At 43.3% G+C, this 238,599-nt stretch overlaps 3 protein-coding genes across 19 annotated transcripts; 1 reads left to right on the top strand and 2 right to left on the bottom strand.

Moving 5' to 3' along the window:
- The first annotated feature begins 30,329 nt into the window (after window positions 1–30,329).
- Window positions 30,330–60,382, top strand: MIER3 (MIER family member 3). 7 transcript variants are annotated; one of them, XM_053301029.1, is made up of 14 exons: window positions 30,332–30,680; window positions 31,535–31,612; window positions 32,994–33,063; window positions 34,819–34,964; window positions 36,278–36,412; window positions 37,172–37,292; window positions 39,303–39,388; window positions 39,899–39,971; window positions 43,980–44,131; window positions 45,289–45,370; window positions 46,940–47,031; window positions 55,976–56,103; window positions 56,262–56,407; window positions 56,534–60,382. In XM_053301029.1, the coding sequence occupies exons 4-14, from the start codon at window positions 34,866–34,868 to the stop codon at window positions 56,989–56,991; spliced, it is 1,572 nt and encodes a 523-aa protein (XP_053157004.1). In that variant the 5' UTR covers window positions 30,332–30,680; window positions 31,535–31,612; window positions 32,994–33,063; window positions 34,819–34,865; the 3' UTR covers window positions 56,992–60,382. The 7 variants fall into 7 exon arrangements, with proteins under 7 accessions (XP_053157002.1, XP_053157004.1, XP_053157006.1 ...); XM_053301027.1 differs by lacking the exon at window positions 32,994–33,063 and having other exon boundaries at window positions 30,330–30,680; window positions 31,535–31,559; XM_053301031.1 differs by lacking the exon at window positions 32,994–33,063 and having other exon boundaries at window positions 30,646–30,680.
- Window positions 60,383–63,710: 3,328 nt separating this feature from the next.
- Window positions 63,711–79,487, bottom strand: SETD9 (SET domain containing 9). 8 transcript variants are annotated; one of them, XM_053303513.1, is made up of 7 exons: window positions 79,146–79,487; window positions 73,368–73,732; window positions 72,565–72,688; window positions 70,041–70,156; window positions 68,924–69,029; window positions 68,454–68,605; window positions 63,711–66,282 (listed from the first exon to the last, which is right to left on the bottom strand). In XM_053303513.1, the coding sequence occupies exons 1-6, from the start codon at window positions 79,229–79,231 to the stop codon at window positions 68,494–68,496; spliced, it is 909 nt and encodes a 302-aa protein (XP_053159488.1). In that variant the 5' UTR covers window positions 79,232–79,487; the 3' UTR covers window positions 63,711–66,282; window positions 68,454–68,493. The 8 variants fall into 8 exon arrangements, with proteins under 8 accessions (XP_053159488.1, XP_053159489.1, XP_053159491.1 ...); XM_053303514.1 differs by having other exon boundaries at window positions 63,711–66,267; XM_053303516.1 differs by having other exon boundaries at window positions 68,535–68,581; window positions 79,146–79,486.
- Window positions 79,488–88,008: 8,521 nt separating this feature from the next.
- On the bottom strand, window positions 88,009–186,309 carry MAP3K1 (mitogen-activated protein kinase kinase kinase 1). 4 transcript variants are annotated; one of them, XM_053299308.1, is made up of 20 exons: window positions 185,685–186,309; window positions 133,254–133,404; window positions 128,187–128,393; window positions 127,135–127,335; window positions 126,623–126,739; window positions 125,486–125,634; window positions 121,535–121,656; window positions 121,047–121,128; window positions 120,738–120,915; window positions 119,934–120,224; window positions 117,829–117,950; window positions 113,327–113,418; window positions 112,608–112,797; window positions 111,135–112,395; window positions 107,029–107,181; window positions 105,640–105,802; window positions 100,903–101,034; window positions 95,771–95,913; window positions 93,638–93,769; window positions 88,009–90,680 (listed from the first exon to the last, which is right to left on the bottom strand). In XM_053299308.1, exons 1-20 carry the CDS (start codon window positions 186,236–186,238, stop codon window positions 90,531–90,533), a joined length of 4,590 nt encoding a protein of 1,529 aa, XP_053155283.1. In that variant the 5' UTR covers window positions 186,239–186,309; the 3' UTR covers window positions 88,009–90,530. The 4 variants fall into 4 exon arrangements, with proteins under 4 accessions (XP_053155283.1, XP_053155285.1, XP_053155284.1 ...); XM_053299310.1 differs by lacking the exon at window positions 185,685–186,309 and adding an exon at window positions 178,239–178,275; XM_053299309.1 differs by lacking the exon at window positions 185,685–186,309 and adding an exon at window positions 161,352–161,423.
- Between the last annotated feature and the right edge of the window lie 52,290 nt (window positions 186,310–238,599).

Raw genomic sequence — 238,599 nt, 5'->3', positions numbered from 1 at the left:
AATGTGCCACGCTGATTTGCTCTGAATTAGACGCGCTGCCTTCAAACCGGATGCAACCTTCCCAGTGCATTATCGGACAAAGCTCCAGAAGCAGGAAAAAGCTACAAACAAGAATAAAAAGGAGAAACAATGAAGAAACACTGCATTGTGGTGACCAATTGTGTGCTCCAATTTATTTTCAAATGTAAATGTACCTCGAGATAAAAACGGAAAGGAGATGCTACTAGACTACAGGTACTGCGGATAGGAAGGGGTGCAGAGAAGGGAGGAGTCAACACTGCCTTAATACCTAGCTACTAGTCTTAACAGCCAATGGCAGCCGGTGCCTTCCTGTTTAGGCCAAATTCTACAGAACCTCCTCCAGTCAAGCATAATAACTAAATAGAGATGTCATTCACATAACCAAAATCTGTTCAGCCTCGGTTTGAGATTCATACAATCAAAAACTGTTCAACTCTTTTCTTGGAAGTAAGGTGAGAGGAAAGCCTGGGTTGAAGTGACTGTGTGGAAACAAGGTAGGAGGAAAACCTGAGAAGCATTTCCTCCTATCTTATATTTTTGTATCGCTTTTTAAAATATCACTTGTATTTTTATATCACTTCTACTCTGAACTTACCTTGCTTCCACACAACTGAAAATTAGGACCACACAGCTTCCAAACCTGGGTAGAACACAGTTTTTGATTGTGTGAATGACCTCAGGAGCTTCCTGTTTTGAGGAAGCAAACTTCTGATGCTGACACACCATGAGGCATGGCCCATTGTTATGTTTTGTGGCAAACCCTGGAGAACTATGTAATGTCTGTATTTGTTGTAATCAATCTCACTGTACTTTGGGCTAAAGGTTTTCTGCAAAATTCCCCACATTTTTTATTTTGGTTAGGGCACATGCTCTAAGACTCAGTTTTGTACCCTGATGGTGTAAAACTTTGTGACCATAACTTCCACATGGTTTGCTCAGTTTGGGCCCAGAGGTTCAGAGGTGATTCTCTTTATTTAGCAGGGGGAGAGTAACTGGCCCTATCCACCCCCAGCACAGTACTTCCAGTGACTGTTGCTGGTGTGTGTGTGTGATGTTTCTTTTTAGAATGTGAGCCCTTTGGGGACAGGGAGCCATCTTATTTTATTTGTTGTTATTTCTCTTTGTAAACCGCCCTGAGCCATTTTTGGAAGGGCGGTATAGAAATCAAATAAATAAATAAATAACTGGAAAAGATCTACACTGTGTTGAAATAATTTGTAGGAACATCATGAAATGCTGCAAGTATCACGTGTATGGAATAAAGCTTATTTTTGAGTTTTTCCTTATTGGAAAAATAGATCCTAGAGTCCTGAGGCTTGGTCTTTCAGCTGCATAATATATGTGAAACTTGTCTCCATTTAATCTGCTACTGGAACCCATATAACAATTGGACAAAGCACTCTTGGGGTATAGTTGCTAGGGCACATCATCACATTCACACACAGACACCCTTTTCTGCAAGTGGTAACATTCACAGTACTTAGCTAGAAAATAGGTAGCTGCTTCTTACTGAGTCAGAGTCCATCTAGTTCAGTATTGTCTACTGTGACTGGAAGTGACTCTCCAAGGATTCAGCAGGGGTCTTTCCCAGTCCTGCCTAGAATTGCCAGGGAGTGACCCTGGAATGTCCTGCATGCAAGCAGATGCTCTACCACTAAGCTATAGTCCCATCTTCCAGGGGAATATCTTATATCAGAAAGTGCACACATGTAGTCACCCATCTAGATACAAACTAGGACCAACCCTGCTTAGCAAATGGGACAGTTCATGCTTGCTATTTCAAGACTGGCTTTCCACCCTATAAATGTTTTTGAAAATGAAAATGTCCATTTTCACACCATGTAAAGTAGCTGGAGGACCAATGTATGAACATTTCAGAATAATTTTTTTTAAATGACAACACATTTTCATTGTCATATTCATAGGAAAATCAAGTTTCCTTATTTGCCAATTTTTTAAAAAAGAACATATACAAAATTAATGAAAATAAAATTAATATGCTCAATTATCTAACAGAGATGATATCAATAATTTTAATGTGGACAAATTCAATATCCTATACAGAAAGACACCCCCTCCATATAAAGGTTTCTGACCAAGTCAACAAATAAGGCTAACCCTGCTTGCACTGAACAGATGTACCCTAACTCCTACAAGACTTACTCCACCACTGTCATCCAAAGGGTCATGGACAAGGAGGTGTTTCATTCAGAAAGGCATATCCAGAATTCTGCTAACCTTGTAAAAAGGATGAGGGTCCGCCTCACATTGTAGTAAGAGATGTAATATGACATGCTACAATAGCAAAACCTTAAGGCTCTTCCCTATCATGCCATGCCCACAAAAATACAGAAGTTCTAATTAGGGATGTGCACCAGCCTAATTGGCATTCTAGTCCTAGAATGCCAAACAGGTTCAGAACCCCATGTTTGAACATGGGGGCAAGGACACCCTTAGGGATGGGGGAGGGCGTACTCCCCCCCTGATTGCATTTCCCCCGCCAGTGCTCCCATGAAAATCAAACCAGAGGGGCAGCAGCAGTGTTGCCGCCCCATCCCCTCTTCAGTCCGGAAGTGACCGGAAGTAGTGTGTGCACGCACGAGTGTAACATGCACGCGCATGCTACTTCCGGTCACTTCCGGATCAAAGAGGGAATGGGGCGGCAGGGAGATACACTGCCGCCCCACCGGTCTGGTTTTCAAGGGAGTGCTGGTGGGAGGAACACGACTGGGGGGGGGGGGGTAAGTGCACCCTCCCCCGCCTTCAAACTGGCCCTCGCTGGTTCCATGCACACCCCTAGCCATCCCTGAGCCATTTTTGGAAGGGCGGTATAGAAATTGAATAAATAATAATAATAATAATATAATATAAGGCTTCCATGTTAACTGTTTCCAACCATTAGGGCTGCACACGAATGGTTTGTGGCAAACCTTTCCACCACAAACCAGGGCAGTTTGAGAGGGTATGATTACAAGTCTACACAAGTGGAAAGCGCTTGACAGCACAAGAATTCAAGAAGATGATGCCATCCTAAATTATGCCGACTATTTAGTTCATTATTAGTCCCTTTGATGATATTTTTATTATTATTATTATTATTTTACATTTTATATCCCGCTCTTCCTCCAAGGAGCCCAGAGCAGCGCACTACATACTTAGGTTTCTCCTCACAACAACCCTGTGAAGTAGGTTAGGCTGAGAGAGAAGTGACTGGCCCAGAGTCACCCAGCTAGTATCATGCCTAATATATCAGGCCTAAAATCTGCATGCCTAAATTTTGCATGCCTAAAATCTGGTGGTGGTTCATGAAAGTGAAATCATTTGCTGCCAGCTCAAAAGCAAAGTGAAATTGCACTGATAAACTTCATGAAGAAAAGACTGCATTCAGGACATTTTTTTCACCCATTAAAAGGCAAAATCGTTTTCATTGTTGCTGTTGTCAGTTCTGTTGACTTGCTTCGGGAATTGTTATATTGCTTTAACTTTTATAGATTAAATTGTTATTTGTATGTCGTCAGTAACCTTAAGCAGCTATTGGCTGGAAAGATGGGATAAAATATGTACACATATATCAAGCAGCATATAACCATGATAGATAGATAATAAATAATGTTTAAAATAAATAAACACAGCACATGAATGGACAGAGCTGGATGGGATGATGTATTGTCTAAAGACATTTAGTTCAGTCACTATGTAGCCATCTATGTCAATATCTATTTATGTGCCTGTTAAATAGGGGTCAACAGTGTTTAATTTATGCCAGAGTTCAGCCTTGGAACATAGGGAAGAAGAACAGATGCTTGCCTATGAGCAGGTAAAGAGTACATTCCTTCAGCAATGAGTCACTACAGAGAGTCCCCATACTTCTGGGATTAGGGAGAAGGGCTTCCAGGCATACCTGGCATCCTTTTCCATATTTGTTTTTCCTAGAAAGCACGGGGTAAGCTTTTTGAAACTGAAAGACAGCATAGTAGGATGAATGTCCCACGTGCCTTGCACGGAATGTTGCCATAGCAACATAGAGTGGTGCACAACACTCAATGTACTTTCGCAGCTACTTGCATGTACAATATCAGAATGAAAGTCCAAGGACATCTGTCAGCTTTTATTCAGAATTAGTTTTTAATAAGAATGTAAGGTAATTTTAAAAAATAGGAAAAGTAATCCTTCCTTTTTTCCTCTCCAGTTTTTTTAGTTTGTGCCCTTTCTGTCGCCCTTTGAGTTTGTGGCAAATGATAATTCCTCCATCATAATGCCAAATCCCACAGATGCTTTTGTAACATCTTTTTTTCCACCCGATTTTCCCAAAACTGAACAATACACCTGTCTTAGAACTCAATCATAGTCAAATAAAAAGGCAACAACATTCCTTCTTGGCCATGAGAGCAGCATGCCAACAATATTAGTCATGCTGTGGCCAAATATGGTCCATTGTTCAATCATGCCAAGAGAAATCATTGAATACAAAAGCATGGATTAAGGATACAGATTTGAAAATATCATTGTGACTTGCTGAAAAAAGATCTACACAACTGTTTTTAAGTCCATGATCACAGCTTAATTATGCATCCAGTGAAGGACTCTAAATGAGGACAGCCTTGTTTATTCAAACAATTAAATGTATGGCCAGGGTCCCACAGCCATATGATAATATTTGGGTAGGCCCCAGAGCTTCATACTAGATCAGACCCAGGGGCGTAGCAAGGTTGGAGTGGGCCCAGAGACAAGATTTTAAAATGCCCCCCCTGCCCCCCAGACTGAAGCTCAGCTCATGAAGTATCATCCTAAATTATTTTTAAACAGGTTTTGTAAATTGTGGATGATGCAAGTCATTTAATGGTACTAGAGAAAGACATGCTGTTCTGGTAGCTCCAGGTCTTAACACTCACATCAATTTTGGAGGATGAATACAACTGAAGGAAGCCCAGGCGGGTGCGCAGCTGAGGGGGTCAGTCATGTGACTTGCCTCTGGGGCCCCCCCAAGGCAGTGGGCCCCCAGACAACTGCCTCCCCTTGCCCTATTATAGTTACGCCCCTGATCAGCCCCTGGCCTGTGCTCCCCTAAAAGCTTCTCAGGAAACCATCTGAGGTTCCCTGGGTTCTCTCTGGAACTGCTCACTCGTAGCATATTACACCTATTTTTAAAGAGCTGCACTGGCTGCCATTTGTTTCCGGATCCAATTCAAGGTGCTGGTTATCTATATATTTATTTCTCTAAGATGTACCCGTGGCTAATCCCATGTGTGGCAGCTCTTGCGAGAGTTCACAAGCAGATGCCAGATAGCCACAGGTGTGGAGAGAGAAAATGGTGGCCTCTGCTGGGCCGGTGGGGAGGGAAAGCACCCACTGCCAGGTGGAGAGGGAAAGCGCCTGCCACTGGGCTGGCCAGCGGGCAGGGAGAGTGCCAGGCCGGCGGGGAGGGAGAGCACCCACCATCTGGCGGGGAGGGGAAGCGCCCGCCAGCAGGCGGGGAGGGAGAGCATCCCCCAGCAGGCCGGCCAGTGGGGAAGGAGAGCGCCCGCCACTGGGCCGGCCAGCAGGGGAAAACAACAGGATGAACTACGGGCGCAGATGCTCTGAGCCAGGTCAACTAGTTTCCTTTAAAGCCTTTTATGGTTTGGTCCCTGGATACCTGAGGGACTGTCTGCTCCCAAGGGTTTCTGCCCACCCAAGACGGTTGTTAGAGGGGCTTTTGCTCCGTGTGCCAATATTGAGCAAAGAGACACCTTCTAAAGTGGCCATTCTCTCATATTTAACTGGAGGGATGCTGTACTGTCCAACCCCAGCACAGCATCCCTCCAGACCAGTGGCTAATGCTGGTGTCTGCCTTATGTTTCTTTTTAGATTGTGTGCTCTTTGGGAACAGGAGACCATCTAATTTATGTATTATTTATTTTTATAAATATACTGCTTTGAGAACTTTGGTTGAAGAGTGGTATATAATTATTTGTTGTTGTTGTAGTAATAGTAATAAAATGTTGTGCATGCAGGACAGGGCCTTCTCTGTAGTTGCCCCCAGGCTCTGGAATACTCTTCCAGTGAATGTCTGCCCTTTGACATCTGTGGCTGCTTTTAAAAAACAACTAAAGACCTTTTTATTTGTTCAGGCTTTTACCCCTTAGGGGCTGCCAGGGTCTCTCAACTTTCTTGCTTCTATTTGTTTTTTTTATGGGGTTGTGGGGGTTTTCTGTGTGTTTTATGGGGTGTTTTTTTTAACTGTTTAACTGATTTTAAGGTTTTAAATGTAATTTTAATGGAGTTTTATAGTATTTTAACTTTTGTAAACTGCCTTGGGATGTTTTATGAAAGGCGGTATAAAAATTGAAAAATAAATAAATAAAATCTGAGGTTGCGACCAATATAGCAAGAGGTAATGCAGCATGAATTTTTTTAAAAAATCACAGAAGGCTTGGTGGAAGTGTTTGGGTACCTGCAAGAGTTCTTCACAGGCCAGCTTCTACGATTTAGTATTTTAACCACGTTGTTAAATCTGTCAGAAAGCTGAGTCATGGGCAGCAGTTACTAGGGGGTCATCTAAGTCCAAAGCCAGAACTGAGAGAGCCAGAAACACACCAAGGATCAAGCCAGGTAGACAATCAGGAGCCAAGAGTCAGGAACAAGCCAAGGGTCAAGTCAGGTAAGTAGCTAGGAGCCAGATAATCAAGATAATCAGGAGTCAAAGACAAGCCAGAGGTCTGTAACCCTACCCTTCCCACTCCACAATTGTGTGACTGTGGACAGGGCCCAAGTTCAATCAACTGTGGAAGAGGTAAGCATGAAAATCCAATGGCTTCAACACTGGATTTCAACAGTAGAGCAGCTGATAAAAATATATTTATTCAAACATGTTTTGAGAATATCTTTTTCAAGGAATATTCCTTACTTCCAGTTGACTACTCAAGCAGGACTTTGGCAAGAAAACATCCCTCTCAGGCAGTCAAGTGAAAGTAAGGAATATTCCTTGAAAAATATGTTCTCAAAGCACATTGGAATAAGATTTTTTTTTCCCATCAGCTGCTCTTGTACTGTTGTTGAAGCCATCTCAGCTGACATTGACCCTCTATCTCATTTCAAGAAATCCAGTGGGCAATTCATAAGAGTTAACAAGAAAGAACCAAAGTTTATTCAATGGCAGGGCGGGCCGGTGGGGGGGGGGTGGGATAGAAGAAGGAAGAAACAATAGGAACTCAAACAGGTCTATGCTTTTAAAATCAATCCCTAATTCACACAGTAAAAAGGCAATTACAGTCTTTTCTCCCCTTGATCTCTCACTGTATCCAATGTAAAGTGCTGGCTCAGCTTGCTGAAGGCCAGGGCTGTCCTTAGGGCATGGCAAGCAGGGCGACCACCGCGGGCCCCACTCTTTTAACCCCCATTAGAATTAACTGGAAGGGGGCCTGCACTAGCTGATTTGCCCCGGGCCCCACATCTCGCCAGGGCTCTCTAAGGATAGCCCTGGTGGTGAAGGCAAAAAGCAGCTGCTGTGTGCGCTCTCTCTCTCTCTCTCTCTCTCACACACACACACACAACACACACACACTTTCTCCCCACTCTTCTCTTGAACAAATCCTTCCTCCTTGTCTTGTCTCTCTGATCCTCAGCAATTCTCCCTCCAGAACTTCAGTCTTCACTTCTCTACCCTCAGGAAAACGCTTCCCTCAAACCATCTTTTAGAATGAACTCTACAGTAGTGGTGTGCACGGAACCGCGCCTCCGCAGTCCGGCGCCGGGGGTGATGGTGGTTCTTTAAGGGTGGGGGGTGCACTTACTCCTCCTGCCGCTTTCCCCCCCGTCAGTGCTCCTTTAAAAAAAACTTCTTGGGGCGGCAATGTACCTCCCTGCCGCCCCTGCCCCCATTTTCGGCGGGAAGTGGCTGGAAGTCACGCACACACATGTGTGTCCACATGTCCGAAGTGTGTGCCCACGACGTAGCATGCGCATGTGCACACGGTACTTCTGGCCACACACACCCCAGTGCCGAACCTTCGAACTGCACCTCATCTGAACCGGTTTGGAGGCCTCCACAATGGCCTCCGGACTGGTTCGTGCACATCCCTACTCTACAGTAGCCCCTCCAGACAAAGAAAACCTGTATCATTGCATGCTACTAGAGGGCTACACTCACAGGGTACAGGTCAAACCAAGCAGGCAGAAGAAACCAGAAAACAGATACACCAGAACAAGGAAAGCTTATTATTGAGGCAGGGGTAGCATCAGACAGGAAGCCTTTTATACTCTTGCTGTCTGCTGGAGAGCCAATAACAGGCCTCACACAGGCTGGGGCCAACATAAGGCTTGGGAGGAAGCTCAAAAGCCGCTGCAATGCATCAAGTCAACACAAGGGGCAGTGTGGTGCAGAGTTCTTGCCACAAGAAACTTTGATAAACTCCAATAATTTGTTAATGCATTATGTGTTCACAGGAAAGTTGAATTTCCTGGAACTTCACAGGAGACACCAGCAAACAGAAACACTTAGTGAGGAATGGAACTGGGTCACCAGATGTGAAGCTCATGGGAGACTGGGATTCAGCAAAATACAGCGTTACTGCAGGCCACTCAGCTTGGCAGGGATGGAGCCACAATAGGGCTGACAGGTCCAAAGTACACACTGTTGGGATTTTTGCCATAGACATTGTCCCAGTCAGAGGCGTATCTAGGGAAAATAGCGCCTAGGGCAAACACTGAAATTGCGCCCCCTCTCCAAGCATCTGACACCCATCTTTCAGATAAATTTACCATAATATCAGCTGAAAAATACAAGTCAAGCTTGTTAATCTTTTCATATTTCAAAAACTATTTAGCAGTGGACGTAGCCAGACCAAAAAATGCTGGAAAACTACAAATTTCAGTATGCGGGGGCTCATGAAATACCCAAATACTATGTGGAGATGTACTTGGAAAACTAAACAGAAGTGTCTGTCTAATTCTCTACTATGCATTGTAGCATCACCATTACATAAGTTTTAAAAATCAATGGAGAATTTGACTTTTCCCAGATACTCTGTAAATAATTAAAGGATATGCAGAGTAAACTGTGTCACTGCTTGGAATATATTCTACTCTTTCAGAAAGACAGTTAAAATGAGAGCAAGAGAGCAAGAAACTCCCAGTGGGCCTTAATATTAAGGGTTTCACACTGATTCAAAGACAAACTCACCATTAATAGCCATATTAGCAAGACACCACATTTAACTCACTTATCACAAGAAGCAAAGTAAGAGCAAATGAATACAATCCTAGCTCTTAAGCGTCAGCTCAGTATTCACAAGCCCTGATTCTCTGTACATAGTGCCAATCTGAATATGTGTACAGTGTCTTATATTATATTTTTATTACTATTATTTTTACCCGTAGTCCCTTTGGGGGGCTTCCTAAAGGCTGGGGGGGGGTTGCAAAGATTCCCCCTCACCCCGCTGGCCTCTAGGGCTTCGCAGGGACCATTTGAGCATGTGCAGTGGCCGTTTTTAAAAATAATCTTTAAAAAAAAAAAAGGCCACAGAAAACAAAATGGCCACCGCGCATGCTCAAATGGCCTCTTCAAAGCCTGGCATGACCTAGAGCCTCACAGAGGCCATTTGAGCATGCACGGTGGCCATTTTGTTTTTGGCAGCCATTTTTTTTTAAAAAAAATTAATTTTACAAAATGGTGCCCCCTCTTCAAGTGGCGCCCGGGGCACGTGCCCTGCCTGCCCTACCCCTAGATATGCCCCTGGTCCCAGTTCTTTGTATGGTGCATGCTTCTCTATGTGAATGTCTCTATGTACTGGCTTGGGGGTGGAGTCATGGTTTGTTTGTTTGTCAGCTCCTTACTTGCTGCCTTGAATTCAAACTGAGAGGGTCTCCCTTTCTCTTGCATTAGAGACTGTTAATTGGTTTATTGCTTCCCCCGCCGCCGCCCACTAAGCCTCTGTTTGACTCAACAGCACAACCAACCATCCAACCAACCAATGTTTTAGTTAGTGTCATGACTCCTTCCAGAGCCGGAGAGAGTTCACTGGGGATGAAACCTTGTCTGTAAGGGATTCACAGTAGGCTGCCACCATCTATCTCTCTATATAATCCTCCTGGCTGTGCCTTTAGAATGTGCATCCAGCTGATTGGCTTGGTGGCGGAGGTGCCTGATAGGCTGAGGCGGCAGGAGCTCAAGCGCGGCAGAAGGCCCTTGAGCTACTGCTGGGTGAAATGGCGGTGGTGAGGAGGCGGCAGCCTGCATGCCCACTGGGGTCGGGAGGCAGCTGGGCCACCAGGAGGAAGAGGCGGTGTCAGGAGGCAGGAGAAACCACGAGGTTGGGGGAGAGAGAAGCAGGCCGGAAGATAGGGATAAGGGGCTGAAGGGGGCAGGTGAAGAGTCGAAAGTGGCAAAACCCTGCCAAAAAGCAATCCTAGGCCTCCAAAGGTTAGGAAATGTTTTTGAAAATGTAGTAATCTTTCTAAATCAGGGGTTCTCAAACATTTTGATACTATGGCATCCTAAAATAATATAAAAAGTGATGTAAAAAACGCCCCCCCCCCGCAACTAATTTGATTAATTAGATTAGAGATGTGCATGGAACCGGTATGGCCAGTTCACTTTGAATTCGAACCGACCCAGTCCATTCCGGTTTCAGCTGAACCAGGCCCAGTCTAGTTTGACCACCAAACTGGGCTGAACCAGTTTGCAGACTTGGTCAGGTCAATGCTTATAAAGGGGAATCCGCTGAGGATTCCCCTTTACAAGCAAAGGGGGATTCCCTAAGGGCGGTGGGGAGAGAGGAATTTACCTTCCCGTGGGGGATGCAGCAGAGGTACTTCTAACCCCATTGCCAGCCTCCCCAATAGCAGCCCAGGCTGGCAGCTGCGGTCTAGGCTTCCGTACGGTAATTAGAATAGATAGCCCTGCACTCTTGCACAAGAGCACTGGGCTGTCTATTCTAATGGCCTCCGCACATGCACAGACACCTCCTGTGAGCTCTGCAGTTACTGCACTGAGGCCGGAACAGGGCTGCAGCTGACAGCCTGGGCTACAATTGGGGATGCCAGCAGGGGATTTAGAGGAGCCACTGCCACCCCGCCACCACCAGGAAGGTAGGTTCCCCTCTCACCCACCCACCCCTGCCCTTTGGGAATCCCCCTTTGCATGTAAAGGGGAATCCTCAGCAGATTCCCCTTTACAAGTATCACCCCAAACCGTTTTGGACTGGTTCTGCTCAAGGGGTGCCAGTCTGAGTTTGAACCCCAGGGGTGGCAGTGGGAGCTCCTCTAAACCCCCTGCTGGCCACCCCAATAGCAGCCTAGGCCGGCAGCTGCAGCCTTGTTCAGGCCTCAGTGCGGTAACTGCAGAGCACACAGCAGGCTTCTGTGCATGCAGAGGTTCAAGTCGAACCAGTCCGCATACCCCTGAAGTAGAGGTAAATAAAGCACATTTACCTTTTCAATATGAATAATGGGTTTGCTTGCTCCTGCTTACTTCTTCAAACCTAGGCTTTGTATGAAACTGCCAATCTAATTTTGGGCTCCAAGTTTATTTTTGGTCAGTATTTGTTCTTTTCGAGGAAACTGCTGAAAACTCTAATTAACACAAATACGCTGCTGCAAAGGGAATCAGTATTTCCATCGCTTTCTCACTTTGTTCTTTGCACTCAGCTTGCACACTAGTCCAGAACTGAGGAAGAGACATCATCAGGAACTTAAAGCAGTCCCAAACGGCTGCTCTGATGTCTCTGAGGTGCAGAGAAGTGGAGAGGGAGACAGGAGGATCCATCCAGCAACCACCCAGCTCCTCCTCCACTCACAAAGCCAAGAGCAGGCACAGCAGTGATGCTTTTTTGATCCACAGGCTGGCAGAGAGTTCCCTTTCAGGAGGTACAAACTAAAACTCATCTCCTTAGAAGGAACTCCCTTCCATCCTATCAGCCAAAGAAGTGCCGCTGTTCTGCCTGCCCTCAACTTTGTGAATGGTAGAGGGATGGGGTAGCTGCCAACTCTTGTCTCCCTCGAATCACCCCGACCATCCCTATGCCTCAGAGTTGTCAGGTAAGGCCCTTGCCTTGCTGCTGCCTCCCTCTTGACCCCCTTTAAAGTTACTTGAAATGCCCAGGGGGTCGCAACCCATAGTTTGAGAACCTCTGGTCTAATAAAAGCACCATTCATGTCTGCCGCTTGACCAGGTGGTCTACAGTAAACTCCCACCATGATATCTATATTTCTCTAAGGCGTACCCCTTGCTAATCCCATGCATGGCAGCTCTCGTGAGAGTTTGCGAGCAAGCTGCCATCAGGGTGAGAGAAAAGCAACTGCGCCAGAGGATAGGCAGGCAACAAAATGGGGGGGGGCAGAGAAAACAGTGGCTTTGGGGGGGCAGAAAATGGCTGCGGCAGGCGGGCAGGGGAAGAAAATGGTGGCGGCAGGCAGGGAAAGAAATCAGCAGCAGTGGCAGGTGGGTGCGGAAACTAGAGGCGCAGATGCTCTGTGCCCAGCCCAGCTAGTTGCTTTTATTTCTCTCTCATTTTGCTTTTACCCCAACTCTTTTGACTCAGCTTCCATGCTCAGCTTCATGGATTTCTGTCCAGGTATATACAACCTTTATGTATAATGAAAGTCCCCCTCCTTTTCTGTTGGCTCTATTCCTTTTGAACAAGTTATATCCTTTATGTACTATATTTCAATCACGGGTCTCATCCCACCAAAGTTTCATTGATTCCTATCAGGGGTGTAGATATAATTGAGAGGATGGGTTCAAAAAACCTGGGCTGCCCGGCTCCTGAGCCCACCCCCCGCTCCACCCCTTCCTGTTTTCTTATCTCCCTCACTCTGAGGGGCCACCAGGGAGAGGGGCAAACATTGGCCCCCTCTCCCCTAGTAGGGTTGCCATGTCCCTTGGAATTTAGGGTAGCCCCTGGATTCTGGCTCCTCCACCTGGCTGCTAAATTCCACCCAGATTTACAGGTACATGGATTTCAAATGTGCTGCCCGAATTGCCCGGATTTTACTCTAGATCCGATCACATGGGAGGGCAGAAGGGAAAAAATACAAATCCATCAAATAAATAAATAAATAAATGCAAAATAGTTTCAGCATAATTTGCATAATATGCAAATTAGGCCACCTCGATTTGGGAAGCTTGGCTATGGCAACCCTATCCCCTAGCTACACCCCTGATTCCTATCACACTAATTTACCTTTCTACATTAGAATTTCAAGTTCCTCTTGTTGGTTTTCCATACTCTGTGCATTTAGTGTACACACATGCCTGGTCAGACTTTGCTGTGTTTTGCCTCTGTGCACTCTGCTGTAATAGAAGGTTAGCTCTTACCAGAGAGAATTCCCAACACTAGTTCCAGCAGTCTTTTGTGTTGGTAGCATAGATAGTGGTCCAAGAATTCAAAACTTTCTTTTTGACACAGTTTTTGCAGCCAGCTGTTTACTTTCAGGATCCTGCATTCTCTTCCTGCGTCTTGACCTTCCATAGGAAGGATTGGTGAAAAGACCCCATGTGCCCTCAGTCTTTCATGTTCCTCCCCAGTGCCTTGTAGTCCTCATAGATCTGTTTCAGGTTTCTTCTCTTGGCATATGTTGAATAGCACTGGAAACAAAATAAAGAGCTGTTCTGGGAACAAAATTAAGTGCAGATGATAGCACAAGAGTCCCTCTCTCCCCCTTCTGGAAACAACCATATAGGTACAGAGGGAACCACAGAAGCACAATGCCTCAGTCTCCACCTCAGACAGCTGCTGCAAAGGATGTCATGATCATATTGCCCCAAGACTAATGTAAATCACTCTAGGGATTGAATAATCAAAAGTAATAAGAAGATAGACATCTTATTTCTTTAGAGCTTTCAGTTTAGAATTATTCCATTCTAAAATGGAAAACACCCTGGCTCAAAGAATTTGTTCCAAAAAATGTGTGTTTCTGAATGGAAATGTGTGCAGTTCCTTGGCTGACAGGCAGTCTCTCCACCTCCATGGACAACATATGCTATATGCACATCTGAATATGAAGATGAAGGAATTGCTGCCCTGCTTCCTGATAAATGCATGCAGGCTTACCTGTGCAGCTGTTCACATTCTTCTGAATAGTTATGCTGTACCTATAGTGAGCAGTTTTGCTCAGGTTCGTTTTTGGTCACATATTCTGCTTTCGTTGCCAAGCATCTGTTATGTTGATTTACACCGTTAAAAAATCCATCACCTCAGGAAATGGGAGATTTAGCTCTTCTTAATTTATGGCTTCAGTCTTCACAATGGTTTACTAGTAGGAGCCTTAGGCTATGCCTTTAAGGACCAAATGGGGCCTTTCCCAGACAGCAGGCTTTACCATAGGATTAAGAGGGGTGAAGTACTGTGAGTTATGGGGCATATATGATATTCTGAATTTGCCCCAAAGCCTGACACAAAATGCAGATCCCTCCCCCCCCCCCCAATGACACAAAAAGCAGAACTTTTTACCCTGGACATAAATTGGGCAAAGCTCCAATGCACAATGCATATGGAGTGCTCCCTGATAGCTTGCAGGGACTTTGACGTAAATCTGGATGATATATGAATGCACACCTGCCCTTCCTGTGGTGAAGGAAAGTACAATTGCCATCTGGGAACAGCCCTGGTTTTATCCTATGTCTTGAGGACAGGCAATGCTGTCAAATCTAGCCTCCAGCTTCATCCACACCAGCTTTCCATCTCAAAATTTTCTTCTGCTTCGTAGAGTATGTTTCTATGCTCCTCTTTTCCTGTCTGCAACTCCCATGTGCAGAGAGCAACACAAAAATTACCTGCTGCCCATTCTAATTGAGCAGGTAAGTGGCATGAAATGGGCTTGCTGAGAACCTTGCAGGCTTTCACCCCAATCAGAAGAGAACAGCGTTATTGTGAATAAAACTGTGGGCAAGGAGGGTTCCCACATCCTGCTTGACAAAAACAAAAGGAACCCAAACAGCTTCTGGTTTATTAACAAATTCCAGATCATAGTCCATGTCTCCAGGTGCATGGAGTGTCTGACAGCCTAAACTGATAGATAGCTGTAACAACACAAAATATTGTATTATCCTAATTGCCAGAAATACCACATTTATCCAGATATCCTGAGCAAACACATACCCACACAAGATAATATGAATGAGTAAGAAGGAAAACTAATAACTCAATGTTAATATTACCTTAAGATGCTTAACATCACCTAGACATCAGGTAACTTGAGCATATTTGTGTAACTAGCTAGTAATTAGCATGGTGCAGCAGGGATGTAACTTGCCTAAGAAGCAAGAGGTTGCTGGTTCGAATCCCCACTGGTATGTTTCCCAGTCTATGGAAAACACCTTTTTCAGACAGCAGCGATATAGGAAGATGCTGAAAGGCATCATCTCATACTGTGCGGGAGATGGCAATGGTAAACCCCTCCTGTATTCTACTAAGAAAACCACATGGCTCTGTGTTCACCAGAAGTCAACACCGACTCAATGGCACAACTTTACCTTTTTTACTTTACACCAGTGAGAGAGCAAGAATTTGAAGAGGGATTGAAAAGATTCTGCCTTCCAAGCAGCAGAACAGACATTTTGCTGAGGCAGTTGGGTGAGGAAACAAGAGTTCTAAGGTTGAGCTTTAAAAAAAAAAAATCTGGCTGAAGGAGTGTTTGTGGGTTTTTTGGTTTTAAAGTGGGGCTGTTATAGAGTTGTCAATCCTCCAGGAATCGGCATCAAACTCTGGAGACAATTTTTTAAAATTCTGGAATTATTAATGGCTTGATATTGTGAAAAATATTGAGAAAAATAACCTGTCATTATTGGCAACTGTAGCCCATTGCACTGGGCTGGTTCAGATCTCACACGGAACCTTGGTTAGAGTGGGGCTCCGTGTGACATCTCCAAGCCCTGTTAATGCACGTTACCACCCCTTCCATCCCCACATGAGCATCTACTTCCTATCTAGGTTAAAATAAGCCGAGATTGGTCATGTTGTCCAAACCTACCAGTCGCGTTTTTTTCTAACCTGCTTGATTCAAATAACCCAAAATCTGTACCCAAGGTTTGAAGTGAGTTACAGTTCTCAGATATTGTAACCTAAGTAGGAAGCAGACACTCTTGTGGGGGTGAAAGAAGGATTCCCCTGGCCAGGGGCAGAGCCACCATTGGGTGAACAGGTTCAAAGAACCCGGGCTGCGCCCAATCAGGGGCCATTAGTGCAGCTCCAGGCATGCCCCCTACTTCTGACATCAGACACGGGGGTGTTATTTCGGTCCCAAACTGGGCCACGCAGCGCCGTTTAGAAACGAAATCGGCCCGCACTGCATTGGCGGTGCAGCCAGAGCTACTCTCCCTGCCTTAAAGACAGGGAGAGTCACTCCTGGTCCCACTGCCAATGCAGTGGGGCCGATCAATCTCTCTCCCAAATGGGGCCTCATGGCCCCTTTTAGGAGAGAGATCAGCCCACGCTGCATTGGTAGCGTGGCCAGAAAGGCTCTCCCTGCCTTTAAGGCAGGGAGAGTTGTTCCTGCATGCTCTGCTCAATGCAGTGCGGGCGGACCTTTCCAAACGGGGCCATGTGCCTCCATTTGGAAGGGAGACCATGCCCCCGCATCCGATGTCAGACGCAGGGGAATGGCTAGCCGGGCATGTCTGATGTCAGAGGCGGGGGGCAGGGCCAGGGGGCGGCTGCACATGGGCCACCACCAGCCTGGCTTCACTCCTGCCCCTGGCCTCTGGAATGCCACACCAGTCGCCAGCATGGCAATCATGTGTGTGATGGTGCAGCATGGCTGGAGCCAATTGAGATCGTCTGTGGACAAGATAGGCTTTACCCTGCCTCCCCCCGCCCAATCAGGTGAAAGGTGCCTATGAGTATTAGTATATGTGATAACCTAATAATAGTTATTGAATTATTAATTCATTTATTTTTACATCTCTATCCTGCTCTTCCTCCAGAACAGTATACATGGTCATGCCTATCCCCACAACAACCCTGTGATGTAGGTTAGGCTGAGAGCAGGGGCGGAGCCACTATTGGGCCAACGGGTTCAAAGAACCCGGGCCGCCAACCAATCAGGGGCCATGTCGCGTGGCCCTGACACGCCCCCCACATCTGATGTCAGACGCGAGGAGGCTAGTTTAGCTCCCGATCGGAGGCTGCGCGGCCCCTTTGGGAGCTAAACAAAAGCTGGCACTGCGTTCACTGCACCAGCCAGGAGCGGCTCTTCCCTGCAAAGGCAGGGAAGAGCTGCTCCTGGTTGTGCACTGCGAAAGCAGCACCAGCCTTAACTGCCAAAGGGGCTGAGCGGCCCCTTCGGCAGTTAAAGGGCCACTCTCCCGTCCTGGGCCGAACGGAGCCTCAAGGCTCCGTTCAGCCAGACCACGCCCCCATGTCTGACATCAGACATGGGGGCGGGGTCAGCGGGGCCGCCATGGCGGCCACACACAGGCCACCGGCGGTCCTGCTCCTCCGTTGGCTGAGAGACAAGTGACTGACCCAGAATCGCCCAGTGAGCCTCTTCTCATGAGCAGTGAGAAGGGTTTGCAGCCAGGCTGCAGGGAAGGCGGGTCAAATCTGCCTTCCCCACAGACTATAGTCTCCCCTTCCCTGGGTGGGCACATCACCCACCCAGACAAGCAGCAGCTCTCCCAGAAACTCTGAGGGTCGGGGTGCCAGGATGCGCCACCGCATGCCCCCCCCCACCTCCTGGAGCTCTGATAATGCACCGCACGAGTGCACAGTGCATTATGGGAATCCCCTCTCCATGAGTGTGCCAGCTGTGGCTGCAAGCAGAAAAATGGGGTTAAGGGAGCGCTCGCTCCCTTGACCTCATTTTACTGGGTGGTTAAATAGGCGGGTTTGCCACTGTGGAGCCACCAGGATCGGCCCAATCCCAGCAGTTCATGTGAAAAACTGGGCTGGGCTCCCGTAGCCCAGTTTTGCACTCGCGTGTGAATAGCCTCAGAGAGTTTTATGGCTGGATGGGGATTTGAACTTGGCCCTCTTTGGTCCTAATCCAACACTCATTGATAAAGCATTGATAAAGCATTGATAGTGAATGAGCCAGGTCTCATGATCAATGAGACCCGGTTTGGTGAGCTGAGAGGGGAGAGTGGCCAATCGGCCCCTGGAAGCTCCAGGATGTGCGCAAGTGCGCAGGTCATGCTGGTGAAACTCCCAGAGCCGGGAGGCTGCTTTTCGCCTCCCCTCCGTGGGTCTATTCATGAGTAGCCGTGGTGCAGAGCCACGCTGCGGCTACTCACAATAAAAAACCCCGGGTTTGCAGAGCACTCGTTCCGCAAACCCGGTTTTAAGGGAGGGGTATTTAGGTGGTTTGACCGCCAGTGGCTCCCACGATCAGCCAAAATTGGGCTAGGCTCCCCTAGCTCAATTTTGGCTGATCGTGGGAATAGCCCCAATGTCTGTTCACTATGCCTTTCAATTATCATTCGTAAGAGGGGGTTTTGGGGGGTGGTGGTTGTTGTTGTTTTACAAGAACTAACTTTGCCTCTTCAGTGTCCTCCAGAATAATTACCAAATGAGTCTGGCTGCTGAAGTTTGGGGAGAATTAACACCTTAAGCCTAAGAAGCTGGCACCTAGCAAAAAGGGACAGCTGGTAAAGTCTCCTTGGAAAATATTACCCTTATATTTCGTTATGAAATGAACCTGAACCTTAGCGGCCCACAGACATTGCACTACCTTCTGCTGACAAAATGGCTTGCTTTGCCAAGGTGTAGACCATTCAGAAATGCACCATAACACCATGTTGGAATTTTTAACATAGGTTGAATAAGTTATTGCAAACTCTCACGTCTTGCTGACTTTCTTCACGTTTAGTTAGCAATGTAGCAAGCTGGCTGTAAAGGATCATTTATGCTTAACTTGTATCTGTTCCTTTTTTAAATTAAACCTATTTTGCCAATGTATTAAGTTTGGCATTAAATGAGGTCAATTTCTTGCCGTCCCCAGGGGTCATCTGTTCCATTAAACCTAGGGAGACGAGAACTCAAGCTAGTAGAGACAGAGTTGGTCTGGTCTACCTACATGAAGATGACTTTGATTGGGGGACAATCAATCCCAGAGATTAATGACAGCTATCAATATAGTCTGTGCTCTCAGATATAGACTCTGAACAGACATGGACTGTAGACGTTATTTCTTGACCCATTATTATGTCTAAAAAGCAGTATAAATCCCCTGCAAGGATTTAAAAAATAACCTACATATTATGCATACCCACTTTGCTCCAGGAGGATTCAGTGAATCTGCAACGTCTTTTGATCAGCGGTTTTAAAATGCCTAAGGAACTTTCTGGTCTACTACAGCTAGAATTTCAGGTAAAATGCTAATAATCTTTCATAGCATCCATAATAGTTATTTGGGACGTTTCCAAGCCTGATCCCCAACACATCACAATTGATAGCTCCACAAATGTTGTTTTTGTATTTAATACAGAAATTAAATTCCATTTAGCCATATCCATTCCCTCTCATTTAGCCATATAAATGATGATACAATTTCCTGAGTTCATTATAGAGAGAACTTTGCCAAATCATGTTGCACCAACTCAGCATGTCTCTTCCTTTAAAGTTACATGCAGTATATAGACATTGTGCAGAATCGGCAGAACACATGACATTTCTACAAATGTTTATAGTAAGATCCATGAGCACCTGCTCATTACTCAACAAACAGGAAGTTAACTCCCTGCTTAGATGTCAAAACTTCTCCACCCACAGAAAGCACAGGTGTCCATATTCTGTACAAGCGGAACGCAAAGTGGTTAGGCAATGACTGCGTTTTGGAGAGCTCAGGTTTGGGGCCGGTGAAGGGGCAGGGTTGGGAGGCACCAGCAGCTGTTGGCTGGATGTTGGGACCCACCCATACTTTCACCTAGAGGAGACTGATTCAGAGGAGGATGAGCACACCCCAGCCAAGACCAAAACCACCCAGATCCCGCAGACTTTGAGCAGCCCCTGAGCGGAGCCTGCCACCCCTCCTGGCATCCACTCCTCCAATGGCTCCCAGTCCTGTGCCTGGCACTCTCTCCATTGCCAGGAGCACAGGCAATGCCGTGCCAGGGCTAAACTCAAATACCAGAGACAATGTGCTCACCTAGCTTCTAAGAGCCTCTCTACTAATAGGCATACTCAGGAGGAAGGGAGGCCAGCTCAGGCACCTGCTTGGATCATGGCCAACCTGAGTTCCAGGAAGGGGCAGGGCTACCCCAAGTTCCTATATAACCCCTCTGATTGCAGCCAGCCTTTTCTGGTTCAACAGCTCTTTCTTTGAGCTCTGGCCCTCAGCTGTTACCTCCTTACTAGACTTGGGTATGGATTAGAGATGTGCACGGAACCGGCAGCTGCTGGTTCAAAGGGTGGGGGATAACTTTAAGGATACCACATTTCCCCCACCAGCACTGTCATTAAAATCGGTTCCAGGGCAGCAATGAGGCAGTGTACCTCATTGCTGCCCTGGTACGTCGTGGACTGGAAGTGGCCAGAAGGGTCCACTGCGCATGTACATGTCACGACATGCACGTCATGCTCGCTTGCACCCATGTCATGCTCACGTGCACAGCGGCCACTTCTGGACACTTATGCCTCGCAATATACCAGGGCAGCAAGGAGATATGCTGCCACCCCGCGGGACTGATTTTAATGATACCGCTGGCAGGGAAAACATGGCGGAGGGCGGGGTAAGAGCACCCTCCCCAGTCCTTAAAGTTATCCCCCCGCCCAACTTCAAACCAGCTGAATCAAGGGACTTTTGAACCGGTTCGGAGATCCATAAATGTCCTCCAGACTGGTTCTGTGCACTCTAGCTTGGATATAAGTTCTTTGGCTGGATCTCATGATAATGCCATGGGGCCTCAGATGGAGAGAAAGGGCTTAACAAGTATCCTTCCCTGACTTTCCCTTGAACTTAGCTGCAAGGAGATTCTTTCCTGGCCTCACTTTGTCCTTCCTCTGCCTTTTATCAGAATCTCCCAGCCATGTCCACTTCCTGTTTCCTTTTATTTTATTTTATTTTATTTATTACATTTGTACCCCGCCCCAAACTTTCATCTCTGGGCAGTTAACAATAGTATAAAACAAGTTAAAATATATACAAAAACTTAAAACAATTTAACAATTTAAAATCAACCACAAATTAAAACCTTAAAATTTTAAAGAACAGAAAAGGCTTGGGTGAAGAAGTGGGTTTTCAAATGCTTTCTAAAAATTGTCAGAGATGGGAGGATCGTATCTCAGTAGGGAGCTCATTCCACAGTCTTGGGGCAACAACCAAGAAAGTCTGGTTGCTCAGGAGTAGTCATTCTGTTTCCCTTTCCTTACTCAAAAGTAGACATAACTTACCAGAAAAGTTACAGGTTGTCCCATGTGCAATGAGTCCCACTCCCACTGTCACTGTCTGCTTGCGTGTGGCACAGTGACACAGATGTCCATCTCCTGCAAATCCATTTCCCATTTAAACCACTAACAAAGCTAAGTGAAATGAAAAAACCCAACACAAAATGATGGTTTCCTACTCACTTGCCATGGCTGTGGGACATTCCTTTAATTGTCCTTTAATGAAACAGTTACTATTCCCTCTCTGCTGGTTTTGGTGGTGGACTTTAATTACTGTTTTCTTCTTTACAAGGAGACCTTTATTTGTTTGTTAGCTAGTTTTTCACAATTGCAGATTGCATGCATTTTTTTAAAATGAGCAATTGCCCTGGCTGCAAAGAGGAAACAAAATAGCCCACCACCATGAGCAGGAACTAAATAATTAAAAGCCAGTTTAGGAATACAGTGGTCACTGCAAGTGAACAGGAAGCGGCGAATTAGCTGCTTTAAGAGAAAGGGGCAAGGGGGAAGCTATTCATTAAACAGCCAGTAGAAGGGAGAAGCACAAGTGCACTTAGGTAATTTTGGAGCCTGGACCTAAAGACCTTCAGCCTCCCCCGACCCCACCCTCTGCCACAAGATAAGCAGCAGCACACTATTTTTTTACACCAGAACATGCTCAGGGAACGCTGGAAACTTGTTTGGGGTGTTTTTTTAAGAAGAGATTCTGAATAAGTTACTTCTTATTCTGAATAGAATAAGATACTTCCCACTGACCTGCACATATCACATAGGAGTTCACTTTTTGTAGGAGAAGACCCTGAAAGGAGCTGGTTGGAAAGCGAAGCAGTGTGGAGAGGAGACTCAGCCTCAGTACATTCGAGCTTGGCTATCTGGCACAATGTGGGCCAATGGTGGGTGTGGTCACCTGCAACATTTAAGGGAGGATTTGGGGGCCGGGCCCCAGAAGGTGTGGAACACCGGACTTCTGCCCAGAAGTCTGGGGGGAAGGGTGCCCCTGGGGAGAAGCTGGACCTTTGCAGAAAGAGACAGAAAGCAAACATATACTAAGATCTTGTCTGTGAGAACAGGCATTGCCGATTTTTTAATGGCAAAAATAGCATTATATTAAGTGCCTTGTGGAACCGCCATTTCAATTCTACTTCCAGCTGATCCAAGGCTTTTAAAAAGGAAAATCCAGAACTTTACAATGGTATGTGAGTGTAATTTGTACACACAGTGTTCACCACTACAACATACACCTGTGCATTTTCCTTGTACACACATATTTTGTTGTCTGGAATCACAATCCATGATATTTAAGATAATTTGAGATTTCTACACAGAGTGGCAGAAATCCTCAGAACTGGGAATCTAACAGCACTATTGCAGAAGAGCATTATATTCATTGGTGAAAACTCTGTTGCAAGTAGCAGTGGAATCTGCAATAAGCATCTTTGGCAGGGGAGGAGAAATGGGTGCACTTAATCAGTGTCCGGTTCTCAGGAGCCTGGACTACTCACTTAACTTTTCTCCTTGTTTGTCACTTACTTTTTACATTATCTAACATAACACAACTTTTGAAAGGAATTGCATTTTTGGACTGCACAAATGTTCTTTAAGAACTGTACATGTGTCTGGATCAGGGGCAGAGCCACCATTGCGCGGGGGGAGATTTCAAAGAACCCGGGCTGTCAGATGTAGGGGGCATGGCCACACTGACAAATGGGGCCATGCGCCCCATTTGCAAGTAAATTTCAGAGGGCACCACATAGGAACATAGGAAGCTGCCATATACTGAGTCAGACCATTGGTCTATCTAGCTCAGTATTGTCTTCACAGACTGGCAGCAGCTTCTCCAAGGTTGCAGGCAGGAATCTCTCTCATCCCTATCTTGGAGAAGCCAGGGAGGGAACTTGGAACCTTCTGCTCTTCCCAAAGCAGCTCCATCCCCGAAGGGGAATATCTTATAGTGCTCACACATCGTCTCCCATTTAGATGCAACCAGGACAGACCCTGCTAGCTAAGGGGATAAGTCATGCTTGCTACCACAAGACCAGCTCTCCTCCTTTTGCTGTGCTTTCCTCCCTTTGCTGTGAACCACGTTCACAGCATGGCCGAGAACACCTCTCTGTGCTTGCAAAAGCAGGGAGACACGTTCCTGGCCAGGCTGAGAACCCAGTGCTGGCTGAAGCCTTTCAAAAACGGAGCTGCCCAGTCTGGATGAAATTTAAAAAGCCATGAGGTGATTGTGGGAAGATGATATAGAAGCATGAGTCTAAAGTAGAGGTGAGATTCAAACCAAGGATTAATCCTGATTTGACTCTGATTCCCAGTTCTAATTTGTATCTGCTTCTAGCCCACCTGAACTGCCAGCTCCCATAGGAACCTGACTGCTGGGAGCTTGACCTTTGCAATGGCTCAAAACCCATCTCTGCATGTCTATTGCTCTCCAGATCAAAATGCTGAGAGTGACCTGGAGAAGCTAATCAGAGAGGCATCAAAGAGAGACAGAACTATAATAACGGGTGACTAAAGTAAAGTAAAGTAAAGTAAAGTAAAGTAAAAGTGTGCCATTGAGTCGGTTTCGAATCCGGGCAGTTCGGAGGCTCAAAGCACCTTCCCTCCACTTTCTGGCCATGGATGGAATGGGGCAGCAGGGAGCTATGCTGCCGCCCCAACAGAATCTTTACAATCCCAGTGCCAGCGGAGGGTGGGGGGAAGCAGAGGGAGGGGTAAGTGCACCCTCCCCTGCCCTTAAAGTTGTCCCACCCCTGCCTTCGAACCGGCCCCTGCCAGTTCCGTGCACATCCCTAAGAGTTTGGAGCCTGGAACTCCACACTTCAGTTCTCGCTTTACAGAGCAAAAGTCTCCAAGCGACATCATCTGGAATCTACCAGAGAGGTAGGAGTGGAACTCCTGTGTCAGGCCTGCTTAGTTCTTGCTGCCTGTGTCAAGACCCGATGAATTTAACACTCTGCTGCACAGAACTCGGCAACGTTATGTGTGGTAACACAGGGTTGGAGTCAGAGAGCAGGAGAGAGGTGTAGAATTGGCTTGAGAGATCTGGGGACCTGAGTATTAGTGGAAGGATGAGGGTGAGACAAATGTCTCTGTAGAATGGGCAATGGAGGAGGACGTGCTCTGTTGTTTCGAGTTGCCCAGAGTCGCAGGGGCACAGGTGTTCGGAGAAGAGAGTCTTCCTGTATGTGCCTTCTAGCACAGCTATGGGGAGGGCACCACAAAGGGCCAGGGTGAAGGCCCTTCTGTGTTTGGGGGCTTCCAGCTGCATTAGGTATACAACAGGAGTTGCAGTGTATCTTAGTCTCTCATAGATGAGGAAGTTTGGGACCCTGCCTAAGTCAGTTTGGCGCTCTATGTCCATTATGTGCTGGATGATATCAGCTGCTTTTGATTACTAGATTTAGTCCAGAATATGTCATTACATGCCTTAGAAACATAGGAAGCTGCCATATACCCAGTCAGACCACTGGTCCATCCAGCTCAGAATTGTCTACCCAGACTGGCAGCAGCTCCTCCAAGCAGGGACGTAGCCACTATTGTGTGAACAGGTTCAAAGAACCCGAGCTGCCAATTAAAAGAGCCACCAAAGCCCCATGACTCAGGCTCCAGAGGAGCCCAGAGCGAACTCCTCCCTCTTGCACCCGGACTGCCAAGAGCCCAGGCAAACTCTGTTTGTTATTTCAGGCAGTGCCGGCTGCCCAATAGGACATTTCCCCCTTTCTCTCCCTCCAGGGAAAGGGGAAAATCAGGGGCGTAACTACCATTAGGCAAGGGGAGGCAGTCGTCTTGGGGCCCCACTGCCTCAAGGGGCCCCCCAGAGGCACATCACATGACTCCCCACCCGCCCATGTTGCACCCCCTATGAATTATGTTGAGTCTCTTGAAGATCGGCAGGAGCAGAGAGTAAAAAAACTAGATTCAATGTGAACTAGATTTTCACTGTATTCATAATGGGGATGTGAGTGTGAGTGCATTATATATTGTGAAGTGTGTTTGTGTGTGTATATCAGTGAGGGGCCCATTTTAAAATCTTGTCTCTGGGCCCCCTCCAACCTTGCTACGCCCCTGGGGAAAATGTCCTATCAGGCACCCGGCACTGCCTGAAATAACAAACAGAGAGTTCACTTGGGCTCTCAGCAGGCCAGGCAGGAGTGGGGAGTTCGCTCTGGGCTCCTCTGGAGCCCGAGCCATGCCCCCGTGCACGTGACATCATGCATAGGCATAACTGGAGGGGGCCTCCGAGCGGGGCCAGACCCAGACTGCCGTTTGGCTGGCTCCACGGCTGCCTCCAAGGTTGCAGGCAGGAATCTCTCTCAGCCCTATCTTGGAGAGTCATACCAGGAAGGAACTTGGAATCTTCTGCATGCAGATGCTCTTCCCAGAGAGGCTCAGTCCCCAGTCACACATGTCTACCATTCATATGGAACTAGGGCAGACCCTGCTTAGCAAAGGGAATAAGTCATGCTTGCTACCAGAAGGCCAGCTCTCCTCTCCGCTGTGTATTCAATGCCCACAGACCAGCAGGTTGTCAGTCCGTTCTGATATCCTGCCCCATTAGCACAGCCAAGTATAGATTTAAGAGGAATGTTTACATAAGGATTACCTTTCTGGTTCAGACCAAAGTCCAGTGTTTGGGTTCCAGCCAACAGGCAGAATTGTCCTGTGCCATGTTGTACCTTATTGTGACTTTTCCAAAACCTTTTCTGATGTGATGCTAATACAGAGTCTTTCCTGGCACACCCTTAGCACACATCTGCAGCAAGCATTTATGGTCTAAGTGGAATGTGTTTTCTGTCTGATATTGGTCAGAGGTGCAGACTGAGGGAAAGGAGGAGCAGCTCCTCTCCCCACTTAAATTTTTTTGAAAGAGAGAAAAGACATTTTGGTGAGGAGAAGAATGTGCTTTGGGGATTGGAGAATATTAGGTTGGGGTGGGGAGTTCAGTAAAAAGAGGGGGGAACTCCTTAAATGATTACTGGAAGATCTGCACCCCTAATATTGTATGTCTTTTTCCATTTGTCTAGTTTAATATCAAAGAAAATCTTGCTGTGAAGGAATGTTATATCTTCTAGTTGTGAGTCAGGGGCTGTTAAAATGTTTTGAGATGTCACTTTATCTCTGTGTGATCTGGATTTTAACACTGTTTTTTCTGAAGATGAAAAAGTGTAAATGACTAACTTTGCACTTTAACATTTAAACAAGTGTTACAAGTAAATAATTTGGCACAGAGCAATTCCATTTCACAATAACCAGATTTTAAATTTTTTTTTAAAAGCAGAAGAAAAGTGCTAATGTGTACATAGAAGATACTCAAGAGCCAAGATAAATAAACCAGTATCTACAAATCAGAAACATATTCTCTCCCCCCGAGTGGATATTTCCATGCAGACAGCATTTCTTGTTTGGGTAGTCGTCCCCCCCACCCACCCATTTACTCCCGCCTCTAATGTCTACTTTTGTAGCTTGAGATTTAGTAATAAAATCCTATTTCACTCTTTCTTATGGGAAATCATACTACAATATATTAATACTATAATATATTAATTTGGCTTCAGGTTGCCACAGCTTTCTCTGTACACAATCTAGCAGAAGTTAGGGCACAATCCTATGCTTCATCTACACTGACTAGAGTGTAGTCTGCATTTAAGATCAAACTAGACGTGACATGAGTGTTTTTGACAAAACACTAATATCTTGTATTTTTCTCCTAATATCTTGTATTTTTGTATGTTAGCACAGGAGGGAGGGGGTAGAGAGAGAGAGAATCTGTCTCTACTTTTTGCACATCATGCATAATTTTAGAAACATATGTACCTCCACTTCTGTCATCTTTTTTCTAAGCTAAAGAGCATAAAAGGCTTTAGCTTTCTTCAAAAGGTATTCCAACCATTTTGGTTGCCCTTTTCTGCACCTTTTCCAGCTCTGTGGTATCCTTTAAAGAACTGTACACAATATTCCAAATGTGACCATACAAGAGATTTATATACAGGCAAAAAATTCTAGCTGTTTAATTTCCAGTTATTTTCCTAATAATTCTTGGAACTGGAATTTGCCTTTTTCACCATCACACCACACAAAAAGTTGATGTTTTCATGGAACTATATCTACAGTAACTCTAAGATCTTGTTTCTTGGTTAGTCACTGACAGTTCAAACCTAATTTGTTTATATATGGTTGGGATTTTTTTTGCCCCTGTGTATTACTTTGCACTTAATTATACAGGTGAAACTCGGAAAATTAGAATATCGCGCAAAAGTCCATTAATTTCAGTAATGCAAATTAAAAGGTGAAACTGATATATGAGACAGACGCATTACATGCAAAGCGAGATAAGTCAAGCCTTAATTTGTTATAATTGTGATGATCATGGCGTACAGCTCATGAAAACCCCAAATCCACAATCTCAGAAAATTAGAATATTACATGGAACCAAGAAGACAAGGATTGAAGAATAGAACAATATCGGACCTCTGAAAAGTATACAGTGTACTGTGCTTGATTGGCCAGCAAACTTGCCTGACCTGACCCCATAGAGAATCTATGGGGCATTGCCAAGAGAAGGATGAGAGACATGAGACCAAACAATGCAGAATTGCTGAAGGCCGCTAATGAAGCATCCTGGTCTTCCATAATACCTCATCAGTGCCACAGGCTGATAGCATCCATGCCACGTCGCATTGAGGCAGTAATTGCTGCAAAAGGGGCCCAAACCAAGTACTGAATACATATGCATGCTTATACTTTTCAGAGGTCCGATATTGTTCTATTCTTCAATCCTTGTCTCCTTGGTTCCATGTAATATTCTAATTTTCTGAGATTGTGGATTTGGGGTTTTCATGAGCTGTACGCCATGATCATCACAATTATAACAAATTAAGGCTTGACTTCTCTCGCTTTGCATGTAATGCGTCTGTCTCATATATCAGTTTCACCTTTTAATTTGCATTACTGAAATTAATGGACTTTTGCACCATATTCTAATTTTCCGAGTTTCACCTGTAATGAACCATTTGCTATTCACCCACTCCGAAGAGATCCTTTTGGAGCTTTTTGGAGCATTTTCTATTTGCATTTTCACCATGCTAAATATGGATATAATCTCCAAATGTGGCTACTTCAGTGTTCAACTTTGACTCCAGACTACTTATGAATGCTAAGCAATATCCTTTCCAAAAGGGGGGGGGATCTTCCAGGGACCCCACTGTTTACTTCCCTTCATTGTGAGATCTCCTGTATATGAGTTTTTGAGTTTCATTCAAATTAATTAATGATGATGAGTTCTGTGAAACCAAAAATTATGCACACTTCTGATGTAATAGAGAAAATTGTTCCATCCTTTGTGTGATCCACAGAAAACAATTAACATCAGGTTCTAAGTTCAGAATCTGAAGACATGTAAAGTGAATTAATGCACTCCAGTGGTGGGTCCAATTTTCTCCACTGGAAGGAGAAAAGGAAGGAGACTAGGAACTTAAGGTTGAAGCAATTGAGCAGGTCCTATCTATTTATATAAATAAGTATATCCCTCATTGTCAACAAGCTCAAGATAGCTTACAACAATCAAGTAAAAATAATAAATATAAGCAATGAAATACAATAGCTAAAAAGATACAATAAAAGACCACAAAAGGATTTTCAGAGGAGCCATTCTCAAATACCAAATTACACATAAATGACTGGGGTGGAGGGAATTATGAGAGATCACAAGCACTTTAAACACTGCTTTTTGACTGATATCAAAAAGTATGTCAAATTTTTGATATGTTTTGATTAAACTTATGTCTAAAGCAGGGCACAGAGTGGGCAAGACAGATCTCACAGGGGAGGGAATCCCATAACCTACGGGCTGCACATGCGAAGGCTGTCTCCCATGTGCCCACCAACTGTCCCTCCAGTGATTAAGGTGGGACAACTTAGCGACATCAATGTGGAAACACAGGCAATATGGAGGGGCACTTAGAGGACATGGTGTGAGTACGTTGCAGAGTGTAACCTGGAAAACGCCCCGGTGACCATAAAGAGAGCCGGCAGGTACCATTCAGATGGAACATCTCCCTTTTACCCCTCGCCCTCTTTCTGTTCTGTTGTATCTGAACATGTGCCTCTCAAAAGTAGATGAAACAGTAGTACAGCCCACTTGTGCAGTAACTGAGCTGATGTTCTCCAAAAGGTCAGATTTTCTGTGTTAATAAATATGACTATTGAAGCTTGGGAAAAATACTGGTGGATGATGGATGAAGATGTCATGTCAACTTCCCTAACAAGTGAGTGGACAAGGTGTGGCAATCCTAAACCAAAGTCCCCAACTGGAAGTGCCCCAAAGTCCTTTTTATTGTTAACCTCATGATGCTCCTTTTGTTGGCAGGTGAAACGGACCCAATCATCCATTTTATCTGAATAATGTTTTCAAAGATCATTTCATCAAATATGGTGGATTATTCAGCGTGATTTAACAGCAGTGCCATCTAGGACTCTGGAACTATTTGTGGTTCAGACCCTACTTGTATGGGTCTGGATTATTTGCTAGGGATTGTTACCATCTCCCTACCACCTACTGATGTAATGGATCAAGATCTTAGGAAGTGGACCACACATCCAAGTAAGAGGAGCAGTTTAAAATGTATGCAGTTATTACTATAATCGGATTTTTGCAGCTAACTTCTGGAAGGGCGTTCTACAGGTTGCTAGTATTATACCCTCTCTGGAAGGCTTAGAAAGTGCTAGATTTGGGGTGGGGTGCGAGCGAGGAGAATCGTTTTGCAGCTCCTAGGTAAATGTGTGTGTGTTGGGGTGGGGGTCCGCATCAAGCCCCTCCTCCTTCCCCTCAAACTATGGAGTGAGTTCTCTGTGTGTGCAGATTCCTCTCGTTATTCCCCGTGTCTGTCATTCCGCTGTGACTTAAAGTAGTTTCTCTGCCAGCCTCTCCCACCATGATGAGAGATGATGGAGGAGGAGGAGGAGGAGGAGGACCCTGTCAAACTTCAGGAATTGAGCCGCACGGGGTTCCCTCCTGTCAGCAGCTCCCTGGGTTTGCATTGCAGCGGGGAGGTCGCCTGGTCGCCCCGAGGATATCACGCCTCTTGTCAGGACCTCAGTATTGGCGGGTGGGGGACAGCGGGCAACAGTCCCTGACAGGAAGGGACGGACTGGGCGCCGCCGCCTACCTCTCCCCAACCCCCGGCCAGGCAGGCAACCCTCCTCCTCTGCCCCTCGTGTTCCCCCCCCTCGCTTCGGTTTTTCGCTTCGCTTGGCCGGCTCCAGTCCCAGTCCCGGCCGGGTTGCCATTGGCTTAGCGGCCCCATCCGGGCACTTGGCGCATCGCTGCTGCTCAGCCCGAGCGCTCCCAATATGGCGGAGGTGAGCGGGGAAAGCGGGTAGGGGCGCTGGGGTCCGGCGGGCTCCTGGTGGGGCTCTGTCGCGGGCTGGCCCCTCACGGCCGCCTCGGCACCCCCATAACTCGCCCCCGAGGGCCGGAGCCTCGCCGAGAGGGCCTCAGGGGCCGGCCGGGGTCCCCTCGAGCGGCTCGTACCGGGGGAGCCGCTGCCGCCTGCGCGACTAGGCCGCGGCCAGCAGCTCCGTCTCTCTCGCTCGAGCTGTCTGAGGAGCGGGGCGTCCGGCCGGTCCCCACCCACAGAGTCCCGCGGCTAGGAGCGGGGCGGCCCAGCTCAGGCAGCCCCCTGGGGGGCGAGACGGGGATGGAGGGAGACCCGTCGGGCTGAGGAGAGGAGAAGGCGGCGGCGGCGGCGGCGGCAGGATTCGCCAGCGGGCAGTCCTCCTCCTCCTCGGGCAGCCCCTGTCACCTCCCTGGCCGAGATGGGAACTGGGGTGTCAGGGCCCGGCGTTCACGCCAGAGAGGCTGCGGAGGGAGAAGGTGCTGCTCGGGCTGGAGGGCGAGAGGCAGCGAGGGAGGGAGCCGGGCAGAAGGACGGCGAAGGCAGCCGGGAGACCGGGCGAGGGATGGATGGAGACACAGTAGTAGGTGCGCCCATCCAGTGGGGGGTGGGGAGGGAGCGAGAGATACGGAGCAACAAAACAAGACGGGATGGGAAGTTCCGGAGGCGAAGAGAAGAGCGGGAGGGGCGGCGAGATGGGTGGGAGCGAGCCGGACGGGGAAGAGTGCCTTTCTCAAACTCCTTCCGAAGTCCTCTCTTCTCGACTCCATTGGCCCAAGCCTGCCTCTAACTGCTTCTTTTCTCTCTTGCTTGTTTCAGGCTTCCTTTGGGAGTTCGAGCCCAGGTTTGTCCTGTTCAGTTCCTTCTTCTGTGATTCCGGCAGTGGGAAGCTTTTGGGTACGGTTAAGGGCCAGTGGTGACAGGCGCATCTGTCAAAGGATGCTTTGTACATTTTTGTCTGATATGTACAGTGATTTTCCTTTCTCCCTCCTCCATTCTTTTATTCTCACTTTTTCGTTTAAAAGTCATCCCTGTGTGTTTTAATCAGAGTCCTCAGTGGCACACCCTGTAGGAGTGTTCACTCACCTCGGGTAGAATCTGTAGTGATTGGCCATAAACAGTAATCTTATAAATAAAATCAGAGGTACATGCAAGGCTGAAACACAATTTTAATGAAAGTCTAGCAAAATCTCTAATGCTATTTGTTTTGTGCTTTAAAATGATCACTTGTAAAACATTCCTTAAACCATTTATTCCAGAGTAATGACCTCAGAGACTCTGCTTTGTAGCAAGGGCTTTAAGCCTGATCCTAAACATGTTTATTTGGAAGTAAAGCCTCCTGAACTCAGTAGGACTTACTTTCTGATAAGTGAATTTAGAATTGTAGCCTTGCAACCCAAACTTAACCCAGTTACTTCAGAAGTAATTCATCTAGATTTAAATGGGACACTTTAATATTTTAAATGTACCATTTCCGCACACAAAGTCCTCGGGCCAGCTTACAACAGTATAAACCATAAAATACTATCAGTTTGTAAAACATTAAACATTTAATAAATCATTAAATTCTTAAGAACTTTTACTTCTGCATGTTTGCAGTTGTAAGCATACTACTTGGAAGTAAATCCTGTTGAAATGAATGTGATCCCTTCCTGGACACCTATGTGCATCACCGTTGTGCATTTCCAAACCCCGAGAGACATATTTTTGACAGGTATAGGAGGTTGATGAGGTAAGGGGGTGGGATATGTGAAACCCGCCCCCCTCCTCTGTGCATAAGCGGTAGCATTGCACTTACACAAGGCTTAGTCTGGATGTTGTCTGTTGTTAGAATTGTGGAAGTGCATGGGATTGTTAGAACTGTGGAAGTGCATGGGATTACAGCCATAGTGCTTGATCCTATGCATATTTACTTAAAATAATGTTCTACTTGGTTCTAGTGTGTGTGTGTGAAATTGCAGCCTTGATCTCAGTATTTCAGTCCTTTTGTAGTGAGTGATTGTTGCTATGTTTGTAGCACTTACTTAACTTTAATTAGAAAAATGTAGAAGTGGAACTACTTGTGTCAATGAAGTTGAAGTAAAGTGAATATTGATCTTCTAATGAAATAAGAAGTAAAATCTTGCAAACTAGGTATCTTTCATAGAAAACATTGCCATTTAATGTTAAAACCTGTTAATAGAGCAAGACTTTGCTCATCTTGATTAAAAATACATTATATAAGAGGTGTTAACTGGTTGTTTCAAGTTAGCTAAGTAAACCTTTTTTTCATTTACAGGCTATAAATGGAATTCACTTTCTTCTTTAAACTATATAAACAATTATAAAACAACCCAAAGCAGCACTTGGCAAGTACAGTTTTCAGAATAATTAATGTACAGCATTTTGGTGTATTTAAATTTATTGTAAGAAATTTGTAAGAAAAAATAATTTATCATTTTTATGATCAGGACCCAAATATCTGCATATATAATATATTCTACATTTAAAATTGTAAACTACATCTTTACACTTAGTTCTAATTTTAAAGAAAGCCATGGGTGCAATCCAACCATTATTAGATACTTTACGTGCCACTTATTTCACTGGAAGAGATACACACATACTTAAATGTTTCCAATGGGACCTCAGAGCACTTAACTTTGGCTGGACTTGCACCATACATTTAAAAATATAAGTTGCAAATCTAAAGCACACGTGCTTATCCTTAACTTTATTAGCACGAGTAGTTCCACATAACATGTTTTTGCTAGTTAGGATTAAATAAAGCATTTTTATAAGCAATAGTCCTCAAAGAGAGGGAAATTGCATTTTAAAAGGAAATTAAATCTGTGTATGCTAATTTTTATTTGTATTCATTATTTGAATACAAATTTTTTGTCTTATATTGTATCAATTATTTTATTTGTTTGCTTTTATATCCATTTATTTATCATATTTTTAGACCACCCCAAACTTCTGTCTCTGGGCAGTTTACAACAACATAAAACAAATTTAAACCAAAATGAAAACTTAAAACGATTAAAAAAAAAAAACACAAATCTAGTTTAAAAGCTTGGGTGAAAAAAATGTGTCTTTAGAGACTTCTTAAAAGTTGTTACCTTGTTTGAAATGTGTTCCTCCATTCCAACAACTTTAGGTAAATTGAATAGAAATCTCTCTTACAAGTCTGAATTGTTCTGTTGACGATACTTCATATTTAGTAGGAAATGTGTAGTTTGACATTGCTCTGGGTTTTTTTTAAAAAACTAATAAGAATAAAGGAAATTTGCTGACTTTTAGGCAGAGTCTAGATAAATGGCATTCATCACACAAATGTATTATCATAAATCTGCAAGACAACTATGTGTTTTGTCCTCCAGGAATGTTGCATATTCTTGGACTAGCTTACACACAGCTTTAAAAAAGTATCACTTCTTTTAAACTAGTTACAAATGAGTTGTGAGCACTCAGTTTCACATTTTATTTAGGCAGCTTCTTCCCTTTGTCTGAATTGTGCTAGTTTTAAATCACCATTTCAAATGATTCAGCTACATCTGTGTTATTCTGCCCCCGCCTCCCCCCCATTAAATAAGTGTGTGTCTATTGACACAACATTTCTGCAAGCTCTGATCCAAACTGTATTGGGTTTCCCCGATATGAACCATTGTGCTTAAATTGGTTTGTGCTTATGCAGTGATTCATTGTATTGAAGTCCCATGACCAAGGAAGTTACTATCAAATAAGGATAACAACAATTTATTGTTTTAACTAATTTGGTATAGTTTATATTGGCATGCATAATTGCTATTGATGCAAATATAGTTATGTTCAGTTTCCATACTTGAAATTAAGTCTTTAGTTGAGTGATTCTGTGATGTCAGTAGGACTTCTGATCCAGAATAGTCATTTCACTAGCCCAGTAGAGCTATTCTAGAATAAAGAGCATGAAGCTCATTGCTTCCATGATTTAAATGGCAAGACATAAGTATGCTTACAATTTATGGGTAGTAAAAATGGAGGCTGATGCTTTCTCATTGGAGGATTGACCGTGAATTCAAATGATTAAATATCATTGGTATAATTTTGTTAGATGCTAAAGAGATTCACATTGTTTTTTATAGTTGGCTCTTTATCTTCTGAAGATCATGACTTTGACCCTACAGCTGAAATGTTGGTACATGACTATGATGATGAGAGAACTCTTGAAGAGGAGGAAATGATGGATGAGGGGAAAAATTTCAGTTCTGAGATTGAAGACTTAGAAAAGGTAAGCTACTTTCCCCCTATACATGCTGGATATTCTCTGTCTCCGTTTATGAAGCACCAACAGGGACCTACCCACTTTTCCTCTATTGCTCTTGTAGAAGTAGTTGAGTAAATGTTGATATAATTGCATTGATACAGTAAAATAGTTTATAGGAGCAGCCACTTAAAGAACAGCAACATAAAATTTAGTCTTTTGCTGTAACAATACAAGAGGGTAAAAAAACCATTCCCAGACAACTGCCCTGTATGCTTTGATTGTCATTATAAATGCCAATTTGAGTCCACATAAAGAAACATTTTGAGGCTATTCTCACAATGGGGGGCGGGGGGGAACTGGGCTAAGGGAGCCCAGCCCAGTTTCCCCACATCATGAGAACCACCAGGCTTGCGGGAAAGCCCGGCGGTTCCATGGTGGCTAGCACACCTAAAAACCCCTCCGTTAACCCCTCCAAGCGCTCCTTTAACCTTGTTTGCTTGATCGTGTCAGCAAACACTCTCCCCACATAACCCCATGAGGCTCTACACATTGATTGTGTGTAGAGCCTCAGTGTGTGTGTATAAGCAGTGTGTTCTCTAATTTTTTTCATCTGTGTGCAGAATGAGTTTTGTTCTGAGCATCAGTATCAAGGCAGTGTGTGCATACATATATTCAGAGTGGGACCTTCCTGATTCAATCTGAGCAGGATCTAAAATTAACTGTGCGGACATTTAAAAAGTGTATACGTGTGCACAACTTAGAGGGAACACTGTGTGTAACTAAACATCACTAGCCTCTATGGTGCTGTTTCGTGTGTTCTTGTTACATTGAAATATGAAATTACCAAAGTATGTTGTCTCTAAACTCACATTTTAAAATTGTAGACTGCAATAGCAAGTTGTGCATGCAGTGTATTAATTGCACCTTCTTAAGCTTAATGTACCTAGAGAATACTTTGTGCTCAAAGTAGTATTTACTTTACTGCTATACGGAGCTCTGGAAGCCCAAGGGCAGTATAGCTGTAGTATATAAGTGTATTTTCAAGAGCTGTGGCAGAGCTATGTTGGTCTGCCCAGATGATAGGATACTACTTTATCTGTTACAGTTATAATAACAACATAAGATTAGGTTGCAATGTCATCTGTGTCAGTTTAAGTTGTGCATACAGAATCCTCCTGTATTTAGAATAGCTATTTGTATATTTTGGATCTAGGTGATCCTTTCATTTAGTTTGTTAAAACAATTTTGTTCCTCTATGTATATGCAAAAACATGTTGTTTTCTACAAACAGTAATATTTTTCTTTTTCTGTTTTTAAAAAATACACTACCACCATAGGAAGGAAGCATGCCCTTAGAAGATTTACTGGCATTCTATGGCTATGAACCAACAATTCCAGTTATAGCAAGTTCTAGTGCAGATAGTTCCCCAAGTGAACTTGCGGATGAACTGCCAGACATGACTTTGGATAAAGTAAGTTGCAAACGCTTTCCTGGGTTTTAGAGTCAAGCAAGTATCTGTCTGGTTCTATGGTTACCATGAACCTTTCCCTTTTAATATACAGAGGTCAACTCTCCTCATTCCACCACATGTTGAATCCCAGCTGCTCAGTAGTGATGGCATACATAATATAATTTGAAATCAGACACTGATTTTTCTTTATCTTGTAGGGGAAAAGATTTGGTTGCAAGCCTAAACATATTTAACTTGGAAGTAACTTCCACAGAAATCCAGTGAGATGTACTTCCAAGTAAACATGGTTAGGATTGGGCTGTACTAGTACTAAAAATGTTCGAGCACCACTTTTCAACAAAAGTTCTTAATACTCTTAATACTTGAGCATGTATTAGCTATCAAAACAAAGTATAATATGATAATATATATTCTGTATCAAATGTTACCTTCTATAGTATCTCTTGAACACAATTGTCTTTAACTGGATACTTAGTAAGAGTTTGAGTTGCCAGAGATGGATGGGATAAGAGATTTCATAATGCAAAGTCCAGATGCTTTATGTAATTAGTGAAACTTGAAACTACTGGAGGCTATTCCTGAGCTTTCTAAAGTGTAGCTCAAATTGGGTCTGAAATTAGTAGTAAATTGGATTCTGCTGTGAAGACTTCCACGTCTCTTCCAGACTTCCACAGAGGGAAGACTGGTGCAGGATTAATTTCAAGAACCAGGGACTCTTCACACTTGAATGATAGTAATCCTTGACGCTTCTGCTTACAGGAGGAAATAGCCAAAGACCTCTTGTCGGGGGATGATGAAGAAACACAATCTTCTGCTGATGATTTGACACCATCGGTTACTTCGCATGAAGCTACAGACTTTTTCCCTCGACCTTTAAGATGTAGGAAAATTAGTATTATCCATATATATCAGGTTTCTAGTTGTTAAATACAGTGTCAGAATTCTAATTCGCAGTATTAGGACTGTGAGGTCAGATGCATTCCATGTGAAGAACGCATTCTGCTCTGGCTTTCTGCTTTCGCCTCTTCCAAACTTTAAAATGAAGGAACAGCAGTAGCCCTCCAGGACAGCCTTTTGGTCTCCTCTTAATACAGTTTGTCTTTGTAAATCATATGGTTGCAAATGTAGCTATTAGGGTGGCAATACTGCTGTAATGCAAAAGAATAGGAAGTATGGTTAGCATAAAAGGCTACATTGGAACTGGGCCAGTAGACTGCCACCAATCTGCGTAGCTTTCTTTACATAGTCTGATTTGCCTAAACAGGGATGCCACAACACATTTAATGAACAAGTGGCCTTCTGTCATATGGTTTCATTTGTTGGTGGTTGGATGGAATTCTGACGTTGGGGAATACCATGAATCCTTTCCCATAAGCTGATCTGGTCTAGAGACCTGGTATTGTTAACCTAAGTGTATAAAACTCTGTCAAAGCCCCTTATATTCATGTGTGTTGAGTTGGCAAAATCCCTGTAATGAACTTAATGATATAGTGAACTAGGATCATTACTGTGTTTGTTTATTTTGCCTCTTTTCCCCAGATGTCTTTGTGCAGTGTCTGGTTTGAGATAAAACTAATGCAAGGATATTGCAATTTCCTTTTGACAACCACTTACAATGCAACCTAATTTGTCTGAATTGTGCTGGGAGGTCAAAGTAGAGGGTGTACAAAACATTAAGAATTGCTTTTTATCAATTTGTTGTGCTGCTCCAGAGTGATAAAAGTAGGATTTAAAAGTTTTTTAATCTTAAAAATATACATTTAAGACAATCCACATTACAGCTAAATTTGAGTGTATTTTGTTTTGGTTTAAATTGAAGTGTGGTTGTTACTATTTCTAAAATGCCTTTTAAACAAGGCGCTGGCTGACATGTGGATTAAGGCAGCACCAGCTGGTACTTATGTGCTGTAGATGAGTGCAACTCCACTGTTCACATGGGGATTAATGTCACCATCTTCTCTGCCCCCATAAGTGTTCCCTGCAACCCCAGAGTAGATCCCTGAGGGCAGCATGACACTTGGGAACCTACTTTTTGGGTCACAGGGAGATTAGCAAAAATCCCTCCCCCTCCCCATAGGGGTGCATGTGCTGTAGCACCTGGACAGCACCAGTGTTCCATTGGGAGCACTGGTGCTTCCCCAGTTTGCATGTTTGTTTACTTATTTTTAAATGTTTTTATTTTATGTTGACCATTGTACATAAAGCAAAACAAACACACACACACAGGTCTTTCTCTCAGGTTTGCAATCTAAATAAGACAAGATGCAAAAGGCAAGTGCCATGGTGGGAAATGGTAAAGATGCAGTGTCAGTTAGAAAGAGCTAAAAGGCAAGTTTTTATCAGATATTTAAATACATCAACAGAAGGAAGCAAAGGGATACCAGATGTAGAGCATTTCTGTGGTTGGACACAGTTGAGAAATGGAGGATATAACTTTGACTTTACAGATTTCTGTAAAGGCTGGTATATGTGAATTTGATAACTGGTTTTCAGAAAGCTCTAACATCTTCAGCCTGGTGGATCATATCAGTGCATTGTATCAGTTGTACACCAGTTGCAGAGGAGCAACAGTAGAAGAGGACTATTTCCTTCAAGCTGCCTTTTCAGAGTTAGTTGAGGTATCCGAGCAGTTTATGAAGCAAGTTGATGGATTTGATGGATCTGTGGTCTGATTCAACAGGGCTGCATTTAGGTTCTTATTATGGAACTTGGACACTGATTCCTACTTTTGCCTGTTATGCAACAGAATGTAATGAGGGCTAATAAGATTAATTTTATTACCTGGATCCCTTAATTAAAATATAATGCACTGTATGTATGTTGCAGTATGTTAAATTACTAGTTATTCAATATTGTTGAAGTAACACTTTCCCCCCCTCATTATAAAAAGCAAACACTACATGTGATGGTGATAAAGAGTCGGATGGTGAAGATGTGGAGGTGGATGCTGGTAATTCATCGGAAGAGTTGCGGAAGGTAATTTTAATTAAGCTGCTGTGAGCCTTACAGAAAAGAGCAGGATATTCATCTAATAAAATAAAAAAATAGAGTGGTCAACATTAGCGTATTTAAACTTATTTCTTTAAATAATTAAATGGAACCATGTATTCTGGATATATAAAGAATCTGAATTTAAAATATATGGGGGGAAAGTCCTGTCCTAGAAATGTGTGGTGGTAGTATTGGGCACAATTCAAAGTGCTATGTGCAGTAGTCTGTTCATCTGGAGGGGATGGGTTAAGCTCACACTCCAATAGTAGCTCTTCCTCAAAGTTCTCTGCTCCCCAGATTATGGCACCCTATAGAGTTTCACCTCATGAAGCATGAGGGACTACCGCTGGAAGGAAATGTTGCCCCATTGCCCTGTGCATGCAGGAGGATGGTTTTGGATTCTAGTCTTTCGTTTACAAGTATACTTTTGATAAGAGCTATTTAAGAATAATTGTATGGTTGAAGTACTTCTGTTGTTTTTTTAAACTTCTTCAGGAAATAATGATTGGTTCACAGTACCAAGCAGAAATCCCACCTTATTTAGTCAAAAACAGCAGTGATGAAAAAGGTAAGTTATTTTCGTTTTACTTAATTATTTTTTAGAATTATTTTTTAGAATTATTTTTTAGAATTAAGTTTAGAATTATATTTTGGAAAGTGGCAGTCACATCTGAGGTAAAGTATTAAAATATCAAAGGGCCATTCTGGTCTTGTGGTCAGAGCTGCTCTTGTGGTAGCAAGCATGACTTGTCCCCATAGCTAAGCAGGGTCTGCCCTGGCTGCATATGAATGGGAGACTTGATGTGTGAGCACTGCAAGATATTCTCCTCAGGGGATGAAGTCGCTCTGGGAAGAGCAGAAGGTTTCAAGTTCCCTCCCTGGCTTCTCCAAGATAGGGCTGGGAGAGATTCCTGCCTTCAACCTTGGAGAAGCCACTGCCAGTCTGTGAAGACAATACTGAGCTAGATAGACCTATGGTCTGACATGGTCTGACTTTATATGGCAGCTTCCTATGTTCCTATGTTGTTCCTATGGTGCATCTGATAGGCTTATTTCATTTGGACATTGAGGTTCAAAACTGCACACAAGTGTGAAGCTCACTGGGTATGTGTGGGCGAGTTATCTCAGATGATACTCTTAACTCACAGTGTTATGCTGAAGCTTAGTGATAACTGTTTGCTAAATTTATTTACTACCTTTCCACAGATGGCTGGTCAGTAAGGGTAGGAGGAGCTGTGCCTCCCACCTGCAAAAACAGTCTAGCAAAAGATCAGACTTACTGGCAGCCAGCAAAGCCTCCCAAGCAGTGAGCTTCCTGCAGCCCATCCTCCCCTGCCTGTAACCTTTTTTTGGTCTTACTGGCTGGAACAGCTGCTACTCTAGCTGTCCTAGCCAATCTGATTCCTAGGGGGTGCCATTGAACCCACAAGGAAATTAAAAAAAACCCAGGTAGATAATATAGCCCCTGAAGCCATCAGGAAGTGTATTTTGTACCCACTTTTAATTCCCTTTTGTGGGGTGGTGACAGGAGGTGCCCCTTAGGAATCAGACTGGCTGGGAAAGCTTGAGTAGCACCTCTTCCAGCCAGTGAGACCAAAAAAGGGTTAGGCAGGGGAGGAGGGTCTGGAGGATGCACCTTGCTTGGGAAGCTTTGTTGGCTGCCGGTAAGACCAGTGTGCCCTGAGAGGAAGGCATGAAAGGAGGCGCCCAGACCAGGGAGCTCTTGTCCTCAGCGCCTGAAAAGACCAACAGCCTGAGACAATGTTTTATTTATCTTCTGTAACTTGCTTCTTTCAATATTGTAAACCGCTTTGGGTGCCTTTGTCAAGGCAGAAAGGCAGTATAAAAATGTAGTAAATAAATAAGTTTGATCTCTTGCTAGGTTGTTTGAAGGTGAACCGATACAGTCTCTGCTTCCTTTCCCTTGCTTTCTGCCTCTCTTTCTGCCTTTTGCTTTTGCTTTGTGCATTCCCTGCTTTCTGATTTTCTACCCTTCCTCCCTGCTTTTTTGCTTTTTGCACCTGCTTTTTCCCGTGCTTTTCTACTTTCTGCTCCTCCTATTTTTATCCTTTCTCCCATTCCCCCCTGATTTCCTTCCCTTGTTTTTCCATTTTTTGCCCCTGCTTTTTGCTCCCATCTGTTTCTTCTATGCCGGCAGGCTTGAGTAAATACCCACGCCTGCTAGCCCAGAGGAAAGCGGGGGGGGGGGCTCTCCCCTACCCCCCAGCTATAATGCCAATCAACTGCTACTGTGCCTTTCATTAAAAATAATCCCAAGGTGGTTCACAGCAGGCCATGGGAGAAGCTTTGAGCAGTACCCAGCCGTCCCATGCTTCCTCCCAACGCACTTTCCTAAGTTGCCCTGGATCACTCCCTGCCCGTCTCCAGATGCTCCCGAGAATCTCTTCAGCCATCCCCACAGCAATGTGAGTTGCTGAGCCATCGCCACCACTACCACCGCACTACCAGTGGCAATTATGGGGGCCAGGATTTCTGACATCCTATCCCGACTTTACTGATTGCCTAGGCCTGGTTCGCAATATATTTAAAAATAACACAAATCTATTAAACAATTAAACAGTACAAATATTAAATTTTAATATTAAAAACAGTACAAAAGTATTAAAAAAATAAAAAGTATACCCAAGAAAACAGTAAAACGCAACACAAAAAACAGAACCAACAAAAGAGAACATCCCTCATATAAAAGCCTGAGTAAAAAGCCGTGTTTTTACCTGCCTTCTAAAAGCTGTGATTGAGGAGTGGATGCCTATTGGGAAAGCATTCCATAGCAATAGGTAACATGTAATTTTGACATGTAATTTCCATTAAGCACTAAAGTAATTCTGCTGGTGTAAGATAGTGTCATTCCTTGAAAGAAGTAATGATGCCATCTTACATCAGTGTCTCCACTGCTGCTAAACTTTGATGGTCTATCATAGGCCTGCTCAACTTCAGCCCTCCTGCAGATCTTGGCCTACAATTCCCATAATAAATAAAATAATAAAATAAATAATCTCTGGCTATTGGCCATTGTAGCCAGGGATTATAGGAGTTGTAGTCCAAAAACAGCTGGGGGTGGGGGGCCAAAGTTGAGCAGGCCTGGTCTAACAGTATACTGTGGTATCTAATTGCAATGTAAATGTCAGAAGTACCTATAGGATTCCAAAAAGGCAAACAGTAAATAAAAAACTTCTCACTTTTAAAATGTCTTCATTTTCAACATTATGTCTTATTGAGATATACCAGGAAATTATTCTAGATTATTGTGGACTTTGGTCATAATTGGAGTAATACCAGTAGCTTCAAAAGACACAAGTAAGCTTTTGGTCTCTCATTTGGCTGTGTTCTTTCTTCAGGATAGGAAGGTAACTGTAAAATTTTTTTTCTTAATGTGTCTTTTGTGTTGAAAGTATTAATACTGCTTTCACATTAGATAATTATCTGTGTTGCCTGTAGACAGTTTGCAAGGTTAGATGCAAGGCATGCCAGTTAGAAAGCAATTCTTAGAAGTAGATTTTATGGAATGACATTTACTATAGCAGGTAAAGTCTCATTTTGTTACTGCTTACATCTGTCCAGCTTTGTACAAAATAAGTATGTGAATTGAAAGATGTGGTGATGGCAACTCTGGGAGCTGGTGCCTCAGTGTCTGCTTCTGGATTAGCCAATTTTGCAATAGATGCTAGTAGTTTAAGTTTATTCTTATGTGTGTAGCTGACAGACTGTTACACAGAATTTACAAATTTACAGAAACCAACCAAACACAGGCAGAATGCATTAAATGACATACAGTGAGTTGACTCCGAGTAATTACATAATTTTGTTATCAATTTGCCACAAGTTTTAATTGTTGCAGTCGGGAAAATAGCTGGTTTTGTTTTGTTACATAAAGCCTATTATCTGCTAATTAAAAAAACCACCACATTAAAAACTGTGAATCTTCCTGGATAATGTTTCAGAATAAGCAAATTAAGTGCTTCACACAAATCATTATGAAAATTACACTTAAAAACAATAACACAAGACTTATGTTTTCAACTTCTACAGACCATACAGGCTATAGCATTGGTGTTACACCACAGTTCTTGCCAGACGCCCAGTCAGTGGGACAGATGGAAGAACATTAAATCTGGCCAGTGGAAATGCTTGCAATAGATGCTAGTAAAGTATTGTGTTCTTTAAACAGAAAATGACTTCAGAAAACCACTCCTTTTCATTTATTATTGCCCTCTGTTGTGGTCGTCTGACAGTTTTGAATTATTAATGCAAGTATGTAGGTGTATTATATGCGCATGTATACAACTCCTTATTTTCTTGATCTGGAAAAGGTTACACTCATTTCCCAGACATTTTGGGGAAGATGGATATTTTACTTGACATTTCCCCCAGGTATTTGATTTGGATTAACTATTTTTCTTGACTCTGTCTCTCTCCCCGTCCTCCCCCCACCCCAGTTTAAGTGTTGTGACCAATACATCCAGTAGACGACATATTTTCATGTTCCTCTATCTTTTAAAGTTGTCCCTCTCTTGAATCTGTCCCATAACTTGTGTTTCAATGGCTTTCTTAACAGTATATGAAAATGAAGACCAGCTACTTTGGCAACCTGATGGGATTTCAGAGAGTAAAGTTAAGGAGTATCTTTTTGAGACCTCTTTAAGAACTGGAAATGAAAAAATGATTGGCAGAATTCCGGAGGGAATACATACACGGGACAATGAACAGGCATGTTTCTAATTTTATCACTGTATAATTTGCCAGTTAGTGTCTGTCTTTGTGTTCAAGAAAGGATTTTGTTTTCGTTTAGATTACTTTTGCTTAAAAATACAGCCATGCTAGGTTTGACAAATAGAGTACTGTTGATCACTTTCATGCACTCATTTAAATTTGCACCATACTTTATTGCATGCATGGAATCAGAGTAGATTTTTATGAACTATCGTGTAAACATGTAGCTAAAGAAAAATTGTTTGTTGTCAATCATGAAAGTAAAAAACAAAAACAAACTTCGATACACCTTCCGAAAGAGGCTTAAGGTGAATTTACTTAAAAAGCCAAGTGTGTTAGTTTCCCGTGTTTGTTTTCATTGATCTTCCTCGTTTGAATTAAAACCCAGTCCGAATCGTACCAGTGGTTAAATGGCAGGAACCACAGTCAATCAGGTCTTCTCTGCACTTTTCTCATAGTATTCAAGGATGAGTACCTCTCCATCAAACGTTTGTGTTTTACTGCACCTTAACACACACTAAAATCCTTTATTTGGGGTCTTAGGAGACTTCTTGAGGGAGATGGTTCCAAAGTTGGGTGTAATCACAATACAATGCACAATGAGGTTAGTAATATAATGCACAGAGCCTGGCATCCTAAATAAGGCAGTGTGGATGTGCCAGGAAGATGGGTCTGCACCAAAGAGTGCTTCACTGCCAGTGTGCCTCTTATGGAAGATCAGTTTTCAGTTATTTTCTCTGCCTTCAGTGCCCTGTGCTTTCCAAAAGCATGTCCTTGAGGTTCATGCATCTTCCGGGGTGGGGGTGGGGGATTTTGAAAGAAACAGAGTACTTCTGGAGGCAGAGAAGATTGCTGAAAATGCTCCCCCACCCTGAGTGGATGCCGTTGCAATGGAGAAGCCGCCAGATGCATTAAGATTAGCCTCCTTCTGCAAAGACACAGCTCCTGATGAATTCTTGCTGCATTAGGATGTCAGCCAGTATGTTTTTACACTGTTTTATGTGTGCATAAACTTTCCATTTTATATTGCCTTAAATAAGTGGAGAAAGCACAGTATCATAAACTTTAAAACATATGGTTTACATGGGAATGTAGCAACTGTATTTTGTCTTCCTTTTGATTATTTTAATGAAAACTATTGCAATCTGTCCTAGGCACTCTATGAACTTCTCAAATGCAGCCACAATATAAAAGAAGCAATTGAGAGGTATTGCTCAAATGGAAAGGCATCTCAAGGTAAGACATCTTTAGTAAGAATTAAATACTTCAGATATATCCACATGCTGTCTGAAGTAGTCAACAGATGTATCGGGCGAGGCAAGGCTGTTGATTGTGTGTGTGGTCTCTGATTTGTGAGCCAATGTAGCTGTAATTACACAGCCTTCCAGAGACTGAGAACACCCCTGACTAACACAGCACTTGCATAAGGATGTCGCACTAGCACAAAGCTATTGTGCTAGCTACTTGCTCTCAGTCAGGAGGAGTTCATATTCCAGACTAGGGTTGCACTATTGCAAACATGCTTGTGCAACAGTGCTCAACTGCAGCACTTCTCCTTTGTTTTAAGTGGAACTTTTTGCAATTGTGCAAATCCCTGGAGTTTTTAGTGCAACTGTATGATCATCTTGCACTAATGCTTTGCTTGTTGTGCAAATACTTCATTAGGGTGTTAGCCAGTATCTTTTCCCATTATATCATTTTGCATAATATTCGGGTGGCTGTTATTGTATCTTTCTGATGGCAGCTAATCAGTCTGCACTGCTGTCATCAGGGATGAGAAACAGGGGTAGACAACTTGCTGCTAAGTGGCAAGGTGCAGAAATTTGTTTGTGCACCTTGCCACTTGGTAAGTTATCAACTCCAGTTCTTCATCCCTTATTACAGCAAAGCAGACTATTTAGCTGCCATTAGAAAGACATAAGAATAACAACTGGAATAATTTGTATAATTATAAAATGGAAGAACATACTCAGTCTCTGGAAGGCTGAGTGATTACAGCTTCATTTTCAGTCTGGTGAAATTTTCAGAGACAAAACATGATCTCCTTGCCTGATACATCTGTTCTCCTACATCAGATTACATGTGGATGTCCTTGAAATTCAAGGCTATTGCAAGATGACAAAAATCATGAAGAAAATCGTTGTGTGAATCTATTGAGTTCATTACTTTTAGTTCTGAAGAAAACTGCTTTTGAACAAGCTGGAGTTCAAAATAAAATGGTTACTTTTATTTTATTTATTTAAATTTTGTATTTATCTACCACCTTCAACCTGTCGATTTTAAAACATTTGCCACAAGTAAAAACATACAGATACATCTGCCAACTTTTTTTTTAATGTTGAGAGGAAAGTTCTGCAATTGAAGTAAAAACTTAAAGATAAATTATTTTGTGGTAATACAAATTAGATGTATTGTGTCCTGCCTTGAACCTTTTCTAAAAATCAAGAGAAGTACAGTGTAAATCCCAGATAACTAGCATTTTAACTAGTTCTAATAGGCGAGCATATATTGAGAAATACAAGTCTGCTTAGCATTATAAGGAAAGTAAACACAGTTGTGAGTCGTGCCCAGATACTCAAGTGCAGTAATGGATGCAATTCTGTGTGCGTATCCAGTCTTCACTGGATATGAGTTCCCCCTTCCCTTGCAAAGTAGCTTGTGGCACTCTTATTCTAAGTAATCCACAACTAGAAGCCCATGTGGGTTGGGGCAATTGTCTTTGCAGTGCTGGAACCTCTAGGTTTTTGACTAAAATATCAATCTTTGTTGCTCGCGCTCTTTCTCTCTCTCTCCCTCTCTCTGAAGAAATGACAGCCTGGACAGAAGAAGAATGTAGAAACTTTGAACATGCACTTCTGATTTATGGGAAAGATTTTCATCTCATACAAAAAAACAAGGTAAGCTGATAAACAAATAAATGAGGCAAATAGCACTTAAGTCATTTTAAAATCTTAGAAGAAACTAATTAAATTAGATGTAATGTGTAGAGTAACATAAACAGCATATTGTTACTGACTAGCCATTTGCATGCTAATTTTACAACAAACATTGTAAAGCAGCTCATTTAGTAAATGAGTCAGTGTGTTTATCTCTGAAATAGTCTGCAGCAGAATGTCAGCACTTTGGATGGTTATACTTTAAAAAAACAAAAAACAACAACAACTTGCTGCTGTGTTCATTTAGTTTCTGACTAATTTAGTCCAGTCTTTCCTTAGCTACAGGGACGTGAGTGCCTTATATGATCAATGACTTCTGATGCTTTTGTTTAGAAATCAAATAGTTTATATTTGCAGATTCCAGAGTGTTTGATGGATTGGACAAAGTGGATTCTGGCCTATGAAACATTTTCTCAGTAAATTAGTGTTTCAGGATGCCACAAGACTCTTTGTTAGTATTTGTTGTACACCCGTGAATGGAAATAACATTTTAGATGGTGTAGAAATCAAAAGATGAGACAGAAAAAAACAGTGAAGCATAACCAGAGGATGATCTTCTGAACATGTAGATCATGTCTTGGCACAGCTTTTATTCTTTTAGTGTATTATTTCATCTGTTAAGTTTTATGTTCTTGTATTGGTGCCCCTTAAACTTGTTTTAAATAAAGGCTGACATGATGTGGAGTCCAGCAGAGCTAGAAGGCTCCATGTCCGGGCTGCAGCAGAGCCAGGAGGCAGATCCAACGCTTTTAAAAACTAGTGGCTGCGCAAGCAGCAAAACCACATTGAGTCCCATTTGCAACAGTGGGAATTCATATGAGGACACTGCTTGCACAGCTGTGTTAGGGTTGCCTTCTGGATCTGCTGCAGCCCCGATATGGAGCCTTCCAGCTTTGTTAGATTGTGCCTCATGTCAGCATTAAGCATGCATTAGAACCTGAACACAGATTGAAGAGGCAGTGGGCTGGTTCAGAAGTCACATGGAACTACAATTAAATCTTGGTTCCACATGGCATCCCTGCGCTTTGGGAGCATGCACTCCCTGCTTCGCCTACCCGCATGAGCCTCAGAAGAATTCTACCTCCACAGCATCCAGTTGTGGTTAAAGACTAAATCGACCAGTCTTGCTTTATTATTTAACTAAGGGTCCATATGATGTCTGAGCCAGTACCATAGTGCTTTTAAGTCTAGAAGGAAGGAAACTGTGTTTCCAATCCTAGAACTGTGCATAAACATAGGAGCCCCGTGCAGACAGTATTAACTGTCTGTGCAGTTCTATCTCCTTTTCTGTGGTTTCCTAAACACAATTTTAAGTTCCCACAGACAACCAGGTAATTGGAAGTTAGCAAGCTTACATGCAGTCAAAATACTTCAGAAAGTAAATCTAAAATAATTATCCTTAGACTGCAATCTATAGATTAAATTCTTTTAGGTACCTACTCTGTAAATATGCAAGATGAACTAGGATGTGAAGCTTGAGAAAGAGAGATTAGTTAGGCTACCATATTATTGTTAAGTGTCTGTGACCTTAGTCTCTGAAAAGACTCTTGTCAGTTTCCTTTTTTAACAATAGAGAAAGGATAGGTAAGCATTTGGATTTTTCTTTCAAGTAGCACCCATTTTCTTAGAACTAAATCCTTTGTACAAAGTTCCAAATATAAGCACACTTTTATCTGAATGTAGAGGGATGATTATGTATTCTGGGGCTGGGGAGACCAAATCCTTGTTCAGCCATAAAACTCCCTGGGTGGCTCTGGGCCAGTCACTTTTTAACTTGGCCTAACCTCACAGGATAGCCACTAATGGCGTAGCGGCAAAATGCTTGACTAAACAAGCAGAAGGTTGCGGGTTTGAATCCCTGCTGGTACTATATCAGGCAGCAGTGATAAAAGAAGATCCTGAAAGGCATCATCTCACACTGCATGGGAGATGGCAATGGTAAACCCCTCCTGTATTCTACAAAAAGAAAACCACAGGGCTCTGTGGTCGCCAGGAGTTGAAATAAACTTGACGGCACACTTTACCTTTAACCTCACAGGGTCATTGTGACTAAAAATATAACCATGTATACCACTCTGGAATATAAATGTAAATTAAAAAATGATGATAAATGTCCTTTTGGTGGAAAGGTTAAAGGCTTTTGTTAGACATGCTACATGCCAAATTAAAACTAGTATAGAAAACTTGCATTTCAAGCAGTAAATCAATTCCCCTCAAGCTTCTATGCTGAAGAGAATTGAGGGGATTGTGGTTGTGCCACCCATGTGCCTTTTTTTTTTTAAAAAACAAGATCCCCGCCCCAAGAAGCTCACAATTTAAAAATAAGTACAAGGGAATCAGCAGAAGAAGGGGAGGGGAGCAGGCTTAGGGAGAAATTGGGGAAGAATATGCAGATCTGGATCGAGATCCATAAGTATGGACGGTTCTGCGCCTGTGCAGGAACCACGCAGTAGCAATGCTGCAGCTCGTCGAGGCTTCCAAGCCCCACCTACAGTGTGCTATTTAAAGGCGGGCTGGGTGCCATGTTCCTCAGTTCTTTTTCCGACCGCTGTAGCGTTTGGACCTCGGTCTGTCACTCCTCGTCAGAATAGTTCTTCAGCGTTATTCTATCTTGTGAGTTCATCTTCTTTTTTTAAAAAGGGACTGTTATTTCAGTATTTGACCTATTTCTGGCTGATAGACAACAATTGGCATTTTTGACCTTTGGAACAGACTTGGCTTACGCGTGTTGCCCATCGATATGGCTGAGGAAAAACGGAGCTTTAAGAGGTGTGAGGGCTGCAAGGCAAAATTCCCTTCTAAACGTCTCCATGAGTTGTGTCTCATTTGCTTAGGAGAAGAGCACAATGTGTCTACTTTCAAAATTTGTCTGTCTTTTTTCTGAAACACTCGCAAGAATTGGGCACTTCAGCTTTGTGCCGCCACTTACAATGATGTTTTAAGCCCGTCGACTCTGGGCGAACTGCGCCTATCAGCTTTGTCTTCAAAAACACCACCAAAAGCACCTTCGACGTTGAGGACTCACAAGCCTTCGCCATCAACTTTGACAGCAACACCTTCAATGTCGAAGGCTTCCAAACCATCAACATTGACTTTACGTAGTCCAAAGCCTCCTTCTGGTACATATTCTGGCTCGGCACCAAAGCCCATGAGGTCCACAACTAAATGATTGACCACTGATCCTTCAACACCCAAACCAAAAAAGCCTAAAACAATTGACTTAACATGAAAACAGACACTGTCTCCATCGAACCTACAACAGCTACCTTCAATACCAACATCTAAGTCGAAAGCTGCCCTCGACATCGACCCTTCCAAGTCCTCAACTTTGAGGAAGTCACCAATACTGACAGATTCTCTAGATGCCAACAGCCCTCCGACAGCAATGCGGTAAACATCAAGGGCTCACTAATTGTTTCCGGCACCGATGCCGGTGACCTCATCAGCGCTGTCGATGCTGACTGAACACCAACGTGATGCTCTATCGACACTGATGAATCTGACACCACGCTTCCCACTCTCAGCATCGACTTTACATACACCTGTGCTGTCGACATCGAGACAAGTCTCACCACGGTGCCAAATGCCAGTGCCTGCATTTGATATCGACAACAGGGAAGAAGCAGCGGACAGAGATGCCGGCTTAGAGCCTACAACCACACTCATGTTGTTATTGATTCTTCTCTTCTAGTACCCGATCTACATCGACATTCAAGGGGTTTCTCCCTTCAAGTACTGAGGGATCTTGCCTATGTTCATCAGCTCCACCAGCTCATCCTCAGACTACCTTATCTGCTGCTCACCTAGAAAGCCTTTCAACCTGGAGTTCTTGTAGTTTCTCCCATGCATCAGCAGCTGGCACCACCCTTGCTATGGCATCCATCGGGTCTTGTTCCCCTGGTGCCCCATATGATTATCAAGGGGAAATACCATGGAAATCCTTTGCACCAAGGTCATACAATCCAATTTCTTTCTCACTACCAATTGCCACCCTAGCAAGTAGAGATGCTCCAAACAAACCTGTTACATTTGCTTCTGAGTCAACACAGATCCTAGCACCAACTGGAGTGTCTGAAGCAATGCAGACAACCCCTCCACCGCTCAGGGTGATAGGTACCCAGACACAGGCACAGTCTTTACCAATAAGATCTATTACAGAAACCCAAATGTGTATTCCATCTTCTCCAACTGGATCTCCATCAGACCACCATGGATCCTCTGATTTTGAATCTGATCCTGAAGATGCAGATAGCTTAGTGAATCCTCCCACTGATGATCTACCCTCCACATATGTTTCTCCAAATGAGGAGATGAACGCTTACCATAAGCATGTTAAGGGTTATGGCAGAAGCTTGGATTTGAAGTCTGAGCTTTCCACAATAGACAACCCAGTATATAATGTTATGGTCAGATACTGCAGGCCACTCAGCCCATGGCTCTTCCTGTTCTGCCTGTAATTTTCAGGGCAGTGAAGTGTGCTTGGGAGGTATTACACACATCCACTCCTACCTCAAAGAGACTAGATAATGTATATAAGAGAAAGATAACACTTACCTTTTAAAACATCAGGCACCAAACTCCCTGGTTATTGACTGCACCACCTTGTCAAAATCGGGGAGATGGCACACAACTCCATCTGATAAGGAAGGAAGGAAATTAGATCTAGAGAGAAGAATTTACTCCACTAAAATAGTCCATTAAAATAGCAAATTATTCAGCCTGCACGGCCAAGTAAAATCACAGCTTATGGGAATCCCTTCAGAGAGACTTGAATAATTTCTCACCTGAAAAATTCAAGAGAAAATTCCAGCAAACATTAGATAAGTCAGCTGAACTTACTAGACAGTAGTTATGCATAGCAAAACATCTTGCTGAGTCAGAATCTCACTCCTTAATGGCAGCTGTCACACTAAGAAGACATGCATGGCTATGGTCTACAAATCTTCAAAGTGACATGAAGGAGAGGACTGACCAACTCCACTATGGAGCAACTTTAAAAATCCAAATTCACTGCAAAGGCTTTTACAACATCTGCTTCTGCTTCTTCATACAGCACTAAATATCATCCTTATTCTAACAAACAGAGGCCTCCTTATAGACAACAGGAGTGCCGTGATGATAGAAAACAGTATAATCCATATGATAAGCGTCTATACCAGGCCTGCTCAACTTCGGCCCTCCTGCAGATGTTGGCCTACAACTCCCATAATCTCTGGCTATTGGCCACTGTGGCTGGGAATTATGGAAGTTGTAGTCCAAAAACAGCTGGGGGGCCTAAGTTGAGCAGGCCTGGTCTATACCAAGGGAAGGGCAGGAACAATCGGTCCCAACAAACCAAGCAAGCAGAACCTCAGAAGCACCTTTGAGGTACAAGACCGCCCACTGACACCCCCTAAACTCCCTCCAACTCCCACTAACAGGGGCATTGACATCTTGGCAGGCAAGCACCTTCAGCAGCCTCGCAATTCCATCTCTTCCACCAATGCCCAACTCCACCAAGCTGGTACTCCATGCCCCTGCATGGCTCTGCATAACATCGGAGCGCTGCATCCTCAGGAAACGCCATAGAATTCAAGAGAACCCCATACTTTACGGGAATGAAGCTCACTCCATGATCCCTGTCACTGCAGGAGGAAGTGAAGGAGTTATTAGAGAAGGGTGCAATCACCCCTGTGCGGTGGGCACACAGACAGGAAGGTTTTTACTCCCACTATTTTCAGATCCCAAAATGGGATGGTGGAATCCACCCCATCATGGATCTACGCCACTTGAACAAACTTGTTCGTGTCAGGAAATTTTGTATGTTAATGTTGCAGAACATCCTACTCCTTCTCTATCAAGAGAACTGGCTTGCAACGCTAGATCTGAAAGATGCCTATTTTCATATTGGCATAAGGGAGCAACACAGGAAGTACCTACATTTTACCGTAGGCAAACAAGTGTACCAATACAACGTCTTACCCTTCGGACTTTCCATCGGCCCAAGGGTGTTTGCCAAATGTATGGCTGTTGTGATCTCCCACTTGAGGATGCAGGGAATTTCAATCTACTCCTTGGACAATTGGCTCCTGATGTCCAGGGACCAAGGAGATTTACTTTCTCAGACACAATATGTTTTAACTCTCCCCAGTACATGTCATCAACTACATCAGAGCTGTATTGAAACTAAGAGAGCGTACTTACTCAGAGAAAGGTACAAGTGCATCAGAGACCTGATCCAGGTGTTCCAGCAACATCCATCACAGCCAGCTCAGCTAATCCAACAACTCCTGGGCCTTATGGCATCCTGCAACACAGCAATAGGTAATGCACGATTGAAAATGAGGAAGTGCAACTTTGGTTTCTGTCAGTTTTCCATTCAAACTAAGACAGCCAGTGCAAGCGTCCAGAAATACCATCACAAATACTACGCTCACTGTCTTGGTGGTTGAATGACTATAATCTCCTAGAGGGGGTTCCTTTCCAGACTGCATCACCATCAATCTGGTTGCCAACAAATGCGTCTCTGCTGGGTTGGGGTGCCTGCTGCAAGAACCATCAATTCAAGGCAAGTGGACCCCTCAGCAGGCCCAATTGCACATCTACTTCTGGGAGTTGCTGGCCATTTTCCAGGCAATGAGGGCCTTCCTACCACTACTACAAATACAATTGGACAACACCATGGTCCAAGCGTACATCATTCACCAGGGGGGAACAGTGTCACGGACCCTGTGTGCTCTCAGCTTACAACTATGGCACTGGTGCATCAGGCATCAAGTATTTCCAGTAGCCATACACATAAAGAGCCTGGACAATATCCTAGTGGACGATCTAAGTCGCGTATTTGCACAGCAGCAGCAACACAAATGGGAGCTCAAGACAGAATACATTGCTTCTCTTGTCGACCTATGGATGAGTTCAACCATATTTGCAACTTCAGAAAACACGAAGTGCATTTGCTTTTGCTCGGGGGTGGGACACGACCCTCAGTATCTAGGGGATGCTTTCCAGGTGGACTGAACTTGAGAGACACATACATGTTCCCATTCTGATAGGCCAAGTGGTGACGTGTCTCCTGGCTGCTCCTACATCCTGCATCCTAGTGACTCCATGGTGGCCAAGACAACCATAGTTTCCACTGCTACTCAAACTTTCGGGGAACAGTTGCCATCATCTGCTTCAAAAGCTAGATCTCCTGTCCCAGGACAACAGACTTATCTTCCACCCAGACGTACTTACACTCCATCTGACGGCATGGCAAATTGTATCCTGAAAACATCTTGCTTAACCAAAGAAAGCCCTCCACTTAGACGTAACTACTTTGGAAAATGGCTGCGTTTTAAGACCTATGCCAAGGCACATGGTTTTCTAGCAAAACAGGCTACTAGTAAAGACATACTCCTCTATCTAACCACATTAAAGACACAAGGTTTGGCTAGAGTGTCCCTGATGGTCCACTTGGCGGTACTCTGTGCCAAACACCCGGGATGTGATGACAAAACTCTTTTCTCTCACCTGGATGGTTATGCTTTTCTGAAAGGACTTACGAATGTGTACTCACCTATTCGTACTCCAGTAGAGCTATGGAGCATTTCCTTGGTGCTCTCCGCTTTGACTCATAGCCCATATAAGCCTATGGCTACTGCTACCGCCAAGCTTGTGACTTTGAAAACAGCTTTCCTGACCATATTACCACTGCAAAGCATGTAAGTGAACTTACAGCCTTAAGGATTGATTCCCCTTACACCAGGATTTATCCTGATAAGGTGCTGATGTGTATGGACCCTGATTTTTTGCCCAAAGTGGTGACCAGCTTCCACCTCATTCTTCAGGGAACCATTTACACCTTTAGAATGTACAATGCACTCTCTGGATGTACACAGGGCACTACCTAGTGCGTTGTACTACCTAGCGTGTACCAAAGACTTTAGAACCACTAAGCACCTGTTTGTGGCCTACAAGGGTCCTGCCAAGGATGCCAGCATATCCAGACCAAGAATCTCCAGCTGGCTGGTCAAGCTCATCTTGCTGACCTACAAGTTGCAGAACATAAATCCACCAGAAGCAATCAAGGCCCACTCTACTCGTGCCTATGCTTCATCGGCTGCACACCTATCGGGGGTAACTTCACAGACATCTGCAAGGCTGCAACATGGTCCACAGAGCTACCTTTCATTAAACACTACGCCATAGATGTGTGCTCTGCTGCCAAGGCGAGCTTCGGGAGAAGTGTTTTAAAGCGGGTGTTAAAATACTGAACCTTGAACCATGGGGAGCTAGCTAAATGTCCATACTTACGGATTTCGATCCAGATAAACAGGTTGCTCACCTGTAACTTATGATATGGTAGAGATCTGCTAACACTGCTACCACGTGGTTCCTGCGCAGATGCAGAACCCCCCCATACTTATGGATGTTGACAGATCTCTGCCAGATCATGTTACAGGTGAGCAACCTGTTTTTATTTCACTTGCATGTACTTAAGCTTAGTTACAGCAGAGAATGTGGACTAGGATTAGGCCAAAGACTTCATTGAGATTGTGGGGTTTGAGAAGGAATTTTAAGGAAAAGAGCAGGCATCATGGTTGGTATGTTGGTTTATTCAGTTTATATAACGCCCTTCCTAAAGTGGCTCAGGGTGGTTTGCATTAATATAAAAAACACATAATTAAATAATTAAAATTAAAAAAAAAATTTAAACCAGATTAAAATTAAAACTAGATATCATTAAAAGCCAGGCTAAAAAGATGGGTCTTTGAGGCTTTCTTTCCTGAAAGCCTCAAAAAATCACTAAGCATGGTTTTCACGTGTTTAACCTGGAATCATTCCTAGAAATAAACTCAGTCTGCTAGTATTTTATAGATCAGTAAATCAGTAAGGATTTATCACAGAGACTTGAGTGTGTTAATCCCTCCTCTTTTTTTAGGTGAGAACCAGAACAGTTGCTGAATGTGTCGCATTTTACTACATGTGGAAGAAATCAGAACGATATGATTATTTTGCTCAGCAAACAAGATTTGGAAAAAAGAGGTACAACCACCATCCGGGAGTCACGTAAGTTCAAAGACCTTAGAATATTGCTCTCGCTCTTTCTCCACTAGAATTTCCTAACATCTTTGTTGTAATATTGCCCAGATTCTATGTCTTCAGAATATTATCATGCTTCCAGTTGGAGCCAATTAAACAGTTTTAATATGCCATTATCATTGCAGGGACTATATGGATCGGTTGGTGGATGAAGCAGAAGCTCTTGGTGGAGCTGTTCATTCTTCAGCCATAACGACAAACAGCAGGCCAGAGCCCATTCCTGACCAACAGCTAAGCATCCTGAACTCCATTACTGCCAATGATTTGACAGGTAAATCAAAGGGTGCAGGAAAGATGGCATGGGAAAGGGAAGAATCTGTATGTATAAATGTTCATGCCGCAACTGTATATCAGGCTAATGGTGACATCTTGTACAAAATATTTTCTTCTCTTCCAGCACTAACCAACAGTGTAGCCACAGTCTGCCATTCTACAGATGTGAACTGCTTAGATGATGCCTTCCCACCTCTGGACAGCTTGTCCCGAACAGCAGTTAATCATGTGCCTGTCGTAACAGAAGATCTGCTTAACTTGCCTAGTAATGGTGAAAGTGATTGTTTTAATTTATTTGAAACTGGATTTTATCACTCTGAGCTAAACCCAATGAACATGTGCAGCGAGGAGTCCGAAAGGCCTGCCAAGAGACTAAAAATGGGGATTGCAGTCCCAGAATCCTTCATGAATGATGTTTCTGTAAATAACTTGGGCGTTGATTTTGAAAATCACACGCACCATATTACCAGTGCCAAAATGGCAGTCTCAGTGGCTGACTTCAGCAGTCTATCTGCAAACGAGACGAATGGCTTTATTAGTGCCCATGCATTACACCAGCACACTGCCCTCCACTCAGAATGAATCCAGCAGCCAAGCGAAGAGATGGTGGACACTGTTGGCAGTTTGTGGTAAACTCGATGGGAACGATCAGGTTTGCTTAGTCTTTCACTGGAAGTTTGAACTGTATGACATCAGTGATGTCTTTATGTACAGAACTATATCTTGATTTATCAAGAGTAATTTCATTTTTTCCAATCCATAGATATGGAAACTTCATACAATGTTTAGCAGAGTTTGGGGACTAAGAGAACTCTGTGGTGCAGCTTTAAGCTCTGCTTCCTCTTTCTTAAACCTGTAGACAGAGACTGCTGTCTCAAAACCAGCACAGAAGTTCTGAACTGATTGGAGTGGCTTTTTAGTCTAAGTTGCTTCTGCCCTGATGGATGCAGTGGAATAATGATTGTTTACAGGTACCAGTTCTGATCCCTGCTCAGTGTAGCATTTTTTAAAAAGCAGGGAAAGTTTTCTTTAATTTTAAACTGCACAAACACACAAGGATATTTTTAAATGGAACCTTCTCTCATCTATTATACCAGAGCACTTCAGTTCACGAAACAACAGGTTCACCTTGGATACTAGCACAAGGGACTGTAGGAGCAAGGTCTGAAGACACCCATTTGGATTCTCTTACCAAATTACAGGCTATGGCTACCTTACACAGAGATGATTATACTGTCCAAAGGTTTCTGTGTACTTCAACCTATTGGCTGAACTGATGTGGTCTTTTGTTGGAGTGAGGGCGTGTCCACACTTCTAAGGAGTAGGATGTTAAAACATCATCAAGCATTATGTAACTTTTCCTAAGGCCACTGAGAGATAATGGTACAGTCTGCACAGCTTAGGTTCTACCACTAATGGTTTACATCTTAGGACTCGCCTTAAGTTCAGATTACTGCAGTTCAAAGTGTTAAAACTTATGAGGGACTTTAGATTCACAGATGATGATGATTGATGATGATGCAGTAGAATCTTGAAGTATATATAATTGTTGTTTCAAGCATGGACCTGTTTTTCTTTCTGGATTGACAGAAAAGTTCAAGTGCATTTTTATACTCCAAGAGGGTCCTTTTGTTAAGGCTGTTTTATGTGTTTGTTTTTGTTTGTTTGTTTTTGGTAAACTTTCACAGATGAAGATTTGTGAAAGGCCACTAGAGCTTTTGCTTTTAAATGGCTATCAGTTACAGTAACCAGTAAGCTTTTGGTTATGTGCTCTGAATGATATCAACTTCTGTCTTACAAAAATGCTGAACTTTCTTGTAGTACAATTGAAATGCAGTAATACTTGTCTTGTTTTGCACTGGCCATTACACGTATTTAATTTTCTTTAAATAACTGCATTTTTTAAAAAAGGGCAAGTTTTTCATAGTGTTGCTAATGATTTCACCCTTGCACTGCATAAATAGAAAGCAGACGCCTTAGTTAGTACTTCAAAGGGAGGGTATTTATTGAACATACTGTGAACTGCATTGACATCTGAAGTTTGAGATGCAGCATATTGCTGTGTGTTCTTCACAGCATTGTAACAAAGATGGCTTTGAAGAGTTCGACACCATAGCACACATTTAACTGTTTTTCGCAGCTTAATTTAGCACAGTGGACAAAAATTGGTGGTGATGACTTGTTATACACCCGCAATCTGTAAATGTAGCAAGTTCACAGTCAATAATGGGTAGCCTTGGCCGTGTGTCGTATCCTGACATTTAAAGCCAAATTGTCAGCTTCCTGTTGCTGTGATTTGTGCAGAACTCTGTACCTTGTTTCTTTTTGTTTCTGTATCAACACATCTTACATAATTTTGTAAGATACTGGCCATATTTTTTGTTATACATTCATGTTTATGGGTTTACAGTGGCTGGTCTGTATAAAAATCATTACACAAAAATGTCTGAATGCTTATACCAGTTGCACTTAAATGAACGCACCCATTCTCATTAGCTGATGCAGTACTATGTTCAGTTTATCTATGCATTGCTGGGGTCTTAATGAAGACCGAGACAGTCTAGTTTCTCGTCTAAAGTTTTGATTGTCAGCAAGTTGAATGGACACTTTAGCTATTTAATAAAGACTTTTGACCAAAATTCTGAAAATGGTATGAGAGAACAATGAATTCCAGCTAGTTTTAATAGATTTTTAATTGCTGATCTAATTTAGCCTGTTGGCTAGCTAGCTGGTAATGTTTACTTTTAATTCCTTGTTAAAATGAGGCAATAATTTGCAAGATTATGTAAATATGTACATTCTGCATATCTTTTTAGATATCTATTTCAATATTTTCTGACTACTTCTGTGTATAGTAACATTTTGTGCATGCTTGATGTGACATTCATAAATTTGTACCACTATGACTTTATTCATGTAAAATAGCTATTTATTGAATTTTTCTTTTAAAAGCTGGACTTAACCTGTTTTTTTCTCTGTTTTTAAAATTTTAATGGAGAACTTGTACTGTTTACAAAAAGAGTTGTGTTTGAGTATGAAGAATGACAACATTGCAACCATATGAAGAAATCTACATTGCCTTGTTTCTTAGTGGATGAAGCACAATTCTTCTAACAAACTGTGACAACTTCTCCATTTTTGCTGAATATATTTTCTCTCTCTCTCCCCACCCCCCTCCACCGAAGAACAAACCAAAAATCCATCATGGGCAATTGCAGTTTGGTAGTTGTATCATTTAACTACAGGGACTCTGAAAAGGATAGCTGATTCACTTAGAAGTGTAACTGGTGCTGTGATTAGAGCAATACTTTTACTTTCATTAGTCATTTCATCCTCTCATGAACAGCTTTTTAAATGTTTGTTTTTCGTCATGGTCAAATTGCTGACTTTACTTGAAGGCTGTACAATACTGTCTGAAGTATACTAAATTGTGTACAATTAGGTTGATTGTGCAGTTGTTTCCTTTTAGAACTGAGATTCAAAAACCATACATTAATTTCAGTTCCAGTAGAGTATTAGTGATACTATTTAATTTAACCAAAGTTTTTAGTGGATATTTCAACTTTGAATGTAAACTAGTAGATAAACTGACCAGTAGAAGACTCCGTTTGCCCAGTGTTACAAGCACATTGTTTATAAATGGAAAACTAAATTTTTACACAACATCATGTTATGATTTTTCCATTGGAATGGGAAAATGTTCCAGTTACTGTCTAAGAACAATGAAGAGGTCTCAAGTCCTCCCTAGAGCAACCAGTCATTCCTAGATTCAGGTTGGTATCCCCTGTGCATAATGATACAAAATTAGTGACAATCGCAACCAGTTTTAGTATCAGATCTCCAAGAGGAAGTTGCTATTGTTGCATTGGTTTTAATATTTGTACATAAACACTGATTTTTTTAACATTATTTTGTATTTGTTGTACTTTAATACCTGGTGTACAGTTCCAGAAATAAATGTCTGGAAACCTTTTTTCTTCCTGTGAAGGTTTTCATGCCTCTGCAACATTATTTGTTCAGTATTTTTAACACACACAGGGTTGGGGTTTTTTGGTGGGGGTGGGGTTGCCTTAGTTTTCAGTTGGTCAGAACCCAGTCAATAAGGAATGGAAACAGAGTAGTGATACAGATTGGATATTGCCCTTGTACAGGGGCATAGAGGAAAGAGTATGGGGCCTGGAATAAAAGAAATGGGCTCTCTTCAGACAAGATAGCCCTCCCCCACTACCTCTTGATAAATGCCTAATCTTGTACAACCCCTTTCTAGCTAACACTTGATCCAGTCTACTAGATCTGTGTTGAAATGATAGTATATGTGGCTCGCATTAGAATTCAAAGCAACATTCCCTTTGGAACAAGTCAGCCTGTCCTATCTTGTTGCCTGTTAGTTGAACAAGGGTTGGAGGAGATACAAGCTTTTCTTTACCCTACCTGGAGATGCCAAGGATTGAACCTGGGCCATTCTGCATATAAAGCAGATGCTCAGCTGCCCATTGACTGTTTCAGTTGCCCCAATAATCTCCAGCAGAATCTTAGACCCTACCTGCCTGTACCATACTTCTTACTCTCCCTTTTTTCAATGCCATTACTTTTTGAACAGTGCTGCTGCCAAACGTGGCAGTAGTGGATAGTGCTAGACAGATAGTGTTCTTGTTATGCTTTAGTGTCCAGCTGGTAAGGTACAATAGTCTTTGTGTTCAGTCTGCAAGTACCTCATAGGTTACAGTATTCCCATCAGAGGTCTGGCACTTAGTGACTGGCAATGCTATATGACCAAGAGCTCCCATTCTAGGCTTATGGTACAGAGGGCATTCCTGATTCATCACTACCAAAGTGTCTTAAGGCCAGCAACCAGTAAAAACATGCTTGCCTCTTTTTTAGCCTACTTTCCACTAGGCTTATGAGATCACCTGGCTTTCTCTGTGTGTGCCCCCCCCCGCCCCGCAATCAACTTCACAATGCCTGGACCAATATGAACCAAATCGGGTACAGTTGTAGGGACACTTCAGTTGCATAGTTTGTGATGTCATCCACCCCGATCCAAGATGGCAGATGCATGAACCTTTTGAGGTGCAAGTGGGCTAACTTGTGAACTGCCTAACCGATTTGAACCACATTTGCTACAACTGTAGGGACACATAGGGATGCCCTAATGGCACGGTGTGTGATGATGTCATCAACTCCAAAGTGGTGGCTATGTGAACATCTGAGGTGCAAGTGGGCTGAGTTGTGGACTGTCTAACCCATTTGAATCAAATTGGGTATAATTGCAGTGAGTGAAACACAAGGACAGCTCAATGGCATAGTTTGTGATGATGTCAGCCACACTGATTCAAGACGGCAGACACAAACTTTTGAGGTGCAGATGGGCTAACTTGTAAACCACTTAATCAATTTGAACCAAATTTGCTACAGCTGTAGGGACACCTCAGTGGCGTAGTATCTGATGATGTCATCCACCCCAATCCAAGATGGTGATTGTGTGATCATCTGAGGTGCAAACTGGCTAATTTGTGGACTGCCTAACCCATTTGAACCAAATTGGGTACAGCTGTGTGGACACATAAGAATGCCTCAATGGTTTAGTCTGTAATGATGTCATCCACCCCAATCCAAGATGGTGAATGTGTGAACTTTTGAGACACAAATGCACTAACTTGAGGGTTGTCTAGCTGATTTGAACCACATTTGGTACAGCTGTAGTGAGTGACACACAGGGACACCTCAGTGGTGTAGGTTGTAATGATGTCATTCACCACAATCCAAGATGGTGGGCACATGAACATTTGAGGTGCAAGAGATCTAACTTGTGGACCTCAATTAGAACCAAATTTAGTCCAATTGTACAGACAGTGAAAGGAAAGTAGGCTCATTAGTTCTTACTAGAACAACTTGGTGTTTTTTCCCTCCATGTTTCTGGTGGAAGACTGAAGAGGCTCCTTCCTGGCCTGGGCTTGGTTCCAAAAGGGCCGTTCTGTTAGCAGAAAGCCTCTTCTGTTCACAGAAGAGCCACTTCCAAGTTGGCAAAAGAGTGCTGCATGGTAACTTAGCTCAAATTCAGGATTTTTCTGGCTTGTGACGACTCTTCTTGAAGCCTTTTTATGGCCCACTAGAGTTTATACGCTAGAGTTTGTATCTTCCTTATTCACCATGTTTCTTATACTAATGCAGTCCTCGGTATGTTGTGGCTCTCTACATAAGAAACCTTCCACTAGTGCAGGGATCCCCAACCCATTTTGCATGCCCAGGTCATTTTGTATTGTTTTGTCATGACCTGGGCATGCAAATAGCCCATGTATATGTGTGGTGGCCTTCAAAATGGCTGCTGCAACCTGGGAGAGGGCTGGAAAGGTCCAGAAATGGGCAAGACTGGGGGGGGAGGGAGAAGCTTCAGAGAGAACCCCCCCACCGAGGCCACGGCAACAACCCCCAGAGGCAGCAAAATCACCCCAGGCCCATATATACATACACACACACATACATTCTTTTGAACCTCAGACCAGCTCGAACTCGAGCCAAACGGGGGGTGGGGTTGGGGGTGCACAAAACTAGACATGCCCGGTCCTGTTCAAGTCCAGTCTGAAATCAGAGCCAAGTCGCAGGCCTCCTTTAAAAGAACAAAGCCATTTCTCCCTGGTCTGTCCTAGCCACTTTACCCAAACATGTCTGGGTTTCTTGAGCTCTCAGCTCTGCTCCCTCCTCCAGATGGGCTTTATCTTCCTTCCCTACCTGAACCCATTTGGGCTTGTCTCACTCTTCCCTCCACTCCCTGCTTTGGGCCTCCTGACCGATTCAGACTTTCTTTCCATGAACTTGCTCAGATCTGCCCTTTCTTCCACTTGCCCTCTGGACTGATCCAGTTTGCTTTCTCAGACGCGTCCAGGCTTTTCTCTTCCTTCCCTTCACTCTTCCTGCACCTGCAGTCCTCCAGATCAACTCAATCTACTTTCTTTTTCAAATTGGTTCAGGTCCATTCTTCACTTTCCTTCGCTTTCTCGCTGGATCAGTTCAATCCACTTTCTCTCCCCCAACTTGTTTGGTTTTTCTCTTTAATCTTTCTCCAGATTTTTTCACCAACACTGCCTTCCCTCTTTGCCTGATCTTGCTCATAGCTATCTCTCTCTCTCTGTTAGCATCCTCCACCCTCTTCTCTTTCCTCACTCCTCCGTATAGCACATGCATTCAAAGAGCCAGTATAGCAGAGGTCAAGTATTAGCGCCCAGACATGTGTCCACCTTGTGGGTTCTGTGTCACGTGGGAATGCCCTGAATGTTCTATCATATCAAAGCCTCTACTCTGTATTCAATGAAATATATTTTTATTTGGATTTTAAACCTGTGGTCATAGCTCTCTGGGAAACTGCCTACTTTATTTTATTTATTTATTCAATTTTTTTATACCACCCTTCCAAAATGGCTCAGGGTGGTTTACAATTAAAACAAAACCATTAAAATCAGTTAACAATTAAAACAGAAATTATAAAACAGTGTAAAACAATAATTAACAATTAAAACATCATAAAATAGCAATTAAACAATCAGAACAATTTTAAAACCCTGAAAACCAGGTTACAACATTAAAACCAATTACAACTGTTTAAAAACTCTGGAAGGCCAGGCCAAACAGATAGGTTTTAAGGGCTCTCCCAAAGGCCAATAAAGAATTCAAATTGCACATTTTTGCAGGGAGTGCATTCCACAGTTTAGGAGTGGCTACAGAGGAGGCCCGCCTCTGAGTCGCCACCAGATGAACCGGTGGTAGCTGGAGACAGACCTCTTCAGATGACCTTAACATGTGGTGGAGATCATGAAGAAGGTGCTCTCTAAGGTAACCTGGACCTAAGCTGTTCAGGGCTTTAAAGGTAATAACAAGCAATTTGCATTTTGCCTGGAAACATATCAGCAGCCAGCATAGCTGTTTTTAAACAGGCATAATATGGTCTCTCCGGGTTGCCCCCAGAGACCAATCTGGCTGCCGCCTTTTGAACTAACTGACGTTTCTGAACTACGTACAAAGGCAGCCCCACATAGAGGGCATTGCAGTAGTCAAGCCTGGAGGATACCAGCTGGTGCACCAGTTTTGAGGTCATCCTCCTCAAGGAATGGACACAGCTGTAGAATCAGTCAAAGCTGATAGAAAGCACACCTGGCCATGGCCTCCACCTGAGATACCAGGGTGAGGCCTGGGTCCAGGAGTACTCCCAAGCTGCATACCTGCTCCATCTAGCACAGGGAGCTCTAACTCATCCCTCAGATTCTGAGCACCTCCATCTTGCTTGGATTCATCTCAATTCGTTATCCCTCATAGAGCCCATTACTGTCTGTAGGCAGGTATTTAGGGAAAGAACACTATTTCCTGATGATGCAGATGAAAAGAAGTAGATTTGGGTGTCATCAGCATACTGATAACAGCCAGCACTAAACCTCCTGATGACCTCACCCAGCAGTTTCATGTAAATATTGAAAAGCATTGGTGACAGAATGGAGCCCTGTGGGACTCCATATAACAGCTCCTGTTTTGAGGAGCAACTGTCACCAAGCTCCACCATCTGGAATCTACCCGAGAGACAGGAGCGGAACCACTGCAAAACAGTACGATCTATCACCAACTCCCCCAGGTGATCCAGAAGGATACCATGGTCGATGATATTGAACGCCACCAAGAAATCCAAAAGAACCAACAGAGTCACACTCCCTCCGTCGATTCTCCGGTAGAGGTCATACATCAGGCTGACCAAGGCTGTCTCAACCCCATAGCCAGCACTAAAGCCATTTTGAAATGTATCTAGATAATCATCTTCCTCCAAAACCACCTGGTTAGCCACCACCCTCTCAATCACCTTGCCCAACCAAGGGAGATTGGAGATTGGCCTATAACCATCGCTAAGGGAGCGAGTGAAGGCTTCTTAAGGAGAAGTCTAACCATTGCCTCCTTTCATCATGGAGGCACCCTACTCTCCCTCAGCAATGCATTTATGATATTAACAAAGCCACCTCCAACAATGTTCCTGCTAGATAGAAGCAGCCAAGTTGGGCAAGGATCCAGAGAACAAGTGGTAGGCTGCACTGCCCCAAGCAGCTTGTCCACATCCTCAGGAGTCACAGATTGAAACTGATCCAACCTAACACTGCAAGAGGGATTGCTGGATACCTCCTTCATAGACCCTGCAGAAATAGTGGAATCCAAGTCGGCCCGAATATACTTTATAGCTATATAAAATATAGCTATATTTTAGCTATAGCCTAGCTAAAACGGTCTGTCAAGGGAATAGATGACTCCACTTGTAACAAGGGGATGGGGCCATAGCCGAGTGCATCTGCTTGCACACAGAAAGTCCCAAGTTCACTCCCTGGCTTCCCCAGTAGGGTTGGGAGAGACTCCTACTTGAAACCTTGGGAGTGCTGCTACCAGTCAGTACTGAGCTAGATGGATCAATAGTCTGACTCTGTATAAAGCAGCTTCCTATGTTCCTATCTCAATTTGGATACTTGTTCACTTAATAACCACCTCTGGGACACAGTAAGCAAATGAATATCACTTAGTATTACCACCTCAAAATGTATTGTATCACACTTGGTGCTGTTGTGAAACTGATCTGCTTGGTCACTGATATGATCTTTCATGCGGCCTTGGAAAATGCTTTTCATGTAGTTGCATTCAGTCAAGTTTCATCAGATGATTGCCATGGCTACTACAACTGGAGGAAGATTCTGCTGCCACTCAGGCCAGGTCATAATGCTGCAAGAAGTCTCTTCTTTGATGGTGATCAACGTCCCTCATTTCTGAAGAATAAAACTGCATTTGGTAATCCTCCACTTAGATCAGGTGCCTCCAGGGTGATTCAAGATGACAGGCACTCTGTAGAAGAGGAAACTGAATAAAAATTAGGGTCAAATGAATATCTAAGAGAAGCCTGCAGGGTCAAGGCAGCAAAGCATTCAGCTCCTTCTGTGCAATTAATAGTTGTAAGTAAAAAATGGAAGCAGATGCATTTTGACAATTTGCTAAGTCTGCACAACTCCATCTCTCAGAAGTCTATCTGGAATTTTTTGAGAAATGTGGGGATAATAAACCTTGCACTCAGTGGTTAAAATATGGGACTGTCAAACCAGTCAAATAATTTTAGTTGATTCTCCATTGATGAACATTAATTGATCAAGTTTAAATATATTTACATATTTCCAAAATCCCAGTAAAGAGGATATATTCTCTCTGTTTAGTCATTTACAGGGGTTTTAATGCCCTTTTCTCTAGATTGTGCCATGTTTCCTGGCAAAATCTAGAGGTGGGGGGAAAGACAAGAGTCCTAGTTAAAGACATTAAAGAGTTAATATATCCCCCAACTTTCAGCTGGCTCATTCCCATCTATTCCTCCTGAAACTTTATCATCTGCTGAAGGAGCAGCACAAAAAAGTTTCTCGGGGATGAGGCTCTATCTTAGCAGAAGACCACACAAAAAAGCACAGATACTTTTGTTTTAAGAAAGTGGAATCCACCTAGGTTCCTCTCTCCCAGTTAATAAATAGCACAAACACAAACAGTCCCAGATTAATTCCTTGGCAGCTCCAAATAGGGGTGGAAAAGACTTCTATCTGAAACCCTAGACATCCCGGAAAAGACCACCGTCTGAAACTCTAGAGGGCAGCTGGCAGTCAGTGGCTGACACTGAGAATAATTTACTGAATAGTACTACTCAGGAAGTCATCTAAAAGGACTACTGAACTTCCATAGGACTTCCTCTGCTAGTCAGGACGTCAGCCAATGTACATAGATAATACTACCGTCAGCCAATGTACATAGATAATACCATAATACTAAGGTAGATGGACCTATGGTATGATTCATATAAGACAGCTTTTTATGCTCAGCCATATAAAGTGAACGTGAAGATCAGACCCAAGATGAGGCCACATTGGGCATAGTTCCAAGGGAGTTAACTTGAGTGACCACATTCACCAAGGCAAGGCTAGCTCACAATTAACTCCAACAGGAGGTTGACATGTTGCTCAAGCAAATGTTCTAACTCTTCTCTGAATGGCATTCAACTACAGGAAGGTATACAGCTCCCAGATAATAAATCAAGTGCCAGTTTACAACCCCAATTTAAAAATCCATCAAAATAGAGGAAACTTCATAATCAAAACAAAGTGTAAGAAAACAACAGAAAGCAGAGCTTAGCCTAGGAATTTAATTTGATTATTCATTAGTATTGCAGTATTTAGTTGGTTAGATTTATTGAAAGCCTCGATTTAGGGGAGAAAAACCACTCCTGATTAATCAGGTAGTACATTTTAAATATTAATCTGATATTCACCAACTAGGGAGTGAGCCCCATTGAACACAGTGGGACTGACTTCTGAGTAAGACCTTTTCAAAATGAATCTGAACTCCAGAAATATTAGATATGGGAACACATTGCCTTCAGACTACATGCAGCTTGAGGCACCTTTGTGCATAGTGACAACAGGAAGCTGCCTTATGCCGAGGCCGAGTCTAACCACTGGTCCATCTAGCTCAGTAAGGATTCTTTCCCAGCCTTTCCTGAAGATGCCAGGGATTGAGCTTTGGTCCAGGAGCACTGGTTAGGTGGTCTACAAGTTAGAGCTCTTGCACCTCAAACGTTCACGTGCCCGCCATCTTGGATTGGTGCGGATGACACAATCACAAATGACAACATTGAGGTGTCCCTACAATTGTACCCGATTTGGTTCATATTGGTCCAAGTGCTGCAAACTTGATGTGGGGAGGGGGACACACACACAGAATGCTGGGTAATCTCATAAACCCACTGGAATATAGGCTAGAAAAGGAAATTATGGCAAGTACAAATATACAAGATGAGAAGCAGTGATGTTTGTATCCACACACCACCGAAAAAGCACGTTAAGGTGGCATTGCAGGTAGATATGCTAAGCCCTACTGCTGAGGATTGGGCTCTCAAGCTCTAGAATCCATTTATGAGATGGAAAGCACAACCATAGAAACGTATCCTCTCTGCACCCACCCCCCAAGTACCAAGTGTAAACACAATATAAGTAATATACCCTAGGAGTCCAAAGCTGTTTGACAGATGCTTCCTCAGGTTCAACTGACAATTGTGTAGTAGTTTGAGAAAAGCTCTTCACCTGGTTTAATGTCTCGGAGAGCAACCAGAACGACACACCTCAGGGGCCTGCACCAAGTATATTGGGGAGAGCTGAAAGGCTATTATACACATGCTTAAAATATGTCAGTTATCAATAATTCATCAGAATTGTTTAGATTTTCATTTAATTATGTATAAAGTCACTGCTAATATAATTAATGAATTTTTGCTGGTCAATGGACTGAATAAAGATGATTGATTGATTAATTAATTAATTTCTCTCTTTTACAGTTTTGGTTAATAAACATTTAAATGCTCGAGACCTATTGGACAACATTTAACCCATCAATTGCCTGAATTTTTTTGACCAAATTCTTAATCCTAATCCAGAACATCAAATTACACCAACTATTTTATTTAGATTCTCACCTCTGTATTTCATTACTGTAGTTTATGTTTGGAAGATACTGGTTAAGTTCTATAGGAAAACATTTAGGTACATCAAACTCCTGGTAACATACATTGGCTGCTTTCTCTGATGGAAAAAGAAGGGAAATATATTATTGGAGGATACTGTTTATAAATTTAAAAATCTATAAAATCATGAATGGTGTGGAGAAAGTGGATAGAGAGAAATTCTTCTCCCTCTCCCATAACACTAGAACCAGGGGTCATCCCATGAAATTGATTGCCAGGAAATCTAGGACCAGCAAACGTTAGTACTTTTTCACACAACGCATAATCAACTTGTGGAATTCTCTGCCACAAGATGTGGTGACAGCCAACAACCTGGATCGCTTTAAGAGGGGTTTGGATAACTTTATGGAGAAGATGTCTATTGATGGCTACTAGTTGGAGGGCTGCAGGCCACCTCCAGCCTCAGGGGTGGGGTGCCTCTGGGTACCAGTTGCAGGGGAGTAACAGCAGGAGAGAGGGCATGCCCTCAACTCCTGCCTGTGGCTTCCAGCAGCATCTGGTGGGCCACTGTGCAAAATGAGATGCTGGAGTAGATGGGCCTTGGGCCTGATCCAGCAGGGCTGTTCTTATGTTCTTAAATTCTATAGGAAAACATTCAGGTATGTTACATTCCTGGTAACATACATTGATGGATAAAGAGATGAAATATACTGTACAAGAAGAAAACAAATAACTGAGAGTTTCCCTAATATTAATGTGTCCTTTGAATTTGTTCAAGGGTGGGGTGGGGAGGGAATCATCTATGCTATTTTTCTTACCATCGCCGTAACCAGTAAAGGGGTCTCTTCAGATGTTCTGAAACCCTCCACTGCACATGCCCATGGATACAACCATGTGAGGGAAGTAATGTTTAACCTAGCACAAGCACCTTGACAGGTGCCACCTGTCATACCTTGCAGGTATGTAAAAAATGGGCCCTGACACTCACAGGAACTGTAGCTAGGAAGAACACTGTCAGCATGGTAGGACTGGATCAGATGTTGATCCTCCATATGGTTCCATCCAGAGAGGTGTTAATGTGAATTGTAACGCATATGAATCTTGCCTTGAAAAACGTATATCTACTTACCAGATGAGCAATTGTTGACATATTGTCCCACTGCCAGTGGATTCTGCACTGCAGTTGTCAGCCAAAAGACATCACTCATTTTTAAAGGACCAAACTGATCTCTTCTGCTGCATGATCTGAAACAAAATCACAGTATTGACTGCTTTTGGGGCAATCAAACGTGATTCCTTTTCAAAATAAACATGCCAAGTTCCTCCCTACACATAACATTTGCAAACCCTACACAATTCAACACTCATAAATCATCTACAGTACTCATAAGGAACTAATAGGATTCAGATGTCTGCACAACTTGTGACCCACTAAACTGAATACAGCCCATTAACTGCAGACAGTGGCTCACTAGTCTTACCATGGATGGGTGTTAAGAACGTGGCAGGCCCACAATACATAGTAACAACATCTGAGGCTTTTTAGTGCAGAAAAAAATGGGAACCATGGGGAGACATTAGAAGTCTATAAAATTATGCATGGTGTGGAGCGGATAGAGAGAATTTTTTCTCCCTCTCTCACAACACTAGAACCCAGGGTCATCCCATGAAAGGGATTGCCACAGGAACATCAATTGCCAGGACAGACAAAAGAAAGTGCTTTTTCACACAGCACATAATCTATGGAATTCTCTGCCATGGGATATAGTGATGGGCACCAGCCTAGGGGCTTTATTATTATTATTATTATTATTATTATTATTATTATTATTATTAATTCAATTTCTATACCGCCCTTCCAAAAATGGCTCAGGGCGGTTTACAAAGAGAAATAAAACAAATAAGATGGCTCCCTGTCCCCAAAGGGCTCACATTCTAAAAAGAAACATAAGATAGACACCAGCAACAGTCACTGGAAGTACTGTGCTGGGGGTGGATAGGGCCAGTTACTCTCCCCCTGCTCAATAAAGAGAATCACCACGGTAAAAGGTGCCTCTTTGCCCAGTTAGCAGGGGATTAGACAAATTCATGGAGGACAGGTCTATCAATGGCTACTAATCCTGAATGCTATAGGCTACCTCCAGGCTTAGAGGCAGGATGCCTCTGAATACCAGTTGCAGGGGAGCAACAGCAGAAGAGGAACATGCTTTCATCTCTTGCCAGAAGCATCTTTTGGGCCTTTGTGGGAAACAGGCCTTGGGCCTGACCCAGCAGGGCTGTTCTTATGCGTTCAGCATGGTGAGTCATAAGTTGTGCAGACCTGGCTAGTGTCTGGCTTACAGCAATGTATGTTCAATTCTGATAGCAACAGCCTCTGCCTAAGCTGGTATGGATTTTACTTTTAAATAGATATAGCAGATGAAAAGAATACCTGCTAAGCATTTAACATGTGAATCCTGACAAGCAATAAGCTCATGATATATCTTTGGAGCTGATGGATTTTGTTCAAGCATAGAACTGATAATGGGCAAGAGCAGAACATCAAAAATCTATAGTTACATTGTTTGTATGAAGAAAAACAAGAGATTCTTGTACCTGCAAAAACCAGCTCCAAATTAACATCTAAAACAGCCCTGATAAGCAGGTTATGGCCCAATTTAGGCATTCTTTAGAATGCAGTTTCAAGTAGTTTGAATTTCTACAGCTAGGAACATCTACTTTTAAAAACAGCTGCCCAATTACATTACTACCACCACCACTACAAATATTTACAAGGGAATCTTGAGTTTGCACAGCAGCAGACCACCTTAAGTGGTGCAGCGGGGAAATGCTTGGCTAACAAGCAGAAGGTTGCCGGTTTGAATTCCCACTGCTACTATATAGGGCAGTGATGATATAAGAAGATGCTGAAAGGCATCATCTCATACTGTGCAGGAGGAGGCAATGGTAAACCCCTCCTGTATACTACCAAAGAAAACCACGGGGGTTCTGTGGTCACCAGGAGTTGAAATCGACTTGACGACACACTTTACCTTTACCTAGTATATCAGGGCAAAACAAAACAAACAAAGCTGTTATTGGGTTTGTTTGTCACCATTGACAGAAGTTCTGCCACATGAAAAAAACCCAACCTTTTCCCCCCATATTTCCAGTACAGAAGCTGTGTAACTGTAAAAACATATATTCCAAATCTTTACAACTGCACAGAAACAAACAAACAAACAAAACAAACAAACACCCACAAACCAGGCAGAAAACAGACTCTCACAGTTTTTTGCAGCTAACTTTTTAATCTATAGAAAAACTGAAACAGGGTTGTTCAAGGTCCTTTGGACATGTTTGAGATAATGTCATGAGATCATTATCTCATCAGCATGGTGTAGTGGTTAGAGTGCTGGACTGGGGAGACCTGAGTTCAAATCCCCATTCAGCCATGATACTTGCTGGGTCACTCTGGGCCAGTCAACTCTCTCTCAGCCTAACCTACTTCATAAGGTTGTTGTGAGGAGAAACTTAAGTATGCAGTACACCGTTCTGGGCTCCTTGGAGGAAGAGTGGGATATAAAAATGTAAATAAATAATAAATAATAATCATTAGTGATGTGTTACGAAGGACAAAATGCTTGGGTTGGCATTTTCCGTCTATTACCTACCTGTATATAGCTTTTGATATGCCCTTGTCATTCCCATCAATAAGCACCCCATCTATGCATCTAAATATAAAAGGATTGCCAATGGACTGGAAAAATATGGGCTCATACTTTTCATAGACTGTACCTGTTTAAGACAAAAATGGCTATTTTAGATTTAAGTGGCAGATCATGCTGCTGAATTAATCACAAAGAGAGATCTCTCCCAGGCTTACCTGGAGCTGCCAGGGACTGAACCTGGGACCTTCTGCATGCAAAGCAGATGTCCTACCACTGAACTATGGTCCCACCTGCTGTAATCTTACAGCAGCTTACTTGTAGTCATCCATCCAAATACAAACCAAGGCAAACCTTACACAATACCAGATCTCCACCCCTCATTGGCTCTGTTATACAAATGCTAATCTTAGTGCTTGAAAGGCATGTGCCTGCCACCTCCCCCCCACCCCCCATAGGCATTTGTGCTTTTAATGACCATCAAAAGGTGCAGGTTTTTCCCCAACATGGAAATGCACTGATGAGAAAGCATCGCCCGTTGAATTTCCACCTGCCATACACCTGTACAGGGGCCCGTTAGAAAAGTGACAGGATCTCTAGGAAGACAGCCATTAGTTCTGAAAAAAAGTTTCAGTTTCAAAGCTTCCAAGCTGAGGTTGCCAGATGTTCCTTAATTTAAAGGGTTTCTTTTCAATCACCACAGCCCTAGAATATAACAATCCTCACTTATTTCAGAACAGTACAGCCAAACAGAATAAACCAAAGCCTCACGATGCTCAAACCTGTTTAGAAATAAATCATTTAAGTACCAGGATACATAGATACCACCGTCCCTTTTGGAACAAAGCCTTTGGTTATAAAGACTCCAGTTCCAGCAGAAAGCAGTGAACTGTGCCTTCGAGCAATGCTGAATCCTAGTGTGTTAAACAGAACTTCTTCTGGATGAAAGATGATTTGACTCTGCTGGTTGTCACCAGTTCTTTTGGATATTTCAGGCTGAGTGGTCTGTAATTCCAGGTATTGAGATTTAACTTCTGGAAGAAGGTTAAGGAGGAACATTTGTCTGCTCAAGTCATTTGCAAACAATGCTCTAAATGTTTTCAGTAGTGTTTGGAGGACATCTTCATCAGAAACAATTTTGTCTTTAGATTCTTCTGGTACGAATCGTAGAGTCCTGCAAAAGAGGGGGAAATAGTTCTATAAGCACCAGAGATGAGATATCTGGGGATTTTGTAAATGAGATTGAGGTGCTACAACAAACTTGGTTACTTTTTGATAATGGTTTTATTCAAATTGTGAAAATAATTATCACAATGTTTAAATGCTGGCCATCATGTCTTCAAAATGTGGATACATTTTTGGAAAAACAATGCCACAAAGATTTTGATCTAAAGGTACTCTTCGGCATGCAGATGGTTGTGGCTGATACACAGAGCAAGAAAGCATTGGTGCAGCCAGAGGATCAGCCTAACAGCACTTTCCAACTAACTGCCCTGGGAAAGGGGCCTGTTTTGACAACCTCCACTTCTCTAGGAAGCCCTCTGTGCCACCTGAAAAGATGTCCCTGAGGGCTGCACAGCCAGCTTCCTGGGGAAGGGGTGGTGGTCAAGAATGGCCCTTTCCCTGGTGCACCAGTACAGTTAGTTGAAAAGTGCAGTTAGCCTGTTCCTTTCAATGCACTATAGGTCAGCTAGTAACATCCACTAGAAGGGCTGTTTTAACACTTTGCAAAGATATCCTTCTGCTTGTACAACAGGTTATGCAAGAGACTGTGCAACACCTCACTCAAGCAGAAGCAAAAGAACAGCTCTAGAACTTTCCTATCAAATAAGGTCTTTGCATAAAGGCTGCTATTTGCCTTTCACTCATCGTTCTTTGGATCTAAAGTGTATTTCTATACATTTTCTAGGGCAATATAAATGCTAAAGCAGCATCGCCATTTGCCTATTCTCTGATTACCAGTGGCAAGTAACTATTCCCTCCTAGTGACAGATTGGCAGGGTTGGCAGATGTGAAAATACAATGTAGTGCCTCACTTTGTCTCCCTTCTGCTTTAAAAGGCTACAGACAAAAAGCAACACACAATCTCTAGGGCACTGGATTTCTAGACAGGCTGTATGTACACTGCTCTCTGTACATCCTCCCTTCCCGAGGCTGGCTTGGCAGGGGTTTCTAGACCTATTTCTAGATTTCCAAATATTCTGTCTCTAGATCTTTCTATTTCTAGACCTATTTATTTGTCTAGATAACAATAGATTTCTAAATCGACTCATATATTTTTATTAAACAGATTTCTAGATCTATTTCTAAATAGATTTTTAGATTTCTAGATAGGCTGTATGTACACTGCTCTCTGTATATCCTCCCTTCACCTGAGCTGACTTGGACAGGGCAGGGTCCAGTGACATCGTTTCCTTGGACCTGGGAGCCTCTTGGTCTAAGGAAAGCAACAGCAGAAAATGTGTTCGGCTCCCCATGCAATAGACGGACAATCCAAGTGATACAGGGCAGGGGGAAGGGAAGTGGAGTCGGACTGCCTGCTTCACCCTTATCTGCATGACTATGCTAAAGCCTGGGTGAAGGGAAAAACTACAAAGCATGAGTGTTTTTCCACACCTCTTTTAAAAAGACATTCAAAATCAAGAATCAAAGATATAGAAATACACCTTTAGAAGTGATTTTTGTAATGTGCAGAATCTATAGAATTTTTCTATAATGGTATAAGTTTTCCTATAGATAGGTATAACTAAGATAACTGTTTATGTTAGCAAGCATAAACAAACTAACAGAGAATAATAAATGATTCTCAAGCAAATATAAGGTTGTGGTTCATTAGAAGAACAGCACAGAGATCCTTAAACCACAAGCATTCAATTCGAAATATTTATTAGTTCCACCAGAGAGCCAAGCATCAATTTAAACTTGTTTTCACTCCAGGGCATCTGTTTGTTATTACAGAAATTAGAGATGGAAAAAGACCAATTATATCTTCTAATTCACACTGCAACCCATGTAGAATTGCACCCTATGCAACATATTTGCAAATACTTCACTTCTTTTCTAGTTTTAATGGCTCACTTCCTTGAGAAACTATTCCATAGGGTGGGGGCGGGGAGTGTGCCTGAATCCAGCATGTTTATGTGGATTTGAGGGCAAAATGGGAGTACAGCAAAATCAATACAGAGAAGATTACTGGTAAATAAACAAATAATAAAATGTATCCCTGGTGGGAAAATAATATTCTGATACATTAAAACTCATCAAGTAACAGCCAATTCACCTATTAAACACTGAAATTAGTCCATCTTATTATGTTGGTTATTTATCAACATGCTACAATGCTGTTACTTGAATTGCTGGTTTATAAACCATGATTGAAACCTTCTCTTCTCTCTCAATGCCAATAGGACTTTTGCTAATCATGGTACAGTACTGGGATTTAGCTCAGTGGCTGACATCAAGAGCAGCCTACCAGCAGCACACCAGACATGGCCGCACGACATAGAGCTTCTCTACTACCTTATTCCACTAAGCAACCCTCCAAGACATATTTCTGGGTGATACAGGACACTTCCAGAGCAAATAGTCAAAATTCACTCCCCGCTGCTGTGTACGCAGCTAGAAAAGCTCTCTGTTGCACAGACACACCTTCCTACCAGCAGGCTGCTCTGGATGTCATTCCTGGGCTTTGTGCATCAATGTGCCACAATGCTGGCAGTATGACATTACAGAATGTAAGTGTGTGAGAAATACTCGCCATTCGCATTGCCAGAAATAGACTTGCCTGGCCTATTCCTGTGCCTTTAACGCAAGCTTGATCTGCAGAAATCAACAGATTAAGCTTCACATCCTATCATCTGAAAGTCTACCTGATGTTAGAGGCACAGAAGCAAGAAAAAAATTGCTTGCAGTGGGGAAATGCTTGACTAACAAGCAGAAAGTTGCCGGTTCAAATACCCGCTGCTACTATATCAGACAGCAGAGATACAGGAAGATGCTGAAAGGCATCATCTCATACTGTACAGGAGGAGGCAATGGTAAACCCCTCCTCTATTCTACCAAAGAAAATCACAGGGCTCTGTGGTCACCAGGAGTTGAAATTGACTTGACGGCACACTTTACCTTTTTACTATACATTAGGATTGCCCCATATTGCAGGAAGAGTTTCTACCTGAGCACCACCCATCCCATACAGAAAGTACCCCACACAATGACAGGAGCTTTTTTATGGCAGCTCTCACCAACCATCCCTGTTTCCCAGAGAGGCTCTTCCCTCACCCTCCTAGTACTTGTCCCAAGTATATCAATGTTCCTGTTTTACCTTTTGAGGTGCCACTTTGGAGTGGAGGGTGGGGTGCACCACTCAATAGAGTTCCAGTTCTGTAGCAGTTAAATCAAGAGAGGTGGGGCTTGACGCAAGTGCAATTGTTTCTTAGAGCTGACCTTTGATTGCCTAAATTGGTCCCTTTGCTGGAATTCCTTCAGTGAAAAAACTGGAACATTTCCACTAAGTCCCCATTCTGAAATGGTGTGCCAAGCTGTCCTGGAGCTCAAGTCAAAGGAGGGGTCATGCAGAGTTGCAATTTGTAAAGCAGTCCTCACAGTTGCAGCTGCCGCTCTGCAGGACTGGCCCAGAGTCTCCAGGAATCCGCATCAGTCTCAGGTCCCTATTGGGAGCCAACATCTTAATGTGGGGTTGGGAAATGCTTGACTAACAAGCAGAAGGTTGCCGGTTTGAATCCCTGCTGCTGCTACATTGGGCAGCAGCGATATAGGAAGATGCTGAAAGGCATCATCTCTTACTGCACAGGAGGAGACAATGGCAACCCCCTCCTGTATTCTACCAAAAGAAAACCACAGGGCTCTGTGGGTGCCAGGAGTCGAAATCGACTTGACGGCACACTTTACCTTTAGTGGCTAGATATTGTGAAAAATATTGGCTGCCATGATGCACAGCAATCTCTTGATGGAAGGTGGGCTGCGGGTACTCAAGAAACCTTCAGCGTCTGTGTGTTTGTGCACGTGTGGAGCAATTTTTGCATCTCTCCTCTTCCTTTAAAAAGCTTTACACTGATATAAATTTGTTGCTGAGGGTCACGTAGCCGTCAGGAACAGATTTATACTATTGTAATGGGCTTTTGGAAGGAGGCATAGGGTTGCCAACGGTCTCACACTGCGGGACTTCCCAACTTTTAGTGGGGAAGTGCAAACTTCATTCCTCCTGCTTTTTGACACTTAAAACATTTGGAGGCACGCAGGGCCGAAAAAGGGAGCCTTTCACCCTCCCTCCCGGGTCCTCCCCTCCCTCCTCCACCAGTTACAGTCTGACATTGCGTGGCCAGTGGCCACAGCGGTCAGTGCTCTCGAGCCCAGGCTTCCTTCAGGCAGCAGGGCACGCCTGTTGCCAACATGCCACTCGCCCCAGCCAGCCCTAGAGAGCAGCGGCCATTCCCTTCATAGTTTGGGTGGGAGGCAGGAGAGCCGCTCTCACTGCAGTCCCGCTCTGCCGCTGCTCAGTGGCAGCTTTTAAAAGTTTTTTTTAAGCACCCTTAGATGGTCATGCCCCCCACCACCCACCCCAGAGTCCCTGTCCCAATTTCTGCCAGTGCAGTGTTGTCAACCCCGAGGAGGCGAGAGCTGCAAAAATGGCCCCCTCTCCTCTTAGGTGTGAAAGAAGACTTCAGTGCAGGGACGCTGAAGACTTCTTGCACACCCACAGCCCTCCACAGCACCCTACTGGTTTGCCATCTTCCTGGCTGTATGTTGAACCACATACATGCACCCCAGCAGCCTTGCATGAAAAAAGGGTATGAGTTATGTGAGGCATATTAAGCTGTCTTACATCAGATCAACTCATTGGTTGCTCTACGGCAGTGCTGTCTGTGCTGACTGACTGGCAGGGGCTCCGCAGGGTTTCAAGGAGTTTTTCACACGGGGCTTTTAAAGCATCTCCTCCTGAATGTAGGAGGTGTGTCCACATATCGGCCGTCCAGCGAGTTATGGGGTAGCAGTTCACACACCCTTCTGGTGTTTCTTTTTCTTTTTTACTGTGCGTTAGAGTGTAGTCCAGTTTATATCCGTTCTTTTTTGGGGGGATAACTTCAAGTTCGCAGTAAAGCCTCGGAGTAAAGTCGCGGTAAGGCCTGCTGTGTGTAAAAGTCTCTGGGGATGGCAGGGATTGAGTTTGGGGCCTTTTGCATCATGCAAATCAGGTGCTCTGGGATGTGTAAGCTACACACTTTCAGAATGGGCATTAAGCGAAAAGAATCCCGAGCGATTTCGACACCTGGTGGTTTACACCTGATTTTTACACTTGGCATTCTGGCCCATGGACCAGAAGTCTCGTTCCCACAGTGAGCCCACGCCCTCTGGGCAACTTGAGCCAGGGATGAAACCACCAACAGGGACTTTGGTGTCCCCCTGGAGTTGGCTGCGCAGCCTCTATTTACTCCCCGCTGTCCTCCCTAAACGGCGGCGCCCCAGTGGTTTCGGCCCGCCCAGGAGAGGACCGAAAAGGGCGAGGAAGCGAGGCTGCCCTCCCGCGTCAGAGAGCGCCCGGCGGCTCCTCCCGCGCGCCCCGTCTTCACCTGCGCTTGTGGCGGAGATTGAGTGCTATCCAAGGCACGAAGCGGTACTTGTAGGAGTCCCAGCGCCTCCGCAGGGCTCCCAGCATGGCGGGGCTGAGCTAGGAGAAGAGGGCCGGCGCCGCGGTGGGGGGATCCGCCGAAGGAATCAGGCCGGCTCTCTTGCACCCCCTCAGGAGAGAGGGTGGAAAAGGCGAGCGCGGACACGCCTGGCTTCTGTAGCTTGGGAAGGGAGTGCTGCTCCAACTGAGCGAGAACAGATTTGGCACTAGGGCTTGACGGGGAACCCAAATGTCTCACCTCGTGTTTCACCGAGGGAACTATTTAGGCGAGGGACGGCTAACCCGGGCTCCCTCCCCGCGAGTTGTCTCTCTGTAGGCGGGGCCTTCAGGAGTGCAAGCTCCTCCCCCTAAAGCTTCGCCGGTGGGAGTCTTTCGCGCAGGGCTTTTTTAAAGCCCTTTAGCTCGCATCTGAGGACTGGAGGGTGCGCGTGTTGACATATCGGGCAGATTTACCCCCCTCTTGCGAGCTTTTGGGGAGTACTTCACACACATTCCAGGCTTTTCACTGCGCGTTAAGAGTGCAGCCCGCCGCTTTATATCCGGTGTGAAAAAGTCCACTTTTTTGCATCGTTTTTTGGGACCGCTTCCCGTTCGTCTCCCAGAAAACTTGCAGGAAAGCCTGCTGTGAAGGAGCTCTGAGACAGCTGAAGCTTTCCCAGACAGCAGGCGTTACTGCGAGTTTGAAGGTGCTACCAAAAAAAAACAAAAAACAAAACAAACAAAAAAAAAAACCCCGATGTAAAAAATGGATTTTAAAAAAAACACCCAGTTATAAATTGGGCTACACTCTAATGCGCAATTAAAAACGCACACCCAAATTGTGTATGAAGTGCGTCCTGAGAGTTCACAGGGACTTCGGGGTAAGTTTGGCCGATATGTGAACTCACACCTCCATTCTTACAACTTTTAAAAGGGCAGTTAAGATGCACTTGTTCACCCAGGCTTTTAATTAGATATGTTTTAATTGTGTTTTAATAGTTTTAACTTTTTAAATTTTAATTGTTGAAATATGTTAATCTTTTTTATTGGTTGTTTTTGTTTTGTCCAGAGAACTTGCATTTTGGGCAGTAAAAAGTTGGGTGTGAAAAACTTCAAGAACTGTGGTCTAGCTATCAGCATTGAAGTCCAAGTGACAGTTGAAAGTAATAGCAATAGCAATAGCACTTACATTTATATACCGCTCTATAGCCGGGGCTCTCTAAGTGGTTGACAATGATTTAGCATATTGCCCCCAACATTCTGGGTACTCATTTTACCAACCTCGGAAGGACCACTGCACCACTAGGGGCTCTTTATCTTCATCCTGGGACATTTACACACAGCAGGCTGCATGTAACTTGCCCACAGCGGGGAAGTAGCTTGCCTAGGGAGCAAGAGGTTGCTGGTTCGAATCCCCGCTGGTATGTTTCCCAGACTGTGGTACACACCTATATCAGGCAGCAGCAATATAGGAAGATGCTGAAAGGCATCATCTCATACTGCACGGGAGATGGCAATGGTAAACCCTTCCGGTATTCTATCGAAGAAAACCACATGGCTCTGCTTGCCAGGTGTCGAAACCAACTTGACAGCACAACTTCACTTTACTTTAGGATTTACCTTGAGTTCTGGGAGGCTTTACTGTGAACTCAAAGTTGTCCCCCAAAACCGATGCAAATAGTGGATTTTTTTTAACCCTGGATATAAATTGGGCTACACTCTTAAAGTGCAGTGAAAAACCCAAAGTGTGTGTGAACTGCTCCCTGATTATTTGCAAGGACTTTGGGGCAAATCTGGCTGCTATGTGAATGCACCCCCTCCAATCCGGAGGAGATGTGAGTTAAAGGGCTTTAAAAGCCCAGTGTGAAAAACTTTTTTAATAGCTTGAATATTGGGGGGGGGGGTGTTGGAGGAAAATAATATTGGTAAAAATCCAGGAACAGCTTCAAAGTTGGCAACCCTGCTGCAGCGTAAAGCCTATGAACAGCGAATTGCAGTCCCATAGGAAACAGCTTGAGGGTCTATAGCCTGGCATTTCAAAATCTCAACAGCCTCTTTCAGCCACCACATTCTAGAAGAGCTACAGTACATTAATCAGTAGTTGTAAGGTGACAAATAAGGTTGAAGAATTAAATGTCCACAAAATGTCATTTTAACTTTTTTAAAAAATCCCACGAAACATTTAATTGCATAAATTGCTAGTTCCTTGCGGTCAGAAGAATCAGCATTTGGAAAAACTGCTGTAGCCACTCAGTCTGTGGGATACATAGAGCAGGATAGAATTTTTAACAAAAATAAAGACTAAACATTCTGCAGAATCAGGCAGCAACCCTTCTTGGACTACTTGAATGCTCTCCCATGTAAAACGTTTCCTTTCAAAACTAGCACTTCAGGCAGAGGAGTTCAGCTGAATTTAGGCCCTGCCATCGTTCATGTTAGTTTCCTGTGTGAAACTTTTCTGTCTGCTCTTCTGAGTATTCAAATTAGCAGTTTCCCTCCCTATGGTCTAAAATCATATGCTCACTCATATTCTTATCACACATATTGTCCAAACCAGCCCACAAATGTGTATAGACATTTGTACAAACATTGAATATAATATCTGCACAGGGCTCAAAGTTATTCTCATTGTAAGATTTGAGTTTTGTGGTTGCACAGTTAGTAATTTGTAGTAAGTACAAAATTTTTGCCTCCCGAGCTTCAGATGCAGATTTGAGATTCAAGTATCGAAGAGCTAAACTTTAAATTGAACAATTCGCCCTATAACTTGTAAATGCAAGTACAAAATTAAACCAATGTAAATTAGCAGAGAAGTGAAGCCTCAGAGTGAAGTAATGGGGATTCGCATCATCTATCCTACATAAGGATAATGCAGGATAATCCTGCCAGCTCTTTGACCTTGGGGAGTTGTGCTAACCACCCACAGAGCCTCACCTTGCTCCTTTGTAATAACAAGTTGGTCCAGAATAAATCAGAAACCATCCATGATCTCATTATGGATGAAGAGGCAGACCGGGTATATATCAGAGACTTCGTTGGGGGAGGCCAGTGGTCCCAGATTCTTCCTCCAGGGTACTCTGTTGAACAGGTGAGAGGATGGGGGCAGGGAGGTGGAGTGGCTGTGGTCTAGAAGAATAACATCCCTGTCAAAGTGTCTGACCATATCAACTGGGTGTACTTAATTTTGGGGACCAGGGATAGACTGGGACTTATGAATTGGTGTGGATGACATCATCACAAACTATACCATTGAGGTGTCCCTGTGTGTCACGCAGTACAACTGTACCCAATTTGATTCAAATGGATTAGACCATCCACAAGTTAGCCCACTTGCGCCTCAGACGTTCATGCGACCATCTTGGCCTCTCTGCTGTGCAGCCTGTTCCCAGCCTTCCTCCATGTGGAGGAAGCCGAGAGATGAGAGGCCCGTTCAGTCACTTGGAAGGAGACTGGGGAGCTGGAAGGAGCTCACTGCCCGCCCCTCCCGGTAAAAGGGGGAGCTCTCACTTCTTAACCCCCCCTCCCTGCAGCCACCACTGCACCCCATCCCACCCTCCCTGGGTCAAGGAAAATATTTAGGTAAAGGGAAACTCTCCCCTCCTCCTCCGTGCAAGTACGGTTGCTGCCGCACAGTGGCTTTAAAAAGAAATGTAAAGGGGGGGACTTTTTCCTTGCTCCCCACCCACACTGCTGCCACACCCCATCTTGCCACCAGCAGCAGCGGGGCTCTGGAGAGCCCCCCACCCCAAGACAGGAAGCCACAGATCAGATCTCCAAGGTCTGTGGCTAAGAGTGCCTCTGGTGTTAGGGACCCACCAGGGTAGCTGCATGTGTAGAAAGAAGCCCCGGCGGTGTTTACAAGAAGCAATACTTGTACTTGTGAACAGGACAGCCCTGCTTGCAGTTGTGCCGTGGACTATTTCTATTGTTTCCCAAGAAAGTAGGCACTGTGCTAGTGTGCAAGGGCTGTTTTTACACACTTGCTGTGGTAAGTGCCTGGATGGGAAACCCATGTATGCCACCTGTAACACATCTGCTTTACATGTGTCAAGTCAGTTTGAATCCCTGGCATCTCCAGGTAGGGTTGGGAAAGACTCCTGCCCTGCCTGAAACCTTGGAGAAGCCACTGCCAATCTAATCAGTGTCAACAATACTGAGCTAGATGGGACAACAGTCTGAATCGGTATAAGGCAGCTTATTATGTTTGTGTGATTCACATGCACAGCAGCTCAAGCAGGTCCCTAATGCCAGAGTTACACTGCAATGAATGTCAGCCACTGTTATTTCATTAAGGACCCCCCCCCCTTTTTTTTTTTTTTTGCAGAAAGACCAATTTCATTCAGACTGGCTTTTGGGTGGGCTATAGGGTGGAGATTGCCTTGGTCAGCCTGATGGATGATCTCCAATTGGGAATTACAGAGGGAGTGTGACTCTGTTGGTCCTTTTGGATCCCTCCGCAGCTTTCAATACTGTTGACCATAGTATCCTTCTGGAACGTCTGAGGGGATTGGGGGTGGGAGGCAATGCTTTGCAGTGGTTCCACTTCTACCTCACAGGCAGATTCCAGATGGTGCCCCTTGGAAACTGTTGTTTTTCCAAATTCAACATTTCCATATTGTCTCCGATGTTGTTTAACATCTACATGAAACCCCTGGGAGAGATCATCAGGAGATTTGGTGCAGGGTGTTATCAATATGCTGATGACACCCAAATCTATTTCTCCATATCAGCATCATCAGGAGAAGGCATAACCTCCCTAAATGCCTGTCTGGAGATAGTGATGGGATGGATGAGGGATAACAAACTGAGGCTGAATCCAGATAAGTGCGGGGTTGGAACTCAGGAGATGATTTTGATCTGCTGGTTCTGAATGGGGTCACACTCCCCCGGAAGGAACCGGTATGCAGTCTGGGGGTGCTTTGGGATCTGAACTTCTCCCTGGTGTCTCAGGTTGAAGCAGTGGCCAGAAGTGCTTTTTATCAGCTTCAGCTGATACGCCAGCTGCATCTGTTTCTTGAGATGAACGACCTCAAAACGGTGGATCATATGCTGGTAACCTCTAGACTGAATTACTGCAATGCACTGTATGTGGGGCTGCCTTTGTATGTAGTCCGGAAACTGCAGTTGGTCCAGAATGCGGCAGCCAGGTTGGTCTCGGGGTCATCTAGGAGAGACCATATTACTCCTGTGTTGAAAGAACTACACTGGCTGCTGACACGTTTCCAGGCAAAATACAAGGTGCTGGTTATTACCTATAAAGCCCTAAACAGCTTAGGCCCTGGATATTTAAGAGAACGTCTTCTTCACCATGAGCCCCACCACCTGTTAAGATCATCTGGAGAGGTCCGTCTGCTGTTCCAGCCAGCCCATTTGGCAGCTACTCAGGAACAGGCCTTCTCCGTTGCTGCCCCTGGACTTTGGAATGCACTCCCTGTTGAAATAGGAGCCTCCCCATATCTAGCAACTTTTAAAAAGGCACTGGACATTTATTCAACCCAGGCTTTTTATCAGATTTATGGTTTTAATTTTTAATGTTGGTTTTAAATGATTTTAATGTTAATGATTTAATTGTTTTAATGTTTTAAATTATTTTAACTGTAAACCGCCCAGAGATGCAAGTTTTGGGTGATATTAAAATATATTAAATAAATACAATAAAAAACCATTATTTTGTTTGATCTTGAAGCACATGAACACTTTCCTACATATTTCATTTGTGCTTAAACTTTCTCCATGCTACAAAACCCAGCACACTGGCACGCAGTTGTACCACGTCCTAGTACAGATTTAAGAGATTAATGTAATTGCAGACAAACTAGTTTTAAGGCCTTTCCACAAATCAGCATGCCTGGGAAGTCCCACTTCACTAAAAGTTGGTGTGGGGACTAAATGTGCCATGAAGTGGAAGAGTATAGTACTTTCAAAGGCTTTCAACACTCATAAGGCTTCTTTGTTACTTTACTGCCATCTTTTGGCTTCTCCATGTAATTACATGGCCTGAGTTTTACATGCCTTCGAAAAAGCGATGTTAAAAGTGCATTACTGCAGTTCTAGTGCAGTGATCAGGGACACACACACTTTCAGTTCACCTAGCTCAGTATTGTCTATACAGACTTGCTGAGGCTCATCAAGGTTTCAGGCAGAAGTCTTTTTCATAAGAACAGCCCTGCTGGATCAGGCCCAAGGCCTATCTAGTCCAGCATCCTGTTTCACACGAAGGATGCGCACAGAAATGGCCAGTCTGATTTGGTTCAAATTAAGACCAGATTCGAGTCACCCCAGGTGGCTTGGTTTGGTTTGAATGAGCCTGAGCCTGGTCTGGCAATTTTGCCGGCTTGAGGGCTCAACAGCCATACTTGTAAAGGGGAATCAGGCAAGGATTCCCCTTTACAAGGGGTGTGGGATGGGTGGGTGGAAGTTCCCCCTTTTACCTTTAAAGACACACTGAGGCGGCGGCCACAGGGAAGGTGGAGGGGCATGGGGGAAAGTTTATTGACTGATCGTTGAGTTTATATACCACTTTTCATTAAAATAATCTTAAAGCTGTTTACAGTATAATTAAAACAATGCATAATTAAAATACAATAGTACAGTAACAGAACGTGTAATGAATCCTGATGGGGATTCATTGAAGAAAAGTTACTACACACCAAAGAATCCAAACACTTTGAAAAATAGTGGCCACACATTTTGCTCCATAACTCCATTTCTACAAGGGCTAGAGCTTAGCTTAAAATAAAAAAAAAAAACGCTGGTAATCTGGGGGAATTAATAGGAGGGATCCGAATCTTGAATGGATTAGAATCAGGCACTATTCGATTTGTACCCAAATGTAGCCAATGGACCACAGGGGTGATTTGTTTTGTCTACAAAGCACCCGAATCAGCTAGATTCGGGTACAAATCAATTTGTACCCAAATCAATTTGCACATCCCTAGTAGAAGCATTTTGCTTCTGAGGCTGGATGCGGCATATAGTCCTCAGACTACTCCACTGATGAGCAAAGAAGTACCTTTTTAAAGTGGTGATTCTCTTTATTTAGCAGGGGAAGAGCAACTGGCCCTATCCGTCCACAGTACAGCATCCCTCCAGTGGCTGTTGCTGCTGTCTATCTTATGTTTCTTTTTTAGATTGTAAGCCCTTTGGGGAAAGAAAGCAATTTTTATTTATCTATGTAAACCATCTTGGGAACTTTTTTTAAAAAAAAGCAGTATATAAATTGTATTGTAAATTGTATTAATAGGAGTCATTGATAGACCTATCCACTATGAATTTATCTAACCCCCCTCTTAAAGACATTGAGGCTGTTGGCTGTCACCACATCTTGTGGCAGAGAATTCCATAGGTTGATTATACATTGTGTGAAAAATTACTTTTGTCAGTCCTAAATTTCTTGGCAAGTAGTTTCAGCCCTGCTTGGACATGCCAGGGATTGAACCTGGGACCTTCTGTATGTAAGCCATATGCTCTTCCATTGAGCTACAGATATAGATGCTTTAGATAGTCAAAGGATGTATACTCCTGTAGTAATCAGAGATTTCTCTGTGCTTCAAGGTTAGAAAATATAGAAATGGTAACAGTAAAACACTACCACAAAAATGGTGGGTGACTTCTTTAGGTCACTGAATTGGAAAAAAGATAATAAAGCTATGATCAATCTAAAGCATAAAATCTAGGGGGTCTTCATCTAACCTATATATTTCCTGAGAATTCAGTACAGGATAATGACAAAACATTATGCACTTTTGCTGAACTACTCAACATATTGGCATTTACAACTCCCAACAGTGGTAAGCAGAGGGCTTCACAATTCCACTTTACATCAGGTCTTGCAGATCTGATTTCATACTCTGAATAGGAGGCAGTGTCAGTTACACTTCAAAAGAACATGAGCCACAAACATAAGGGAAGAAGACTGTCTAGCAGGAATCCAAGAGTGACAAGAGCATAGTACACCTTTATCAGGACCAACATAAAAAGCATGGACATCATTTCTGAGATCCCTCACAACGCATCTTCAGTCTGTATATTGGAGGGGCGGGGAGGGAGGGAGGGAGGGAGAGAATAGTGTTATTGCAAATGGTAAAGTGCAAATCTGCCCTTTGCAAGATGAGTACAGTGTCTCCCCATCCCTCCACCCATGTCTTGAGAGGGCTGTTGTATGAAAAGGTACGAGGGAAAAGATCTCTCAGTCACACAAGCCAGTTTCTACAAGCCCTTTGCCTTTATAAACCTGTAGGGCACAATTTACCATAGTGTGTACAAAATCTCTCTTCCTTGAACTGGGCTCATACAACACCTATTTGTGCCTGTAGTCATCCCCATACTATCAGATTAGAAACTTGGGACATAGTTGGGGCGTTGCTTAAAGCAAGTACCTATTCAGCAGATATGTAGAACACTATTTGGTCAGTCTGCCCAATTCTAAATATGAAGGGTTTACACTGTCAAGAAATTGAAGATCGGGACGGGGATTAAAGGAATGCTTATTTACAGGCGTTTCCCAAACTATATAAATAGCCAACAGCACATATGAATCTGCAACTGAGGCAGCAGATAAAAGACTGACTCCAGGGAGGAGGTGGGAAGTGCCTCTTGATCCTTCCAGACTCTAGGCCAGATCTTTCTTTGGAAGCACCATCTTATTGGTGGACAGAGAGGGAGAGCACTCCAGAGCCTGGACCACTGGATGACAAGAAGCGAGGAGAAAAGCTGGGTAATGTAATTGCTTGCTGTGTCTGCTGCAGACAATGTAGGGAAGAATATACAAGTTCATGAATGCCAAGAAGTGTTAACCTCTGCTCACTGCCATAAACAAGGACAACTTTTGTCCAAAATCTTTTATTTACTATAAAGACAAAACCACCAAAATAGGTACAAATTATACTATAAAATTGGTTCAACGGGGTAAAAACTTTTAATTAAAATATCTTGATATATTTAAAATAACAAAGGATATAATGAAGCCAAATTTTCTTAACCCAGAGATCTTTAAAATTTACTTGCACAGTAAGGTGCTAATAGAAGTTAGCCCTTAAGCCCTGGAAGTCTTAGGAATCAGTCACATAGCAAATATAATTTCAATGTGAAAGTGAACTTTGGTAGAAGAAAATCTATAGGACACCTGAGGTAGTAGAAACTGGAATAAACAGCAGTAGACGTTATTTACAACTTAGGTACCAAATAACATTAAGAACACAAAAATAATTACACAATACAATTTTCAGTCCAGCTTTGATCCAAAGAAAATAAGATTACATCACATCTGCATTAAAAAAAAACACCACAATTACCAGCAAGCTGAGGGAAATGCAAACAAACTCAAACGATGCATTTAGACACCTAGAGGCAGTTTGAGTTTGATTTGTGGTAGACATGGTGATCTAAAAAGGTAATACTGATTAGCTGAGGTTCATCAGTTTATACAATTGACATTTTTGTCAGAAATGCATTAATCTGACAACTGATTTTCCAGTACATGAATTGGCAAGAGTGCATCCTTTAAAGCTTGCACACAAGAGAGACTTGGAAATGATCTGATTAGAATAATGAAGAATTCTAAACTGTCAAGAAACAGAAGTCAAATACAAAAACAGAGCTACCAAACTTCACATTTCGATTTTAACTCTTCAAAGTCTGCCAATCTTCAAAAAGCAAAGGAATATAGTATTTCAAGAAGAAATACACATCCACATTTAATGACATTGCTTTTAGTTAATGCTAGCATGATCATTGCTGTAAACTTTTCACTTGTTTTGCTTCCAATTTGCAAGTTGTACATTGTTAATAATGTACAGTACTATAGCTTATTTAGTTTGTCCTGAGTCTTTGAGTATAACCAATTTCCGGTCAATAATTCAACTGGCTTCTGAAGAGTTAAAACTTGAACAGTTATTTAACAAAGTTGATTAAACACAATCAGTAATTTATCTCAAAATGACTCAAAAAGCAAAAGAACAGCTGCCATTTTCCTTCAATATTCCATGCATCAGAATCTAAAGATCTGTCCTTAAAACCATCATAAAACAATTAAAAGACATATATGCTAAAAAGTAGTTTTGCACTCCTGGTGAAGCATTTCTTCACATTATGTTTGAGGAGGTCTGTCCCCCACCCCAAGTTCATTTTTCTGTAAAATTTATTTTAAAATTAGGGTTTTTTTAAAAGAAAAAGAAAAAAAAATCACCCAATTACATAATTAGCATTTGCAACTGTAAACAGATAGATGTATGGCAGAAGGAAAACAGCAGGCAAAACATATCAACAGTGGACATGAATGCAGTGCTAAATTGAGAGTAAAGAATGATTTAAAGCTTCAGCTCCCATTAAAAGCTGACTAAAATGGGAGCTGGGTGGCAGCAGGCTTGACACAAAACTTTTCTACATCACTTTACCAAGAGAATGTTTACATGACAGAGGCTCCAAAACCTAACCATTAATTTGACCCTTGGTTACAAGTTCTGTTCTTCAAAACAATTACATATTTCCCTGTCCAGTATCTTGTCTGAAACACTGACTTGAGGACAGCACTTTATTCCAGATTTCAGTCTGTATCACAGTCTTGTACACCAAGAAGCCATCCAGCAATATTTAGCTTGAACCTAGTTCTAGCTATTCTGGGTATGTTTTTAAAAGATCATTTTTTCCCTGAATAAGAAACAAAGGATAAAATGAAAGCACAGAACCATAGCTTCCAAAGGGAAGTTACAAGGCTAGCAGTAAATGCACAGTGAACCACAACTGCCATGTACAGTGACTCTTAGGAAGGCAAAATGTGGTTTCAAAACTATCCAACATTTCTTTCTCCACTCAAGAACAAGCTTCGTGAAATCATAATGCACAGACACTGAACTTTTTTTTTTTTATGACCAGTGATGAAAACAAGTTAAACTGGGTTGCAGAGCTCATACTGCGGACATTTGCATGGTGTGAAATGGAACAGTGATTGCAGTTTTTAAAAATGGCTTCTGAGCCCCTCAGCTGCTAATATTGCTGAAAAAGTGCTCCAAAATAAAATAAAATCATCACTTCTTCCACTGAAAAATCATGCAGATTTAAAAGAGCAATTGCTTTCCTGTTCACCAAGAGCCAGATCTTTAAGAAAGGCACAGTTTACATATTTCTGCATGATCTGTGAAATGTTGCATACTGAGCTTAGGTAAAGATTGCGATTTGTCAGTCACATACTTAAGTACAGGCCCTCTGCTGGCCTCGTGTCCTCAAAATGTATAATTAAGGCCAGCAGAGCAGTTAATACATACTGCCGTGCAAAACTGCACAGGAAGACCAGCACTGTTCTAGATTCAGTAGCATCACGTTCAGTGTATCCCCACGTTCACATAGCTAACTACCACGTAGTGCGGAAGACAGGGTGTTTCAGCAGCTCCCTCGCTGGGGGTCTGTCCTGAGGTTGAAGCTCCAAACACCGAAGCGCCACATCCCTTAAGCCTGGAGACAGATGTGGCGGGATTGATGGAGCTGTAGTTGCACTGGCAATCTGCAGAGAGAACAGAAAAGACAGGAGTCACTCTCCAAGGAGCTCCCAAGATATCAGATGCAGACTAGAGCAATGCTCTTCAGTCTGTAATGAAGGACATCTTGATTATATTGCATGCACCATAGTCTGCACAGCTTGCAATGTATTTGCCTTCAATTTTTGTAAGATTTACATTTCTCGCACATCAAGTTATGGTGTGGATATACTGCCTCCAGTGATGCCAGTCATTCTCAGACTGATTTTGTAATGGTTTAATTTCATGTCTTATGGCACACATGCACAGAACAAATGGAACACCACACTACATGTGTTTAGCACAAAGTCTGTTGTGATTTCGGATCTGTGTGATTCCTATGAATATTTGTGTCTTCTTGTAAGTCGAATCAGGGCATTTGCCTCTTCAAACTGGTAGAATTCTTCAACACAGTAACACCTTGCTAACTCAGGTTTGAAAAGGATTTCACATTAAAGATGGCACAGTTCAATGCTTATTATAAATGCTTCAGATCTGCAATACATTGGTATTTAGAAGTCTGAGTTAGCACGGCGTTGCTTGCTGAAAAATTGTTCTCAGAATTCAAAAATTCTCCCAGAACTCACTGTCTCTAAAGATTCTGCTGTGTCTTTGGATTCCCTCCTTATCTTTTTAGGACAAATTTCCAGATATGCTTTTGTTTAAAATGTATTCTTGGGGGGGCAGGCGCGGCAGGGGTGTGTGTTAAATACTGTACATATAAATAACACTGAAAAAACTGGACGGGTTTTTTTATGCCACTTGTCCACATTTTGAAAGACTAACCTCTCCTAAAGCACAAAGTTGTTGCTGAACTAACTATAGCACTATTCAGGGTCTGACTAACAGAAACTGGATCAGCAGCTAGATCATGAAAATCAGGCTTCAGTTCTACTTGCCGCCTCAAGACTCATTCTCTATTTCCACATTTCCTCCCTTCTGATATTTATGATTGTGATGAAGAGGTGCAGGGCTACTTTTATGCAAATTGGCTTAGAACTCTTTGGAGCTGTCAATCATAAGAGACAGCTAGAGAGTGGCAGGTTGGAAGTGAAGTTCAATTAGCATGGGGATTTGGGTCTGGGTAGGAAAAGTCTCAAGGAGGAGTTGTTCTCAGACTCAAAGGATAAGAGTCTAAAAAATAAAGGACTGGGTTATTACAACAGTCTGTAATAAAGACTGTGTTGTGAAATACACTTCTGGGAATGAACTGGGTTCAAATGCGAAAAGCCTTATATATTGTGTGTAAAGTAACTAAGTGCTGTGGAAGTTCAAATCATCAACTTTGTAACCAAGCAAGATTTCAGCCCTGCTAATCAGCAGTGAAACAAACAAACCTCAGAAAACATCTTTAAATAAATTGTCTTCTTGTTTTGTTTTGTTTTAAAAGACATCTGACGGTGATTTCTGTAAAAAATCCTTCTCACATATGCAAAGCCACATTATCAGGGTAAAGAAACCAACAGAGTTACAGAGGCTTCATTGTATAACTGGTGACAGTGGAAATTTAAGTGCACTTATACAACACCACAATGATGAGCTGTTTAAACAGAAGAATCTATTTGTGAACCTATGAAAATAGAATCCTAAAAGAAGTGGGCCTGAAAATATTCACCCTACATGATCATGCCAATGAACAGACTTAACTGTATCCAAAAGGGACAAATTTTAATAAGATTAGGATATTATGAAGCTGTGGTGTTTTTGAAATTGGTAGGATGGTAATGTCTTGTATCACCACATCACTGCTCCTATTGTATGTTTCACACCTTTCCATTTATTTATTTAAAATATTTTTATACTGGTTAGATACACAGGACTGGGATTTCTACATGGCACCCAGATTGCAGAATGCTGTTTGGGGCACATGGGGGTGGGTCTGCTGGTCCCCTCCATGTTGGTGTATGGATGCCAAGTAGAGATTTTATCAGTGTGTCTAACATGTCTAGTGACCACACTTACATCTCCCTTTGGCTAACTGGCTTTTACTTGCAGTCTCCGCTTGCAATGTGATAATGATAATCTGATAATTTTATTGTGTCTAATGTTTTAGTTCTATTAACTGCCTCATTGCAGGGTAGGGATGTGCACGGAACCACAGAAGCACGGTCCGGAACTGGGGGGTGTCTAGCTTTAAGGGCGGGGGGGATAGTACTTACCCCTCCAGCCGCTTTTCCCCCTCCGGCGCTCCACTTTGGAGCAAAGTTATTGGGGTGGCAGCGATCCTCCCTGCCGCCTCTGCCCTGTCATTGTCCAGAAAAAGCGGAAGTTACTTCCACGCATGCACCCATTGCGGCACACGTGTGTCTGTCGCCGCACACGCACACCGCACAAGTCACACGTTGCGTGCTGTGCACGCAACGTGTGACTTTGTGGCGCGTGTGGCAATGGACGCATGCGCGCCGCAATGGGCGCATGCACAGAAGTAACTTCCGCTTTTCCTGGACAACGACAGGGGCAGAGACAGCAGGGAGGAATGCTGCCACCCCAAAAACTTTGCTCCAAAGTGGAGTGCCGGAGGGGGAAAAGCGGCAGGAGGGGTAAGTACTACCCCCCCGCCCTTAAAGCTAGACACACACACACCCCCGCCGGACTGGCCCAATTCCAAACTGGTTCGGAGGCCTCCAACATGGCCTCTGGACTGGTTCTGTGCACATCCCTATTGAACAGGGTAGAAATATTGTAATAAAATAAAATTGGGAGTGGAGGGAGCTTAAACACAATAGGGCCCAATGCAGTAATAATGTGTGTGCGTGTTAATCCCCATAAGGGCATGATCTAGTAAGGTACTGGGAATTTCTCTCTTCCCATGGTCTCCTGAAATAAGGTTACCCAAGCCTTATTGTGCAACTCCTGTTCATTTCAATGATACTTGTGTGGGAGAAGTCCCCAGCGGATAGCTCTCAGAAGAGCTTTGAAGGTATCCCTTTGCATGCCACCTTACCTTAAAAATCAAAGCAAGGTGATTGGAATGTTTCTCTGCGTTCCAGGGGGGTTTAGCACAAGCCATTTCTATAACAGCACAACCAACACTCCACACATCACAGCTCCTACCATATTGTTGGCCTCTCAACACCTGAGGGAGAAAAAGAAAAAGACATTTAACTTCTCTAAATATTCTACCACCAGCATAACAGATATTTTAATAAGTCTCTACTTTAACAAAGAACATTCAATGGATATTTTATTATGAGAACTACTCAAAAGGTTAGGTTATGGTAGGATGAACAAATCGTTCAGCACATACAAAAGCACAATCAGGCAAGTGGGAACATCTTGTTTGTATCTACAGCAAAATGAATTTGCAAAAAACCAGTAACCTGAAAATATGAAGTTTTTTTAATCAAAGTACTAAAAAACAAAATTAAAAAAAATCTAAAATTCTTGAAGATCTATGGGTTCCACTATCTACCATACTTTAAAGGGAGTATAGGGTCACTGGGTCTTTAGTGGTCCTGTTCCAACATAAATCACCACACAATTTCCAGCAATTCTGTCTTAAAGAACTTGCTGACAAGGAACATACCTTGCCAATTTGGGAATAAACCAACTCTATTTTCTAAAACAGTGTTTCCAAAACCATGGGTCACAGAGCAACCCTGTTGGCTATAATCATGGAAGGTAGAAAGTAGTTCAATTGTGCTTGAACTTGAGGAACAAGAGTTCTCACACATCAGTGACTAGCCAATTTTCTTAGCAAAGAAGGTGGGACAAAGTCCACATCAACCCACATCGATTTATTTCGGTTATTTTAGCCCACTTTTCAACTGTGTTAGATTCCCAAAGTGGGGTATAATTAAAAGATTTCAACAATACAGTTGGGCATCGATATCCACGGATTCGTGTATCCACAGTCGGGTAAAAGACACCCAACCTCAGGGTGGGGGTGTGGGGGTGGCATATTGACCTCACATATCCGCGGGTCGGGGATGGCCGGAAATGACCGTGGAGGTCATTTCTGGCTGCCATTTTGTGTCTCAGACCCTCAACATGGCTCTGTTCTTTAAAAATGAGGGGAAAAACCACAGTGATTTTTGGCTGATTTGGGGGCATTCGGGGCACTGCACAACTTGGGGGGAGCAGCAAAGCATAGTAAGGAGCATCCCCCCCAAAGTTGGCCGATTTTCAGCAATTTTTGACAATTTTCCCGACAACTGGGAACCTATAACCTCTGTAATCCCATAGCCCCCAATGCCTCAATATTTGTGGTTTCCGTATCCACGATTACAGCCAAGAATGGAACCCCCATGAATATTGAGGTCCTCCTGTACAAATAAAAAATTACAAGCAGGGAGATGAAATGAATGCTAGCTTGCTCTTGTTGACATTAAAGCAAGAGTCAAAGCAATCTTTAAATTCTGAGACAGATGGCAAAACAATTTCAGAGGGATGTGACACAACCTGCAGAAGGAATCACAACCCACATCCCTCTTGCCCAGTTCTCTTCATTGTAAGGCCTGGGGATCAGTGGTGGCCCCCATCAATCCTACGGCTCCATGGCTAATTGTTTATTGGGCCTGTGTGACACTGTGCAAGACCTGAAGCAAGGGCAAAGTTTCAGGAGCCTTTTCAGACTAGGGGAAGAGAAAGACAGAGAAGTTGGAAACATCACGTTGCATAATCACAGGATTATGTAAAGGAATTATGTCCCTAAATTATGCATATTTGCAGTGTCTGCTAGTACTTGGATAGTTGTTAAAGGCAAGAGGAACAAAACTCTACAGGCTCTTCTCACTTGAACTCCATAGGGTATCATTTTACTTTGCTAAAGGAGAGGAAGCAGTTAGTGACTAGGATTAAAAAAAAAAAACTCTTTTCCTAAAGTTTTAGGGTTTTAATTAATATTGTTTTAATGGTTTTAATGCTGTTTTAAAATATTATTTTTAAAATTTTGTTGTTGTAATGTTTTAAACTTTTTGTTTTAACTAATGTTTTACTTTTTCTGCTTTTATTTTGTTGTGAACCACCCAGAGACGCAAGTTTTGGGTGGTATAAAAATATGTTAAATAAATAAATGAATGAATTAATGAATGAATTAAGTAAGTAAGTAAAGTAAGTAGCAATAGTGGATTCTTACCTCAGGTGCCATAAATGCAATGGTCCCCAACAACTGTCCTTGAAACTCTCCAGCACCAGTTCCTTTAGATGCCAATCTTGCTGCAGCTCCAAAATCAGCAATTCTTAATCTATGGCCTGTGCTGTCAATCAGCAAATTAGCACCTGTCAACACCATTAAAAAGGCAATTAGTTGACATTCTATGTGTTTAACAATGCAGAAACTGGAGTCTTTACAGAAAAATGCATCCCAGACATTGAAAAAGACCACTGAAGACTTTGGATCTTGTTAACAAATAGTGTGTTTTGCTCTACTTGAAGAGAAATAGTTTTATTTTGCAATGATTTAAAGCTTGAGGGCCACAGTTCTGTGGTAGAGCATCTGCTTTGCACGCAGGTAGTCCCAAGCTCAATCTCAGACATCTCCAGGTAGGTCTGGGAAAGACTCTTGCGTAAAACCTTGGAGAGCTGCTGCCAGTCAGTACAGACAAATGCTAAACTAGACAGACCAATGGTCAGACTAGGAATAAGGCAGATTCCTGTATTCCTATGATTTAGTTACAGGAGCTATTGCAGACTATATTTTGACATACATTTGAATGTATACCACAATAAATTTTCATCCTGTTGCTCCGAAATAAAATTTCTAACCATCTCCTCCTAGAGAACATAAAGGAAGTGCCATGGCACTGTAGACACCCACCTAGTTTACTGGAGCAAATTATTTTGTAGGTTGGACACTGACTAAAAAAGTAATGCTACAATAAATCAGTTTCTACGTAAGAGAGGTACCACAGTGCTTTTGGTATCAATACTGCTAAAGATTTTATTGGTTATTTTTGCAATCCATGACCCAGTACAAACGTAATGGGAAAGCATGGTTCCTGCAATGTAAACAAGCCCCATGAGCCATGGACTCATGCCCTCCTGCTCTGGGTAAGAGGAGAGAGAGAGAGAGAGTTTTTACTTCAGACTGAAGTTAACTAGAGTTCTTAGTTACAAACTAACTCTTAATTCAAATCACAGATAAGGGAAACAAACCATGGGAGGAGAGCTGGTCTTGTGGTAGCAAGCATGAGTTCTCACCTCCTAAGCAGGGTCTGCATTTGAATGGGAGATTACATGGGTGAGCACTGTAAGATAGGGATGCGCATGAATGACTGGCGGTTTGGCCTGTTTGAAGGCGGCGGAGGGTGGGGGGATACCTTTAAGGGCAGAGGGAGGTGCTCTTACCCCTCCCGCCGGCGCTGCAATTTAAAAGGGTTCAGATGTGCAGCAGCGTACCTCCCTGCCGCCCCATTCCCTCATCGGACCGGAAGTGACCAGTGTGCATGAGCACAAGCAAGCGCAACATGTGCGAGCACACTCCAGGTACTTCCAGTCTGACAAGAGAATGGGGCAACAGGGAGGTACGCTGCCACCTCGCCGGAATATTTTAACTTGCAGCATCAGCAGGGGAAACATGGCAGGAAGGCTAAGAGGACCTGCCACCGCCCTTAAAGGTACCCCCCACACACCTTTGAGCCACCCCCCACTGGTTCTGTATACATCCCTACTGTAAAATGGGAGCAGTTCTGGGAGGAGCACCAGTGTGCTTGCATGCAGAAGGTTCCAAGCTCCCTCCCTGGCACCTCCAAGATAGGGCTGAGAGAGACTCCTGCCTGCAACCATGGAGGTGCCACTGCCAGTCTGTGTAGACAAAACTGAGCTAGATGGACCAATGGTCTGACTTGGTATATAGCAGCTTTTTAAGTTCCTAAGATCAAACCATGGTTTCCTATTTGTTTAACTTTAACTGTGGCTTGCGTTTCCAAGTTTTTATGCAAGGAAGACGTCTGAGTTAACTTCAAGCTAAAGAGCAAATGTGCTCTCTCCTCTCTGCCCATACATGAAAGAGCAGGGGAGCTTGCAAAAGTTCATTCATGGAGTAGGAAATCAAGTTATGCCATCCAATTCAATTGATGGTGGCCTCCCCACATTAAGAAGCATCAGGTGTAAGCAAGACCAAGACAGTAAGTAGACTATAATCCTTCTGGCTGTGTTCAGGATCAAAGAAGAAGACTGGACTTACAACAACAACAAATATTTATATATACTTCTCAACAAAAGTTTTCAACGCAGTTTACATAGAAAACTAACTAACTAACTAACTAACGCACTACCCAGAGCCTTTGGATGTGGCTGTATAAAAATGCAATAAACAAAGAAACAAGATGGACCCCTGTCCCCAAAGGGCTCACAATCTAAAAAGAAATATAAAGATAGACACCAGCAACAGTCACTGCAGGTACTGTGCTGGGGGGTGGATAGGGCCAGTTACTCTCCCCCTGTTAAATAAAGAGAATCATCACATTTAAAAAGTGCCTCTTTGCCCAGTTAGCAGTGTTCGTTTTCTTCAGTGGATGGATGGTATCCTTGAGTGGATTACTCCTCCCATTTGCTCCAACAGGTAGAGCCATGGCAAATCAAGCATATTATATACAGGTGAAACTCGGAAAATTAGAATATCGTGCAAAAGTCTATTAATATCAGTAATGCAAATTAAAAGGTGAAACTGATATATGAGACACATGCATTACATGCAAAGCGAGATAAGTCAAGCCTTAATTTGTTATAATTGTGATGATCATGGCGTACAGCTCATGAAAACCCCAAATCCACAATCTCAGAAAATTAGAATATTACATGGAACCAAGAAGACAAGGATTGAAGAATAGAACAATATCGGACCTCTGAAAAGTATACAGTGTACTGTGCTTGATTGGCCAGCAAACTCGCCTGACCTGACCCCACAGAGAATCTATGGGGCATTGCCAAGAGAAGGATGAGAGACATGAGACCAAACAATGCAGAATTGCTGAAGGCCGCTAATGAAGCATCCTGGTCTTCCATAATACCTCATCAGTGCCACAGGCTGATAGCATCCATGCCACGCCGCATTGAGGCAGTAATTGCTGCAAAAGGGGCCCAAACCAAGTACTGAATACATATGCATGCTTATACTTTTCAGAGGTCCGATATTGTTCTATTCTACAATCCTTGTCTTCTTGGTTCCATGTAATATTCTAATTTTCTGAGATTGTGGATTTGGGATTTTCATGAGCTGTACGCCATGATCAACACAATTATAACAAATTAAGGCTTGACTTCTCTCGCTTTGCATGTAATGCATCTGTCTCATATATCAGTTTCACCTTTTAATTTGCATTACTGAAATTAATGGACTTTTGCACGATATTCTAATTTTCCGAGTTTCACCTGTAGGGGAGTGGAGAGGCAGACTCCACCACTTCTAGTCCTGCCTGTTCTGAAGGCACTAGAGATTCATGGAACCGGTTCCTACTGTTTTCCATAAAAGCCTCAGGCCAGTTGTTTCCATTCCACCCATACTCCTTCCCAACACTGGGCTCTGAATTTGTCCCACCCCCGCACATGGAGTATTCTCACAGAGGCCACGCAGCCTGGGAGGAACTGGTTTGCTCCTGGGTGCTCTGATGAGATTAGGGCCTGGCAGCCGCTAGTGCCAAGTCGAGATATTTTTAAAGTCATGGCCCAGGCCAGTGTTCTATCATAGCAAGACCTAGGAGCCAGTGGCAACTCCCACTGGCTCTAAGTGTGGCTACCTAGTTGTCAGGCCTGTGCAAAGCTTTGGCCAAAAATGAATATCTCACCCCACCTTTTAAAGGGGTTCCTTAAAAAGGAAACAGAGCCCTTTCAAGCCCCAGTACCATCTTGGAAGGCACACATGAAATGCTGGGAAATGTAGTCCTTCCCAGCATTTTCCCCATAGAACCACATGGAGAAAGTGTTGAGATGGCTACACTTCCTAGCACTGTTCACATCTTCCAAGATACTCCTGAGGCTGAACAGGGCTCTGTTTTTCTTAAAGGCCCCCTTCCCAGAACTGGGAGAGGCCAGTGCTGTAAGAAATGAGATTTTTTAAAAATTTATTTTTTGGCCAAAGTGGCCCCTGTTTAAAATATAGTGAAGACCACTGGCCTAGCTGAATGGCTGCCTAAAACAGGCTCTCCAGAATATCCAAGAAAGTTGGAAAACTCTGGTAAATTAGCCAAAAACATATCTGATTCCACTTCCTGCCCTGATTAATGTAGGGGAGGAAGGGATAGAAAGGAGGAAGGAATAGAAAGAACAGGCTTGAGGCTCTGATGGAAAAAAGAGCTGAGCTCAAGGAAGACCAGAACTGAGTGGATTCTCCTTCACCAGTTGAGCATATAGCAAGCATGATTTGTCCATCAGAGTGAGTGGAAGGAATGACCCACTCAAAGATACCATTCTTCACTGAAAACCAAATAACAGACAAACAAGATCTATCATCCTCAGTACCATGAGAACAGATATCAGGAACGCTTTCTTCTAAACACAGTCACAATAATCTTTTGGGAGTTGCTGGGCTACTTTCATACCATCCACATCGTAATGCAATACTCCAGAAAATCAGCACAGTGTGCCTTTTAAACAATCTGCACCTCAAGCTAAGCCAGGCCTGCTCAACTTCAGCCTTCCTGCAGATGTTGGCCTACAACTCCCATAATCCCTGGCTACTGGCCAATGTGGCTGGGGATTATGTGAGTTGTAGTCCAAAAACAGCTGGGGGGCCTAAGTTGAGCAGGCCTGAGCTAAGCCAATGCAATGGAGTACAAGTACGAGAAAATGTTGATTTTCCAGACCCCGATATTCCAGATTTTCCAGACAGGGTTCACAGAACCAGTTGTTTGCCCATTTTGCTTCCTCATTCTACCCTCAACTTATATCTCAGGCATATGCTGTGTAATTATGCGCAGAAATATCACTTTCCATGTCCCAAAACGGTTATGTGTGGTAGTATAGAAACTCTTTTTGTTGTCCATATCCTTTTATGTTCCAAAAGCTGCAGGTTTGTGTTGTGAAAACTTATTTCAGTGACAATGTGCCTTTTGCCTTGATTTTCTAGACAATCATCTAATCTGGACTGACCTTCCAATTAGTCTGGAAAATCTCAGTTTCTCTGTACTTCTGAAGACCACAGAAGTGCCTATATGAAAGGCAGCTTCTAAACAAAGGTTGAGCCAATTGAGAATACTTTCCTTGAATTAGAGAGCACACAAAATTAGAGGCCAATCTTTGTTTGCCCAGCTATGATAACACTGTTCCTACCTTTGACATCTCTGTGAATGATCTGATTCTCATGCAGATAAGCAAGGCCACGAAGCAACTGTTCTATGTAGTTTGTAACCACAGACTCTTTAAAGGCTCCATATTTGCTTAACAAATGAGCAACGGATCCCCCTGGAAGGTAAAAGGAATATATTTTAGCTAACATTAGAACTCCTCATGATGGAACTCTAGTTTTAACTATCACTACATTCTAGTAACTGTAAAGAACTGCAACATTTGATAGTCATCATACAAAAAGGTACGGTACATGCACTAAGCACAATAGATATATATTTTATTTTAACATATTTCTGTTTAAAGGCACAGTAAAAAGCAGTATTTTATCTAAACTTGATACTGAGGGTTTAAATAAAGATCTACTTTATATTGTAAACTGTTTTGTCCCTTGATAATTAAATATCTCTCATATGCTTGTGTTCTATTCTGCTAGACTTAACACCTCATAATGAAGTTCTTCACATTCCATTAAAATCCAACATTTAATTAATGGCTGTTAATGCAAATAGTTATACAAATACACTTCACATCTTAACGCCTCATTAGCTTCCTTCCACATATCACTTTCTGTCTGGAGCTACTAAAGCATATAAAGAGTAACCATTCTTGTCCGAAGTAATGCTTTGAATAGTAAAACAGATGGAAGCAGACAATACCTACTGCTCACTTAATACACTTTCATGGTCCCTCTGGGGTCATAAACATGAGCAGAACCCTTACTGAATAAGGACACACATGCAAATGGCACAGGGAGCCATCTTAGCTAATTAGCAACAGTGCTGATGGGCTCTACATGTATTCTCTTCCCTGCTGATTCGCTGATGTGGGTAAAGGTCAATTGTTTGACAGGGCTACGTGCATGACTGTTGCACCTATACACATTTATGTTATGGCCAATAACTCTGGTGCAACAGGGGAAAAATCAATCATAACTTCCTTCCAACTTGTAAACAAATGTTTTTAGAACCTAGCAACACACACCGAATGTATGTTTGGAAACATACACCCATACCCCATAGGTTTATGTTATCTCATGTAGTCACTTTATCACAATATTTTAATCATATAAGGGGCTTCTATTGCTTTTAATCAAGCAAGATTTTGCTTGATTATGTCTGTTCATACGGGCCTACTGCTGAGAGATTATTTTGAAAATTGATTTGACAAGCTTTATGTATAAGGGAAGTTTGATTGGCTGAATGTTGGCTAAGAGTTGGCCATCTGGTCCTAGTCAACTGATTGGTGAAGTTACCTAATCCTGATATATTTCTGCAAACGATACAACAGTCAGCAATTCATATTTTTTTGCACAAAAGGCAATAATAATTTTTAATTATTTTCTAAAATGACATCTTTCTGATTAAGATGGGGGTGGTGTCTTCTGATCAGAATTGGCCTACCAAAACTTAACAAGTACCCCAAAACCACCCCCTTGGGAGGCTAAGACCTTCCCCTGAGAAAAGGCACTATAAGAGTTTATGCTATGGTTTTGATTTTGGGACTTTTCTCCCCTTTCGGGGATTGTTTCTTCCCTTTTGGGAGACTTTCCCCTCCTTCTCAATTTTTCCTAGCAATTTTTCCTCCTAAAGCTCTGGCTATAGTCTCTTTTTGATTCTTCATTGAGTGTCTATTTTGGATTCTATCCTTTGTGTTGCTGAGACTGATTTGCAGACTGATTCGGCAGGAGTGGTAAGATCCCTACTGAATTCTTTAATATGATTATATTTTTTAAGATTAGCTCTTCTAACCTATCCTAAACGTAATCGAAATAAAATGTTGACTTGACTTCTGGAGAGCATGCTTCATTTTCTGGGCAGTGGGCAAGCAGGTGGTCAGGACCCAATAACCCGATAGCTAAAATTTGGCTACCAGGGAATATTAGTAATAAAAAATTCTAACAAATTGGAGGCGATGCTGGGATTCTTGGCCAGCTATAATTTGCATTGCCTGGAAGGTCAACTACAACACCTACTGGAATGTTAGGATATTAGTGTTAGTGAGTGGGGTTTTTGATGCTCTTGTGAATACTTTATTTGTATATGAGGAAGGTTTTGAGGAAAAGGAAAGGAGGAGAGTGTAGGTTTCTGAAAACTGAAGTTTAAAAGCAGGGATTAAGAGAGGGAAGATGGAGAGAGCTCAAGCTTTGGTGGTGGTAAAAGATTCACCATTGGTTATATACCACAAATCCAAAGGACATAACCCCTGGATGCCAGGAGCATTCCCAGCTCAAGAAATTCTTTAAAAATTTGAATTTGATAATTTCCAAGGAACCAATAAAATGTGTCCTGGCCAGAAAAAGGTGAAAGCAGCTTGCTTATGGGGACTTTATACTAGGTTGCCCAGACTGTGACTGAGGAAGTTGACAATTTGAATATAGAACTGCTTCCCAGATGGCTCAAGGTGAGAACCTGCATTTCTGTCTGCTGCTGCCTGCCTAGGGGGTGATCTGATCTGTGGGACTGTGGCTGCTGATGCTCACTGGGGAGTTTGTACAGGACTAGGGCTAAGGGTGAGTCAGAAGTTCTCAAGTGCCACTTGCCCAGACTCATCAATTCTGGGCCTGTATAGGAATGCTGCCTGTGGCGATGGGCCCACCACAGGTGAGGTTGCCACCGAAGGGGCAATACCAAAGGGGGTTGCCCCTTTGGGGGAGCCACTTCAGGCAATAGTGAGGGCAAGTCCCCCTGGCCCAGGAATTTACGTGTGTGTGTTTCCTGGTTGTGTTGTAGTAGTGGGTGGGTATTTTATGTTATAGTTTTAGAAGCTGAAGTTGCTGTTCAGAAAGCTTCTGAGTCTAAGATGAGATTAGTTTATAATGAGTTTAGGCTTGTCTGGAGATGGCAAGACAGGGGGCATATCCATGGATTCTGGGGTGGCTATTTCAGTGGTGGTGGGGAATAGAAGAAGTAATGTTGGCAAATCATTTGGCCATTACAGCAGAAGGGAAATAAAAAAAATTAATAGCTGATTCCCCTTCCAGCTGTTCTGCCAGCTCTTTGACCTTGGAGAGCAGTGCCAACTACCCATGGAGCATCAACTTGCTCCTTTGCCATGCCAGGTCAGTCCAGAATATATCAGAAATCATCCATGATCTGATTATGGATGAAGGGACCAACTGGTATGTGTCACAGAGACTGGTTGGGGGAGGCTGGTGGCCTGGTCTACTCCCAGCTACTCCATCCAGGGTACTTTGTTGAGGTGTAGGTGAGGGGATGTGGGTGGGGAGGTGGAGTGGCTGTGGTCTATAAGAACAACATCTCCCTTACCAAGATACCTGTTGAAGTGTCTGACCACATCGAATGTGTGTACTTAAGTTTGGGGACCAGGGACAGACTAGGACTTCTGTTGGTAGGGCTGCCTTTGCACATAGTCCAGAAACTGTAGTTGGTATAGAATGCGGCAGCCAGGCTGGTCTCTGGGTCATCTTGGAGAGACCACGTTACTCCTGTGTTGAAAGAACTACACTGGCTACCCACAGGTTTCCAGGCAAAATAAAAAGGTGCTGGTTGTTGTTGTTATTAATTATTTATTATTACTACTACTACTACTACATTTAATCCCGCTCCTCCTCCAAGGAGCCCAGAGCGGTGTACTACATATTTGAGTTTCTCTTTCACGACAACCTTGTGAAGTAGGTTAGGCTGAGAGAGAAGTCACTGGCCCAGAGTCACCCAGCTAGTTTCATGGCTGAATGGGGATTTGAACTCGGGTCTCCCCGGTCCTAGTCCAGCACTCTAACCACTACACCACGCTGGGTATTTAAGGTAATGTCTTTTCCATGAGCCCCATTGCCCATTGAGATCATCCAGAGAGGTTTGTTTGCAGTTGCCACTAGCTCATCTGGTGTCTACACAGGGATGGGCCTTCTGTGTTGCTGCCCCAAGACTCTGGAATGTGCTCCCTGCTGAAAGAAGAGCCTCCCCATCTCTGACAACTTTTTAAAAAGCATTTAAAGACTTATTTTTTCACCCAAGCTCTCTAATTGGACTGTGGTTTTAAATTGTTCTAAGGTATTCATTTTTGTCTTAATTTGTTTTCTGTTGTTGTAAACCGTCCAGAGACTGAAGTTTGGGGTGGTCTACAAATTAGAAGCAACAAAAGCAGAAGAGGCAGACAGTGATTAAAGAACTGAAAAACTGAAAAGCAGGGGCAGCATTTACAGTTAATCAATTCAAAGCTGTCCACACAAAACCAATCTCTTTGTTCTTAGAACTTGCAAGTAAGTTTCTGTCAAGCCTCTAATTTCTGTTCATTCCCATTAGCACAGATGTCTGCCCAATATATTTCCTGTACACTCTCTCTTTACAATGGGAGTGATGCAGGATAGTTTCCATAATTACTGGGGAACTAAAGTCCCAGAAGACGCAGTCAGGTTACACTAAGGTACAGGGCAAGTCTATAGACATTCTTGAATTGGCAACATGGAATGCACATTACCCACTTGCCAGTTAAAGCTAAAGGTTTCTAAACAAGCAAGTCAATGTGGGGGGGGGGGGAGAGGGGGGGAGGGGACTAGTCCACCCAGTGTCTGCTGATGTCACAGGTCCAGAAACCTTCAATTACCATTACCATCCTTTAAGCTTCCTAACTCTACTATCAGAGTTGGCAAAGTTAGGAACAGAAGGATGACTACGATGATGACAGGATCTTCTTTGTACATCTATAAATGTGGAGCCATATGCAGAGCGCGGCAGAAGGCTCTTCTTGGTGCATACATACCTGCCATCCATTCTATAAAGAGATTGTAGTTGCTTTTTTCACACGTAGCACCCAACATTCGAATGATATTAGGGTGATTCAGATGACTCATCATCCTTATCTCCTCCCTCAGAGCCTCTACCACCTCTTCCTGTTCAGATGATGTATTCCTGACATATGTCACCTGTTTTACACACACCAGAGTCAGATTTTGCTTCAATAATTGCCTGCTCTCACAGAGTAATAATTGCCTCCTCACAGAAGTAGAAATAGCTAGATGGCATCATTGTAGCCGACGCTAGACACCATGTTGAATAGCAGCATGCAAGAGATTGGACACATGACAGAATGCCCAACTCTACCAAGTAAGCCAAATTTCTGTTTCTGCTCTCCCATATATCAGCTGCTCATTTCTTCTGCTGCCTCTTATTAATGTAAATATTTATGCTTCACTTTTCTACTATCAAAACAACATTCAGGGAAGCTTACAAAAGTTAAAATAAAACACTAAAACACTCTAGCTTAGTGTTAACTTCACATCAACATGTAAAAAGCCAATCAAGCACTCATGACTCTCTTTTAAAGTGGTGTTAGTTAGCCCCTGCTAACTGGGCAAAGAGGCACCTTTTACCGTGGTGATTCTCTTTATTTAGCAGGGGGAGAGTAACTGGCCCTATCCACCCCCAGCACAGTACCTCCAGTGACTGTTGCATTTCTTTTAGATTCTGAGCCCTTTGGGGACAGGGATCCATCCTATTTATTTATTATTTCTCTATGTAAACCGCTTTGGAAACTTTTGTTGAAAAGCAGTATATAAATATTTGTTGGTGGTGGTGGTGCTGCTGTATACAGTTTGAGAAGAGGAAACATGTGTAGGAACACACTTGTGTGAAACTGCCCACATGTGAAACTGCCCACATATGCAACTGCTTTAATTATGCACCACATACACTCTCACACACAGTCCAAGCTCTTCCCTGCCTTTTCACATGAAACTGGGCAGGGCAGGTGTTTGCTTGGTAAAACACATTCATGCAACAGGAGAGCCTTCCAGAGATCATACACATACAAAGCAACTACTCTTGAAAATACTGTCTAGGACAAACACTCAAATGACAAATTCCCTCCTTTGAAGGCAGAGAAAAGATGGACTGTACAATCAGATTAATCAAATAGGATTATCTTACTGAAAAACTGATTTCACTAGTCCTCTGAAAGAAAAACCATAAATGTTTTGAGGAAGAAGAAAAAACTACATTTGCAAAGCCATGTGTCAAGATTTCCAGAATCAATGACAATCATCAATGTCCAGAACAAAGGGCAAACTCTATATTGATTTATACTCGCTCCACCTTGATCCAATTCTCCATGCATTCAAGTTTACAAAATGTTCGTCTGAGGAGCATTTACCTGTTTCACTGCCATTAATGTTCCAGTTCCAACATCCTGAGCTTGATAACATGAAGAAAAGGCACCAAGGCCAATCTGTTGACCTTTAAGCCATTCCATATCTTCCCTGTAATGGTGCTTTGCTTTGGTATGCCCAGGCAGGGTCTCTGGTGTCTGCAAATTAGACAATAATTACTGGGCTATGAATGCAACGTCCACATGAAAACAAATCTTTGAGAGGATTACCAGTAACTGACCAAGAAAAGGATAAAAAAAGTTTTAAAAGTAAGATCTGCAGTTCTTAGGACTTAGTGCTCATGGGTGGTATAGAGGTTTTTCAAGGACCTCCGGGTGAAATATGAAACCTACCCTCTTTTAACAAACTGAAGACAACCTCATGATTTTTAGAACCTGTTTGTAGGATTTTGCTTGCAAATTAAACCAGTTTTGAACATTTTCAAACTAGAAGTTTAATCAGAAAAAGCCAATGTTTAGAATAGGGGAAGAGAGCTGATCTTCTGGTAGCAAACATGAATCTCCCCCTTTGAGAAGCAGGGTCTACCTTGGTTTGCATTGGGATGGGAGACTATATGTGAGCACTGTAAATATTCCCCTTAGGGGATGGGGCCAAACCTCAATGGAAGAGCATCTGCTTTCATGCGCAAGGCCCCACATCCACTCTCTGGCATCTCCATGTAGGGCTAATAAAGATTCCTGCTGGCAACCTTGAAGGGCTGCTGGCAGTCAATGCAGAACAGGCCCGCACAACTTAAGACTTGGAAACCAGATCTGACCCACGGGAACTTTTTGCTGGTCCCCAAGAAAGAATATCCTGCAGCAACAGCAGGAGCCATGAAGAGCTCTTGACTTGTCCCACTGACAAGCAGTAGCAGCTCAATGCACTTGGCTGCTTGAGATCAGATGAGATGAATGTGGCAGCGATAGACCAATGAGAGCTACAGCAGCGATGGATGGAATGGGTTGGGACAGTGGCAGCAGCATCAGGCACAGACAAAGCCCACTCCCAAAAGGCAGAGGGTCACTCTTTCAATAAGTTCCCTCTTCTCCAAGGGCAGCCATCCAGTGCTCTCTAATTTTTTCCAACTGTGTGCAGAATGAGTTTTGGTCTGGGCGGTAGTATCAAGGCAGTGTGTGTGCCCATGCATTCAGAGTGGGGCCTAAGATTCAACCTGAGCGGGACTGAAAATTGAACAGACATAAAAACATTTGAGCACATGCACATGCCTTAGAGCAGGGTTTCTCAACGTGTGGGTCCCCAGATGTAATTGGACTTCAACTCCCATAATTCCCAACCAAAGACCACTGGGGCTGGGGATTATGGGAGTTGAAGTCCAATAACATCTGGGGACCCACACATTGAGAAACACTGCCTTAGAGGGAACACTGCAACCATCCTCTGCCCTCTCCATTCTATACAAGTTTGCATAAAAATTTGTCCCATCCATGGTGTCCCCAGTGAGACTTACTTTCAAGTAAGCATGCCTAGGATTGCAGCCTGAAAGGATCCACAATTTAGGGAGGGGAGAGCACTTGGCATTGTTTCGGGTTGGCATGTGCTCCAGGGGCCCCACTGACTGAGCAGGGGAAGGACCTATTTTATGGTCACTAACCTTGGTTAAAATTGCAGGTCCAATTTTATGGCCACTATCCTTGGTTAAAATTGTGGGTGCTTGTGGGAAACATCCACAAGAAGCTAAAAATTGCTTTCATTAATACTGTTAATTCTTTTCAATGTAATAATTAACGGGCTGAAAACTGATATGGGTCCCCGCACACCAAGTCATGTTGTTCCGGCCCACTGGGGCTTTTGAGTGGTGCACCCTGGTGTAGACAATACTGAGCCAGATAGACCAATAGACTGACTTGGTATAAGGCAGCTTCTTATGTTTCTATATAAAGGCCAAGAGATGTTGATTCATTCTCGACTGACCATAAGAGCCCAAAGGCACTATGTAGTGTGCAGGCAGAGTAAATAGGAGACAACACTATCGAGTTCTTATAAACAAAAATAGAGCAGAAGAGCACAAGGAAACCTCTTGAAGAGATCATTTGGAGAGAATGCAACTAGGTGATCACTAAATAGTTCAGAATTGACACTCTCCCTTAATTGCTTCAACATGTGTGATGTTTGTTATGCAGCATGTGGGGTTGCCTGTGGGAAGCTTTTGCAACCTGACTGCTAGAGATAACCAAAGTACCAAAGGCTATTATATTCCTGCCCCCAAGACATCCTAATTCAGTTATGAGAAGTGGGAATGCAAACGGCAAGGCTTAATATGCCTGTGACATGCTTCCAGGCAAAACATTGTCAGCAAGACAAACTGAGCCTTAGGATATTTAAAAAAACCCTTGTATTACTTATTCTTTTCCAAATACACCTCCAACTTGCACTCAAAAAGCACTCTCCCGTTATCTTCTAACTCTCAATGATTAATCAAGTCAATCACTACTGAGGTTATCACTATACATTCTTTATCAACTATGTGCAGATGATTAAAATCATAGCATTGTTTCCTTAAAACATGAGAAATAAGCTTATTCTGCTATCCCCCCACCATTCTGCTATAAGCACAATGAAGTGATGTGTTTCATTAGAGCTTGGCATGTAGCTTCAACATACTTGCCCTTTGTTTCTCAAAGACCAAAACATCAAACTTATTCATAGGCAAAGAATAAAGTACACCTGTGTTCCCAAGTAAACTGGTTCTCAGGAAAGTGATGGATCAAGCCAACAAAATGTAGTGAAGTTTCCTTTGCTTCCCTCCCCATTTGCTACCTTCCTTGTTATATTTGAAGTTGTGAAAGCATTTCTAGTCCTAATTGCTTTAATCCTTTCAACTTTTGTTTGATCTGTCTTCTGAGTCTTATCAAGGCCATAAACAAATCCTGCTGTTTACTATCCCTTTCTTCCTCATTAGAGCTGCTTTATGACAGGTGGAGAAAGATAATGCACACTCTGCTTTCCCCATAAACTTCTCTAAGAAAAACCTTGTGTCAAGGGCCCAACTCCTCCTGCATTTTCTCAATGTATGCTCTACAATATATTTTCAACAGTGACCCCTGCAAATTGTTTCAGCATCTCATACTCATGTGGCTACCAGTCTACTATGCCTGACATGCTCAGTAAGAGCATGCTCAGTTACGTTGCACACGGGCAATGATTTCACACATGCATGGAAGGGACGGATAATTTTTGGCCATCCCCCCTCCCCTCCGCCATAGTCATCTATGCCTCTCAAAAATATGCCCCCACAGGTTGCTGGTCCCCCAGGGAAATATTTTCAGGAGACAGAGGTGGCTGCAGAGGAAAGGGTGGGAGATGGCTGAAAACTGTGCCTCCCCTCTAAGCATGGGGCGATCTTAGAACACAATTCTAACTCTGAAAATCAGGTTATATCTTTAGCGTACCATTTCAGAATGCAATTTTTTTTTAGTTTCCATTTCCCTTATCACAAAAGAAACATATTATGCAATAGTATACACATCTATATATATAATTCTCCTGGGTGTGCCCAGGAGAAATGCGTCCCGGCAGCCCAGCTGATTGGCTGGCAGCACACCCAGGAGAATTCGCTTGCTGGGTGGCTGCGGAGGCAAGGCGGCGGGCCCAGGGCCGCGGCGGCGGAGCCCAGCGAGGCGGTGGGCCCAGCAAGGTGGCGGCGGTCCCAGCCGTGAGGTGGGGCAAGGCGGCGGGCCCAGCGCGATGGCGGCGGGCCAGGCTGTGGTGGCGGGGCCCAGCGAGGCGGGGCAAGGCGGCGGGGCCCGGCCGCGGAGGCAAGGCGGCGGGCCTGATGGCGGCACTCTGGGGCCGGCCGCGGCATCGGCGGCGGCACTCTGGGGCCGGCCAGGCCCGCTGGCGGCGGCCGCACTCTGCCCCGCCGGAGACGGGGGGCGGGAGGAGAGAGAGGTAGCCTGGCCTGGCTGGGCCCGGCCGCGGAAGCGAGGCGGCGGGACTGGCCGGGCCGCGGAGGCGAGGCGGCGGGACTGGCCGGGCCCGGCCGCAGAGACGAGGCGGCGGCGGCCGCACTCGGCCCCTGCAGGGCGGCGGCGGCCGCACAGGTCAGCTAGTAAATATATAAAATCACATCAAAAACCAGTGTACTCACATCCTGCTGAATTATGATGATATCTTCACAATTTTCAACCTGCAGTTGAGGAACTATTGGAAGAGCGTCTTGAGATGCCGACATTGCCATGGCAATAGCTAAAGCTTCCTCCTCTTCAGCTTCCATCTTTTCCTTACATTTCCGATTATGATTTACATCATCTTTGTATGTGTTGTCATTTTCTGCTCGTTCCGGAGACAGAACTGCCACTTCAGACTTGAACGTGACTGTTCCATCACTCGTTGGCATAGATGCCTCAAGTAAATCCTCCATACTAGAATTGAGCTCTGTATTAATATCCAGTTGACCACGTTTCTCTTCTACTGGGGTGAAAACAGTCTCTTCACTTGGTATTACTGCAGTACTACTACTATCACACTGTGATATATCATTTAAATTAAGTGTCATGCTATTTTTGGAGGTTTCTCCCTGCTTGCTTGTGTCACATGGAGTAGGTCGAGATGGCTTTGGCCGGTGTATATGACTGAATGGCATAGGCCTGGCCTGTGTAAAGACTGGGGAAAGTTTTTCCGATTCTTTATGTTCAGCACAGCTTCTTTGAATCTGGAGAGAAAGTTTTCGTTGCGTTTGAGGAGAAGCAGAGGGTATTTTGCAGGGAACAAATCCCTGAGGTCTGAGTTTAGAAACATCAGATCCTGATGTTACAGATGGAGTAGTGGGAGAAGGCAGAGTTGGGAATACTGACTGAGCATGACAGGATGAGAGAGATGAGTTCAAACACTGACTATGGGGTCTACCTTTTGTTTGAATGGCTGGCTTTGGTTGCTCCATAGTTCCTGAAGAAGCAGGAAGTCCTAAGGAAATACCAGCCACCGTCTCAGAAATGTCCTCCGGACTGGCACTTAGTTTTTTATCACCCAAACTTTTCCCATTTTTCCCTGATAACTGGATTGTGTCATTGGGAGTATTGCTCTCTGTTGACTCTGGAGAGTTATCAGGAACCAGAGGCTGTGCAAAGTCAAGCCTGCATTCAGTGGAATGAATCTCCTCCATACCTAGCTGGATGGCGTCCGCAATTTCCATTTCATCCGCTATAGCCATCAGCCGCCGACGCATTCTTGTGTGATGTGTTGAGCTTGTCATACTTAACATTTCTAATAGTTTTACAAACACATGGGGCACTCTTGCAACCATTCTGGCAGCACTTAAGAACACCCTCCGTGACAATTTGCCAACCATTGAGTGGGAGTTGTCAATGGACTGCAGAGCAAAGCTCAACAGCAACAGCAGCTTTTTATACCTACAAGTATAAATAAAGGACAGTTAGTGACTGTTCTTTGTTAAAGTCATTTACCTCTTAACACCAAGGAGTTAAAAAAAACCCAGCAAGTCAACACTGATAAATTTTAAAAGTTTCACATGAAGTATTTTTCTAACCTGGCCAAATTTTGTCATTGGATAAAATCATTTTTCAACAACAACAAAACCCCACGATATTTTATAAAGTAGTACCTGTCTACTACAGTGTCTGCCTGTAATACATCTCCACTGACAATGTGGGGATAAAATTCACCAGGAAACTCCAACAGCAGTCTGTCTATAAGACAAAGACGTCCAAGCAGTGCTTGCCAATTGTTTGATTCAGGTTGTGTTCCAAGAATGCAATTTAAGACGAAATCAATACCACCAATGCCAATGGACCCTAAAAATAAAGGATTAATACAGAGAATTATACATATAATCAAAATAGAGACTGTTTTATGTGGAGTTTTAAATGACAGGTGTCTTTTATCAGCCAAGTTTTAATATATGAAGCAATTTTTTCTAGTGACCACAAATTCTATTCCTCACCCACTGTGCCTAAGAAACATTATTTGATGGAACAGTCTGGATGTTGGCCAGTTTTCATGCAATTAAAATGACTGATCATGTGTTTTAATTAAGTTTTGGTAACTTCTCTGGTAACTTCTCTCCATCCCCCAACTTCAAATTCATCCTGAAGATCCATGTCTTCTATAGAGTATTTAGTTCAATTTTTCAGTCATTATCCCCAGGAGAATCAAATACCAAGTAAGCATAACTGCAGTTGCTCAAAGGCATTCCTTGTTATCGTCGCCCTGAGAAACTCACAATCTAAATGTGAATGAATGGAAGAGAGATGTATAGACTTCTTATGCATATTGTATAACAGTGATGGTATTCTATAAATAAATATAAAGAAGAAACTTTACCAGATTTAAGTATTTCTCTGCCAACTGCCAGCTCTCCTGCCTGCCCCTTGCACATCTCCAGGAGGGTTGAAACTGAAAGTTGGCTTGTGCGGCTATTAAAAAACAAACAAACAAACCAAAATGAATTCTCTGCCTGTCACATCATTTTCATCAACATTTCTAAGAATAGCATAGCAAAAATTACAAAATTTTTATATTAATACTTTTAAAAAACCCATCCAATTTCATACATTTTTTAATTCATGCACTTCTAAGAAGAAAGTAAAACAAAGTTTCATTTCCACGAGCTCATCAGATTTGGTGCAGGGTCTTATCAGAATTCTGATGACACTCAAACCTATTTCTCCATGTCAGCTTCATCAGGAAAAGGCATAACCTCCCTAACTAAATGCCTGCCTGGAGGCAGTAATGGGCTGGATGAGGGATAGACTGAGATTGAATCCAAATGAGATGGAGGCATTTATTGTGTGGAGTCGGAATCCAGGAGACAATTTTGATCTGCCAATTCTGGATGGGGTCACACCTCCCCAGAAGGAATAGAGACACAGTCTGGGAGTGCTTCTGGATCCAAGCCTATCCCTGGGCTCTCAGGTTGAGGCAGTGGCCAGAGGTGCTTTCTATCAGCTTTGGCTGTTATGCCAGCTGCGTCCATTTCTTGAGATAAATGACCTCAGAACAGCAGTACATCTGCTGGTCACCTCCAGACTTGACTACTGCAATGTGCTCTATGTGGGGCTACCTTTGTTTGTAGTCTGGAAACTGCAGTTAGTCCAGAATGTGGCAGCCAGGTTGGTCTCTGGGTCATCTCAGAGAGACCATATCACTTCTATATTAAAAGAACTACAAAGGCTACCAATATGTTTCTAGGCAAAATACAAGGTGCTGGTTATATAACCTATAAAGCCCTAAACAGCTTAGGCATGTTGTATTTAAGAGAACGTCTTCTTCGCTATGAGCCCTTAGATCATCCAGAGAGGTCCATCTGCAGTTGCCACTGGCTTGTCTGGTGGCTACTCACGGATAGGCCTTCTCTGAGGCCACCTTGCATTTATTCATCTAAGCTTTTTAACTAGAATTGCAGTTTAAAACTGTTTTTAATGTTTTAATTTCTGTTTTAATCTGTCGTATGTTTGTTGTAAACCCTGCAGACATGTGCGATTGGGGCGGTATACAAATATACTAAATAAATAAGTACCTATTGTTCGTCATGTGGTACATTATGCAGTGGTATTATACACATGGAACTTTAGAATCAAACATTTCTAGAGCTTCAATTAAAGTGCTTGTGATGGGTTGGAATTGTAAGTCCTTGCTGTGTAGTGGGACTTTTTCATCTTTTCCATAATCTTGTCAGTTTGAGTGCTGAAGAAACCTTCTCTCTCAAGTGGGAAGTTTTCTATCTTGTCCTTCATGTCAAATTGAAGGGACATCGACTTAAGCTAAGCATACCTCCTAAGGGACATGGCAGCTGCGATGGCACAAAACTCTGTTTTTATCAGGTGTTTGGCTATACTTAGGTGTTGTCTGGTGATGTCAGCAGATTTGTTAAGGGCTATCTTGAACTTGTCCCAAAACTCTCCTGGTAGATTCTGAAGATCATCCTTTAAATTGTCCCGGATAGAAGTGTTTTACTTAGCCATGCAGTCCACATAGTTGGCTATCTTGATGGAGAAGCAAGAAGTGGAATAAAATCTACATCCCACAGCATATAGTTTTCTGCCTTCTCCCCACCCCCTAGTTTTCTGCCTTCTGTTTCTTTCTTCAGAAACGCTGAGTGTGATTGATTGTGATTGAGTATGATTGATTGTGCTATTAGCCCAACCTGTAGCTAACAGCACAATCAATCACCAATGAGTTGGGTGGCAGATGTTTCAAGAGGAAGTGACATGACTCTTCTTGAATTCTGTATAGGCTTTCTAGTCTTTTTGATGTACAAGTTGAGGTCAATGTTGCGCCCCAGCATGTTCTTGCTGAATTAGCTGAGACTAGCAAGCAGCATGAGTAAAAATGCTGGTTGCCATGAGGAAGTGCTAAAAAAAATAAAAATCATACACTGGTCTTTGACCTCCTGTGTTAGCAATTTAGCAATTTCAGCCACCTGTATCCTGTAGGGCTTTGTTTCTTCAATAGATGAATTTGACAATGGATTAGCAACATTCTCATCAAGAGAGGGATCTGAGGTGTTTTCCATTTGGATCGATTCCCCCTCAGAAGAAGAGGTAGAGTCATATTCACTATTGGAATGTTCTCTTTTTCAGGTGATTTCTCTACTGGTGGAGAGTGAGGAACAATCTCTAGATCCAGCGCTCAGGTTGGCAAGTATGGCCTGTAGTCTTCTGCTTTTCCTTTCTTTTTTCAGGGAGTACATTAGGAACCTGTGGTCTTTTGAAAGGAGAATCAGTAGTGGGTTTGGTTAAGTGACCATGTTCTTTTGGGGTAGAATTTTTCTCAAGATCACCTCTGAGTTTCATAGACTTTCATATCCTGTAATCATCAAAATCATAAGAAAGTCCAGGAGAGGGTAAATAATAAGGGTCTCTGTAGCATCTGAGACCTCTTATGTAGTCTGGGTCTAAAACCCCTGGAGAGCTCCAATACTCAATAGGTTTTGTCATGGGTGAGTAATGGGGAGCAGAATACTCTCTCCAGGAGTAGGAAGGAGAACATCTAGGTGTTATTCTCATTGGAGAAGCTGAGGGACGAACAGTTTGATTCTTCATCTCCGTCCAGCCAATGCAGAGAAAATCCTCTAAAAGGTAGAGCTTGATTGAGTGGGAGCTGTGGATCCCATTAGGGATTCTAAATTTCTTGCAGTAGACTTTTCATGCACAATTGGGTATGTCTCCCTAGAAGAAAGATGCCTTCCTCTACTAGAGTCAGAACCATCAACATGGTTGGAACGAACTGGAGACACTTCTGGAGAGAAATCTTTCCGGACAGGAGACACACTGGAGATCCCGGTCTTAGTAGCGATATTCTGTGTTTTGGCCATCAACAATGTCGGTACAGTGACTTGACTTAGACGTTGATTGTTGAGTCAGCAGAGATCTAGTGTTTGCCCTCGGTAGCTAAGTCAACACTGGTCCCGGTCCCAATGTGTTGCTGTGCCTGGAGTGCTTTGAAAACTTTGATGCCTGCCTTGTACAGTCATTGGGGAAGGAGTATGCAGTGACTTCTTCGAGGTCGACATTGAAGCTTTCCTCAAAAGTAGTCAACACTGATGGCTGGTTGGCCAATGTTGACAGCTGACAGTGCTTTGAGCTCAAGGGGCCTGGAGAGTCTCCTCTGATGTTTTTGCTTCTTGTGGAGTCGATGTTGATCATCTTTGCCATTGCTTCAGGCTTCTTAAATGTTGAGTCACCCTGATCTCTTTCAATTGGAGGTGCCCTAGTCACCAATCCAGGGAGCCCTCCGACATTGACCTCGATCCTGAGGGTCGATGATTGTCTGACATTGGTATCGAAGCAGATGGTAAAGGCGATCTCGGCATTGGTGTCAGGGGCCAGTGGAGTTTCATACAAAGCTGCCCTTAAATGAAGCTCTTTACTCTTTTGTGTTTAATTTGAAAAAACAACATCAGATTTTGCAGAATGGCATATTGTGATGTTCACTCAGGCAAATCAAGCACTCATCGTGCCTGTCAGAAGAGGGTAGTGTCCCTTTGTAAGTGGCACACTTTTTAAAAAGTTTTTTTTAAGTCCATTAGAACAGTATTACTATTATTATTTACATTTATATCCCGCTCTTCCTCCAAAGAGCCCAGAGCAGTGTACTACATACTTAGGTTTCTCCTCACAACCACCCTGTCAAGTAGGTTAGGCTGAGAGAGAAGTGACTGGCCCAGAGCCACCCAGCAAGTCTCATGGCTGAATGGGGATTTGAACTCGGGTCTCCCCGGTCCTAGTCCAGCACTCTAACCACTACACCACGCTGGCTCCCTAGCCAAAACACAATGCAAAAGAAAAACCTGAAACAGCCGTTGTCCAAAGCCAGTAAAGTCACTAATAGAAGAATAGATTTAAAATGAAATCCAAAGGAGAAACCAAGACAGTCTGTAGGTCAAAGCCAGAATAATCTAATAAACTTTTTCTCACACGAACTGAGTAACTAATGGAGCGAATCCTTCATGATCCAAACAGCGCGGTAGTCGAGAAGGAACTGAGGAGAAAGCACTCTCCTGCTAAAAATAATAGTCACACCACAATTGTGATTTGGCAGAGCTGAAGAATGCCTCATGGAGCTATTGAATTCTTTTGTGGGGGTTACTGTGCAGGTGTATAACCCATTTTGTGAGAGAACATGGATCACCTAAAAGATCAATACCAAGCTACACAGTTTAAGTGTAAGTGGTGCTGGTTTCACTTTTTCATACACAAGAACACATAAATCAACAAATGGCCTGTAATTTGTTTTCATATGAATTTGTCTCTGATCTTCTATGGGGGCAGGAGGGGAGGCAATTTGAATAAACATTTGTAAAAAGATTCAATTAAACACTATACCTGTTGGCATCTGCACATTTCACCAATATAGTCTCTACAACTGGCTTTAGAAGTTGTTGCAATTTTGTTCTCTCTGCAAGGCTGTGACAGGGTGTATATACCAGCATGGCTCTTAATGTTTTCTATGGAAGGAAAAAAAAAAGGGTTTTAAAAAATAAAACTAAAATTCAGCGATGCAAAAATATCTGTTTTCAGCAAAACCTGCAGGCATATCTTAAGGCACATGGAAGACTAACAAAATTATTGCAGCATGAGCTTTCACAGGCAAAAGCCTACTTGGTCAAATACATTGGACATCTTGCACTGCTATAAATCTATTAGTATTTCAGGTGTCGTAATACTCCATATACTATATTTATAGGGTGTTCTGAACAGTCCACTGAATTGAAGGCTAAATAAGGATAGATCGTAAAAGGTGGCACAGATCAGTGCCAGTTCCCTCAGAAAACCTGCCCCTTTTACTGATATGCTAAAAATGGCTTGGAAGCTATCACACAGAACTATGGTTCAGTGCAACTTTTAGAAGCCTCAGGCTTGAACATCATTTGAAGTAGTTTTAAAATTGAAGTCTTTGTTTACAACAGACAAGAATTTGCCATGATGTCCTAACCCAGCAATTCCCGGCTTGTTCTAATCAGAGTTTATGGACAAACTAGATTATGAAACTAGGATTCAATAAAACTCTGGTTAGAACAAACCCAGATTTATTGTGTTTAGACATCAAGGGAAATCCTGGTTTGCTCTAAACCAGGACCTGAAGTTCCTTTGCAGGCAAAGAGGAAGGGGAATGCACAAGTCTGCAAATGTCACACAGAACTATGATTAAACCATGGTTGCATGTGACATCTGAACCAAGCCTACATCTCTGCAAAGCAGAGCTTGCCACCTCCATGAAAATCAGATCATGAAAAGCAAGAAGGTACAGAGCCGATCCCAGCCTTTCAGGAGTTTCTGAGATGTCTGCCTCCTACTGGCTAAGCCAGGCAGAATATTCTAGAGTAGAGAGACACTTGAGACAAACAAGAAGTGACACTGAGGTGTAGACAAAGGACGTTAGCCATTAACTGAAATTAATGCAATTAAATTAGTTATGTCTAACCTGTCTCATTGCAGTGATGATCAGTAATGACTAACTGTTGGGATAAAACTCATTTTTCTTACACCTGTGTATGTAGTCTAAATTAAGAGTTTCAGTAACCTTCAGTAGCCTGATTCATATGTTATATAATCACACTGCTGTGGCTGTGCATAGTGCCGTGAAGTGGGGAAAAATCCCACTCCGTCAATCCCCCTCGTGCTCTGCCACTCCCACTTACAGCAGGGCTTGTCTTAAGAAGGAAGAGCCCTATCTGTGATGACAGGCACTTCCTTGATCACTTGTCTGAAGCGGAAAGAACCCAAAACACGATGAAAAGCACTTCCGTGATTGCGAAGCTGGATCAACCCAGCCTTGCAATCACAGAAGTGCCGGCCCTTCCTGCTTCAGACAGGCACCTCTGTGTGAGCATCGGGGGCGGGACTTCTTCCCTCTCCGTGCCGCTGTACATGGCTACATGGCTAAAGTGGTACAATTTTATAACATCTGAATCAAGCTAGTGTTCATCATTATTTGAGAAACTGATTATACTAACATTGCAAAATAATACTGACCCAGAAGCTCAAAGACAAAGGAAATGCCTAACTCCCAATTCCTATATTAACTGGGAGCCAGCACTGAAAAGCATGCTGGAGCAGTGTGAATCTCTGCCCTCTACCACATAGGTAAGGTGAGAGATGAGATTCCATGTGAATGCTGGATAATACAGAAGTTCTGTTCACATCCCCCCCCCCGCTGCCCCCGCCCCAAAAGGCATGGCAGGGGAGGGAAAATCAGGCAAACAGGTTGTTCCACTTCTGACTCCCAGTAAACGGATTTACTAGGGTTGAGTTATGTCTACAGTAGGTGAAAGTCTTTGCCTCTCAGACTGTTACCAATAGCTTCAGAGTTATTTTTTGGTAGTTGCACAAATTCTAGATTTGAGGCAAATGGCTTAAAGAGTGCTTTCTTGTCCCCCGCCCCAATACTGTTCGGAAATTCAATGTTAAAAAGAGAACAAGCCACTTACTAAAGCAGCAACATACACTTTGTAGACAGGGTCAGCACAGACCATGGAAAGTACACTACAGCAGGACTCCACAACAACGTCGCCTGAAATACTGGTCTGTGATGACCCACTAGCTGCTCCTAGATTTCCAGCACTTGTGGCGTTTCCACTGTTGCTTCCAGAATTTCCAGTGCTTTCACCATTAGCCAACAACAAAGCACCACTAACATCATGGGAAAGACGTCTAAGGGCCATCTCACGTATATTCCAGTTTCGAGAAAACAAGCAGCCGACTAATTCTATTCCAAATACCTAAAAAGAGAGACATCACAGATCTGAAATGACCACAGGTACACATTCAAGGAGCACAAATATTTAAACTGAAGCAGAAGATTTTAGCTGTACTGATAGCTGCCAGGGCACAAATGTACCAAAGGCAACACAAAGGGCTTTCAACCCCATCACAGCAATTGCAGTCAGCAAAGCCACACACCAGCAGTCACCACACACCCACTCTATACAGTTTTGTTTAGGAAGCCACAATGCAGACCTGTTTGTGCTATCACAGCTCAAGTAGTTACACAGGACTGGGCATTAGACACAGAATAAGGTAAAAGGAAAGAAAAGTATTTTTGTTCATTTACTGCAAAAACAGCAATTATCCTTTGACTCGTTTGCTTTAGATAAAAATTAATGTATGCCTGATAAAGTCACTAAACTGGCATTAATAGCTATTTTGAAGGGTAAAACAGAGAAGTTTAAACACACATACGCACCACCAACTGACTTAATTACAAGTTTGGTTTAGAAATCTAACTAATATACCTGAATCCATGGCTCAGCTAAGTCCTTATAGGCAGAAGGAATTTGCTGAACCCCGTAATGAGTAAGGTTAAAGTTACTATCTTGATTCCTTCTTGGGGAACCAGTTGTAGCTTGCGGAGTTTGCTGCTGGACCACACGAAGAACAGAAGGAGAATCAACAGGGCTTGACAACTCATGACTGTCAAGTGAACAAGAAAAAAAAAGAATGTAGCATTCATGAGCAAACATTTGCGCATAAATGTTTATAGGCATGGAGCTAAATGTGTAAGCAGAAGACCCAATATATTCACTAAAACAAATCCTCCTTACCTATAGAAATCATGAGATCTCCATTTAGATCTACAAAGCGGACATATAAGAGGCTCCCTGTTTCTTCTGCATTCCTCTGCCCCTAAAATAACAGCAGTGTAGGGGTAGAAAAGAGAGAGAAATCCAAGTTGGTAACAAGGACACTTTAAAACAGGTGAAACTCTTTCTAAAATGTTGATCCATACCAACGAATCTTCTGAATTGAGCTTTTTGGAAGCACCCACAAGACATAAAAGCAAATTACTCCATTTCCCCCATGAAGTTATTTACTTTATTCAGATGCATTCCTTCTAAGATGCCAGCTTATGCATAATCTTATTAGTTTTCACTGATTTGACAGAATCTTCAGCATGTATAAGGCACATGGCTGCCATTAATCTTGCATCTCTGAAGTCAACAAGGACTTGCTTTCCCATCATTCATTTCTTTAAAGTGGAAACATCCACTCTTATGACGCAATCAAGCATTTAGTATTGTCAGTGACGTACATATGGACATGCAGTGATGGTGAAGTTTATTTCGGCAGCCATCTTCACAGACAGTCAAGCTCTCTTCATCCAACATTCCTAGCAAGCAAATGGGGCACATCTGTTCTTCTTCATCCTTGATACTAATAGGAAAAAATATTAGAAAGTAATTATTCTGATTTATTATTTAAATGTATAGCCTGCTTCCAGGTAAAAACAAAACAAAAAACCCAACACCCTGCTACTACTCCAATTTATTTATTGGAAGTGAGAGCACTAATTACAATTTATATGCAGCTTTTTACAATTACTTTGAGTGCTTGTTTACACATTACCTTTACCACAGAGGTATTGCTTGGGTAGCCTCTGCAAGTCTTCTCACATGCTGTTACAATGAACAGTGGAGGTCATCACATGGTTGTTCCATGCTAGCTAACTCACAGAACACTCTGTCATGAGCTGCACTATGATACAGTAGTGGCATGGAAAAGTCACTATGTTGACACCATCACTGTGAAGAAACTACTTGAAATTTCCATAAAGAAACACTTTCCTGGAGTGTTCACAAACTTGTGGGTTTAGCTCATACTTCTCTTCATGGGGATATATGCAAATCCTCACTTGAAACAAAAAGCCATGCATGGTTTTCACCACTACGTATGCATCTTTCCACAGATATAACTTTAAGTGTTTCAGAATGGAAGCCACATCTGTACAACACACACCCCACAGTAGAACTTGAGAATATACTAAGTTCTACAAGGGATGTAGTCCTGCTAGAAGGAATAGTGTAAGATTTATGGAGATCAATTACTTTGGTTTCAGGAAGGGGGGAAAGGTTAATTAATAAATTACTGCAATGGTATGATCTCCATGGTTTTTAATCACATAGTTCTGGTCACATCTACAGAGAAGAATCATAAATGCTGAGCAAATGAGCTAGTCATTTGTAGGGATGTGCATGGAACCAGTCCGGCACTCCTTTTCTGGAGCACCAAGCTGGATCTGTCAACTGGCGTCCAAACCGGTTCAAATGCGTGCATGCATGTGTGTAACTTTAAGAGGCAGGGAAGGCGCTGCCTACCTGCCAGCCACACCCCACTGCTCTTCCCCCACTGGCACTCTCTCCATTTGTTACTGGAGTGGCATATTAAAAAAGCTATGGAAGCACTTTCCACATCAGTGTAATCAACTGATGGCAAGTTCATACTGAATCAGTGGCTGAATTAATTTTAGTATTGAAGACCACTAAAAAGGGCAACATAATCAATGCCAATGCAGGAACTTAAGCCAACCAGTCGAGTGAACACCTTCGATAACAAAAAAGATTATCAGGACTATAAATACTCTGTTTCCTGAAACACGCTTTAAGAATGCAAATTCTACTTCTGGTATATACAAAATACCTGTGTATCTTTAAGTCAGCTATTACAGAATACTCCAAACTTGGGCACTAAGTGGCAGTATGAGACCATAATTCAGGAGTAGAATGTGAATTGTTGCTATATAATTTTTTTCCTACAAATCGCTATGACACAAATACAGCTCCTACAGATTATGTGGGTCTCTAGAGCTACATCATAAATCCAAGGTAACAGATCTACTACCAGACATACATACTATTTTTTTAAAGATCTACCATAGTCTTCAAAATGATACAGCTAACGAACTGCCAACATTTCAGACTAGCAACAGATTTCCTTAAAAACTGCATCTTTTATACAGCAAGGTGGTCCAATAATAATGAAAATACATAAAACCAGAAGGAACAACAGTCATGGCCTAGAAGTCAAGCTCTAACTTCTCTTTGTAAGTAGTAACAACTTTAGTGACATATAGCTTTCCAACAAGCTGCGTTTTAAACGTCAAGACCTCAGACCTTGTAAAAGCAGAGAGGGAAGACAAGGGCCTGGTTCAGACATTACACAGAACCATGGATGGGTCCAATGAACCCATGGTTCTGTGCCCCCCTATCATCCGCGTTTGGACATGCAGGAGAGCTACCTCTCTGCAGTCAGTAAGACTACAGAGAGGCGAGGGAGCTGGCTGTGTCAACTTCCTTCTTTCCTGAATGGCAGCCTGCACACCCAATCAGGCTCGAGTGAGGAGCTTCTTCCCTCAACTCCTGTTCTGTGGGACCCAAACTGTGGTGCCAGCATTTGGATGGAATGCTGGCACCGCAGGAATGGAGTTTGCGGTGGCAAAACTCCAATATAAATACTCTGTTTCCTGAAACACACTTTAAGAATGCAAATTTTACTTCTGGTATATACAAAATACCTGTGAATCTTTAAGTCAGCTATTACAAAATACTCCAAACTTGGGCACTAAGTGGCAGTATAAGACCATAATTCAGGAGTAGAATGTGAGTTGTTGCTGTATGCAAAGGTTCGTTTGGTGAGGGAAACTGTGGATCACTTTCCCCTGCAAGCTCCATTTTCCTGAATTCAGACATTCGGGTTAGGAATCTGGAGGTGAAGGGACCTCCAATTTCCTGTTATGTCTGAGCCTGGCCTAACTTTCTTTCAAAAGGCTTAGTTAGTTACTGCATATACATGTGGTACATAAGGGAATTTGCTACACATACACAGTGCACTCACTGCATTTTGCTATGTAAATACCCAGACAAATTAAAGTGTTTCTGCTAAGGCTCAGTTCTCTGAAAGAGCCTTACTTGTTCACAAAACTTGTTTAACAATGCATCCTTAATGCCTCCAAACACATACATGATATCACCTCCCTCTTCCTTCTAAACTCAGCACTTCCATAGAGCCTTTGGTATAATCCTTTAGCCTTCTGTTCCCAACTACTCGACCACCCCTGATCTTACTGTGTAGTTTCTTGGGGAAGGGTCCTGTCACTTGTTTATTTTACTCTGTAAAGTGCCATGCATCATTAATATTCTTTATTTGTGAATAATAACAGATGCCATGCAAGCAAACTTGTCAATTCAATAACTAAGTTGGGGGAAATTAATTTATCTTCCATATCTGAGCATGACATCCTTATGTACAAAAAACCCCCAACATGAAAACTAGTTTTGCCCTGAAGAACATTTGTACAGAAATATGACACTCCATTTGCCAGCACTGTGATTTGCTGTGGCAAGACAACAGATGAGGCACTATTGTTTACCAATGGCTAAGTTCTACATCTTCCAGCGCCATGCTGTTTGCAGGAACCAGAAATGTATTTTGAAATACAAAACTTAGCCCTGCAGTCAAGCTCCAAAATAAAGTTTGTGCCATGCAACAGTGAAGGCTTCACATATGTAGTGCATGCACTTGTACATAATACACACAACTCCTGTTGCATACAAAATTCAAAGTAGAGAAACATGGAATCTATTCCTCACATATTTAAAAGGGTGTTTGTTTTTTTAATCAAGGTAAAACCTTGATTAATATTTGATAAAACTTCTGGGGCTTGAGAAAAGCCAGCCCGATTCATCCTACAATTTGGACAGCCCTAGCATAATTAATTATTCTGAACTTCAGAAACACTAACTCGTTTTAAAAAAAAACAAACAATTTTAAGGGGCACATCATCTTCTGGAAGGCCACATTAGGTTTCAAAAATGTCCCTGGTGCACATATATAGCATTGAATATACACCTAGTTCTTTACAGAAAACGATATGCCAGCAACAAGAGAGCAATGCCCAACACAATGAATCGCAACAAACTTCTGTTACACAAAATTTTATTGAAGCAGTTCCAGTTCCTAGCACATTTACAGCAAATTGCTCTTCTTCAGGGATAACAGCTGATGTCCTTCTTTGGCCAAAGTAGCCAGTCAGAAAAAAACAAAAAAAAATCTGGCCCAAAACATCCCAACTAATGCAACCAGAACTACTGTAATGTAGGTCATCTATTACACAAAGACAGGCTCAGTATGACAACAAAAGCAAATCTTATCCTCTACAGTGTGAAACTTTAGAAGAGCACTACTTATTTTCTTTAGAAGTACTGACCTGTTTTCTGAACTAGATGTAGACGTACTAGAGGATGACAATGTATGAGAATTTGACATGCGTGAGACAAACTTCTGGATGGTGTTACGAGATGGGGCTTTGATCCTTGAGCTACGCCTACTGTGATATTTCTGGAACAAACTCTCAACCTAACATTGGAAGAAAACGTTAACAGTAGCTATTACGCTATGAACACCTCAAAGTTGATGTCTACTTTTAAACAGAGATTTAGTTACTGACAAGAATGTAGTAATGCATCATCAAATTACAATAGTAAACTGCCAGTTTTAAACACATACTATCATCCCTGAATTTTGACCAAGTTCACATCAAACCTCTGCAATTTGATGTTAGGTACAGAGACAGCACTAGAAGGAGGAATTGTCCAAGGAGACTGGTGTCATGTTCTCCTGAACAATGCTTCCAGTTTTATGTGCATTGCTCCATATTTACATTATTCTGTTAGCACGGTGCACGTGTTACATGGCCAGTCCTCTTAACTGCAATTAAGAAATTGGGGGTGGGCTGCGAGATCATCGCAGAAGGGCCATAGTTCTGCGGCAAAGCACACACTTCACCTGCAGAAGTTCCCAGGTTCAATCCCTGCCACATCCAGTTAGGGAATGGAAAGGACTCCTGTCTGAAACCCTAGGGAAATGCTGCCAATTAGCACAGACAATACTCGCTTAGCTGGACCAATGGTCCGACTCAGTAAAACACAGCTTTATATTTCACTACATACTTCCTGCCCCTTATCTTGCCATGATTAAGAGAGAAGTCACGACTGATGTTAACTAAAAGAAGCCAGAGTTAAAACTTTCATGTCAACTTCTTTCCTGTAACTGAGAAAAGAAGAAGAGGTGGGTGGGCATGGGGAAGAAGCACACTATCCTACTGTCCACTCCTGATCAAGGGACTGCCCCCATCAAGTACGCATCAGCCCCCAGCCATTAAAATGGAAGATTATTTTATCAATGGAATATTATTCATTTAACTGAATCAACTATTTGAGATTTGTTAAGAGATTTAGAAACAATACAGTCACTTTAGAATCATCAATAATTTGAAATTCTGAATGGTGAATTTCAGTCACAATCACCAGTGCCATTATGTATCAACAGAAGCAGGATGAGCTACCTCAAAGTTCTTCAAGGTCTTTCGCCAGAGCATCGGATCTGAAGATTCAAGTTGAAACACTCGCAGCATAACAAACAGCAGATGAATGCAAAATGTTCCACGCCCACAGCTGCAGGTCTGTAAAGACAAAGATGTTTATTGTGCTTGTTATGGCTGTTTTGCATACATCTTCCAAGAGCCAAATACTACACTTTACAAGTTATTAGAATTATGCTTCTGTTTTTCTTTAAGAAAAAAAAATCTGCTATTAGCAAGGGACTTCCAAAACTTTCTTTCCATAGGCTGTTTCTCTTAACTGATTGTCAGTGCCCATGTACATATTCATACAAGTAATAATTAAAAGAAACATGCCAGGCAATTCCCAGAAAGCAAGACTGTTTCATAGCTTCCCAGCGAGAAAAGCCCAATTAGCACATGCTCAAAAGGCAGTAAGACAATAAATGTAAGAGTTTCAAATCAATTCATTTTATAATAATTAAATAATTCAGTGCACACTATATTAAAATTAATACCTGAGGGCCAATGAATACCCTATATTTATTATCTGGACTGTCTCCTCCTATCAAGAAGGAATTGGGTCCTATCTGCTGTAAGAGGTATAATCTGGCTCTCATGACTTTGTTGACCCGCCGACTTGTTTCCTCAGGACTATATGGTGAGAAGCCGTCTGGAGATGGAGCTCTTCGGGGTGGTGTTATTCGCCCACTCTGAAACTTTAAAAAGCAAATTTTCCCATTAATTTTCAGTAGCGTTGTTACTGGTTCCATGTCCTCCCACCCTTGCCCAGCACCAAATTTATATACAGTAAGTGGTTTCATGCTTTCATCTTGGTTAATTACTTAAGCAGCACATATTAACAATTTATCAGTCATCCCATCAAAATGCATGGGATATTGAGATCATCCTATATATATATGCATGGGTAGAGGAGAGCTGGTCTTGTGGTAGAAAACATTATCCCCTTAGCTAAGCAGAATCCACCCTGGTTGCATTTGAAAGAGACCACCACATGTGAGCCCTGTAAGATATTCCCCTCAGGGGATGAAGTAGCTCTGGGAAGAGCAGAAGGTTTCAAGTTCCCTCTCTGGCTTCTCCAAGATAGGGCTGAGAAAGATTCCTGCTTGCAACCTTGGAGAAGCTGCTGCCAGTCTGTGCAGACCAGGGATTCTCAACCTTGGGTCTCCAGATGTTACTGGACTTCAACTCCCATAATCCCCAACCAAAAGCCCTTGGGGCTGGGGATTATGGGAGTTGAGGTCCAATAACATCTGGAGACCCAAGGCTGAGAATCCCTGGTCTGAGCTATCCACAGTATTGAGCTAGGTAGACCAATGGTCTGACTCCATATACGGCAGCTTCCTATGTATATTTCCAGTGCAGCTTACAAAATGCAAGGGAACAAGAAAAGAGAGTACATGTCCTTGTGAATGACTTACATTTTGAAAATACAGAAAAGCAACTACCTCTTCCACTAAGCAACTCCAAAACATTTCCATGCCTTTTCCTTCTAGAAATGATTCAAATTAAAGCTATGCCCCTAGTTCCATAACAGCTTTCAACTCACAGGCACAGGAGATACCCTCTTCCTTCTCACACCAGGTGATTCAGATTTAGCAGTCCTAGAAGAAGAGAAGGAGGAACTGCTAGGAGAAGGGCTCCGTCTTCCCTTTTGAGTAGGTGAAGTAGCACTTGTTTGTCCTTCAGGAGGAGGTTCTGACGGTTGTTTGTTTGCTTCACAGCCATCTCCTTTTATTGGTATTGGTTTTACCACCTGGTCAAAAATATATGATGTGATTTATGGTTACCTTGGAAAAAGAGATCTTCGAAATAAAATGTTCACCATAAATTTTAGGTTACAGTTATTTCATGGAATCCTACTATATTGAATCCATTCAGTTGTTTCTTTAAATTGATGAGATTCTGTCAAATGTCTTATGTACTACCTCGATGATCAAAGTCAGATAACAGTTCTACTGAAGGCAGTGTTAACGCTGCTTGGTTTTCCTCATGAAAACCTATAAGATCTTTTGACATATTGCTGACATTCTTTAGCATTATTATTATTTAAAATATTTATACCCTTACCCCTCCAGTACACTAGGAGTATGCACGGAACCACGGAGCTGCGGTCCGGCGCTGGAGTGGGGGGTTCGTTTAAGGGCGAGGGAGGGTTTACTTACCCCTCCCAACGCTTTCCAAACTAGCACAGTATTTCCTTTAGTAATTGGGGCAGCAGGATACCTTTAAGAAGCCTTTTGCACACGTGCACATCGTGTGCGCTTGTCTCCGTGACGTGCGCGCACGCAAAAGGCTTCTTAAAGCCTTTTGCAGCCAAGCAGGGGAAGGGGTGGCAGGGAGGTATCCTGCCACCCCGATTACTAAAGGAAATACGTGCACTAGTTTGGAAAGCGGTGGGAGGGATAAGTAAACCCTCCCCCACCCTTAAACGAACCCCCCACCCCAATACACCTGAACCCAAACCGCCCTTGTCTGGAGGCCTGTAGAATGGCCTCCGGACCGGTCCGGGGACATTACTACAGTACACTACTGCTCGGGGCGGCACACAACAATAAAATAGATACAATGTAAAATATAAGTAATAAAATTGGCCAAATTAAGTAAACAAGTTAAAAGTCAGGCTAAAAACCACAATCAGTATTAAGTTTGCAATTAAAAGTTATTTTAAAAGCTAAAAATTGAGAGTTATAAAAACTAACAACTAAAGAACCTACCAGATATAACCAAAGATAAAGCATTAAAAAGCCTCTTTAAAAAGACATGCTTTTAGTTATTTTTTAAAAACAATGAGGGAGGGAGCATGACGAAGCTCTTCAGGGAAGGTGTTCCAAAGCCTAGGGACCACAACCAAAAAGGCCCTGTCTCTAGTCCCTGCCAACCTGATCTCTGTTAGTGGTGGGGCCATGAGCAGGCCCTAAGATGATGAGTGAAAAGCCCTGGCAGGTTCATATGGGCAAATGTGGTCTGACAGGTACCACGGCCCCAAGCCATGTAGAGCTTTAAAGGTCAAGACCAGCACCTTGAATCTAGCCCAGATGCGGACCAGTAACCAATGAAGCAGGATAGGTGTGATACTCAAAGTGACTTGCACCCACACGCATCTTTGCAGCGGCATTATGGACCAGCTGAGGCTTCCAAACAGTCTTCAAGGGCAACCCCACAGGAGCGCATTGCAGTAGTCCAATCTGGATGTTACCAACGCATGAGTGACTGAAGTCAGGTTCAACTTCTCCAAGAAGGTCGCAGCTGGCATACCAGCCGTAGTTGGTAAAAGGCACTTCTACACACCGCTAACACCCGCACCTCCAAGGAAAGTGTCGGGTCCAGAAGCACCCCCAAGCTGTGGACTTTGCCTTTGAGAGGGAGTGTGACCCCGTCCAGATTTACCTCATTACTCAGATGATCAGTTCTACCAACCCAGAGCACTTTTGTTATATCTGGATTAAGTTTCAGTTTCTTTGCCTCCATCCAGTCCAGACCAAGCCCCGGTTGAGAACATCCACTGTATCCCTGGTGTCTGCTGACTTAAAAGATAGGTAGAGCTGGGTGTCATCAGCATACTGATGGCATCGCAGTCCACACACACGAATGACCTCTCCCAGAGGTTTCATGAACGGCATGGGGAACAGAATAGATCCCTGTGGCACACCAAAGGGTGGAGCAGGCTTCTCCCAGCACCACCTTCTGAGTACAACCCTCCAGGTAGGAGCAGAGCCACCATATAACCGTGCCCCCAAGTCCCAACCCAGAGAAATGTCCCAGAAGGATACCATGGTCAATGGTATTGAAAGCTGCTGAGAGTCCCAGGAGGATCAACAGAGTCATACTCCCTCTGTCTATCTCCTGGCACAGATAATCCACCAGGGCGACCAAAGCAGTTTCCGTCCCATATCTAGGGATGTGCATGGCCTCCGAACCAGTCCGGTTTGGCACGGGGGTGGGGGGGTTGTACCTTTTAGGGCGGGGGGTAGTACTTCCCCCCCCCCGCCCGCCACTCTTCCCCCTCTGGCGCTGTGCTTTTTTGTAAAGTTTCTGGGGCGGCAGCGTTCCTCCCTGCCGCCCCTGCCCCCGTCATTAGCCTGCCAGAGCCTCAGTAAGTAACACGCATGCGCCCGTTCTGGCATGTGTGTGCACCCGCCGCCGCGCGCTCCGCATACGTCACACGTCGACGTGTGACGTATGCGGAGCACGCATGCTGGAACAGGCGCATGCGTGTTACTTACTGAGGCTCTGGCAGGCTAACAACGGGGGCAGAGGCGGCAGGGAGGAATGCTGCCGCCCCAGAAACTTTACAAAAAAGCACAGTGCCGGAGGGGGAAGAGCGGCGGGGGGTGGGTGGGTGGGTAAGTACTACCCCCCCGCCATTAAAGGTACAACCCCCCTCTGTGCCGAGCCATCGGACCGGCTCAGATCCGGACCGGTTCAGAGGCCTCCAGCATGGCCTCCGAACCGGTTCAGGCACACCCGTACACATATCCAGGTTGGAAGCCAAACTGGAAAGGATCTAAGTAATCAGATTAATCCAGGACAGCCTGGAGCTGACACACTACAATGCTCTCCAACACCTTGCCCAAGAACGGGAGGTCTGATACTGGTCGAAAGTTATTTAAGTCATCTGGGTCCAATGAGGGCTTTTTTAGGTGGGGCCTAATGACTGCCTCCTTCAGGTGAGGGGGGGCCACCCCTGCTCTAGGGAGGCATTCACCACCCCCACCAGCCATGGACCCAGTCCCTCCCTAGAAGCCTTCACCAACCATGAAGGGCAAGGGTCGAGCATGCATGGGGTAGTATGGAGATCAAAGTTCTGAATTTCGGGGGGGGGGGGACACTGTGACCTTCAAGACATGGTAAGAAAACCCTTTTGATGAGATCCAAAGTGCTAATTCAGGCTTGCTCCAAAACATGCATATAGCCACTGAAACATTTTACTATTTCCACAATAGCTAGTCATGACGACATACCACAAAATGGATCTGACACTTCCCTCAAATTGAAAGGCAGTTAGCCATACAGCAAAGGGGGCTACTATGAGAAACACAAGCCCAGAGCCTCCTTGTCGCTTTACTAGTTGCACATTTCTTTGGACCCTTAGCTTAATACTTCTCCAACTGTATTTTTGTTGAAAGAATGGGGCCATCTTATATATTTATTATTTTTCTTTGAAATACACTTTGGAAACTTGTTGAAAAGCAGTATATGAATATTGTTATATGCAGAAGTACACTGGAATCTTGAAGAACTAATCTCAGCTTTTCTAACTGTAAGAGAACACAGCTACCTATAGGCTAACATAATCCTCCATAATAAAGAACTTGAGTCTGATCCCGTGTCCCTGCCCATGTCTTTCTCGGCCATTCTGGGCATGCGCGGAGCGCATGCCCAGAACATCCGAGAAAGATACGGCCGCAGGGACACGGGCGGCCATGTTGGGTCCCAGTAAGCGGCGAGGGGAAGCATCAGCAGGAGGCGGCGGTGACTGGAGCCGATGCTGGCCGTGGCGGGCCGCCAGGGACCGATGGCGGCGGCCGCCGCCTCGACATGACAACGGGGCAGTGAGTGGGGCCTATGGTGGTGGCGGTGGCCACGGAGGGGCGACAGTTGGTGGTTGCGGGGCCGGCCCGGCAGCGGACAGGCAGCCTGCAGTGGGCCCCGATACCAGGGGCTGAAGGTGGAAATGGGGGGAGCGGTGGCTGTCAGGCAGCCGGCCGCAACAACAGACAAGCGGCGGCAGCGGCCACGGCAGGTTGCGTGGCGTGGCGGGCCTGCCGCGGCCAGCATCGGACCCAGTCGCCACCTCCTGCTGCTGCTTCCCCTCGCCGCTTCCAAAAATGTAAACTGTAAACTGTTTGCCGCCTGGGAGGAGGAGCAGAGGGCCGGTAAGATAAAAATTTAAAAATGCAGGGGGGGAGGGGCAAGTGGGAGTGGGGCAGGGGGGAGGGGAAAGGGCAAGAGGGAGTGGGGCAGGGGGAGGGGCGAGGGCAAGAGGGAGTGGGGCAGGGAGGGCAAGGGCAAGAGGGAGTGGGGCAGGGGCAAGAGCAAGAGGAAGTGGGGCAGGGGGAAGGGCAAGAGGGAGTGGGGCAGGGGGAGGGGAAAGGGCAAGGGGGAGTGGGGCGGGGGGGCAAGAGGGAGTGGGGCAGGGGGAGGGGCAAGGGAAAGGGAGTGGGGCGGGGGGCAAGCGAAAGAGGGAGTGGGGCAGGGGGAGGGGCAAGGGAAAGAGGGAGTGGGCGAGGGGGAAGAGCAAGAGGGAGTGGGACAGGGGGGAAGGGAAAGGGCAAGAAGGAGTGGGGCACTCTTGGCGGCGGCGGCGAAACTCTCCCCTACTAGCGCCCGTTATTTTAACGGGCTTGAAAACACTAGTATTAAATGTTTTGACAGACATCATTTCCATTCAGCTCCCCCCCCCGCCCCCTCCAGCTATGAACAAAAATCTGGTTCTTTTTTCTGTTAGAGGCAAATGCAAACAATAGCAATAAAAATTTGACTTAAACCAGGTATTTAGACACCCATGACTATAAGGTCATGAAATGTAAGAAAGCAAATTCATTCTGCACTTTCAGCAATTGTGCTTTTTAAAAGTGCAGCTTTTCAGTGCTTTCTCCTACGCATTACTTACCACAGGGCCTCTCCTACTCCTCCTTTCAAGCCATTCATGTTTCCAGGCAGGCATACACGTTGCCTTGAGTTTCTCCCTGATCATGCGCTCTTCTGGGCGGTCATCCATTTTCTGCAACCCCCTGAGGGTTTCTTTATTCTCCATGTCACGACTACAGAAAAGTAAGAGAAAAAGAAAAAAGAAATGTGACTGTCAAATACAGTGATATGCTTAATCCTTGAACCACCATATTTTCTTCCCTCCACAACTGCTAAAATATTTATTCCAGTGGCAGGAACTTATACTTACACTTATACTTTAATGTAAACCAATCACTACTTCACCGTTTGGAGTATAACAACTCCAAGTATAAAGTAACAAGTAAGAAGGGAAAGTCTTGTTATAAAAATTAAGCTTCAAGATCCCCCCAGTACAGCTACTATCACACCAAACTACACTTATGACATGGATAAACCAAAAAGGAAAGAATTGGGAAAAGATGGTGCCTTAAGGATTGTCTTTTGAAAGTTATGAAATTATAACCCTTCTAGCTAGCTAGCTAGCAAGAAATGTTAGTCTTACCAGTTAGAAAGAAACACTACCATGAAGAGTTCTTTCTCTTCAGAGGTAAACCACCCTGAGCCATTTTGGAGGGGCGGTATATAAATCAATCAATCAATCAAATAAATAAATAAAATCATTCACAAAGGGTTAACGTCCACTACTTGCTCCGGTAGACTGGAAAATTTCAGGTATCAGGATCAACCTGTTGACCCACCTAAGGTTCAGGATTGCTCGCTACGTTCCATCCCTTTTTGGTACCAAGAATAAAACAGAGTAGAGTAGACGCCTCAACATGATTCTGTTCACTTGCTCTGTCACTCAGATCTGAAGCAGGTGTTGGATCACCTGGTTCACGAGCTGATGTTTGGCTGGGTTCCTAGAGCCCAGTTGGCAAACCCTGCAGGTCTTCTCTCAGCTCCCTCATTCATGTCTTTAAAAATGGCGGCTGCCATCCTACATTTTCGCATTCTGCCAGCCCATGTTGAGGAGAGGTGGAAAGATGGAAGTGCTTCTTGGAGGCTTTAACCTTAGTGTGGGCCCTGCCTCGTTCCTCAGTACTGGGAGCCAACGTGGTGTAGTGGCTAGAGTGCCAGACTAGGACGGGGGAGACCCTAGTTCAAATCCCCATTCAGCCATTAAACTAGCTGGGTGACTCTGGGCCAGTCACTCTCTCTCAGCTTAACCTACTTCACAGGGTTGTTGTTGTGAAGAGAAATCTAAGTATGTAGTACACCGCTCTGGGCTCCTTGGAGGAAGAGTGGGATATAAAATGTAAAAAAATAAAATAAAATAAATCCTCAGAGAGAGACACACAGTCAAGGTTTCCCTCTTCTGAGAAATATCCATAGGGAGAGCAAAGGGAAATTCTAGAAAGGCAAATAAAGTTTGGTGGGGGAGGTGTTTTTTGTTTTAAGGGAAAGAAAGGAAGAACAGTTCAGCTCACCAATTGTAAACCACTCAGGGACACAAGTTTGGGGCAGCATAGAAATATTTTAAATAAATAAATGAAGAAGTGGAAGAGAAAAAACAGGAGCAGATTGAAAACCGGATAGCAATGGGAGCCCCAAGACACTTGTGACCAGAGCAAGACAGGAAATGAATGTGGGATCCTGCTCCCTGGGCCTGCTGGCAGGAAGGCCAGACTTCCTGTTACCTGAAACTATCCTGTCTACCTGAGCAAGTAAAGGAAGTTACCCCTTTGTGAATGACAACCTCCTACTCTGAGGGAGAATGACAACAAAACCATTTTAACTTAAATAGGAATTGTAATAGATCCAATTTAGATTCAAATCTACAGAAAACCTGTCCATGGTAACAGCAGGAGTTGACCTATACAAAAAGAGCTAAAATCTAAGCCCTCTCCCAAATTGAAAAACAGTATTTTCCACATTTCTAAGTAGAATTTTCTTACAAATTAAGTGCTGTGTGAACATTTTGTTGGGTTAGGATGAGGCACACAAAAAAGCTGAAGCCTCCATTTTTTAGGTGGCCTGGCAAAGTTCAGGCTTCAGTGTTTTCCAGATGACAGAAATACATGGTTTGATGTCCTTTGGTAGGTGTTTAGTGACAGGGAGTTGTTTTAGCAGCATACATTAAAATATATTTGTTGCCCACTCAGGGCACGCTCATCGGCCAACAGCCAGACTAAATTACTCATGAGTAGTTCTACTGAAGTTAATCATGACTAATTTATCCCAGTGATTTCAGTGGGACTACTCATGAGTAATTTAATCTAGCCATCAGTCAATATCACAAGTATAGAAATGCCAGCAAAAATCCAGCGTTTGTATAATTTATCTTACATCCTTCCCCCAACTCATGCATATTTTTTGTTTACACTATAAAACACAATCCCACCCGCCACCATTTTTACATATTAAGTATGGGCCATCAAAAAGGTTTAGAGGAGCAAAACAAAGAGGTCATTTCCCCCCTCCTTTAAGCCTCTCTCTCCACTCATGATTCCTTACATGAATCCCATTAAGGGACTCCATGCACGAAAGCAAGCTCCCACACACATCTGATTGGATCATGAACTGTAGTTGAAGATCAGATGAATAAGCATGCCATTTATCACCCATTCCTGATCCAGCATCCACACATAGATCTCTTTACATAGACTGGGACACATGGCTCCATGGAACAGAGTCTGTAACAGCTGCTCCAGCACCTGTTGCAACAAGAAAGCACCCTGCTCAAGCACATGGGCTGAAGCGATTAAGAAAGAATTGGGCTTAAAGGATGCACTTATGATCCTCAATTTCTCATGTACCTCTTTAAATAATGAATTAGTCAACTTCTTTGACTAATTCAAGAATACTGATGAGAATCCATTTTAGATCCCTTTCAAACTGGCTTCTATCTAGGGTATGGGACTGAGTGAAGCATTAGCTATAGGAGAGTCTGCACACCACTTTGCTATCTTAAAATTTTACTTGATTGGAAAGGATTGTGCCAGGTTTAGAAGAATGGCTGCCTTTAATTGTGATTTAGCTATCATGTACTAAGTAAAGACATTTGTTTAGATCAACTAAATAGATGCTGTCTCCTCTTTTCTAAGAATTCAGCGCTGTAGATAGGAGATGAGTTACATGAGCCAATCTTTTCATATATAGGCAAATGTAAATGTGCCCTAATCACACAGCTCAATCAACAGAAATACTGGCTTCCACAAAAGCACAACTTATTTAAATATTTATATCCTGCCTGTGGAGTCAAATGATACCCAGTGCAGATAACAATTAAAACCAATTTGTATTAAAACCAGGAAGCCTGAATAAACCCGAACCCAAAAATCACTTCAAGAGAACCATTTTTAAGTGAATGAATGCAGAACCCAAACCTAAAATCTTGTGTTTGGGGGTTCAGTTTAGGTCCAAAGCAACCAAGTGAAGTGGTAACTGGCTCACAGTTCAGACACTCAGCTTGCAACTGTATAGTGAATTGTACAATTCATTATGAATTGTATAATGAATTCTTTTTTTTAAAAAAAGTATTTTGCTTATTAAATGTTTTTAATTTCCCCCCGTCAAGTTAAATAGTTATCACAGCACCCATTTTATAGAGTTACACTGCAAGCAAAAGTATTATTCTGCATGATATGTATCTAAACTGGTTCAGAATTGGCAAAAAGTGTCTGCACTGGTTACTGAATCACTTTTTAAAGTTAATGTCTGCACCAGATAGCTAGAACATCCTGATGAACCTGAGCTGGAACTGAAGACAATTTTTAAAAACTGTTTCAAGTCCCCGATTTACAACAAATTAAGCACCAATCAGCAAAACCCCAGAGGAGGAGTAGCAAAAGGAACAAGAAAAGCACCCAGGAAAAAAAGAGCCCTTCCAGCTCAGAATGTACCAAATGCCATTTGAAAAGCACAGGTTCTCCTGTCTAACATCAGAGAACCACCAAAGAGATAGAGCACTGAACTTCCCCAGCCCGGTAGATTTAAAAGCCTTAGTGTCACTGTTGAAAAGGTCTTATCCTAGATAACCGCCAAACTCAATCGTATTTCAAACATACTTTAAGCAGTTAAACTATGTTTTTATTATAAACCGCCCAGAGATGCAAGTTTTGGGCTATATAGAATAGCTTTCCAGCTATTTCACCTGGATGATGCTAGGAAAAGCACTCTTCTCTAGTTCCTAGTGTCTGGCTGATACTGACTTTTTCAATTAATACTACCAATGTTTTTCTCACATTTAAACTATATATTGTTCACTGCTAATGAGTACACAGGATCACCAACTTCATAGGAACATACGAAAGTGCCATATATTGAGTCAGACCATTGGTCTATCTAGCTAAGTTTTGTCTTCACAGACTGGCAGTGGCTTCTCCAAGGTTGCAGGCAGGAATCTCTCTCAGCCCTATCTTGGAGAAGCCAGGGAGGGAACTTGAAACCTTCTGCTCTTCCCAGAGCGGCTTCATCCCGAGGTGAATATCTTGCAGTGCTTACACATCAAGTCTCCCATTCATATGCAACCAGGGCAGACCCTGCTTAGCTATGGGGACAAGTCATGCTTGCTTCCACAAGACCAGCTCTCCTCCCTGTATACACACTTCTATACACACAAAATCCCTAAGGCAGTATGGAAGTAGTATATTTATCTGTATCTCCCTTAGTTAACCACCCCAGGATAGTATACAAGATTTTGTATCAACAAACAATAAGAATGCTTATAACAAAATCAACAACAGCAGGCAAACCAATCCACAGCAGCAATGGAACAAGGCTCTCATAGTTCCTGACCAAGAGCCAGAATAAAAAGGGCAGCTTTCAACTGTTTCCAGGATGTTGGGACGCCATGGTTTAAATCACCACAGGGAGAGAGCTCCATAGCCTGAGGGAAGTCACAAATAAGGATGTGGACAAGTCCCTTGGAATAGTGCAGCCAACCACCTGCCCTCTTGATCCTTGCCCGACATGGCTTATAATATCTGGCAGGGAAAGGGTTGTAGAGGCTCTGGTAGAGATCATAAATGCTTCTCTGAGAGAGGGCAGGATGCCTTCTTGTCTTAAGGAGGCAATCATTAGACCGCTTCTGAAGAAGTCTGCCTTGGATCCTGCAGAGTTAAGCAACTACAGGCCTTTCTCCAATCTTCCATGGCTGGGCAAGGTCATTGAGAAGGTGGTGGCCTCCCAGCTCCAGGCGGTCTTGGAGGAAACTGATAATCTAGATCCATTTCAAACTGGCTTTCGGGAGGGCTATGGGGTGGAGACTGCCTTGGTTGGCCTGAAGGATGATCTTCAATTGGGAAATGACAGAGGGAGTGTGACCTGGTTGGTCGTTTTGGATATTTCGGCGGCTTTCTATACTATTGACCATAGTATCATTCTGGAACGTCTGAGGGGACTGGGGGGTGGGAGGCACTGCTTTGCAGTGGTTCCGCTCCTATCTCACGGGAAGATATCAGATGGTGTATCTTGGAGACTGTTCTTCAAAATCTGAACTTTTGTATGGTGTCCCTCAGGGCTCCATATTGTCTCTGATGTTGACATCTACATGAAACCACTGAGAGAGATCCATCAGGAGATTTGATGCACGGTATTATCAATATGCTGATGACACCCAAATCTATTCTCCATCATCAGGAGAAGGCATAAACTCCCTAAATGCCTGCCTGGAGGCAGTAATGGGCTGGATGAGGGATAATAAACTGAGACTGAATCCAGATAAGACTTACTGTGCGGGCTCGGAACTCGGGAGACTATTTTGATCTGCTGGTTCTGGATGGGATCCCACTCCCCCGGAAGGAACAGGTATGCAGTCTGGGGGTGCTTCTAGATCCGAACCTCTCCCTGGTGCTTAAGGTTGAGGCGGTGGCCAGAGATGCTTTTTACCGGCTCCGGCTGATACGCCAGCTGCGTGTTTCTTGAGATGAACGACCTCAAAACGGTAGTACACATACTGGTAACCTCTAGGCTGGATTACTGCAATGCGCTGTATTTAGGGCTGCCTTTGTATGTAGTCTGGAAACTGCAGCTGGTCCAGAATGCCGCGGCCAGGTTGGTCTATGTGTCATCTAGGAGAGACCATATTACTCCTGTGTTGAAAGAACTACACTGGCTGCCAATACGTTTCCAGGCAAAATACAAGGTGCTGGTTATAGCCTATAAAGTCCTAAAAAGCTTTGGCCCTGGGTATTTAAGAGAACGTCTTCTTCACCATGAGCTCCACCGCCTCTTAAGATCACCTGAAGAGAGGTTCACCTGTGGGTGCCGCCAACTCATCTGGCGACTACTTGTGAACAGGCCTTCTCCACTGCTGCCCCTGGACTTTGGAATGCGCTCCCTGTTGAAATAAGAGCCTCCCCAACTCTGGCAACTTTCAAAAAGGCATTGAAGACACATGTATTCTCCCAGACTTTTAATTAGATTATTATAGTTTTAAAAATTTTAATACTTGGTTTTAAATGTTTTTTAAAATGTTTTAAATTATTTTAGTTGTTAATTGATTTGATGTTTTAAATGATTCTCACTATAAACCGCCCAGAGACACAAGTTTTGGATGGTACAGAAATATTTTAAATAAAATAAATAAATAAGGCCCTGCCCCATAAGGACAACAATCCCTCAACGGCAGGCATAGGCACGTAGAACAGGGCCCTCCCATCAGATCTGATCAGGTGGGTAGAAATCACTTAAGAAAAGACAGTCTGTTAAGTATCTGTGGCCCAAGCTATTAAGGGGCTTGAAAGGAAATAACCAATACCATGAATTTCAACTAAAAATAAACTGGCAACCAGTGTAAGGCTCTCAGAACAAGTGTTATATGTGCAAATCAATATAGGCAATATTGATGGCAAGAAAATATGTAGAAGATTATTCCTACAGATATGTCAGACATGGGAGATTATGACACTGGTTATGCTGATACACTATATACAGGTTAATCTGTAGACTTTTAAAATGGAAAATTGTTCTCCATTTATCCTATGCTGGAACAATAAGATCAAAAATTATGACTTATCAAATGTCTCTGTAAGATCAATTAAATGGATGTAAAAAATAAAAAGCATGTGTTTTAAAAAACCTATACAGATGACTGGTGAAACTCAATCCATTTTTTTTTCAATTTTATTTTACATTTTATCTCCTGCTCTTCCTCCAAGGAGCCCAGACCAGTGTACTACATACTTATGTTTCTCCTCACAACAACCCTGTGAAGTAGGTTAGGCTGAGAGAGAAGAGACTGGCTAGGAGTCACCCAGCAAGTATCATGGCTGAATGGGGATTTGAACTTGGGTCTCCCCAGTCCTAGTCCAGCACTCTAACCACTACACCACCGATGACAAGCACAAACATTTAAAAGCACAAGTCTCAGAGTCTCAAGGATTAGATACTTTGAGAGGCTGACATCTCAACTGAGTTACTCATATGTAGTCCCATTGAAATTAATAGGACAAATTAGTAATAACATGCCCCATTAAAGTCAATGGAATATTCATGAGTAACAGTCTGGCTGTCAGCCACTACCTTTATACATATAAACCTAACCAGAGCTATAAAAGTTTCCACCACAAAAATAGAACTTATAAAATACCTCTACTATAGAAATACTTCAACTACAACAAATTGTAGTTTGCAGGCGGGTGTTCTGTGGGTGGGGGATCCTGTGGTTTCCCAATTGTCATGGACAGACCACTACCTGATTAAGGTTGGTTTCACAGCCACAATCCACCCCTGCAAGGGTGGTGGACCTATTAGGATGGTCCATCCAAAAAGGATGCTGGACCCAGTAGGATTTCAAAAGGCCTTGGAGGATTTTCATGTTGGTGCGGCTGGTGATTCTGTCAGTGCTCTGGTGGGAACCTGGAACAGGAAACTCATCAGAGCAGTAGACATGATTGCTCCTAAGCGTCCCTTCTGACCTGCTTAAAAAATGGCCCCTTGGTATACTGAGGAGTTGCAGGGGCTGAAGCGGTTGGGTAGGTGACTAGAATGCAAGTGGAGGAGAACTCGGTTCGAATCTGAAAGTATGCAGCATGTGACCCATTTGAAGACTCATGCGATAGTGGTGTGTGCAGCGAAAAAGAAATTTTGGTCTGCGCGCATTGCGACTGCAGGTTCAAGCTCAGCAGAGCTATCCCAGGTTGTGAGGAGTTTAGTCTCTGCTCCTTCTATTTCAAATCAGTCCCGGGGTCGTTCTGTTGTGTTGCTTTTAATGGGTTCTTTGGCAACTAGATATCCTGTATTCGGGCCAACTTGGAATCCACTATTTCTGCAAGGTCTATGGAGGAGCTGTCCAACAATCCTTCTTTCAGTATTAGGTTGGATCAGTTTCAATCTGTGACTCCTGAGGATGTGGACAAGCTGCTTCAGACTGAGCGGCCTACCACCTGTTCTCTGGATCCTTGCCCGACTTGGCTGCTTCTATCTAGCAGGGAGATTGTTGGAGGTGGCCTAATTAATATCATAAATGCATCGCTGAGGAAGGGTAGGGTGCCTCCTTGTCTGAAGGAGGCAATAGACTGTTCCTTAAGAAGCCTTCCCTGGATCCCTTAGCGATGGATAGTTACATGCCAATCTCTAATTTCCCTTGGTTGGGCAAGGTGATTGAGAGGGTGGTGACCGATCAGCTCCAGGCGGTTTTGGAGGAAACTGATTATCTAGACCCATTTCAAACTGGCTTTAGAGCTGGCTATGGGGTTGAGGCAGCCCTGGTCAGCCTGATGGATAACCTTTACCGGGGAACCGGCAGAGGGAGTGCGACTCTGCTGGTTCTTCTCGATCTCTTGGTGGTGTTCAATACCATCAACCATGGTATCCTTCTGGATCGCCTCGGGGAGCTGGGGATAGGGGGAATTGCTTTACAGAGGTTCTGCTCCTATCTCTTGGGTAGATTCCAGATGGTGGAGCTTCATGACAGTTGCTCCTCAAAACAGGAGCTGTTATATGGAGTCCCTCAGGGCTCCATTCTGTCACCAATGCTTTTTAATATCTAGATGAAACTGCTGGGTGAGGTCATCGGGGGTTTGGTGCTGGGTGTTATCAGTATGCTGAAGACACTCAAATCTACTTCTCCTTTTCATCTTCAGGAAATGGCACTCATTCTCTAAATGCCTGCCTATAGGCAGTAATGGGCTGGATGCGGGATAACAAATTGAAGCTGAATCCAAGCAAGATGGAGGTGCTCATTGTGAGGGCTCAGAATCTGAGGTGTGAGTTAGATCTTCCTGTGCTGGATGGGGTTACACCCCCCCAGAAGGAGCAAGTGCACAGCTCAGGAATACTCCTGGACCCAGGCCTCACCTTGGTATCTCAGGTGGAGGCCATGGCCAGAAGTGCTTTCTATGATTCGACAGCTTTGCCCATTCCTTGAAGAGAATGACCTCAAAACAGTGGTGCATCAGCTGGTAACCTCCAGGCTTGACTACTGCAATGCACTCTATTGCAATGCTGCCTTTGTACGTAATTCGGAAACTTCAGTTAGTTCAAAATGCAGCAGCCAGATTGGTCTCTGGGGTAACCCGGAGAGACCATATTATGCCCATCTTAAAACAGTTACACTGGCTGCTGATACATTTCTGCGCAAAATACAAAGTGCTGGTTATTACCTTTAAAGCCCTGAACGACTTAGGTCCGAGTTATCTTAGAGAGCACTTTCTTCTGCATGATCCCCACTGCACGTTAAGGTCATCTGAGGAGGTCCGTCTCCAGTTAACACAGGTTTGTCTGGTGGCAACTCACAGGTGGGCCTTCTCTGTAGCTGCTCCTGGGCTATGGAATGCACTCCCGGCAGAAATCCATAATTTGAGTTCATTACTATCTTTCAGGAGAGCCCTTAAAACCAATCTGTTTGGTCTGGCCTTCCAGAGTTTTTCGCTGTTTGAATGTTTAATTGGTTTTATTCTATTTTTATAGCTTTGATTTTAATTGTTAATTGTTTTTATTCTGTTGTAAACTGCCCTGAGCCATTTTGGAAGGGCGGCATATAAAACAAACAAATAAATAGATAGATATTCACATCCATAATTAATACCTGCTAGTGCCATCATTCATGTTATGTAATTTAATACAGGGTTCCATAAATGTCAAGTTTCCTCAAAATTTCTCTTAGGTCTCAAAAAGGCTGAAGTTAATTAGTTCCACTATATCCCAACTAAAGATGTGAGAATCGATTCATGGCTGAATCGATTTGAATCAGATCTGATTGGTTTGAGTGATTCAACCTCAAATCAAGTCACCCTTGAGGGTATTGACTAGATTTGTGATGCCAGCCCTTGGAGCTTCTTGTGGGGTGTGCAGCAGCTTGCTTCACCCATAGGAAACAATGGGGACTCCATACATCCCATTGTCACCCATGGGTGGCACCCACCACCCAACCCAGATAACCGTTGTCCACTTTGTTGATTTTTGGTGAATTTTAAAAATTTTATCTGGGTCATTCCAGATCAATGACCTGCTCTAGGGAGACCTGATCTACATTTACCAAAAATCAATCAAAAAACATTTACCAAAAATCAACCCAATGCCCAACTGCTACGTGGGTTGGGTGGTGGGTAGCATCCCATGCTGGCCCACCACCCAACTCACTTTGGTACCCCTAGCGTTGTTGGTTTTTTTTTAAAAAAAAATCTGAATAGATTTGAATTGAATCAAAAATCAATTAGACTCTTCGATTCAATTTGGAAGTCTTACCCCAATCCCAGCTACTGGGAGAAGAACAATTTTACTTACTAAAAAGGGCAGGCTGGATATTCAGAACAGGAGCAAAGTATCCATAGCTAAGGATATTGGTTAAGCACAGGTGAACCTAATATCAAAGCATGTCCTGTCTGTATGCCTTATTGTAACATGAACTTGTTGCTCTTGTACCCATCTCTTCAATACTGGGAGTCTACAATTTTGGCACCCAAACTATCCCTCCTCCAAAGAGGAGGGGAGAGTCTTGTCTATGATGTTACGCTGAGCTTGGGTGACATTCCTTCTCAGCTCATATCTGTAGTTCTGAGCCTGAGAAAGCAACAATATGTAGGTACATGCTTTCAATAGCACATCCTCTCCAACAAAGATTATCTCTCACATCTCTATAGATGAAGCTCCAGTAAAAAAATATTAATTCAGAGACAACTGAATGGTCATGTGTGACAGGCTTGTCCACTAGAGGCTGATGGACAACTTCAAAAGCACAGAAGAAAGTTACCATTTGAAAGTAACCAGACAACAGGTGAATGATTAACACCTTCAAACAATTCAGTCAACTAAAGCCATTTTCCATGACGGAATTTATTCACATAAAACTCAACTCCCAGGGTCAATTTTAAAGTACACTATGGGGGGTGGGGGTGTAGGAGACACACATGCAGGACTCCTGCATATGAAGTGTGCATGCAAGAGCTGAAATAGACATCATTCACAGCCACTATGGGCAATGGCTCTGGTGACCGGGGGATGATGGGAGTTCTAGCCCAACATCTGGGGACCCAAGATTGAGAATCCCTGTTGCAGAGGAAACCTTACCCCTCAAATACTTTGTGATAAAATTGTTTCAGGAAATGTAGCCGATTTTCTGTCAAGAATGAATGGGTCTTTAACCCTATCTTTGACAGCATCCACTTCTCCCCATGGTGAGAAAAGTGGGACAGTACACACTTATGGCAAGGAAGAATTGCCTTCAGGGGACCAAGTGGGGGCACTTATTAAACAAAAAAGGATTGGTCCTTCCCCCTCCCCAGTGTAGACCATCAGTGTGCTACAGATGACTGTAATATGCGATGGGTGAGTGTTTGCACCAGCAGGCTAGTAAAATAGCTAAATGTAGCCTAGCAAATACGATATTACTACCATATGAAATAAGATCATATGAGCACTATGCCACATGTTCAAATTGTTTGAAGAAGGATCTTGAAATCTAGTATTACTCCCAAACTATATATACTCAGGTCATTGTCATCACTCAGGTTTCAAAGGTGGTTTAATATAATTAAAATTCTCTTTTTCAAAAGGTTTTTGAAATGTGTTGGGAGAACAAGATGAGATAAAACGTGATTCGCTGCTTATGGTAACCACTATTGGATATTGGAGCACTCCCTCTCCCCACACACCCTAGATTAAGAAAAATAAATCTTTGTAATAATTATCCTGCTTTAAAAAGAGTAAAATTTTCTCAATAATCATTACATATTTCAGTAACTCCTGCTGAATCTCCAAATTTCATAAAGCTTTCTATTACTTTATCCTTAAACACTCTTCCTTACCATCCAATATTTCCTAGTGTGGCAACTGCAGTATCGGGTGTCTATCCCACTCCACATACTCTGTAGGATAAGTCCAGTGAAGAGGAAACATTCATTCCACTGGTATTTCTAGCATTTCTTCATGTATCGTGTTGGCTGGGTCACCCATCCACCCACCATCATAGGCCCAATCCACCTCTAGTGGAATCTGCCAAAAGTAGAAAGGAATGGAAGAAGATACACAGTAAGCAAAAGCAAAGCACAGAGAACTTGATCAAGCCTCTGAAAGCAAAAGACTTTAATTATAGCTTTGTTTTCCATATTTAAAATGTCAGTTCATTAGCCAAGTCCTATAAATGGCTATTTAACAATATTTGTACCCATTGCCAGCTCATATTCAGTAACAAATATTTTACCAAATTTAGTGAATGATAATTTCAATAGCTCAATGCCATCTGTAGCAAACCAATCATCGCAAACCAATTTGAATACTTCCAGCTGTAAATACCTACAGACATTATTCAACATTATTCAATGTTGTTTACAATCAGCTAAAGTAACTTTAGAGGTAACATTATGCCTCTGTGGGGCTGCAAAAAATGTTTTAAAAAATCAGAAGGCAACAAGATTGGCTCTCGTTTAATTAAAATTCCTACATGCTAACATGGTCCTTTTATTACTTCCAATACAACTCACAATATGTAATAAAGGCATCCTGATTACTGCAAACCTATAACAGAGTCTATAAAATATGGTGAATTGAAACCCAGGGAGTACCAGTTCCTTAAAATACTGGAGTTTCTCTTACTAAAATAATGCTGCCACATAAACTTATAAACTGCAGCAACAATTTATTAAATAAATAAACTAACACACACAGGAGGCCAGTTCAATGAACAACTTCAAAATGTTTTACTCCAAGGAAAGACTGCTAGATTTTTAATTTTGCATGGTAAAAATGTTAATGTGCAAGTATAAGGCCAAGGGGGAAAAATGCAGGATTACAAAAACTCATAAGCCATCTTTACAAAGTTGTTAATCTAAATGCAAGTAATTATAATACTGATGTTATGTTAGAGATTTTTCACACATGCCTGGAACTCCAAAGTTACACTTCCCATAGCAATAGTTCAGTCAACCTGCATAATTACAATTTTGTAATAATGCATGTGTCATGGAGGCATTAAAGCTAACATAACATTCAGCAATACAAGTGGGGCCCCTTTATGGCAGCTGTGGGAACTTCCTGGTTTGTGCATGCATGTAGAAACCACTACTACACAAATAGTGCATCAGGAGTTTCACATATATTAATTCTTGGGTTTAAACAGAACTAATACAGGAATTCAATCTACCAATTAGAGCTCTAACTGGCCAAGATCCAAAGAAATGTGGAACTACCGTATTTCCGTGAGTCCAAGAGAGCTTTATACTTGTTTTTCTCAAGCAGCAGCTCCAGATGCCACATGGCAAATTACTTTTAGAACTGAGGAAGTTTCAAAAGCACTTTTGTCTATGGCACAGGGGTCAGCTGTTCAAAGTTAAAAAGCCAACAATTCCAGTGCACTAGCCCTTTCTTAAGAGCCCAAACAGCTGTTTTGATCCTATTCAAACACTGACAAGACATAACAGGTCATACCAACTAGTGTATTTAATAGGGTACTTATGTCATGTTTTATCTACAGATACCAACAGAAAGATACTCCATGCCCAAATTTAATTCTGTTTGAAATGGGCAAGTGGATCTATGATTTACAATTGCCAACCGGATCTAGGGGGGGGGAATCCCTTTCATCTTTCTAGCCTTTTCAGTAACTCAGTATCCAGACCTAAAATATCAAAGCAAAATATAGAACATGGCACACTTTGACAGAGCATCTAAACTAAGAAGTTTGGTGGGATCCCCACTGCACAGCCAAAGGCTTGGAAAAATGGCAAGTTCTACTTTCATTCCCAATACCTTCTATTACAGTAGTAATAGTGGTCCGAATACTGGACAAAGAGAAAGAAGACCCAGATTCAAATCCATACTCAACCATGAACCTGGGCCAGTCACTATCTCAGCCTAACCTACATCACATGGTTGTTATAAGGATAAAGTGTTTGGGGTGGGGTGGGGGGCTTCTGGTACATTGCTCTGAACTGCTTGCAGGGAGGGAGGACCAAATATGTAAAATAACAATGTGTTTACCACTATTTTTACAATGTTGTCCATAGAATTTCTCTAAAAAGGAAAATACCACTTTAATGAAGTGGCCATGACGTCCATGCTGCTCATGATGAAAACACAGCAGCTACAAAGTGCTATTCCTTCTTTTTAGAATACTAGGGCTGCCTCAGGAAATCATTTCTAAATACATCCATTCTGATCCATTAATAAGATCTAGGAAAACGTTCATGCCTCTTCCAGAAATTAAGACTAAAAAAATTACCATCCCATCCTCAAGGCAGCTGCTTACATGCAAAGCTTTAAAACAAAACAAACAAAACAAACAAACAAAAAAACCCTGAGCACTCACACTTCCTCAAAATACTTATATACTGGTGAACTCAAAGCACAAAAACAAAAGCTAAGCAATTGATCTGTGTGATGTTCACTGAACATTGTCACTGTGTTTTTGACACACTGCTGTTCATCAAGCAACATAAATGACTGAGCTAGAGTGGGAGAAAAAGATTTTGGAAGACGGAGCCACAATGACCTTCAGAGCTTCCCAACAGCACCTTAATGGCCACCTTTGGTAAAAGGCTGCTGGAATAGATGGACCTGTGTTCTGATCAAGCAAGGGTCTGCTCATATTTTTAACTCTACACATAACATTATGTATGGTAGTGATAGAGAAATACAAGAATGTTGGCAGGTATGGATTGCCTAGCCCAAATGAGATGTTTTCCCACAAACATGCTCTCTACTCTACGTATGAAGAGTATGTGTGTGTGTGCATTTGCACACTTTTACTACTAGATGTATGTTACTAGTAGTTTACAGAGTGAATGCCAGTCTGCATTTAGATTTTTTATATTTACACATATTATACACAAATACTTCAGCAGGTATGCACAAAGAAGGCTGTTCCATTATTTACAATAAGGAGGGAGGGCCCCAACTCTCTAGTTTAATTTCAGGACATTTTTGGCACTCCCAATCTACTTTATGAATGCAGGCCATGTGGGATGAACTCTGATTTCTTTTCAACAGTCTCCAAGAACATTCAGTTGGAAAGGAGTTAGGACATATTTCTTTCTTCTTTAACCCAATTTAAGTCCCTCTATTTTTTCTTAAAGCAAAGCTGTGTATAAAGAAAAATCATAAATCCTTAAGAACATATCCCCTATAAATTTTCCTTAAAACTAGTCATTTGGGAGATATTTAGCCTTTTGCCAAAAAATATTTAATACACTTCATTTATTTTTTTATTTGCCCGAGTATTGCTGACACTTCCCAGTATTTGTTAGTTTTAAAGTGGGACACAGACAGGTTCCCAGTTTTGTACAATTTCAGACTTCTTACAGAAGTTATGCTTATTGAAGCCTAAACACATTTATATAAGTTGGAAACAAAACTTCTCCTAACCTAAATTCAACATAATATAATCAAATGTTCATCACATCTGAGGAAGGTAAACATAATGGTTATCCCACAATATCCTCAAAAGCAGCCTGGAAGTTGGTCCAGTCAGTCTAAGGTTTCTCAGTGAGCTTTACAGCTGAGCAGGAATTTGAGCAGAATCCCCTGTACAAGCATGACACACGAGCCATATCACCACACTGGTTTTTAAACTCTTTGCAGACAATTTACCTGGACTGCAGGAGAGCTACTTAAAACAAGTACAACCATTTTGTATACAAAGCTTTTTAAAAAACAAAACAAAACAGCAGGTTATGTATACTTGTTACTAGCCCAAGGCATTTGCTGGATATGCAAGAATGTCTTCCAGACCAAAATCTCTTGCATGGGTGTTCTTCCTATTCATTATTTGGTGGTGCTGGGGGCAGGGGGGAGGATTAATAACCATGCTATTCTCAACACCAGGACTGCCACTTATCTAATACAGTGAATTACATTTTTTAGAATGCACATTTCCAAAAATGAATCTCATTCTAGCAAGCTATTTAAGCAATAACCAATGTTTCATTAAGGGAGGATAAGATACCATCATGCCTCAAGGAGGAGATGGTAAGAACATTATTTAAAAAGCCCTCCCTTGATCCCTCCAACCTGGACAACTATATACCTATTTCTAACCTTCCCTTTTTGGGCAAGGTAATAGCATGGCCATCCCTGGGGGGTGAGGGGCTGGGGGCGAATCAGCATGTGCAGGGCCTCCTTAACATTCATATCATTACAGAATCATGCTGATTTATAACATACAGTGTAAATAGTGAGAGTGATGCTTTTGGACATGTCCAACCAGCTTGGACATATAATGCATTTCTAAATAAATAAAAATAAGCACAACACATGCTTCATAGTTCTCACAGACCTTCTGGGTTGCAAATTAACTTAAGCATAGTGCATTTATAATTATATTATAATTTATTTATTTGTCATATTTTTACACCACCCAAAACTTACGTCTCTGGGCAGTTTACAAGAAGATTAAAAAGCAATAAATACAATAATTAAAAACAAAAACAAAACAAAAGGAAAAAATATATAATATAATATTATAATATAATACTATAATATTATAAAACAATAATTATATATTATTTGTTTCAGACGTTTTTGTAATTTTCTGTAATTATTGCCTTTTCTGTAATTGTAATTGCCTTTTTTATGAAGGAAAAGGGAAGATTCTTCTGTATGGGGATGGAATGATGGTCTAGGGTGGGCTTCAGTTCCAGACATTTTTGTAATTATGCCATTATGGAGTTGAAGCCCACCAACATCTGGGGACCCAAGGTTGAGAACCCCTGATTTATAGTTTAATGTTTGTTTTTAAATTATTCCAATTGTAATTATTTTAATTCTCATATTATTATTTTAATTGTAAACTGCCCAGAGATGCAAGTTTTGGGCGCTATAGAAGTCTGTTAAACAAACAAACTTAAACTTGAAACCCCTTTACTAACTTCTGGTCCGGGAAACAGCACACGAAGAATGTAGTGGTCCTTGAAACTGCACACAAATAATTTACTGGTCCTTGACCCCAAAAAGGTTGAGAAACACTGCTCTAGTGGATGACCTACTCCATGAGCTTGATAGGGTTCTGATGGACCTCTCAGTGGCATTCAATACCATCGACCATGGTATCCTTCTGGACCGCCTCTTGAGTACAGGGATTGGAGATACTGCTTTGGAGTGGCTTCAGTCCTGGGGGACTACTGCTTGGCTCCTTGGCCATTGGCCTGTAGGGTGGTGCAGGATTTGATTTTGTCTCCCATGCTGTTAAACATCTACATGAAACCACTGGGATTGGGCTTGGACTGAGTTGTCAGCAATCAACAGATGACACTCTGTTCCATCTCTCCTTATCACCTGATCCTAGGGAGGCAGTGATGGGTTGGATATGGGCTAATAAACTGAGATTGAATCGAGGCAAGACGAAGCTGCTGTTGGTCAGTAGAAGAGCCAATCAGGATGAGGGAATTCAACCAGTTCTGGCTGGGGTTGCACACCCCTCGAAAAAGCAGGTGTGCAGCTTGGGGTTATTGCTGGACCTGGCTCTGCTTTTGGAAATTCAGGGGGAGGCAGTGGCCAGGGGTGCCTTTGCACAGCTTCAGCTAGTGTACCAGCTGCATCTCCTTCTCGAGAAGGCAGATCTGGCCACAGTTACTCATGCCTTAAGTCACGACATAGCTGGATTACTGTAACACACTCCACGTGGGGCTGCCCTTGAAGAATGTTTGGAAACTGCAGCTTGTACAAAATGTGGCAGCTAGGTTTTATCCAGACCTGCCTGCTGGGATCATATTGCATTTTGAAAGAGCTACATTGGCTGCCAATTTCCCCCCAGGTGCAATTTAAGGTGCTGATTTTGACCTTTAAAACCCTTGATGGTTTGGGCCCTGGATACCTGAGGGACCACCTACTCCCAAGGGTTTCTGCCCGCTTGATGAGGTTATCGAGGGAGGCTCTGCGTGCTGACAATGAGGGTGGCTTGGCTGTCATGCACAGGGACAGGTCCTTCTCAGTTATTTCCCCTAGACTTTGGAATCCTCTCCTGGTGGGCATCGGCACCTCAGTCTCCATCACAGTTTTTAGAAAGCAAGTGAAATCTTGGCTTTTTACCCAGATTTTTATATGAGTGTTTTTGTTGCTGTTGCTCTGTATATTATGGCCATATTGTATATGCTTTTTTGTTTTTATATTCCAATTTAATATTTTTATTGTGTAACTTTTATAGTCTTATATTGTTTTAAATGTTTCATAAACTGCCTTGAGATTGTTTTAATGTAAGGTGGTATACAAATTTAACAATAAATAAATAAATAGCATTTCATATTGAACAAGTCATGACAACCCTTGTTACACTGAACTGGCAATCTGCAAAGTCATCGTTTGAGGTATCAGACTTGGTCTTGTCTTGTTTATTTGGATTGGTTTCAGCTGTAAGATGTTTACTAGTGCTGAAGAGATGCTTGAAGGTATTCAGGTGCCCACTTGTGGACTAAGTCTGTGCCAATCTTTGCTGATTAAAATCAGAGTCAGGTTCTCTACCAGCTGAGACTGACAATACCTCTCCTTTATTAAACTAGCATTCTAGCCTGAAATTGTTCAGGCTAGGAGAGGAGAGCTGGTCTTGTGGTAGCAAGCATGACTTGTCCCCATAGCTAAGCAGGGTCTGCCCTGGTTGCATATGAATGGGAGACTTGATGTGTGAGCACTGCAAGATATTGAGCAGAAGGTTTCAAGTTCCCTCCCTGGCTTCTCCAAGAGAGGGCTGAGAGAGATTCCTGCCTGCAACCTTGGAGAAGCCGCTGCCAGTCTGAAGACAATACTGAGCTAGATAGACCAATGGTCTGACTCAGTATATGGCAGTTTCCTATGTTCCTTGCTTACTACATTTTGATGTCAGTTGCTTGTTTGTCTCCAGTCCTGGAGAAAGGTGGTGGAACAGATAGTAAGTGTAATTTAAGTAACCTCAGAAGCTATTGGTTTCCTGGAATACTGCCCACCTAGCTTTAGCATCCCCACCCCATGCACAGCAAATGTCTGTAACCAGATTGACAGAGGTAATTGTTCTATTTATCTTTTTATATTTTATTCCAGAGTCTTTGAAACTGCTGATCATAAAGTCTTGGCAGTTTTCAGTAAGAGAGTCAAGAAGATGTCACACAAGCCATGTGTGTATTTAATCCAACACCAAATATAAGCATAGTTATACAGGTAGCTTCATAATTTCTTGAAATTGCAAGGTAAAAAATGTGATTTAATTGATGAGCACAAGAAAATAAGGATCTTCCCACCCCACCCGCAAAGCTTTCTTAATATTTATCAGAAGTTCTTAACTCTGAAGAGAGGAAGCTCCTGCAGTTTTAGATTCTATTTGTCATATTTACAGTATTTGCTCAACTGCTTTCCACAAGCTAACTGCTGCAGATTCTTTACATACAATATTACACTGGGCTATGGTACAAACAGTGAAAGCATGAAAGAAAAATATCCGACAACTGAGTTTATGAGATTTAAGTTTTCCAAATAATTACATCTTGAAAGGAAGCAAAACCACAGCCACTGATTGAGTCTAAATGAAGCACTAACTGACATGAATGTCTACTGGAATCTGGAGAAGCAGTGTCAGGCTAGTTCCTGGAAGATTTAAGACCATGTCCTAGTGGAAGCTCAGCCTGGGGTGAAAATGCCACTTTGAAATGCAGTCTTCAAACAAACTTAGTATTATAATTCCTCAGCACCTATAACCAACAGCTACAAAATATATTAGCTGAGGATCACCCTCATGTGTGAGGAGATAGTCCTTTCACTTGCTCATGAGGGCAGGGGCAAAGTCATTCTGATGGCATCCCCTCATGCCTTATGGGAACACCACTCTAGAGAACCTCCCCATCTTGGGGAGAGCTACTGGGGTAGTAGGGAGCGACAGGTGGAAGGGTTTAGGAGCCCTCCTCTTTGCACAAGTGGAACAGCTACTCACAATTTGGATCCCAACTCTGGATTATTAGATTGATACTAAAATACTGATATTTCAGTTTTATTCTTTTCTCCATAGTTAGCCATCCATAAGAATAGAATGCAATCCTGAAAAGCTGCCTTTCATTTTTATTTGAAAGGAGATTACACCTGTCTTAAGAAAGTGGGGGTGGGGATAAATTCTGACAATTTATACAACGAATGTGTACAATGTTACAACTCTGAGTGAAAAGTATGTTGTATGCCGATTACTACAATGGATGAAAGGAATTCTTCCAATACTGTTGGCGCCCCAAACACGAAATCATTCTGTACACAATTACTTTTGAAATATGTGTATTAATATAGTAGTGCGCACACCCACATACCTATTTGTGAAGTTACAAACTTTAAAATCTCCTGGAAAACTCAAGGTTAGCACACTATTTTGATGTTATTTAAATCATGGATTAGCTAATACAAGCTGACCCCGCACAGAGCATCTGTGCGCTCTTTGGGGCTGGCTACCTCTCTCTCTACACCCCCTCCGTCTCCGGCGGGGCCGAGTGCAGCCGCCGCCACCAGCGGGCCGAGTGCAGCCGCCGCCACCGTGCTGCTGGGCCGCCCCGCCGCTGCCGCACCACCACCACTGCGCTGTCGGGCCGGGCCGCCCCCACCGCCTCACATCTGCGGCCGGGCTGGGGCCCGTCGCCCCGCCCGAGCAACTTCCACAAGTTCTAAACCCCATAGAGAGAGTTATGTAGAAGACCCAAACAAATATGATCCACAAATATAACAAGAAGCACATTTTAAAAGGAGAGCCTTCAGCACTGATGTAGATAAAGTTCTGTATCAGGACACCTCAGATTTCACACCAAAAATTAAGTCCGCAAATATTACAGCCAAAATCCACAGATCCGAGCACTGGACACTGGGGCCTTCCAACGTTCCCATCTCTACTGTACCCCATCAGAGGACACTAAGGATCCTGCAACTTTTAGGAGGGGCATTAAAAAAAAAAAGAGGCTCAGAAGCCCAATATTAGAACCTGTAGCTCAGTCACAGAACTTTAGATTATGCGTGGGGTGTGTGTGTGCACACACACACTACTTTGCATAAGAGATCAGTGTGCCTACAGCAGCTGACATCATAATGAATTCCCAAATATTCAACATGCATAGAACCCTATCAGTCATGATTACCTAATAGGAGCAGCCAGTACATGGATCGAGAAAGTAGCTTTCGATACAATGTTTATAATATACTACAGCCTATAATATGAACAGATTTTTATACCAGATGTATGCATATGAAGCAACTAGTTCTGCTTCAGAATAAATTGACCTGATGATTCAAAACATATTCTTGCATATGAATTTGAAAACATCTAAAATGTATTCAAAATACAAAATGCTGGTTATCACCTATAAAGCAATGAACAGCTTAGGCCCTAGGTATTTAAGAGAAGGTCTTCTTCACCATGAGCCCCACCGCCTGCTAAGATCATCTGGAGAGGTTTGTCTGCAGTTGCTGCCAACTCGTCTGGCAGCTACTCCAGAACGGGCCTTCTCTGTTGCTGCTGCTGGACTTTGGAATAAGCTCCCTGTTGAAACAAGAGCCTCCCCATCTCTGGCAACTTTTAAAAAGGCACTGAAGAAACATTTATTCACCCAGGCTTTAAATTAGATTTATCGCTTTAATATTTTTAATGTTAATGATTTTAATTGTTTAATTGATTCAATGTGTTAATTATTTTAACTGTAAACCACCCAGAGACGCAAGTTTTGGGTAGTATAGAATTATATCAAAATAAATAAATAAATAAATACATACATACATACATACATACCAGGATGCAAACACAGCACGCAATCTAAATAATGCATGGAAGAGCTGCCAACCGAAGTTAAAATCAAGGCATAAGTGTGGCACTCATTTGGAAGTCTAATTACACACAGCTGTGTGTGTTAGGTGGGCAACAACAAGCATCATATGTATGTTAATTTTTGATAATGTGTCTTGTGTCACAATGAAGGTACTCCTAATTTCTGAAATGAATGTTTAATATGTCATTTTACATTAACACAAAATAATGAATATTTAAAGTGTCTCTGTCCTGTGCCACCGCAAATATTGCAGAAAAAGCAAAAAGAGAAGGGAGAAAAGGTTTATGAAAGGAGTAAATGCAGAGATGAAAGCACTGCCATCTATACATTACCCCATTGTCGCAAAAACTTAGGTTTCATCCTTTAATATTGCTAATTTCCCTAGCCTCCATATATCAGCAATATTTTTGACAACCTAAGCAGATTCTAAGAACATGAGCTTTCCTACCATAGCGTCATATGAATAAGGCTATGCTTTTTAAGGTAATTTTCATTTGTTAGATATTATATTGATTGATTAAGTGCCGTCAAGTTGGTATCAACTCTTAGCGACCACATAGATACATTCTATCCAGGATGATCTGTCTTCAACTTGGCCTTTAAGGTCTCTCAGTGGTGCATTCATTGTTGCCGTAATCGAGTCCATCCACCTTGCTGCTGGTCGTCCTCTTCTTCTCTTTCCTTCAACTTTTCCCAGCATTATGGACTTCTAAAGGGAGCTGGGTTTTTGCATAATGTGTCCAAAGTATGATAGTTTGAGCCTGGTCATTTGTGCCTTGAGTGAAAATTCTGGATTGATTTGTTCTATGATCCATTGGTTTGTTTTCCTGGCTGTCCATGGTATCCTCAAAAGTCGTCTTCAGCACCAAAGTTCAAAAGTGTCAATACTTTTTCTATCTTGCTTCTTCAAAGTCCAGCTTTCACATCCATAGATGTCACGGGAAAAATCATTGAGCGATTCTAATCTTTGTAGGTGTAGACACGTGACGGCATCTAAATATCCTTTCCAAGGCCTTCATTGCTACCCTACCAAGTGCTAGACTACGGTGTATTTCTTGACTGTTGGATCCCTTACTGTTGACGGTTGATCTTAAAAGGCAGAAGCTATCAAACACTTCAATGTCTTCATGGTTAGTTCTGAGGCTAATTGCTGTAGCCATTGTCATTAGTTTAGTCTTCTTTACATTTAGTTGTAGTCCCATTTTTTCACTGTAATCCTTAACTTTCATTACTAGAGCTTGCAGATCACCTGCATTCTCAGCTATCAGAGTAGTGTCATCAGCGTAATACAAGTTATTGATGTTTTTTCCTCCAGCTTTAAAACTACACTCAACTTCTTCCAATCCAGCTTCTCTCAGTATACATTCAGCATATAAGTTGAATGAAGAGGGAGAAAGTATAAAGCCTTGCCTCACTCCTTTGCCGATCTGGAACCAGTCTGTTTCACCATGTTTCGTCTGGACTGTGGCTTCCTGTGCTGTGTATCGGTTTCTCATGAGAACAATGAGGTGTTCTGGGTTGCCCATTTTCCTAAGGATACTCCACAACTTGACATGGTCGATGCAATCGAAGGCTTTTCAATAAAATCAATATTGGGTCAATATTAAGTCAATAAAGCACATATTGACTTCTTTTTGGTGTTCTTTGGCTTTCTCAATTATCCAGGGTGCATCAGCAATGATGCATCTTGTTCCTCAGCCTTTTCTGAAACCAGCTTGAACATCCGGCATTTCCCTTTCCACATAGGGCTCTAATCCGCATTGGATGATCATGAGCATTATTTTGTTAGCATGTGAAACTAAGGATATTGTGCAATGGTTTGCACAATCTGTTGAGTCTCCTTTCTTTGGTATGGGTATGTAGACTGACCTCTTCCAATCTGCTGGCCACTGTGGTGTTCGCCAAATTTGCTGGCATAGTTTGGTTAGAGTCTTGACTGATTGTTCTTCTGTTGCTTGCCATATTTCTATAGCTACTCCATCAATTCCTGTATAGGAGTGTGCCTGGACTGGTTCGGAGGCCATGCCGGAGGCCTCCGAACCGGTCTGGTTCCGAGCCAGTCCGGCGGCTCGGCATGGAGGGGGGTTGTAGCTTTAAGGGCGGGGGTAGTACTCCCCCCCCCCCGCCGCTCTTCCCACTCCGGCGCTGTCATTTTAGTAAAAGTTTCTGGGGCGGCAGCATTCCTCCCTACCACCCCTGACCCCGTCGTTAGTCCTCCAGTGCTCCAGTAGGCAATACGCATGCGCCCGTTCTGGTGCGTGTGCGCACTCGCCGCCCCGCGTGCGCATTCCATACACGTCACACGTCCCGCACCATTCTAAAAACAAATGCCCACTATATGTCATCACTTCCCCCCATCTGATACTTCATTAAACCACTACCATATATATTTAGACCCAGACTCACGCCATCCCAAAGGTTTGGGGTACTCTCTTTCAGCCATCCTCAAACCAGAAAAAAGATCAATACAATTCTCTGAGATTTCCCCATCCTTTGGGGCAGGTGGTAGTAACAGGAAACAGAACCTTCTTGGTTGTGGCACTGTGCTTCTAGAAATCTTCCTTCAAAGCAGTTCAGACATCATCTTTATATTTCTTTTAGCCACAAGTGAAATATTTATTTGTTCAGACTTTTTAGATCTTGTTGGTTTTATGCCAGAATTTAATTGTTCTCTGGTGCTTTTAATGCTTCGCTATATTGCTGCATTCTGCTCTAAGCGCTTCAGCTGAAGAGTGACAAAAAATGTTGCCGTCAGATAAATTTAGTAAAACCACCGCACATTGTGAGATCGATCATAGATTTCGTAACATAACAGTAATGGGATATACAGGAGAACACTTATGACCAGCACCCAAATTGTGCCTAGCAGACAGGGAACATTTATTAAGTTAGCATACCACCACTACTGTACTACTGGTGTAGTGTTTCATTAGTTGAAAACTGCAATGTGCTCATGGGTACAAGAGCTGCCACATGAGAATATAACCATTATCTTAAGTGGTGTTATTCAATAGTCAGTATGAGAAGAGTGTAAATTGAGCTGCGTGCTGCAATTGGTTAGCACTACACTCAAATATCTCTCGGCTCTAACGAACACAAATATGCATCACCCTTGTTTTGAGTTCCATAGTACCTACTACCGATTATCCAATTAACAGTCCAGTTGCATTATCCTGGCTAATAGACTACTTCTGTCATAACTGATTCCTAAGTCTTGGAGTCAGGCTCTGCCATGTGTTCTCCAGAACTTGTACTACTCTCAAACTCCGACTACAACCCTATTACAACATGCAATGTTGCCAAGTTCCTTTTGGCAGCGTGCAAAATCTGCCAGGATTTGACCACCAGCAATAACTAATTAGGCCCAACATAGTTCATACCTGCACTGCCGCGTCTCCTACCCAGTATACAGTTTTCATCTCATTAGAATTAAAATTTGATTAAAATATGATCTTTGTTATAGTTTATCATAGATTTTAATCTTATGAACATACTTTTAAACTTCTTAGCCCTTATGCATTTTTCTCATATTTTAATTAATTTTATAACATTCTCTAGTTCTTAGTCTGAACTTTACAGTTACTGCTTTCCTCAGTCAGAGACTGTTTTTAATACCACTGCTTTTATGTTTTTTCTTATGCTGGTCAGAGACTGGGAAAAAAGGATTGATTAACTCAAATATTAAAGGAACCTTAATTTAAAACAAAACAAAACCACACTACTCAGAACTGTTGCCCACCCCCTGCTCTGCTTCCTCCAATGCTTCTCTCACTCTACTCCTCCGCATCCACCATTTGTAGAAAGCTCAAGGTGGCTTATATGTCTTTCTTTGGTCTCCCAACAGACACTGGTCAGGTCTACCTTTTTAGCTTCAACATTATAGCAGTGGCCACTCCCACCTAATTTCAACCACCACACCCCTACACATCGGGTTTTAAAAACGGCACACATCATTGATATGAAGGTGGGCTCTAAGTACTAGAAGTTACCACCACCTTTATGTTTTCCAAGGAATTGAAACACATCTCAGTTACACAGAGATCCCCCCGCCGCCCCAGTTTTAACAAGCAACTGGGCCAGTTTTCTACTTCCTCCTATAAGAAAATAACAGCACCCCTGCAGGACCAGACCAAAGCCTTTCTAGTCCAGCATCCTGTTTCCCACAGTAGCCAACCTCTGGGAAGCAAACAAGTAGCAGATGAAGGCATACCGCTCTCCAATCATTGGTTCCCTGCATCTGATATTCTATTTCCAAACTGGAGGCATGTGGCATTTGTGACATAGCCACCAATGAACTTGCCTCTCTTAATTCTCTTTTAAAGCCTTCTAAGCCAGTGACCATGGAAAACTGGCAGCAGCAATCCAGGGTTTCAGACCATCCTATCCTGACCAGGAGATGTCAGGGATTAAACATCCAGGGATTAAACATCAGTACCTGCTGCGTGCAAAGCATATGTGCTGCCATGAAGATATGTTCCTTCTCTCATTTTCCTAAGAAGTCCTTTGAATCTCATTTACAGATCAAAAACTGCAATTCTTATAGTGAAACATCAGAATCTTCAATAGAATTCTTATTTACACTACAAAGATGTTTGCTTTAGCAACTGGGTAAACAAAACAAAGCTTGGCTATTTTTAGGCAAGTTGGTTGGCTGGTTCTCTTCCTCTACCTAGGGTTAGGCTTCCTGGAAGACCATCCTGGTGTAGCTTCCATCACATGATGCTGGAGTGAAGAAAAGCACTTCCCCTCTTTTCTGGGATCTGACCTTTTATAAAAAGTTTACTTGGAAGTCAAATTACTGACTTCTCTTAAGCCTGCTTTTAAAAATTAACTTATTGAAAGGTCATATGAGCCACCTCATGGCGCAGCAGGAAAATCACCTGAATAGCAAGCCAGGGACTGTCAGTTCGAATCCCCACTGGTATATTTCCCAGACTATGGGAAACACTTATATCAGGCAGCAGCGATATATGAAGATGCTGAAAGGCATCATCTCATACTGTGCAGGAGGCGGCAATGGTAAACCCCTCCTGTCCAAAACCAAAAGAAAACCACAGGGCTCTGTCGTTGCCAGGAGTTGACATCGACTAGACAGCACACTTTACTTTAAAAGTCATATGAGTTAATTATACCACACTTTCAAGACTTTGGACCTTTTATATCTAAGCCAGGAGTGAGAGAGACACAAGCTCCTCCGGGGTGAACTTGTGTGCAAGAGAACAAAATAGTTCTGAACCCCTGTTTACCAATCTTCAGTCTTTAGGTTCTTTGAAGTTCAGACGAAGAAGCTCCAAGGTAACTTCATAATCCAGTTAGTCTATGACTACCAGGGATTTGAACAGAGGTTTCTCAAGTCCAAATTCATCCCATGTTCCCTACTGCCTTTATTTCTATACCGCCCCATACAAAAACGTACCTGAGTGGTTCACAATCTAAAAACCATTAAAACATTGACACAATTAAAACAATTTTTAAAAAACAAATAAAAATGCTAAAACCTGAAGCTTTAACACTATAAACTAAAAGCCTGGCTAAACAGGTATGTTTTTAGGCCATTCTTTAAAAAATTCAGAGAAGGGGAAACTCTAATTTCATTAGGAAGTGCATTCCAGAGTCCCGTGGCAACTCCAGAAAAGGCCCGGTTTCAAGTCGCCACCAACCGAGCCAGTGGCAACCACAACCGGACCTCCTCAGATGATCTTAATAGGTGGTGGGGTTGATGAAGAAGAAAGCGTCCTCTTAAACACCTTGGACCCAAGCTGTTTAGGGCTTTATAGGTAATGACCAGCACTTTGTATTTAACCCAGAAAATTATTGGCAGTTTCATGGGAACACAAAAAGTAGGGAAGAGTTTTTTAAAGCTACATGAAACTAATTATGTGTAGCAGTGCTTCATTAAGAACAGAACTCACCATACTGCGTCAGACCAAAACTCCATCTTGGCCATTATCTTATCTCCAAACACAGCCAACGCCACATGCTTCAGGAAGTTTTAACAGCTTGACACGCCAAGGATATCCATTTCCTGCTTTAATTTTGTATTATTATTATCATCATCATCATCATCATCATCATCATGCCTTTGAACAAGTGCCATGACCCTTTTACAGAATATCAAGGCCACATAAAAAGGAAGACTCAGAACCAGAGTTAGAAGGACTACTGCTTTGCCTATGACATATGCAAATACACTTCAATGAGTAAAAGATCTTTTGTTCTGTGAGCACCACCACTACTGCAGATGAATGCACTATCTTTCCTCTACAACAGGCCTTGACCCAAAGAAACAAACAAACAAACAAATCTAGGAGCCAGACCAAATATTTAGGAGCCAAGCAACCAACACATGACAAAATTACTGGACTTAGTGTCCAGCATTATGGAGAGGGGAAGTAAATGGACTTCTCCTTATCCCCTTCACATGCTTAGAACAGAAACAGGGATACCTGGAACAAATAAAGATTTTATTAAGCAACTCTGCCTTTGAATATCTTAGTCTAGGCACCATGGTTACATTTACATCTAGCCATGGCTCCTTGGTACTTGAGGTATGTCAAGCCCTGCTCTGCCCGTCAGCCTGCACCCACCAAACAGCACATCAATATTCTCTCTCACTCACATTGGCATCAATGCTTTGTTGGTAATGATCACATTACAGACAGGTGGCCTTCATTATCCATGGTCTCTTATACCCACAGTTTTGCGTATCCACGGTTGGGCAATGGAGACCTGACCTCATTATGCGCGGTTTGAAAAATATGGGAAATTCACCTATCCGCAGTTGCTGGGTGGCCGGAAATGACCTCCAAGGTCATTTAAACCTGGTTTAGTTGTAGAAGTCCAGAAAGACCTACCTCTTTATAGTGCCTCACAACAGTAAGCCTGCCCTGCAAGATGATATCTATACTCTGTGGGCCAACTGAAGTGTTAGGTTCTATATGAAGGCTCCCACAAAGATATTCTCCATAGCAAGCATTAACATTTTACAAGCTCTTCCTCGCATTTGTTGCCCCAGTTTCACGCAGTGCCTGCATCAGTGCTGCAAAGTCCTGGCAGAAGTAGCAAATGGGATGCTAATACCAAAGTGCAAACTATGGAAAGTTTAAAACAAAAAACACTACACCTGCTACATAAGGGACATTCACACAGACCATCAGACATTTACATAGACCATCAGAACCAGAAAATTATAGATGTTTGTTTTACTATCAAACTGGCACAGAAAACACAGTGTTCTCGGTATCTTATGGAGGTCCTTCCTCCAGAAATGCAGGTTTTCTGGAAATCTTAGAATTCCATGCAAATTCCATGGAAATCTTAGTTTCCCATGCAAACTTCACTCTCATTTGCATAAAATTTGTATCATTTTCTTTTAAAAATAGTATACAAATTTTCCTGATGCCAAATCCAAACATAATCTATTTATATAGCAAAAAAACACCTCTAATATTAATTCCCCACATTTGCTCTCTCTCAAATGTTTTTCAAAGTCGTTGAACTGAAATATGGGGGGGGGGGGGGTGTGTCAATCAAGACCAGGACTGTAGCTATACTTGAACAAGGTGGTGGTGGGAACAAATGGCCCTGGCCCCTTAGGGAGAGAGGGTCTGCCAGTTGGACGAGAACCTGCTCTTCCCTCTCCTCCTCCTGCCTCTCTGAAGAAGGTGACAGGGAGGAGGGACCATCTTCTTTTTTTGGCTCAGGGCCCACTCTAGCCTTGCTATGAACCTGAAAAAGGAACATTGGTCTTACCTGTGAAGGGTTCTTTTTCCCTATAACTGAAGCCCATCAGTGTGGGATCAGTCACTGAGCATGCTTGAGACAGGCTGCAAATACTTAAACGCTAGTTCCTCTCGCTAGAGGGCGCCATCCCCAATTCTAGGACTGAAGCGAAGAGTGGTGAAGCAGGTTGAGGCTTTGCTAAAAAATACCAACTCAAACAACAAAAAAGGTCAAGAACAAACTCCCCAATGAAACGAGGAAAAGGCAAGAAAAAAGATAGGGAAGAGACAGAAGCGGGGGACACAAACTATAACCCTGGAAGCTGTCTCCTTCCAAAAATGACCTAGCCCTTTCAACTATATATAGCCCTGGCACCCCGAGAAAAAACATCCAGGAGGACCTGATGAGCTCCACCTACAGGGAAAGAACCCTTCACAGGTAAGGCCAATGTTCCTTCCACCCCTGTACTGGAGCTCATCAGTGTGGGATGTGCCCAAGCAGTAACCCCGAAGACTGGGGAGGGGGAGGGAGAGAGGATGTTTTAGACCAGGGATTCTCAACGTGTGTGTCTCCAGATGTAATTGGACTTCAACTCCCATAATTCCCAATCAAAGGCCACTGGGGCTGGGGATTATGGGAGTTGAAGTCCAATTACATCTGGGGACCCCCACGTTGAGAAACCCTGTTTTAGACCACCTGCTGAAGAACCAAAGGCCGCCTGAAAAGAAGAAAAAGAAGGGATCTTATAGTGATGGATAAAGGGAGTGGTCGAACTCCACGTTGCTACCTTGCAAATATCCGCCAATGGCATTTGGGTGGAGAAGGCTGCAGTGCTATGGGTGGAGTGGGCCATAATACCCGCTGGGGGGAGCAAGTTCTGAGACTAATATGCGATCCTAATGCATGCCTTAATCTAGGCTGCCAAAGAGGATTTCAACACCTTCTGACCTAGATTATGAGAAAGAAAAGATACAAAAAAGGCATCATACTGCCTAGTGTCCTTGCTGCGTTGGATATAGAAACGCAAGGCATGCTGGACATCTAGCTTGTGCCAGAGCTTTTCTTTGTGATGAGAAGGGTCAGAAGGAGGGTAAGATGACATCCTGGGAGCGATAGAAAACCATCGCAAAAATGTCAGGTCCAATCGCAGAATAGCCTCATCAGGCTGGAAGTTGAACAGCTCCTTACGGACCAAGAGAGCCCTTAGTTCTGACACCCTGCAGGCCGATGTGATGGCCACCAAGAAAAGAGTATTATATGATAGAATCTTCAGAGGGATGGAACCCAAGGGCTCAAACGGTGGCAAGCTGAGGGCATTCAGCACCTTGTTGAGGTTCCATGAGGGGAAGCGAGGCACCAGCGGTGAAGCCAAATTGGAAGCTCCCCTTAGGAAATGAGATACATGAGGATACAAGGACTGCATCCCAGGATCCGAGATATCCAGAACCGAAGCCAAGGCAGAAACTTGTCTTTCTGGAGTGGATGGTTTCAAACCTAAGTCCAGACCAGATTGGAGGAAAGCCAGGACTTCAGAAACCCCTGCAGAAATGGGGTTAATGATCTTCCTATGGGCTCATCTGAAGAATGCTGCCAAGGTGGCTTGGTAGATGCATTAAGTAGCCGGGTGGCAGGAGGCTAAAATGGTATCCAGAATCTGGTGTGAATATCCTTCGTTGCTTAGCTTGCAGCGTTCAATCTCCAGGCGTAAAGTTGGAGCCAGCTGGGATCCAGATTAAATATGGGCCCTTGCGACAGAAGGTCCAGGTGAAGAGAGAGACGCCATGGTGGGGAGAACGACACATTGACCAGGTCCGTGAACAACACCCACCTCAGCCAGTGGGGGACAATGAGTATGATCTCCGCTTTCTCTAGATGCAGTTTCCTGACTACCTTTGGAAGAATCGGTGTCATGGGGAATGCATAAAGCAACCCCTGACGCCATGGCGCTATGAAAGCATCCGTGGCTTCTGCTTGCTGAGACAAGAACCTTGAGATGAACCTTGGCACTTGGGCATTGTGGGGAGATGTGAAGAGGTCTACTAGAGGAGTCTCCAGCCGCTTGGAGATCTGTTGAAAAACCTGGAGGATGTAACTTCCATTCCAAGAGATCAACTGACTGGCGGCTTAGCCAATCCACCTGCCGGTTGTCCACTCTGCTTAGGTGTTCTGCGGTTATGGACAGGAGGTGTATTTCGGCCCAGGCGAAGAAGAGATCGGATTCCTTCATCAGGCCCTTAGAACAATGACAGACAGATCTAGAGAATAACCTTTGGCTACCGTGCCCACTTCCCATTGATCCTGGGTCGTGGACAGCCACGTGAGGGTAAACTGCTGAAGCCTGCTCCCTATGGGCAGGTAGTCATTGTCATTTATTATACTGGGTGTCTGCGTTGGGGGCTCTATTGCCTTGTGGTCTGGAAGAGCCTCTGCTTTGTGGCCTCCACTGGTACTTTTCAGCACCTCTAAAGTTGGTTTGCCTGGTGTCTGTGCGAAAGGAAGGTGGATTGTGAAATTGTCTTTGGTTATGGAAGGAGCTACCTGGGCTGCGAAAACCTCTGCAGTAATCCCTCCTGGTGGTAGGCATAGCCTTCTTTTTATCCTTAGTCTCCACCAGAACCAGATCTAGGGAGGGGACAAAAAGATTAGTATACGAATAGGGAGAGGCTGTTAATGCGATCTTGGATTTGGAATCAACCTGCCATCCCTTAAGCCACAGTGATCTGGGCAAAACTACCCCAGAGGCCAGGGCTCTTGAAGTCTGTTGGACACAGCCAAGACTGCAGTCTGCCATGAATGCAGCAGTCTTAGCCATCTTATTAATGCTCTGCCTTAATTTGGAATTCCCAGGGGGTACCAAAGGTGCCAACTGCTTAGCCCATAAAATGGAAGCTCTGGCAAATATCGAATTAGCTGTGGCTGCCCTGATCACTGTGGAAGAGGCCTCACCTTTTTGTCCTCTGTAGACTTTAGCTGTTCCTGACTCTCAATATTCAGGAGAGTCCCAGATACCATCTGAACAATGGGCAGGTCCACCCTGGGTGTGGCCAGCAACGAAGCGATAAGGTATAGTGTTTCCTTGGGTAGGAGCCAATGGGTCTTCAGGAGGCAGGATTCTGCCATTCCACGAGCATCACCTGTTTAAACAAAGATGGGAAGGGCACCAAAGTTGAGGGGCCCAAAGAGGAAGGAATAACATTCTGATATAATTCTGGAGGAGGTGCCCCATTTGCTGGAGGTACGTCATTGATTGCCCGCTTAGCTTTGGATAAGAGGAAAGCAAAATCAGATGTAAAAAGACGTGCAGAAATGGGTGCCACGGGAGTGGTTTCCTCCTCTGAGCTCTCTCTCTCCTCTATCTGAATCCTTAAGCAATGGCACGTGTGACTCAGGTCTGAATCAGAAGCAGGCTGAGTGAGGGGGATGGGAGGGGTAGGAAGGGAGGGAGGGATTAGGTAAGGGTTGAGAAGGGACACTAGGAACAGGCCAACTAGGTGTCTACACTGGGCCCAGGGGCGTAACTACTATTAGGCAAGGGGAGGCGGCTGCCTGGGGGCCCCCATGCCTCAAAGCCCCCCCCCCGAGGCAAGTCACATGACTATATATTGTGAAGTGTGTGTGTGTGTATCAGCAAGGGGCCCATTTTAAAATTTTGTCTCTGGGCCCACTCCAGCCTTGTTACGCCCCTGACTGGGCCCATTGGGGCAGCTGGCAGGGCTGGACCCCTGGATTCCTGAGGGAATTTGGAGGGCCTCTGCCCAGAATCTTAGCCAGATGAAGACATTGGAAGCCACCTCTTGTGTCTAAGCCTAGGTGGCTTGGGGGCAAACCATCCATGCTCCAATAAGGGTATCGCCTCCCTCCTTGGGCTATAATCAGGGGAGGATGAAGATAGGCATCTATTAGGCCGTAAAAGTCTATTGGGGCAGGCAGAAGCCTCTGGGGGAGGGAAAGAAGGCTGCAGAGGAGCTGGAGGAGGCTGCAATTGCAGCTGAGCAATGAGAGGCAGGCATTTCCTGGCAAAAACAAGTCCTTCAACCACATAGCCACATTGGGTGGGAAGGCAGGGGGAGTCAGCCCCATCGAAGGGGGAGAGACATTACTTGAAGGCTCCCTGGCCTGTGTGGACTGGGCAGTCTCTGCAGCACCATCCTGAGCGGCTTCTCCTTGGTCCTCCAAGCCTACAGGCTCCTTAAGCATTCCGCTCTTCATTGGTCAGCTGGGGTTGTTTGCAGGGAGACAGCACAGGCCAGCCCATTTGCCCTCGACCACAACCACAGGGCATGCGCTGATGGATGCCCTAGAGTCACCCACCGGGTGCTGGTCGTCCTTCCCCTTCTTTGCTCTCTGCCCCTTGGTGCGCAGCTTAGACTGCTTGCATATGGCTTGAATGAGCAGCCATTCACTAAGCCGCACTGACTCTGAAAGCTTTTTAGCTTTTTTAAGCTTACTTCTGTTCCCCACCTTAGAATGCTTACTTCTTTGGGGTGCCTTGCAAGGCAATGGGAGGAGAATCGGGACGGGCGCCTCCGCCGGGGCGGGAAAGGCTGCAGCTGTATCGAGAGCTGCCGACGTGGATGGGATGGGCTACATCACCTCTTCAGCCAGATCAGGGGCAACAGACCCCCCAGAAAGAGAGCCTCCTACTAGCTCTTTGGTGTGGGCAATCTCATTAACGGCATCAACACGCCCAGTAGTGCTCAGACCAAAAAGAAGAAACACAATAAAAATGAAAGTAAAAGTTTCAATCAGCTGAATTGTATAAATAAAAAACATTTTTGGTCATTTGAAAAATAAAAACAATGGTCTATACGCAAGTTCCTTCCCACTCTTGCACGCTTAGGCAGAAAGAGCAGGTTAGAAAAAACGTTTTTGAAGATAAAATCCAATTTCCATCAGTGCCAAAACTCTCAGCATGCGAGCAGACAGGACCAGAACTGGGGATGGCTCCCTCTAGTGAGAGAAACTACCATTTAATTATTTCCGGCCTGTCTCGAGCATGCTCAGTGACTGATCCCACATGGATGAGCTCCAGTACAGGGGGAAAAGACACTTAATGTGCTTTAACAGTTAAGCAAATCTAAAGCTTTATGAGGAAATAAAAAAATTATTTGAATACTCAAATGAGTAAAACATATGTATGTCCCCTCCAGCACACTTCTTAATCACCTGCAAAATATTAATTACAACTTTGAAATTGCACTGGCATCCATTCATTTTTACCAACACATTTTATGAAACAATGCTTGACATCTGCACTAGCACTGTGAGCATGAGTCAGTGAGAGTTCTAGACTACCATCATTCCATTTCTACAGTGGAAAGGGGGATTTTTAACAATTTCCTGAAGTCCACTGTGCATCACCAAAATATATTAGAGGGTCATGCGACCTTCAGGGACATATTTTGGTGACACGCCATGGCCTTGAGTGCAAAAGGAAGATTGGTGAAAACTGTCTCTTCTCCCACTCAAGTGACAGCACAGTAATCTGGAATTCACACTGCTGCAAGCACACACTGCTAGTTCAGATGTCAGCCAATGACATTTTATAAATGGAAAAATTTCCGCCTGAAAAATAAAGCAAGGGCACATTTTCCACCTCACTTCTCTGTCTTCCTTATTGCCACTAAACCCATGAAGTGGGTATAGAGAAAACCGGGACAGGGAACAGCATTCCCTCTAAGGCATGCACATGCTCACAGGTTTTTTGATGTCCACTCAGTTAATTTTATATCCTGCTCAGGTTGAATCAGAAAGGCCCCACTCGGAATGCACATGTGCACACACTACCTTGATCCTGCTGCCCAGAACAAAACTCATTCCACACACAGATGAAAAAAATTAGAGGGAACTGCAGTGGAGGTGCTGCCTTGTGTGTACCACTATTGACAAAAAGATGTCAACTGCCAGGATGAAAAAAAACCTGGAGAACCATTTCTCCAATAACTACTACTAGTATCAAGGGTGGTGGGTGGGGGTCATTGTGACCAGGACCTAACCAACAAAGAGAGGACTGAAAACTGAATATTGAGCAACATGCACAATAATTAAAACTGACCAGTACAGATAATACTGCCAGAGAACTCATATTCAACTACAAAAGCGCATTTAGAAACAAAATATCAAGGTTAACATTTTAAGATCCTACTTCAGAATTCTCAAAATATGAAGCATTTTCAATGCAGTATAATTAACAGAATAAACAGTAAGGTGTATCTGTTGTATAGTTATGAAGTGCCACAGGAATTTACATTGAGCAGCATCAGCTCCATAGAATACAAATAGGAAATTGGCAAGTTATTACGATTTCTGACATTCCGTTGAAGCTCTGTAAATTATAACAGACCACTAAAATATATGGAAACTTTTAGCATTTATCAACCTTCTAACAGATAACGTGACTAAAAGGGCGGTTCTTGCCCAAACTAAAAGTGCTGCAGAGCTCCCTTGCTCTCCAAGTCACCCCTACAGAGCCACTTATTACCATTACTGCTTAACTAATTTTTTCATCAATCTATCTATATAATTCTCTTACACATACCCATCGCTAATCCCATGTGTGGTAGCTCTCGCAAGAGTTTGCGAGAAAGAGGAGGGGGAGAGAAAAGCGACGGCAGTGGGTAACACAAAGCCAAACGATAGGCCAGCAAACGGCCAGGCAGGCAGGCATGCGGGCAGAGAAAGCAGCAGTGACCGGGGGGGGGGGGAGAGAAAGTGGCAGCAGCTGGGGAGAAGAAACACTGGAGGGGGGAAGAGGAAGGGGGAGGGCTGAGAAGGAGGGAGAACTAGGGGTGAAGATGTTCTGCACCCGGGCCAGTTTTTGTTTTTTTGTTTTTAAAGAGCAGTACAGCAGTAGAGCAGACACAAAAGAAACATCACACAGTGACACAATTTTATAATTACCAGTTTGAGTTCAAGCTGTTCACTACAGAGATTAGTGAGAACACATCCACAATAGTGCACATTCTGATGCAAAGTTACACACCACAGTTATAGGTAGCTTGTGTAACATGTGCATAGACTGTATCAAATATAATGCAGATAACAGTCTCTACAAACTACAGAGTATGCATTGCACAGAAGTTGAGATTGTAGCAAATTAAGAGGATCCATGGAACAGTGATAATTTTGTAATCATTTTACCACCACTTAAAGAACTGATTGTTCCATTAAGACAATTATGATGTGTGTGCATGGTGATTATGTTTCATTTAAACAAACAACAACAACCCCAAAATCCAAGTAACTGTTAGATATATTTTTAAACAGCTGTTTTTGTTTATTTGACTCAGTAACAATCATTGCAAACTAAAATCTGTCTGAATCATAGTAAAAATCAATCCAGAATTTCCACTCGAGGCACAAACAACCAGGCTCAAACAATCACACTTAGGACACATTATGTGAAAACCCAGCTCCCTTGAGAAGTCCATAATGCTGGCAAAAGTTGAAGGAAAGAGAAAAAGAGGATGACCAGCAGCAAGGTGGATGGACTCAGTTACAACAGCAATGAATATACCACACTGAGAGACCTTAAAGGCCAAGTTGAAGACAGATCATCCTGGAGAGAATCTATCTATGTGGTCGCTAAGAGTCAACACCGACTTGATGGCACTTAATCAATCAATCAAATAAAGTCTGTATAAAACCTACTACACTCCATCTTAAGATGAAGGGTCAAATTATATGAGCCGCTTGATGCACGCACTTAAAACTTAAGTGGTCCATTTTTCATTTAAAACTAGATGAAAGAGCCCCCAATCCAGTCCAAGAGGATCTGCAGTGAGGATCTGCACTTTCTCCCTGTGCTGTTTTAACTGCAAGTGACTCCCCACACTCAGGAGGAGGTTTTCACAGTAAAAATGGCTTAGGAGGAAAGCATAGATCCCCACCCCTCACCCCATGCTCCTGGTCCAGACTGGGGCCCCATATATCTAATTTTAAAATGAGAAGTGGACCACTAAAAGCTTTGAGCCCATGTTTGAAGAAGATGCATGAAGCTTCTTATATCCTAAGACTGTTAGAAACAGCAGGCTTGAGGGCTTTTCCATCACAACCAAATGTATCTTTTTTCCCCCACCTCACCTTGACTTTTATTTATTTCATTTCTGTATTGCCCATTCACAATAGCTCCGGGTGGTTCACAATCAAAAATAAAACCATATAAAATATTTTACAACCGCACCCCCCCCCCAACTTTAGTTTTGCTTAACATCTAGCCAGATGATTGATTCTGGAGAACTCATTACTTGTGAGTTCATACTCCACCCCCCCCCCCCCAGTTTTAAAAAATAACAGCTATTATTTTTGCTTTCTTTTTAATCAGCTGATGTAATGTCATGGAAGAGCATGAACATGAAATACTCAACTGTAATCATTCACTCCCCTCCCCCCAATTTAAAATTAAAATTTGGCTTCAACCCAGTCGAAGATCCACTCATTTGGAAAATGGTCATAAGCAGAAATTGAGACATCAGCTCCTTACCCAGCAACAGCTCAGTACTTATACTGGCAAATAAGGCGCTTACTATGAAGGGGTGGTTGCATGTCTTGTTTACAAAGGAATAGCATTCCACAAGATCAAACAAGTTTATTGGTTCCACTTCAAATTTGAAACCTTTTGCAGGTATAACCAAGGCAATTTCTGTATTTGCAACATTTATCACCTTTTATACAACTATACGGTATATGCAAATATGGAGGTTATATTTTCAATAAACAGAAGAATTTTTGAAAGAATGTGGAAAATGTTAAGATTAGTTTTGCTGTAAGGATAAAAGACAAGTACACTGAGCTTTAACTACTAGGTAAGAGAAAAAATTGTAAATGCACAAGTAGATCGATTCACTACCCATCACACAGTTGTGTGTACATGTTCAGCCTACTTTCCAGTAGACTTATATCACCTGGCATTCCGTGTGTGTGTGTCTCCGTGTGTGTGTCCATCCCCCACCATCAACTTTGCAATGCCTGGACCAATATGAACCAAATCGGGTACAGTTGTAGGGACACCTCAACGGCATACTTGTGATGATGTAACTCACCTGAATTCAACATGACAGACATGTAAACTTTTGAAGCACAAGTGGGCTAACTTGTTGACAATCTAACAGATTTGAACCAAGTTTGGTACAGTGAGCATGACACACAGGGACACTTCAACCCCCGCTGTTTGTGATGCTGTCATCCATCCCGATTCAAGATGTTGGACACATGAACATTTGAGGTGCAAGTGGGAACCATTTGGACCAAATCTGGTACAGTTGCAGTGACACATAAGGACACTTCAAACACACAGTTTGTGATGTCATCCACCCAACTTAAAGATGGTGGACGCATGAACCTTTGAGGTGCAAGTGGGCTAACCTGTGAACTGCCTAACCAATATGGACCAAATTTAATCCAATTGTAGGGATAGTGCAAAGAAGGTAGAGGATTAGTTCTTATTAGAACTTTTTACTCTTGATGGTGAACCTGGACTGTGATCAAATTGTGGGCAAGCTAGCATTTGTCTTTGTCTAAGTGATGCCCTCTTTCGTTTTGCCCCATGTATATCCTATTTAAGGTGAGAAAGCTCAGTGGGAGCCTTCTAGTCAATTTTATACAGAATTGTGTTACCAATCCCTGGGTCATTCAGCTATAACTCGGGGCGGGGGGGGGGCATTAGCACCATATTGGATCACATATTCAGGTTTAAACTTTTTTGTTTTGTAGAGACCAGTCAAAGTCTTCTATAGATCTGAATCTGCACATCTCAGACTAGAATACTGATTTCTCTAAAAATTCCTAGAACATAAACCCAGCCCACTCTGCCAAGCTCTCCAATACTGACAAACGTTTACTGTTTACAATCTCACATTTTAGCAGCAGATTTATTACTACTAATATGAAGGCTACCTTCTTTGGAACATTTAGATAAAGTCAAAGACTGACACACTGATAAAGTTACTCATGAGTGGTCCCACTGAAATTAATCAGGATTAACTTGCCTCATCAATTTCAAAAGTACTCATAAGTAATTGAGTCTGGATGTAAACCTAAATGTACAAAATGTGAGTATTATGCATTAATCATGAAGCATATTCAGTACAAACAGAAATAATGATGCTAGCCAGCTTTTACATACTAATGGATCCCATGACAAAGTTTCAGAAATCAGCAGTAATGCAAGATTACCAAAGGGACCATGTCTGCAAGTCAAATAACCTGTCAGGAAATTAGCAACATCTACAGCAAGTTACCAGTATTAATATAAGTGGGGCAAGGTGACCCTTGATTAATACTCAGAATCTAATTTCTTAATGCACTTTAAGAATTTCTTAAGGCACTTTATACCTTCAACTTGTCAACTCTTAACAGATCATTTGGCTTGCAGGTAGGATCCTATCAGCAATCTTGTGCATTGTGACAACCAAGTGCCTACATTCCCAAGCTCAAGTAGTGCAAGTTTTACTTATCAGAAGCAAACAATAAGTTGTTTGCACGTGAGCAAGCCTCCAAAAATTCATTTGCGAGCCCTGTGGCAAGGACACCCACCTACATACAGATTCCCTCTTTCCTATATTTCGGAATTCAACATGTCAATTGTTTCTTATACATTATCTATAGGAGGGAAATCTGTACTCTGGCTGTTCTAGTTTTCCTTTAAAAGTACTTTAAAAGTTAGCTGAAAACTGCAGTCCTGCAGAGTGACTGAAAACACATCCCATCAGACGATGTGACTATGACATCACGTTCCTGTTCTCTGGGGCAGAGAAACTTCAATCAACCTTTATTACAGTGGTCAACCAGCATAGGGCAAATAAACTGCAGCTGGAGCTGCTTATTCTGCTGGCTTTACTCTGTCGTCTTCTAACTTCTCTGCCAACTAACAGGCCCCAAAATCCTATCAGGCTAATAAGTGAGCAAACTGCATGGGGTGGGGGAGTGGAGGGGGGGTCTTCTTCCAAATATGGTAAGTTTTTACTGAAAAGCCATAGAAGCTGGGGCTGAATAAGTAAATGAATAACTAACAATGGTGCCAACACATGTGCAAGGTGCCTTTTCTTCTACGACCATTAACTGCAGAGTTCATTTCTTGCATTACTGTTAATGAGTGGGGTGAGATGAGGGACACTGTTCCCTCTAACAGATTCCCAGATGTTGTTCACTACAGCAGCCAGCAACCTCAGCTGCAATAGCTTTTGCTTGGGGATTATGTGAGTTGTAGTCAACATCTGGGAATCCCTGTTAGAGAGAACACTGGTGGGGGAATCCCTACCCTACTCTAAGTAGTGCCACAGGTGCATCTGATATCTCTCAAGTCCCAGCTGAAGTACCAAAAGATTAGGGTTTCCATCCCCCTTCAAACAAGAAAAAGGAGCTTTGATCTACCGACTTCTTAGCCAGCCCCTTCCTTCCTGCTCTGCTCTGCTCTATATCTTCTTGACACTCCCAATGGTTTTCCCTTATGGGAGATACTCAGGAAACACAGTTTCTGTGGCCTTTCAGTGTAACCTAGTAACTGTCCCTATGCACAAATGCTGTTCCCTGCTTTCTGCTCCCACCTCTCTCCCACTCTACCTCCACTCCCAGGATCACCAAAGATGGTGGTAGAGAAAGAGGGTTCCTCAGTTCCTCCCACCCCACCCAGTATCCCACCCAGTATCCCACCCAGATCAGAGCTGAAACCTCCTCATATGCTAAAGGCCTGCAGCAGTGTTCCCTCTATCAGGGAATCCCAGATGTTGTTGACTACAACTCCCATAATCCCTAAGCAAAAGCCGTTGCAGCTGGGGATTCTGGGAGTTGTAGTCAACAACATCTGGGAATCCCTGTTAGAGCGAACAGTGGCCTGCAGTATCAAGGCAAGATTTTCACAGCCTGCAAAAGGGGCTGCAGATTGATCTGTTAAAACCGAAGTGGTTGGAAGAAGACGACCCCCAACTCCCCCCCCCCCCGCCATCCCCATGCAGTTTGCTCACATTAGTAGTTGGATAGGATTTGGGGGCCTGTTAGTTGGCAGCAAAATTAGAAGACGACATCAGAGTAAAGCCAGCAGAATAAGCAGCTCCTTTTGCAGTATATCTGCTCCACATAAGTTATGGATACGATATCATAATTGCATCAGCCAATGGGGTGCATTTTCAGTCTCCATTATTGTTAGGCTAATTTAAAAGTATATTTTCTTGAAAACTATAAAAGTTACAACAATAATTCTTGTTTCTCTACTTATTGAGTATGTAATTGAATGCAGGGATTGATATTAAGATCTGAGAGTTATTTTTTCATAACACAACTTTGAGCACAGTCTGCTTCTGTTTCCCATGGACTTTGGGGCTTCCCATAGAAGTCCAAAAGATCCAACATCAATTTACAAGCTCATAAAGTAGGTGACATTACAACTTATGATTATCTATACATTCATTCTAAGGTGGATTAAACTGGTTGCCCAGAATCTAAAGACAGTCATGTCCAAGAACCTGGGCTTGAAATTTTGGGCTTTTGTCTTTTGAATTGGAGCTCCCTGCCATATTGCAAACTGCCTTTGAAAGTGCCCTCAGTTTTAAATAATAAAATAAAGTTGCCACATGGCTTGAAGGGGTGCTGCTTGAGAAACAAAAGCCCAGAACTCTTCTTTGGGACAAGGTCATTAAACATTAGAATTCATGAACATTTGCACATAAGCACTTGCACAGCATGGACACGATCTGTTCAGAAAAACATATAAGGCCCTTTGAACATAAAAGGTCCTTTGTCTGAATGCAGCCACTGTCTCTTTTCCTAGAAAACTTAGGCTGCTATCCTATACAGTACAGTTATAGTAAATCCCACTGAATACAATGGAACTGACTTCTAAGTAAACTTTCATAGGATTGCACTATCAGCTACCAGTATTCATGCTTCTGAGGATGGCTTCACAACCAAGATTTCCAATGATTCCAGGTGGCTAACATGTTTTGATTACGGTTTTTAAAATGTAATAAAAGTCACGATTGAAACCATTCATTTTAAAGCCATACCAGAGAATGGACCATTCCAAAGCACCAAGATACTGAAGTAAAAACTCAGTGAACTCAGGAAAATCCTGTTGGAATAAAAATGTCTTCAGCCTACATTTAAGGACTGGCAGAGAGGGCCCTTTATCGTCCTTTACTATATATTCTGTCTACCTGATCTTCTTACACCTTAAGTGGTGAAATTACACTTTAAGTGGTACAGCGGGCAGGTTGCCGGTTTGAATCCCCACTGTTATGTTTCCCAGACTATGGGAAACACCTATATCGGGCAGCAGTGATACTGAGCGGGAGATGGCAATGGTAAACCCCTCCTGTATTCTACCAAAGAAAATCACAGGGCTCTGTGGACGCCAGGAATTGAAAATGACTCAACAGCACACTTTACCTTACCTGATCTTTACAAAACAAGTTGCATTTATTAATGTGGCAGGGAGTTCCATAGGGCAACAGCAATCACAGAGAAGGCCTGTTCATACATTCCCACCAAGCAAGCCCCCAAAAGTGCTCAGACACTCAAGAGATTCACATGGGAGGAGACTGTCTGTCCTATATAAACAAAAAATTTATAAAGGCACTCAGTTTTAGTTACTAAGATTATGGGGCTATTCTTACGATCAACAAAAATCGGGCTAGGAGAACCTAGCCCGATTTTTGTTAATCGTGTAAACTACCGGGCTCGCAGGCGAGCCCGGTGGCTTACAAGCAGGTCACCTGCTTTGGTAACCCTCCCTAAAGCCCGGGTTTGTGGCGCAAGCACTCCACAAACCCGGGCTTTCTGATCGTGAGTAGCCGCAGTGCGGCTACTCATGAGGAGACCCCCGGAGGGGAGGTGAAAAGCCGCCTCCCAGCTCTGGGGGTCTCACCAGCATGCCCTGCGCGCTCGCACAGGGCATGCTGGAGCTTGTGGCAGCCCCCGCCGGCTCCGTCACGATCCGGCTGTGGATGGCTTAGCCCACTTTCGTATAGGTGGCTGAGCCCACTCTCCCCATTCACCACCCCAAACCAGGTCTCGCTGATTGTGAGACCCGGCTCTAAGATTGATTAATCAGCATTATAAAACTCATACACCCTATACAAGAATGGCAACACAAGTGACATTTTCATTCTGCATGCCCATGGAAATTTGGAAAATATATTTGGAAAAGGAACCAAATATATAAGGCTTCCAATTCATCTAACTAGTCCAACACAAAGAAGTAGGGACGTGCACAGTTAACAGTTCATGTACCAGTCCCAATTCAGACAGCTCCACGGTCTTTGAGGTTTGGCTGAAACTCAAACTAGTCTGGCAGTTCAAGGCAGCACCAGGGGGGCAGGTGCGTAGCAGCAAGTTTTACTTTAACAGTAAAGATGGAGGATCTTACCAGCTGGACTGCCCCTCCAAGCAGCTTCCTGCTGCTGCAGTACTCCCTCACAACCCACACATGGCTCTGTCACTCACCTGGCCTCTGTGACGTGAAATTCGGCCGAACAAGTCTGTCGGAGTGGTACACAAACCGTGATCTGTGCACACCCCTACTTCAGTGTAGAAATGTGTGTGTCTGTGGAAACCCCTACACTTAAGTATGTCTCCCACTCAATACATAGATTTAAATCTGTGGCAAAAAGTCAGTCATCAATCAAACATATTGCAAAGCACAAATGTAATCAAGCTGCATTTTAAAAAATGGGGGGAGTTGAGAGAAGAGATGCTGTACAACATTCTCTCATATTTTGATCCAAAAAGGGTTAACAGGTCAACACCAGAATGTATTTTTTTTCACTTTTGCATTAAAACATGCAATTTAGCAAATAAAGCAGGATGATGTTTGAACATGTTAAGACTTTTGGAAAGAATACATCTTCCTCAGCATTTTGTATTCCTAATATGCATATTAGAGCATGTTATAAAAGCATTTCACAAACCACAAATGGCCTACTGACATTTTGTTCTATCATCCAACCCACAAGCTGAACAGACATTTCTTTGCAGCTATTCCTGTATTGCTCATATCCATATTCACCACTGTGAATAGTTTCAGATTCTTGCAACTCCTTTGCACTACAGGCTAAATGTAGAAGACTACTTGAAAGGATGCCTACCAACTTTTAATTCCAGAAAGGCCAAAAGACATCACTTTCCCAATCCACCATTCCTCTATCTCTTTCTCCATCTCTATCGTGTGTGTGTGTGTGTGTGCGCGCGCACACACACACACCCAACTTCCCTATTACTTCATCTTCCCTAGTAGGATTTTGGCCCATTTCCTTCACACTACTTGTTCTTGCTTAATGCAGCATCCACTGGTGGAACTCAGGCCTGCAACTTTCCAGCACTGGAACCGGAAAGAAGCACTGAAACTCCCTCACAACTGGAAAGAAGACACAGCTACTAATTTGGTCGTATCCAGAAGGCTGGGACAGGGAAGAACCTTTTTGCAAGAGGAAGTGTCTTCCCAGTTGCATCTTATCCTTTGCAGTGCACGTATAGTGCGATATTCCTTCAATGTAGCACAGTGGAGGGTTGGGGAAACGACTCCCAAGGAGGACCTAATCAGCATAGCAGATGACAGAGAAACAACTTCCTGAGTAGTAATTTACAAGGCTCAGCTAAAACATCAAAATAAAAAGGCAACCCTAAATACAGAAAGTGACAGTATGGGCGGTTCTCGTGAAGTTCTTGCCTACGATGGTGGATAACAAAACCATGGATGACAGGACATTAAGCCAATGGAAATCTGGGGGTTAGGTTCTAAAATACTAAAGCAGCAAGGGGGGCAAGAGAAGATTACTTGCAAGGACGAGGGGGAGGAGGTGTATAAAAGCAAGCCCTGGCCAGTGATGAGTAGTGATGTGCGAAGAACAGGTTCGGAGGTCTTTTCACGGACCTCCAAACCAGTTTAAATGTCCAGCTGTTCCACTGGTTCAAAGGTGGGGGGGATTCCTTTAAGGACCAGGGAGGGTGCACTCCCCCCCCCCCCGTGTGCATTTTACCCACCAGCTCTTATATTAAGATCAGTCCCGCAGGGCAGCAGCGTACCTCCTTGCCGCCCCAGTATGTCTCGGACCAGAAGTGGAGGCAATGAGGTACGCTGCCACCCCACAGGACCAATTTTAATGACAGCACCAGCAAAGAAAACACACGGGGGGGGGAGAGCACCCTCCCCGGTCCTTAAAGGTATCCCACACACATACCTTCAAACCGGCAGTCACCGATTCCATTCACACCACTAGTAATGAGAGCCAGTTCTCTGAGGAGGGTGAGGTGTAAGCACTGCCCTTGGAGTCGGCCACACTGGGTAGCCAGGAGCATTCTCCCACTCCACCAAAAACCATGGATACACAAAACCTTTTACCGCGATTAACAAGGCTCATCCTCTATTTTTCAACCATGGATATGTGAAACCACAAGTAATTAAACCACAGATAACAAGGTCCACCTGTAGTCTAGCCTTAAGATGTAAGAGCAGTTCTGCTGGATCAAATCAATGTTCCATCTCGTTAAGCATCCTGTTTCCAAGAGTGACCCAGATGCTTCCAGGAATTCCCAAAGCATAAAGACCAACATCCCCCCTTCCCCCCAAAAAGAGAGAGGGAGTGTGTTAGTTTGCTCTTCAGCTATTAGTATTCCCAATTATTATCCTCCTTAGTGGAAGACTGGCTCCGTGAGTATCTGAAGGCAGACCAGTCTAACTGGTTCCTGAACACTCTAATCCAGATATGTCACATTAGTTATCTGAAATACACCCATGGTTGTTGCAGAAGTCATAAAATTCTAAGCCCACCCAGAAAACGAACAGAGGATTGCACTGTTTTCTCAGGGCTGAATTCAGGAGGCATATTAAGGAACATCAACATCTGCCCTCAAATATATATGCTGAGAAATTTCCAAATGGTAAACATTAACGTGACTACCAAAACCATAACTCAAACATACCAACTATCTGTAACCAACTAATTACACAGAATTTCAGGTCTTGCCAAGGGTCTCCTAAAAAGGTTATACAAGGGACAGCAACAAATGACTGTTTATATGGTGATCTAGGTCACCGAGTTGTCTCCAAGCAATCACCTTCAGATATGTACATTCCCAGACAATCATGGATACGTACTGAATGAACCCATGATACAAGTATTATTATATTTACGATATATATACTGCTTTTAAAAATGGTTGGTGTCATGTGAACAATCCATGTGCTTGCAAACTCTCTCCTCTCCCTCTTCCCTTGTCCACTCAACTTTAAGAAGTTACTTCTGCTTTTGCTGAACCAATGGATTGCTATTACACTTGAACCAGCACACTATAGTTTGCTCAAGCCCTACAAAATGGGATTAAACTGTAATTTATTAAAGCAGAGCACACAAGGGGAATTGGAAGGAAAGTGAGTGTTCAAGCATATCACCTGGACACATAATGCCAAACTATGATTTAAGTTAAGGAACGATGAGTATAGATTTAACATATTTGTATCACATTCAGATATCCTTTTAAATCAATGTTGCATTGATGGTATATCGTAGACCTGGCTTTGGAATACTTTACCAAATCACATACATAAGAGACAAACAAATATACTGGTGATCATAACTGAATATTAGTGGTAACTATCTGTGTATACACAGCGAGAATTTGCAAGTGGTGGTTTTCAATGTAGAAGGTTCAATTTTTGAAGTCTGATCGGACAGGTTTCATCATTCTGGTATAATCCCTGTTCCTAAAATGTCCACACTAAAAAACAACAACGGATGGGTGGGGGTGGGGGTAGAGTTGTAATCTAGCAGTATTATTGGAAGCAAGAGCTGCATGATAGCTTTGTAGGAGCAGTCAAATTTGTGACCACAAATTACAATCCAATTCGGTAGAAATAATTACATGTTGTAAATTCTATGAAAGATGTACTTGTGCTTCTGTGAATACATACAAAAACCCTTGCTGTAGAGATAAATGAATGTAGCCTTTTATCAGTAATTCAAAACTAAGTCTCAGAATTGCATTTAGGAAGAGAAGAGCTCCTTCTGACCTAGGTTCTGATCACAAACAATTCTGCATTAGAAGCTAAATTCCTAGGCTGTTGCTTAAAAAAGAATGTATCAAAATTCTACTCATCACCAATTTCATAGCACACAAGCAATCTGAAAAGGGTGCTCATGGCATTATTGTAAACAGCAAAATTGCATAATTTGATTCAGGCAAGTGAATAAGCACATCTACCTTATCTGCAGCTACCCCAGAGGAACCTGCTTCCTTAAGGATCCTCAAGATACAACTTTTTCAAATACAGAAATGTTTAATTGAATAATTTAACTGAACACATGCATCTTTTGATCCATATTGCAATCCCAAAACACTAACACCACAAACACTTATTAGATTAAAGGTAAGGCTATAATAAGTAGTAAGGGTATGATTTAAGAATGACAGGACTTAACTTTGCTTTTCTTAAAAACATAAAGATTATTTCTTATTGAGGCCCAAAGAACACTAGCTAACCAGCCACGAGTCAACAGACAAAAGTATCTAGCAACTACCTGAGTACATTAAAAATGAATGTACCCAAAAGCCTTTTCCTTAATGTTCTCTGAAATGTGAAACTAAATATTTTTTAAAATTAGCAGGACAATCAAGGCTTTCTTTTTTAAAAAAGACATTTTGCTGAAGCTCTTGTAGGGTCTCTTCAAAAGCTTGTAGTTGATGAAGACATGCCTATACCACACACAGCAGTATGTTGCCCCTTTTGTTTAAAGGGAACTACCTGCATTTTAAAACACCAAAAGATTGGTATTTCTTAAGACATGCAACGTTCTCTACCAAGAAGGATTAATCAGTCCTATAGCACATTAAAAAAAATTGATCTTGTTTCATGAAATCTACAAAATGAACTTCCCCAATGGTTATATTTAAGGTAACATCATGGTGCCTATATTTTAAACTTACATTTCTAGCAAAAAACAGGAAGAAGCTTCCTCACATTGGTGCTTCACAGCAGAGTTGCACACGTTTTAGCTGCTACTTAAGAGCAGAGCAAGCAACTCTTATCGCCCACAACCACATCAGAAAAGATTCATAAACTTGTGGTGCAACAAAAAGAAAAATTAGCATAATTTGTGTATCGTTTTTAAAATAATTGCAAATGTTAACGGGACATGTTACAATAATCCTACAATAGTCACATTCTAGAATCATTATCAAATGTGTAATATTTAAATCAGCCTTTGGCGGGTGGGGGGTAGATCATGACAGGGACATGAAATATACATAAGAACTTTGGAGCAGATGTGCCATCTGTTTAATTCAAGAAAATGGACTGCAAGAAATCAATTGCAGTCATATTTTAAAATATTAGCATAATGTGCATTACATTTTATGTACTTAACTGCATACAGAAATTGAACCTTGTACTCCGTTGCTCCCTTTGTGTGATAGTTCCACTGAAGTATGATAAGCTGCTTACAGAACTGAAGTCTACAGCTTATTGCTTGTGGGCAAGGCATGGCATACTATGCTTGCACAGCGTTTGAGCAGCTTGAGAGAAAAAAATGCACATTTTATGTGTGTGTGTATTTCCTGAGGAGTTCATTTCAAAGTTGCTCAACCCACCTGAACTAACAAGGATGTTGCCTGTGCTTTTATAAAACAAAATGCAGTCAATATATACAGCATTTAATATGAACTGAAACAAGAACAAAACCCCTACACTGAACCTCTGTGCCCTCTAAGATGTGCACACGTGCGCGTGCTCACAAGTCTTTCGATTTTGCTCAGTTAATTTTAGATCCTGCTCAGGTTGAATTAGGAAGGCCCCACTCTGAATGCATGTGCGCACACAGTCGCTTGATACTGCCGCCCAGAACAAAACTCATTCTTCACAGAGATGAAAAAAATTAAGAGGGACCACTACACTGAACTCTGATTCTACATCTGGAAATGAGATTAGGCAGCAAATTCTAAACATGCTTGCTCCCTTGTAAGCCCCACTGAAACAGTGGGAATTACTTCCAAATAAACCTGCATAGGATTGTGCTACATGCATGCTATTTAGTCTAGTTATCAATGGCAATGGCAGTCTTCCTGTGTTGCTGAAGCAGAATAACGTACCTGATATTTACTATTACTGTTCTGTGAATCATTTGCCATATAGTACACTCCATTAAAACAGGTGTTCCCAACCAGTGGTACTCCAGATGTTGCTGAACTACAATTCCCATCATCCCCAGCCACAATAAATTGTAGCATTAAAAAAATGACTTCAAAGAAGGAAAAGAAAAAAGAAACAAGACCCTCCAGACACCCTTCCATTAATGTATACAAACTCCAAGAACTTACAAATGTAGGTGACTTTCAAGCAAAACTGTAACAATGTGTTTAGGATAAGAAGGGGAATACCCAGGAAAATCCCTCATAGGTAGCAACAGCCCATTTCAGCATTAGTGCTACAGATGCTACAAGTGTTAAACCTTTCTGTGTCTGTAACAAACAGCAACCAATCCCCCTGAAATAAGAATCTGAGAATTTCAACTGAGAGACGTCCTTCCGCCAGTGCTTAATCTCATTATTTTTCCTTGGTTGCAGCAAATGTCTATTTATAAAATATTCAACTGCATTATGAGATATAGCATGACATAATACAAATTGTGTTCACTTTCCAAAAACATTTCATTCTGATCCATTTCAGCAGTAGTTTTCAACTAGCCCATTCCCTTCAAGACGCTTCACTTTTAATCGAGTTCACTGATCACTAATCAAAATTTACCTGTTCTCTAAAAAAAAAAAATGTATGAAATCAAATGGAATACCTTTGCCACCCTAGATTACTTCAGTGAACTGTTTCCTGAGCCAATGTTTATTTGGCATTTCATACCTATATATATTGACTATATATCACTACAGTGGTAACAGTTAGTTGTCATTCTGTTTACAGCATAGGTAAAACAATCATAGCTGACAAGCAATAATTTGTTATGGTAACAGAAGGTTGCCTTTAGTTGTACACAAATTTTAAAAAACACCATTGGTATTAATACTAGGGTAGTCTAAGCATCCTTTCCTCAAACTTTGTATTTCTGAAATCAGTAGTACTTGGTTTGGAGGAAACATGTTTAAGACTGAACTACAGTCTTATGAGCACTGCAGTCTGCAGCTCTTAAATAAAGCTCTTCCTAATCTTGCACCGGTTGCAAGATCTCCCCGCACCAACCCACAGCACAAACTGAGAGCAAATAGACCAAACGTCTCTTGCAGTGGCAAGGCTACACATTGAAGAGTGGAAACAGGAAATTTGAATGGCTTCATTTATGTAGTCAAGGCATTTCAGCCGAAACTGGGTCCTTCTCTCTCTCTCATATTTACATTTGAAACGCGTGTTTCCTGTCTCAAGAACCACCACAGGGCAAACTCTGCCATGTCAGTAAGTTTAAGCAAAGCATACCACACCACTGTCTGTGTGTGTTTGGAGAGTTTTGCTTCTTAAAAAAAACAAGAATAGGCACGCATATCTATACATTGTTTTCTCTCTCAGTTCTGCATTTTCAAGCGGCAGTGAGGCGGAACAAGGCACAGGGGTGCGGGGGGGGGCGGGCGGAGGAGAGAAATGGCTGTGGGTTTCTCTTAACTACGGAGAACACCAGATCGAAGGTAGAATCTCAAGGGGAACAGCGCCTGCGATCACCAGATTACGAATGTGAATTTCAACAAGGTCATATTGTTTGCTACGCGCGTCCCCCCAGACCTCAGTCAGGACTTCACAAGTGCACCGCGACTGCGGAGCCTGCTGCTCACATCGCAGGGCTGGAGAATAAGCGGGTTTAGCAGCACTGCAAGTGAACGGCTGAGAGACATCCGGTCCGGGGACCTCCTCCTCCTCCACTCTCAACACCACCACCACCACCACCGAGACAAATTCAAACTGCAAAGCCCCTCTGCAGTGGCGGGGCAGCTCGGAAGCAGCCTTCAGCCGCCGCCAGCGTCCATTCGACACACACTCTCCTCGCACGGCAGCGGCACTGAACCTCGGAGGCACAAGCCACAACCAAGGGGGCGGGGAGCCGAGAGGGGAAAACACAACGAGGCAAAGCGGCGAGGGGAGAGCGCAGGCGGTCCGGGGCCAAAACAATGCTGGGAAGCAGCCCAGCGTGCACGCTGACCTGCACCCGAAAGCGGCCCCTGGCAACGAGCCGGACCAAAATAATAATAATAAATAAATAACCCCACAAAAACCAAACCCCCATCAACTCCTCCGAACTGGGGCGGCTTCCCTCGCGTCGTCGCAAAGCCAGGGCAACCCGCATGCAGCGCGCTCCCTCCCTCTGCGCCCTCTGTAGGGGTGCCCAGAGCAGACCTCCGCTGCCTGCCCACGGAGGAGCGGGGAGGACGGGGGTCCACGCAGCGGCACACTCCCCCGCTGTCTTTCTCCAAGAGGCCTCGCCCCACGCCCGGGAGAGCCCTCCGGCCGGTCTCGCAAGTGTCACCCCCTGCACCGCCGCCCGCCCCATATATGCGGACCCGCAGCAGGCAGAGACCCGGCCTCACGCGACCCCCGTCTGGCTTACCCGGTTGGGGCTGAAGGGGGCGGCGGCGGCGGCGGCTCCGCGGTCCTCTCGGCGGTGCCCGCTCCTACAGTCTGGCTCCCGGCGTCCGGCGGCTGGTCCTGGGAGCCGGCGGCGAGGAAGCAGCGGCTGGGGGACGCCGCGGGGCTGCCGGGGGTGGAGCGCGGCGCCGGAGGCGCAGGCTGGACGGCCAAGGAGGAGGCGGCGGCGGCGGCAGCCCCCGAGAGGCAGAGAGGCAGCGCCGGACATTCGGCGGGCTCCGGCAGCCCGTCCAGCTCCACGCTCCGCACTTTGCGCAGCTGCTTCCGCCTCCAGTCGGAGCGCGGCTCCCTGCAGTTGCCTGCCGAGTCTCTCGTCGGGAGTCCTCCAGCAACGCCGCCGCCGCCGCTTCCAGCGCTGCCGGTGCCGCCGCCGCTCCTCACAGGCTTCGGGCTCCGGGCGGCTGCAGCGGACGACCCCGAGGAGGAGGCGGCGGTGGCGGCGGCTTCGTTCCCCGACGATAATCCCACCGAGGAGGACATGCGATTCGCCGCCGCTGGTCCTCCTGCCGCCGCCATTTTCTCTGGCAGGTCACATCGCCTCCCACACTCGCCGTCAGCCGCACCGGGCTCTGATGGGAGAAGAGAGAGCGAAAATTCCCCGGGCGGGCGGCACGCAAGCAGCGTGGGCTGCGCTGCTTGCGTAGCGGGGGGGCTGGGCCGCTGGGCGGGCCCAGGTTGTGGGAGGGAAGAAAGAATGAAGAAAGGAATGAGGAGGCGGAGGCGATAGGTAAGCTGATGGGCCAAGACTAGGCGCGCGCCGCTGAGCTGCCCGGTCGGACACTCTCTCAGCGCCTCCACTGGCCAGCCAGGTATTGCCCTCTGGCTCTGCGATGGACTCAGGAACCCTCGTCGCTCCCTTGTCTCTTTTCCCCACCGTCAGCCCTGGCTCTATAATCCGCTGCACATTCTAAAACACAAGTTGGAGGAAGATGCTCCGGTTTTTACGTTGCGAGTCCTTTTGTTGACCCTTAATGTGGACAAGCGCTAAAAAAAAGAAAAAAGGAGATCTGTTTCTCCGTATATTCTTTACATGTTTGCTTTCCCCGTCTCTTTTAAATGACGGATAGACTTCTGAGAAATATATGCTGGGTGGGAAAACACAACCAAAGAGATTGGAAGAGTGTGACCGCTTCCTGGAGATAATCTCGATTTGAAACGTGTGGTGCGGCTCCTTATCAACAGCATTAAATGAGGACTACACCGCTTAGTCCTATAGCAACAGTGGGCTGATTCGTGCATGTACATCACCGGATGACTGCAACACCAAGTGAGTGACTTACATGCATGAATGGACTGCCAAATATAGCACCACAAGCAAAGCATCCGTCTCCCCTCACATGCCTCGAACAAAATTATTTCAGTGGATCATATTTGTACCATCAGCCACCAAGCTTTGTACAAATATAGAGAAATCTGCAACTCAAACTCATACAGAGTTAGGTAGGTCAAACTCACTGGCCAGCATCCTGACCAGTTGGACATGACCAAGCACCACTGAAATCAATTAGATAAGTTAGTCATGACTAACTTCACTCCTATTAATTTCAGTGGGACTTAGTCATGACTAACTTGGTGTTTAAAACATTTTTAAACCGTCTTTGACATGTGTAACTGCATAGGACTGATCTGCAAGTGATCTAGGAACATAGGAAGCTGCCATATACTGAGTCAGACCCTAGGTCCATCTAGCTCAGTATTGTCTACACAGACTGGCAGTGGCTTCTCCAAGGTTGCAGGCAGGAATCTCTCTCAGCCCTATCTTGGAGGTGCCAGGGGAGGAACTTTTAACCTTCTGCTCTTCCCAGAGCAGCTCCATCCCCTGAGGGAAATATCTTACTGTGCTCACACATCAAGTCTCCCATTCATATGCAACCAGGGTGGAACCTGCTTAACTAAGGGGACAAGTAATGCTTGCTACCACAAGACCAGCTCTCCTCTTTACATATATGAACTAGGCCCTCATAACAAAATGGTTCTGGGTATTAAAGATTTGCCTGTTTCCATGCAGATAAAAATCTAGCACTGGCAGCTGCAGATCTACTACCTCTATACTAAAGAAGCCTCTCATAGTCTCCATGTTCCTAGCATTCTTCCCCTTTTTCTGCACAGGCTTAATCTGATACTCTGAAGCAGTTGTGTTCCTAGATCTTTGTCTTCTGCAAGACCAGTGCATTTGGTCAATGCTCAGTTTCTTACATTAGAGGGGCTCATTCCTATCTGGAAATTATGACCTCTCACCTGGAAACCCTTTCCCCTAATCCTAAATGAAGAACTGAACGATTAAGCTCCTAACAGCAACATGACAGCAACAATCACACAGCCAGTTAAGAGCTGTTGTTTTCAATTAGCCTTTGCTGACTTCCAGCCCCCCCACCCCCCATCAGCCATGTGACAAGGTGCTGATGTGCATGGCATTGCCACATGCTGAACTCAGCCTACCTCAGAATCTGGTAGGGGTGTGCACTGGGGAAAAAAAAAATCAGTTTCCTGTTTCTAGATCACATACTGCACAAAATTCCATGCACGTTGTAGTAACATACATGCAGTTGTGCAAGTGTGCTCTTGCGCAGATGTAAAAATGGCACAAATAGAGCTGTACAATAGTAGGTCATTGGAAATAATAGTTGTACTATTATGCAATTCCATTTGCACAATTTTTGTGTTTGCACAAGATTGCACTTACACAACTGTATCAGTATCTGGTTAATATTACTAACATTCCACTAAGAAAAGCGTTTACATCTTTTTTGTTTTCAGACTACGCCTTCAGCATATCTTGAAGGGAGATTTAATAAACTCCCAGTGGAACAGCGCCTTTGTTCTTGTGGCACTGGCCAAGTGGAGCACACCATCCACTATATTCTCTCTTGTCCTATTTATGATGACATCAGGGGAAAACACTGAAAATAGATAATATTAAAGGGTCAGATATAGAACATTTGACTTATCTTCTTCTGGATGTGATTCCACACATCAGCCGTCAAGTCGCCACTTTTGCTATGTTTTCTTTTAAACTCAGAAAGAAATTTGTATGTTCTAAAATGTAGCATTGGTTTTAGCCCAACCTAACTGATATCACATCTTGTATTTCTTCTTTTATGTTATGCTATGTTATAAGCTGTGTTCATAACAATACATGTATTGCTTACTAACTGTGTGCATGTTACATTACACGTATAGAACTTTGCATAGTATGTCAGCCATTATTATTTTTTGTGTACAATTATCTTGTTTGAGTCTTTGTGCATTTGGGAGAATTGTGTTCACGGCATCATGAAAACTGCTCACTTTTCTTTGCTGATGTGTCAATTTTCCTTTCCCATTTCTCCTGTTCATGCCTTGCAGTTTTCCAGCCAATTTGGTTGAAATCTGCAGACTTATGAAGACTCTTCCATGGTTGCCAAATATCAAACAAATAACATCAACTAGACCCATTTTACAGATGGCACACCTGCTAGAAGCTTCCCATTGATTTCAGTGAGGGAACCAGCTCCAATTCTGGTAGCTGATGCTCCATCAAAGGGAGCTAATAACAAGAGGTATTCTCTTGGTAGCTGGGAATCTCTCCTTAGTGTTTTGGAGAAGACAGAGATCAGTAGATGACCCATCCCTCCAATCACCCCAATATAAGGTAAACAATAGGATCATCTGAACATCTTCTGATGAAGTAGGCTCCTACCACAATAAGCCTGTTGACCGGGCATCATGCCTGATAACTGGCAGAGTCACTTTTTAAAGTGGTGGCTTTCATATTTTGCAGGGGGATAGCAATTGCCCCTATTCATCCCAGCATAGAATCACTTCCAGTAGCTGTTGCTGGTGTATCTCTTATGTTTCTTTTTCCTGTTGTGAGCCCTTTGGGACAAGGACCCATCTTCACATTCCTCTTGCTCTGTAAACCATGCTGACAACTTTTGTTGTTGTTGAAAAGTGGTACGTACATATTCTAAATAATAATAATTGCTATGCACACTTATCTGGAAATAAACCTGCCTAGATGCAGTGGAATTTACTTCTGAGTAAATATGCCTAGGAATTGTGCTGCAGTCCAGTTCATCTCAAAGGACCCTTAGGTTGGATCTTCATATGCTACAGATTGAAATGGTAGAGTCCTGAGGTGATAGAATTGACCGTACCACTTTTTGCTGCAGTGGCAGATCACATTTTTGAATACTCCCTGTGCAAAAACTCCCTGCAGGGAGATGGATGGACTAGAGCTTGTCTCCCAGATGTGCTAATTTTTTAAAAAAATATCCAGGCAGTTGTTTGTGTGTGGCATTCATACATGTCCCCCCACACCTGCAGTCTAAAATGGATCAATCCATTCTACCACTTCCATTCTATCACATCAGGACCATCCCATTCTGCTTAATTTAATTTTACACCTCAATCTTAAGCCTCTTCTAGAAGTAAGTTCCACCAAAAGAAACAGGACTTATTTCAGAGTAGCTGTACACAGGATTAAGGGGTTAATTGTTTTGCTGAAGAATCAAAAGATTACAAAGTGTTTTGATGAAGTAGCAAAACAGGTGTACAGCTCAATCCTATACATGTTTATTATGAGTCCCACTGAGTTCACATTTCCATGTAAAAATGCATGGGATTAGAGTCCAACACAGGTATTCCTCTGACAGAATGCATTCAAGATCAGAGCAAGATGATATTTCTCCAAAAACTGAGTGAGATCAATAGGTGTTTTTCCTATTTGATGTATTTGGAAATGCAGCTGTTAAGTTTTTGTTTTGTTGCACAGCTGCTTCCCAGCTATCATTCTGTACTACCTTAATTTTTACTGAACTCAATGATGTATGCAGTCCGATCACCATGGCTTTTTGTTGTTTTTTAAAGAATGTAAGGCTGTGTCCCTATACTTTTTTGGGAGGAAGCCCTATTGAATTCAAAGAGGATTTACTTCTGAGAAAATAGGCTAAAGGAATGAATCACCATTATTCTTGCAGCATGAAAGGCACTGCCATTTTATCAAGGGTAAAAACAAGTATTGTCAACAGTTGTGTGAGCGATTCCTCAGTCATCCCCATACATCAAAGGGCATGCCCTCCTTTTAATTATTAGATTTGCATCCTTGAACTTTGCTGAGCCACTGTCATTGACTAGTCCTGCACAAACCCATGAATAGGCAGAGTGGCATCCTGACATTGCAACTCGGCAATCATGTAATGCAGCATTAGAGTGTTGTGCATGCCAATCCCATACTTAGGCTCTCTGGAATGTCATTTGATAGTCTCCTCTGCCCTTTCCTCCCATCTGCCTAGAGAAACAGTGATGAGGTGTGTCTCATTTGTCCTTACTGTTTGGAAAAATGAGGGACCTCAGCATCTCCAACAAGTTTGGTCAGCATGGCATTCCATGTATCTAACAAGTGAAGAATTTGCTCCCTTGTTCAACACTGTCAGAGATTTGGTCAATCCAGCAACATAATGCCTATCATTGACAAGTTCCTCTTACAGACAGAGCTCAAGTCTGTATCAGGACAAAATGTAACTGAAATGCATAATGCATAATGCATCAAAACACTATGGGTACTGCAGCCCCCAGGCCCCCACTCTCCAGAAGCCTCTGATCTTGAACAATTTCTGTAGTTCAAGAAAAATGCAGCATATTAACTGTAATCTAGACAACTGTCTTTAGTAGAATATCTTGCACCATGACCCAAACTGTCAAACAACTTGAAAAATAGCCTGGTCGAAATGTATAATTTTTGATCTTATGGAACTGTTGTCCTTCCTTTCAATCATATTGATTTCAGCCATGAGCAGAAATGTTTCTAAAAAAAAAAAAAAAAAAACATCTTTTTATGTGGTGTGATGGCCACAGTGTGTGATGTTTTAAAAACTGACCATATGCAGGAACAACAGGAACAACAGATAAAGGAAACAGGGCAAATAGATTGTTTAAGAAAATGTAGTATATGAGGACCAAACGTCAATGGGTGGCTTCACACATAATGGCAGCAAGTAAGTAGGGGGGAACTGTCAGTTCCTGGCAAGTTCATGCGCCTGATGCAAGCAGGTACTCACACTCTTTTCTGTCATCCAAGCCCAGAAATGTTGGGTGGACAATGTCTGGTTCCCTCTGCCACCTGGCATCCTCTGTTAGTTACAAATGTTGGGAGGATGTTTGGTGGCAGGGAGAACCCAACATTTCCAGAATTCAGTGGTGCAGAAAGTGAGGTGGAATTGCAGGTTGTGCCTGGAGACTGGCCAGAAGTACTCCTTGCCAAAAGTACTCCTACTCACTTGCTTCCATTAGGTATGAAGCCACCCTAAATATGATATGGGAGTTCTGTTACTGGAACTCCTGAAGTCTTTTTCAAAAATTAACCATGAGGTTCCCAGTTTGAATTGGGGCCAATCTGATTTTCCCATTGTCCAGCAAACCTGTTATTAGCCAGGGGGGGGGGGACTTATGGCACGGTTGGAGGGTGATTTGGAGTGGAAAAGGCTTAGGCCCTTTTCCATGGTCTTGATCCCTGTGGCTGCATTTTGAAAAAGAACACCCATATCATGTCTAGTCTGGCTTGATGGACTGTGCAGAAAAAACACTAATAATTTAAGTTTGAAAATATATTGAATTAATGCAGGACTTATATCTTACATACGAATGAAATTGTATGCATTTACTTGTTTTGCCCATAAAACAGTGTATTAGACACATACAGCAATTCCCTCGCTGCGTGCCAAATGCAGTAGTTAGACATGAGGTGCGACTTCTTAGGCTTGAGTCATGTTATTGGCGTTGTATGATTCTGTTTTGGCTAAAATTGGTTCTTGTTCAAGGGGGATTAGCCTCCTTAATAATGATGGATGGCCACAAATTTAAATGGAAGTCTTTAGTCATAAATAAATTAACTCATTACGGACTTTCCCCAGTTGAATTAATTGACCTAGGACTAGATCAGGCCACAAAAGTGGTTAAACAACGCATTTTAGATATAGAACTACAGGGTGAATTGGCTGGCCTCAAGAGTGGTATATACATAGGGAACCAAACTATCAACTTTAAACCAGCAGAATATTTAAGTGAGGTATCTCTGTCTAAATTTAGGCATGCTCTTACTTTAGCACATCTTAATCAGGGGTGTATCTAGGGTGGGGCAGGCAGGGCACATGCCCCAGGCGTCACTTGAAGGGGGTGCCATTTTTAAAAATGAAAAAAAATAAAAATTAAAAAATGGCTGCCGAAAACAAAATGGCCACCATACATGCTCAAATGGCCTCTGTGAGGCCCTAGGCCATGCCAGGCCTTGCAGAGGCCAATTGAGCATGAGCAGTGACCATTTTGTTTTCAGCGGCCATTTTTAAAATAAAAAATTCTTTTTAAAAATGGCCACTGCACATGCTCAAATGGTCCCTGTGAGGTCCTCAGCCCAGGATGGGCTGCAGCGGTGAATTAAGAGGCCAACGTGGGGAGGGGGAACCTTTGCAGACCCCTCATGGCCTTTAGGAAGCCCCCCAAAGGGGCTACAGGTTAAAAAATAATAATTTAATTTAATATAAGTTACCGTACACATATTCAGTTTGGCACTATGTACAGAGAATCAGGGCTTGTGAATATTGAGCTGAAGCTTATGAGTTAGGATTGTATTGTGATAAGTGAGTTAAATGTGATGTGTCTTGTGATAAGTGAGTTAAATGTGATGTCTTGTGATAAGTGAGTTAAATGTGATGTTTTAATAATATGGCTATTAATGGTGAGTTTGTCTTTGAATCAGTGTGAAATCCTGAGTATGAAGGCCCACTGGGAGTTTCTTGCTCTCTTGCTCTCATTTTAACTGTCTTTCTGAAATGCTAGGATATATTCCAAGCAGTGACACAGTTTACTCTGCATATCCTTTAATTATTTTCAGAGTATCTGGGAAAAGTCAAATTCTCCATTTATTTTTAAAACTTACGTAATAGTGATGCTACAATGCATAGTAGGGAATTAGGTAGGCATTTCTGTTTAGTTTTCCAAGTACACCTCCACATAGTATTTGGGTATTTCATGAGCCCCAGTAGACTGAAATTTGTAGTTTTCCAGCATTTTTGGTCTGGCTATGTTCAGTGATAAATATTTTTTGAAATATTAAAAGATTAATGAGCTTGACTTGTATTTTTGAGCTGATATTATGGTAAGGTTATCTAAAAGATGGGTGTCAGATGTTTGGAGGGGGGTGCAATTTCAGTGCTTGCCCTAGGTGCTATTTTCCCTAGATACGCCTCTGAATGCACTACTTACAGCGGTTTTTGATGGCAGGTTTGGAGGGATACCTTTTCCCTCCCAACTGTGCCCATGTGGCACTGGGGCCATAGAAACTACTTCACATGTTATCCTATATTGTGTTTTCTATAAGGATATTCATTTAAGATTAATATCCCCTCTATTGGAAAACTTCTCTGGACGTCCTAATGACTTTTATTTAATTTTTTTATTAGCAAACACAAATAAGGAGATTATTTGCAGAATGGCTAAATTGTGTTATATTGTCTGTAAAATTCGTTCTGAGTCTATGTAACTGTACTCTTTTACTGGTCAATGACTGAAATAAAAATCTATCTATCTATCTATCTATCTATCTATCTATCTATCTATCTATCTATCTATCTAGTTTTGCCATTGTTAATTATGGTTTGGAATCCTAATCCTAAACATAAGGTTGTACACATGACCAAATAAGCACACAGGGCAGAGGGCTTGTGGGGAGGCTGGCTCCCCATACTTGTGCAATTTTGGTCCCTCGGCTCTGCTGCTCACTCAACATGCAATTGGTGCCACGGTGAGCAGCAGATCAGGGAGCTGGAAGAGAAATTCCTTGGACATCCCACAATGCACGGCACCAGGTGCATTGAGGGGTCCTCCCTCAGCCAGGTGCTCTTGCCGCCCAGCTCTGTGTGTGCGTGGGCTGCCACAACCCCCAAACCCGGAGTTAAGGGTGCACTTGTGCCCTTAAACCCAGGTTAAAGCTTGGGGTAAATTCCTGATTGCACACTCAATCCCAGCAGTGCACACGGGCAGCCAAACGCAGGTTGGGCTGCCCATGTGAATAGCCTCATTTCCTTGTACATAAGGAAGATATATTACGATAAATAAAAGATTGCTGCCAGAAATGGCATATATTCAGTTACATATGTTCCTCCATGAATATGCTTAACATTGAAAAGTACTTCAGTTGGAGCACATTGTTTTTGTGCTCTGTCCTTTAAAAATATTGGCTGACATTCCAAACTAACCAATATATCAGTTTTCTGTTGTATGAGGAGGGAGATGCATTTTTAAAAAAAGCAATCTATGAACTTGGAACCTCAAGCATGCAGGTGCTCTTTCCAGAGCGGCCCCATCCCCCAAGGGCAATCTCTTACAGTGCTCACACGGAGTCTCCCATTCAAATGCAACCAGGGTTGACCCTGCTTAGCAAAGGGGACAATTTGTGCTTGCTACCACAAGACCAGCTCTCCTACCCACCAACTTGTCACCTTGCACATCACAAAAGCAGCCTCGGGAGCTTGATGCTCCTCTGGGTCCAGTTTTAGAAAGTGTGGGGATTCGTGCAGCCGCAGTGCTGTTAGTGTATCCCTAAACAATGCAGTCACAAAGGCTCTCGGTTTCTTGATCTCCAGCTGGTTGTTTTAAGCTTCAAATATAGTACCTTGGCGTAACTTGAAACTTGAAACAGTTTCCAGCATGTTACTTCCCCCTGAATTACAAGTGGCGACACACAGAGCTGTTTGGGTAACATAAGCCTCTGGCCTGCAGCCTCAGCTTGGTGTCATGCGACATTTGGAATGTAGCGGCAGTTGTGGAGAGAAAGTTATATTCAGGAGTTATATTCATCGCAATCTGACGCACGTTAACTTGGGAGTAAGTCCCATTGGTTCCAACAAGACTTGCTTCCCAAAGAAAGATGGGCTGACACACTGTGCAAGTGTACATCAGCCCACTAATGTTATATGCTCACAAATGATGTGCAAATGAGATTACATAAGAGTAAGATATTATTTCCCATAGGCTTACTCTTGTGTAATGCAATGTGAGCAATTTTTGCATTTGTGTGATTTACACAACTTGCGCGCACACAATGTTATTGGGCTAACATACCCTTGCACAGTATGTCAGCCAGTGGGAATTTTTTTCAGCCTACTTTTTGCATGGAAAGTAGTATCCTTATGAAATTGCCTTGCTGTCCATCCGTGGGTCATAGTCCCCCAACAACTTCACATTGCCTGTACCCATTTGCACCAGATGTGGTATAGATGTTGTGTCACATGGGGACACCTAAAGAGACAGAGAGCAAGAGAAGAGATGGGGTGACTTCTGAAATCAAAGAAAGCAAATATACATTTCTGGATCAAATAAACTGGTTATATTCCCAATTCCCAATATCAAAACTTTGAAATAAAAAGGAATTATGAATGAGCTGGCTTTATTGATCTTCATCTTCACCAAGGCCATCCACATCCTGGCCACTCTGAGAAAGCAAGTAAGTGGTCGTAACTTCTCCAAGTTAGAGGCTTCAGGGAAGAGTTATTCCCTAGCTCATTGTGCTTAGCCCTGCTTGTTAAATAGGATGAGATCCAAATCCAATGGAACTTCTGAAGAAATTTTTTGGAATAGCTACATGAAATGGAATTCCTATCAATCAATCAATCTATTTATTTATTTATATTGTTAAACTTGTATGCTGCCTTTCATTAAAATAATCTCAGGGCCGTTTACAAGACATTTAAAACAATATAAAACTATAAAAATGTCACAGTAAAAATTAAATTGGAATATTAAAAAAAATACAAATCTAATTTAAAAGATACAAAGCAGCAGCAAAAAAACACTCATATAAAAAGCCTGGGTAAAAAGCCAAGATTGTGCTTGCTTTCTCAAAACTGTGATGGAGACTGGGGAGCAGATATCCACTGAGAGAGCATTCCAAAGTTTGAGGGCAATAACTGAGAAGGCCCTGTCCTGCGTGCCCGAAAGGTGAGCCTCCCTCATTGTTGGCACACGGAGCAGGTCCCACCGCAATGACCTAGATGAGTGGGCAGAAACCCTTGGGAGCAGGATGTCCCTCAGGTATCCAGGTCCCTAACCGTTAAGGGCCCAGCCCAGGTCCCACAATGGGGCCCAGACAGGAACCAGTGTTAACAATAGGAAGAGAGCACGGGAGCAAAGCCGCTCTCAAACCACTTTCAACCCTCTTAAAAACTATTGTTTCTCCCTGTTGTTGATGGCTGCAGTTCAGGGGATCTGCACACTATTTGGGAGACAGCACCAGCATGGGAAACGTGGGGGGTAAGGGCACCCTCCCTGCTTAAAGGTATTCCACCCCACAACTGAACCGACTGAACACCAGTTCATGCACCAGGGGCAGAGGGAGGCCAGTGGCGGCCTGGGTTCTGCCACCACCGCGGCCCCCTAGCCCCTCCCCCCCATGTCTGACATCAGACGCAGGGAGCATTTAGCCACGCCCCCATACCTGACATCAGATGTGAGGGTGTGGTGAGGCATTCACAGCCAGAGTGGCTCTCCCTGCTTTTAAAAGGCAAGGAGAGTCGCTCCAGCTGGGCTGGCTGATTTAGCTAAAAAACGGGGCTGCATGGCCCCATTTGGGAGCTAAATCACACACCCCACGTCTGACGTCAGATGCGGGGTGTGTGTGTGTCTGGGACACCAGGTGCGGCCCCTGAAAGGCAATGAGAACCTGTCATCTCAATGGTGGCTCCGCCCCTGTCATGTACATCCCTAGAACATGGGAATATCTCAGAGAGAGAGAGAGAAAATACTTGTCTGTTCCCTAGGGCCCATCTCACACTCCTGTTGTCTATGACCATTGCAATCAATTAACTGTTTCCTTTACATACACACCTATGCCTACATTGATCAAATTATGTCTGCTTCACACACACACACACACACACACACACACACACACACACACACACATCATAATTTGATGTTGCAGTCATCATTTGATCCATGTATGCGTAGCAGTGTACTTAAAAGAAATAGCTAATGGATTTATATAGTTAAACAACCAAGGCAGAACTTTTCGTATCGCCTGATGTCACTGCAAGCACAATATTTCTCAAGAAAGACAGTTCACATTTTTCACCTGCAAGTCATTAAGCAATATGGCATCAAGAGATGTGCAGGTACATTTGATTCATCCTAAACCCTGAGATAACACCAGTGTTTGTGATTTGAGACAAGCCACCAGCCCAGCACTATTGAAAGAGAGCTAAACCAGTCTACATTTTTTAAAAAAATCTTCCTCTTTTCTGTGCTTCCAGCTGCTACCTTTTCATCCTGCTGCTACCACTGGTGAGAAGAAATCCCAAGCAAACAAACAACTACCAATAGCAGCTGCAGCATCCACAGGACAACAAGACAGGGAGAGTATAGACACCAACACAGCAGTAAACACAAAAATTAGGCCAAGTCTCAGCGGTGTGCCACATCATGGTTGTGAACGGAAAACCAGCTGTGCCGCATGGCAGCACTGGGAATGTATTTGGTGCATACCATACACACACACGGCATAAGCAGCTGCTTAAATAGTCAGGAAAGAGCGGGAGATGCAAAACTCATTGACCAGAATTTTGTAAAATAAATCCCAGTTGCCCCTGTTTCTTGCTCAAATAACACAACACATTACATCATTAAAATGTATGTAAGGTACATTCTCCCTCCAGTGCTAAACATTCCAAACTATGCTTACATTTTAAAGTATTTACTACTACTACTACTACTACTACTACTACTACTACTACTACTATTAGTGTTTGTACACAGTGTTGCAAAAAAAAATTCTCAAAGCGGTTTACATAGAAAAAGAAAATTTAGTAAGGACTTACAAAGTCCCCAAAGTCCCCAAAGGACTTACAATCTAAAAAGACACCCAAGGTAGGCACCCACAACAGCCACTGGGGTGCTGTGCTGGGGCTGGCTAGGAATAGTTGCTCTCCCCCTGGAGCATTTCCAGATGGGGCTTTTAGCTCGCTTCTCCTCTGGAATGGAGGGTGTACATTCACATATTGGCCAGATTAGCCCCCAAGTCCCTGTGAGCTATTGGGGAGCACTCCAGACACAATTTGGGTTTTTCATTGTGCATCACGGCATAGCTCGATTCATGTCCAGAGTAAAAAAATTCCACTTTTTGCCACAGTTTTTGGGAGCAAATTCAAACTTGCTGTATAGCCTCACAGTAAACTTGTGGTAAATCCTGCTGTCTGGAAATGTTCCTGCTAAATATAAGAGAATCACCACTTTAAATGGTGCCTCTTTACTCTTTTTTAATTACACTTAGAACATACAATATCATGACCTTTCTTCCATTATGGAGCTCACTTCAGCATACCGCGGCGGGGGTGGTGGTGGTTCCAGATGGTCACCCATCTAGGCCCTGTCATGAAGTAGACCTACTTAGTACCAGCAAGGTGGCTGTGTCATGTGCCCTCAGACTGTGCCCAGGGAATGATGGCATATATTATCGCCTGAGTTCATGCCATCACATCAAAAAACAGAGCTTGATGATTTCTGGTATTTATTAGGCAAAAACTGACTATCTTTAGAGCCATAAACAGAAGTGAGCCAATGAGGTCATTCACACAATCGAAATCTATGTTCTACCCAGGTTTGGGAGCTGTGTGTGCTCCCAGTTTTCAGTTGTGTGGAAGCAAGTTAGGAGGAAAACCTGGGTAGCTTTTCCTCCTACCTTGCTTCCCCAGAATCACTTCTCCCCAGGTTTTCCTCCTACCTTGCTTCCACACAACTAAAAATTGGAACACACACAAACATGGGTAGAACACAGTTTTATATTGTGTGAATGGCCTCTGTATATAGAAGCCACAAGAATATTTTGGGCAAGCCACCATCTCTCAGCCTACATATGTGACATGGTGGATGTGAGGTTTAGAAAACACTACTCAGAGCTTCTTGGTGGGAAAGCAAGGAGGCTATTCTTATGATGGGGGGAAACTGGGGAGCCCAGCCTGGTTTTCCCCCATCATGAGAACCACTGGGCTTGCGGGTGAACCTGGTGGTTCTCTGGTGGCTAGCCCGCCAAAGTAGCCCTCCCCTTAACTCAGGTTAGCGGACCAATTTCTGATCATGTGCCACCATGGCGCAGCTCCGCACCATGGCAACACATGCTTCCTGTCAGGAAGCTCAGACAAGACTCCTTGTCCCAGCGGTCTCCCCAGGATGCCCTGCACACTCGTGAGGGGCATCTTATGACTTCCAGGGGGCAGGCAGCCCCTGATCCCCTCTGTGACAGAGCCAGTAATGGTGTGGTTGGCTGATTGGCTGCCCAGGGATGGCTGGGCGATCATCTGCTGGGAGAGGTAAGTTAACCTGCTCTCCCCGCAGACCCGCCAGAAGCTCTTCTCACCGATTATGAGAAGAGCTTCATGATGTAGATGAAAGAAGTAAGTTTAGCCTGCTTTTCAGTGCTGAAACCTATGGAAGTTTAAAGTTCTCAAACACCAGCTGGCCTTCAGTCTAGCCTTCAGACTAGTTGAAGAACTGACTTGGCACCTGACTGACCTGTCAGATGCCAGGTCCGTTCTGATTTTTGGATAGTTGTTTCCGCACTCTTATGGGATGTGCTACAATGGGGGTTTCTAAATGTTGTTTGCAACATTCCCATTATCTCCAGCCACAATGGCTGAAGTTGTAGTCCAACAACATCTGGGGACCCAAAGCTGGAAACCTCTGTGCTGCAATTTGCTTCCAGTCTTGTCTTCCAGCCTTGCGATATCCCACTTTGCTACCTGACTATGGTAATTGCTTCATCGCTTACAAATAGATGTTCCAAACGGTTCTTAATGAAATCCTGGCCTCAGAACTGTACCTGACAGTACAGATCCACTGCCTCCATTCATAAATGTTAGCCAGAACAAGAGCACACTTTCTCACTTAAATCTATTGAGTACTACCAGTGTCCACATAACTGTCAAGGAGAATAAGCAAAGCCAGCAGCAATATTAGTGCCTAGTCCATCATGCAGTACTTGAATGCCAAGACCATGTCAGCTCACTCTTGCTCCGTTGCACTAGTAATTCAAACAGCTACCTGCAGAGATGATGGGACTGAATCAGCAGGCTTCTTACACAGAGAGAGGCAACTGCCAGGATCTTTTATGCACTGGTTGCTAGACCCATGCTGTAGTCACTTTCCCACAAAATAAGGGCACTTATTTGTTCCACTTTAAACAGTCCTCAATTATTTAACGATGCCATTCTTCAGTGGCATAATTCCAACACCAGCTCAACGTTTGCATAATTTTGGCTAATGTTGAAATTAGTCAACATTCTGACTAATGCTGAGCCTGCACACAATGAACAAAGTTGTGCTAGCGCAAGAAAATTGCCTAGCTGCGCTGTGTCATGGGGATTTTCAGAACGGCGCTCTTGCACAAAGGTTCCCTGCAAGACATGCAAAAATATGAGGCATGCATCCATCTGTGCACCCTTGTTGCACAAGAGCAAACATATTTGCTCTAGTGCAACACTACTCTGGAATACAAGGTCTAGCCTGCAAAGATTAAGGGCATTCACACACACACAGCCTAATCCAGGATAGAGCAGCCCAACCTGGGTTAGGTTGTGCATGTGAAGTGCCTATGGTTCGCTTAACCTCGGCCAGCGATCATCTGGGCAACCTGGCTAGAAGTGATTGTGTGGAAGCAAGATAGGAAGAAAACTACCCAGGTTTTCCTCCTACCTTGCTTCCGCACTTCTACCCAAGTTTGCCTTGCTTCCACTCAACTGAAAATTGGGAGCACACACAGCTCCCAAACCCGGGTAGAACACAGTTTTGGCCTGTGTGAATGATCTCACTATCTCTCAGCCTAACTTACCTTCCCAGTTGTATTTTTATTTATGTAAAATATTTGATCCTATCTTTCAAATTTAAACAATAATCAAATCACATCTATCAATTACACACTATAAAACTAGAAAGGCTTGAAAGACCACAGAGTACATAGCAACAAAACAATAAGGCAGTGAAGTAATGAGTATGCCGTCGAAGTAAAAGCAGGCAGTGGAGATAAAACAGCACACAATATGTTGTTCTTAACAAAGCATGGGTGAATAAAATTGTATTCCTAAAAGAGTAGGTGCCAGGTGCAAAGCATAGGGAGAGTATTCCAGAGCCAAAGCATTGTGACCAAGAAGGGTTGTGGGGATATACTATGGACAGCTCTAATAAGTCTTAAGCTCCTTGGAAGAAGGGCAGACTACAAATATAACCAATAAAATAAAAATGTTTACAACTAAGTAGTTGGTACATTTGCTTGTGTTTATCCCTGAAGGCTATAGTGCCAAGTTGCACTTGGATCTGGTTCTCACAATTTGCCAAATGTCAGATAAGCAGGAATCCTTTGATTCCTGTTGCCTCCATGCTCCTATTAAGCATTTTATGTGAACTCAGAAAAAGTTGGCAATTTCCATTTTGTATTGCTCCACACTGACATGAAATCAAGATTGGTAATCTGAAATTCGAAGATAGCTCAACAAACTTGGTTTCAAGTTGGTTTGGCCCAGTGCAAAATGGAGATCATCGGCTTTTTCTGAATTCACACAACATGCTTGGTGGAAGCGTGAATGCAGCATGAGTAACTAAATCCCAAGAAATCCAATATTTGGATAATTATAGATAGGGTTGTCTTTGAAGAGCATTCAGAAACTTCAGCTACGTAGTTCAGAAGATGGCATCCAGCACAATTCTCATGTCACATGGCAAAACACTTTTAAAATGGAGGGAACTTTCAAAATCAGGTGGCAATCGTTTTGTCAACAATCGCAGTTGCCATGCCTAGAGTATTTATTCACTCACTTCATTCATTCACGCACTTTTTAAAGAAGACTCTCAAGGCAGTGTACAAATGAAACAGATACAATGCAAAGCTACAAAAATCACAAGAGGCAGCAATAAAACCAGAAGAACAAACAAAAATTAGCGAAGCAGATTGATTAAAATCAGCTACACCACATGGAGCTTTTCCACATACAGCGTTTAGTTTGCTTCTCCTTCGGAATGGAGGGTGTGCCTTCACATATTAGCCAGACTTACCCCAAAGTCCCTGTGAACCGTTGGGGAGCACGTCACACGCAATTCAGGTTTTTCATTGCACATTAGAGTGTAACCTGATTTATATCCAGAGTTTAAAAAATCCACTTTTTGCATTGGGTTTTTTGGGGGCAACTTTGAACTCGCGGTAAAGCCTCACAGTAAACTCATGGTAAAGCCTGCTGGCTGATGAGTGGTGGCTTTCCTGTGGGCCACCTGCGCCTCAGCATGCCTGGCCTGGCCTCTCTGGGGGTCAGATTCAGGGAAGCGCTGCCACACAGTGCCCCACCACCCAGAGCCCTAATAATGCGCCACGTGAGTGAGCAGTGCATTACTGGGAGCCACTCCCCCCGCCCCAGGCAAGCAGCTGTGGCAGACACATGGAGGCTATTCTCACGGGCTAAGGGAGTCTAGCCCACTTTGGGACGATCGTATGCTGCAATGGAAGCCGTGTGGCTCCTGGCAGCAAACCTCTCAAAGTACCCTTCCCCTTAGACGAGCGCTCTGCTAACCTCATCTTTTGATTCGTGTGTCTCTCCAGGATTGTGCGGAGCATCCTGGAACTTCCAGGAGCCACGCGGCCCCCAATCCCTGCCGCCCCCGCCGGCTCCGTGATGGAGCCGGCAGTCGTGTGGTCAGCCAATCCAACTGCCCGGGGCTGCCTTTTGGTCGTCTGCGGGGAGAGCAGGCTAAGCCCGCTCTCCCCGCAAACCCCCTTACGGCTCTTCACACTGATCATGTGAAAAGCCTCATGATCAGTTAATTTGGTGTTTGGGTGCGCTCGTGCCCAAAACCTAGGTTAAGTGGTGGGCTACATAAGAGGGCTTGCCACTGCGCTGCTGCCAGGAGCCACGTGGCTTCCGACAGTTCTCACAAGACGCAAAAACTGAGCTGGGCTTCCCTAGCCCAGTTTTTGCTGCTCGTGAAATAGCTTCAAAGTGTTAACCAGGATTGCTGAGCCCTGTGGAGCTGATGGTGAGAAGCCAGAATTTCCAGTCAATCCTGGTTGAACCGCTGTGATGAAACGACATATAACCAGGATAAACAACCAGGATCTGATCCTTTGCCCACTTGGGGCAAAGAGGTACTTGGATGGCAGCAGGCAGCAGAGGGAGGCAGGTGAGGCAGTGGGGAGAGCATCTTGCTGTCCCACTAGTACCCCAATAATCTGCAGCTTGGCACGACCAACTCATCTCACCTCATTGCATAAAACCCAATATAAATAAAGTGTCTGATGTGCCAAAAGGAAGCTGGGGAGCAGAACTAAACTTCCCTACAAGTGAAACCTGTTCACTGCCTGGAAGGGTGTGCCTGTTCACCTGGGGCAAAAGTCCAACAAAAGTTTCAGGGCAGAGCCATAAAACCCTGTTCAGGTCCCTGGCCACTATGGACACTAACTCCAGGCTGGGAACATGAGCAAGATCATTCTCCCCAAAATGGACCAAAAGGAAGGCAGGTGCCTCCTTCCAAGAGAGCAGGGCTTCCAAGGCTGGCAGCAGACCATCCTGTGATGACTGGCTAGTAAACACGGAGGCGGGTCACGATCAAGGAGACCCGCCCCGGGAGCGTTAGCGGCGAGAGTGGGCTTAGACTGCTCTCCCCCCCCACACGAGCAGTCAGTCTGCTCTGGGTGGCCAAACCGGCTGCCCACACGACTGTTGGCTCCGTTATGCAGCCGGCGGGGGCTGGGGGGATCGGAGGCCGTGCAGCCCGCAGAAGTTCCAGCATGCCCTGCGTGAGCGCTCAGGGCATGCTGGAGAGACCCCCTAGCCGGGAGGCTGCTTTTGAGCCTCTCGGTCGGGGGTCTACTCATGAGTTGCTGCAGCGCGGAGCCACACTTGGCTGACCTGCTTATTTGTGGGCAAAGTCACCTCTACCCAGGATGCATCCACCCAGGGCTCATTGCCTGCCAAACCCCCAAGCATGGGTACATCAAGCTAGAAGGACCAATGGCCTTACTTCGTATAAGGCAGCTTCCTATGTTCCTACGCTCATTTCCGATGGCACTGCAGAACTCACAGCGGCCACCTCGGATGACAGTCCTTTCCCCTTCACCTCCAGCACCCACCGTTCCCGACCACATTGTTTAGGGGCCTCTTCCATCTTGCGTGACAGTAGCAACCATGTGCAAGTGCCAGACCTGAAACCAAAACAGGTGACCTACACAAACAGAGAAATATATACCCCTCCCAATATCCCACCTCTTGCGGCAGCTTGTGAGAGACTGGAGTTCCTAGGATTCCAGCTCCCCATCCACCCCAGGCAAATCACCTCTGCCAAATTCATGGTGGGAATGTGCCATAATGAGAGGGGCAAATCCAGATGCATTTCAATAATATCACAAACAAGGTCAGTGCCAGTGAATGTCTTGTGGGAACTATTTTGTAATGATAATTAAAGGCAAAGGTCTTGGGAAGGACCATCTATTTTGAACACAAATATGTCAATCCAGGAAGGATTGAGTATCAGAAAATGACAGCAAAAATGGTGCTTAGATCCTAGGGAATGTATAATGGAATGGGGAAAGCATTCAAACTGACAACTGTGTATTACTTATTTGTTAAAGATGGCTGATTTGATTATGACAAAATGAGAATCAGTTCCCCCCCCCCAAAAAAGGCAAAACGAAAAGGATGCAAGCTTTAGATATTTATTCCCCACCAACCAGATCTTGTGCACTGCCTTACTTATGGAAAGATGATGTGGGGGCAGTGGGAGGGAGATAGGGGAGTGGGGAGAATCAGTCTTGACACATTAGTAGTGCCCTGCTCAAACTGACAAAACACTTATACATACATATGGTATGAGAGAGCGCTGGCATTGTGAACACTCAGGCAGCCACTATATATGCTATGTAGGGCATAGCTAATGTGAAAGCTGACTTTCTATAGGTTCTGGTTAATGACATGCATCAAAAGGTCTTGGAAAATGCAGTCTCCAGAAAGTGAAGATTTTGATAGCACAGCTGATGCTGGGGCACTTGCCTTTTAACAGCTTTCAAAGCATATTAGGTAGTGAGGTATCTTCTACATTTCTGAAAACCCTTAATTGATTTTGTTCTTTGGCCTGAACATTCTATTTCTCATACAAAGCACTATTCTCATAAATTATTGTAACTAGCCAAATTATATTTTTCATTTCTTTCCTAGTTGCTTCAAATTAAAGAAAAAGTTCTTAAAAGCATAGAAACTCAAGACTACTGACCCTATTTACCAAGAGCATTTAAGCTCTATTCAGACAATATGTTGTATGTATGTACAGGTGTCTGTACTCATGCATCGGTTTTTGTGCCTTCATTTTTTTAAAAAAGAAACTGGGTAGAGTTCTTTTGCGTGGTGATGCAAATGGCCTCTGCACATGTGCAGAGATCACACAAATAGCCTCCTCACATATGTGGAGGCCAGAACCAGACTGCTTGCTGGCCTGCAGTGTGTGTTGGTGGGAGTGCCTGTGGGGCCGAGAGGGGCTTCTGCGCCCACTGGGAAGCCGCCGCCACCACAGTAGGTAAGGTGCCCTCTCAAACCCTTTTTAGATAGGGAATCCCCCCCTTTGATTATAAAGGGGAATCCTTACAGAATCCCCCTTTACAAGTAAAGCACTTGAACCGAGTCGAACTGGGTTCAACAGCATGAACCAAACTGCCGCCGGTTCTAATGAACCGATTCGCAAACCAGGCGGTTTGGTTCGAATTCAGTTAAAATTGGAACTGAACCACCACTGCTGGTTCTGTGAACACCCCTAATACCGAGCTAGATGGACCAATAATTTGACTCAGTGTAAAGCAGCTTCCTATGTTCCTATCCCCTTTTATCTGCCCTCCTTCACCTGCTGTTAAGCACACTGTTCTGCTCACTAGAGCAGTAGCAAGGAAGAAGCATATAAAGGCATGGGGAGAATACAAAGGGGAGAAATTGTGTCTATAGCATTCCCTACTTAATCTGTGGATTTAAAGGGACAGAGCCAATCTCCAGGTTGCAGCCAACAACCCAACTGTGCACTAATGTACCAAGAGACTTGAGTGTACTGAAACAGCACATCTAAGTCTCTAAATACAAGCTGTTAAAGATATATTGCCATTTTCCAGATTATCTTCTTAAAATGCATAATATTAAAGTAGCACATCCAGCTCTAACTGCAACTGGCAATGAATGCACATATATGGAAGTGACATTTATAAGAACCTGTCTGATGGGATTACTTTAAGTGTTCTTTCTGCAAATAAGCAAGAGGATTTGCAAGACATGGGTGCAGCTTGAAGGCTTTTAAAGAGAATTTTTATGTTCTTGGATCACAAGCCTGGCCAGGAATGAAGATGGCTGCAGGCACATATGAGAAAGCAGAATAGCCAATACTGTCATACCTGCAAAAGGCAATGCCAGAGGTGGGTAGATTGTTGTAGGATTGCGTTTAGAGTTTGTTACAATTTTAATGAGTTTAACATTTACAGTTAGTATGCACTCCGTGACCAGTACTAAAGCCACATGATCCAGGCAAGCAGGCCCCCCCCCCTTTTTTTTTGAGCAGGGCAATTGAGTGGGGGTTGGATATCCAAATTATTTCAGTATTTGAAATGATCAGATCACTCCTTTTCATTCAAGGCAAAAAACTGGTTATTTATTGCCTTGATTAGTAAAATGATTTATTTATATTTATTTATAGTATTTATTGCCTTGATTAGTAAAACTAATCAGTCAAAATATAACTCCAGAATTGTTGTTTTGGTATTTTGGGTGATTATATTGACACTGGATGCAGTCGCTGACATGCTGTGCACTGTTACACATGCAGTAGAACATCATGATTGCACAGTTTCACAAAGGGTGCTATTGCACAAGTGCCAAAATCATATAAATAAAGTTGTGTTTCAGTGGGGCCATTCTATATAATGACCTCACTGGTGCATAACTCTGCTTGTACCATTTGGCGCTTGCACCACAGTGCTCTTACGCAACTGTTCTGTTCTGCAGAGCGTAACATTGCACAGCATGTCAGCCACAGAAAAGTGGGGTGGGTGGTGGGGAGAGACTCAAATGAACATTCTGCTGCTGGGCCTCTCAGTGTCTTAAAAAGGCGCTGCGGGCAAGGATCCATGCTCTCTCACAGAGGCCGCAATGGACTCCTAGACAGCCCACCTTCTGGAGGTGCCCTGAAGGTTGCCCTCTTGTGTCACCATTGCTATTGCTGCCTGCTGCATCGACCTCTCTGTGTGTATGAAGAGTTGAAAAACCTCTGTGCCGTTTCTCAGTTGTCCTTATCCTCTCCCAAGAGCAAGCTGCACAGAACAAGTGAAAGCTGCATACCAAAAAGCGGCTCTTCAAGCAATTACAAGTGTTGTAAGAAATGTGATTCCATTCAACTTCATTATTAAAAGCTTCATGGACATCCATTAGTCAAAAACACATTCATGTTTGCTATTGTTTTATTTATTTACATTATTCCCAAGCATTTTCATTTCCCACTGCTTGCTTGTTGTCTGTCTGTCTGTCTGTATGTATACTGCCTCTTTGTCCTAAGACCCAAGGGTGGTTAACAACATTAAAAAGCAATTAAATAAAAACATAAAAGCAGGGCAAGTGTAACTAATTTTTTTAAAAAATAGCAAGGGACAGCTCATGGGCCAAAGGTCTTTTAATAAAAAGGACATTCTTCAGTAGGAAACCCATAGGTTCTTTTGCTGCCAGTTACTTTTGTGTTTTCCATCTGATCAGCATGAAATGTACAGGGATTCAGCTACCCTTCCAAAATTGATAAGAAGTCCAATTTCATACAGATAGGAAAAAGGGTTCCCATGATATAGGCAATTGAACTCACATACACACAGCACCCCACCCCAGTACATAATCTGTGCTCTCACCCTCCCTCTCCCACAACCACACATATTATAATTTTTAATGAATAAAGAATATAAACAGATTTGCAATGTACATAGAGAGATGCACAGACTATTCCATAAGAACAGCCCTGCTGGGTCAGGCCCAAGGCCTATCTAGTCCAGCATCCTCTTTCACATAGTGGCCCACCAGATGCCTCTGGGAAGCTCACAAGCAAGAGCTGAGGGCATGCTCTCTCTCCTGCTGTTACTTGCCTGCAACTGGTATTTAGAGACATCATGCCTTTGTGGCTGGAGGTGGCCTGTAGCCACCAGATGATTAACAGCTATATTGTCTGTACTACAAATAACCAACTGGACACAAGGGACTGGAAAAGTAGGGACACACAGCATGGATTGAAAATGCTTAATGGAACTCTAAGAGGGACTTGGAGCTGCTTCTGCACAAAGACAGACTAACGTGAGAACCTGCAAACAGTCAGTCTCTCCAGTTCTCAGGTTCTCTGAAGCAAATATTCAGCTCATTCTTTAACAAGCAATTTAAATGTTTTGGACACTTTTGCTAAAGTGTGTTTGGGTTGAAGATTGGCTAGTGTTGATCTCCCTTCCAATGTGCTCTCACCCCCTCCTATAACCTCCATTTGAACTATTCTGGCTGGGTTGCGAGGGGAAAATGAATGGAAATTGACGATGGGGATGGCACCACACAGGGGGCCAGGGGCGGGGCGGGCGACAATTTATTTATGGAAAAGGTCCCAACATGTTTTGAGCTGAGAACCTCTTTTTCAGGGGGAAATATACACAAGTAAAAATGGAAGCTTCTTTCCAACAGCAGAGGGGTTTTATTCATAAAAAAGAGAGGGAAATGAATGAAACAAATGAAATGAATATATGACCATTACGAATTGATTCATGCCTCTGGCATACATTTCTTTAATGGTAACAAATGAAACAAATGGGTTGCATTTATTTCAATTTTTCATTCATTATGAAATGAATGCACACCCCAAATAATGACTCTCATGTGCTTTCCTGCCACACATTTTTCACTTCCTGTTTGGTCTCATCCTGCTTCTCATAGGTGCTCCAACCAGTTCCCTTCCTCCTAACATTTTGATCTTTCCAACACATTCAGTTTTTTGATAGATACATGGACAATATGGTAGTTTGTGTATATAACAGCATAATTCAAATAAATACTAAACTCAATGTTCAGAAAGTCAATTCAGGTCAAATAATTCATTCCTAGTTTGCTTATTCTGTTTTGCTAGAGGGCATATAAGCTGAATATGAATTTTATTCAGAAAGTGATGGAATTTTATAGTAGACTTGTCCAAACCAAATCACTCTCCCTAGCCACTCCATCCTGACTCAATGATTAGCAGGACCTATTATGCTAGACAACTTAAAACCCACAGTATTTGGCCCAGTTTCTTCAGAAACAGTCAAGGCGAGAGAGCAGCAGTTCCATGAAGCTACAGCCTGCATTAAGCAGAAGGGCCATGTGGTTTGTATTGGAGACGGCACTCTATCAGCTCCAATCAGATCTTCAGACAATAGCTTGCCTCAGGGCCTCCAGTGGGCAAAGATCTTAAAAACACAACCCACTACTTTGGGAGAGAAAAGGTGGGAGGGGGAGAGAAGAAAATAAAAACAATAAAAGTCCAGAGGAGATAACATGCCATGAGAAGAAAGGTTTTGCAACAGAAAGAAGGGTGGCAGGTCCAATCCTGATCTTTGATAAGAAAGGAAACTTCATTTCTGCGTATGTTCGTCATCTACTGTTATCTCAATCTTCGTGTTTTTCAGTACAAGTCATGACTTGTGTAAGTGTACTGGAGATCCACATCAGTTGCTAGTAAACAATTAACAGTGTGACTGAGAAAAAGCTGAATAAATGTATCCAATACCTTTCAGTGTTTGTTGACTTCTATACATTTGAAGGGCTGAAACAGAGAACCAGCTAGACTGGCTTTATGGGGAATAAACAGGGGATGACAGCAAATGAGCCAAGGAAGATGCCACTGAAGCGTTCTGCAAAATGGCCCAAATAGAGATGGTCTACAGAGCCACCTTAAGTGGTGCAGCAGGAAAAATGGTTGACTAATGAGCAGAAGTCTGCCAGTTCAAATCCTCGCTGGTACTATATCGGGCAGCAGTGATATAGGAAAATGCTGAAAGGCATCATCTCAGACTGCACGTGAGAAGGCAATGGTAAACCCCTCCTGTATTCTACCAAAGGAAACCACAGGGCTCTGTGGGCACCAGGAGTCAAAATCGTCAAAATCAACTGGACGGCACACTGTACCTTTATAGATATACAGAGCCACCTAATGGTGCAGTGGGGAAATGACTTGACTAGCAAGCCAGAGGTTGCCGGTTTGAATCACCGCTGGTATGTTTCCCACACTATGTGAAACACGTATATCAGGCAGCAATAATATAGGAAGATGCGGAAAGGCATCATCTCATATTGCATGGGAGATGGCAATGGTAAACCCCTCCTGTATTCTACCAAAGACAACCACAGGGCTCTGTGTTCACCAGGAGTTGACACCGACTTGACAGCACACTTTACCTTTATAGATATACAGAGATATTTTTCAATGAATCTATCCCATTTTGTTTCAAGCATCAATAAAGGCATTTTTTTAAAAAAATCTCCATAATTCTGACAACAAAAATGCTGCATTATTTTTGCTGTGATGTTCCTGCCTTGCAGAAAACAAGATGAAATGGTAGCTCTATTTAGACATTATTTTCAAAGCACTAACAATCTGTGCACAGTTTGCACACGTACAGGTCTATACACATTATGTTCACTGCATGTACAGTAGTACACTTCTTATCTGTACCCTGCATTTGAGAGGGCTTGTACCCAGGTTTATTTTTAAAATGAATCTGTGTACAATCCCTCAAGCAAAAACAGGTGCACTTGTACAGTTATCTGTATGTACACACAAGACAATAGGCTCACATGATCCTAATTAGGATAGGAGAAGCATCCTACCCAAATCTGGGAGCTGTGCACATTGAGTGCTCCTGTTTTCTGATTGTCAGTGAGTAAAAAGCAAAGTAGGAGGGGGAAGAAGTGATCATTTGCTAAGCAGCAGCTGGGTAGCTGAGGGCTCTGTTCTACCCAGCTCTCAACAAAGTAGAATGAAAAGTCCTCCAATACAGTAGTTGCTTAGCAGATGATCACTTCCTCCCATGCTTACCTCGCTTTTAACTCACAGACAATCAGAAAATGGAAATGTGCATGGCTCCCGAACACGTCGCCTACCCTAGGAACATGAGAACAGCTGGAGCTATTCTGATGATCAGTGGAAAGCGGGCTAAGGGTGCATAGCCCGCTTTCCACCGATCGTGAGATTCAACCGGGCTCTCAGCCGAGCCTGGTTGAGTCAAAGCAGGTCACTCACAGCCAAGCCTGGTTGAGTCAAAGTGGGTCACCCGCTTTTGTAGCCCTCCCCTAAGCCCAGGTTAGTGGAGGAAGCGCTCCACTAACCCGTGCTCCCCGATCGTGAGTAGCCCCTTGGAGGAGAGGCGAAAAGCTGCCTCCTGGCTCTGGGGGTCTCACCAGTATGCATACTGGAGCTTCTGGGGCCCGCATGACCCCCCAAACTCCCCAGCCCCCACCGACTCCATCACAGAGCCAGCAATTGTGTGGGCAGTCGATCCGGTCACCCAGGGCTCCCACCCTTATCGCTCTCCCCGCTGAGCTTCCCAAACAGGGTCTCACTGAGCATGAGACCCGGCTCCCTGAATGTCTGAAAAGGGGTTCTCTAGTCTAAAAATGGGGCAACATGACCATTGTCATGCTGATTTGAACCAGAAGTCTTCAATAGCATTTTATTCCTGACAGTGGCCACCCCAAAATCTCAGAAACAAGGTAAGATGAACCACATGTATCCCCAGAAGCTTGTCCCCAAGTCAGAGATAATTGGAATAAGTAGATGTAGGTATATTTCCTTTGAACATGGAGGTTTGCATTGCTGGCGACCATATCTAGTATCCCCCAGCAGATTTATGCGTCATTGATTCATGTAGCCCTTCTTTAAGTCATTTATTCTAGTGGCCATCACACAACTGAGTTTGTTCTCACAACCAGGCAGGTGGGTTGACAGGCAGGCAGGGGAGGGGAAGGCTCGTTTAAGTCACCTTAAAAGTCAAGTGGCCACCCCAGATGGCCACTTGACTTTTCTGGGAGCACAGACCGTGCTCACCAGATGATCCAAGCTGCGTGGGCACAATGCAGAGCACCAGAGGCCGGGACAAGACATCCTGGCCTCTGGAGAGCCCACAATGCATTGCGCAACATGCACGATGCATTTGGGGACTCCCCCAGGAGATGGGCACTGTAGACTCCCATCTCTGTGTGCAGCCTGGCTGGAAGCAGTCCAAGGTCGCATACAAGCATGAAGCTGGGGTTAAAGGAGCACCCACTCCCTTAACCTTAGCTAAAAGCTGGGTTAAGAAGCAGAGCTAGGCAGTGCTGCCCCACCAGGATCGGGCGCAATCCCTGCGGTTCTCATGCACAGCCTAACCCAGGCTGGGCTTCCCTAGCCTGGGTTAGGCTAGGTGTGAGAACAGTCTCTATGTATGACAATATAGTCCATAGGTATATTTTGCATTATAGATAAAAGCACTTCCCTGTTTGATTTCCCCCCCTTGAAAACTGCTTTCTTTCATTTCATAGGCCGTCTTATGCACCCTTGCACTTTTCTTTCAGTGCGCATTCTGTCTATACCTCTCACAAGAACAGCATTGCGTGACTAGAATTAGAAGCAACCCATTTCTTAAGTGTGTCAGCATATGCTGTTCTCTTCATACACTCCAGAAACCAAGATTAAATCCCTTGGTGAATATGCATGAATTATACAGACACCTGTTTAACTTGGCAGAACAGTCATTACCCATTTCCTCCACTTCTTTAAAAGCATTAGACAGACATGATGCTTATATGTTTGCAGGTTAAGGGCTAAAACAGACGTCATGTGGGAGATCTAGGATCAGTTCTCCCAAATATGTGCAGTTTTACTTTAAAGTCGCTGCAGAAGCTCAGATTTTACTCAGAGCAATTTTGCTCCAGAAGGGCATGTTTAACCCTTTCCTCCCATTCTGGTTTCCCATTCTCAATTACCCCTTGAAGTTGCTGTTATCTACCTGTATTTTATCCCCTTTGGGGCTTAGAGCAGCTAATGGGGTGCAACTTGGAAAACAGCACGGAGGGAAAGGCATAAATCTTTCTGATCAGGGATCTTCCAAGTCCAGTCTGTGACTGATATACTAACTAACAAAGCATCAGTGGCAGATCTTTAATTGAGCGGATGTGTTCTGTGAACACAAGCCACCCAAGAAGAGGGGCCACCAAGCGCTGCTCTCTTGCCAGCTCTCCCCACTGGGGCTGCCACCTCCACAGAAGTTCTACTAAAGCTGCGGTAGCTGCCTTAGCAACCAGCTTGTTAAGGTTTGCCTGCTGTGGCACAGTATGATGATGTCATGACCCAGCAACAGGTGCCAGGCCGTGACATCATTACATTGTGCTACCTCCGGCAAACCTTAGCAAGCTGATCATGGCTACTGCAGGCTTAGTGGAACTGCTGCAGAAGTGGTGGGGGAGTGGCGGGGGAGGCGACAAGTGGGGCTGGCTCTGGTCGCCGCGGCGGCAGCCTGCCAAAAAATTTGAACATGGGCCACCGCCACACCATTGCAAAGCATGCACATAAAAAGCAGCTTCACACACACCAGCAGGATTTGCCCCACAATTCTATCAATTCCCTCATCTGCACATTTTTGCACAATGGTGCCAGTAGGCACTTTTCCCGGAGAACTCTCCTGCACTCCCAAAGCAAAGCCTTCTGTCACAGCAGAGACTTAGCACTAAGCTGTGATGCCGCTATTCACCCACAGACAGAATGAGGGGTGGCCCTTTCATGAGGCAATGTTAGGCAGTTCCCTCAGGCTGCAGATTACTGAGGTGCCAAGCAAGGTGAGGAGATGTCTCTTGCTGCTGCAAAGCTTGCATGAAGCAATAGGAGAGAAGTGGAGATTGCTGGCAAGCTTTCTTTCTTCCTGTCCCAGTTTCAAAGCTAGGAAAAGTCAGTTTTGGATGGGAGCTGACCTCCAAGAGGGTCATGTGGCTAGTCAGCATTTGGCATTCCACGTCATGCCACAATAACTTGGGCCACCCCTAGACAGTTTTTCCCCATTTTCCTCTGTACGAATCCTAGCTCCAGTTAGCAGATTCCTAAGCGGATTGTAACAAATGAACAGAACTGGTTCTACTGTATAACCTAACAAGTCATCAAAAGAATTAATGCCATGTAAATGCCAGTAGTCCTGTATGTATTGAACTGATGTTCTTCTAGGACAATTTGGTTTTTCCACATTCACATTCCACATGAACATCTGTATCAGATACTTTGCAATTCCAGTAACAACCAATGCTAGCTGGATATGTGGCAAGGGATAAATGCCACACATAAAAAGCATTTTATATATTAATCCCCACCACCACTCACAGAAATCGTGCCTATTAGATCATGCTTAAAGATGTTCCTCCAGCACTCTGTTAACTCAGAGCTCAAGAATGCTTCCCATTTCCTCTATAATCCTTTATTCATTATTTTAGACTGTCACATCATTTTATAATTTTTAGAGAGCAAACTCTCTTAACTTGCATCAGAGAGCCAGTGCACTGCATTTGTGCCAGACCAGCCGTTGTGCTGTCATAAAAGCAAGGCAGTACAACTTGTGACCCTCTAAGACCAAGCTGAAAGCAGCCCTTAAAGCCATCTATGATTGCTGACCCATCAGGAGCTTAAGAAACATTATGTTTTTGCTGCCTTCGTGGGACTGAAAAAACAGAGTAGTTGTCATCCCTCTTACTGGTCACAATATATGACTGATGGGTGGTGTATTTAGCTTGAAAGGCCACAGACCAGGGATATACCTTATTTATCCTGGAACAGGGACACTGAGTTCAAATACCTGCTCAATCATACAGTTGAGGGGATGGGATTGTAGCTCAGTCGTAGGACATTTGCTTTGCATGGAGAAGGTCCCAGCTTCCCTCCCTGGCATCTCAAGGTAGGGTTGGGAGCAATTCTTGCCTAACACCTTGGAATGCCACTGCCACTCAGTGTAGACAATACTGAACTAGATGGGCCAATGATCTGACTCAGTATATGGCAGCTTCCTCTGCTCCTATAAAGCTCACCTTAGGTCAGTCATCATCTCTAACCATAATCTACATTACAATTGGGCTGGTTCAGACATCGAAGCTCTTCTCACGATCGTGAGAGCCGGCAGGAGCTGTGGGGATCGGGGGCCACATGGCCCCTGGAAGTTCCAGGATGCCTTGCACGAGCATGCCGTGGCAACACACCAGCAAAAAAAATGAGGTTAACAGAAGGCTTGCTCCATTAACCTCATTTAGGGGAGGAGGACTTAGGCGGGCTAGCCGCCTTGGGAGCACCTGGCTCGCTAGCGAGCCTGGTGGGTCCCATGATCCCTGGAAAGCGCACTAAACTCCCTTAGCCTGCTTTCCAGTGATCGTGGAATAGCCTTATCATGCAGAACCTTGGTTAAAGGCTGGCTCTATGCTATGTCCTTGAGTCTTGAGAGCAAATGCTCCCTCCACCATTGCTGCATGAATGTCTACTTTCAATCTAAGTTAAAATAATTCAATATAGATCATGATGTCCAAACCAACTGGTCCTGGTTTATTTGAACTTACACAACGGGGGAATGACTTTACTAGAAACTAGAAAGCCAGGGGTTGAACACCTATATCGGTCAGTAGCGATATAGGAAGACGATGAGAGGCAGCATCTCATACTGCGCAGTGGAGGCAATGGTAAACCCCTCCTGTGTTCTGCCAAATACAACCACAAGGCTCTGTGGTCGCCAGGAGTCAACACCGACTCAACAGCACACTTTACCTTTACCTGTACTTGAAATAAATTGTGATCTGTAACTTACTTCAAATCTAGGGTTCATATCTAGATGTATTTCAAAGTAGGTTAGCATAAACCATAATTGGTTGGATGGCATGTCACGACCAATCTTGATTTCTCTTAAAATAAACTGGATGCTATCACAGGCATGGGGTGAGGGAGAGTGCACTCCTAGGGCTTGAGAACGTTGCACAGAGCCAGGCTTTAACTGAGGTCCTGTGTGACGTCTGAAGCAGCTCAATATTGCTCAGAGGAAAAAATGGAGGGGAAGATCCACGAATGCCACTTTGAACTCCTTGGGGGGAAACGCAGGATACACATGCAGTACACACGAGAAATCATTTCAGAAGGGGATCTATCTATCTGTCTGTCTATCTATCTAATACATGTATATGCCACCTATAAGAAAAGCTTGAAAGTGATTCACAATCAAAGAAAAAAACCAAAATTGGAAAAGAAGAAAAGAAAAACAGATTTAAACATGTATAATTGACAAACAGGTTGCATTTCTGATGGCCTGTTCCTCTGAAATATTTAGGGCAGTTTCACATGATCCAATCCATGTCCAGGAAACTAAAACTGGAGATCTTGGCCACACATGTGCTCCCTCATAGCATGTCATGAAAACCCAAAAGTTTCCTATGATCTCTGGTAGGCACCATGTCAACCTGGCATTTAGCCAAGATCAACGGGTGTAGTTCAAACCTCAGATTAACGATTCTGAGTAAATGGAGAGCTGGCAAACTGACAACCCAAGGTGACTGGTTTTTCCTGGGTTGTCATGACATGCTCCATGAGAAAGCACACACTGATGGGATCTCTGGTTTCCCTTTACCAGACATTATTCTCTTTTTGTGAACTGGCCCTTAATCTGGAGGAACTGCTCTGGATGTTCCCTACATAAATCAGGGAGGGATGTGCACAAACCGGTTCGGCGCTCCTTTTGTGAAGTGCTGAACCAGTTTGGAAGGCTGGCATTTGAGCCGGTTCAGAGGCGGGGGTTTCTTTAAGGGGCAGGGAGGGTACCCTTACCTCCCCCACTGCTTTACCCCCGCTGGTACTCTCCCCAAAATCACTTGTGCGAGGCTGTTGCATACCTCCTTGCAGCCCCGGTCAGCATTGTACCAGAAGCGGTTTTGGGGAGAATGCCAGTGGGGGGAAAGTGGTGAGGGAGGTAAGAGCACTCTCCCTGCCACTTAAAAAAAACCCCCACTTCCCAGGAGTGCAGAAACCAGTTCGTACACAACCCTAAAATCAAGCACAAATGTTTGATAGCATAAACGCTTTGTTTATTTTTACTCTGAGTAGGAGAGCTAATCAAGGTTATTTCAATGTGTTCATTTGGTTCATAGGCCTTTCCACAGCAACATAATAAAGGTTATGGCTATAATGGAGGCAGGTCTCACAGCCAGACCTTAATACCAAAAGCCAATAATTCTGCTTCAACGAAAGTATCTTCAAATATTAATTAGATGGGGCTTTTTTTTTTTTTTTTTTGGCCCTGGTCAACATACAGGCTTCTACTGTAAGATCAGCATACATTTTTTAGTATCCCAGAGAGAAAATATACAAGGCTGAACTATTTATAGCATTTTCCTTTTGGTCATGTACATTTAATGCACTTCAAAGACACAAAGAGAAGCAGCTACATTCATTCCTAGTAATAAAAGCTCCATTCTATGTATTTACAAGCTCAAAGAAAAATAAATGTAGCTTTGAGTTAATCAGAAGGATGGAAGGCAGTGCAAGCTAGATATAACCTTCATATGACAAAATATGTCAGGTTCAACTGGAACCTGACATATTTTGGCCTGGCCTTCCAAGGCTTGTAAAGTTTTAATTGGTTTTAAATAGTTTTAACCATTTTTGAATGGTTTTTATATTGTTTTTAGCATTGTTTTAATGGTGGATTTTATGTCTTTTTAAAAGTTGTTGCACACTGCCCAGAACCTCTGGATGGGGCGGTTTATAAATGTAATAAATAAATAAATAAATAATAAGAAGAAAGTGAAATATTTGGGTGTTTGGTTAACAAATAATAATTCTTTGTTGTTTTCTAATAACTATGTTAAAACATGGAACTCAATGAAAAATGATTTGCAAAGATGGTCCAAAATGAATCTATCTTTAATGGGAAGAATCTCAGTGGTGAAGATGAATGTTTTGCCTAAAATGTTATTTCTCTTTCAGACTATTCCTATAATTAACAATATGACTTGTTTTAGGCAATGGCAGAAGGATATAACTAAGTTTGTTTGGCAGGGGAAAAGACCAAGAATAAATTTTAAGAATTTAACAGATGCAAAGGAAAGAGGTGGCCTTACCTTGCCAGATTTAAGGTTGTATTTTGATGCTGTATGTTTGACATGGCTAAAAGAATGGATAACATTGAGAAATCCTAGAGTTCTTGATCTGGAGGGATTTGACAGAAGGTTTGGATGGCATGCTTACCTATGGTATGAAAAAAGTAAAGTACATAAAGGTTTTTTGAACCACTATGTAAGAAGGAGTTTAATGAGGGTATGGTTAAAATATATAAATTGGTTAGAACCAAAAACTCCGTTATGGATATCTCCGAATGAAGCTTTATCACGTAAAGAAGTAAATATGCAGGTGTCTGGGGGTATTTATAGAGATCTGTTGCATTTTCATGGAAAGGATTGTAAGTTAAAAACTTTAAATGAAATACAAAATGTGGTAAGAGATTGGTTTCAGTACTATCAGTTAAATGAGATTTATAAGAAAGACCTTAAAGTTGGATTTGAGGATCAGATTTTGAATTTTGAGAAGGAACTATGTCAAGATGATGAAAAATTAATTTCTAAAATGTATAAATTGTTACTTTTAGAGGAGACAAGAGAGGAATTGGTTAAAACAACTATGATAAAGTGGACTCAAGATGTTGGACATAATATAGAAATGGCAGCCTGGGAAAAGTTATGGAAGAATGATTTAAAATTCACTGCATGTTATACTTTGAAGGAAAATTATTATAAAATGATGTACAGATGGTATTTGACACCATAAAAACTGGCATTAATGTATAAAAATGTTTCAAACAAATGTTGGAAGTGTGGGGATTCTGAAGGTACTTTTTTTCACATGTGGTGGACTTGTGGGAAGGCTAAGGCCTATTGGGACATGATATATAATGAATTAAAGAAAATATTTAAAATGACATTTCCTAAGAAGCCAGAATCCTTCCTGCTAGAAATAACACAAGGAGAAATTTCTACAAATAACTTAACTTTTTTCCTGTATGCTTCTACGGTGGCTAGAATAACATATGCACAGAAATGGAAGACTAATGAATTGCCTTCAAAAGAAGATTGGCTGATAAAAACTTTGGAATATGCAGAGATGGCAAAACTTACAACACTGATAAAAGATCAAAGCTTAGAATGTTTCAGGGAAGATTGGAAACCTTTTTTGTTGTACTTAAAGAATTATTTTCCTAATATGGGTCTTACAGCTGGATTTGAAGTTTGAAATGCAGGTTGGGTAGACTAATGGTTTTTTCTTTTTTCTTTAAGCTTTAAATTTGTGTTTTTTAAAATTAATATTATAATAAGGTAAACTTTATAGTTTTTATTTCACGAAAAGAGGTGTGCGGGAAGTCCAATTGTGTTTATTATGGATGTTATGATTATTGTTAAAAATTAATAAAAATTAAATTTCAAAAATAAATAAATAAATAAATAATAAGCACACAAATACGTGCATGCGCACACGCGCACACACACAACACAAAAAATAAGAGCAAATGGCTTTTGAGACTGGCAAACCACAAAGCATGTGTATTCACACTGATATAAAATATTTGATAGAAAATATTTATATCTCATTCCTTCAGGACAATGATGTTACAGTAAAACAACATAAAATAAAATAACAATACATCACAATAATACAACATAAGAAAAAAAACAGGCAGCAAAGCAGTATAAAAACAGGACTAAAACTGGCTAAAAACTGGAACCTGACATATCGTGCTAGGCTCAAGCTAGGAATGCATTTACTTTTTAGGAACAAATGTGTGGAGTTGCACAACTGGAAATACAGACTTTCTATTTTGCAACCGCATTTGTGCAATAGTGCTGTCTTGCACAATAGCACTCTTGTGCAACTGCACAAATCGTCCATTCGTAGCCTGTCAGAACTTTGCACAATATGTCAGCCGGGAATCCCAATTAAAAGCAATTTTAAAACCCAAAGATCAGACTAGTACAGACAGCAGGTGAATAAGGCTTATTAAATGGGCCTAGATACTAGGCATACATGCTGGAAGAATGACTTTCTAGTTGTATTCGATATGATCCAAAAGTAGGTGGTTTTGCATGGACATTATTCTCCACCCGCTCTGGTGCCAGTATGGGTTGCATTGATGTCCCCTGTGTTGAAATCAATGCTGTCATTATTAGGAAGTATAGAAAGTAACCCCAACAAATGCTTTTAAGGTGCACTGCTTTTTGGCAATTTATTCTTGAATCTGTTGAAGAATGGTCTTTTAAATCTTGCTGTGACCTGCCCCTTTCCTCCCCACAAATGAAATCTCGTTGCTCCTCAGAAATGGAGTGCTTATAACAGAACCTAGGGAATAATGGTCTTTGTCATTCAGGGGCTCATAAATTGTGTTATGGATAACTCATTCGTATGAGTGAAAAAGCCTCTTAGCCTTTTTTTAAAAAAGGGTTTTTTCTGAGTAATATGGCCTCCATGACCCAAGATGTTGGGCTCCCAGCCAAAGCCGCGGGCAGGAGGTCTGCTTCGAAATGCACATGCTCTGAGCTGAAACCAAGAGCAACCTCTTCAAAAGGGATACATGTCTGAGAAAGCTGAATGGCAGTCCGGGCTATCATGCCATGTCAGCACAATATGGCAAGCAAATGGTGCCCTGAATTTACAATGCCAATTAACCTTGCAACCTGCCTATTGAATGCTAATTGCCTGTCATTTGATCACCATCTCTCTGATTTGCCCCTTTTGCACAGTTCAAACGACTTTTTAGTTGTCTACGATATGATCCAAAAGTCAGTGGTCTTGCATGGACATTATTCTCCACCCCCTCCAGTGCCAGTATGGGTGGCAAACCACATGGGGGGGGGAATCTGTCCCAGCTGGTTTCTGGTTTTTAGGACAGAAAAGAAAGGGCTATGGCTACATTTTGGTCCTCCAACTGTAATTTTTTAGGGGCACACCTTAGATCAGGGCTGTACATCCATGGCCCTCCAGCTATTCTTGAACTATGGCTCCCACCATCCCTAACCTTAGTGACCCATGGACAGGAATTATGGGAGTTGTAGTCCGGTGTCTGCAGGAGGATTGAAGTTGTACAGACCTGCCTTAGATGAGCAGCTTCTATTTCAAACCCTAGACCTGCTGTGAGCTGTCTTCAGGCCCTGTTCCTGTACCCACCAAAACCACTCGCCTCCATCCCTGGACTTGTCAAAACCTATTGGACTTTGCCTCTGAACCTGCCAAAAACTGCTTTCGGCAGACCTACCATGACTATAAGGATGATTTGCATGCAGAAGGTCCCAGGTTCTGTCCCTGGCATATCCAAGTAGGGTAGAGCAATATCTTTCTGAAGTCTTGGAAAGCTGCTGCCAGTCATTGGACATGACACTGAACTAGATGGACCAATGTTCTGACTGGTATAAAGTAGCTTCACATCGTCAATGTAGTGGCCTTTTCTTCTGATTCTGTTCCTATCAAATACCAGAAATTTTAATTTTAAGAGTAGGCAGCCCGCATGGCAGTGAAGGTAGCCAAGCCCTACAAATCCCTGGGTGGGAGTCCTTGACCCTGCCACAGATTGCCAGGGTTGGTATAATCTCAACAGTTCTTGGAATTATTCTGTACAGGCAGTGGCGGATTTAAGGAGACAAAGTAGGCACTTGCCTACGGCGGCAAAACTTGAGGAGTGGTGAATTTTGCTGCCCCTCAAGCTTTGCTGTCCCTCTTTGGGGTTGAGGGGAAAGTCCCCCCTTTTTTCTTCTAAAAGCCGCCACTGCATGGGAGGATGGGGGTGGCAAATCCTTGGCCACCTATGGGCGGCAAAAGGCGTAATCTGCCCCTGTGTGCAGGGGGAGGGGAGATGTAGGAATTCAGTGGCAAAGATAGCTTCACTTCTAACTGTGATCCAGTTTAGGGGTGTGCACAGAACTGTCTGGCCCAGCCTACAGCCTCGCAGAGGGCATTTGCTCATGCATGGTAGTAGCCAAAATGGACGCTGCTCGCCTTTACAGAAGTCTGAAAGGGTCAAAAATACTACATTTACCCAGCTGTGGCAGTGATGAAGGAGGACGGTGGGGGAGGGGGAACCCTTGCAGGACCACCACCCCCTTCCACAGCCTACAGCAAGCTCCCCAAAGGGGCTACAGGTATTTATCATTAATTTTAAAAAAATTAAAAATTCACGGACCAATTCGCAGACCTGTACAGCCGTTCGGTTCTGGTCCAAACAGAACGGGGGTGGGTGGGTTCGGTTAGATCACGAACCCTCAAACCTCCAGACTGAACCACCAGACCGATTTTGCACATCCCTAATCCAGATCAGAATCATGGCAGGGGGAGGGGGCTTTAATACTACCCATGCCACAGAGTCCAATCCCAGATGTTTTCCATATATTGGAGCCTCTGGAGTAAGAAGTTGTAAACTCCTGGGCGCAGAGGCCACCAGTTTATTTTGCCTATGAAATCCCTTTGTGTATAAAAGTAAGGTATGTGTCCAGTTTTAATGCAGAAAATAAACATTTGTTAGATGGGGAAACGCTGCTCTTTGGACATTATCTTCAACAATATCTTGGCTGATGTGTTTTACTAATGCTAGCATTGCTACATGCTATCTTCAGAAGAGTAAAAGGTGAAGCAAAAATATTTGCTGACTATCTGACTGTGAATTGGTACCATGGGGGTGGGGAGGGGGCAGAAAGAAGCAAGCAGACATATTCAGTTTGCGATGAATTTTCTCTCCGTGTGACTCCAATTTTTAAAACTGACAATTATTCTTAGCTGTACTTTGACTTCAAAGGTTTCCTTCTTTTCTATATTTGGTAGCAGAATATGAACTTGGATCTGCATAATCGCTTCACCATTAATCCAGTCTCTGTAATGTCATGTCCTTTTAAAAAAGAGGCTAAATTTTCTTTTTGTGCTTATGAATGTGGTGTGTTTTTTAAAAGGAAAAAAGGAAATTGACACACACGTGACAGATCCGTTTAACAATCAGCTTGTTATATTACTTACTGTAACAGCATGAACAAGGAAGATTTGAAGCTGGAGCAGAGCGATTAATTTGATATGCCACAAGGGTTCGCTTGAAAGAAATTTGATAAAGGGCAAATTAGAACTGCAAAGATGACATGCTGCCTTATTGGTTTCCGGATTTATTTATTTTCCAATTTGCATTGTATAATAAATGTAGAGGAAAGACTTTTATGTTAATCATATTTCACAAGGCTTTGGATGAATCATTCCAATATTTTTGCTTTACCATTATAACACTCTTGCTTTAGTTGTTTCTTGTCTCTTATATTTTGCACAGGGTTTGGAAAAATTTCTTATTAGTATGTGACGTATGTGAACTTTGGAGTTTCACAAAACTCTTCATCAGGCATAATTGCACATTAGGCATAATTGCAATTGTGAGTGGAGGATTATTCATAACATCATCATCATCATCATCATCATCAACATCATCATCATCTGTGTGTGTGTAGATAGATAGATAGATAGATAGATAGATAGATAGATAGATAGATAGATAGATAATTATACCTAATGTCCAAAGTGGTCCATTCTATAGTTGGTCCCTCCCCATCAAAACTATTTGAAGTAATTGGGCCAGCTGTAGTAAGGGAGAGGAGAGCTGGTCTTGTGGTAGCAAGCATGACTTGTCCCCTTAGCTAAGCAGGGTCTGCCCTGGCTGCATATGAATGGGAGACTTGATGTGTGAGCACTGCAAGATATTCCCCCTCAGGGGATGAAGCCGCTCTGGGAAGAGCAGAAGGTTTCAAGTTCCCTCCCTGGCTTCTCCAAGACAGGGCTGAGAGAGATTCCTGCCCGCAACCTTGGAGAAGCCGTTGCCAGTCTGTGATGACAATACTGTGCTACATAGACCAATGGTCTGACTCAGTATATGTTCCTATGTTCCTATGACTCCACTCCTCTCGTCCTTATCAGCAGTCACAATGAGACTATGTCCCACATTTTGGGAAACTAGAAATGTATATATTGTCTCAATTTTTGTGCCCCATAGCCTCCTAATAAGCTTTTCCACCCTGTTTTAGAAGCACGGATTTAAATGCTATATTATCAAAAGTGTCAAAGGCATATTTCACCTCTTGACATAGGTCATTGATGGCACTGAGTCTCCAAATATAATATGTTGAGACTGTAGAAGAGACCAGCCAGAATATGTAGGATCTGCTAATGTTCATCAGACCTCACTACCCACACACCTGAATGGAAACTTCACTATGGTAGCAGTAGCACTTCACTGGCATTTAAAAATCAGAAAATATAAGCTACGTTTCAGAATGTCTGTATTTTACACTGTGTGGCTCTTCCCAGCCAATCTATAATAGAATAGAATAATTCCTTCTGTAAAGAAGGTATTGATCCAGAGTAGTTTTTTACATTCCTTTAAGATGATGTAGTAATTATTTTATGGATGCATGCATTACACAGACACAGACACAGACACACACCCCTATTGGTTTTTTTAAATGAACACCTGAACATGTAAAGTATGAGTGGAACAAACACATGCATAACACAAATACACTTCTAAGAGATTCGCTGTGACTTCCTGTCAAGTGTACACTAATAGCTTCCACACAAGGGTGTAGCTATAATTGAGCAGATGGGTTCAAAGAACCTGGGGGGGGGGCAGTTCCTGAGGGCCCCTGAGTTCCACCCCTCCCTATTTTCTTCATTTCCCCCCTCACTTTGAGGGGCCTCTGGGGAAAGGGGCAAACACAGACCCCTCTCCCCTACCTACACCCTTGCTTCCACGTTCTGCATAAAGTGGTCCTATGACATCGTTCCTGGCTGTGAAGTATATTATGACATGTTAAATATGATCATGTCACACCACCACACACATCCAGGAGGGGTGCTTTTCACTGGTGCAGCATGCAGAAGTGTATTACTAGTAGGCCACTTGTATTTTGTTGTTGTTCCATAAACGCAACCTCAGAAATATTGAGGAAGTGCTTAAATCCATATATTGGTAAAGGGTTATAACAGTAAATGGAAATCACTGTATTAGCTCTCTCTTTCTGAGTAATGCACATGCGCTTGGCAGGATGAGGTGTTGATGGCAGGTGTTGGATTGGCTATAAATGGACAATTTATAAACAGAGCTGACAACTGAGAAAACAGAGCAGTGGGGAATGCTAGCATTCCTGACGCCAATGGCTGATTTCCTATCAGATGGTCCTCAGCATGGAATTATTGATAGCTACTGTTCTGAGCAGGAGCCAGTTGGCTTATGGCATAAATGAATTCCACATCAATTCATAGCAGAGTTAGAGTTGGACATTTTGAATGGGACAGTAATGTTTGTTGACTTCATAGGTTTGCGTTTCCTTAGTGGATGCTTTGAAAACAATTTCTGTTTAACTGCTTCATTGAGTTTGCTCACTAAAATCTCAAAAACATAACTCCACAAAAATGTGTTTTGAAAAAACCATGGCCTAGTTCCATGTGATGTTCCCAACACACACACACACACACACACACACACACACACACACACACACACTGCCTGCATGCAAGAATTCTACTACGAATTTAGGTTAGAAAGATACCAAGATCAGTCATGACATCTGAACCAACAGATCTTGGTTTATTTTTTGGTTTATTTTAACACACTTGCTTGAACTAAACCGAAATATGAAACTCACTCAATCCTTGGGTTTACTATCTAGGATTATTTCAGGCAAGTTGGTTAGAATAAACCAAGATTGGTCATTTTCAATGTCATGACTGATCCTGGGTTCTTTCTAACTGAAATCAAAAGTGTAATTCCTGGGGGACCTGTGTGGGCAGGGGATAGGAGACCATGCACTTCCAAGGCTTGGGTTCTGTGTGATATCTGAGCTACCATTTGTGTTGTCTTTTTTTCATCTAGAGGGTGAGTTGTGACAATGCATCTTCTTCAGTTACTAGGCTTCATCAGAGAAATTCCCTCACATTAGAAAGAATTTTACAGTGACATAACTATTTAAAGCATTCAGAGAAGAGCCAAGATCGCATAAGACATATATTATAACAGAGACACTTCTGAGTCTAAGGTGTACCCATGCAGGCAACCGGGAGACAAAGCTCACCATATCTGCATATGTCACGCTCTCTGAGCTTGAGTTAATGTTCACTTTTACTTTGTTCCAGGAAACACACAGTATAAAGCAGGAGCAAAGTCTTCTTCGAGCAGTACTTGTTTCATCAGGACTTACCTTGGTTTACCTTGAAATAAACAGGCATGAAAAAAAGTTTAGAAACAGAAAATCGTGAGATTTAAAAAATAATAATTTTGATCTAGAGTTTACTATTCTTTTAATGTCCACCCGATTCCAAATTTGTTTTATTGTTCTACTGCTTGATCGTCCCATGTTTAATTGTTTTACTGCTTTGTTCTAATATTGTATTTTACAACATTATGGTTTTCCACTCTAGGCTTGAGAATGGGATACAAATCCTGAAAACAGACAAAGATGGTGAGACCTTACCAGTATTAAGCATTCATTTTATTACTGATAATTTATTTCCCATCTTCCTATGAATTCTGATCTTCACAGTGGCATACAACATAAATAATAAAGTAATCAATTCAAAATTAAACAGAGATAAGAAGTCCAGTGCTCTTAAATAAATGTCATAGATAACACAAACGGATAGCAGTGACAACCCATTATCACACTATAGCTGGCCCAAAGAGTCATCCAAAGCAGGGTGTTTTATTATACCCAGGGGTTTAGTGGACAGGGGGACATTCAGGGACGTGGGCAGCTCAGCTTCTCTGGCTGTTAGGGTGGGCAAGGCCATGGAGGTTGTCATGGAGAATGCCCGCACTTCTGAATTTGCAACTACATCACTGTTTATACTACTACTACTACTACTACTACTACTACTACTACTACAATATTTATATACCGTTTGTCAACCAAAGTTATCAAAGCGGTTTACATAGAAAAATAAATAATGCATCAAGAAGATGGTCCCCTGTCACCAAAGGGCTCACAATCTAAAAAAGAAACATAAGGCAGACTCCAGCAACAGCCAGTGGAGGGATGCTGTGCTGGGGATGGATATGGCCAGTTGCTCTTCCCCTGCTAAATATAAGACAATCACCTCTTTGAAAGATGCCTCTTTGCTTAGTTAGCAGGGGTATACCTGCTTCCCTCATAAAGGTAAAGTGTGCCATCAAGTTGACTTTGACTCCTGGCATCCACAGAACCCTATGGTTTTCTTTGGTAGAATACAGAAGGGGTTTACCATTGTCTCCTCCTGCACAGTATGAGAGGATGCCTTTCAACATCTTCCTATATCACAGCTGCTTGGATAACTTTGGTGTTTCAAACCAGCAACCTTCTGCTTGTTAGTCAAGCATTTCCCTGCTGTGCCACTTAAGGCGCTTCCCTCATACACACAAGGAAATCTTATGTAGATTTAACGAAGAGTGTTTTTTTTTAAAAAAACTTCATCTTCTCCTTTTCCTCCCCCCGCTTTTCTTCTCTGACTCTACCCCCCCCCCCCCACTCTCTACAGGATCACCACTGGGACAAACATCTCAACAACAAAACATAAAAGATTACTAGATAGAATACAACACATGGGTTCCCAACCTTGGGTCCGCAGATCTAGTTGATACAATCCCTATCAGCAACATTTTCATCATATCAGTTTCAATGAAAATTGAAAATATTGGCATTGCCCAGTATGACATTTTTTAAAAATTGTATCAGGCTGCATTAAATGATTGCTTTATGCTTTTTTTCTTGCTCATTTTCCAAATTTAGCCTGCCATCAAATCTGGTGAAGTGCCATATATGGAAAAGGATGGTGTGGTGATCGTGGTGGTGGTGGGGAGAGAGCAGTATTGTGACTGACAGACCTGCCTAAAATCAATGCTTCTTCAGGCTTGCAGCTGCTCATGCTTCCATTGGTCCATCTCTTTACCAATCATAGTGCTTGGGAAGGACATAGAATTGTATATACTTGGGTGCTTAAGAACATAAGAACAGCCCTGCTGGATCAGGCCCAAGGCCCATCTACTCCAGCATCCTGTTTCACACAGTGGCCCACCAGATGCCACCGGAAGCAACAGGCAGGAGTTGAGGGCATGCCCTCCCTCCTACTGTCACTTTACTATAAAAGGCAAAGTAAGATGTTTTTGGATGCAACCTGAACTTGTAATTTCCAACTTCTGAACATTATCCTTTTAGTTATGAGAGGCAATATGGTGACACAGCTAGAAAGTTTAGCTTAGACAGAGGTGCCTTGGGTTCAAATTAGGGGTGTGCATGAGCAGTCTGTGCCAAACTGGTTTGCCTAGAACCACGGCCAGTTTGGAGGTTCAGTCATGGACTGAACCGGGGGCATTCCATGATCGAACCAAATCAGGCCTGGTTTGGCGAACTGGTTCAGCATGATAAGAGGCGGCCAGGTGGGTGAAGCAAGAGAGGTAATAAGCTGCTTACCCAGTTAGAGCGGCTGCTGGCACTGCCGTACGTCACTGCTCACCTTCCCTGGCACAGCCCCAAGTGCGCCCCCTTTCCTTTACAAAGCCGCAGGCTCAGAGCAACACAGTTCGGTTCGAATTGGTTTGAATTTGACAAACCTATGTGCAAACTGAAGGTTCAAACTGGAGTTTGGCAAGGCAAACAGCACGTGACTTTCAGCTCAAAACCACAGTTGCACACATTCGGATGTGACAGAATTCCAACTTCTGCCACGTTGAACTCTGGTTTCACATTACGTCCAAATGAGGCCATTGTTTAATTGTAAAATGAAAGAACCTTTCACATCAAACAGAAATAGTTTGCTGCAACTAGGAATCTTATAGAAATTATCTCTTGTCATTTATTTCAAACAAACTACATAGATGAGAATTTTACCGCCTGATATTAGATCTCAAACTATACCTAACAAAACATTCTATATTACTTATGCTGTGTGATCTGTGGCAACATAATTCTTCAGACAAACCCCAAAACAGCCTTGTATAAAAGACCTCTGGGTAAAAAAGCCAAAACATTCTAATACTGCTTAATGAAAATAAGAGACACTGGTGCTAGTACTTTCAGAATGAAGCCATTTAATGTAGCTATAACAACAACTCTTTAATTTTATCAAAAACCTCAAGCTCACAGATGTGAGATGTCTGAAGAAAAAATGGGGGGAAGGGGAAAAGCAGAGTAAGTCTCACTTATTTAGCCCTGTGAAGTTTTGCTCCTCTTTTGGAGCGCAACTAGGACTGTTGTGTTTTCTCTATTTGTCTTTTCCTAGTTGCCCCCACCCCATGCCCAGCGAACAGGGGCAAACTAAAAGCCTGTTAGTTTTACATTACATGATTACATTCGTGTCTTTGGTGAGTAAATATGCCTAATATCTGGTCTCATCACCAGGATGTTAAGAAGATGATCTTCTATCTCTGATATTTGCATTTGACAATGAATTAGCTGTTTAGCATCTATACTTCGCGCCAGACCTTTTCATTGGGTAAATTTAAAAGGAAAAAAAAGTTGCAACAAAGAACATTCATTTTGATGTACACATATCAGTTTCAGCATTATATGACCCACTGTTTAAAATTCACACTCTTATATCCAAAACTCTCCCCAATCTAATCAAGCACCTGATTAATACATAAAGGAGGCGGGTGGGGGGAAAGAGGTGAAGATTGATGACGCACAGCAATGCCTGTTTAATGCTGATTCTGAGAGAAAAAACAAGAAAGGGAGGATATAAAACAAACTCTTCTTTGGGTCTGTGCAAGGATTTCCAGGATTGCAATGCAAAAGTTCTATCATTAACTAGAGAGAGTGGAGGGGCCCCACACATGTGGGGTCCCTTTGTTGGGTTAGCTCAACTCAAGAGCATGCAGTCCAACAGAAGACTGAGGGTGTTTCACCCTAAGGTCCTCCCTGATAGACTGGCCCTCTCATGAGAGTGCAAGTCTGCTGTCAGCAAGCTGCCAGGAGAGTAGGGGTGTGATTTGGTCTTCATGGACTGCGTTGCTGGGGTGAGCTCTTGCAAAAGCATCCTTGGTCACAGCAGGCCAAACCTCAGGATCCTTTGCCCTCCTTTATATACATATCCCCTCCTTGGAAGTCATCGTGTTCCCTTCCCTTTTCTGAGTAACAGGAAAATAGTGTGCCCCCCCCAGATTCCCCCCCCCAATAGTGCTTGTGCAAAACAGTTTTGTTTCGGGGCTTTTAGGAGGGTGGCAGTGCTATCGCAGTCAGAAGAAGTGCTGGCATGGCATGGCATGGCATTTAAAGGGATTTAAATGCCCTTTCTATGCCAAAGCCGGGCAGACTGTTTCGAAAAGGCACGATCACATGCCCCCTTTAAGATAGTGGCCAGTGGCAGCTGCTCCTGTGATGTACTGATGTCTTGCCCACAGTCTGGCCATGCCATGATGTGTTCTTGGCAGACCAGGAAGAGGGAGGGCATCCCCATCCTGAAAACGGAAGTTGCCAGACCACAGTTGGATGAACGTCTGTGATGCGATTAACGGTTTGAAAAAATTAACTGCGGGTCTGCCAACCTCTGGTTTCACATTATGTGTGAATGCAGCCAATGATGTCTGTCCACATGAATTTGGCATTTCTGTTGACTTAAATTAGAAAAATCTTAGGAAGCAAGGCTGGAAAAGCTCTCTCTGAGCCTTGATAACAATAAATCAAATGAGTCAAGCAGGCCGGTACAATCACCAGTTGCACAATTCGATAATCATTTGCATCGGATCAGTATTGGATCTGATCTGATAATTACATCTGTGTACAGCCCTACTGAATAGGTGACTCTCTGGGAACTCCATGTATGCTGACTTAAGTTCCATGATGAAAGAATAGCAGGATACAAATGCAAGATTCTCAAGAGCTGAAAAGAGAACTTATGCAAGATCACCAACTGAGTTTCATGCCCAAATAGCAATTTGAACTAGGGGTGCTCACAAACCAAAAAACCCAAATCAAATTCCAATTTGAACCAAACTGTGTTGCTCGGAGCCAGCGGTTTGGTAAAGGAAGGGGATGCGCACTTGGGGCTGTGGCAGGGAAGGTGAGCGGTGGCGTGTGGTAGTGCTGGCAGCCATGCCAACTGGATAAGCAGCTTATTACCTCTCTTGCTTCACCCACCCGGCCGCCTCTTATCATGCTGAACCAGTTTGCCAAACCAGGCCTGATTTGGTTCGATCATGGACTGCCCCCGGTTCAGTCCATGATTGAACCTCCAAACTGGCCCTGGTTCTAGACGAACCGGTTTGGCACAGACTGCTCGTGCACACCTCTAATTTGAACCCAAGGCACCTCCGTCCAAGCTAAACTTTCTAGCTGTGTCTCCATATTGCCTCTCATAACTAAAAGGAGAATGTTCGGAAGTTGGGAATCACAAAGTTCAGGTTGCATCCAAAAACATCTTACTATGCCTTTTATAGTAAAAAAAAAAAACCTACTTCATAAACCTTTCATCCTTATTCATGGGATTCTCTTTTTTTCTAGCCTCAGCAATGCTGCTAGGCTTTTGAAGCTACTGCAGTCCCACTGTGACATTCTCTTCATTTCCCTCAGGGCACTGCTCTGAAGTGTCATTTTCCTGTCTTCAGGCATAGCCCACCAGCTGCCATTTCTGCACAAGCCCAGTTGAAATGAATGGGAGCTCAAGGAGAGTAGCATTGGGTAGATTATTATCTCTGTTTCTCTGCGATTGTGTGCCACTTTTGCAAAGTTTCAAGAAACCTACTTTTTGTTCAGTAACACTTGTGTGTGTTTTGCAGCTTCTGTGACCTTCCTATTCTTCCTGTCTGTGTCCTATATAACCATTATATACTCAAACCTTTAAAAACCCTTTCCTGGAACCCTCATGCGACCAGCCCACAACGCTTTCTAGCCTACTGCAACATGTGACTCCAGAAATACTCTCCTTCCTAGTTATAACAGCCTATTTGAAATGCATCTCTGTTTCTGGAAGTTTAAATTATGTAGGCAACAGTTCTTCATAAAATCATGCAAAGAAACCCACTTGGGAGAGAAGCTACTGAGTCTGACTGTGACTATAAGTAACTCTGACATTTCTGAGTACAAGAATAGGCTGCTTAAAATTAGGATGGCTGGTTATACATAATTAAAAGGGGGGGAGTGTTGTGTTGTCTCACTTTGGAATGGACCAAATCTAAACTGGCAAAGGGAAATGAAAACAGAGCAACATACAGCTCTGATCCATAGGCTCACAACATCTAGTCAAGAATTGATTTTAGTATATAGAGATCTGACTGCAGACGAAGGCCATCTGCTCACATAACTTTACATTTCATTTGGGCAGCTACACAACTCAAAACAGGAATGAAGAGCCAGCAACATGCTCAAGGTCAAGCCAGATCAATAGTCAGAAGGTCAAGCAGGTAGCCAAGAGTGAAGAACAAGCCAGAGGTCACACCAGGCAGACAGGAGAAGCAACAAGGCACGCACATCCAGAGATGGGAACTTTGATATTGAAGCAAGACCTGCTTCAGCCAGGAAGCCTTTTATATTTCCTGCTACAGGCAACGACCAATGAGTGATCCCATAAGGTGGGGCCTGTTCAGGACTCCAGAAGCCTAGGAGTCTGCTGCAATGTGGCAGGCTGCCACAAGGGGCAGCAACATACAGGGCCTCAGGGCAGGTAAAGCATAACAAGTGATATATAAATATTAATAATAACTATAATGAGGAGAAGGGGTAAATGAGCAGGACACCATGCTTAAGTGCTTCATTCATTTTACATTTATATCTTGCTCTTCCTCTGAGGAGCCCAAAGTGTGTACATGGTTTATGTTTATCGTCACAACAACCTTCTGAGGTAGGTTAGGCTGAGAGATAAGTGACTAGCCAGAGTGAGTTTCATGGCCGAATAGGGATTTGAACTCGAGGCTTGCCGGTCTTAGTCCAGCCCAGGACTGCTCAACTTTGGCCCCCCAGCTGTTTTTGGACTACAATTCCCATAACCCGCAGCCACAGTAGCCAATAGCCAGAATTACGGGAGTTGTAGGCCAACATGTACAGGAGGGCCGAAGCTGAGCAGCCCTGCTCTAACTACTATACCATGCTGGCAGAGATGCAGCTTGGGGCAAAATCAATCACACTTATATTTTTCATGGGGCAGTAGCACCAATTTCAGTTTTTGCAGAGGGATGCACCATGAACTATCCCCTGTATTCTGACAAGGCACCACCATGAAATGCACATTAGTGTTTGGGCTAGCTTTCCCTATTCACATAGAAGTGTGCTTATTTTTTGGCAAATTTCCTTCCCACTGATAAGTGTTGCTTACACATTGAGCTCCAAGTAACACAGAGAGGACCAGCACACAAGAAGTGTGTCATATAGTCAAGCTGTTGCTCATGCTAAAATGCAGGTTAGGTGGTTGGTCAAGCTACAATTTTTGGACTACAGTTGGTCTGTCGCCTATAAATCAAGTAAAGGGGACAGTTTGTTCTAATGGAAGCTTTGGCTTCTGGTCATAAAATAATTCTTACTGGCTTTAAAAGTATGCATTAATCAAGAATCTGCAATATGGCTTTTATAGATACTTTCTGTTTTGACATGCATCTCTAGAGATTTCACTTCCAAGGAAGATTTTTGTCCTTATGAAGTTTGACCCTGAGGAATTAATTTTCAGGCCACAGTGCAGGAAAGAGATGTTCACTGTCCATTATGATGAGCTGGAAATGAATATTTAATGCTTCAAAATGCACAGCTGAAACAGATTTTAACGAATGCCTCAGTTCACACAAGAAAGAATAGGATATTTCTGTGCAGATTCACAAGGAAGTGTCTATGAATGCCAAAGAGCTGCTCTTCCTTCAAGGGATGCTATTTAAGCTTGTTAAACTCTAGCCAGGCACTCTGCACAATGGCGCTCATTATGAAGAATCTGGAGAAATTGTTAGGGGCTCCTCCTCCTTTTTAGCATTTCCAGAGAAAGCATTTATAAAATATTTCAAGCAGAGAGCTGGTATTGCTTCTAAGGGATTTCTGCAATACAGGCAGAATACAACAAAAGCACACTTCAGGACTTCCTGAAAAGACACACATTTATTAAAACTGAAAGCCGCTTATTAAAACTGAAAGCAACAGCACATAAATTAGTGGCAATCTCAGACAATTTAATTACAGATTACAAGGTGGATTTCTAGTATAATAGATACATATTTTCTCACTCTCCCAGTCTCTCTTCCCCTCCCACATGCAGCAAGGATGCCATTTTAGGGCACTTAATATAGTTGCAGAGAGATGCATGAGCAATCAATTTAAATAACAGAGCATGGTCAAAATAAGTGGTTTTGTTGTTTGTTGTCAAATGTCACAAAGATACAACCTGGGGTAGATCCAGTGTGTAGTCTTTGAGACATCCTTAGCCACTGTGTGAACTGCTGAATTGTTGCGGAAGCTTGCAGGTCGCTTGGAGGCGCTTCAAGGCTCTTATTGGCTTCCTCTTATTGGTGGAGCTGTTGTGGTATCATGGAATGCTTATGAACATTCTAACCGCTAAAGATTTAAGCCAAGGGTAGGCAAGCGTGGCTCTCCATCTGTTGTTGAACTACAATGCCAGCATTCCCAGCCCCAATCAGTTGTGGCAATGGAGAGCCCCAATTGCCTATCCCAGAGTCAAACAGTAGGGGTGTGCAATTCGGGATTTTGGGTAATTCGGCTCAGACCCAAACCGAATCACCCCTGTTCTGTTTTGTGCCCGAATCTGGGTCACCCGAATCACCCTTGATTCGGTTCGGATTCGGATTTAACCCGAATCTGAATCCGAATCGATTCGGGGGGTAAAAAGGGGCCCAGGGGCAAAATTGTGGGGTGGGGTGGTAGTGCCCAATGGGTAGAGTCTACCACCCCAATTTCAGGGGGATTGGGCAAAATCCTGATTTTTGGTGAATTTTTAAAGTTTTAGTGACTTTGGGGCAGTTCGGGGGCATAGCATGGGATCTGGGCAAAAGGAGTGGGGTGGGGTGGTAGTGCCTAATGGGTGCAGACTACCACCCCAATTTCAGGGGGATTGGGCAAAGGGCTGATTTTTGGTAAATTTCTGAAAATTTCATGTCTTTGGGGCAGATTGGGGCATATTGGGGCAGAAAGTGGGGCCTGGGGCAGAATAGTGGGGTGGGGTGGTAGTGCCTAATGGGTGGGGGCTACCACCCCGATTTCAGGGGGTTTGGACAAAGGGATGATTTTTTGAGAATTTTTGAAGTTTTAGTGACTTTGGGGCAGTTTGGGGGCAGAAAGTGGATCTGCCCCAAAATAGTGGGGTGGGGTGGTAGTGCCTAATGGGTGGAGGCTACCTCCCCAATTTAAGGGGGATTGGGCAGAGGGCTGATTTTTTGAGAATTTTTGAAATTTGGGTGTCTTTGGGGCAGATTGGGGGCAGAAAGTGGATCTGCCCCAAAGGAGTGGGGTGGGCTGGTAGATAGTGCCTAATGGGTGGAGGCTACCACCCATCCCCAATTTAAGAGTGATTGGGCAGAGGGGTGAATTATGGTGAATTTATTTGTATGAGGTTTGTCTTCATAAGGTGAAGTGTGCTAAACTGATTACTTCCTCATATTATTCATAGTAAAGGAAAGTGTGAAAAAGTGAAAGTGGGGTCATGAGAGTTGTTTAATTGAAAAAAATCTCATTTGCTATGATAGAATGAGAATTCACACCTCAGCACCCATTAGGCACTACCACCCCACCCCACTACTTTTGCCCAGATCCCATGCTATGCCCCCGAACTGCCCCAAAGTCACTAAAACTTTAAAAAATCGCCAAAAATCAACCGTGAATCGAATCACCCAAATTTTTCGTGCCCGAAATTCGGGTGATTCGGCTCGTGCCCGAAAAATATCGGGGGACATCGGGGGTGATTCGGTTCAGCCCCGAATCACCCGAAATTGTTCGTTTCAGGCACAGATCGTTCTGTGCCCGAAATTTTTTGCACATCCCTATCAAACAGTTGAGACAAAGGCCTAGGAATAGAAAAAGGTGAGAGCTGCAGAGGGGGCAGGGAAGCAAAAGGTCAATGTTGTGGCCCTGGAATCGACAATTAAGTTGAGTATGTGGGTGGAAGATATTAACTATGTACACTATGTGTTTATGTGTGTGTGTGTGTCTTTGCATTCATGTGAGTGAGAGTGGCTCACACACAGAGCCAGGATGCACCATTGTAGTGAGAGATCAGACTAACACAACTTGCCAAATAATTGTCCCGGTGCAGCAGAGAAGTTGTAATTTTTGATGCCTCCCCTTATTCTATTTATTTATTTATTTTATTGTTAAATTTCTATACCTACCTTTCATTAAAAACAATCTCAAAGCAGTTCACAGAAAAGTTAAAACAAGACTATAACAATTTGCTTCCAGGGGAAGGGAAACACAGAGGGCTTCCCTTCCTCAGGAAGCCCTCTGTGCCACCTGAATATGTTCCTGGGGGTGTGCAAGCCTCAGGGACATATTTTTGGGTGAATCAGAAGCCTTCCTGTGGAAAGGCACGGTTCGAGCTCTTTTAGGGAAACACAACAGAGGACTTTAAGAAAAAGGAGAGCAGGTTCTTACCTGCTCTCCATCACCCAATTCTGCTTCCTGCTGGGGCAGCACCAGCACGCACATGGCATCCACACATGTGCAGGTGCCATTTGCATGGTCAGCATGGTGTTGCTGACCATGCAAATGGCAAACACCCATGTGAAGATGCCATGCGCGTGCTGGTGCCATGAGGGGAGTTATTGGGACACTCACCACCCCAGCAGGAAACAGAATGGGTAAAGACCTGCTCTCCTTTTGCTTAAAGTAATCTTGCTCAAACCGCACTTCAAATTTACGGTTCGGGCACATCCCTACTGGGGAAGGGGAGGGTGCCAAAAATGGCTGCTTCCCCTTGCACTGGTGCAGTTAGTTAAGAAGTTCTGTTAGGCTGCTCTCTTTGTCTTGTATGTCAGCTAGTAAGAGAGAGAATCTAAGCTGTCTATATATAAATGTGTGAAAGTAGTGTCTGTCAGGATGCTATGTTACCTGGTTGCCTGTGTGGCCCTGTGGAGTCTGGAGGAGGGCATGGCATCCCTCCTGTGGGGCTTATATTCCCTTCAGGGGATGACAGGGGTGAGAAAGGTCTTGGCTGGTTCGGTCCCAGTGGGGTTGAGAGGGCAAGGCAGGGAGATCTGCAGGAAACAGCTCAGGGGCGTATCTAGGGTAGGACAGGCAGGGCACGTGCCCCGGGCGCCACTTGAAGGGGGGCGCCATTTTTCTAAAATTAAAAAAAATTAAAATGGCTGCTGAAAACAAAATGGCCACTGTGCATGCTCAAATGGCCTCTATGAGGCCCTAGGACAGGACAGGCCTCGCAGAGGCCATTTGAGCATGCGTGGTGGCCATTTTGTTTTCAGCAGCCATTTTTTTAAAAAAAAATATTTTTAAAAATGGCCACTACACATGCTGAAATGGTCCCTGCGAGGCCCTAGAGGACAGAGGGAGGAGGGGAAACCTTTGCAGACACCCCCCCCCCACACACACACGGCCTTTAGGAAGCCCCCTGAAGGGGCTACAGGTATTTTTTTTTAAAAAAAATTAATATAATATAAGTCACTGTACATATATTAGCAATAGCAATAGCAATAGCACTTACATTTATATACCGCTTTATAGCCGGAGCTCTCTAAGCGGTTTACAATGATTTAGCATATTACCCCCAACATTCTGGGTACTCATTTTACCGACCTCGGAAGGATGGAAGGCTGAGTCAACCTTGAGCCCCTGGTCAGGATCGAACTTGTA

The sequence above is a fragment of the Hemicordylus capensis genome, chromosome 2, assembly GCF_027244095.1.
Source record: "Hemicordylus capensis ecotype Gifberg chromosome 2, rHemCap1.1.pri, whole genome shotgun sequence".
NCBI classification, from domain to species: domain Eukaryota; kingdom Metazoa; phylum Chordata; class Lepidosauria; order Squamata; family Cordylidae; genus Hemicordylus; species Hemicordylus capensis.
Note: the sequence above shows the minus strand (reverse complement) of the source record. Positions and strands in the feature narration are given on the sequence as shown.

Excerpts from the sequence above, each read along its gene's own strand:
- SETD9 (XM_053303513.1), bottom strand. The coding sequence starts at position 79,231 with ATGCTGGGAGCCCTGCGGAGGCGCTGGGACTCCTACAAGTACCGCTTC. Across the intron at positions 70,157-72,564 it reads ATATCAAAAGCTATATACAG|ATCATGCAGCAGAAGAGATC; the intron begins GTAGGTAATAGA and ends ATTTTGTTTCAG. Across the intron at positions 69,030-70,040 it reads TGTCAACAATTGCTCATCTG|AGAAAGCAGCCAATGTATGT; the intron begins GTAAGTAGATAT and ends TTTTTCCATCAG.
- MAP3K1 (XM_053299308.1), bottom strand. The coding sequence starts at position 186,238 with ATGGCGGCGGCAGGAGGACCAGCGGCGGCGAATCGCATGTCCTCCTCG. Across the intron at positions 121,129-121,534 it reads CCATCACTGCATGTCCATAT|GGGCAGAGGAATGCAGAAGA; the intron begins GTACGTCACTGA and ends CTGTTATTTTAG. Across the intron at positions 112,396-112,607 it reads GCAGACACTGTAGTAGACAG|GTATAAAAAGCTGCTGTTGC; the intron begins GTACTACTTTAT and ends TTATACTTGTAG.
- MIER3 (XM_053301025.1), top strand. The coding sequence starts at position 31,137 with ATGGGAACTGGGGTGTCAGGGCCCGGCGTTCACGCCAGAGAGGCTGCG. Across the intron at positions 36,413-37,171 it reads CAGACATGACTTTGGATAAA|GAGGAAATAGCCAAAGACCT; the intron begins GTAAGTTGCAAA and ends TTCTGCTTACAG. Across the intron at positions 44,132-45,288 it reads ATACACGGGACAATGAACAG|GCACTCTATGAACTTCTCAA; the intron begins GCATGTTTCTAA and ends AATCTGTCCTAG.